The following is a 288,358-nucleotide window of genomic DNA, read 5'->3' on the forward strand; positions in this document are numbered from 1 at the left end:
TTTCTTACTTTTTGTTTCAGTTAGATATTTTTATTCAAAGGGTAGTGATGAAATGTTTGATGTGGTTAAGAAAGTGAAAAAGCAACTGCTGACGTCTCCCACTTTCACCTTAAAATGTATTAAAGTTGACTGTGTGATATTTCAATTGAAGTGTCATGAAAAATAGCCAAAATATGCCTACCCATATACAAGTGATACAAACGTGTGTGTGTTTCTGTATGTGTGTGTGTTAGAAGGATACAAAGTTGGAAATTAATGGACTTCTTATAAATTATTTGTTTGAATTATTTTATTTCTAAAATGGGGAGAATATCTGGTTTCAAAGATTCTGTAGTATAAAACAAATAGAATAGCTATCTATAACATATTAAAAATGAATTATATGTCCTAAATATGTTGTATTGATATTGAATGATAATATTTACTAAGTTAGAAATTTTGGAACACTTGTGTCAGAAAAGATAAGATAATCTTTCGAAACTGACCTTTTCTGTGTGTTTAAACCAATATCCTGGAAAAATAACTCCTTTCAATGATATAGTAGGTTGACATTAACTCCCCATATGCAAGCGCCCTCTATCATTTACTAAAAGGTAACATGTTTTAAAAACTCTACTACCTTTTAACTGTGATGCCAAAATAAACAGGAATCCAGAATATTCAAGTGCTGAATAGTTTTTAACATTCCTTAAAGCTTTGAGCAAGTATTAATCCATGCAGGGACGTTTCATATACAACTCAGCTCAATAGGATGAATCAATCAAAACACAACACCTGCTGCACAGTAAGCTGGACTGGCTTCTTTCTATCATGTGGACAGTATAGTGTTCACTTGTCAAGGAATTGAGATCCATGCTACTAGTTTAAGAAAAGGGTTGTTGGTGGGATTTTGTTTGTTTGTTTATTTAAAAGATTTACAGTCTTTACCTCATAGAAATCAAGAATTGAAACTAGTACAGCCAGACTTCATGGGGAACATAATAGGATATTAGGTCTTTTTTCTGTCTCTCTTGGGGTCCGCATGGTTGCCTCCCTAACACTTTCCTTAATTTCTTTCTGTTCTTTACAGAGGGAAGAGCGATTCCTAAAAATTTAAGTATGATGCAATTTTCCAGTAACCCTCTACTGGCTTCCTATCTGTCTATGTAAAAGCCAAAGTCCTCACACAGGTTCATAAGCCCTATATGATCATTTCACTCAGCCCATATCTGACCTATGCCTTATCATTTGCTCTTTTGCTCCCACTGTGCCAGCCACATTTTCCACCTTGCTCTTCCTTCAAATTAAAAAGAACATACATATCTTAGGACACTTGAAGCTGCTATGCACTCTGCCCAGAACATCCTTCCACAAATATTAGCTGGCACCTTCACTGTATTTATGTTTCTGTTCAAAGGACATATAGTCATGTAGGCATTCTTGACCATGCTATCCCAAGTAGTAATTCCCTCATTACTCTTGAACTGCCTAACTTGTTTATTCCTACAGTTTATCTACCTGATAACATATAATTTATTAACTTGTGCTAATCTACCACCTCCTACAACAATAAGTTTTATTACAACAGGGACTTTAATTCATTGTGGTATCATTGCCACCCAAAACAGTGCCCAGTACATAATAGGAACTACATATGAATGTTTTGGAGGTTGAATTAAATGAATGACTATTACTTCTAATCTCTACTTCCTTTTGCGTCTCTTTTTTTTCCTGCTAAATAGTTCTTTTTTATATTAGCTAGCAGTCAGTTCAGTTATTTCACGACCTTTAATTTACAATGTTCTCTAGCAACTGATAACTTCTTTTTTCTGTTAGTTCAAATTCCTGAAAATCTAACCGGACAGGTTAATTTTTTTTTTCAGTAAGGCCACACAGACCACAAATTTCTGGACAATCTCTAGTTGTATTATTTTCAGTCAGGTATATACACTTATCTAATAAAGCTGAGCCACCTCAGAACATGGCTGTGAAGGCATGAGGGCCTGTGGGAAGACATCCAGGCAACATAAATATGTCTAACACATAAAACTGTTGCAGCTTCATCTGCACCAATGTTCTTCACTGTCCCAAGTCCTACTCATAAGTCTGATATAATTCCTCAATTCACTCCATTGAGCTTTTACTTCCATGTTTCTTCTTCATCAGATGACTCCTCCAGGCTTCTTGTTGTTCTTGTTACACTTCTTTCATCACAGATATAACTATGCATTTATAGTTCTCCTATGATAAATAAATTCATGCTCTGCTTGACCCTAAAGACCACAAAATGACCCCATACTGTCAGTTCCCCAAGTCTACCCCAATTAACTTTGGAATGGTAAGCAAGAAATATCATGTGCCTTTACATAGATCCTGTTGTGGACACACCCTAAGGTGACCCCCAATGGGTCATGCCCTTGCCTAATCCCCTGTTGTTTTGTGTGGATGGAACCTGGTACTTCCTTCTACTCAATAAAATATGGCAAAAGGGAAATAATTATACAGAAGTAATTCAACTCCCTAATCAGATGATTCTGAGTTAACCAAAAGAGAGGTTGTTTGGGGTGGTCCTAGCTTAATCAGGTGAAATTTCTTAAAAGAGAGATTGGTAACCTCCTGAAAATGAAGACACATTTTCCTGATATCCTTGAAGAAGCAAGCAACCATGGGTTCTACAACCATAGAGAAATAAATACTTCAACAACCTGACTAAATTTGGAAATAAATTATTCCGTCAAGCCTCTGGATAAGAATGCAGCCCAATTGGCCTCTTGATCATAGTCTCATAAGACAATGAGCAGAGGACTCAGCCATGTCTGGACTGCTGACCTGCAGAAACCACGATTTAATAAATGTATTTTGTTTTAGTCCACTAAATTTTTGGTAATTTGTTATACAGTAATAGAAATCTAATACAGATCCTCATTCTAGTTTATTGAGAGAGACAAACATTAAGAACCCCCTATTATTTTATTTCTTTAGACCTCGCGGTGTGACTCTGTCTTAAACTTTTTCTTTTCTTGAGTTACACATATTAAATTATGGAAACTGAAATAATATCCTTTACTTCCTTAGTATCTTTCTATTTTGGGATTTATTCCTTTACTATATTTTCCCTGTTCTCAGTGTTTTAAAACTAAGTGTAGACCTTTCAGAAAACAACATGTGACCATAATACTTTTCTTCCTCCCTTAACCACATAATCACTCTTCTGCATGCAGCATCAGCTCCTATCATTTTCAGCTCTTGGTTCTGACAAGCATAGCCCCAGTGTCTTTGACTATGAGATTCATATGTTCACTCCTCTCATTAATGTCTCACTTTTTTCTGCTTATACATGTAAATATTTAATTTACTTAATTTTTTCAGTAAAGTTATTCTTAATTTTTTACATATTTACTTAAACAATGATTAATATTTACTTGATATTTTGTAAAAAATGAGAATATTTACTTAAACAATGATTTTGTAAGGTCAAGATGTTTATGTGTGAAAATTTATCCCTGATTTATCTACATGTTACATCTGAATGTTCACGTAAATTTTATTTGGTTAGACACATCTATATGTAGTCACTGTATATTTGTTTATTATTTATATGTTTCCAAGTGCTATTTATTCTGCTTGTTATCTTGAACTATACATTTGAAGTCTGGACTTTCTAAGAAGTCTATAACTATCCTTCAGCATAGAAGTCATGTCATTTAAGAGTCAGTTATTTAATAAATAGTTTTCAAGTTCCACAGTGCTAAAAGCCAAAGGTATAGAGACACGAAGAATTAACATTCCTTTTAATCTCATCTAAAAACAGAACATCTGTTTTCAGACCTTTAACAAACTCACAAAAAATTACAGTATAAATATTTGGTATATACTGTCTGTATTTAAAATAAAAATTTTACTTTTCTTCAGAATATGTCTAGTGGTATGCACTTGAAAAAACAGTATGTTCATTTATTATACAAATGGGAATAAACACTTGAGATGAAATACTGATGAAGGAAACTTCTTCTATGTTTATTCTGCCAGACATTCTCAAAAACTGATTTGAGAATGAGGTGATTAAGAATTTCTGTTTCCCAAGGGGACCTCACAGAGTACATAATCAATCTCTGGTTCACATTTCCCTGAAAACAAGAACAACAACAACAAAAATCACTCTATATAAGATTCTGATTAAATAATTTTAAAGTGAATTTTTTATTTTTAAAAAGTGAAATTCAAAATCATGATGCAGTGATAGAAGTCGGAATCAGGGCAGGGGTGGGGTTCACTCACCTGCAGGGAATGAAGAAATATTTAATGATTATATTTCTAAATGCATATCGCGGTAGACAAGCCCTAAAATGTTCTATTCAATTAATTAAGCTTATATCTCATCCAGGTATACTAAATTATTCTCTTTAAGGGAAAGAAGCTTATGGAGATTAATAGTGGGAAATTAATTGAAAGAACATTTTTTTTGAAATATTAAAGTCATATGAACACCTGATCACATGAAGTATAGCTGAAACTGCTTTTCCTTGTTATCATACTGAAGTCAGTGTAATGCATTGATAAGAAGCAGACCGAACATTTCCAGATGTAAGGTTCATAATTTTTCAAAATAGCAGAGCATGTTGGATTGCGTTAATTCAGAGGGATAGATTTCTCTTTTGGAAAGCTGCCTTTGAGTTAAATACACAAATCCTGAAACTTCTGAAAGCAGTCAGTGTTAATTATCTTCCTTTGAGATGAGTCACCGACAAGCAGAAAATTTGCCATCTAGTGGTGTTTGTATATACGTGAAATCTATTTTTTTATTTTATTGTGAAGTATGAAAGACAGAGAATATTCATAGGCAACAGAATGAGATCTTCCTGCAATTTTCTCTTTTTTTAATCCACAGGAATGTGTAAATAAAACCGTTTGATTATTTAACAAGAGAAAAAAACATTTGGTTATTTAACAGAATTTTCTGACATCCTTGTTCCACCCAGTTGTTATAAATTTGCTGCAGCTGCTTCGTAACGCCTCCAGATGGCGCGCTGGTGCCCGTTCTCGCCTCCCAGCGACCAGCCCGTTGCCAGCTGCTGGGGAGAATGAGCTTGGAGCCGCAGGGCTTAATCCCGCGCGGCTCAGAGATGGGTTTCTGGACTCGCGAAGCAGCTGCAACAAGGCATCACTCATTGTACAAGTATTTCCATTTCTGAGAGCAAAAGGAAGAACTTAAGCGGGCGGCACTTGGAGTGTAAATTGCTTTGTAGTATTTAAAGGCAGAATGGATCCTGGGCAGCCGAGCTGGTACGTGCAACAGAAACTACTCAATGGAATTGTTCTGGGTAGGACTGGTCTGATCGTCCTTTGTGTACCAAACGTTGTGTGTCCTGGATTGCGCCTATGTGTATACACCCATTTCATTTTCACCAGGATCATGGGGACTTGGGAGTCATAATCTTTCATTTTTCCAAAATGATATAATAAAAGCTTTACAGAACATTGTTTATTAATAGAAGCGTGACCCGAGTCACAGTCTTTAGAAACACAGGATAATGGTATAAAAATACTTTTCTTTTATGTTTCTTTTTTAGAGAAAAAGAAAGTAAACGTAACCTGTATCACTGTGCAGTGTTACTGGATATGACTTAAAAGACAATGGCAAAAAATGTTTGACTGCCGCGGAGTAGACTTTTACCTGTAGGTGTAGACTTAAGCACACCTGTAATATATCAGTGTTTTCAAATCTGTGTGCCAGAAAAAAACATTGTGTAGCTATAAAAACACTAGTTATGAAAAATGCATGTCATGAATGTGTACATTTTGTATGGTCTAATACGTTTTGTGAATGTGTGTTGTGTATATGCACACAATAACATGTATATGTGACCTAGATGCAGAATTATTATCGTATGGTTACAAATAGGCATGTGCTGAACATAGATTAATTTCTGAACCTTCATACACTGTATGTCTGTCTGGATAACTTAGTATGGAGATTATCTATTGCCACAATATTAAATATGAATTAAAAACAATATTTTGTTTTCACTGTTACACTTTAAATTTGTTGAATTCTATTCAGTTGTGCATTGAGTTTTCTATGCTTTTAAATTCTGAGGAAAGGCTGGTGTTTATATTTTGAACATAAATTATTGGCTGAGATGATTATGTGGAGATAGGATTCATAGACATATAAACATAGGTTCCCTAAAGTTCAGGTTATATGTGGAATTCACAAGAGTTAACAGTTTTGAAAACTCGAGAGTTCTGACCAAGAGTTTACATTAGAAACAAGAAAATTGAAAGATTCAGAACTAAGTTGGATATTATCAAGGCTGAGGGTGTACGTTTAGTAATATTACTCTAAGATTAATGTTAGACTACTTATAAACTTGTATAGATTCCATTGAACAGATGTTGTTCATGAACCAGTGACTGAATTTTATCTTCTATCATTGCACATAAGTAAATATAACACGATTCAATACAAGAAATATGACTTGCAAGTGAACTAGGTAAGGTAGCATGCTAAATAAAGCCTAATATACTGAGAAAAGTTAGAAACTATAGAGTCCCTGCCCTCAAAGAGTTGCCATTTCAAATGACTAGGTTAGGCATGTTCATGAATACGAGTACACAGTAAAAGACAAAATAAATGCTATTAAAGTGAGACATGCACAGGTGTGTAGCATTTAAATTGAGGGAGAAATCTAACTTAGGGGCATTAGTAAGGCCTTCAGATTGGAGAGCCCCCTTCTAAAGAGATGGATTAAAAGAACAATTTTTGTAGGTGTGAAGAGGTTCTGGGCAAGAGATGTATTCGGGTCAGACATGTGGTTTGGGTTGGCTATGGCTTTCTTTATTGGTCTCAGAGGTAAGGAGTAAGAGATAGATAATATTATGCAAATAGGCTGCGTAATATTGAAGATGATCTTGAACATGGGACTGAAATTTGTGGATTTCATCATCAGTTCATTCCCAGTGCCACTAACAATGTAGGCATTCAGTATTCTTAAAACATTGAATGTTCTGTGTAACAGCAAGAGCCAGCACAAAGTTTTAGAATATTTGTATGGTTTATGTATTGCATGTCTACCATATTAGAATGTAAGTTTCAAGACATAGCACTCTTTTTCAGTATTATATCCTCAGAGCCTAGAAAGTACTTGAAAAAATATTTATCTACTGAATGAATTAATGACTAGTAAAATTGGAATATAGTCAGGGTTCTATATCATTCACATTTAGTTTTCCTGATGGTCTTAAATTACTAAAATCCTCAAAATTTACCAAGTCTTTGAAGCTATTGTATCAGCCGATTCCACTTATGGCTCAGGTACTTCTAAGCAAGTTCCCTGGAATTCCACTATTAGTATTTAATCTTACTCTATTTTTAACCTCTTTTATGAATAGTCTTGCCTTTACATTTTTAAAACAGTTATTAAGATAATTATAAACCGTGTGATTATTCAGGCAGAATTAAACAGATCCTCTTCATATCCCTATAGTAGACACAGTGAGTATATAACACACATTAAACAAATACATTCAGGAAAAGAGTTGAGGGTTTGAAGAGTGTCTTTGCTCCCTGTAACATATGTTTACCTCCTGATTAGAACACTTCTAATATTTGGTTCTCTGCAACTTGATTTAGGCGAAACTCTCTAGAGCCTCTTTATAATTTCGTATATGCAGAGTGATCATTTGGGAAATCCTTAGCTATTTGCTTACATAGTATTTGGGGACACTGTGCTAGTTTCTAGGGGTCACAGCCCCTGTCCCTCCAACAGCAGTGGTCGTCTTTTTTGTGCCTGTGTACTGATATCTATACTTTTTATGGACAATGACAGGAATTTGTGGAGAAACTAGTGAAGAAAAAAGTTTTTGTCATTTGAAAGGGTGATACTGGGTGAAAAGATACAATCATTTTAAAGGAATTTATAAATGTGATTTGCCCAACTAAATTGTAAATGAATGCACAATGACTTGTAAATAGAAGGGCCGAATAAACAATGTCACTGAACCAACAACTTCAAAAATAAAACCCCTGGAGTTTCCCCTGATCCTCGAGAGAGAGCTTTCCGCTGTGATAACGATTTATATATCTTAATTTACTTGTATATCACTCATCTAAAAATACACTAAAGTGGAATTTCTCACTTTAAAAATATATATCGATGGGGTTTATGTGTCAGTTCAACTGAGGATGCAAGCTTTTAGTTTCAGCTTGAGCTAATCTGTGCGAAGTCAGGCTTTTTCCCCCAACAGTGTCAATAAGACAAATTTCCACACTAGCCTGGTCTCCATCCTGCTGGACTTGCTGGTAATGCTTTATTTTTATCCCTGTGAGAGGAGGTAGTATGGCATGGTGGCTGGCCCAAGACTTTCACCTTATTCAAAACCCTAGTGTGTGGCTTGACCTGGAGATTAATCTTTCCCTAATAGATTAATCTATTAGAAAAAGAATACCTTGTCTAAATACTGCTGGGCATTCAGTTTTGGAGAAATATACTGCAGTGTGTACTGCAGGTTTTTCCCCCTAGTGGTTGACTTAAGGCTGTTGTATGAAAACAATAGAAATAGACTTCGTATACGGAGCTGGCTTGGTCAATATTGTCTAACTTATGTTTTTAAAAACTTATTTCAGAAGAAATGGTTATTTCTTCTGAATGATCACTGTTAAATGATCATTTTGAAAGATACAAATACAATGCCCTGAACAACATGCTTTTGTGTCTTCTTTGGAAGGCTGGACATACAAAATTATGCAAAAACAAAATATATACAATTAATGGAAGTGTTTCTGCTACTAGATTCATACTGTACTCCTTTTTCTGGGTGTAGTGGAAAGATCTCCCTCTGTGTATTCTAATGTCACTATTTTTTATCAACGGTGACACTGAATCAGTTTAACATGATTTTTCTTTAGCCTGTGTGACCATACTGTAAATTCCTTAAAGGCAGGAAACAAATTCTATGTTTTCTTTGAATCTCTGTATTATACAAAACATACTGCAAGCCACAAAGCACTTAAGTTTATCTATATTTATATATATATATATATTTATATATATATATATATATATTTAAGTAGGGTCTCACTCTGTCACCCAGGCTAGAGTGCAGTGGCACAATCATGGCTCACTGCAACCTCAACCTCCTGGACTCAGGTGATCCTCCCACCTTAGCCTCCAGAGTAGCTGGGACTGCAGGTGCACACCAACATGCCCAGCTAATTTTTGTAATTTTTGTAGAAATAGGGTTTTGCTATGTTGTCCAGACTGGTGTAGAACTCCTGGGCTCAAGCAATCTGCCTGTCTCAGCCTCTCAAAGTGCTGGGATTAGAGGTGTGAGCTCCCTCCTGGATCCTGCCATTTTTTTTTTTTTTTGACAATTGAGTAAAGATTAAATTATAATTTTTTCACACTAATTAAAATAGTAGATATAGTCATATAATAGCAACTTCTAAGGGACAAAATGGAAATCTTTCTAGTGGTTCTATATACCAAGAATGTTATACCTGACACATCACAGCAGAAAGAGAAAGCTCCTTCTCCTTAATTAGCTGTTAGAAATGAAACGTCTTTTTAAAAATATTATTTGAAATGTGGAGATATCTATAAAGACACAAAACTTGCCTTTACTTGGTAGAGCTATTTACGTCTGAAATAACTATCTTCTAGCATACCTGTGTCTCTAGGGTGTTGTATAACTGCAGGTGGAATATTCCAAAGTTAGAACTACTAAAAGAACAAATCAGAAGAGTTCCTAGCAGTAAGAATTAACCTTAAGGAAGCTTAGACACATTTATATGCTTTAGAGCTGTTCCTGGGGAAAAAAAATCATGCATTTTTTATAATGAGCGTATTTATAAGCATACCCCCACCTGCCACCAAGATGTATAAAAATGAGTTAGTAGCTGCAAACTGCTATTTTAGCAAGTGCTAGAGGAAAATAACAAAGGATCTGTGGCTGTATTGTTAACAGGAGTGAAGAAGCTTCTCTTGTGTCTCTGGACCAAAGGCTAACAGAAGAGCTTTTGGTTACTAAGATGTATTCTTTCCTGGTCTCAGGCTCATTAACGATGGAAGTAGGAGGGAGAGCATATAAAGCGGCAGCTGCAGCTGTGGGCACTCAGATCATTTGTCACCTGGCATGAAGTTAGTGTTGGCAGCTCTGGAGCTCCAGCACAGAGCACCAGGGAGCAAATGCCAACTGATTGTTGTTCCTCACCAGCTTGCTGGCTAACTCCTACTCATTCTTCAGATCTCTGCTGAAGTGTTGCTTCATCCAGGTAGCTTTGCCTGACCTCTCTAGAATGCATTTAGCACCTTTCTCTTCACTGTTATGGCCTCATAATCTCACCCTTACCATCACACTTACTGCTTGAAGACCTGCCTGCCCTCCTCACTAGGCTCAAGAAAGGCAAGAGCTGAGTCTTTTCCAACATTGTTCAGTGTCTATCTTGCATACAGTAGGTGTGTAAATATTGATGAGTAGTATCTGTTGCATGACGGCTTTATGACTATGTATAGGCTGTATGGGCTTGGATGTCAATAAAGGAGGTATTTGACTGAGTGCCATGTGTGAGCTGAAAGGAAATAAACTCTCAGTCCTCGTGTCCTCATCTACTATCTGTGACAATTGTATACCTGCCTTTTAAAAGTAGTTGTTGTCCTGGATAACAAACCTGAAAATGTACCCTTGAACTTTAAATAAAAGTTTTTTAAAATAATAAATAAATGTTTAAAATGTAGTTGTTACAGTTAAATAATATTTTTATTTTTTTGTAGTAGTGCTATGAGGATTTATTTATGGGCTTTCTGCATATTAACTGAGTTGATCCTCAAAAAGACAATCATCAGGTAGGTACTATTAGCACAATACTTTATGTAAGAAATAGAGGCATGGAAAGTTTAGCTTCCTTGCCCAAGGTCACAGAGAGAAGAATAATAAAAGTGAAAGGAGAGTGACTAGGCTGGAGTAGATATTTGCTAAATGCTGGAATTGGGACTATTGCAATTTTACTTAGAGAAGGCTGATTCTTGTATAAATGGGAAATTACACCAAACAGTTAAGAACAGTTTGTTCTCTGGTTTCAGAGCCTTCTGTTGCAGATATTTTATTTGTAGAATTCCCATGGAAGCCCAATATGGTTAGAGAAAAACTTCTAATGTGTGCAGTCAGAGAGAACCCTTATCCTTATTGAGCATTATATGGTGTGGGGCATGTTAGAATCTAAGGAAACCTTTGTAACAAATATTATGGATTTCAAGATAAAAAAAGAAGTAAATGATATCATGACCTGTTTTAATAGTTTGCAGCATTCCTTATTTATTTTGTTTTATTTATAAATTATACTTATTTTGTAATGTTTACTTTTTCTCACTATAAAATGCTTTTTGCGGAAAATACATAATACAAACAGCAAAGAAGGAAGCAAAAATTATCCATAATTATTCAACTAAGAGATAGCTACTATTAACATCTTGGCATTTTTTTTTTCTATTCTTTGATAGAATTACATGCACATCTGCTTATATATACACATTCATTTGTACACACATTTTAATATGAAATTAGGTTATACATATATTCTATGTCCTGTTTTGTACCTATTATTTTATCATGCTCTTTAAAAATTATAATTGTCAGTACCTGCATAACATTATCATATATGGCTGTATCATAATTTTATTTAGTAGTTTTGCTTCTGTTTAATATTGTCCTAATTTTGAAAATTGGTTTATTCTTTTCAATTTTCACTTATTTGAACAGCTTACTATGGTGCTTTACATGACAGATGTACCTTCTAAATAATCATATTTAGATGATGATGTAACAACTAATAATATTTTCGAAGGGGGTAATGCACTTCTGTTCAGAGATAAACAGGCCCAAAAAAATTTTAAGACAGAATTAATATTTAACGAAATAGCAAGAAATAAATTGAAATGGCAAATGGAAGTGGAATAATGTTTTTTGAGAGACCATGGTATGCTATCACCTATGAAGGTCAGCGTTATAATTACCATTTTACTACTACTGACTGGGGCTCAAAGGCAATGAATGACAAAATCAGGTTGTTTTAGTGGCTCTGCCAGGATTCAAATAAAAGTCTCACTCCTCAACACTTTATTTTCTTCATTCCACCATGCAGTCTACACAGCGTGCTGGCAGTGCTCATAGCTCCACATGACTCTTAATTTATCTGAGCCTCAGTTTCCTCATGTGTAAAACAGAAACCGTAATACTCACCGTGTAGGATTTTGTGATGGTTAAGTAGAATAATATATGGAGATTGAGATCCAAAAGAATTTATCCTAGGGCTCAATGTTAGCATCGAGGCTCATAGGTATTTCATAAAGTATATCCTGAAAGTGACAGAATTTGATAATCTCCTCGGAATTGAGGGACTCGCAGAAGGCTCATTAACAACCCAAATTTCCAGACATGAATCTAGATTTAGATCCAGAATCTGAAGTAGGTCACTGCCTTTGTTTTTAACAAATTCCTTTGGTAATTTTGATAATATTTTAAATGGCAACCACAGATATAGGCAACTAGAAAAATGATGCTGAAGGGAGGATGAAAAGTTTAACATGAGACACGAAACTTTGGCAGTCACTGGTTCAAAGTAGATGGAGCTTCGTGTGGCATCGTATGGCTGGAAACTGTGAGGATGTAAAAACAACTTAGGGTTTAAAGACTTCATTTTCTCAGGTAATTTGAAATATGAAACACATTCAAGGCACTTGAAATTAAAAGCAAAAATAATACTAAGTTGACTGAACAGAAATGGCAGGCGACAATGTTTTGCCAAAGTAGGATGTGCTTTAAAGTGGGTTGATTATGAAGGTAAATGCACTGGATGTGTGATGCCTGTGGATCCTAATCACGTATATAGTACTTAAACTAAGAAACCTGATCTGAATTTTCTGTTTGACTTTTTTATTTTTAAGGAGGATATCTTAGAATTATTTCTTCCCTTCTCTGTATTTCCATAGAATTTTTTCTAGCCTTTTATACTGAATAGCAGTTGATAAAATTGATTTTTCCTATGACAAAAGGAGCCTGCAGAGAATAAGAGTCCTAATTCATTCAAGAATGATGCTCAAAAGCAACTTTTCAGTGAATTTTTCAACCCATATTTTAATTATTTTAAATAGTTGACAGGAACATCTTGTAACTTTAAGAAAGTTCTCTATGGGAGACAGTGCACTATATTATTTAATTAAAATTACACCAAAGATTTTAGAACATTTGCTTTTGTTGTATTGTGGTATTTGATGTGAATTCTTAAAGAGTGTACTAAAGAAAACATCTCTAATATCTGAGACCGATGTTCTCTAAAACTGTGTTTTTGTCAGGAATTAGTAAGATGCCTGACATTAATATTGTTAAAATTTTAATTGATGGTATTAAATTTCCTAGTGTACCTTCTGCTACAGAAATATTTTGAGTTGTGCCAACTAATTTTCTGGGCCTGTTACTGTCTAATAAACATAGTGGAGACTATATATTTTGACTTGCATTTTCTGGTTAAATCTAACCTTTAAGTCCTCTATAGTTGTATTTTTGGATTGGTCCTTAACACATAATCTTACAATCTTAGGGGGCTAAAGAGGAGCTTGAAAAGTGATTTTCAGGAAGAAAGGAGAATCTCTACAATTTCAAAGCACTTTCAAAAAAGCCATGTCACAACTTCTCTTGCTAACCTATCCCCGTGTCAGTTACCCACATTATTGTGAGATTCTTTATGAAACCCTTCCCTGAATACTTCTGTTGCTGTATAAGCCCACGTCTTCACGCTTGATCTTAGTGCAAACAGAAAAGTGGTCCACTGACCTTTTAATACATGTCATTTAGATATTAGGAGATTGTTACTGAAATCTCTCCCTCAATAAATACTGCAGACACATTATGCACCTAGTCCATGCTCTTTTGATGAGTTCTTTCTGCAGGGCAGAGCGCTGTGTACTTCACATGCAGAGAGCTACAAGAGGGGCTTTTGTAGGCTTCCTTGCCTTCTTACTTGTAGTTTTTAAAATCATTTTCCCTGTTTTTGTAATTTATCTAAATTGGCTATTCTTTTTTAATTCTCTGCTTCACTTTTTCCACTGGCCTTTTCACCTTCTACACTTGACCATTCACACTCAGAAACAACCAAAAAAAAAAAAAAAAAAAAAAAAAAAAAAAAAAAATGGCGGTTGAATCCTGAAGAAGGATTAAAGGTATACACCTTACAGTATAACTTTGTATGTACATGATTTTATGTATACATTTCAGACACCTACCATCATTGTCCTGTAGGCATGTACTATTCAAGTGCAAAGTTTTGTACCAAATATTAAGCGGATTTATCAATAATGCAAAACAGTAAACCTTGTCCTATATTGAAGAACAACAATCATATTACCACCCACTTATTGTGTATTGAATCCTGACCATCCTGATGGCAGGTAATATTGTGAATATACTAGCATTAAATAGAAAGATTGTCTGACTAAATGATCATCATTTTACCTTATTTCTGAGTCATTACTTTTTGTTAAGGACCTCTTCTATCCTTTTAGTTTAGAAATGTAAACTGACGTTTCTTCCTTTAATTTATACTTCAGTAACTTAACCATCATTTTGCACCATCTAGTTAGTGAGTTTTCCATGTTTTTTCTCTCATTCTTCTCATTTTGTAAGTCATCTTCTGTTCCGGTATATTTATGGATTTTTAAGGTGGTAAGTTTGCTGGAGTCTCATTGATTGCTACTTTCTATGCAGAATCTTTTAGTCAGTGTCAAAGGGAGATTATTATATGGATATCTCATATACAGGAAATTAGATTCACTATAGAGCAGCTATGGTGGATTTCCAATATTAGATGAGATTAAATTAGATTCGCTGTAGACTTTTTCATGAACTGTTTTCAAATCTGAACTAATTTATTCAGCATGAGTGCAAATCATTATGATAAATTATTCTGAAATACATTTATAGTTTTGTACATCAATTTGAGAAACTTTTAATATTTACTGTTACATTTTCAAATAAATAATTTTCTGCTTTTCACATATATTTTAAAATTGTTTCAATCTTTCATGTTGAAATGTTTCTGGAAGATAAAAGTAGAGAATCCCCCTAGATTTTGTTTGTCAGTACTCTAATATTGGGCAAGTTACATATGGCTAAACAGATTATATATTGAGTTTATGAGACTTAAAAAAAATTCACCCACAAGAAAAGGATGCTGTCTGTCTGATTTGATGATCTACATAACATTGTGAAGAATAATAAAAATCTGTATTTGTATAACCATTAGGCTAGAGATCAGAAAATGAAGCTGTGCAAATCAGTGGGCTGTATTTTTAACTTTCATTTGCCACTGATAAGCATACTGCAGAGCTTGAGAAATTACTCTGCTTAATTTTTCCTAAAACAGTACTTAAGTAGATCAATTACTGATTTGGATTTTATAATAAAAAGAACTGTTAAGGAGAAATTTTTTTGTTTGACAGGTTGGAAATGAAATGTTCCAAACTTGTGTTGTGCAACAGTTTCTTAGGCTCTGGTAAGAAATTAGATTATGTCAAAACTAGTTAATTACAAAGATAAATGTGAAATGCAGGAGATTGATGAAAACAAAATAATTTCAACCAAAGTTCAGGATTTTTTTTTTTTTAAATTCAGTGATAACACAGATATCTTAACTGATGTCTGGGCTCCATTTCATTTACTTACTACTCCAAATGTCAGCAATGTATACATTAAGGTTGGTTTTCAGATATTAACTCTAAACCATATTCATCAATTATACTCTTGAAGCCAACATAAAGCCCTTTATAGCAGAAGGGTCTTTATTCCCCCTTTTCTCCAATTTTTATTTTGCTCTTATGTGTTTATTTCTATCAATATCCTCCCTTATTTTCATCGTTTTCATATTCCACCCCACACCTGGACTAAGTTGGAGTAAAGAGATCTCTGAGTTAAGAATGCCAGTGAGATCAGAACACTATGAGAATAAGGTGGTGATAGTGGGATAGGGAAAGCAGCTGAAAGAGTTTATTTATATTCGAAAATACATGCATCTGCACCTGCAAGAAGACTTTTGCCATCACAGTCAACTCTTTATTATTTAGAGAACTCTCTGCTTTGTGGAGATTTGGCTGGAACCCCAGATTTGCTTCCCTGGAACACCTAACTTTGTTTTTTTGCTGCCAACAGCATGGTCTCCTTAGGAAGGATTCGGCTTAGACGTGGAGAGGAAGACTGAGTGCCTGTGTGTATGACTGAGTATCAATCAATCCAAATTCCAAAGGCAAATTTAAAAGATTTGGGTGCATTATTTTGTGCACATGCCTCTTTTTCTACCTTATTAAAAATAATTTCAATACTTGTATACTTTTAATATATCCAGTGCAATGCGGTACATGCTCAAATATGTTTCATGTGGTCTTTCTTAACTTCATACTTAACATTTAAACATCTGTATGTTTAATGATTTTACCCTGGCCTCTGGCATTAGTCAAATATTTGTTTGCTTTTCTGTGCTGTCATCAAAGGACTATTACATTTTTAATCTTCCCTGAAGAAGTTGTAACACTCCATTAAAAAATGGTAACAAACACAATGTTACTCCCACTCCATCTTCTATGGCAATTCAAAGCTTGAACATGTATTCACTGTACAATGGAGGTTTGCCTGTAGTTTCTGCATGGGATAATGGGACAATTGCTTTTTTGTTTTAAAAATATAATCCCAGCAATGATGTAAAGGATGAATTCAAAATACAAATCTTATTGGTAGAAAATGTGGGACCAAACTGCCAGCGGCAGCAGTAATGAAAAGGGGGCTGTGGATTTAGAGATACAAGTAGATAAATACAATTTGGCATTAAAAGGTGAGGGAATGTGAGGATTTAAGGATAACTCTGAGATTTCTAACTCATGTAGTTGGCTACCTAATAGTGGCATTAGTCATAGTAAGTTATAGAAACTAAGCTTTATTGAAGGGATGCTTGGGATTTTAAGGGAGAAGCAGGAGAGTGGAGTGGAGATAATGTGTTTGGAGTTTGTCATGCTGAGTTTGTTACCTTTTGGACTTATATGTAGAGCAGGGTTTGTCAATCTTGGTCATATTGACACGTTGAGATGGATAATTCCTTTTTGGGGGTGAGGAGCTATTCTGTACATTTAGGATTCTTAGCAATGTTTATGGACTCTACTCACCAGATATCAGTAGTACCTCTCTCAGTTGTGCCAACCAAAAAATATCTTCAGATTTTTCCAAGTCTTCCCTGAAGCAGGGACAAAATTGCACCCAACTGAGAACCACTGGTATAGAGACAACAAAGAAGATATTGATATTTTGTGTCTAGAATTTAGGAAACAGAGAAGACTTGAAATCAATATTAGACTCATCAGTAGTGACAACCTAACCAATGTGAATATATGAGATTCTGCAGGGGAAGAATGTAGATGATTGTATGTTATCTAATTTTTTATTGAACAGGTCTGGAGACTAAAAATTCCTAAACACATGAGATAGACTGAGTCAGCTCATCTTATTTTTGAATACTTTCAAATGTTATATGTTATTATGGTTGTTATAAACTGTTACATATCAGTCAAATTGCTTGTATTGAGCCATAATTAATCTTTCCATAATAATAATTCTTTTGTCCTAATTTTGCTTTTGTGGAACACAAAACATGTCTATCAGGACAAATAAAAATCTTCCTAAATCCCTCCACATATTTTAATATAACTATTAAATTATTTTTTAAAATTCAATATTCTTATGCCCTGACTAAATATCTTTAGTATTTTCAACCTTCTTTTATATGTTATATTTTGATACTTCTTGCATCATGAGTACATTCTATTGAACGGCAGCCATTTTATATATTCTTCTTAAGGTATGGAGAAGAGAAATGAACAAACTCAATTTTTGACTTCTAGTTTAGAGGAAAACGAGCCGTCATCTTCTACAGTTTGGTCATAGTATTTTTTGGTCATATTTATTATTGCGTTAGCTTCTTTGTCAGCCAGATTATGCTATTGTCTCTTATAGCTTGTTGTTTGTATTTTGCATGAACTTTCTGTTAACATTTCATATCATATATTAGTGATTTTTTAAAAAAACTCATTTCACATTTCATATCATATATTGGTGATTTTTTAAAAAACCAAAATGTGAAAATTTATATTCATCCTTTTCAAAGTTTACCCTTCTTTGGTTTAGCCAGTCATTTCAACCTGCTTGATCCTTTTGGACTATGATTTCATCGTGCAACATATTTGTTACTTCTACCAGTTTTATGCCATCTACACAGTTATCAATCATATTTATCCAAGTCATTAGTAAAAATGTGAGCAGGTCAGGTTCAGAGATAAAGGGTTTATGCAGTGCTATGGATTTTCTCTTCGGCGCTTTCCCCAGCTCCCTTTAACTTAAAGGTCTTTTTGTTTTCATAGAGTACTATAGAAACAAGACTTACGTACATTATTTTTCACCTTTCCCAGATAAAAACCTTCAAATATAATCCTACCACAGGACATGGCAAGGTAAATTATATTTCATTTGTTGGATTCCATTTATAGGAAAAATGATTTTGTTAAGTGATAAAAATAATGTTAAGTGATAAAAGCAGGATACATATTTGAATATAAAATATGACATTGCTGTATGTAGTAGATGTAGATGTATATATAGATATAGACCTAAATATAGATATTTAGAGAACACCAAAATCTTAAGTTTTAACACCAAAATGATAGTTTTCTTTAAAATGGTAATTATGGTTGATGTCTTTTTGTATCACATTTTGTGGTTTCAAAATGTTATGTAATGGATTTGTCATTTTAAATGCAGAAAATAATAAAATATACTTCTATTACATAATTTTAAATCAACAAAATTTAAAACAGACTCTGCAAATAAACTCATGGATTCCTGATTACCAGTATTTGAGGAAAAGGCCTAGCTGAACTTTAGTGACAAGATCAATCTTCCTAAGGAAGCCACAGGTTTTTAATATTTTCTAAGAAGGAGAGTTGAAGTTGCATCATATTTTTCCATCATCAACACCCTACCCTGACTGAAAAATCTCTTAAGAGATAACAGATGTGGGTGGATAGGCCAGAAAAAGCTGTCAGATGGAGAAACATACTTGTCTGTTTTTGTCAACAGCATTGTTATAAAGATCAAGTGAGATGGATAAATGTGAAAATTGGTGGATAAAGCAGTTAACAGTACTATTCAAGGGTATCGATGAAAAGGAGTTTAAGTTATAATCACTATTTTGAAAGAGTATTGTGTTTTATTAATATATAATAGAATATTTGACTCACCAGACACGGTGGCTCAACACCTGTAATCCTAGCACTTTGGGAGGCCGATGCAAGTGGATCACCTGAGGTCAGGAGTTCGATACCAGCCTTGCCAAGATGGTGAAACCCCACCTCCACTAAAAATACAAAAATTAGCCTGGTGTGGTGGTGGGTGCCTATAATCTGAGTTACAGGCTAGTCCACCCTCAGGGGGACTGAGGCAGGAGAATCACTTGAACCCAGGAGGTGGAGGTTGCAGTGAGCCTAGGTCGTGCCATTGCGCTACAGCCTGGGCGAAAAGAGCAAGACTCCATCTCAAAAACAACAAAAAAAGAATGTTTGACTACTTTTCTACAAAAGTACCTTGAAGCCAAACACCATGTCTTTTTAAACTACATAGCTCCCAATGCCTAACACATAACATTATGCCTATGAGTAAATATCTTTGGAATAAGTAGAGAATGAATTACATTGCTGCAATGTTTTCAAAATAATAGTGACTTTTTATTAACGTAAGAGAAATGGAATAATAAATAGTGTCATAATAAATTAGCAAGTACTAATCCTGTTATCATGCCAAATTGATATAAAAGATGATCCATCTATATTATTAGTGACTAATAACATTTGAATTCTTCCTGTTTCTGTTTCCTAATTTTAGGTACTCTGAGATATCATGCTTGGCCCTATTGTCTCTTTATACTTTTATAATTTTGATTACATCCATGCATCTGGTCTCCAATATCTTCTCCGTGCTCATTACTTAAATAAATAGACTATTTCCAGTTCTTCATGTCTAACTACTGAACATATTTTCTTGCTGTCTTCATATCTACTCAAATTTAACCTATATAAAACTTAACCTATTCCATTGCCCTTCCCTGATCACCCAAGTCCTGAAATACATATACAACACATGCTACCTTCTTTTCTCTTAAGGGAAACTATGTTTCCCAGTCACTCATACCAGAATCCTTGTTCTTCGTGGTCCACTTTCCCCATCATTTATCTTCATCAATAACAAAAAGTTTTCAAATCTTAATGCTTCCATCTCCAGTGATATCTCTAGAGTCTATATTTGTTATTTAATTCTGAGACGGCATAGTTCAGGCTTTCATAATCATTCATTTAACCATCGCAATTCTCTCTAGTAGCTATCAGATCAGGATAACTCTTGTGTTAGTTTGCCTCAGTTCAAAATTCTTTAATGACTACCACTTTAGCTACTAACTTAAGGTCCTATGAATATCATTTAAGAGGAATATACGTTGGAAAATACTAACTTGATTTTTCAAAATACTCTAAGCTTCAACCTCATATAGTGTGATTTCATAACTCTGGGGTCCTACCTAAAATAGGTGTTTGACTTTCTTTCCCATGTAATATTCTTTGAGTATTAAACTCACTGAAAGAAGGGAGCAGATGTTCACAAGAGGGAAGTTGGACTGGAATCTCAAACTCTTGGACACAACTAGTGTCCTCATGCTAGAATGAGAGACCTACACACACCAGTGCAGAGTGATAACCTAACTTGACTTCAACACCCAGGAAATGTGAGGTAATCCTTTGAATGGTGTGCAATGGCTACAAGTCTTGGCTCAGTTATCTAGGGTCCTATTCAGGATGTTTCTAAGGAGAGTCACTTGTATCTGCCTTACCATTTGTTTCACACTTTTACTTCTCTCTTCTGATTTTCATCAAAAATAAATGTGGACTGGGCATGGTGGCTCAAGCCTGTAATTCCAACACTTTGGGAGGCCAAGGAAGGTGGATCACTTGAGGTCAGTGGTTTGAGACCAGCCTGGCAAACATGGTGAAACCCTGTCTCTACTAATAATATAAAAAAAATAGCTGGATATGATGGTATGTGCTTGTAATGCCAGCTACTTGGGAGGCTGAGGCAAGATAATTGCTTGAACCTGGGAGGCGGAGGTTACAGTGACCCGAGATCATGCCACTGAACTACAGCCTGGGCGACAGAGCAAGACTCTGTCTCGAGAAATAAGAAAATATAAATAAATAAATAAATAAATAAATAAATGTGGAATCATGTGAGATGAGATTAGAAATATCTGTGGAATAAGGAAGTCCTGAGTACTACGTAGAAAGAGAGAAAGGATGCTCTTTCTCACAGAAGTGTAGCAAGAACCGCTATCCAGAGACAGCAGTGTGTTGGGTGGTTCCTTAGCAATAAATATTAAGTTAGTGGCAAGTTGATTAGAAAGGAGGACTTAAGTTGGTATAAATTTGATGAAAAGGAATGCAAAGTTATGAAGATAGCTACAAAATATCAGGATAGCAGAACAATAATTTTGCAATTGATCCAAAGACATTAATTTAATGTTGCTTGTCAGATCTCCCATTTAAAAGGGGAAAAAGAAGTTTCTTAATATGAAAGGTGTTTTTCCATTATTAAGTATGCCCCCAAGAAATACTGGCAAAAGAAATGAAAAGTTGTGGATTTCTGTTTGTTTGTTTGTTTTTTAATGATGCCTGCAGACTTTAAAGTAGAATTTAGGGATTAATATTTCAATGCAAATGACTATCTTTAAAAGCCCAAAGTGCTAATACTATTCAATCATTTATCTATACATTTCTAATTTTTTCAAAGTAAGCTAAATCACACATTAAATATAAAAGCATATTTTCTTCTTTAGAAACAATAAGTGGAAAATTACAAAATATTTTAAAAATAATTTTGGAGATGAGAGAGAGATAATGCTAACCATTAGTTTATATTAAATCATTTCAAATGAAAAGATATTTATAATGTTTATCTGAAGCAGATATTCGTGCAGTAGGTGATATTGAGTATTCCATTTAAAAGTTGTCTTTGCCGGCAGGCACGGTGACTCATGCCTGTAATCCCAGCACTTTGGGAGACTGAGGCGGGCTGATCAGTTGAGGTCAGGAGTTTGAGACCAACCTGGCAAAGATGGTAAAACCCCGTCACTACTGAAAATACAAAAATTAGCTGGGTGTGGTGGCGCAACTGTAGTCCCAGCTACTCAGGGGGCTGAGGCAAGAGAATTGCTTGAACCTAGGAGGCAAAGGTTGCGGTGAGCTGAGATCGCACCACTGCACTCCAGCCTGGGAAGCAGAGCGAGAGTCTGCTAAAATAAAATAAAATAAAATAAATTGTCTTTGGGACTATTCTAGGTTTGTGTTTCATTTAGTGGGAGAATATTGCCTCTACTATATTCTTGCTATCCTGTCTTGATCTTGTCTTTCTAGAGTTGCTCAGAGACTTGAAGTGCTCACCAATATCTGGTATGCAGTTAGTTTTTTTAAAATGATTGTCTTTTTTCTACCCCATTCCTTTAATCCTCATTTTACTTTTCCACTCCTCAAGAACTAATCTCTTCCAAAATGAACGAACAGTAGTTTAGCAACAAGCCCTACAATGTATAATCTGCACATTTAAAGGCTATGTAGATTTAAATCTACTCCAACTAATAGTCCACTTTTACTTAGAAAATGAGCTATCACTCTCTCTCACATCATTTCTTCAATCCTTGGTTTGAAACAAACAGGAAACTCCAGCCAGAATGCAAAAGGAACAGTTCTTGTAATCTTGAAATCAAGTTCACACCCAAGGAATTTTCTCTGTCCTCTGCATGGGATTAAGGGTTGGAAGGAAGTCTCAGTGACTCATTTGCCTTAGTTGTGTTAAAGCACACTTATGAAATTCACAATTCAAAATTAACCTGAAACAGAGAGGTGATTTCTTGATCACTTATTAATTTTTTTTCACTTTAAATCCCTGAAATGTTGACCGAAAATGCCAGAAGAGAACAAAACTTTTATAGTAGAGAACACATTAACTACCTTATTAGTTGATGAAGGGTTGAACCACAATACAGTGGTAGGCAGTATAAAAAGATGTGTTGTATAGATGCCAGAGAGCCCCTTAGTAAGACCACCAGTCTACCAACACATTGTTGAAAATAATACCAGACAACTTAAACTTCTCTTTTTCTTCCTCCTCCTCTTCCTCATCCCCCTATTTCTTTTCACCCTCCTCCTCCTGTTCCTTCTTCTTCTCTTCTTTCTCTTCTCCTTCTTCTCATTTCCTTCCAATGTTAATTTTGATTAGGCATGAACAAAACCAGGAATTTTATCATTCATGTGATTATATGAAGATATTTCAAGCAGTATAGTCTAATTTTGTATATAAAGACATACTCCCACATGGGTTCAGTGAATGACAGTTGTGTTCCATTGTTAAATGATTTCTATTTCCTCATGTTAAGTATTTCTCCTGAAGCCCTGTAATCAGTGAACACCATTCCTTTTTAATGCTTGAGTCTACTGTACTTTAAAAGGTTAAATTAAAAGAAAGAAATTTCTGCAATAACTTCCCACATCCTTTATTCTGCTTGATATTTCAACTTTAAAAATGAATTACAGCAATGACTTTCTGAGCAACATTGAAAGGATATGAAAAATAGGTTTTGAGCATTTCATTTTTAAAATTTGATTTATTTTTATTCTTTTTGTGCATGTCTTTTGAATGATTTGTTTTACAAAGTCACTACTACTTTAAATGATATGATAGAGTTTACAGTGTCCTATTTTAACTGGGCATCCAGATTTAATAGCGTACACACTAATTGTCAAAATGAGGTCCCTGGACCTCAGGAGTATCACCTGGGAACCTATTTGAAATGAAAATTTTCAGGCTCCACCCCCAGACATACTGAATCTGAACTGCTTGAGGGAGAAGTCCAGCAATCTCCTTTAATAAACCCTCTTGGTGAATCTGATGCAGCTCAAATAGAATGACTAGTTTATTGCATTACACACAGGGAATGGATATAAATTAATATAAAATTATATAAAGAGGGCTTTGATTAAAAATGACATAATTGTTTCTTCTAAATTTCTGTTATTTTAATTTGTTTTAGTCAATTTTCTCTCTGCCCATAATTTCCTTTTGTTTCTCATGTTACTAATAGTATCCTGAATTAGAAATTTTAACAATGAATCCTTTCTCCTGGGTTTTCTTTTGTTCTCTTCCTGAACTTGCATTGTTTTCCAAAGTGATAAATTTGGGTTTGAATCTCTGTGATGCCACCAATTATGTGACTTGTGAAGTGGCTTGATCTTTCTGAGTCTTACTCAGTTAACGTGGGAAAGTACCTCATTGATGTTTAAAATTCAGAGCAGTACAGAGAGCTAGAAGATTATAAGTTGTTTTGATTTTGAAACTTTTCTGGTTGTACAATAGTTCTATGGAACAAAAGAAATTGCACTGTAGACAGCATTAAATTTCACCTATAGTTTTAAGTTAACTTTCCTAGATTGGGAACAAAATTAACATCTTGTTGAGAGACTTTCTGAAATGATAAAACAAGTGGGATAAATTCTCAAAAGACTACTACTGACAAAACATAATCTTTAGCTGATGAAAATGGTGGAAAAATGAATAATAATTCTAATTTAGAAAATTAACGTATATGAAGGATATATATTTTTATCTCTTTTTCTTTACCAATATCTTCCTTCTGTCTTTAAACACAGATATGTGTCCTCTGCTTTATAAGTTTTTAACGTGGTTTTCTATTCCATTCTATTAAGTCTTTCTATCCCATTGCTTTATGTTCAGATGAATTGTTGCTTTCTTTCATTTTTCCTTTGTTTCGTTTCACAAATTTTCATTTCTATCCCTTTTCTTTACTGACCACTGCTCTCCTGAGAGGGCAGCACCCTGAATAGGCAAGACTGACTTTCTTCATATATCACTTACCCTTAATGGTGCATTGGATTATAAACTGTCAGTGCGATAAGGGACTATAGAGACCATTTAGTTGAAGGCTTTATTTTACAAGTGAGGAACCTGAAGCCCATAGAAGCTATGCGATCTAATCAAGGCCACTTAATAAGTGGTAGATATAAAGTCAGAACTCCTGTGCCCTGGTTTATAATTCAGCGAAATGTGTGATTAAGTTATAACTTTGTACTTCTAAAGGTAGAGCTAAAGCAGGGTATCTTCCCTACATATGAATGGGGTTTCACTAATTACAGTAAAAAGTAACAGTTGCATACGTATTGTGTGACATGTGCTTACTGAATGCTAAGCGTCTTGCATGGACAACCTCATGTAACGCTTACAGAAATTCTGTGAGGTCAGAGATGTTATTATCTCCTATATATTTCTATTTTACATTTGGAGAAATTGAAGTAGATAATAAATAACTTGCCTTATGTCACACAGAGTCATAGACTCACAGAGACCACAGAAACAACAAAAAGATGAAAAACGTTCAGTATCCTCTTAAAGATTGCCATGGGTTGACAGGACATTGAGTCCTTGTTTATCTGGTTGGGGATGGCAAGTAATTGGAGTCAAGAAAACAGCATTATCCTGATTAAATCTCATCAAGTACATCAGTCTAGGCAAGGATAAGTTGTATCTCTTGTGTCCTCATGGACGTTTCTGCTCTCCCATATAGCCTTATTATCTTAATTTTAATTTTTTGGGGGGTTATATCAACCATAAGTTGGCTATTTATTATCTGACAGTTTCTTGGGTTAGGAGTTCAGTTGTGACTTAATTGGGTTCCCTGCTCAGGGTCTCTCAAGGCTTCAGTCAAAAGATGTCAGCTGGGCTGCATTCTCATCTGGAGGCGCAACTGACAACAAATCCTCCTCTAACAAATAATTCTGTTAGAGGAATTTATTTTCTTGCCACAGTAGGTATGAGGTCCTTCAGCTTCTTGCTGGCTGTCAACTTGAGGCTACTCTCACCTCCTAGCCATATGGGCCTCCCAACATGATCTATTGATTCTTCTTGGCCAGCAAGGCTTTCAAGTTTCTAGAAAAAGCTTACTGGTAAGACAAAATGTTTATTTTTATTTTTTATGGTATATTGTCAATTTATAATGGTATATATTTATGGGATATAAAGTGATATTATAATTTATGAATGCAAAGCACAATAATTTAACCAAGCTAGTTCACATATCCATAATCTCAAATATTTAATATTTTTGTTATAACATTTAAAATTCATACTGGCAACATTTTTGAAAAGTGGAATACTTTGTTATTAACTATATCCTCATGCAGTGCAATAGATCTAAATAGAAGCATATTCCTTCCACCTGAGATTTTGTACACTTTGATCATCATCTCCCTATTACTGCCTGCCCCAGTCACTGTAACACCATTCTATTCTCAGGTTTTATGAGTTTGGTTTTGATTCTACATATAAATGAGAACTTGCAGTATTTGTCTTTCTGTCCTGGCTTGTTTTACTTAGCATAATGTTCTCCAATTCCATCATGTTGTTGCAAGAATTTCCTTCTTGTGTTGATAGAATTTCCTTCTTTTTAAAGGCTGAATGGTATTACACTGTGAATATATACCATATTTTCTTTATCCATCTGTTGATGGACACTTAGGTTGATTGCATAAGTTGACTATTATGAAAAGTTTTGCAATAAACTGGGAATGCAAACACCTCTTTCACAAAGTAATTTTAAATCTTTTGATTCAATATCAAGAAATGGGATTGCTGGATAATATGGTGATTCTAGTTTTAATTTTTGATGAATCCCCATTCAGTTTTCTATAATGGCTATACAAATTTGCATTCCCACCAAAAATCTGTAACAATTCTCTTTTCTCAACATCCTTGCCAACACTTGCTATCTTCTGTCTTTTTTTTGATAATAGCTGCTCTGACAGGTGTGAGATGGTATCTTATTTTGGTTTTAGTTTGCATTTACCTAATGATCATCAATGTTGAGCATTTTAAAATATATCTGTTGTCCGTTTTTATCTCTTCTTTTGAGAAATGTCTATTGAGATTCTTTGCCCATTTTTTGGTATTTTTCTTTGCTTTGTTTTCTTTCTATTGAGTTGTTTGAACTTCTTACATATTTTGGATATTAACTTCTTATTCAATGGATCCCAACTATTTTCTCCCAATATGTAGGTTGTCTGTGTACACAGTTAATTGCTTCCTTTGCTCTGTAGCTTCTTGTTTTGAAGTGATTCCATTTGTCCATTTTTGCTTTCTTGCCTGTGATTTTGGGTCCAAATACAAAGAATTATTGTGTAGACCAAAGTTATGGAGCTTTTTGTTCCATGTTTTCTTCTATTACTATTACAGTGTCTGTCCTTAAAATCAGAAAATTAATTCTTTAATCCATTATGAGTTGATTTTGTTTTAATGTGGTGTAAGATAAAGGTCCAATGTTATTGTTCTGTATGTGGATACTAATTTTCCCAACATTATTTATGTAAGAGACTATCCATTTCCTATAAACAAATACAGTAAAACTGCATGATATGAAATCAACAAACAAAAAATAGTAGCATTTCTGTACACTAACAACAAACTATCTGAAAAAAAAATTAGGAAAACAATCCATTCGTAATAGCAACCAAAATCCTTAGGAATAACTTTAAGCAAGAAAGTGAAATATCTGAAAACTGGAAACTATGAAACATTTTTACAAAGTTGAAGTGGACACAAATAAATGGAAAGATATTCTATGTTCATGGATTAGAAAAATTAATATTGTTAAAATATATATACTACCCAAAGTGCTCTACAGATTCAATGCAATCTCTATCAAAATTCCAGTGACAATTTTCACAGAATTGTACATTGGAACCCAGAATAGCCAAGTCAATCATGAGCAAAAAGAACAAAGGAGAAGGCATCATAGTTCCTGATTTCAAAAATTTGAACGCAGACTAACCAAGTCAATCATGAGAGCAAAGAACAAATCTGAAGGTATCACACTACCCGATTTCAAACTATACACAGCTATAGCACAGAATGTAAAACTACAGTAATTAAAATATCATGTACATGGGCCAATGGGACAGAATAGAGAGCCCCGAAATGAACCTGTGCATGTATGGCCAATTGATTTTTGACAAAGGTGCCAAGACTTTGTACTGACTTACTATGTTAAGAGTACATAATTCATATCACTTTTACAGTGTGTGTCATTTTTCTATTTAAAATAATATTGAGTATCACTGTACATAAGAATCTATTATACAATGGGTAACAAAACAGAGAGTCACCATAACACTAAGAACAAGGGTAATAATCTAACCCCTATTATTCTTCAAAGAAACCTGTTTTATCTCCCCCATGCCACTAGATTTTTACATTCCTCATAATCTAGTGCCACTACTTCAATTTACATCCCCATATTCCCTACCCATTACTTTTCAGCATAATCTTTTTACATTACATTTTGGAAAGTCATCCCAGTATAGCAAAACATAATCATTTCAACTTTTGTTTAATTAATTTATTGAGTCATTAATTTTACAGCCATTGAACGTCTACTACAGATGAGAGGCTTAGCTGAACTAAGGAAATAAACTGAAGACAGTTGTCTTTAGTTTTATCACAGGCTAAAAAAAAAAAGGATAGAAGCCTAGATATGATTACTTATTATTCTTATCATTGGTGTTATTAAATAGTATTACTGACCACCTGATTATACTTTAGGCATATATATTGTAATTGTATAATAATATTTTATGTTATTCTGTGGTCTGTTATGTACCAAGCACTGTGTTTTTCCTATATTAGTTCACCAAGTCCTGTGAGATAGGTGTTACTAGTTCCATTTTAAGAGAAAGCTGAGGCTCATGCAGGTAAACAATTTGTCTAAGGGCTGCCTAGCAGGTAAGTTTTAGAGATAGAATCAACAACAGCAGTCCAGTACTAAAACCCATACATATTCTGTTTCATTATGATCCTTCTCTGGTATTACTGAGCCAAAGCTCAGATATCAATTAGTTCTTTTCAGAGGACTTGAAGATGATTTCACGGTGGAGGTCGTATGTAAACAAGGTCTGAAGGAGGCCATATGTAACCAGGTCTGAAAGTAAGGCCATGTATTTCAACCCAAGACAAACATAAAGCTATGAAATAGCATGGTATGACAGCTCATTGTTGAGTAACTATATATACATGTTGTGTAGTCTGTGCCACGTAAAGATTTTGGGCCCTACTCTGCTGTAGCCAATGGAACTAGAACAATGCACTTGGAGTTCACAAACATAGGTACAAAAAGGAGCTATTCTTCACATAATTTGAAATCATTCCTGTGCATATATTGCTTTATGCTGGAACCATAGGTTTCTGGAGAACAAGATCTATACCTTTTATTTGTTTCATAAAGTTTAATATCACACAGTAAAGACTTCTTAAATAAATGAATAAGCTGGACAAGGGAACTGGGAAGTTGTTTGATCTACCTGTACACTGAATAACAAAATAATATTACTACTAATCATAAGTTTAAATTGCTAGTATGACTTCTGAAACTGATGATTCACTTCTTTGAAACATGCTGGTGAGGCCAGTAGTGGAGATTTGATCATGTCGGCTTTCTCTTCCTGTCATAGACATAGACATTGGCCTAGACAATTTCTGTGCTTTTGAGAAGGACCCTGTGAGAGTATATGAATCAGATGCTGCAAATTCATCATTGCCAGTCTTAAAAGAAACTTAAAGTGCATGCTCTCCTGGCAGTGAGACAGAAAATGTCAATTTTGCATTGGAAAATCAGCAAAATTTTTATAGTTGACCTCCCTAATCATGTTACATATAAATCCAAATTGTGTTGCAAATTTATCATATTTTTCTCGGCATACCTTATAAAAAGTTTAACTTCAAAAATAAATACCAGAGCATATCATTAAGGAGCTTTATTTTAAATCATCTTTCTGCTAGAAATAGGGCTGGTCTTCTACTTCTCACCTCAGAACACTACGACTAATTCAGGGACCCGTTATTTCCTATACAGTTATTTAAATAGAATATGAGAACTTTAAATCAATGTGATCTCTCAGTTGTTTAGAAAGCAAAATTAAAAACCCAAACCAAAATACTAATCTTATGTCTCACATATCAAGGAAAGATTATAAATAAACACTGATATGTCACAAAAGCTTTGTAATAATATTAAAATTGAAGGGTAGAGAGTCATATTAATTTTCAAAAAGTTGCTGAGTATAAAATTCAATCTTTTAAAATATTTTTCATTGTAATATATCTATGAAATAATATTTTGATAAGTACATTTTACTCCTCATAATGATTTATAATGCTCATTTTACAAAGTAGATAATTAACAAAGTCCATTAGCTTTTTATAACCTATTATTGCAGATATATAATTGTATAGAAGTAGCATGCATGCAAAATATTTCAAAGATTTTAATAAATTTACTTTAGCTCTCTGACAATAAAAAGGCTAGGAAGATAACAAAACTGTTTGCAAAAATGTATAAACAATATTGAGTGATTTGGAATTGCTGTTAGTATAATAAAATCAAATATATGTAGCCAAAATCCAGAGAGGGAAAGATAATTCTCAACAGGAAAAACAGATTTGATCATATCAATCATGTTAAAAGCTAGTTTAAAACAGTAATTTGAATTAGTGCAGATTTTTAAAACTTTTATTAGCTACTACAGTCTTGTGGCATTTTTACTGAGCTTGTATTATTCTTATGCTGTAAGACCAGGACATATGGAAATCTCAGAGCTTTTACCAGTAACTAAATATTTGATTGAACTCTTTCCTCTTCCTTTCTTGCTTCACTTTATCTTGAGGCACAAAGAAAAAAAAAAAAAAAAAGGTCACCAGGAAAGAGAGAAATGCTACATTGCAAAATGAATTGTGAGAATATCATGACCAAAAACTTGTGACTGACTCACAAAGAAAATAAAGAAGAGACAGCACAGTAATATAAAGAGAAAACATTTTTAAAGGATTATTTTTGAGAGAGCTGTACTATGAATTCCATCTTCTCACTGAGTTACAAAGAGAACAATGTCTGCCTAACCTCAAGCCTAATAAGAAGGATTTCAATGAGATTATTTTGAGAGCTTAATGTGTGTCCTTCGTAATTGAGAGGCTTAACAGGCTGGTGCTTAAGTCAGGACCAACAAAGATAAAAGGACTAGTGTCAACAGAGTGAACAAATTTTTCTGCAAAGAACTTACACTCATTTTTCATGAGTCAAATGTGCTATAATATTGCACATTGCATTCTCCAGGAAGCAGATACTGGAACAGTGATTAGCTACCTTGCAAAAATATATTAGTGAGTACTCTTGGGATCAACAGCTGCGAAGGGAGAGTTGAGAAAGAAGTTGAGTTGGGAAGTTGAATGGCTCTTCGGCATTTACATGACTTGGGACAAGGGGGCAAGTCTGTTATGTCCCCATGTTCTTTATTTCTTTATTTGTTTATTTTTCGAGATGGAGTCTTGTTCTGTCACCCAGGCTGGAGTGCAGTGGTGAGATCTCAGCTCACTGCAACCTCCGCCTCCCGGGTTCAAGCAATTCTTCTGCCTTAACCTCCTGAGTGTCTGGGATTACAGGCACACACCGCCACACCCAGTTAATTTTTCTTTATTTTAGTAGAGACAGGGTTTCACTGTGTTGCCCAGGCTGGTCTCGAACTCCTGAGGTCAGGCAATCCACCGCCCTGGGCCTCTCAAAGTGCTGGGATTACAGGCGTGAGCCACTGTGCCTGGCCAAATTTCCCCATGTTAATCAGTCTTAGGACACTGCTTAGTCATGGAAGGAAATAATCTGAAACAGTTGATAGCTAAGAGTGGCCCACCCACTATGTGGCTAATTAAGTCCTTCTTCCTGAAGAGAAGTACGGACCGTTAACTACAACAACAATCCCAAATTCTGAGTTCTATATGAGGAACCCACAGATGAAATGTCAGACTGTGGTCTTCTGCCTCCTAAGGTAAGGGCACACTAGGAGTGAGTCCGATGAAGTATATTATTGTGGCGTAAGCCAAGAGTGTATTTGAAGTGATCAGGTAAAGAAAGAACACTGTCAGAGCCAAGAGAATTATATCACGAGACCTAAAGGGAGATTCTCTTTAGCTGTCCAATAGAAAAGATATTGTGAATTACATATGTAATTCAAACTTTTGTAAGCCACACTTTTATAAAGTAAAAAAGTAAAATTAATTTAACAATTTAAATTATTTATATTTTATAACTTAAAATACAATTTAAGAAACTATATATTTCTATTTCAACATTGTAGTCAAAACTAAAAAACATTTGTTGAGATATTTTGCAGTATTGTGTCATACTAAGCCTTTGAAATCAGTGTGTACTTTACTCTTACAATAATCACATTTCAAGTGTATAGTAGCCTCACGTGTCTGTAGATTGAGCAGTGAAGCTCTAGAGAACCAACAAAAATATCTCCAGAGAGAAGTCAGCTTTAAATACTTGCCAGACCTAGAAATTTCCAATCCATTACATGATAGTGGCAATCAAATCAGAATTTTTTACATCTCTTACCTCTCACCAAACCTACCCTTGAAAATGTCAAAAACAGCAGCTCTTGAGTCGGAAAGAAAGAAGCTGACTATGCCTGCCACCCCATGAGAAATCAGTTCAAACTATTTGAGAGATGGAATTACATTTCCCTAAGTAAAAAAAAAAAAAAAAAAAAAATTCAATGTTTGAAGTAAATTGAATATTTAGAACATTGTAAATTGAAACCATAAACATACACTAAAGAGACTACTTTTTTTCCAACAGTTTTATTGACATATAATTGACATCTAATCGGCTGCACATAAAGTGTACAATGTGTTAAGTTTGACATACACATACACTCATAAAACTATCACCACAATCTAGATAATGAACATATTCATCTCTCCAAAAAGTTTTTCATGCCTCTTCTTAATCCATACCTCCTGCTTCTCCCTCCCTCCTAGCTCCCAGGCAACCACTGTTCTTTTGGTCACTTATAATAGTTTGCTTTTTGTAGAACTTTACATAAATGGTATAATAAAGTATAATATCTTGTTTGTCTAGTGTCTTTCACACAGCGTAATTACTTTGAGATTTATTCATGTTGTTGCATGTATCTGCACTTTATTTATTTTTATTGGTGAGTAATATTCCCTTGTATAGATATACTAAAATTTTCTTCTACATAACTGGCATTTTATAAAAAATAAAAAAAGAAGAGATAAACCAAACTTTGTTTGTATATTCACCTGCTTTGAATATTTGGATTGTTTCCATTTGGCGGCTATTACAAATAAAGCTGTTCTGAATATTTGTGTACAAGTCACTACATGAACATATATGCTAATTCTCAGGCAAATATCTAAGAGCAGAATTGTTGGATCATATTATAGGTAAGTCCATGGTTAATATTTAATTAAATTGCCAAATTGTTTTCTAAAGTAATTGTATCATTTTACATTCCCACCAGCAATTTGTGAGAATTCTAGTTGTTCTACCTCCTTCAGAACACTTGATATTGTCAGTCTTTTAAATTTTATATTTTCAATTATGTATGCAGTATATGTCACGGTGGTTTTAATATGCATTTCCTTGATTACAAATGTTGTTGAATTTTTTTTTCAGAAGCCTAATTTATATCCATAGATTGTTCTATGTCAGTGTTTTCTCATGACCTTATCTGCTATTTGTATACCTTCTAGATGAAGTGCAAGTTCAAATCTTTTGACTATTTTAAAACATTGGGTTTATTTTCTTATTTTTGAGTTTCGAAAGTATTTTATATGCTCTGGACACAAGTCCTTTATCAGATATATGATTTACAAATATTATCTTCTTGTCTGTGGCTTATATTTTCCTTCTCTTGCTGTTTATGAAGAGCAGAAGTTTTTTATTTTGATAAAATTCAAATTATTGGCCGGGTGCAGTGGCTCGCGCCTGTAATCCCAGCACTTTGGGAGGCCGAGGAGGGTAGATCACTTGAGGTGAGGAGTTCAAGACCAACCTGGCCAAAATGGTGAAACCCCGTCTCTACTAAAATACGAAAATTAGCTTGGTGTGGTGGCCTGCGCCTGTAATCCCAGCTACTTGGGAGGCTGAGACGGGAGAATTGCTTGAATCCTTGAGGCAGAGGTTGCAGTGAGCCAAGATCGTTCCACTGCACTCCAGCCTGGGTGACAGGGCAAGACGCTATCTCAAAAAATAAAAATAAATTTTAAAAAGTCTATTTATCAATATGTTATTTCATTAATCCTAAGCTTGGAAATGTATATAAGAAATCTTTATCTAACTCAAAGTCACAAGGATTTTTTTTTTTTTCTAATTTTTCTTCTAGGATTTTTTTTTTCTTTTTTTTTTTTGACAGTGTATTGCTCTGTTGCCCAGGCTGGAGTGCAATGGTACCCTCTCAGCTCACTGCAACCTCTGTCTCCAGGGTTCCAGCAAATATCCTGCCTCAGCCATCCAGCTAGCTTGGATTACAGGTTCACGACACCACACCTGGCTCATTTTTTGTATTTTTAGTAGAGACGGGGTTTCACCATATTGGCCAGGCTGGTCTTGAATACCTGACCTCAAATGATCCACCCACCTCGGCACCCCAAAGTCCGGGGATTACAGGCATGAGCCACCGTGTCCAGCCTCTTCTAGGATTTTTATAGTTTTTGTTTATGTCATTTAAGTCACGATCCATTTTGAGTTAATAATTCCATGTAGTGAAAATATAAAAAATTTAACCCTTTCTTGAAAATATCACCATCTTTAATTGCGTAATTCCAAATATCTCAAAAGGCATTGTTTTATGTATTTTGCCCAGTTGTTTCAAATTGACTTACTATTACTTAAGAGTGAGCTGTAAAGCTTTAGAACCTGCAGGAGTTTTTATTCAGAAATATCAATATGTGCCCCAATTCTTCCATTTTACATGTAGAAGTTTCATAACCTTCAATATCAGAACACTTATTTTTTAGACAATTTTAAAAGAAGTTGATTATTTTAGGTATTGACTAATTAACCTATAAAAATGAGGAGATGATTTCCCATCACCATTCTCATAAGGAATGGATTCTTAAGAATGGCCTTTCAAATTTCTTTTTGTATATCTAGGGAATTCTAGCCAATTATGACAATATTGGGGGATGCAAAGGAAAGCTGAAACTAGAAACATGTTTTAAATATATTTCAATACAATGAAAACTGGCATTTACTTTTTTTCTGAAAATGCATAGTGTTAAAGAAAATGCATATTCTAATTTCAAATTATATTGTCAAATTTTAATATGTCATAAGACTACCTATTATTTGCTGACTTTCTCCTTCCAAGACATTTCTTTTCTTTTCTCGAGGCTTTTCAATTTGTTGACTTCTCCCAAATTTCAAATCACAAATTTGCATCAATTTCTAAAAGGCTGTGTGACAATCATCTAGAAATTTATTTTGTCTGTCAATCACAAGATTAACCTACTTTTATTTATTCAATTCATTGATAAATCATTTTAAAATTAAAAAAACTAAGACATATCTGATCCAGCTTGTTCACAGACTTGAGGTGAATTCTATGGGCATACATCAGAGCTGGACAGTGATATCAAGTGATGGTACACATTATTGTATTTAAAATTGTTTATCCTTTTTCCATGTAAGTCTCTGAAAAGTTTCCAGACAAGCTGGAGGTCATTTTAGTTGACCTACATATTGGATTGAAAAAAAAAAAATTCTGAGTTGGAACTTAGTGTGCTAAGTTTTATGCAAGTCCTGGTTCACTTTTATCATTTTTCTCATTCAAAAATATTTTTAAAGTCCTTTAAGTAAAAATGGGAGTGTTTATCTTTTACTCATTCCAGAGGATTTTCCCAAATCTATCAGTGTTTTAATAAGCGCCAAAAAATAAATTTTTAGAAAAAGGAAGAGATGTCAAGAGTTGAGGAACCCCACTGCAACATACTAAAGGACAGAATTAATGTGTCTTTGCCAAAGAGGTCAGAAAAGAAATGCCAATAGCAATATTTTATAAATGATTTCACCAATCAAAACTATAAAGGACATAAGAAAACTGAGCCACCAGTAGGTCTTCAAAGCAGTTTTTTACTCCTTGTCTCTTAAAACTTTAGACTTAAGGAATCATACCAGTTTGTAACATCTGAGGCAATATGATCATTACAAATTTGACCAGTATTTAACAATTGCCTTCATAAATCGAATTGAGTGTGTCTATGCCCTCATGTCTGACACTTTAATGTTGCAGTAGAGAATTCTTGAACCCAATAATGACAACCTTCGATTTTGTTTTTCTGCTTCTTTTCTTAACATGCCATTGTCTGAAACATTTCTGCTAAAAAGGTGTTTTGCAGATCAGCAACATTAGCATTACCTGGGAGCTCGTTAACAACGTCGACTCTGAGGCCCCACTTAGGACCTACTGAATTAGAATCTGCAGTTTAATGTTGTACCTGGAAAACACCTATGCATATTGAAACGTGAGAAGCATAGGACTAAAGGAGTCTCTTAGTGTCTAAGAGAGTCTTTCTAGCAACACGTGAAGTATGACATTTTCTTATAACTTCACCTGCTATTAGCTTTGTCCAGTGAATTTCTTTCTTTCTTTCTTTTTTTTTTTTTTTTTTTTTTTTGGAATACCATTTTATATTTTCAGATCTACTGATTCAGGCTCTTGCTACTCATTTCTCCTCCTCCTCAGAGCAGTAATAGTGATGTTTTAAAATTTAAATCTCCCTCTCCATTCTTCATTCATATTACTCCTCCCATTGCTTGCAGAATCTAGCCACATTATGTCAGTTGAACACTCCAAAGCTTTTCCTGTTTCTGCTTAGAACACATTGTTGCTAGCTGATCAATATATACAGGTCAGGCCCTTCCCTTGTCTTGCATCAGCTCAAATAACCTGTCCTGTGAGGGGCTATCTGTTTTGCAAACCAGATACTTTCTAATTTTCAACTTTATAGTTGATATTACTTCAAAGTACATATCATGATCTGAGATCACTAATTGTGTGCAAGGAACTTGTATATCTTGAAATCCTGTCACCAGAAACAGTGTTTACTCTGTAAGTCCTTCATAATTATTTTTCAATAAATAAATGAATAGTTCTATTATTTTATATCTTCTTTATTCAGTTCATGTAATTACCTAAATATATATGGACTGCATACAATTTTCCTGAGTGCTACTGTTAAGGTGAAAAAATGAAACAAAATGGAAGAGTCTCAGCTTCTACCCTATATTTGCTCTAGTGGAGACAGGCATATATAATGACAGATTACAATAAATGAGTAGGATTTTGATAGGAGAGTGGGTCATTTTAGGCCAAGAAACATATACAAAAGCTAGTATGAAAGAACCTGATATCTTAATGAAATGATGAGACTCATCTTTAAAATTACTCTAACAGGAGACATTTGCTAACTATAGGTAGAAGTATGAAAAGACACAAGAAAATGCAACAGCCTATAGGTTACCAGAAGGATGATGTGAGTCAAATTCGAATGTGGATATGAATAATCTGGGGTTCTTGTTAAATGATAAGAGACTACTTATGGCTGAAGCATAATTTGTGAGACTGCCAGGATCTCCTGAGATTACTTGACTTCTCCACTCTCCTATATCTGAATACAAATAAATGAAAACAAAAATAAAAACCATGCAAACAAATAAACACAAAATAATTTTAAAAAGCCACTTTGAAAGACAAAATGCACAAGACAATTAAGGATATAATTTTATTCTGGCTATGAAATCAGAAGAACTTTAATTGATAAAAAATGTCTCAAAGAGGAAGGAGATCACTAGGCACTTACAAAACAAGGTAATAATTGAGGAATGGTGGAGGTAGGCCTTATAAAGTGGTCATTTACAGTTTTTCTGAACACAAATTGTTGGGAGGATTTTGTAACTGCTATGGATTGGCTGTGTTCCCTCCAAATCTCATCCTGAATTGTAGCTCCCATAATTCCTTCATGTTGTGGGAGGGACCCAGGGGGAGATAATTGAATCATGGGAGTGGTTTCCCCCATACGGTTCTCATGGTGGTAAATAAGTCTCATGAGAACTGACGGTTTTATAAGGGGAAGCTTCTTTTGCTTGATTCATTCTTCCCTTGTCTGCCACCATGTGAGACATGACTTTCTGCTTCTGCTATGATTGTGAGGCCTCCCCAGCCATGTGGAACTGTGAGTCTATTAAACTTCTTCCTTTTGTAAATTGGCCCGTCTTGGGTATGTCTTAATCAGCAGTGTGAAAACAGATTAATACAGTAACCTTCTCTGTATTTTAGAAGTATGGTGCTCAGGTAAAATTTAACACTCTCACTACCAACTTCTCCTCCTTTGAAGAGATTACAAGAGGAAAATTTAATCTTGGAATTTTTTCAACTCTATCAAAATGTGTATTACTTGTATGCATTTCTCAGGTATAGCAGTATTAATAAGACAAACCAGAATGCAAATTATACATAAAAGTAAATAAAATATCTAACATTATCATGAAACTTCATATTTGGAATATAGAAAATTTAAGCCAAAATAAGCCTTTAATTTTTATATGTTGAGCAGTTTAAAAACAGTGACAAATTACATTCAGTGTGGTAAATATTTTGTAGTTCACAATTAACTTTCTAATTCCCTAAAATGATGTCATGTCTGTTTAAGGCATTACCCGTTTGACCCTGTGTCTTACATTGAATTTAAATAGTACCAAAAAAGAATATAATTTGCATGCAGTTGGTGCGCCATAAATATTTACAGATTATAGGGATTTACAATTTAGTTCAAATAATATTACTAGATATCAATATTCTTTCAAGTTTAGTTTAAAGTTTATGTACAAAATCTATTTCTTAGAGAGGAGAAGGCTTATTTATTTAGAAAGGACAATATCAATGGTTCTAAACAAAGGATCACTTCTGTCTCCAAGGGACACTGGACAAAGACTGGAAACATTCTAGATTGTCATAAAATGACTTTGAAGAGTGTTAATGGCATCTAGTAGGTAAAGGTGAAGGTAAAGGTAAAGAGATACTGCTAAACAGCCTACTTTGCACAGAAGAGAATTATTTGGCTTGAAATGTCAGTAGTGCTGAGGATGAAAGTCCCCAAACTAAATGCGTTTGTATACAGATGAATATGTGCTCAAGTCCTTAGAGATCTAAATAAACGTGCATCAATGTGTGTATTCATAATTTTCTGGAAATTCTGAAGCCCTGTACTTTCTTTATCTAACTAGAAAAGCTATGACAATCTATCACTATAATCTTAATTGAGAATGCTTCAATTTTGGTTGCCAATTATTCTCTGATGGAGCGAAGATGCTCTGGTTCTAACTAGAATAAACAAATGGCTTTCTTTTGATTTTGGATCCCCAGTTCAAAATAAAAAATAAAAAAGACGATAGAGTAACACTGACATCATACAAATATAAATTCTAAATATCTAGAATATTATTAATTTTGGTCTTTGGCTATTAATGTTGAAAGAAACAACGAAAAGATGTGAAAGCTATGGCTTCAAAATATATCTCAGAAATATTTTTTTTTTGGTACATTTGAGAGAGAGAGAAAAAAGGACAGGGAGATTGTTTTTTTTATCTTTCTATACTTAAAGATTAACTGACATTCATGTAACTATATGAAGAATTTTTTAATTCAAATTGGGGAGGAGGAGAACAATACATGAAGTGATCAAAGAAGGTCAGTTAAAGAAAATGTAGTCAGTGAATTGTAGACTCATCAAAACAAGATTAGAATGATTAGATTTTTATATCTGACAGATTTTGTATTGTTAACAAAATTATATTTCAAAAATTGTAGTCAACCACATCAGAGCATTTGTAAAGACAAAAATACACGAAACAAAGACACTGGAAAATGTCAATCACCTGATATTTAGGCAAGAACAAAGAAAATATGATAATATGAGGAAATAATTGCTACTATCTAAGCACATTGTCACCCTAAATAACAGAGAGAGAGATCTTTATTTATTTGGAAATAAATGTTCCCAAATATTTTTTACCATTGCAATGGAAATATGCATGTCATAGTAAACTTTGTTTGTATTCAGGGAAGAAAAGGAAGACCAAAGTTTTTAAAAGAAAATAAAATAAGGAGAATTAGTTGTTTTGAAATAATTATCCTTGGTTAAAAAGATCAGTAAAAAGGGTGACACCAGTCTAAGGTGGGACAGGTAGTTGTTCGGAAGATGTTCTTACAGAAGTAGCTTTTGTATAAGGTTGCAACGGCCTTTGTGCAGGGTTGCAGTTTTTGCAGAGTCTTTTGTGATACTTTTGTTTATCAATCATACAAGCACGAGAACCCTCTCTTCATGCCATTTCTCAGCTGTTTTTCTGGGTTTTAACATTTATGATCTCCTTTTGATTCTGACAACTTTCACATTTCCCCTTTTGATTAAAATCTTTCTTTGAATGTTTCACTGATCAATCATCTTGTAGTTAGGTTTGATATCCCTGCTGAAATGGTCCTGTCCTGGTTGTTGGTCTCATCTATCCACATTTGGGAAGAGTGATTGGTGACTGGGAATCAATATCAGAACCCTTTTAACCACACTTGAACAAGAAATGAACTTGAACAAGACGAGAATGACTCTCAGTCAAAGTCTACCTAGATTCCATTATTAAGTTAAATTTTATCTGTTTCATAGTCATTTGTCATCAACTATTTTGGGCCATCATAATTTTGTTAGTAGTTGTACTTCTGCAAAAAAAATTAACAAGTAATTTACAAAGTTTAAAAAAGGAGAAATATAAAGTAAAATTAATAATAATATGATAACTTCAGTTCGAGTAACGGTTTTGAGCCATGGACCTAGGCTTAAAGGCAAATAATTGGAAAAGGTCAAATGATCACAGGAACTTAGGTGGGATCTGTTGTAACCATGTAGGCTTTATTATTATTATTATTATTATTATTATTATTATTTTGTGTATATGGCTCTTAACTTCTGAAGACTAATTTTTCCAGGTTCAGCATGTAGTGTTAACAATAGCACAGACCTTTTCTTAGCCAGAAGATATTAAAGGAATTTTCAGGCTAGGTTCTGTTAAGTTACCAGCAAAAGCTATTGATTGTGAAATTTCAATTATATCATTATACTGCCAAGGGAAAAGATTGGCATTAAGATGGGTAAGATTCTTGTTTTGATAGGAAATTTTATTCTGATATCTTGAAAAAAAGCTTCCTACATCATGAAAATGTCAGCTTCTCCTGGGTCACTGTGAATGTCTTTGTTCATGACATTGAGTGGTTTGGTGAACTATTTTTTGTATGGCCCATATATCAGTCATGAGGGTTGTTCTTTAAAATTTATCTGGTTTCAGCTTATTGAACTTTAGGAACACAGTAGTGTTTATTTTTAGTGGCAGAGTTGTAGCCAAATGTTATAGGAAATTAGGAGAGTTCAGGGTCTAGCCCAAACTACAGGTAGATAATGAGAACTTGAAAACAATGCACAGGGCTACAATCCAATAGCAGGTATATCATAAATTTTTTCTTTAGGAATAGAACTTTTTCTGTCTTTATATAGGAATTTCAGATTTTAAAACCTCTTGAGGCTAGGAAGCCAAACCAAGGCAGACTTTGGATTTTACTTACAATCTTAAAGTACTTGAGCCTGCCAGGAAGTGACAATTTGTACTCACTCACTCATGGTAAGGCTAGGGACTCTTGGAATAAGGCATTTTATGCACATTTTAAATATTCAATTTCAGTCAAAGTCTTGGTAATATAACCAGTGCTTCCAATTGTATCCTGATTATAAATAGAGAGTATATTTTTACTAAAATTATGTAACTGATCATACTGTCATAAAAAATAGGAATACTCATGAATAGTTTCTGAATTTTGGAGGAATAAAATAGGTAGAAAAAGCAAATGCTTCCATATTTGTTCACAAAAGTATACTTTACCAAATTATTGTAAACTATGGATTAGCATATGTGAGAAAGTTTTCTTAAATCTGGAAAACAAAGTATTTAAGTAAAGAATGAACAATGTTTTAAATAAAAGCCATAAAATGGAACTTTCATCAATTACTTAATTTCATGTTATCGTTTTGTTTTAATTGATCTTGATTAGTAGTTTCATGAACCTTTAGTTTATTTATTAGAGTTCTGGCAATTTTTTTTAGTTCATTAACCTTAGGGTTATCAGAAATTTGTGTTTAAGAATACATGCAAAAATCCTTTTCATAAAAAGTAAGTTTGGGCTGTAACTGATTGCAAATACTTTTGGAGAAGAATTCAAAACAGTAGATAATAAAATCTTTCAATAGCCATAGTCAAAGGTTTTATGAAAATTCCCAACTGACAAGGAAATTCAGTTATTTCTATTACATATAGCATTTTATGATGACCATAATCATGATAACATTGTCACATCAGGACCATCAGACTTTTATAAATTTCATATAATCTTTAGAACACTCACATTAATAACATATCCATACAAATATAAGTTTAGAAAAGATTTAATATAACAAAAATTATGACTGAAACATATTTGTTTTTTATAAATTTTTAAACATTTTTAGTAATAATATACCCATAAATGTCACTGAAAGATAGTGTCACTTATCATTTGGCAATGCTTCAAATAGAACTCACAAAATAAGTCTAATTATTTAACATCTCTACAAGATGAGAGGTACACTTTTTGATGCTCTCCAGGGGCCCACTGGGAAATCCCAAAATTAATTCTTGGTCAAAAAGACTTAATTTAGAATTTTGATTTGGGGGAAGCCCATCAAAAATGACAAAATTCTCAAAACAATTGATTAAAACAGATCCACAGGTCAGTGTAAAACAATATTCTTTCAAACAGAAAAATACTTTAAAAACTTCAAAAGCAATACAGAAATTTATATGGATTTAACCAAAAAGGTAAAGAAAAACCTCCTATAATGAGATTGTTTCTTGTTATGGGAAGCCCATTTAGAAAACCTGGAGGTTGAATCTGATGAAAAGGGCACTTGAGTTTAATGAGACACAGTAAGAGGGTGTCCAGACTTATGAGTTTGAACTATATTATAGAAGAATGTAAAAAGAAAACTAGTGCCTTGAGCAGGGTAATACATGGCTTTTACTAAAAGCATGGGAAGTTCCCTGTTTACGGGGGAAGTTCCCTGTTTACGGAGAAAGTTCAGTCAAATTTTTGAAAAGACAAGAATAGAGAAAGAAGCTATACTGGAGGAAGAATTCCTTCTTTAGAACTTCAAGATAAATATTTCAGCATCAGGCCATATCAGCAAAGGTAGAAGCAGAGAAAATGAAATGTAACAGAACTGAAGAAAAGATTGAAGAAGCGAGTTGTCACCACCACCAAGCAAAAAGATATACTGTCTGAAGAAAAGAAAGAACAAAAGGCAATGATGTATGATTTGCAAACCATGTGCAGCAAGATACAGCAAAAACTGAACTTATGAGATAGAAATCTGATAAGCTTCAAGAAGAATTTCACCTCAAGAAATGAAATTACCATTCTCAATGAAAAAGACAGCATTTCCAACTGAAACTAGGGAAATTAAATAGGTCTCAGGAAGAAGTGTTGCAAAAATAGAAACTCCATGTAGTTTAAAAGATGGCTGTTAAAAAATTAAATATCAGAATTAAAACCTTAACCTTTTACATTTTATTAGGAGCAAAAAAATAATTTAAGAAAACCTTGTTTTTCTAACATAGGAAACCACACTTTAGTTTTATATTAATGTATTTTTAATATCCAGGATCAATCTTTAGAAAGACTTATGAATAATCCTAATTATAGCCACCTTGATTACACACAACATTTCTTTCATAAATTTCTCCTTTATAGACTTTACCATGACTTACTCAGACCATTCATGACATATTTGGACTTTCTGCTTTGTCCTTTACTTCATCTTTTTTAAGTAGCCAGTCACTGTACTTCAGGACAAAAGTTTGCTAAATAAAATTATTTCTCACATGAAACTATTCTCTTTTATTTTTCACCTTTCTTACCAAAAATGTACTTTCATATCCACAATTTTCTTCACATCTCTCTCTCCTACTTACTAGTTCCTTTCCTTCCTTTCTTTCTTGTTTCTGATTACATCCTAAATCTGTATTTTTGAAAAAACATTTAAATAATATTTAAATCACACAAAATTACTTTTCCTCAATAAACAACACATATTCGTGCCTTTCTTATATTTTTCTCTTAGTAAAAAAGAAAAAAAGTTACTTTTAGGCACACTTTATGCAGTGAATTATATATATATTAATTAGATTTTTGACTATTAGTAACTTCAATTTTTAGCAAGTAGTTTTAAGATCAAATATCAAGTTTTTGCTTGTTTGTTTGTTTGTTTGTTTTGAGATGGAGTCTCACTCTGTTGTGATTACAGGTGCCTGCCACCACACCCAGCTAATTTTTTTTGTATTTTTTGTAGAGATGGGGTTTCACCATGTTGGCTGAGCTGATCTTGAACTCCTAGCCTCAGGGGACCCACCTGCCTTGGATTACAGGCATGAGCCATTGCACCTGGCCCAAATATCAGTATTTTTAGATGGAAACCATTTTATAACATTTAGAAACATGTTTCTCATAACATAATATTTGTGTATAATAATAGATACAAATATATTTAGCTTTTCTATAAAATTTAAGAAGCCAAGAACAAATTTATATTTATGTTCAGCAATTTGTTTATTTTTTATCTTATTTAAAATGACTCATCTTTAATGAGTATCTATAATTTAACATAACTTTAAGATTTTAAATTACATAAGTTTATTTATAGAAGTCTATCCCATCTACATTTACCTAATGTATTAGTCTGTTTTCACACTGCTATAAAAATACTATCTGAGACTGGGTAATTTATAGTGAAAAAAGGTTTAATTGACTCACAATTATACATGGCTGGGGAGGCCTCACGAAACTTACAATCATGGTGGAAGGCAAAGGGGAAGCAAGGCACACCTTACATGGCAGCAGGAGAGAGAAAGAGCAAGCAAGCGCCATGCTTTAAAACCATCAGCTCTTATGGGAACTTACTCACTATCACCATAACAGCATGGGAAACTGCCCCCATGATCCGGTCACCTCTCACCAAGTCCCTCCCTCAACACATGGGGATTGCAATTCAAGATAAGGTTTGGCTACGGACACAGAGCCAAACCATATCACCCACTTTATTAACTTTTTTAAAACAGTTTACCTAGATTACTTATTAAAACAGATATTAGGCAAAAATAGTCATCATAACCTATGAATACCAGGTGTTTACCTAAGTAAAAACCTCAAATATATAGATATTTTATTGTTAACTCAGAAGATACAGTCACTTTCATTAAACCAACAATATTAACTTAGTCTTATCAAACATTACACGAACAAAGGTCATTCCATTTTAGGCTGGGTTTTATAAAAGTTTTTTAACTTTTGTGTCAAATCCTGACACCTTAAAATATCTATCTGAGACAAGTATGAAACTGTCAAAAATACTGATAATTTTGAAGATATTTCTTTTTTTAATTTACTAATGATTTTAAATCCAGCTTCTTTACTAAAAATTTACTTACGTCACATTACCTGGAAATCATTTCAGTTAATTACTATTTTACATTTTAGATGACAGTCCATTTATCTAAGCCAATAGGAATAGAATTCCTTAAGGGATTTCTGGCTGACTATGCCAGAATTTATTTTGTAGACACAAGATATATTACATGTATATATGCATAACTATACCTAAACACATGTGTACATACACAAATAAAGACCTTACAGCTTTCATTCTAGAATTTTAGTCATGAAGTAGTAATAAAATCACACTGGTTTATGAAAGACAGTTGAACCAAAATAATGTTTTTGTTACAATCAGGACCTGTTCACAAGACTAAACTGTACATGCCCTGATAGGTAGTTTAATTATGGCTATGGGCCAAAATTTTGGGTAAAATGACAGTTTAATTAAAAAAAAAAACAAAAAGCAAAAACAAAAAAATACTCTTTCACCTTCTTTCCTCTTTCAATGTTTACATTTTAGCTAGTTTTTTATTTTATTTTATTTTATTTTTTTCCTGAATTGTATAAGAAAAACAAAATTGCCTAGTAGCCTTGAACTAGTAATGAATGTATTTTATGTTTGTTACCTGGGTTTGCTAGACTACCAAATTCAGGCAGAGAATAATTTTACCATATTCTTGGAAGACTAGGGGCAGACGGGCTTTTTCTTTTTGGCCTCTGCATGGTAGAAAATACAAAATTTTTATGTCAGAGATATCTTATATTATTGCTCTGAGGTCAGGATTTTGACCTGTTTGATCTGTATGCCTAATTTCTATAAACATTTATTTGATTCTTTACATTTTAGATTACTAATTTTTGAACCATAGAGTTGTTGCAATTTATAAAGCCATTATTTTGAAATCTCATAAAAACTTTTTTCTTTCTTTTTTTCTTTTTCTTTTTTTTTTACATTTTGGCTGGAATGCCATAAGCAATGAGTTCTAGCTGAATGCCAGTGGAAAAGTCAGTAGATTCAAAGTAGGCAGAAAAAAAATGTATATAGCAGAGAACATAGAAGCCTATACATGTTTACTTAGAGTTATGGGTTTTTGGAATAATGATCGTTTTAGCTCTGAATTTTCCATGATGTAATTTTACCCATCAGTTTAAAAATATGCGGAAGAATGGCCCATACTATGTAGACAGCTAGAGTCCTAGAAATCTTGGTATGCCTTAATGTTTGGGAATCCCAATATGATTTTTATCAATCTCTCAGAAACAAAGAAAATTTTATAAATTCTATAGAGGCATGTCAGGAGTTTAGACTGATATTTTACATGGTGGCAAACCCCAGTGGCTTTTAGTTAGCCATCTTGCAACCGCCACTTAGAATGTTTATTTTTGCTCTGGAAAGATTTTCAGAAACAAGCAAGGGGAAAGGGTCAAACAAAGTCAAAGATACTAAGATGAGTATTCACTGAAATTTTAAATCAGGCATGCAGATCAAACAAAATATTCAACTAGGCATGCAGACCAACCAAAAGTAATTTATCAGAAAAGACATGCCTCACAGACAAAATGTAAATTCTGAAGAAATCAGAATACTCAATCCAGAAAGACATATATCTTTATACCAGGACAAACAAAAGCAAAAACAAAAACAAAAACAAAAAACAAAAAAAACTTACCAAAGAAGACAAAAAGTCTTTTATCATTTTATTAAGGTATCCTTATCTAAATCAGACCCCAAACAATGTTGAAAGTCTTCTACCACAAAGAGAGAGGTGCCATGAGAGAGAAGACTCACGAGGGCAGAAAAGGCAGGCCATAGAAGGGAAGAACTCAACCCCAGTGACTACTGCACACGGGTTCCAAAAATCACAAATACCTTCCAAGAGTGCTCCTTTCCAGTCCCCATTTCTGACACCATATGTATCAATGTGAATAACAGACAAGCACTATAAAAGAAAAAGATGTTTATTGGGGTATAAGCATTGCAATGGGAATATCTTTGTTGGAGTAAACTATGTGTGTATTCAGAGAGGTAAAGGAAGTTAAAAGATTTTTAAAGAAAAAAAATGAAGAGAATGACATAATTGTTTTGAAATAACTATTTTTGGCTACAAAGATGAATAACAAAGGTGATGCCAGTCTGTTAGACAAGCAGTTGCCGGGCAGATGTCCTTGCAGAGTATTTTTTGTATAAGGCTGTGATGGCCTTTATGCCATTGTAATATTATTACAATGGCATTAAAAGTGTAATGGCATTGTGCCAAAAGGTTGTCGCTTTTACGGTCTTTTGTGATAGTTTTTATTATTGAAAATACAAGGAAAAAACCTTCTCTTCATGGCCTTTGGCCTTCTCCAGCTCTATTTGTCAGAGTTTTCTTTATTTTATTTTTAACATTAGTGACTACATTTTGATTGTGACAACTTTAACAGCATGTACATATATCAACTGATTTATTTAGTCCTTTCTGAATTATAATTTAAAATGCATATTGACATTTGGGATTTATTAACCATCTATACATACAGGCAAGTTTTTTTTTTTAATTAAAATATTCTTTCTTTACATGTTTCCCTTTTTTATTTTCTTTCTTTTCTTGACCTTCCTCTACTTACTGTTAAAGAGCATTTGAACTGGGTACTATTTATTTAAGGTTGGCTTTTTTCATGGAACTCAGATCACTTAGTAGAAAAGGCATTTAACAAAGTCAAGGTTATCATGTTGACTTCACAGGGAGAAATCTTTACCATAGCCCAATAAAATTAACTTTAGATTTTCCCCATTCTGTACTCATTCTTCCACATAGCATTAATGCTCTCATCAGTGAAACCTGAGGCCCACGAAAGCATAGGCTAATCTATGGGAGGAAAATATCTTTTTTCTACTCATTTTATGTTTATGACTGAAAGCCCTATAATAAAAGACAAAATAACAAGAGAAATGCATACAAATGTATGCAGTTTAGTTTTGCATGTCATGGAAGTCTTCATGAGGAAAGGAAAAGCCCACAACATAGTTAAAACTAAGAGTTTTTTATGACAGGTTTAAGGAACAGTGGATAGTTGTGGAGAAACACGATAGATCATAGAGGGTGTGATCTAATGTAAGTAAACCAATGGGGAGTGGGAGATCCCGATTGGCAATACCTGTGTGTTCTGATTCTTCTCTGTGTCCTTGTCTTGAGACATAAGGATGTACCTTTCTTCCAGATATAGAGAAGGCACTCCTAACACGAAAGTTTTATGATCAGCTTCAGGAGAAAGTCAGGATGCCCTTATTATGTTTTATGACCTGGTTCAGGGAAGAAGGGCACAAGGAGCGGTGGTGACATTCCTGCTGCTAATGTTTTCTCAAATTTCTTAAAATATTCAATTGCCAAGGTGACATATTTTGAGGTAGTATGTCTTGCACCCCATCAGTAACAAGGGACATGTAGTTAACAAATGTGTGAACAGCCTTCATGGGAACCGTGGCAAACTTGAGAGTGTGCCCTAAAAGGAGTGAGCATTAGAGACCTAGCTTCTGGCTTTCATTCTCCTGTATTATGACGATTTGCTGCCTAGTGTTGCTAAACATTCTAGTTTTGTTTCTTTTTGTTTCTCTCTCTCTCTCTTTTTTTTTTTTTTTCCTTTGAGACGGAGTCTGGCTCTGTCGCCAGGACGGAGTGCAGTGGCGCGATCTAGGCTCACTGAAAGCTCCGCCCTCCCGGGTTCAAGCAGTTCTGCCTCAGCCTCCCAAATAGCTGGGACTACAGGCGCCCGCCACCACGCCAGGCTAATTTTTGGATTTTTAGTAGAGACAGGGTTTCACCGTGTTGGCCAGGATGATCTCCATCTCTTGATCCCATGATCCGCCCGCCTCAGCCTCCCAAAGTGCTGGGATTACAGACGTGAGCCACGGCGACCGGTCAGAAGTTACATTTTAAATGGTATCTCCCCATTTTTTTTAATGGCTTTTTTTGGTCTTTCTGTACTTTTCCTTTCCTTTTTTGTTTTCTTGTTGAATATAGTACATCATACATATCTGAAAGTACTAATTTTACACTTCTGACACAGATGTTGATATTTTTCCCAAAGGGTACTAAGTCAGAATATATTAACATTCTATTAGAAATCTACTCAAATAGTTGCCACTGGGGTTTGATATGCCAAGAACAGCATTTTCATTAAAGGGCCATAATGTGACTGTAAGAAACTGTCTAGCCAAGCAAATAAACCTTGCATAGAATCCCAAAATGCCGTTGTTGACTGAGGCAGAGGTTTATGAACTTCTTCTCTATAAAAGCTGTACTTCAATATGGCAGCTTTGGACTTGGGGAAGGATTGGGATAATATATTTGAGGCAATTAATTTATGTTCATAGTGGTAGAATCGCTTGCCCTTCATTATTGCCCTCCAAACACTCAATTTTCTATCCTTCTGAACATAGTTTTCTTCTTTTCCCATGGAAATGGTAAAGTCAGTAAGCCAATTCAGTAGACTGAAACCAGATATATTTACATAGTAAGTTTGTTGTAGAGATGGTGGTGCAAGTTGATTTTTGCTGTTTTAATACAACTCTGGATGCCAAATTAAAGATTATTCTATGCCAGTTGTTCTCAATGTCAACCTAAAATAAAAACAGAAAGAGAGAGGCTCTGCCAAAAAATGATTTTACTTGAGAATAAATGACAGAGGATTGTAATCCAGGATACACAGGTTGTGAAAAAATCATAGTTGTATCTAGATAATCTGAGGTAATGAGAAATTTTTAAAGGCAAAAAGGAGTCCTCATAAACTGCTCCGAATAAAGGTATGTTGGTCACAGAAGCTCATTTCTGGAGCTGGTGTCAGCAAGTTGGTAAACATACGCGTTGCTAGGCAAGTGTTCTTGTGAGAGCATCTAATCTGTAATACTGTTGTCTTGAAAAATTTCTTAGATAAACCTTGTTGAAAAAATATATGTGGACATACAGAAAAAGCAGTTAAGGTAAGATGTGAAACACATATAGGATGTATAGAAACTTTTTGTGGACTTCAGAAAAGCCTTTTTGTTAATTCTTATCTCAAACACAGATGAGTTCGCTTCTTTCATGACCTCCCAGCTGTACCTGGTCCGGGTCTGACAGGAGTGACTTCATCTTAGTACCAGCAATGTTCACGTTCAACTTTCACATCAGTTTTGAGTTCATATTAGACTAACCTGGAGAACTTTCAAAAATCCTGATGTCCTGGATGCTTCCCATTACAAATTAGAGCCTTTTGGTGGCATATGAAAGGGATCCAAACATCAGTATTTTCCTAAACTCTTTAGTTAGAAAGAGCAGCTTTAAATGATGCAGCTAAGCCAGAGAACTATCATTCTCAGTGATTTTGAGTAGGGATTTTTATCTCCGTGACAGGAATCTCAAAAACCATGAGATCCAGCTAACTTATATGTATCCAATTATTTATATAACAGAAATTTGTTAAAATATTTTTAACAAATATTTTAATACTTAGGGAAATATTTTCCCTAATAAGGAAAGTTAATGTGATCTGGAATTTAGTTAAATTGTAGAAGAAAGAAAATCAAATAGAAATTATCTTCTGAGTGAAACTGAACAATAAACAGGTATTTTTGGCCAAAGTAGAATGAGATATTGGGAGGGGCGCATTAGGCATGGGTGAGAACAATTTGTTCACCTTTGATGGCCTAAGGACAATCTATCTGTATATAACTCACAAGTTGTTTATCATCACTAAAATTTAGTACATAGAACACTGTTAAAATTTTTTGTTTTCATTAATTATATTAAATATATTAACTTTAAATTATTGATAGCATTTGTCAGAGTGAGGTTCTCAAACTTTAATGGACATCATAATCATCTGGAGGGCTTATTAAAACACAGATTGCAAGACCAGCCCAGCAAATATGGTGAAACCCCATCTCTACTAAAAATACAAAAATTACCCGGGTGTGGTGGTGCACACCTGTAGTTCTAGCTACTCGGGAGGCCGAGGCAGGAGAATTGCTTGAACACTGGAGGCGGAGGTGCAGTGAGCCCACATTGTGCCACCAACACAGATTGCTTCCCTTTCATCTGTCAGTTTCTGAATTGACAGGTCTTGGGTGGGGCCCCAAAATTTGTATTCCTAACAAGTGCCAGGTGATGCTGCTGCTGCTAGTGCAAGCACAATGCTTTGGGAACCACTGTCTTATAAGGGATACCTCATTTATCTGGTGATATGGCCAGGGCTCAGATAAGAAACGTTTTAGTAAACTATTTTACCTTTGTGAGCCTCCTCATCTGTAAAACGAAGAGGTTGGACTAGATTATATTTACTACAAAGAAATATTGGATAAGTTAATAATGAGAACCCCTTCGAACTAAAAATGTTCTTTAGAAGAGGATAAATGTTTTACGAAAGAAGAGCAAAGAAGTATTCAGTCTCTACTATAACTAATTCCGATCACTCCTGAACTTTAATACCCAATTAACAAAACAAAGGCCAGTACCTAGACAGACCCTTTATACTTTTACAGTAGTTTGGAGATCATTTTTCCTCTCTTTTATGTCTCATCACATCCTCTGAGGGCTGCAAGATATTTTTCATAGTGTGTTTTCCAGTCATTGGTCTTGGTGTCTCTGAAAGGAGGCCGGGTATTTATACGTTTTTTTTTACCTAATTACATTTCCATTGAGGTCTTACTGCTCTACAGAGATTGATACCTTTTAGCTATTGGCTGATCCACCTTTTAAATCTAGTTTTTCAAAATTCTCAAACAGTTCTGGGTAGCATTCTGTCATCTGGATTGCAAACAGATGAGGTTCTAGTAGAACTCCAGGGGTTCTGAAGCATTATATGCTTCAGAGCATATAATGATGGTTGGACCAGTGGAGGGAGCTGTTTACTTGAGAATCACTGACCTTTTTGCTATAAGGCAAATATGAACACACTTTGTTGCTGGTGACGAAGCTAGTGCTAAACCACTTATCCCTCTGAGTCAGCATTTTCACTGAGCTACACCACTTATTTTGCTTTTAATTTGAAAGAGATTTACCTTACATTATTGCCTCAAAGGACTGTTCTTTCAATAGCTCTTATGACTAAGTGAAATGTTGGTAAGAGCTGAAAGTAGGAGATGATCTATAAGATAGAACAAGAGAAAGGCTATTTGCTAAATGAGGTGAACAGTTCCTTATTAGTAAGCATATTTGAGGGTACCCAGTCTTAACTCATGTAAGTAATAAATTATCTCTGATAAGAAAAGTTTAAAAAAAGAAAAAGAAAGTACTTCTCCCTCAGTGCATATTTAACTTTCAAGTCACATTATCTTTGGAGTTCCAGAGTTAATGATTATTTATTTTAATAGAATGAGTAGATTTAAATTGGTTAAATACAGACTGTTGAATTTCAGGACTGATGAGGAGTGCCACTAATCTGAAGAAGGCCAGATGTATGAATGGAAGAGAATATTTAATGATGTTTGTTAAAATTTAAGAAGACTAGGCTAATAAAACGATAACATGAAATTAACCTTTTAGATTCCAGAGTTTAAATTTCTGTTATATGTGTCTGTCTGGTTTATTTATGTTTTTCTGTGCCACGCTATGGTTTATGATAGTTCAGAATATCTGATAAACCTGTAATTTATGCATGTTTTTGTTTTTGAATGAGACTATAAACAATAATAAACAAAGCTTAGTTTACACGATATTCAACAATTTGTTTCTAATTTTTTCACCTGTGGACATTTTTGTCATCGTTAATGTAATTGAAAATGATGGCTCAAAAGAAGAATGGAGAGGAAATAGAGATGTAGTCAAGGGACTAGATTCTAAAGGTGCCTTCTCCCCTTCTAGTTGTGTAATTTTTAGGTAATTGCTTACCTTCAGTGGGTTTTGAATATGCTTAATTTAAAATTACAAGATTTAACTTCTAGGCCTTTCCAGTTTTTGTATTTTGATGTGTTAAAAGTGATTCTTGGTTATAACTAGGCCACTTAGTTTACCAAATGAAACTGAAAAGCTGAGCATCCCAAGTGTGTTTTAAAATCACATTGATTCAAATACAGATTTATATGTGGAAACTAGTCAAAGTTTAATGTTGTGTGGTTAAAAAATACATATATTTTAACTTATAATTTTTGATCACATTTATTTGAGAATATTAGTAATAATTTTTACTAAATATTAGTAATAATGTATACTAATTTTTACTAATTTTGTTTCATTATTAAAATTATTTTTTTACTCTTTTTACATAATGTGTTTTTATAATTATTTTAATCTTCAAAAATACTAAAATTCCTCCCTCTCAAATATGGTTTAGTTAGACTATTACAAAGGTAATATTGAGGCCGGTTGTATTTCTCATGCCTGCCCTCTAATCCCAGCTACTCAGGAGCCTGAAGCCAGAGGATCACCAGAACCCAGGAGTTTGACGCTGCACTGAGCTAAGATCACACTCCAGCCTGGGTGCGACTCTGTCTCTTAAAAAAAAATTAGTCTAGATTTATATAATAAAATAATGCCAAAGAAATGTACATTATACATTACATGCTGATACATTTTATTTGGAAAAAAATGCTGTAAATATAATTTAGAAAGCTGATAACTAGCTTTTAGAAATCCCATTAATGTCTTTAAAATATTGTTACACCACTCTTAATTAGCCTAAGAGAGCCTTGTGGACTGCTTTGTAGTCTAGTCAAGTCTAAGTTCTATGAATTCCTTGGTTGAGATTTTCTACTAATAGATGGCAGTTTTCTGTGATTAAAAAAAAAAAAAAAATCAAGTTCAGAAGCCTTTGCAGAGCAATCTGTTTAGTTTTTCAAGGCTGTCTCTTCCTACTAAAAGGTTAGAAATATGACATATGATGTGCTTCTTTTGCCTGCAGAGAGATTACTTCATGATAATATAGATATTTGGATTTTGAATTGCATTTCGGGCTATCAGAGATGTCACTAAAGATTTTATTTCATGTCCAAGTACATATGTAGTTCTTGCTGTACGTCTCATCTCTAGAAAGCATTAATGTAACTTATTTAACAACAAATTTATGAGAAAATAATGGAGAACTATGTGTATAGTATTTTCCTTTAATCATCATTATCTTTTATACAAATAACCCTGAGAATATAAGTTTGATGGACTTAACAACTTTCTTTTTCAGAATATGTTTAGCTTTCTGGATTTAGGACTACAGCCTCCTATCATTTTGTGTAAAGACATTTCTAGTCTATTTACTATTGATTAATTTTATATGATTCTTAACAATAAATTCAAAATCATACTCTTAAAACTTCACCTTTGGCAACATGCATTCAATTTTATGTTTTCTTTGCTGGCCTGAAATCACTAATGAAAGCCTGAATGTCACGAGGCAATGAGGATTGCCCATCAGTTACAGAGCTTAGCCAACTGTGTAATGAAGTCTTGTTTGTTTGCTTTTATATAGCACTTAGTGAATCTCAACACATTTTCAGCTGCTTAGTGATATTGCTCATTTTAACATTTCACCTAAACTTGTTGCATCATTTTACTAACCATTACTGAACTTTATTTCATTTTGTATACCTAGTAAGGCAGTACCAAAGTAATTGGAACTCGAGCAGATAATAGGCACTAAAATAGAATAACAGCAACATGAAAAGAGAAGGCATCAAAGATGATAAGAAATCAGAAACTACATTTACCATATTTTTGTACACACTATTTAAAAGATTTTAAAACTAAAGTAAAAAGCAAATACATGTTTATGATTATAAATACATACCTACATACATATATAGTAAGATTACTACAGTAAACTATGTAAGTCTCCTATTGATATTTCTATCTGGGTTGATTTCCAATACCAACAATGAAGTTTTTATTCTCTGGATGAAACTCGGTTTTCAACAATTCAGTTCATTTCTGACAGTAACTACTTGGAAATGAACTGAATTGTTGGCTCTACAGCTTTAGGACTCACTCCCACAAGACTAACTCCACTTTAGGCCCTAATTACAAGCCTTGGGCCACCCATACATGTGACTGGCTGGCTATAAATTGGAGTGCCCCAAATCCCTCCCCTAAGGTTTGATAGGGCTCACAGAATGTATGGAGACACTTTACTTATTAGTAAATAAACTAATAAACATATTGGTTTATTATAAGGAAAGCCACTTAAGAAGAATCAAATAGAAGAGATATGTAGGGCAAGGTATGGGGATGGGGGTGGGAGTTTGCATAGAGCTTCCATGTTTTCTCTGATTCCACCATACTCACAACACCTTGATGTGTTTACCAGCCTGGAAGCTCATCAAATTTAGGTGTTCAAGTGTTGTTTGTCTGTTTGTTTGTTTTTTGAGATGGAGTCTCATTCTGTTGCCAGGCTGGAGTGCAATGGCATGATCTCAACTCATTGCAACCTCCACCTCCACCTCCCAGGTTCAAGGGATTCTCCTGCCACAGCCTCCCAAGTAACTGGGACTGCAGGTGCATGCCATCACACCTGGATAATTTTTTGTATTTTTAGTACAGATGAGGTTTCACCGTGTTAGCCAGGATGTTTTCCGTCTCCTGTCCTTGTGATCTGCCGCCTCGGCCTCCAAAAGTGCTGGGATTACACACGTGAGCCACCGTGCCCAGCCTCAAGTGTTTTTATAGAGCTTACTCTCCAGCCTCTCCTAGTTTTCCTAGAAGTCATTGAGTTGGACTAAAAGTACCAACACTTTGATCACTTGGTCTTTCTGGAGGCTAGCCCCATCCATCCTGAGGCTATCTGGAGGCCCTATCCTAGTTCATCTCACTAGCATACACTTAGGTGCCATCAGAAAGAGTTCATTATGAATAACAAAAGACATTCCTGTTACTCAGGGAATCCCAACGGTTTTAGGAGCTCTGTGCCAGAAACTTGGATAAGGACTGCATTATCCTATTCCATTTTTAATAGTCTGGCCTGTATCCTTCTCAACTTTTGCCCATGTGGACTTTGGGCCAGACTTAATCAAAGAAAAAGAAGTAAGGTATTATATATCATGAAGATTAATGCGAGCACCAAAATTTAAATATGTATCACAAATGTATGAATTAAAATATATTTTATGTGTTCTTATTTTTTAAGAGATGGGGTCTCATTATATTGCCCTGCCTGGCCTAAAACTCCTGGGCTTAAGCAATTCTGAAGGTTCTAACTAGCTGGGATTAAAGGTTCACCATTGTTCCTGGTTTATGTTTTTAAAATCTGTTTTCATATTGAATGATTTTGCTTTTAATTCTAATTTTGACATTAATACAGATACTACTTTTTTATTAATATTATCTTAACATATTTGTGCATCTTTTTATTTTTAACCTTTTTAACATTCTAATTTAATTATTCGTATATAGCATTTCAGCGGTTTTTGTAGATATAATCAATCGTTTGTTTTAAGTTCAACAAATGATAGCTTCTGTTATATATATGCATATACATACACACAACAAACATTTGAAATACAGAGAAATTTCAGCCTGAAAGCTCACAATCTACCATTAATAGTTTTGTTTTGCTGAATACTAATCACATGTATCTTTACTGAAAATAATTTGACACCATTATCTTTACCAATTAAGGAATCATAACTTTTCTAAATATATTTCTAAGAATTTTCTGAGGCTGTTTCAGGAATGTTTTATGATTCTGTTGCCAGGTATTAGTCAGCAATTTTGGCTGGAAGCCTACAAGCAGAATGGAGATGTTGTAAGCTGCAAATAAACGAATTAAAAGGTATTGGGTAGCTTAAAAAAACAAAACAAACAGAAAATGGAAATGAGTAAGGAAGTTAGGCAATATCCAGTCCTGTGACCAAAACAAGTTCAGCAAAGCATTCTGTGCTGTAATTTTGCTGATCATTAGATGCCACAGCTTGCTCTACTGCTAGTAGGAACAGTGGCCTCTGGATGTAGCTGCTGTTGTCACTGCCACTTCTGTTCCTGGAGACCACTGCACCTCCTGTCATTGCAATGGATTCTCTGTTGTCTGAATAAGAGCATCTGAGTATTGTACTTAGGTCACTTGCTCATGGTCTAAAAACAAGGGAGTCCTGATCATTAGTTTGTCTTTATCTGGGCTTTTTGGCTTCTAGAATCGGGGTCAATCTACCTGCAACCAAGATTCATAGAGCAGCAATGTTCCAGTATAGAAACAGAGTTTATTTTCAGGGTAACAACCATAAGACAAATATTGACTGTTACAGAGCAGCCATTAAAGAGATTGAGAAGTTAAGATTTAATGTTGTAAATTAGTTTTTGGAGATAAATAGTCACACTTGGATCACAAAAATGTAACCTGTAAGGAACCACAGAAACCATCTCATGTAGCTGCTTTTTTTCTTTTTGTGTTAGGCAACTGAGTATGAGTGGTTAAGTGTCTTGTCCATTAAAAAAAATAGCATACTGTTTGTTAATTCTTTTCTTTAGTAAATGCTTATTAAACACCTAATACATATTGGACACAACACTTGCTGCTGGGAAAAGAGTAATAATAATAATAGTATAAAAACATCAACAATACATACCCTATTGTCAAATATCTTATATTCTAACAAGAGGAAACTGACCAAAAAAAAAAAGTAATCAGATTAGCAAGAATGATATTGTCAGAAAGTAAATATTTATGTAATGGGGAGTGAACAGGTGTGAATATTAGTATGATTACCAATTCTACGTATTTTTTTCTGGAAACTTACACTTTTTCCTATTCAGTATTTAACATTTTCATATGAATATTTTTCAGGATAATTTTCTTAATTTACTTTTGCCACTTGGTGGTACTTTTCAGTGTAAAGACTCTAATTCTTCAGTTCATAGATTCTAATTTGTTATTTCTTTGATAATTTTTCCTCTCCATCTTATGTTGTAGAATATCTTAAACAAGGGATGTTATTAAGACAGTTACATACATGCCCTATCTCTTTGCATTTTATTTCTGCTTTAGAATAGTACTTTTGCTTGTTCTTTGTCTGGTAATTTTATCTATAAACCTGCCCCATCTGTTATTCAGTGTGTTTATTAAGAATCTACTTTTGGGCCGGGCGCGGTGGCTCAAGCCTGTAATCCCAGCACTTGGGGAGGCCGAGTCGGGTGGATCACGAGGTCAGGAGATCGAGACCATCCTGGCTAACACGGTGAAACCCCGTCTCTACTAAAAAAAAAATACAAAAAACTAGCCGGGCGAGGTGGCAGGCGCCTGTAGTCCCAGCTACTCGGGAGGCTGAGGCAGGAGAATGGCGTGAACCCGGGAGGCGGAGCTTGCAGTGAGCTGAGATCCGGCCACTGCACTCCAGCCTGGGTGACAGAGCGAGACTCCGTCTCAAAAAAAAATAAAAAAAAAAAGAATTAAAAAAAAAAATAAAAAAAAAATCTACTTTTGTTATTGTTATTCAGTTTTGTTGTGCATAGGGGAGAATATCAATTATGATTTTGAGTTCCAAAAACAGAATTGTTTAAAAACATTTTATTCTTTTTTTTTTTTTACTTTCCAGTGGAAATCTTTATCATATTACTTTTAAACCATTTTTTTTTTTTTTTTTTGAAACGGAGTCTCTCTGTTGCCCAGGCTGGAGTGCAGTGGCAGGATCTCCACTCACTGCAAGCTCGGCCTCCCGGGTTCACTCCATTCTCCTGCCTCAGCCTCCCCAGTAGCTGGGACTACAGGTGCCCGCCACCATACCTGGCTAATTTTTGTATTTTTAGTAGAAACGGGGTTTCGCCGTGTTAGCCAGGATGGTCTCGATCTCCTGACCTCGTGATCCGCCCGCCTCGGCCTCCCAAAGTGCCAGGATTACAGGCATGAGCCACCGCGCCCAGCCTAAATAAATTTTTACATAACATTTTTACTTGTGTATTTATTTGCTTTACTTTAAAGCTTATTTCCTTTTTTTATCATTTTCCTTACATTAATATTAAATAGAAAATAAATATTATTTATCTCAATATTTTTACTTATTTACTTATTTTATATATTTACTTTAAATTTATTCACTTATTTTAATATTTTAGTCTTTTTCTTCTATTAGTTTTATTTTTTCTGTTAGCTTTGTTTTCGTGAACTGTAGTTATTTCTTCCTTTTGTTCACGGTGATGGTTTTATTCATTTACAGTTTTAATGTGGTTTCCCTGAAATATTCGGTGTCTCAGGATTTTCTACTCCTTTTTAAGTGTAAGGATTTAAGTTAATGTATGATATTGGCTGATAGCTAGAGTGTATTTTCTCAGTAAAGTGACAGCCAAAGATATTATTTATAATTAAACTGATTTTCATATATATAAAATCTACAACTATAATGAACAGGGAGAATTACAAGTAATGAAAATAGGTTACGATTCCTGGAGACATGGTTTAGTAGTTAAGAAATGGTAAGTTCTAGACAGGCTTGTTTAGAGAGTGGAGGTAACTAATTTTGTGTGGGTGAGGTTCCATAAGCTCATTACATGTGGCAACTGTTTTTCTTGGTCTCAGTAATCACTGAGAATCTTCAGTGGCAGAGCTTACTAATTTCTGATGCTAGGAATCCTTATTTTACTTTGCTGAGATGTTTAAAAGCACTTTAATTAATCACTCAATGAATTAATTGAGTAATTGCATGATTAAAATTTAATTTAATTATATGATTGCAGTTTGTTTGGAAGCAAATGTAAGTGTAGAAGAATTATATTTTCAACATGCCATATCTCATCAGTTTATCTCCCATCGTTTCTCAAGAATCTCCTGGAGCATATGTTCTATCGAAACTGTAGAGTCAGCCAAGAAGGAAGAAGCTATAGATCCAATGCAGGGAGAAAAGTTTTATTTTAAAATACTACATGTCATCAAACTTTGTAAATTAACTTCTCTAAACACTTTTTATGTATCAATTCATTTATGTGTCATAATACCCCTAAGAATTAAGATTTGAATACAGTTAGGATTTACTTCAAAGTCTATACTTGTAAGCTCTACAAGGTGCTGCCTCTCCCCGTGCAGTGCTGAGAAGGAAATTAGAACTATGGCCACAGCTATGCAGCAGCCTTTGAAAGCTATGTTCTTCTCCGGGTATTGTGACAGCAATGGGAGAAACTGAGAGACTATGTGATGTTTGACCAGATGGATAGTTGAATGCACTGTTTTACTTCTATTAAATGAAGTTACATGAAGATAAATTTTAATTAATAGACTACTCTATGATGTGAGAAAAGTATTAATCACAAACTCCAGAAAAAAAACACACACACAAACAGACATGCACACGCACACACACGCATTACACACACAAGGAAATGTAATTTTGATTATGTTAACTGGCTCGAAAGTAACAATATTTACTTACTCATAATAATGCATGAACCAAATACTAATTTTAACAATAATGTAGGCAAAGGCGAGTGGATCATGGGGTCAGGAGTTTGACACCAGCCTGGCCAACATAGTGAAATCCAGTCTCTATAAAAATATAAAAAGTTAGCCAGGCATGGTGGTGGGAGCCTGTAATCCCAGCTACTTGGGAGGCTGAGACAGGAGAAACACTTGAACCTGGGAGGTGGAGGTTGCCGTGAGCCAAGATCATGCCACTGCACTCCAGCCTATGTGACAAGAGAGAGACTCCACCTCAAAACAAACAAACAAAAAATAATGTAACTGTTGTACTGCGTTATAAGGTGAGTGTAAGGGGTAAATCTCTATTTACTGTAATGGAAAGACAGTAGATCCTTTATTAATTGATAAACATCGAGTTGGTAGAATTTGCATGTAATTTGGAAATACAAAAGTAAGCGCTAGGAGAAACAACCAAAAGAGCTTCAAATTTCCTAATTCTGAAGAACAGAATCATAAGATAATGGTCTGTTTTTTTCTTTAAACAGCTTTCAGCATTTTTCACCTTTAATTTGAATTTTTAAAACAAGGTACAAATCATTTGCTAAAAACAATAAAAGTTTTCAAATGGAAGAGCAGAGGAGAGAGAACCAGAGATGAATTTATGGAGGAAAACTTTTCAGAAGCCAAAGAAGAGAGAAAGAAAAAAAGAGTTAATTCTGTAGTTATTCATTAGGCTCTATTATTAGTTTGAACTTAGAATTTCAAATGTCATTATAGGTAATTATTTTGTTTTACCTTGATGTTTGATACATTTAATCTCTCTAGATACAACTCATCTTTCTCTGTGCCATATTTCTTCTTCTATGCTCCCATCTAAGTTCATTTTGCCTGTCTTTCTCATGTGTCTCATGTCTCAATGGTGACACCCACAATCTACCAAGTCATCTCACTGGAACCATGGCGTCATCTTTGGCTTCTCCACTATTCTTATCTCCACGGGTCACAGTCTTCTGCCAATTCTATTTAGTAGTAAATCCATTTTCTCCTTTTTATTCTCCTCATTATTGTTATGCTTCCAGGTTTATTGTTTCTTGTCTGGCTTACTGCAAGATTTCTAAACTAGAAATTCCAAAGTTTTCTCTTTTATAATAATTTCAAAAATATGCCAAAGCTGAGAGAAAAGTATAATGAATCCCCACAGCACCTAATTTAAAATACTGTTACTTAGCTAAGTCAACACCAGTAAGGCAATCTGTGAACTTACTTTTCATTTGCAGTCTGTATTCCCCCACATCATTTTTTGTTAGTTTCACATTTTCAAAGTGTATATGTATTATGTACGATTTAATTTCCTTTTAATCCCCATTTAATTTTTGGTATAGGTTATATTTATTATTTGCTACAAATCCTTATGCTCATGTATTTACAGTCATTTTTGTTGTGAGAAGTTTGTTTAAAGGGAAGGACTTATTGAATATAATATTCCCTGTTCATTACAGTTTGTAGCCTACATGCTTGAAAGTAAACTTGGTTGTAAGTAAAATTTTAGGCTCACATTTTCATTCATAAACATATTATTCTATTTTGGGGAGCATGTTATGGTTGAAAAATCTGGTAACAATCTGACTTTTTTCCTTAAGTCACTTGCTTTTTTGCCTCTCAGGAAAAAAATGTTTACTGTGGTTAAAGTCTAATGGTTGTAACGGTGTGCTTTGTTTTGTTCTTCTGGGTCAGTTTTCCCTAGTGTGTTGTCTGTCTTTTCAATGTGTTGTTTCAACTGTTCTTTTATTTTAGAAAAAAAATGTTTTAAATCATAGTTTTAACTGTATATTACATTTCATTACTTTGCGTTTTTCACCTCTCAATATCTATTAAATACTTTGGATCTATGTCGTTTCTTATTTTTGATTAAAGCAATATCTTCCTTTCTGTTTCTATTCCTCTTAACAGAAATAATAAAACTTCTAATCTACTTTATAATTCTGATTTTTTTCTTTGAATTATTTCTTAAATTATGTAATATTTTTCTTGCAATCCTCTCTTCTTCAATCACCTCATATCTGAGTTTTCTGTTTTTAAAGCTTGTTTTGCAGTGTTCTTTAATTTTATTAAGTTTCTTTAGCTTGTTTTGAAATACTAAGTTTTTTGTTTTTTTTTTTTTTTTTTTTTTTCTGTTTGATAGGTGGTAGATTCTTTATTTGGTGTGCCTTTATTTGAAGTAGGTAAATTATTCTGTCTTTTATTCTTATTTCCTTTATATTTGCATAATTTCTACTGCAATTTTTTTCTACTGCTCATATGCAGTAGAAAAATTCCCCCCTTCCTTCCTCACTTTCTCGCTTTCTTTCTTTCTTTTTTTCTTTCTTCCTTTCTTTCTCTCTTTCTCTTTTTCCTTTTTTTTGGGGGATGGAGTCTCACTCTGTCCTCCAGGTTGGAGTGCAGTGGTAAGAGCTCAGCTCACTGCAACCTCTGCTTCTCAGGCTCAAGTGATCCTCCTACTTCAATCTCCTGAGTAGCTGGGACCACAGGTGTGCACCACCACACCGGGCTATGTGTGTGTGTGTGTGTGTGTGTGTGTGTGTGTGTGTGTGTGTGTTTGGTAGATACTGAATTTCACCATGTTGCCCAGGCTGGTCTCAAACTCCTGAGCTCAGGCAATTGAACTACCTCACCCTCCCAAAGTGCCAGGATTACAGGTGTAAACTACCATGCCTGGCAAAACTTTGTTATTCTCACAGGTGTTTTTTAAAAAAATACAGTCATATATTTTTGAAAGGTTAATTCTCTTTCCCTTTCCCAATTTATCTGAACTCTCTTAATTTAGCTTCTGTATCCTACAGCTTCTCTCAATGTCAGACTGTTCTAGAAAGGATATCTAGTCCGTGGATTTCAAAGATCCATAGGTTTCAACCTTTTTTCAGAACAGCCTTTAGATGGTTTCCTTACACATACCTTTGAGTTGAACTGTGAAGAACGCTGTCCCAGTTTTGACTGCCATACGCTGATCAGCTGGCCAGGTTTCTAAGGAGTACCTGTATGACTTGTAGGTTCTCCGGCTCTTAAGTTTATCCAATTTCCCTTTGCCATTTCTCTGCTTCCTTTCTCATAGCCGCTGACGCCATGTGGACCTTGATTTGTTTTTTGGTTTTGGTTTTGTGTGTGTGTGTGTATGTGTATGTTTTCATAACAGCTCTTTTTAGAGATAATTAATGTATAGTAAAATTCACCTTTTAAAAATGTGTAATTCAGTAGTTTTTGGTATATTCATAGAGTTGCACAAACATAATGAACTAATACTAGAAAATTTTCATCACCACCCCTCCAAAAACCAATCCATTAGCAGTCACTCCACATGATCTTTTCCCAACAGTCTCTGGAAATCACTAATGTACTGTCTGTTTCCATAGATTTGCCTATTCTGGGCTCTTCAGAAATAAATAGAACCATGAAATGCATTTTTTGCAACTGGGTTCTTTTACATACCATAATGTTTCAAGACTTGCTCATATTCCATCACCTTTATATTGCTGAATAATATTCCATTACATGGATATGCCATACTTTATTCATTTGCAGGTGCTGGACATTTGTGCTGTTTTATCGGGGTCATATATGTGACTTCTAATATATCTTTAGGGAAGTTATTGCTTCTAGTTCTCTATAATTTCACTAGTCCAAAACTGCCTTCAGCTATCTATCCTGACTAAACCCTTAGTCACCCTATCAACTTTTATTTTACCTGAACAAAGATTATTTTACATATATCTAAATATGCAAATTCAAAAAATATATAATTGTAAATGAAAGTAGAAAAGAAATGAGGACTAAATATATTTCAAATAGTAATTTAGAAACCTAAAGATGGTTATGAACTCTAATTTGAATAATCTGTATTGTGAAGTTGTGACTGTCCTTTCAATAGACATATTCAAACAAACATTGGATGGCAACCTAAATATTATAGACAGGTTTCCTGCATTAGTCTGGAGGTTAGACAAAATGACAACCAAGATCACTTCCAATTTTTTATTTCTGTAATGTTACATACCCAAGAAATTACCAAAAAAGGCTTTTAATAATCACTGACATCTTATGCTGTCAGTTTTTATAAGCAATTACATTTTTAAAGAGACATCTATACACATAAAATAGAAGCATTTCCGTTACATCACAAAATAGGCATTTCTAAAAATAAACTGAGCTGTTTTCCAAAATCTCACATGTAAAAAGACTATGCTTATAGTAAAGTTAGTGATGGGCAAAGCGACTCAGCATCTATAAAACTTTGCAATTGGAGCACAAAAACAAATGAACAAAATGATATTCCTTATAAACATACTGGTGCCGTTAAATGTTTAATATACATATTTAATTCCTAACAATTATAAATATTACAGTACATATTGAACTTTATTTACCAAAAATATCAATCATTATGTTTGAAAAGAGGAACAAGAAAAATTTCAGTTAAATTGCTCTGTTATAAAGATTAAAATGAAAGTTACAAGATATATTAGTTAACTAGGGATGTTTTAAGTAAGTATCGCAAATTAGGAGTCTTAAAACAACAGACATTTATTTTCTCACTAGTCTGGCCATAAGTCTAACATCAAGGAGTCATGTCAACAGGGAAACACTTTCTCCAAGAAACTCTAGGAAAAACTTCTCTTTCTTAACCCTTTCAGCTTCTGGTAGCTGTGAGTATTTCATAGCTGGAGGCTGCAATACTCCAATCTCTGTTTTCATTTTTGTGTGAATTTATGGAATGTATGCTTTGTGTCCTTTCCTCTTCCTTGCTCTCTCTCAAATCTCCCTCTCCCTTTCTCTTACAAAGACTCTTGTCATTGGACTGAGGACTCATCCAGATAATGTAATTATGATATCTATATTTTACAATCATTAACTACAACTGTTAAGACCCCTTTTTCCAAATAAGGCAATATTCACAAACTTTCAGAATTGGGATGTGGGCATATATTTGGGGAGCCACCATTTTATTCAACATACAAGAATGGTGGCAAACTATGTAACAATAACTTCCAAGTCAGAAACGTTATCTAATTCAAGCCAACAGGTAGATTTTTGGGGTCAGCTGGCATCATATATAATATTAAATCCTCTCGTGGCTTGCTGCATTCAGTGGTTATTTGGTGGCACAAAGCACTGAAATGCTAAGGAATGCCATGTATGAGCCAGTGCAATTTCCACTTCATATTGACATTGTTTCCCTATTTACTTGTCACATATGACTAATCCACTTTACAGAAAATACACATTGTAGGAGAAAGACTATATTTCAGAACAAGCCATAAATCAAATATAAATAAGCTAAAAACTCTAATGCTAACATTCTAAGCTCATATTACTATTAGAATTTTTAGAAAAAGCAATATTATGTTCTTATTATTGAGAAAAATTGACAAGTTACTTTTACAAATCATTTAACTGAAATTTGAGGTGAGTTTATACAATTGGAAAAATGATATTATATCATATGTCACTAAAAGTTTTAAATATGAAATAAAACCTTATTCCTAAAGAAAGTACTTCTTGAAACTATTAGAATGGGGATATAAAACAGAAATATGTTAAAAATAGTTCACATAATATATGTCTCCAAAAGGGGTCATCAAAATATGGATTTAATGACTAATATTCAAGGATCACAGTGAATTCCTAAAATCTAAACCTTTCTAGCTTTTTATTCTTCTTCTTTTTTTTTTACCTTTAGGCTATTTTCGTCAACTTTAGCAATGTGAAAATTACTGAGCCATAGTATTTCCATTAATACATTTGTTGACTAAGACTGAGACAGAATCAGATCCACTGCATGTCTTTGGGGTTGAAAGAGGAAATATTTTTCTGTTCCATTTCCGTCAGGCATTCTATTAAAGAGAATATAAAATACCTTATAGGTTAAGAATTATATTTAGAAGAGTCTTTGAAAAGTTTTATTACCTTATTGAAACTCTGCACTGGTTTCAGTGAAATCATCTTGAGATGCACAAACATTTTATAGATCATGTCTTATTTTAGAGTAAAAGCAGATATATTTTGAGATATGACCACAGTGGAGTGACATTACCTGGCACTTTCTTTAACAAATTGGGAGTAAAATGTATTTTTTTTTCTTTTGCCTTACTCAAGAACTATTAGGCTAAATTTTAGAAATTATCTCACTGGTACACTTATTTTAAGTAATCTCACTGCTTATAAAAATCAAGACATTTCTAGTGCAAGAAAGATACGAGCTCTTAGATTCCCAAAAGGATAGCTGCTTTGCACGTGTAGTGTAAATAGATCCCTTTCAGACTTAAAATTGGGCTTGCTGTTGTTAAGGGCTATCAATATTTAACTTACCAGTTTAATTATTTACTTTATCTGTTTTAAGACTAGAGACTTTCAGATGCATAGCATATACTCTAGAGAAGGGAGGGAACATTTCAAACAGGTCCCACGTTTTACCCCCTTTTGTTTTGTTGCTTTACTCAATCTTAAATCCTTCATTACCTTCCTTATCTCAATTTACTCATTCATTTGGTGGTTTCAAAAAAACATCATAGTACATGTTCAAGGATCTCTACTTGTATGTCTTTGGCAATTTCTTGATTTTTATATTAATGGATTTCAGGTTAATTCAACAAGTTCAAAAGTTATTAAGCACTTAGTGTTCTCTAAGATGTTCATTTAGTAACCGTAATGTAGATAAGGTGGATAGGGCATGATTCCCACTTGTGCTGCCTTAGATCAGTGCAAAAAAGCTCCTGCCCTAAGCTCCACAAATCAGAGAAACTTGAATAAAAATAATTAAAGAACACACAGACAATTCTCAGCACAACTCATTATTTGAAACACTTGTTCTCAGGATTAACATCATTCAGATCCTAGGAAAACTTTACTACATATCTTGGCATACCTTATAACAAAAGGTGATTTGTCGTGGGGTGGGGGGAGGGGGGAGGGCTAGCATTAGGAGATATACATAATGTAAATGATGAGTTGACTGGTGCAGCACACCAACATGATACATGTATCCATATGTAACAAACTTGCACACTGTGCACATGTACCCTAGAACCTAAAGTATAATTTTAAAAAAATGTAGAAGAAAAACAAAATGTGATTGTATACAAATGCTTTGAAGATTTGTGGGTTCCACAATTGCCAGTGTCAGATATGTACTATTTCTGAGTAAAGAAAAAGTCTGAGAGGAAGAAGCACTTAAAAATAAAAACAAATTAATTTTTTAAATCCTTTCAGTTAACAAATGCATTAGACTCTTACATAATAAAACATTTCCAAGGGATATTGAGTGTCTTTCTTTTTTTTTTTGTACCTCTTTGTGCTCTTATTTAATCCTTAGAGTACTCAGAAATAAGCATCCTTTTATTATTAATTAATTTATTTGTTTATTTACTTATTTATTTATTTATTTTGAGACGGCATCTCACTCTGTTGCCCCGGCTGGGTGCAGTGGCGCCATCTCGACTCACTGCAAGTTCCGCCTCCCGGGTTCAAGCCATTCTCCTGCCTCAGCCTCCCGAGTAGCTGGGACTACAAGTGCCCACCACCACGCCCGGATAATTTTTTGTATTTTTCAGTAGAGACGGGTTTCACCGCGTTAGCCAGGATGGTCTGGATCTCCTGACCTCGTGATCTGCCCGCCTTGGCCTCCCAAAGTGTTGGGATTACAGGCGTGAGCCACTGCGCCTGACCCAGAAACAAACATCTTTCTTTTGCAAGTGTTGCACATACTGGCTGAGGAACATTTTTCAATATTTAACCATTCATGCTACTCATTCTTAAATCTGAATAAATGTAGTCTTAGATATAACATGTAAAAAAGGTACAACTGGATGGATATTTGATAACAGATCTGTGAATAGTTCTATTTTTATAAAAGTATTTAATGGCTTAAAATGAGAATTTTTTAAAATTAAATTTAACATTATATTTACATAATTTTATTAAATATTTTTATAGTTTTCCAATTTATTCTAGTAGGTTATTTTGAATATTTTTTTAAAATAACAAGTATATAAAATAACTTTAATTTAATACTTTTACATTTACCTTGAATTTCATTTTTATTAAAATTTGTTGAAATTTTATACTTATAATTAAATTTTATTAATTTATTTAGATCTTTATGTGTGAATCTTTATTATTACCATCATGAATAATTTTACTGAAATGAAGGCAAAAAGAATGCGCTTTATAAAATAGACATATATGAAATAGTAATAATTTATGAAATATATATGTATATATAATATGCCTGTATACTTTTGCATCCTTACCTCAGCATCTTATCCACACAGAATCTAGGCATTCTCTGTGACAGCTACATATGTCTTTGATATGTTACTTACATCAGTCTTAAAAAAATAATATCCTGACATTTTTTGAAAACATGTGTCAATAGGAAGTTAGATTTGCTAATGTAAAAGGGTAGAGTATGTATTATTTCGCAGTTTGTTGTTTTGATTTATGGTTTTAAATATTAAGACTAAAGGATATGTGGCCCTGTGTTTGTACTTACGTTCTGAGTACTGAATCCTACCAATGTGAGGGGCGGACCATATTTACTCTTTTAGGAGGCTGCAACTCAAGCAGAAATATGTATAAAACTGATCCAAGCAAGTACCTATGAAGGATTCTAATGGCATGTTCCAAAATGCCAGTTATGCCCAATGATGAAAAAGTAAACTAACACTAACATGACAAAATATATATTACTTTCATTAGAGCATTTGTGATATTATAAGAATGAATACTAATTGTGAAAAAAAATGACAAATATAGGAAGTATAAAGTTTTAAAAATAAAAAGACCCATAATTCGGATGGATGTGGCAGGAGGATTGCTTGTGGCCAGGAGGTTGAGACTGCAATGCACAATGGTCAATGATGGAGCCTTTGATTAGTCACTGCCCTCCTCTAGCCTGGATAACACTGCCCCAAATGGAAAAAAAAAAAATGCACTTGCAAAAATATTCAAAATCCTAACACCGTCAAAAATATTATTTTAGGTGTAGTTGTAAAATCTTATTTAAACTTGTAGTCTTGTTTTCTATTTATGAAAACAAATTTTTTAATTTGAAAAATGTACATGTTAAAATATTCAAAATTATCTGGAAGTATACATCAAAAATAATATTTTTGCTATACTTTTAAAATACACTATTTTTACATATATGTTTACATACTGAATCTTTCATAATTACTGAAGAAATATAACTGGTCTTAAAATTAAAGAGGACATAAAAAGGGAACTAAATGACAGGTGAGACTACATTTTAAGTGATTTATTATTATTTCCCAATTAAAATCAAAGGAACAGGATGGGTCAAGTAATTCAATATGCATTTTAATTAGCAAGAAAAACATTAATTAAACTTAGCTATTAAAATGACTTTTATGTTGTTTTTAGCTGGTAATAACTTTGTGAGAGGCAAATAAAACAAAACAAAACTGTGGTTTACTATTTTGCTGAGCCTATCAGCTGAATTGCCTAGTTTAGATATTATTTAGTAAGAGTCTGAAGATAAATACATCATTTCATGTGTTAATCTTCTATTAACTTAGGAAAAAGATCCCATCTGCACTCTTGATGAAGGATATGTGCCAAGAGATATTTCCCAGTACAAGGAAAAATAACAGCTGAAGGTAATGTTGCAGGATTAAGCCTGATATTTTAGGCTGCACAAATGGTCAGAAATTGATTTTGTTTTAGAATTGATTACCGTATAATTGATTTCTCATTCAAACAGAAAAAAAATCTGTTAATCTATTTCACATTTTTAAAATTCTTACATTGTAAATTATTATCTATCTTTTATTTGTTGGCAGTATAGATTCACATATTTTATTTTTCATTTAAGATTCACATATTTTATTTTTCATTTAAGTGGCATTATTTCTGATCCTATACACAACTGAAGATCTCTTTCAAGTTTATACATAAATGGAAAATAGGTTGAGTATGACTTCTGATTTTTAACGTTCTCCTGTAAAATTTAATCACATTGCTCCATTGTTATCTGATGAGCAGGACCTGAAACCAACCTGTTATTTGTTCTTTTTTTCTATCTCGATGCCTTTCAGATTTTTAATTTATCTTCGTAAATCAAAAACTTGCTAGGCTACATGGTGGTCTCTTTTCATTGATTTTTTTGTTTCTTGTTTTTTTTTTTTTTTTTTTTTTTTTTTGGTCTTAGGGCATAGAAATGGTTTGGATTTCAGTTCTCTGTAATATAAATAATGGTTTAATGATTCATTTATAATGTAGATTATTGCTTCTGCTTCAGTTCATCTCATTTCCTTCTTGGAGACATTTGTTGGAAACATCTATAATTCCATATGTGCAATGTGGTGACATGCTGATGGAAGAGTATTCGGTCTTCCCTTTGCCAGAAATACCACCAGCCTTCTGCTGGCCTCCCAACTCTCTTCAGATCTTCACTCAAATGTCACCCACTGAAACATGACATCTTCCCGGGCCTACCTGTGTAAATTCCCGCTTCCTCCTGCAGCTCCACATTTTCTAAAAGCTTTTATTTTAAATTCAGAGGTACGTGTGCAGGTTTGTTACATAAGCAAACTTGTGTCATGGGGAATTGTTGTGCAGATTATTTCATCACCCAGGTATTAAGTCTAGTACCCATTTGTTATTTTTCCTGATCCTCTTTCCCTCCTCCTACCCTCTACCCTCCAATAGACCCCAGTGTGTGTTGTTCCCCTCTGTGTTCATGTGTTATCATCATTTAGCTTCCACTTATAAGTGAGAACATGCAGTATTTGGTTTTCCTTTCCTGTGTTACTTTGCTAAGGATAATGGCCTCCAGCTCCCTCCATGTCCCCGCAAACCTGATAAAAGCAACATGATCTCATTTCTTTTTATGACTGCATAGTATTATATGATGTATATGTACCACATTTCCTTTATCCAGTCTATCACTGATGGGCATTTCGGCTCACTCCATGTCTTTGCTATTGTAAATAGTGCTGCAGTAAGCATATGCATGCATGTATCTTTATAACAGAACAATGTATATTCCTTTGGATATATACCCAGTAATGGGATTTCTGGGTCAAATGGTATTTCTGTCTTTAGGTCTTTGAGGAATCGCCTCACTGTCTTCCACAATGGTTGAACTAATTTACTCTCCCACCAACAATGTATAAGTGTTTCTTTTTCTCCACAACCTCACCAGCATCTGTTATTTTTTTTTTCACTTTTTAGTAATAGCCATTCTGACTGGTGTGAGATGGTATCTCATTGTGGTTTTTATTTGCATTTCTATAATGATCAGTGATGTTCAGCTCTTTTTTCTTATGACTGTTGGCCACATGTATGTCTTCTTTTGAGAAGTGTCTGTTTCTGTCATTTGCCCACTTTTAATGCATTAGTTTTTCCCTTGTAAATTTGTTTAAGTTTATTATATTATTATAGATGCTGAGTTCTAGGCCTTTGTCAGATGCATAGTTTGCAAAAATTTTCTCTCATTTTGTAGGTTGTCTTACTCTGCAGATACTTTCTTTTCCTGTGCAGGACCTCTTTAGTTTAATTAGATCCCATTTGTCAATTTTTGCTTTTGTTGCAATGCTTTGGCATCATTGTCATGAAATCTTGTTTGTTCCTATGTCCAAGATAGTATTGCTTTGGTTGCCTTCCAGGGTTCTTGTAGTTTTGTGTTTTACATTTAAGTCTTTAAGCCATTTTTATTTAACTTTTGTGTATGGTATAAAGAAGGGACCTAGTTTTAATCTTCTGTATATGGCTACTCCATTAGTTTGGCACCATGTTTTGAATAGGGAATCCTTTCCCCATTGCTTTTATCAGGTTTGTTGAAATCAATAGTTGTAAGTGTGTGGTCGTATTTCTGGGTTCTCTATTCAGTTCCATTGGCCTCTGTGTCTGTCCTGTACCAGTACCATGCTGTTTTGGTTACTATTGCCAAAGTTTGAAGTAGTATAGTCTCAAGTAATACAGTTTGAAGTTGAATAGTGGATGTCTCTAGCTTTGTTCTTTTTGCTTAAGATTGCCTTGGCTATTTGGGCTTTTATTTATTTTTTATTTTTTGGTTCCATGTTAACTCTAAATAGTTTTCTCTAGTTATGTGAAGAATGTCAATCAGAGTTTAATGAGAATAGCATTGAATCTATAAATTGCTTTGGGCAATATGGCCATTTTAACAGTAGTGGTTCTTTCTATCCATGAGCATGGAATGTTTTTCCATTTTTTGTGTGATTGTTGATTTCTTTGAGCAGTGATTTGTAGCTCTCTTTGTACAGTTCCTTCACCTCCCTTGTTAACTGTATTCATAGGTATTTTACTCTTTTTGTGGCAGTCGTGAATGGGAGTTTGCTTGTGATTTTGCTCTTGGCTTGACTGTTGTTGGTGAATAAGATTGCTAGTGATTTTTGAACATTGATTTTGTATCCTGAGACTGCTGAAGTTGTTTATCAGCTTAAGAAGCTTTTAGGGCTGAGACAGTGGAGCTTTCCAGATATAGGATCATGTCATCTGCAAACAGAAATAGTTTGACTTTCTCTCTTCTTATCTGAATGCCCTTTGTTACTTTCTCTTGCCTGATTGCCTGGCCAGAACTTCCAATACTATGTTGAAGAGGAATGGCGAGAGAATACATCCTTGTCTTGTGCCAATTTTCAAGGGGCATGTTTCCAGCTTGTGCCTATTCAATATGAGGTTGTCTATCTGTTTGTCATACATAGCTCTTATTATTTTGAGGTGTATTCCTTCAATATATAGTTCCTTGAGAGGTTTTAACAAGAAGGGATGTTGAAATATATCAAAATCATTTTCTGCATCTAATGAGATAATCATGTGGTTTTTGTCTTTATTTCTATCTATTTAATGAATCACATTTATTGATTTGTGGATGTTGAGCTAACCTTGTATCCTGGGGATGAAGCCTATTTGAGTGTAGTGAATAAGCCTTTTGATGTGCTGCTGGATTCTATTTGACAATTTTTTTTTGAGGATTTTTGTATCCATATTCATCAAGAATATTGGCCTAAAGTTGTTTGTTGTTGTTATTGTATGTCTATCAGGTTTTGGTATCAGGGTGATGCTGGCCTGGTAGAATGAGTTTGAGAGTAGTCCCTCCTTTTCAGTTTTTTGAAATAGTTTCAGTAAGAATGATATCAGCTCTTCTTTGTACATCTGGTAGAATTCAGCTGTGTATCTGTTTCGTCCTGGGCTTTTTTGGTTGGTAAGTTATTTATTACTGCCTTAATTTCAGAACTCATTACTGGTCTGTTCAGGGATTACATTTCTTCCTGCCTCAGTCTTGAGAGGGTTTATGTGTCCAGGAATTTATCCACTTCTTCTAGATTCTCTAGTTTATGGGCATAGAGGTATTTATAATATTCTCCAGTGGTTGTTTGTATTTCTGTGGGGTCAGTGGTAATATTCTCCATATCATTTCTAATAGTGTTTATTTGAATCTTCTCTCTTTTCTTCTTTTTTAAAAGTCTAGCTAATGGTCATTATATTATTCTGTTTTCATGCTACTAATAAAGACATATTTGAGTCAGGGTAATTTATACAGGAAAAAGTTTTAATGGACTTACAGTTCACGTGGCTGGGGAAGGCTAACAAACATGTTGGAAGGCCAGGAGGAGTAAGTCACATCTTACCTGACGGCAGCAGGCAACAAGAGAGAGCTTGTGCAGGGAAACTCCACCACATAGAACCATCAGATCTGCTGAGACTTATTCAGTGTTACAAGAACAGTACAGAAAAAACCTTCCTCCATGATTCAATTTCTTCCCACCAGGTCCCTCTCATGGGAATTCATGATGAGATCTGGGTGGAGACACAGCCAAACCATATCATCTATTTTATTAGTTTTTGCAAAAAAGCAGCTCCTGGGTTTGTTGATCCTTTGAATGGTTTTTTTGTGCCCCTATCTCCTTCAGTTCAGCTATGATTTTGGTTATTTCTTGTCTTCTGCTAGCTTTGGGATTTGTTTGCAAGTGGTTCTCTAGTTCTTATAGTTGAGGTGTTAGGTTGTTACCTTGAGACATTTCTAACTTTTTGATGTGGATATTTAGTACTACAGATTTCCCTCGTAATACCACTTTAGCTGTGTCCTAGAGATCCTGGTACATTGTGTCTTGGCTCTTATTAGTTTCAAAGAACTTCTTGATTTCTGCTTTAATTTCATTATTTATCCAAAAGTCATTCAGGAGCAGCTTACTCAATTTCCATGTAATTGTATTTTCTATTCCTTTTCCTTGTTCCATTTTTATCACTACTTAGCATATTAAATGCTTTACTTATTTATCTGCCTTTTCTCACTAAAATGTTATTTTATGAGGGCAGGAATTTTTGTCTTTTCTTTTTTAAAAATTTTTTTGGGGTCTTATTTTTCTGTCTCTTGTATCTATTTTAAAATCTATTGTTTAAAAATATCTACTGATTGGCAGATATATGTAGTCAATGAGTGTAGGCTAATAAATGAAATTGTGAGGAAGGGTCATGTGTGTATGTATCGTGAGTGGGGATTAATGAGAAGGCAACTTATTTAGTTTGATGCTCATTTTTTACTAGACATTTTGTGTTTACTGTCTTGTTAAATTTTCACAACAATCCACTGAGATTTATATGGTCTTTGGCATTTGTTTGATATTTATCAAGGAAATGTTCCAGAGTTCTTATAGCTAGTAGGGAGGTTGAACTGTTAAATCTTTTTTGTATTATAGGACTGATTTGCTTCAAGTGAAAGCTTACTAGAACATTTGAGAAATGTTTTGGTGAATAAATAGGAGTCTGCTAATTTGATGGAATGACACTGGCATTTCAGGGAGAGAAGAGGGCATGCAAAGGCAGAAGTGTAAAATACCAAGGTTTCAAATCCCAGGGGAAATGTGGAAAAATAATACATATACGATACCATAGAATATTGATCTAATATTTTAAGTAATCTCAGACTTTTATTTTTATTTATTTAACATACCTTCCTATAATTGGTCATAACTTGAATTTATTTTAGTAAATATTATTGGATAGGGGGATAATTAACAATTACGGCATTGTTCCTTGGGGAAAATAGCATTACCTGATAATATTGACTTTGGGTATAGTTTCCATGTATTAAATGAAACTAAAAGTAGAGACTGTCCATATGTAATACAGAATTTTATTAATCATTAGAACATTTTTTATTTAAAATACCCATGATAAGGATTTTTTTAAATTAGAACTGAGACCCATAACTGTTTAAAATAAAACTCTTTCATTGATTACATTCAAGGAATTGACTTAAAGAGATGAGTCACTGTTGCCTGGCCACAAGAAATGCAAGTTCTTATGTGATCTCTTCCCTGCTTAGTTACCCAGTTAATCATTAAATCCACTTTTTCTTCCTTTGGTTATTTCTGTATTTGTGCCTGCTGTCTCTCTAAAGGGACTGATTTTCATTCCTTGAAATGTTGAGATGTTTTTACTTTCTTCCTGCCGCCGCCGACGCCTCCTCCTCTTCCTCCTCCTCCTCCTCCTCCTCCTCCTCCTCCTCCTCCTCCTCCTTCTTCTTCTTCTTCTTCTTCTTCTTCTTCTTCTTCTCCTCCTCCTCCTCCTCCTTCTCCTTCTCCTTCCTCTCCCTCTCCCTCTTCTTATCCTTCTTCTTCTTCTCCTTCTCCTCCTCCTTCTTCTCCTTCTTCCTTCCTTCCTTCCTTCCTTCCTTCCTTCCTTCCTTCCTTCCTTCCTTCCTTCCCTCCTTCCTTCCTTCCTTCCTCCCTTCCTTCTTCTCCTCCTCCTCCTCTTTCTTCTTCTTCTTCCTCTCCTTCTCCTTCTTCCTTTTTGTTTGCCCAAAATATATGTTCTACTTTATATCCCCACTCCCCAATTCCTAGTAGTAGTTTTCTAAACTGATCACATTCCTGTTATTTCCAAAAAGGAAAATCAAACCATTTTTATAATATTTTAAACATTTCTCAATATATAATTTGAAAATATTTTAAAGCTATGCCAAAAATGATTAAATAATCAGAACCTCTTTCAACCAAAAGAGTATCAAATACATGCTGTTATTTGCATTCAGTAATATTAATGATATTTCATAATATCTATTGATCTTGCCACTGTTTGTTACATTGCGTATTGGACTTTTAAAAATGTTATCTATCATTGGCTGGGTCCGGTGGCTCACGCCTGTCATCTCAGCGCTTTGGGAGGCCGAGGAGGGCAGATCACAAGGTCAGGAGATGGAGACCATCCTGGCTAACACGGTGAAATCCTGTCTCTACTGAAATATAAAAACGATTAGCCGGGCGTGGTGGCGGGCACCTGTAGTCCCAGCTACACAGGAGGCTGAGGCAGGAGAATGGCGTGAACCCTGGAGGCGGAGCTTGCAGTGCCGAGATGGCGCCACTGCACTCCAGCCTGGGCGACAGAGCGAGACTCCATCTCAAAATAATAATAATAATAAGTGTTATCTATCATCCTGTTCATCTCTTTTATTTAGCATACCAAAGTCTAAAGAGATTACATTTTTTAGCATTCTTTTATAAGCAGTTAGTAGAAGATGCGGAACTTCTGTCTCCTATTAAGGACTTTTTATTCCAAATCATGTTATCTCATCCTAGGTACAGGATATTTGGCAGGAGTATCATTTTTAAAGTGGTTGGTTTACCTTGATTTTCAATTATTTTAGCATATCTTCTAAGAAAACTAAGAACAGTTTTCTAACAACGATGCTGCGGCAAATATCTATGGTTCTCATTTGGCTGGATGTCATAGGACTGGACTTACACTGACAAATATTTAATCATCTGCCAGCCTTCTGTTGGTGACTTTGGGCTAATCAATATCCAATCACGCACTTATGTCCTCTGTATTCAGTTCATCTTCTAGCATGGGCCTGATTCTGTTTAGATTGACTTTGAATGTATTCTACTCTCAAATCCTGTTATACTATTATATATTTCTTATTACTCTAGTTTTTGGAATTCTCTTTATCTTCCCTTCAGACTTCCTACTATAATGCTGATTCAAGATGCCAAAAAAAAAATTCTCATTATACCCACAAAGAAAAGTCTAGTTGCATAGAGATGTAAATCATCAATTAATATTTAAGTTTACAGGATTGACAAAAACTGTAGAGATCTTCCAATCCAGGGGGATAATAATCTAGGCATCACTGAGTCTCTGTGAGGACCTACTGCAAGGTCAAAACTACTTTCTTAGTAATATTAAAATAAGGCCAGGCGCGGTGGTTCAAGCCTGTAATCCCAGCACTTTGGGAGGCCGAGACGGGCGGATCACGAGGTCAGGAGATGGAGACCATTCTGGCTAACACGGTGAAACCCAACCTCTACTAAAAAAAATACAAAAAACTAGCCGGGCGAGGTGGCAGGCGCCTGTAGTCCCAGCTACTTGGGAGGCTGAGGCAGGAGAATGGCGTGAACCCGGGAGGCGGAGCTTGCAGTGAGCTGAGATCCGACCACTGCACTCCAGCCTGGGCGACAGAGCGAGACTCTGTCTCAAAAAAAAAAAAATAAATAAATAAATAAAAATAAAATTAAATTAAAATGATGTTATTTCCTTGTTAACTTTCATTCTCATAGGAGTATACCCCCATGAGAAATTTTCCAGTGGTTACCTGATTGATCCAGCTGCTTTTATTAACCCAATACAGATGTTTGCAAAAATGTGTTTATGAATTCATATTAAAATAACAAAAGTAAACCCATTTCATGTTAACATAAAAATTGTTTATAAGAATGAAACAAAATTATTCTTTTCCATAACAAAACAGTTATTGAAAATCATGACATTATTTTGCTATTTTGCAAATGTTTTATTGGCATAAACTAAACAACCTATGATAAGTTAACTAACCATGCTAAGCCTACTATTTCTAAACTGGGCATCAAAATAGTACTAACTAAACGTGAAATAAATGCTATGTATTACTATTACGATTCAGGATATTTATATTGTGTTTTCTTTCAGAAAATTTGAAAGCATTTTATACACAACAAAGTTTTGTAAGAATATTTTAGCTGATTTTCATTAGTATGCAGTAGTCTGTATATACCCCAAATGAAATAAAAGTACATAATTTCCAGAATCAATATTCCAGATACCCTGTTTTCTACTTTTTCCGTGCCTAGGGATGGCACTACTTTATCTCATGGCTTTACTGTTCTAGTAGTAAAACCAAACAATTATAGTAGTGCAAACATTTATCAATATTTTGAAAAGATTTTAAAGCTATGCTAAAAGTAATGATAAAATAATCAGGACCTTTTCCAAAAATGAGGGTATCAAATATATTTTGTTATACTTTCTTTTTGTAACATTGATCAGATGTTTTATAATGTCTTTATTTCATGACTCTCTATTTTCCAGGTTTGTATGCAAAGTTATGGAAAATTATTTGTCTATCACCACACTAAAGAAAATAATATTTGTAGTACACAGGATCTGCTCAGTTACAGAACAACTCATAGATAAGCAAAGTAATGAAATATTGGTTAGTTGAATAAAATATTTAAGATGATTCTCCATACTTTCTTTGAAGATTTCTCTTTTTCACATTCTTTCAAGACTTCATAGTGTGAGTGATTACCTTGAATAATTGTATCTGAGTCTCCCCCTTTTTTTTTTTTTTTTTTTTTTTGAGACAGAGTCTCACCCTGTTGCCCAGGCTGGAGTGCATTGGCAGTCTCTTGGCTCACTGCAAGCTCCGCCTCCTGGGTTCAAGTGATTCTCCTGCCTCAGCCTCCTGAGTAGCTGGGATTACAGGTGCCTGCCATCAGGCCTGGCTAATTTTTTCTATCTTTAGTAGACATGTAGTAGGGTTTCACCATGTTGACCATGGTGGTCTCAAACTGCTGACCTCAGGTGATCCACCTGCCTCAGCCTCCCAAAGTGCTGGAATTACAGGTGTGAGCCACCATGCCTGGCCCTGAATCTCTTCTTAAAGAAAGGGGTTTATCCTGTGGTATCAACCTACAGCAACTAGCTTCAGTTTCGAATGCTATTAGAAGATGGACTCCATGAAAAATCAGAAATCCTGAATATATAATTCAGGAAAATTTATATTAATAAAGATAAGATGGAACACATAAAAATATACTATACTTTCAGTTGTGGAAAAGATTCTTTGCTTTGGGTTTATCTTCTATAATACAGCTATTCTCTACACATGAAAAAACACTCAAGTTTTAACTAAAAATAAATAAATACATTTTAAGCAATGACAATAACAATTTTGTGACTTCACCAACTTTTATATGCAAAGTTAATATGAAACCACCAATTGCTCTAGACCTCCTATCAAATAAGGTTGTATCATATTCTTCATGATAGTAGAAGGATAGATAGAGGTCGTGTATCTTTATACTGTCTCTATTTCATTTGGGACAGTGACTGCTTTCGCTTGAGGGCACTTAAGAACAGTTCAGATCTAGATAGACAAATTGCAGGCTGGTTGACAATAGAGTTAAATTTCTGATCCTTTCATTAATGTCCTAACAAATGTAAGGCATGGCAGTCTAATGCAGATATTATTCATAGTAATTTCAGGAAAACAAATGCATCTGAATCAAATCTGTGAATAACTCATTCCATGATGTGAATGTACAAAGAAAAAAGTAACTACTTTACTTTTGCAATATCTAATTTGTGAATTTTTCTTCTGAATCCCATTCTCTGAATAGGGTGCCTTGCAGGGGCAGGGGTTGGGAGTGACTCTTCTAATGAATCTATTAGAAACAATTAAAATATGTAAACCTTACTTTAGTATTTGTTTATTTTTGGACTAAAAGAATAGTTTCTCAAATAAATTTTCTTCCCTTACACTACCATCATCTCATATGAGCAAGAAGATTGATGTGTTTATGACTTTATAAATTTGAGGATAAAGGGACTTCTTGCTGGTTTTCCAGTGCATAAAGACAGACACTGCTCTCCAGGGCAATTTTTTGTTTTTGTTTTTGTTTTTTTTCCTGCTTACAACACATCCTACAAGTAAATTCAGGTGATCTTTTTTTTTTTTGGTATGCATATACAGGGACTCCCAGCCTGCTGAATGCTGACTCAACTTCTCTTCAGTTTTCTTGAGCTATCAGCTACCATGATCCATCCTGTGGTCTGAAAGAAGTCCCCTCACTACATCATGATATACATCATGGTGGTTCCTCTGGCTTTCAATTTACTTCCAATCCATATTTGAAATTAAATCATCCTGGAAAGATAAATCCCAAAGCCTCCTTTTCCATGATCACATTTTGCTCTTGACTATTTATAAGATATACTGCAAAGTTCCCTCCTGCCAGTTGTTGAAATAGGTAGTTGCCGGGGAGCCTTGCTGTTGATGCTCTTTTACAACAAAATATTTCTTCTTCTGTTTACAATTTTCCAGGATTCAAATGGGCGAAATTTTCCTTTACTTCAAAATCATTGTCTCTTTCTTCCTGAATCAAGTTAGGTCTTAATGATGAACACAGAAAAATAAGTTTTTTAAGAATGACTCTGCAGGCCTGTCCTTGGTGTGTTACATCAAAACTGAAAAACAAATTCAGGTTAATTCTTTCTTAAGACTGTAGCCAGGCTTGCAATTGCCATATGTATGTCTGCATTCATGTTAAAAAACAGAACAGGACAAAACAAAACAAAACAGTATAAAAGAAAGACAAAATAGAAATATCTCAAGATACTTAGCCCCTGGATGATGAGATAATAGTCATGGTAAATATATATTATGTGTATATGTTGTGTATTTACACATTATATATACGCACACCTACATGCATGCACACAGACACACGTATACACCTTTTTATTTGTTACACTTTGCATTAATTGTGTGGGCAGAGAAAATGACTTTAAAAGATCCCTTTGTTTTTAGACATACCAACTAAGGTGATTTTTTCCAGAATCCCTCCAACGCCGATAGCATAGAAAAGAAAATGGAACAAAGAAAAAATAAGATATGATGAGGATTATTTGGTCATAGTTAAGAAGAACATTTTTATGACAAAACAATAACTTAGAGATGTAAGTTATGAACATTACTATGTATGACATTTTTTAAAATCGTGTGTTCTTTTTTCTCTCCACAACATGGTAATACCTGATTGAAGCAAAATAGCAGTTAGCAGACCTTATATAACAATGGGATTGCTTATATGAACAAGACATAAGAAACTTATTTAAGTGGAGCAAAAAAGGATAAACTTTAATCAGAACACAAGAGATTTTTTTTCAAAGGCAATATCTTTCTAAAATCCTTTTATAATCTCTAAATAAAGGGAATGGACCAATGATCTCTGAGGCCCTTTCCTAAAATGCTATCTGATAGCATAAAATCCGACTTCCTAATAAAGGATAATGCTGCACTGAATCAGGCCAAAGCGATTTACTAATACAAAAATATGAGAAACCCCTCGTAATCAGCAGAGTGAGGGAGTCTATGACTGGCTTATGGCTTTTTTTTTTTTTTTTTTTTTCAGAATAACAAAAACAAATAAAGTAGAATTGAATCTGAGTTAAAATAATGCTGTTAAAATAATATTGTCAACATGAAACCAAAGCTTTCAGTATTTCAATTTTAACATGATTAAATTGCACATTTGGATAACATGTGTTTGCTTATATTTATGAAATTAGGTTTTAAATATAATCGATGCTAGGAGCAAATTTTTTCATTATTTTATTTTTCCATATCTCACAGCATTCATTAGAGTGAACTAGATGGAGCTTGATAGCTCTAGTTTATTGCAGTGACACTTTATTTATCAGCAAGCACATTTTCTGGCTGACTCAACTGTCTAAAACCCAGTCATAAACCCAAATATGTGGGAAATTGCCCTTAAATAATTTTATATCCTAGTTGCATACACACACATGCACACACATATTGTGCTGATGAGTAAACTTATATAGACTATATATGTAATATAAATGTTTATATGTTATATAGTATTAGCTATAACATTTATTTATATTTATATGTATAAAACTTAATGCTCATTTGTTTGGATGAAATGACCTAAAATCCATAATTCACTCAAAGTTGTTAGTCCTAAGTAAAGGATAGATGTGGGGGGAAAAAAAAAGGAAAATTGGGTTGGGTAAGATATTTTACAAGCAAAAAAAAGAAAATGAGATGACAGGCTGATAATAAGAAAGGGGAGAGATGACTATAAAAACAAACACAAAAACAAAAAGTTTATTGACTTGAGAGCTCTAAAATATACAAGAAAATCATTCTTATTTACCTACCTTAATGCCAAATAAAGAATTGTTGCATTAAATCTTAGCATAATAATTGAGGACTATAATGATGCTGATTAAGAAACCATTGAAGTTTATAATATTTTTAAAGATTCTCTTTTATAATATTTTTAAAGATTCTCTCAGAGATTATTAAATAATTTCACTTCTAGCTCTTAAATGGATATTTGTCAATTGTCTGAAAGATACACTTTTGTTGATCAATCTCATTATATTGTAACAAATTATAAATAATACTGTATTATAGTGCTTTTGAAGTGCATTCCCATCAATACAGAGGAGCATTATCTATTATTTTCCATAGTGTCAGCTAAAATTGGTTTAAAGGCTTTTTTTATATTTAAAATTATTTGTTTTTGTTTTTGTTTTTTTTTAAGTTAGAAGATTTTAAAATTCTGAGAATATCTCTTTGGATGGTAGTTGTTTTGTAATCTGAAAGACCATTTAAAAAATCCTGCGATTTGTAACCCCTTGTTGGATCATAGCTACTGTAAGTTTGTAATTCAAAAGTGATACCTGTAAAACAAGTAGGAAAAGTACATTATAAAAACTTTGAGGTAATTATTATACACTTTTGCATATATTCTAAAAAAGAAAAAAATAAGTATTTAAATAAATAAAGGATTCTGTTTAATTATTTTTCCGTTTTATACGGAGAATTGTTAGGAACTGACTGGAACTGACTTAGGTGCTGAGAAGGGGCAGGGACACTTTTTTAAGAAGTTGTATGAAGCTGATTGGTAGATCCAGATATCTTTTTGTTGAGTAATGCAAAAATTTAAATCAAGTACTAACAGCTGTAAATAGTAGCTAGAGGAAGTTTGGGAGCCAAGGAATGGTCCTAAACATTGGTTATGGAATGAATAGTATTGAGTAATTAGCAATAACAGAGAAAGTAAATGAGAAAAATACCAGAAATTTAGGGGCAATTCATGAGATATTTGGAAAATGTGCTGAATATGTATAAAGGAACTGGAATGAAATAAAAGTTTCTTCTGAGACCTATACTTCTGAGTGCCTAGCAGAACATATTTGAATAAAAATATTGTGCAATTTAAGTTTTAAAAAGTGTACTTTGCACACAATGACTTTTGCAATACCTAAAAATGTGATTCCAATATGGAATATATAATGTAATATTCCTTGGTATTATTAACAAAATATACTGATGATACTTTCCAATATTAGTTCCAGGGTATTAATTCAGTAAGGCAGTTTACCCTGGCATACTCAAAAAGTCAAATTCTAATTGTTGCAATAGGGACCCATCTAATAGTGCCATAATTAGAATCACCATTTTCTTATAATCTGGCAAATTCTGTCATTCATTAAAAAACAGTATTTTAATTTAATTATACAAATGACTTTTATATAGAGTTACATTCTTTCATATAGAACGATTCTCTTCATTTTAAAGAACATATGTTAAGTTTCTATGTTTTTTCAACTTGAAGTCCCAAACCTAGACTTTATGCAGACTATTGTACATTCACAATAGTAGAAAATTGGCAATTGTTGGACTAGTTAAATGTTTCCTTCCAATTTCTCCATTATCTAACAATAATGCTATTGCATCATCCTTTTGTTTCATCTATTTCTAATTCTTCGAATAACTAGACTGTAAACTCCATGGAGGCTAGAAGGCTAGGACTATATTTTAAAATTCATCATATAGCGGAGAACTTGGCATGTAGTATTCATTATATACTTATCTAGTGATTAAAATAATGAATGAATGAGTGAGTTTTCCCTTCTTTTCCCAATTCATTTGGCTGAGACTTGAGTACTCTGCCTAATTCTATTCACTGCCATTCCTGACCGGTTCTTGAAAGCTAATGCTGACTGAAATAACATATCACAGAATAATGACTTCCCATTTCATCATAATGATCTATTTTCCTGAGTAATAATTCTAGAACCCTTCACTTTTACAGTTAAAATAGTTTGTTTGACTCTTCAAATACTAAGACCTACAGTTAAATTTCTTCCCCATAGCTGAGTTAGAGTATGTAGTTTAACACATTTAAGCTGTTTTACAAAAATTGATTGGTTAATTTGATTTTTCAGAGTTTTGTACTGTTTGTCCTCAGTGTCTTGTGGGTAGTGATCATGTTTGGATAAAGTAATCTTATGCAACATTTAAAACAACTTCTTGAATGAGTTTGATAAATGGGTCCACATGTATTGATTCATTTAAAATTAATTATAATTATTTCTCTCCTTCAAATAATGAACTGTTAAGGTTTGTAGTCATCTTTGTATCAGATAAATATAGTCTTCAGTATATATTACACATAACTATTATGTTAAAAAATTTTAGTTGTTCATTCATCCATTTATACATACATTTATTCATTTATAAATATTTACAAAATAGTCAGTATATACAACATTCCACATAAGGTAGAATGGTAAAAACAGTAATAGCTACAACAGTATGGACTCTGACCAGACGATTTTGTAGCTTAGCAGAGGATGTAAATAACACAATCTAGTAAAAGACCGAATATAAAAATCATAAAAAAAAAAAAGTGAATGCCACAAATTTCAGAATTAAAGGATCTGGTCTTATTCATTTGTCTCCTTATTTCCTAGCACAAAGTCTAATTCTATTATTAAAGAATTAGTTTGTATTGTTTTTATTTATTTATGTTGTTTTTTAAACAGTTATATTTGTAAAATCCATATGTTACATAACTTACCATATAAGACAAAATTATTCAACCTTTTAAAGATGGAAAAAATTACCCTTTCTATTGCTGATGAAGTCTTTCTGGACTCACTTATTAACCATTACACCAATTAAAGGTCATATTATGTTTTTACACTGCATATTTCTTCTATGCATAAATGAACATAAATATGGTCTAGGGTTTACAATCTAGGCATGTATGCTAAGGTTGATCATCAATACCTCATTATTGTAGTCTTGTCATTAATACATGGGTAGTTTCTGCTTTAGTGGTCATGGTCTTTTATTCCTGCTTTGGCCTTTTTAAAAAAGTCACATAAGATTTATTTTCCTAAAGTTTCAAGTGTCTATTTATACATTTTTATTTGTCTTCTCACCTGGTAGAGATTTGGAAACATCACCTCTCTTTCACCTTTTGGCTTTGGAATCAGAAACTTTTCTCTTTGCAACAAACTCATGTCTTTTATATTGAAATACACTCAATTTTCTCCTAACAGATACTTTAACCCCCAATCTTGATATTAGATTAGATGAGGCTATTTACATGAAACTAGCAATACAGAGGTCATAACAAATGCATGAAACCCTTCCAGCATTTTTTAAAATGAGGAACTGGTTTCAAATGTCTAGGTCCTTGTGATCTCTGGTGCCAGTTTCAAGCAAACAAGCAATGTTGCTATAAAAGGACTTACTATAAGGAAAGTACCAAAAAATTCCCTATAAATTTATCTAAACCTCTCTCACCTGAAACATAGAAAACCATCAAAGCATTCTATGATCTAAATCAACCAGTATTACAAATAAAATCCTCATATATTCAAGGTATGATAGTAATACTTATAAGAAATAAAGTATATTGAGAGTTGTCCTAAATATTACCACAATTCTTTTTTTTTTCCCCTCTGGAAAGGATTTTTATGAAAACATGTAGTTTATAAAAATATAACCATTTCTTTTTTCCTTTTGTTTTTAACTGATACTGATTATATTTTCCATTAATTAATTTTTTAAACTTTTACTTTTGTTTCAGGAGAGTTCATGTGCATATTTTTTTAGCTGAGTATATTATGTGATGCCAAGGTTTGGGTACAAATGGTCCTGTCACCCAGGTAGTGAGCATAGTATCCAACAGTTAGTTTTTCAGCCCCTGCATTCCTCCAACAAATTTACTAAAATTAAAAGAGAAATAAGGTTTTCAGAAGAGTTAATGGATGAAATAGAAAAAGTTATCATATTTTGAGGATGTTAGAGTCCTATTTGTAAAACAAGAAAGCTGCTACCTCCCTCCTCTAGTAGTCACTAGTGTCTATTGTTGGCATGTTTATGTTCATGAATATCCAGTGTATAGTTCCCACTTATAAGTGAGCATATGGGGTATTTTGCTTTCTGTTTTCACATTAATTCACTTAGTAATGGCCTCCAGTGGCATCCATGTTGCTGCAAAGGACATGATTTCATTCATTTTTATGGCTGTGTGGTATTCCATGGTATATATGTGCCATATTTTCTTTATCCAGTCCACATGATGGGAACCAAGTTGATTTCATGTCTTTGCTATTGTGAATAGTGCTGCAATGAACATAGATGTGCATGTGTTTTTATAATAGAGCAATTTATATTCCTTTAGGTATAAACCAGTAATGGGAATGCTGGATCAAATGGTATTTCTGTCTTTAAGTCTTTGAGAGATTGCCACACTGTCTTCCACAATGGCTGAACTAATTTACATTCCCACCAACAGTGTAAAAGCAGTCCTTTTTCTCTGCAATCTCACAGACATCTGTTGTTTTATTGACTTTTTAATAATAGTCAAAAAATAGTCTGATTGGTGTGAGATAATATTTCATTGTGGTCTTGATCTGCATTTCTCTAATGATCAGTGGTAATGACCATTTTTTCAATTGTTGACTGCTGATATGTCATCTTTTGAGAAGCATCTGTTCATGTCTTTTACTTATTTTTAAATAAGGACATTTGTTTTATGCTTGTTCAATTGCATAAGTTGCTTATAGACTATGAATATTGTACATTTGTTGGATATGTGGTTTACAAATATTTTCTCCCCTTCTCTGTGTTGTCTGTTTGTTGATAGTTTCTGTTTCTGTGCAGAATATCTTTAATTAGTTCCCACTTGCCAATATTTATTTATCTTGAAATTCCTTTTGACAACTTAACCATGAATTCTCTCCCAAGCTCAAAGTCCAGAATGATGTTTTCTGGATTTTCTTCTAGGATTATTGTGGTTTGAGGTCTTATATTTAAATCTTTAACCCATCCTGGGTTTATTTTCATATAGGGTGAAAGCCCCATTAATTAAATATGGATTCTTTTCTCCATTGCTTGTTTTTGTTGGCTTTGTTGTATATTAGAAGGCTATAGATTTGTGGCATTATTTCTGGGTTCTCTTGTTCTCTATTCTGTTCTATTGGTCTATACATCTGTTTTTGTACCAGTACCATGCTGTTTTGTTTACTGTAGCCTTATAGTATAGTTTGAAGTCAGGTAACGTGATGCCTCTGGCTTTGTTATTTTTACATAGGATTGCTTTGGCAATATGGACCTTTGTTGGGTTCCACAGGAATTTTAGAATAGTTTTTTTCAATTCTGTGAAAAATGACATTGGTAGTTTGGTAAGAATAGTCTTGAATCTGGAGATTACTTTAGGCATTGTGGCCATTTTAATGACATTGATTCTTCAAATCCATGAGCATGGAATGTTTTCTATTTTTTTGTGTTATTAGTGGTTTATTTTAGCAGTGTTTTGTAGATTTCCTTGTAGATATCTTTAACTTCCTTGGTTAGATGCAGTTCCAGTGTTTTTTGTGGCTACTGTAAATGGGATTGCATTCTTAATTTAGCCCTCAGCTTGAACATTATTGGCATATAGAAATACTACTGATTGCTGTACATTTATTTTGTATCCTGAAACTTTACTGAAGTCATTTATCAGTTCCAGGAGCTTTTTGGCAGAATATTTAGGGTTTTCTAGGTTTAGAATTAGATCAGCCACGGAGAGAGACAGTTTGATTTCTTTTCCTATTTGGATGCCTTTTATTTCTCCTGTCTGATTGCTCTGGCTAGTAATTTCATTACTATGTTGGATAGAAGTGGTGAGAGTGGGCATCCTTGTCTCGTTCTAGTTCTCAAGAAGAATGCTTTCAATTTTTCCTGTTCAGTATAAGGATAGTCATTTCTGTATTTAGTTTTTCATCTTTTGTTTTCATTCTATATGTTTTTTTTTTTTCATTTATTTTCTCAATAAGTCACTAAAATTCAGCAGGAACAGATTTACTAAAATTAACAGAGAAATGAAGTTAGATTTTAAAAGTGTCAATGAATGAAATCAAATATTTTTAAAAATATTTTAAGATGTTAGAGTCATATTTGTAAAATAAGAAAACTGCTATAAAAAAGCAATCAGAGACATTAAAAAGTTATAAATTAAAAGTGTAATTACTAAAATAAAACAAACACACACCTAAAGTAAGAGAGTAAAAAAAAAAAGCCATCTAGAAAATTGAACAAAGAGTGTAACCCACATCATTTTTTTTTTAATTTTTGTGGCAACTATGATAAGTTAACTAAAAATTTTCCTAAGATTAGAATTCATGTGATATAAACTTCAAATGCAATAGATACATAAAATACTTAGAAAAATACAAAACCATTTAAGTATTTTTTAACTTCCAAAGTAAGCTTGAATTAAAGAGAAAGCAAAGCTAAAGTTACAGGATATTTAAAATAAAAAATATTTTAAGAATAGAGCTAATCAAAACATATAAAGTAAAGTCTGAGCAGGGTTCTAGATAAAACGTTTTTCAGTATTTTCATTATAGAAGAAGAGACTAAAAATATGTGAATCAAGCATTCAGCAACTACAACGACAGAAAGAGAAATAGAAGAATGAGTGAAAGAAAATTGTTGGATTTGTATGAAGAAATCAACAACTTTCTCTGTCTAGTGGGAAAAAAAAAATAAGGTTTAAAAAAAGAATATTCCCATAGCAATAAAAACTGGAATTCTTAAATTTTATCCAAATATACAAGACCTTTTTAAAGAAAATTATGATTTGTTACTTTCAGTCAAATTAAAGACCAGAATCAATAGATACTAATATCTGAATGAAAAGAGGCAATACTGTGAAGTCGTGTAGTTTAAAGTGGTGTAGTCAATACTATGAAGTGGAATAGTGAACTCTATGATGTATCATCTATATTCTTCTTTAAGTGTCATTGCCATAGCTGCCACAAATGCTGTGGAAAGACCACCTTAAGTTGTCACCCACTTTAGAAGTTGCCTTAGGTGAAAAAAAGCCTCTTTGCCCAAAACTATGTCCTTCTCCTAGTCCCTTATACTCAGTGACCAACTGATGAAGTAACTTAATCTTTTCAGCCCATTGCAGGACAAAACTGACTTGACATTCCAAGTCCAGAGTTTTCTGTCTGTTGGCTGAGGCTGTCACTAGATCTGCAGTACCTCATCTTCTTCCTCTGACCACTACAGCTTTCATTTAGCTTCTTTTTCAAAGAGATCTTCCTAATAAACTTTGTGCATGCTGTCTCTGTCTCCAAGTCTCTTTCCCAGAGAACCTAGCCCATGATAGTTATCACTTCCTGTGAGGAATTTAACTTCTTCATTTTCATCAATTAGTCAAAGAAACTGAAGAACTCAAATTCCAAAAGGAATTGGTATGGGAGTGGGTTTACATGCTACGTTTAAAGTTCATTTATTTGGAAGATTTATATGTTAAACTTTTGAAAAAAAAAAAAGTATTGTTGTGGAGAAGAGTAATACTTTAAGACCAAACATCAAAAATTCTTGAAAATTACAGTAGCTGAAACAGATACCAATGCAACACTGCAGACAGACAAATAGGTAAAGGAAAGAATCCAAAATCTTATATATTGTATTGCTGAATATAACATATGATGATTCATGAACTGAAAAGAAAAAGATGGAATATTTAATAAAGGTGTTGGGGAAAATATCTATACATTTGGGGGAAAAAGTTTTTTGGAAATTGTCTCAAATCATACCCCGAATGAATTGCTAGATGCATTCAAACACATAACAATATTCAGCTTGGGCAACATGGTGAGACCTTGTCTCTAAGCAAAAATTTGATAAATAAAAAAGTGAGACACTTGTGGTGGTACACATCTCTAGTTCTATCTACTCAGGTGTCAAGCAGGAAGGTTGCCTAATTCCAGATGCTGGAGGTTAGAGTGTGCTATGATCGTGTCACTACATGCACCAGCCTGGATGATAGAGCAAGATGAAGGAAGGAAGGAAGGAAGGAAGGAAGGAAGGAAGGAAGGAAGGAAGGAAGGAAGGAAGGAAGGAAGGAAGGAAGGAAGGAAGGGAGGAAGGAAGGGAGGGAGGGAGGGAGGGAGGAAGGGAGGGAGGAAGGGAGGGGAGGGCAGGGAGAGGAGAAAGAAAGAGTGAGAGAAGGAAAGAAAGAAAGAAAAGACAATGAAACAAAGAAAGAGAAAGAAGAAGGAAAGAAAGAAATAAAGGAAAGAAGGAAGGAACAAAGGAAAGAAAGAAAGAAAGAAAGAAAGAAAGAAAGAAAGAAAGAAAGAAAGAAAGAAAGAAAGAAAGAAAGAGAAAGAAAGAAAGGAAGGAAGGAAGGAAAGAAAGAAAGGGAGAGGGAGGGGGAGGGAGGAGGGAGGGGGAAGGAAGGAAGGAAGGAAGGAAGGAAGGAAGGAAGGAAGGAAGGAAGGAAGGAAGGAAGGAAACGAAAAAAGATGTAGGAATTTAAAGCTACTATAAAATATAGAAGAATTTCAAAAAATAAATCCTTCCAAAAAATAAGATAGCAATGTTAGAACTCTAAAAGATAAGAATTTAAATTTAAATTTAATGAAATTTAAAGCTTATGATTGACAAAAGAAAACCGTAACTTCCACAAACATGAAGAGATAAAGCACAGAAATTAGAAAATGTTTTTTAAAACTTATAATAGATAGGTGATCGGCATCCTTAAAATACAAAGCCCTTCAACGAATCAGTCTACCAACATTATTCATTTTTTCTTGTGAGTCATAGAAAATTCATAGCATTTACAACTTTAATTGTAAATTTAAATCTCTATTAAATTGACAATAAAAGTATATAATTTCTGTCCATCTTTCCATCTGCACTCCAGTTGAGATTTCTTTCTTAGTGGACCTGGATACTCCACACAAAAATCTGAAATATAACTGGCACATTTAGCTAGTGAATAGTGGGTCATAAAGTTATTTTACCCAAGTCCAAATATACTGATTTATCCAGGAGCTTCTTGAAGATATTACGCTAGGAACCAGGGTCACTTTCCACAAGGCCTTCTAGATACTGATTCTCAAGCCAGTATTTTGACATTCATCTGACAGTTTCTGAAGGCCACGTTTGGGAAAATTTGTGACTCCAGTACAGCTTGATGCTAGTATATCAGTTTTGGTAATCCTTATCTAGGCAGTAACAGCCTTATAGATACAGAAATTGAGGAGTCAGAGATAGAAGGATTTTTCAGGAAATCTAAGTGAGCTTTTGTTTGCTTTTTAGGAGGGCATAACCTGCATGTCCTGAAACACACAGGAAAAGCTACACAATTTTTGAGATCTCATCTTTATTTACATTACTGCACTCTTTGTGTTTCTGTTTTACCTAAAACTCTGGAATCAACTACATTTCCAGAATATATTCTTTATTAACAATTTTTTCTTATTTTTAATTTTTGTGGGTATATATGTATGGGGTACATGAGATGTTTTGATACAATCTTGCAATGTCAAATAAGCACATCATGGAGAATGGGGAATCCATCAACTCAAGCATTTATTCTTTGAGTTACAAACAATCCAATTACACTCTTTTATTTTAAAATGTACAAGTAAGTTATTATTGACTATAGAATATATTCTCATAAAGCATATACTTATGACACACAGTCTACTATTCCTTATTTTAGCACAGTCTTGCCTAAAAGAGCAGGGATCTAGGCACTTGATGTTAATGTTGCTGACCTGACACTCACCTATCGCCCTTTGGCATACCCCCAGGCCCAATTTGAAGCCTGTGATTAACATATAAACAGCTTTTGTTGCTGTTGACATTGAATTTTTTCTTGGCCTTTTTATCTAGCCATTTTGCTTTAAGCAACACATTCTTGTTAGAACTCGTTGTCCCATTGTTTTTCTTAGTATAAATTATTAATGTGCTGTTAGACTAAAGTACTGTATCTGAACACTGATTATGCAGGACTGACACCATACTAAAACCCTTGCAAGAATAATAACTAATATTCGTTGAATGCCAACTGACATATGATACTGTGCTAAGACCTTTGTCTTTACCTATATTATTACATTTAATCTTCATAAAACCTATACAATGTGTATTAATAGCTTTGTTTACAGATCATGAAACTAAGGACAAAATTCAGATGACTTAGGAAAAGTTACAAAGCTTTGAGTGTGAGAGTTTGAAACTTAAACCAAGGCCTCTCTGACAGAAAGTATCAGAGTATCATCTCCCTAAACTAACTGTTATTGCTACCTCCTTTATAGTATGGCAGTTAGAATCAAAATCTATCCCATGGCCGACATCTTTCTGAAGGAAGTATAGGTATTTATCTTTCCTTCAATGATATCTATCTTTTCTTCAGTGAAGTTCAGATAGTCACACTTCTAGCCACTCTGTGACATTTTCTAGTTCTCCATATTTTGTTCTTAGTGGTTGTAAGACTCTGGGTTCATAACAAACTAATCACTTATCACAAAATGGTTTAGAATTTATTTCTTTATAGAAAGTTACTCTACAATATCCTTTTTATTCTTGGTTATAAAATACTTATGTCATATAAATGTTACAATTTTCAAGTAATAAAGTTATATTTCTCATTGTTTAATTAAACCAAGATACGGGGCACTGATAATCATTTTTTAACATTTTTTTTTAAATTATTTTTTTATTTTCCTTGTTTCTTCATTTCTTGCTGCTTCATTGCCACAGAAGCTAAATCCATTAACAAAGACTGTCCTATTTCTTATTTATTTATTTCTTATTTCTTATTTATTTTATTTTCCCAATATTTTGACCAAGTAGGCTCAGAGATTTTTTCAGTCCAACTCTTTTCTTCCGATTTTTGAGTGAATGTTAAAAACATGTATTCGTTACCTTTCTTAGGATTCATTGTTTTATTTTTCATGAATTATTCTTTTGAAATATTTATGAAACATATCTTAGTACATTCAATTTAATTTCTGGCCTTCTAATTTTCACTTTGGTAATTGTTTGTAGAGAGTTATCCACTTAGATACTTGAAGGACTTCAGAGTAGGTGGGAAACTATGTAAACTGAAAAAGGAAGTGTTTAACCATAATTTTTAAACTCCATTATTCTTAATCTTAGTAGAGGAAAATAGAACATTGATTTACTTCAGAAAAACTTGTATTTGTAAGAACAGGAGGATAAACAGTGGTATTACTTTTAATAAGTAATACATATCAAAAAGAAGATGTTGACTCTGTTGTTTCAGTGAATTAATAAATTTCTGCATACAAAAAAGGTTATCAATATGAATGGACTCAGTAATATTGTACTTTCTTTATTCTGGTAGATTGTTCTTCCTCTTTGGTTCTTGACAGTAATCACATGCGTCTACTTTGCATAATGCTACAAAATGTTATTCTTATAACCACATCTTAAAATCAACTCAGTACTTTTGAAAAATACTTTTACTTAACTTAGTTTTACTTTGAAATTTGATTTTATTTTTAACTTTACTAAAACTGGAGTACGTTTAAATAAGGAGACTGTCTAATTTTGGATGCATTAAGTTACTCTCTCACAACAATGAATTTGTTACCTCTTTTTAAGTAAGGTGGAAGCAATGTTTTATGCTTTATTTTGTTGTTCAATCTGCTCTCAAATTATGTATTTACTGGTGTTGTTGCACTTAAGTCAGTGTTTTTGTCAAAGTTTTCCAGAAAGGGGGAGGGGGGGCAGGGGGAGAGAGAGAGAGAGAGAGAGAGATTATGGGAATTGACTCAAGTGATTATGAAGATTGAGAAGTCCCATGATACAGTGCCTGCAATTTGGAAAATCAGGAATGCTGGGGGTGCAATTCAGTCTCAAATGCAAGTCTAAAAGCCTGATAACCAGAGGGTAACTGATGGTGTAAATTCTGGTCTGAGTCAAAGACGTGAAAGCATAAGGGTGCATAAGTAATGGTGTAAGTCCTTGCCTGAATCCAAAGACCCATAAACCAGGAACAATAATGTGCAAGGGCAGGTGAAGGTGGATAGCTCAATGCAAACAGTAAGCAAATTTGACCTTCTCCCTTTTTTTCTGTTTGGACCCTCAACAGATTTTATGATGTTCATCCATGTTGATGAAAGCAATCTTTACTCTGCCTACTGATTCAAATGCTAATCTCTTCCAGAAACACTCTTGAAGATATACTCAGAAGTAATGTTTTACCAGCTATCTGGGCATCCTTTAGCTCAGTCAAGTTGATGCATAAAATTAACCATCACAGTGAGTGTTTGTATTCTTTCTTTGTTTTCCTTTTATAACCATTACAACAACAACAAAAGAAACCGTTAACCCTTTCCCTGGTTAGTAAGAAAATGTGCAGCTCACTGCCAGTGCTCATTTAACTTTACATAAACATGCTCTTTGAGGCTGAAGCAAATCTGACTGGTGTTCAGTTTGAAAATAAAATATACAAACTGTTCTTGGAGTTACTTCCAAACAAAACTAACATCAGAATCGTCTAAATCATCACAATTGTCTATTTTGGAAAAATAGGATTCATCAAGTGAATCTCCAACCAACGACTGCTACAGAATGATATTAACATCATGCATAGGAATGCTACATTTTCTAGGATATGACATTTAGAGCGATTGAGAATTACTATATTTTGTAAATGTAAATCCCATTACCAAAACCAGAATGCTATAAATAGAATGATGTCTTTTGTTTCCAAAGTTGATATACTAGAATGCTGCACAAATAATAATAAAAGTGAGATATTGTGTGACAAAGTTATCTTGGGGTAAATGCTGCAGCTGCAAGCACCACTAGTGAGTATTCTTGGGGCAAATGGAAAAGGGGTTAAGAAAGTGTAATTGTTCCATTTCCATAAATGTACTGCATCAAAAAGGAGGAATTAGTGGAATTAGCATAAATACTAGAGGACCTACTTAGTATTTGAGAGCAATTGGTGTCAGTTTTCCCAATTTTCAGAATTTAATGATCAATAAGAATCAATAAATATTTTTCGAATGAATGAATAAGATTAGCTTTCTTCTGAATGAGCTTAATATCATGTGGGAAATGAAGTGTCTGACAGGCGGAGAGTAGGTTCACCTGAGATGTTGCTGTCTGCCTCCCTCAACTCACTGTTCTCTACGCTGGAATGTGATCTAATTGATCTTTCTCTTTCACTTTACAGCCATTTCACAAGTTGCAATAATTTTAATTAGTGGTTTGTTTATTTTGTCTCTGTTACCCCTATTGTAAAGTAATACCCAAGTGAGTTATGGGCCATGTCTATCTTGTTCAAAATTTTAGCTTGGTAAATGTAAAGATGAGGCTCTCAGTTAAAATGTGTTGACCGGATAAATAAGCTTCTGCATGGGTTCTTTTGCATCTCACCAAAAAAAGGAAAGTGATTACATAATTTTTTTTTTCTATTCTGATAACATCTGTTTGGTCTGGTCTGTGCATCAAACTTGCCAAGAACTCACATTGGCTATCAACTTCACAGGGTGTTTGCAATGACAATTACCCTCAAAAACCCTGAATATTTATATACTAGGTCAATTACTTCACTAAATATGTAACATTACTAACAGCTGTGAGTCTGGTACTGCTGAAAACTAGTTGCCTATAAACCATTTGGCACTCAGATTTTTTATTTGGGAAAATTTGCATACAAATCTGGATTTCTGCTACCTTCTCTCCTTAGGAACTTAAGGACTCCTAACAAGTTAGGAACTAAATTAGGGAACCCTAACTGTTTCATCCTCGTTGAAATTTATACTGAAAAGCAATATGATAAAGGGACCTAGTCTAGAACTCATTTGAAAGAAGGAAGAGTATCTCCTACAGATGTCCAAGGTAATATAGCTAAGAAAAAAGATCTCATGATTAACTGAGGTTTTTCTAAACATGGTAGATTGAAGTTGTCAGCTGTAAGAGCTGCTAGTTCTGTAGCATACCCAGAAGAAAATGCAGAAATTAGAATAATGTTTGCAGGAGAGTATAGGCAAACGGAAATTTTATATTGTCTAAATAATAGTGCTTTATAAACATATTGCGCATACCAGGTGGATCTTGAAAGATTTTTGGACACAGGAACCCACACACAAAAGCCGATAATGTTCTTACCCTGTTCTTGACTGAGCTGTCACCCTGAGACAGTCATTTGGGCCTGGCTTCTCTCCACCTGCAGTGCCACTGCCAGAGTTAAACTCATAATCTCTCACTGCAGCTTTTCTAACTGCTTACCCTTTGGTGTACCTAGTCTTCAGTTAGCTCCCCTTATTAGTCTTCTCTATTGCTTTTTAAAATGGTAATTGACACTCCCCATTAGCTTACCTTTGCCTTCAAGAGCAATCGGAATTCATTAGCCTGACAAATAGGCCTCTACCCAGTATGTTTGATTTTTACTTCTCTCCAGTTATTGTATTCTGTCTTACCCTTTGTCTTGTCTCCTATAAATGTCAATTATTAACACATTTTTCAGCAATTTGCAAACACAATACTTTTTTTCTTAGACTTTGCCTTTTGCCATGCTTATTATTTTTTTTTTCTTTTCAGAGTTGCTTCCCCCTTCTTTACTATGAAAAGTCAACTTTCGAGCCTTTTCTTAAATGCCATATCTCCTGGGAGGCTTTTTCTAACTCACAGGCAGAGATAGATATTCTGAAGCCTTAAATTTGTACCTTGGTCACAGTAAGTATCACCCATATTGTAATTCATTTGCTTATATGCCAATCTTCCTCCACTAGTCTGAGAAATTATTGATAAATTTTCACTGGCAACTACTTTATCTTTGTAAGCCTGGTTTATTTGTTGATTCTTATCAAGCTTTTGTTAAATGAATAATTATCTCGAGAAGCCAATCCCTCATAAAATCAGGTAGTAAAATTTCCTAGATATCTTAGAAGAACACTTTTGAAAACAATGGTCTAGAATATTCAAACCAAATTACATAATAAATTGTGAAAACAAAAATCTTACAGCAAGCATAGGGCGACTACAACCAAGCAAATAGGAATGCAGAAATGGCTTGAAATAATTACCTACTGGTTTTCGAGTGTTATACCTTTTTTTTGGTAAAAACACTGACTGACTCAAGTATTTAGTGAATGTTCCAGTAGAGGGATATTAGCTCACCAATGCTTTTGTTTCCACAGAAATAACTGCTGCTAATATAGTCTTCCATAATTGGTATCTGGGGGCTTGGAGGAATAAAAAGGGAATAGTTAATAACTAGATGGAAGGAATAAGATCTAGTGTTTGGTAGCACAATAGAACCATAGAGTCAACAATGATTTATTGTGTATTTCAAAATAACAAAAAGAATATAGTTGAAATGTCTTTAACACAAAGCAGTAATAAATGCTTGGAATGTAGGATATCACAATTACCAAGATTTGATCATTACATATGGTATGCTTTTATCAAAATACCACATTATTTCATACATTTTTTACAACTATTATATACCATATTTAAAAAAAGTAAAATCTAAGTTAGTGGACTGAGCGTGGTGTCTCATGCCTGTAATCCCAGTACTTTGGGAGGCAGAGGTGGGTGGATTACTTGAGGTCAGTGGTTTCAGACAAGCCTGGTCAACATGGTGAGACCCCATCTCTACTAAAAATACAAAAATTAGCCAAGCATGTAGGCACGGGATTGTAGTCCCAGCTACTCAGGAGGATGAGGCAGGAGAATTGCTTGAAGCCAGGAGACAGAGGTTGCAGTGAGCCGAGATCACACCACTGTACTCCAGCCTGAGCAATAGAGTGAAACTCTATCTCAGAAAAAAAAAAAAAAAAAAAAAAAAAATCTAAGTTCATTCATCCAAAGTGAATGTGGATTAATTGGTTTCCCAGGTAGATTGTAAAGATTAATAAAAACAGGGCCTGAAATCAGAAATATATATACTAATAATATTTTTGAATATGCAATTTTTAGAATAGGTAGAAGAAAGCCATTCCCTGCACAAGCTGATATCTGATCTGCTAGAGTAGATAGATAGATGTATGGATATCCCCTGCAGTTATTCATTTTTAAACATTAACTTATCTATTATTGTTTACTTGGATGGCATTATAGATGTAAGTTTGCGTATAATACTTCAGCACCATATTTAAATTAAAGCATCATCATCATCTTCTTTTGAAACTTGCCTCAATCTACGCACACTGGACATATACTACCTATTTTTTCCCTTGAAGGTTATATTGTTGGCTTAAGCAATTCCCTGGGTGATTTCAAAACTAAACAACAAAGAAATCTAGAAAATCACCAGGTATCCATTCACATATCCATTGTAACCCAAGGTAATTGGAAATTGTTCCCTAGGAAATATCTGCAAAGCTCATAGTTCACCAATTTAAATTTGAGAACTAAACTCAATACTCCAGAGTATTGATTAAATTCTGCTTTCACATATGTATGTTTCAGAATAAATATATGCATTCTCACATGATTTTTTTATTCTAGGGAATTTTAATTTTGGTTGATAGATAAATATCATATAAGTATTAGTTCATTTCTTAACTGAGGACTAGAAAAATCTTAAGTTTCTCTAGGTGATTCTATTCAATTAATGAAATTCTAGAATGTATCCTCTAATATGGTATTGATGAAGTTGTACATATGTTTATTTGGATATATCAGAATCCATATTTCAAATTTATTGTACAACAATCATAGTTAATAGCACATATTTTTACAGTTGGGATTGTTTTAGAATCCCACAAGTTTTAAAAATTCACAATTAGGGATAGTTTTGGATATTTATTAGATGTAGCCTCCACAGACTTAGGAAAACTGTAATGAGGAATACATAAAGAAGACTTTATAAAAGTCTACACTAAATATAAGTACTACTATCTATATGGAATGTACGATAGAACATGGAGAGAAGCAACATAACATGAAGTATTATAGCACTCCAAAAAGAAAACAAAAAGTTACAAGAACCATTATATTTGTATTATGCAAACAGAAAATACAACATTGGAGTAGTTCTGCTAGAGACAAGTGTTGCTACCATGTATGCTTCAATTGTGTTCAGTTCTCTTGTAGTGCTCTCTCTCAGTACCTTATTATTTTACCTGCTACATCAATCTGTGTGGCAGTCAAAACACCGCAGTGTGATATGACAGAAAATACACAGGAAAAACGGTTCATTTATTTGTGTCTGATGCTTGCTTTCAGTTTACATCAGAACTTTGAGTTATGAAAAGAGTTGACAGATGGAAGCAAGGGTAGGGCAGCTGGCTTATATTACAGTCTTCTGTACCTTTGAATCACTTTGTAAAAATGAAATTGTTTCTGCACACTTAAAAAAAAACTTTAAAATTAATGCGATTTGAAGAATTTTGCTTTTACGTATGTATTTCCGTGTATTTTTGAACATAATTGGAAGGTTATGCTATTGACTCATGAAAGTTCCATTTACCAACCTCGTATTTCTATAGTGTTAAATATGTGGCAGACTGACTCACAGAATCTGACACTAGGGCATCCTAGGATTGCCTGTGGTGCTGTGTCTTTCAAGAATGCCTCAATATAATTTTAATGAAATGTGCTTAATTTCAGTGAATTTAACATAAGCACCGTTATTAAAGAAAGATGTTTTAAGAGGATTAAAACACAGTGATTTTGTATTTTTGTAAAAAGAATTTTGTTTTGTAAAAGAGAATATTTATTTTATAGTATCTTTACTTTAACATAGCAATTTTAATAACCAAATTATACAGACAATTGTTTGCACTGCTATTAATATCTGTGGCTTTTTCTTATCCAGCAGTGTCAGCAAAGCAGAAAGTAAATCCATTGCTAAAGAAATGGAAGTTAAGATGGTCTTACCTGAAAACAGAAACAATATAGTATTGTAGTGGAGACTGGTGGTTCCTTCACTGTATGAGTTAGGAATACAATTCTGCTATGACATATCTCTGCTAATCATAGACTCAGGGTTGGTGAGAACTGGAAATGAATGTTAGTAGAAACTGTATTTAATTAACTCTAGAAAACGATGATAATTTCTTGAGTTCTCAATTTTTCTTCAAATGTTGACAACTCTATTAACAGAATATAGTATTGAAATGTTTTAAGTGTGCCCACGTTAGAGATCTGAAAAATTAATTTTGTACCCCAGATAAAGAAATAATTTGAATTCAAGTCTCTAGAACTTACCAGGTCTGCTTACATCCTGCTGTGCTAATGCAAGTTAAAGCAGATGCTTTCTATGGAGGTAAAAGACTAACAATATAAGCAAGATAATATTCTTCATTTTGAGATAAGAAATGAATAATGCTTCTCATTCCATGCTTTTTCCCTAATGTATATATCTTAAGATTTTGGAGGTACCATCAATACTGTATGTTCCTTCTGTTATGAGAGAGACACGCTTTCAAGTCCTTAGGTTCTGCCTCAGCTAAACTCTCATGTCTGTGCCTTCATAAGATCAGATGGAGAATATTATTTTCTAAGTAATTACTTCAGTGAGAAAGTTAAAGAAAATAGTCTTTCCTAAATATGGATGACAGATTATCAGTCTGCTTTTGTAGATAAGTAAGCCAAGTTTGTGACAGATTATGGAATTGTAAAGGTAAATGAGATATGGTAATTTATTGGAAATATTTTCTGATAATTTCATTATCAGAAAATTTTCCAATCTCATTTAAACCATTGGTCTCTGAGGTAGTTAGGTGATAGTAAATTTAGATAAAAGCTAATCAGACTGTCTTCAATTTCTTAATGAGGTAAAATACAAGCAGTAAGAGAAACACAAAAATAATTCATCTTTTGTGGGGGAGTTGAAATGAAAATTCTGTAAATTGATTGTTTCCAAGCTTACTAAAGATGAGTTACAGGTAAATAAAAAAAATAAAAATAAAAAAAATTGGAGCTGGAAGTTTTTAGGGAGAACAATAGTTCTATAAGGAGGAAAACTGATCAGCCATTGCAATACTGTTCTTTACCCCATTTATAGCCAATCCTTGTTATTTAATTATTTATTCTTTGTTTTAATATTTATTGCAGGCTAATTATGTGACTAACTTTTACTTAGGTACCCTCTGAGATACCTCCGTATTTCCATCAAAGATCTTAGAATATAGAAAAATAGGGATCACATGAATACAGAGTCATATTAAGACAAACGTGCAATTACAGGACATATGATATACATGTGCTACATATCTTAAATATTTTAAACATGTAAAATTCATTAAAATAAATATTTATACTATTAAAATGCCATATACATTTTAATTGTGAAGTTATATAGCAACTCATTTTCCTCTTCTGCAAAAAGAAATAACAGTTGTAGAATATAAATTTTTCTCCTCAGCACAGGGAACATTTTCAAGGATAGACTATATGTTATGCCACAGAACAAGTCTCAAAAATTAAAATTAAAGAAAATTATATCAAATATATTTTTGACCACAACAGAATAAAACTAGAAATTAATAGCAAGAGGTACTTTGGAAAGTACAAAACACATGGAAATTAAACAATATGGTCCTGAACAACAATAAGGTCAATGAAAAATTAAGAAGAAAATTCAAAAAACTTTTAAATCAAATGAAAATGGAAATGCAGAAGCAGTACTAACAGGGAAGTTCATAGTGATAAACATCTATTATACATCAGAAAAGTAAAATTAATAAAAGCTTCAGATAACCTAATGATGCATCTTAAAGAACTCAGAAAGAAAGAGAACCTAAATCCAAAATTAGTTGAGAAGAAAAGAAATAATAAAGATCAGAGCAGAAATAAACAAAATGAAGACTAAAAATACAAAAAAGTCAATGAAATGAAAAGTCGTTTTTTTGGAAAGATAAACAAAATTATTGAGAAACTTTTACCAGACTAAGAAAAAAAAAAAAAAGATCCAAATAACTCAAATCTGTGGTGAGTAAAGGGACATTTCATTTGATAACACAGAAATTCAAGGGATCATTAGAGACTACTATGAGTAACTATATGTTAATAAACTGGAAAGCCTCAATAAAAGAAATAAGTTACTAAACACATACAACCTACCAAGATTAAACCACAGAGAAATTCAAAATTGAAACAGAACAAAAACAGGTAATGAGATTGAAGCAATAATAATAATTAAAAAGTCTCCCCTCTAAGAAAAACCCAGGACTTGATGGCTTCACCGCTGAATTCTGCCAAATATTTAAAGAAGAACTAACACTAATCCTACACAGACTATTCAAAAACATTGAGGAGGAGGCAATACTTACAAATGTATTCTGTGAGACTAATATTACCCTGATACTAAAACCAGAAAAGACACAACACAGTAGAAAACTAAAGATTAATATATCTGATGAATATTGATGCTAAAATTCTCAATGAAACACTAACAGTTTGAATTCAGCAACACATCAAATAGGTCCTTCATCATGACCAAGTAGTATTCATCCCAAGGATGCAAGGATGGTTCAACATACACAATCAGTAAATGTGATATGTTACATCAACAGAATGAAAGACAAAAACAATGTGATCATTTCAATTTCTGCCAAAAAGCATACTAAAAATTCAACAACCCTTCATGATAAAAAAAATCTCAAAAAAACTGGATATAGAAAAAACACATCTCAGCACAATAAAAACTATGTATGACAAACCCACAGCTAGTGTCATAATAAACAGGGGAATAATCTGAAGATCCTGTAAGATATGGAAAAAGATGAGGATATCACACTTTCGCCACTTTTATTTATCAATAACATAGTTCTGGAAGTCATAGCCATCGTAATCAGACAAGAGAAAGAAATAAAAGAAACCCAAATTAAAAAGGAAGAAATAAAATTATCTTTGTAGACAATATAATCTTTTATTTGGAAAAAGCTAGATTCTACCAAAAAAACCATTAGAACTGATAAATTTGGTAAAATTGTATGCAGTAAACAAGATCAGCATACAAAAATCAGTACCATTTCTGTATGGCAACAGCAAACAATCTGAAAAAGAAACCCAGCAAGTAAGTTCATTTACAACAGCTAAAAATAAAATAAAAAACCTAAAAATTAACCAAAGAAGTTAAAGATCCCTATAATAAAAATGGAAACATTGATGCAAGAAATGGAAGAAGACACACAAAAAATGAAAAGATAGGCCTAGATGAATCAATATTGTTAAACTGTGCATGTTAAATAAAGCAATCTACAAATTCAAAGCAATACCGCTTAAAATCTCAATGTCAATTCTTCATATAAATATAAAAATAATTTTAAAATGTATACAGAACCCCAAAAGACCCAGAATATAGTCAAAGCCATCTTGGGCTATAAGAAGAAAGCTGGAGGAATCACATTACCTGACTTCAAACTATACTATTAAACTATAGTAACAAAAACAGCATGTACTGATGTAGAAAAAGGCACATAAACTAGTGGAACAGAGAAGAGAACCTAGAAACAAATCCTTACATTTACAGGGAATTCATTTTTGACAAAGGTGCCAAAAATGTACATCAGGGAAAGGACAGTTTTTTTGTTGTTTTTTTAAATAAATACTGCTGAAGAAACTGTATATCTGTATGTGGAGGAATGAAACTGGGCCCCTATCTTTCATTACATAAAAAAATCAAATAACAAAGAAGACACATATATGGCCAACAGGGACATGAAAAAATGTTCAATATCACTAATAAGAAGAGAAATGCAAATCAAAACTACAGTGAGATATTATCTTACCCCAGTTAAAATGCTTTTATTCAAAAGAAAGGTAAAAACAAACCCTGACAAAGATATGGAGAAAGGGGAACCCTCAGAAACTGCTGATTGTAATGTAAGTTAGTATAGGCTGGTACAAACGTAGTTGGAGCATAATAGCAATAAATTGCAGCTTTTGCCATTAAAAGTAATGGCAATAATTGCACACACATATATATATATACATATATATATATACACACACACACTTAGATACCACAGAATACTACTCAGTTATAAAAATTTAAATTATGTCTTTTGCACTGACATTGGTGGAACTGGAGGCCATTATCCTAAATGAAATCATGCAGAAACAGAAAGTCAAATACAACATGTCCTCACTTATAAGTGAAAACTTAACAATGGGTACTTATAGACTTACAGAATGGAATAATAGACATTGGAAACTCCAAAACACAGGATAATGGAAGGGGAGATGAAGGATGAAAAATTAGCTATTGGGTATAATGAACACTATTGAGGTGATGGGTAAACTAAAAGCCGCTAATCAATATATCCATTTAACAATGTTACATTTGTATCCCTAAATCTATAAAAATTAAAACTAAAAAATAATTTACCACAATTTATTCATTCATTCATCTGTTGATGGACACTTAGATTGCTTCCAAATCTCATCTATCATAAACAGTATTGCGACAAACATAGGAGTGCAGACAACTTTTGGATATACATATTTCCTTTTTTTTGTTTGTTTGTTTTCGGCATCTACCCAGCAGTGGAATTGCTGCATCATATAGTAGCTCAATTTTTAATTTTTCAAAGAACCTCCAAACTGTTCTCTATAGTGATTTTACTAATTTACATTCCCATCAACAGTGTACAATAACTTAATTGTACATTTTTAAATAACTTAGAGTATAATTTGATTGTTCATAACTCAAAGGATAAAGGCTTGAGGAGATAGATACCCCATTCTCCATGATGTGCTTATTTCATATTGCAAGACTGTATCAAAACATCTCCTGTGCCCCATATATATAACTACTACGCACCTACCACAATTAAAAATAAAAAATAAATTTTAAAAATGGGAAAAAGATCTGAATAGACATTTCTGAAAAGAAGACATACAAATGGCCAAAGGGTATATGAAAAAATGTTCAACACTACTAATTATCAGATGAATGCAAATCAAACCTATAATGAGATACCATCTTACCCCTGCTAGGCTTTTAACCAAAAGATGGCAATATTGAATGCTGGTGAGGGTGTGCAGAAAGGGAAACCTTCATACACTATTGGTGAGAACGTAAATTACTACAGCCACTATGGGGAACAGTAAGGAGATTCTTCAAAAACTAAAGATAAAACTACATATGATCCAGTAATCCCAGTGCTGGGTATAATTTCAAAAGAAAGGAAACGGTATATCCAAGAGATATCTGAGCTCCCATGTTTATTCCAGCACTATTCATAAAGCCAATATATGGAAGCAACCTGTGTCCATCAACAGATGAATGAACAAAGAAAATATGGTACATAAATATAATGGAATATCATTCAGCCATAAAATGACTCAGAACCTGTCATTTGCAACAACATGGATGAAACTGGAGGTCATTATGTTAAGTATAATAAGCCAGCCACAGAAAGACAAATACTGGATGTTCTCACTTATATGTGAGAGCTAAAAAAAAAAAAAAAAAAAAAAAAAAAAAAAAATATTGAGCTCATAGAGCTATAGAATGCAGTGATGTTTACCACATACCAGGAAGAGTAGTGGGGAGAGAAGGATAAAGTGGGGATGGTTAACGGGCTTAAAAATACAGTAAGATAGAATGATTAAGATTTCATATTCAGTAGCACAATAGGGTGACTATAGTTAACAATATTTTTTTGTACATCTTAAAATAACTAAAAGAGTGGGATTGGAATGTTCCTAACACAAAGAAATGACAAATGATTGAGATGACAGATACCCCAATTACCCTGATTTGATCATAATACATTGTATCTCTGTATCAAAACATCACATGTACCCCATAAGTATATACAACTATTATGTACCACAATAGTTAAAAATAAAAATTTTAAAAGAATGATAAAAATAAAACCTAAGCAATAGAATTATCTTGATACTAGGTGAAATTATCAAAGCATTTATAAGGGTACTTGCTTAGTAAACATTGTTATTGAAGGTTGCAAATAGATTACTATTTATGAATAAACATTGATACAAAATGTAGTTTCTCATGTCTGTCTTCAACAGATTTTTATTAAAATTATATGTGAATTTTTGCCTATTAACCTCACATTTTTAATTTCCTTCCAGTATTTAAACCATTCTTTTAACCACATCTTGACTATATACAACAAAAATATGCTTATTTTTCTTACTGACATGATAGAGGGTGAAGAATATAGGGAACAGAAAAAATAACCTCAAGAAATAATTAAAAAATGATCCCTCTCCTGAGACAGGCAGCATTTTGCAGTAAAAATCTATTGACTGAATATGAGAAAATAAGTTTTTACTAACTAGAAGAGTAATCTTGGGTAATTCACTCCATTATAAGCTTCACTTTCTTCTGTAAAATAATAGGGAATGGTCCACATGATTTCTAAGTGTATGATTCTAAGAATCCTACCATGTAATTTGAATAGATAAATATATTACAAAAATACTTAAAGGAAATTTGCCAATAAACCTAATGCAAGTATGTAATAATATAACAAATCATGATTTATGTATATATTATAATATAATTTCAATGGTATATATGTAAGCCAGAAGATATCTTTGTTGAAATAAGATGATGTATTTATATTATAGAAATAAATGATCTTTGGCTTTATCATTCATAAAGCTGCACACTGCACAAGAAAATGATAAAAGAAACAAGAATAGTCTTCTTTCCAAAAATGAACATAGATGAATTTATTCTGCAGATATATTGTAATTATGCAACATTTCTGTTATCTCATCTACTCTGGGTTCAAAGCCATGTTCTGGTTCTCATTAGAAAACACAGTATTTTGGGATTTATCCCAGCTAATGATCAATGCAAGACCCTGTGGCAAAAAAAAAATTCAGCACAGATGTTTAGATAGATGGGGACCTCATGATATCTACAGAATGCCACTTCCTCTGGTTTGACTCCTAATGAAAGTTTGGGCAGTTTAATTCACAGAGGCTGAAAGCAGGTACAGGCAGTGGCCTCAAGAGATGTCAGGAACAATAAATGCTAAAGATCTGGAAATGTAGTATTTGTTGATGGTCTGAGATAGTGTTCCAGCACAGTGAGTCCCAGAAACTGACAGGCAGATATCAAAGCGAAAAAGATAACTTCTAGATTTTTATGTAACTGAGGGAAAAACAGCCTTTCCACAAGAAGTACAGATGTATATAAGCAGAGCATTTCTTTTTTGAGAAAGTCGTTTTCAAAGGCTACAGAGAGTTTATGATTTTGTGCTATTAATACACTTTTATAATAGATTTTATATGCCAGAAAAGATGACCCTAGCTGACTGTTACTCTGAGATCAAGAGTTTATACATTTTTTTAACAGTCTCAGTTTAACCTCATTGGATTATCTCATTTTTCTCACAAATAAATCTTTTTTTGATGCTTTCTTTTAAGAGCCTTGAAAACAGAGACCAATGCTCTATTATTTTATCTGTTTGTAGCCTCAGAAATGCCTAGTAGATTAATTAATAGATGATAAGGCAACAATAATAAAGCTGTATATTTTAAAATACTCTCATTTAATTTTTTCTTACAACAATATCATAATGAAAACAAAAAGGTATTATCCTTGTTTTACATGGAAAAATACCGAGATCCAGGGATTTTAAATGACTTGTTTGAGGTCAATAGCTATTAAATGATAGAGCAGGTATTTAAATATTATTATTCTCATTTTAAACTTAAAACACTGTCTGTCTTATTACCTTGATTTTTCAAAGCACATGCTATTTTCCCCTTGAACTAAAACAGAGAAAGCCACCATTCACTTAGCACCTCCTTTGTTAGGCACTAATTTAGGTATTTTCATTTTTAATAATTTATTCTTATTTTTATAATTTATTGTAAGAAGCAGGTTTTGGGTTTTTATCCCTATTCCATTATGTGTGTTAAATTATATTCAGGTATCTAAATACTTTTCTCTCAGTGAGATTACTAACAAGGAGATGGGCCAGAATGCAAGCCCAGGGATAAATAAAAATGTAGGACATAACTATGAGATTGGAAGTAAGACTATATTGAAAATTAAAGTATATCATTTTACTAAAGACTTTAGGCAGAAAAAAAGTTTGTCTCTGGAGAGCAGTCCTAAAGAGATTTCTGGCTTAATTTATGCTTGTTTCCTTTGGCTATATATATATATATGTGTGTGTGTGTGTGTGTGTGTGTGTGTATATATATATGAAGAGTGGAGAAAGAGAAAACATATTAAGGAGAATTTAGTGTGAGGAAGACGACGGCATGTGAAGAAATGTTCTATCGTGCAATAGTCATAGAAAACAAACAGAAAAAATCAGATTGTATTGAGTGAGATAAAAAATTAACTAGCTTCTGGTGGACAGGAGATAAGTTTTTTATTTTTCCTAGATAAGTGTCTTCATTTGTAAATTTTCATGGCAATATGACATTTTTTTCTTGTACTAAGTGGAAAGATGGATGTGGTTTTGGGTATTTTGGCCCTTCACTTATTTAGTCCATAGAGTTTAAATAAAGCAAAGACTATTTGAATATCTTTTCTGCTATACATAAAATAATCTTGTAGTAGTTGTGATATCCCTAATGATAGTGAACTTGGTTTACATAACTAATTTCTCTTGAATGGTGGCTACCACATAGCTACCACAGTCTACATTGTCCGGAGATGTCACTCTGTTCTGGCAAACTTCCAAAATACATGGACATTGTTTTGGACCGGAATGTAAGTCAAAATTGCTTAGATATTCTTGAATTTACTCATGTGTTTGGTTCCACATGCTCACCAGAGAGCAATTCTAGATATAAGTTAAGTACCAAAGCATAAGGCCTGAACAACCTACAAAACTCAGAGTTACAGAAGTCTCATTTATAGCTCTAAAGATATGCAAAAATACTGAAAATTATTATAGTATGTTTTCATTAACTTTTCTTTTGATAAAAGTTCCTTCCTTACTGTACTCTCTGCTATGCCTTCTTGCCACTTCTCTTGAATTCCAAAGACCCACCTTTGCCTAAATGTCTTTTGTTCTCTTTGTTCAGACCTATTACAATATTAGAATAAATGGCAGCTTAATTATGAAAATCTTAGGAAAATCTTAATTTTTTCTGCCCTATCCAAAACATTGGTGTCTTTCTCTTCTATTGAAAACTAATAATTAATAAAATTATTGATAAAGTTATCATGCTGAGATCTTTATAATTATTTATAAATGAACATATAACTTGTAAGGCAGTACCTGTGATATCTGAAATACTAAATGTAACACAGTGTATGTAAGACTTTGTTGCATAAATCCCAACAGTGAAATTTTATATATTAGAACATATTGTGCTTTGATAGTGGGTGTGTTCATGGATTAGCATTGATAATATTAGTTTAATGCTATTAATAATTAGAATTTTGCCATATATTGCACTTTAAAAATTGTTGTGAGTGCATAGTAGATATATACATTTATGGGTTGCATGAGCTATTTTGATATGAATATGGAATGTGTAATAATCACATCAGAATAAATGGGATATCCATTATCTCAAGCATTTATCCTTAGTGTTACAAACAATCCAATTACTCTCTTAGTTATTTTTAAATGTACAATTAAATTATTTTTGACTGTAGTCACTCTGTTGTGCTGGCAAATACTTAGTCTTGTTCATTCTTTCTAAATACCTTTTGTAACTATTAACTATCCTCAATTTCCCCAAAACCCCCACTACACTTTGCAGCCTCTGGTAACCATCCTTCTACTCTCTATCTCCATGAGTTCAATTATTTTAATTTTTAGCATCCACAAATAAGTGAGAACATGCCAAGTCTGTCTTTCTGTGCTTGGCTTATTTCACTTAATATAATGACCTTCAGTTCCGTCTATGTTGTTGCAAATGACAGGATCTCATTCCTTTTATGGCTTAATAATATACCATTGTGTATATGTACCACATTTCTTTATCCATTTATCTGTTGATGGACACTTAGGTTGCTTCCAAATCTTAACCGCTGTGAATAGTGCAGCAACAAACAAGTAAGTGCAGATATCTCTTTGATATACTGATTTCCTTTTTTTTGCATATATACCTAGAAGTGGGATTGCTGCATTGTTTGGTAGCTCTATTTTCAGTTTTTTGAGGAACCTCCAAACTGTTCTTCATAATGGCTAACTAATTTACATTCCTACCAACAATGTACATGGGTTCCCTTTTTTCCACATCCTCTCCAGCATTTGTTATTGCCTCACCTTTGGATAAAAGCCATTTTAACTGGGGTGAGATGATATATCATTGTAGTTTTGATTTGCATTTCTATGATGTTTAGTAATATAAAGCATATTTTCATATACCTATTGGCCATTTGTATGTCTTCTTTTGAGAAATATCTAGTCAGGTCTTTTGCCCATTTTTAAATTAGATTATTGATTTTTTTTTCCTATAGTGTTGTTCGAGCTACTTATGTATTCTGTTAATTAATCTCTTGTCTGATGGGTGGTTTGGAAATATTTTCTCCCATTCTGTGGGTGCCTCTTCACTTTGTTGATTGTTTCTTTTGCGGTGCAGAAGTTTATAACTTGATGTGATCCCATTTTTCCATGTTTTCTTTGATTGCCTGTGCTTGTAGGGTGTTCCTCAAAACATCTTTACCAAGTCCAATGTGCTGAAAAATTTCCTCAAGGTTTTCTTTTAGTAGTTTCATATTTTGAGATCTTAGATTGCAGTATTTATTCCATTTCTATTTGGCTTTTGTATATGATGCGAGATAAGGGTCGAGTTTCATTATTTTGCATATAGATATCAAGTTTTCCCAGCACCATTTATTGAAGAGACAGTCATTTCCCCAATGTTTGTTCTTGGGACTTCGATAAAAAATGAGTATCCTGTAGATGTATAGATATATCTCTGTGTTCTCTATTCTGTTCTACTAACCATGCATCAGTTTCTATGCCAGCACCACGCTGTTTTGGTTACTATCATTCAGTACTATAATTGGAAGTCAGGTGATGTGATTTCTCCAGTTTTGTTCTTTTTGCTTTTAATAGCTTTGACTTTTCTGGGTATTTATGGTTCCATATACATTTTATGATAGTTTTCTTTTTTCCCTATTTCTGTTAAAAATGGCATCAGTATTTTTATAGGGATTGCATTAAATCAGTAGATTGCTTTGGGTAGTAGAAACAGTTTACCAATATTGATTCTTTGAAACCATGAACATAAAATATCTTTCAATTTTTTGTGTCTTTAATTTTTTACATCATTTTTTATAGTTTTCATGGTAGAGATCTTTCACCTCTTTGTTTAATTCCTAGGCATTTTATTTTATTTGCAGCCATTGTAAGTGAAATTATGTTCTTAATTTCTTTTTCAGATTGCTTGCTGTTGGCATAAAGATATGCTATGGATTTTAATTTTTTAATCAGTTCTAATAGTTTTTTGATGGAGTCTTTAGGCTTTTCCAAATATAAGATCATATCATCTGCAAACAAAGATAATATGACTCCTTTCTTTCCAATTTTGACCTTTATATCTGTTTTGCGTCTGATTGCTCTAGCTAGCACTTCCAGTACTATTCTGAATAAAAGTGGTGAAAGCAGGTATCCTCATAGCGTTCACCATCTTAGAGAAAAGGCTTTAAGTTTTTCTCCATTCAGTATGATAATAGCCATGAGTCTGTCTTGTATGGCTTTTATTATGTTGAGATATGTTCCTTCTATATTCATGTTTTGAGGGTTTTTATCATGAAAGGATGTTGAATTTTATCAAATGCATTTTCAGCATCAATTGAAATTTTCATATGATTTTTGTTCTTCATTCTGTTGATATGGTGTATCACATTAATTGATTTGCATATGTTCAACCATCCTTGAATGCCTCAAATAAATCCCGCTTGGTCATGATGAATGATCATTTAATGTATTGTTGAACTTGATCTTCTTGAATTTTGTAGAGAGTTTTGCATCAATACTCATCAGTTATATTGGCCTATAGCTCTCTGTTTTAGATGTGTGTGGTGTGCATGTGTGTCTGGTTTCAGTATCACAGTAATACCAGCCATCACAGAATAAAGTATTATCTCCTCCTGTTTTTCAGAATAATTTGAGTATGATTGTATTAGTTGTTCTTTAAATGTTTCAGGGTCCAATCTTCATAGATTGGATACATCTAGGAATATATCCATTTATTCTCGATTTTCCAATTTATTGGCATACAGTTGCTCATAGTATCCACTAATGATCACATGAATTTCTGTGGTATTGTTGTAATGTCTCCTTTTTGCATCTCTGATTTTATTTATTTGGACCTTCTTTCCTTTGTTTGTAGTTTGCCTTAAGGTTTGTAGATTTTGTTTATCTTTTAGAAAAACCAAAATTTTGTTTTGTATTGTTTTCTTCATTTCAGATTTATTTGTTTATTTCTGCTCTGATCTTTATTATTCCATTTTTTTCTACTACTTTTGTGTTGGGTTTGCTTTTGTTTTTCTTGTTCTTTAAGATGTATCATCAGATGGTTTATTTGAAGTTTTTCTTCTTTCTTGATATGAGCACTTATAGCTATAAACTTCCCTGTTAGTACTGCTTTCACTGTATCCCATAGGTTTTGGTATGTTTTTTGTTTTTGTTTTTTTTCCATTATGATTGGTTTTAAGAAATTTTTCCATTTTCCTCTTAGTTTCTTCATTGACCCACTGGTCATTTAGGAGCATATTAATTTCCATGTGATTGTATAGTTCCCAAAATTCCTCTTTTAATTGATTTCTAGTTTTACTCCATTGTGGTCAGAGAAGATGCTCTATATTATTTCAATTTTTTGAATGTTTTAAGACTAGTTTTGTGACCTAACATGTGGTCATATGGTCTATCCTCGAGAATGATCCATGTGCTGGGGAAAAGAATTTTTATTCTGTAGCTATTGAGTTAAATGTTTTGTAAATAAATTTTAGGTCCATTTGGTCTATAGTGCAGATTAAGTACAGTGTTTGTTGAGATTTGTCCAATGCTGAAAGTGGAGTGTTGAAGTCGCCAGTTATTTTTGTACTGAGGTATCTCTTTAGCTGTAATAATATATGATTTATATATCTGAGTGCTCCAATGTTGGAAGCATATATATTTACAATTGTTTGTTTATTTATTTATTTATGTATTTATTTATTGAGACAGTGTCTTACTCTGACACCCAGGCTGGAGTGCTGTGGCACAATCACCACTCACTACAACCTGTACCACCTGGGCTCAAGCGATCCTTCTGCCCCAAATATCTGAGACCAGAGGCATGTATCACCACACCCAGCTAATTGTTGTATATTTTATAGAGATGTGGTTTTACCATGTTTCCTAGGCTGGTCTTAAACTCCTGAGCTCAAGCGATTTGCCCAACTCGACCTCCCAAAGTGCTAGAATTGAAGGCATGAGCCATCACACCTGATCCCATATTTACAACTGTTATATCCTCTTGCTGAATTGACAACTTTATCATTATATAGTGATGTACTTTGCCTCTTCTTATAGTTTTTGTCTTGAAATCTATTCTGTCTAATGTAAGTATAGCTATTCCTGCTCTTTTTTGGTTTCCCTTGGCATAGAATAACTTTTTCCAACTCTTTATTTTCAGTTTCTGTGAGTCCTTTCAGTTGAAATGTATTTCTTATAAGGAACAGATCATTGGGTCTTATTTATTTGTCCATTCAGTCACTATATCTTTTGATTAAAAGTTTAGTCCACTTACATTCAATGTTATTATTGATAAATAAGGACTTACTCCTGCTTTCTTGTTGTTTTCTAGTTGTTTTGTAGTCCTCTCCTCTTTCCATTGTGTCTTCCTTTTAGTAATGGTGAGTTCCTCTGGTGGTATAATTTAATTTCTTGCTTTTTATTAATTTTTGTGTGTATTGGTTGCATGTTTTTTGACTCGAGTTTACCATGAGACTTGCAAATGCTATCTTATAACTCATTATTTCAAGGTGATAACATTGTTTCATAAATAAACCAACAAAAAGAAAATTAATAAAAACTCTACACCTTAACTCTGTTCCCCTGCTTTTTAACTTTTTGTTGTTTCTATTTATATCTTATTGTACTATGTCTTCAAATGTTGTAGCTATTAGTTTTGAATGGTTCATTCTTTGATCTTTTTATTCAGAGTAGTTTACACATACAGCTACCAAATTACAATATACTGTGTTTCTCTGTGTACTTACTATTACCAGTGAGTTTTGAACCTTCACATGATTTATTCCTCACTAACATTTATTTTCCTTATTAAAGTACTATCTTTAGCATTTCTTGTAGGACAGCTCTGATGTTGATAAAATTCCTCAGGTTTTGTTTGTCTGCAAATGTCTTTATTGTAGGAACAATCATGTTTGATGGATATTTTCACTGAATATAGTATTCTAGGGTGATATGTGTGCCCCCACCCAAATCTTATGTTGAATTGTAATCCCCAGTGTTGGAGGAGGGGCCTGGTAGGAGGTGATTGTATCATGGGGTGGACTTCTCTCTTGCTGTTCTTGTAATAATGAGTGACTTCTCACAAGATTTGGTTGTTTAAAAGTGTGTAGCATCTCCCCGCTCACCCTCTTCGTCATTCTCTGGCCATGTAAGATGTGCTTGCTTCCCCTTCACCTTCTGCCATAATTGTAAATTTCCCGAGGCCTCCCCAGCCATGCTTCTTGTACAGCCTGCAGAACTGTGAGTCAATTAAACCTCTTTATATTATAAATTACTCGGTCTCAGGTCGTTCTTTACAGCAATACAAGAACGGACTAATACATAGGATAAAAGATTTTTTCCTTCAGCACTTTAAATATGTCATACTACTCGCTCCTAGCCTGTAAGGTTTCTGCTGAAAAGTCGGTATCTGTTATATTGAAGCTCCATTGCATGTTGTTTCTTTTCTCATGCTGCTTTTAGAATCCTTTCTTTATCCTTGACCTTTGGGAGTTCGATTACTAAATGCCTTGATGTAATTTTCTTTGGGTTAAATCTGCTTTGTGTTCTATGACCTTCTTGTACTTGGATATTGATATTTTCTTTAGGTTTGGGAAGTTCTCTGTTATTTTCCCTTGAAGTAATCTTTCTACTCCTATCTCTTTTTTTACCTCTTCTTTAAGGCCAATAACTCATTTGAAAAGACTTGAGTGTTGAGATCTAAGCTGCATCTGCATTATGGGGGCACCCCAAGCCCAGTAACACTATGGTTCTTGTGTACTCCTAGAGGTACCAACTTGATGGTCTTGCATAAGGTCCAGAAGAATTCCATAGATTACTAGGCAGAGATTCTTAGTTCCACTCTTTTTTCCCCCAAACGAATAGAGTCTCTTCCTCTGTTCTGACCCATCTGAAGCTGGCGGGGGTGGGGGGGGTGACACAAACATTCCTGTGACCACCACAACTGGTATCATGTCAGCTAAGGCCTTATGCACTGGGTCTCACCCAAGGCTCACTATAACCACTACCTGACTACCACCTGTGTTTGTTCAAATCCCTGAGACTCTACAATCATCAGGTGGTGAAGCCAGCCAGGATTGTTTTTTTTTTCTCTCTCTCGGGTGGTGAGTTCACCCAGGTTCTGGATGGGTCCGGAGGTGCTACCTGGGGGTCAGGAACTGAAGTCAAACATCTTAGATGTCTCCCTGGTGTTCTACTATGGCTGAGTTGGCACTCAAACCACAAGCTGAGGTTCTTCTCACTTTTTCTTCCCCTTTCAACAGGAACAGGAGCTTCACTCCATGGCCATCATGAGCATAGGGACATGGGAGGTACTCCAAGGCTTCCACCAATGTTCCTTAGAGCCCAAAGACTCTTTAGTCAGCTTGCAGTGAATGCTGCCTGACCTGGGACTCACACTTCAGAGTAGTGGACTCCCTTCTTTCCCAGGGCAGGTCTAGAAATGCCACCCAAGAGGCAAGGCCTAGAATTAGGGACCTCAGGAGCTCGCTTGGTTCTCTACTCCCTTGTGGCTGAGCTGGTACTTAACATGGAAGACAAAGTCCCCTTTACTTCTCCTTCAACTTTTCTCAAGCAGAGTCTCTTCCTTTAACCACCACATATGGGAATGTGCTGAGTCCCACCTGAAATCAGCAAATCTCAGAGGCTCACCCAAGACCTTTGGTGTTGCTACCTGGGTATTACTGCTCACTATTCAGGGCCCAAAGGTCCTTTAGTCAGTTGATGATGTGTCCTGCTTGGAATTGGCCCTTTCCTTTAAGGTAGCTGGTTCCCTGGTGTCTGGTTCCCATCAAGGTTGTCTAGAAATGTCTTCCAGGAGCCAAGGTCTGGAAAGGGGCCTCATTACTCTGGTGCCCTATGCTGTTGTGGCTTAGCTGGTATCCAAAATGCAAGAGAAACTCTTGTTAACTCTTCCCTCTCCTCTCCTCAAGTGGAAGGAAGGAATCTTTTTTGGAGCCACAAGCTATTCAACCTGGGGTTGGGGAAGAGGTGGCATGAACCTTCCCTTAGTTGCCCCAGCTAGTGTCTCAGTAGACTGCATGCACCCCAAGTGCACTGGGTCTGAGCCCAGTTCAGCACTAGGACTCATCTGGAAGTTGCAGTTCTTGTGGCTTAGATTGTCTCTCAAATTTATTTAGAGCTGCCAGAGCACTTCAGCCCTCAGTGGCAATGCTTGCTGGAACTTCCAATTGCTTAGATGGGCGATGCTCCTCTTACTAGGGATGGTTTAAGTACCCACTCCATTGGGTGCCATCAGCTGAGTTCAGCCTCATTTTGCTTTCTGCCAGGCAGCACTGAGTTCAATGCAATGTCTCACAATTGCTGCGCCCTCCCTCTGCCAAGTTCACAGATTCTCTCTGCACACCATGTGGTCACTGCTGGGATATTAGCAGGAGGTTGGCAGATGGAAGGCCATTGACAATTCGGGACTGCCTTTTCTACACAATTTCAGTGCCTCTTTCAGCGATATGAAGTTAAAATCAGGTACTGTGTGCGCTCATCTAATTTTTGGTTCTTATAAATGTGCTTTGGATATGTGGAGATAGTGGTAAAATTTGTGTCCTTTCCAGGAGGGTGATCTGTGGAGCCTTCTATTTGGCCATCTTGCTTGACCTCTTTCCCATTTATTATATTTTGATAGGCAGTGCTTTCATATATTAATACCAATAATATAATATAAATGTTTACATATTACTTATATAAATGTTCATATATTAATCTTGATATATGAAAGCACCCTATATCAAACCAGAGTGCATGTTAAAATATTATTATATGTAATATATAATATAACGTATTCTAAGCATTCCTCAAACACATTGTATTAGGCAATCACGTACTCTACTTTCCCTATAAACCAACTCTTCTCCAAACTGAAAGGTGTCTATTAGAGAGCCCAGCTATTGTTGGCCTACCAAGCATGCAGCCAGTTGGCTATCGCTTTCAGTGCCAGAATGTCACAGATCTTCTGAAAGTTGTTTGGTCAATTGTAGACTACAATTATACAAAACTAATTTCCTCTCCCTATAGAAATATGTCATGAGAATAAATGAGATAATTTAGGAGAAACACTTTGAGATGTTACAAAGAAAACATATTCTATTTATTCAGGTTATTGTCGTTTTTAGTATGATTTTTAAAATGCTATGTTGAAGTTGGCCTGAAGGTAAGATCCAGCACTTTGCTATTATTGTATTCCAACATAAAGCTTCTGCAAAATAGGTTGCAATTTGCTTCCAGACTACCAAGATATGGTGGGATCTCTAATTTCATTGAATTTGAGGTTGTGGAATTGCTTCCCTTTTTAAATCTGTGTGTAATGTACACAGTTTACTTCATAAATAAAGGGCATTTTTCAAGTTGATGTATTGCAATTTTCAGTAGAAATGTAAGCTAAGTTGATGAATTCATTAGGAGGCGTACAATAAGGTGATGCTCATTTATTTCCAAGGGATGAATACTTCATGAATCCTAGTTTGTTTTTATTTTTATTGTTTTATTTCTGTACAAAAGAACAAAAATTCTAAATTGCCAAAGGGAGGAAATACAGGTAAATAGAAGCCTGTGAATGGAGAAAAAGAAAAACTTGCTACAGCAAAGACTGTATTAATTTAAATGCTATCTTCCCATTTTGTGTATGTGCTGAAGGCAGAATCTTTTCTGCTCTGAGGCATTCCTACATTTCTGTTTTCTGATAGTAAGTCTCCTCCCTCAGTTACATAAACTCTACAAAGAGATACTACTCAGGGCTGCTAAATCTCAGAGCATAAATGTGGGATCTAAATAGCAGGTGGTCTGAAGCATTACTTTAGCCTGATGACAGATCAATTTTTCCCCCTTTAATTATCTCCTTCATTCTTGTGGGATCCTTTGTATCTAACGGCTAACAGCCTGCCTTCTAGAACAGGGATATCCTTATTTATCCCTGAACCATGTCTTCCCAGAAGCAGAATTTCCTCTTCAAGGAAAAGTTAGGGATCCAGTTTCACATCTGACATTTCTGGATTGACAAAAATATAAAGTTTTCCTCTATTTCTATATTTTTTCTGTGAAGAAATAGGCTGAGTTGCACAAAGGGTCATAAGGTGTTTTATAATTGAGATATTAATATGTTATACAAAGAATTGTAACCCACCAAAATAATGTCACAGACAAAATTTAGACAATAGAATGAAAACATAAATGTTCTGATATAATCCATATACACTCATAAATCTCTTTAATTAAAATGTATATATTGGCCGGGCATGGTGGCTCACACCTGTAATCCCAGCACTTTGGGAGGCCAAGGCAGGTGGATCATGAGGTCAGGAGATCGAGACCGTCCTGGCCAACGTGGTAAACCCCATCTCTACCAAAATACAAAAAATTAGCTGGGTGTGGTGGTGCGCACCTGTAGTCCTAGCTACTCAGGAAGCTGAGACAGGGGAATCACTTCAACTGGAGAGGTGGAGGTTGCAGTGAGCTGAGTTTGCACCATTGCACTCCAGCCTGGTGACAGAGTAAGACTCCATATCAAAAAAGAAAAAAAAGGAGATATTAAATGATACTCTTCAAATGTTAGAAAATGATATACATTATATTCATGAATATAATGAGAATACTATTTTCATGTCTATATTCTATTAGCACTATCAATATAATGCATTCATATTATTAGAGTTAGTAATAATAATTTAAATCTACATTAACAGAAAATGTAAGAAGGATGATAAAAATCTGTTTTAAGAAATTAAAACAGATATTTGTAGTATACATTTTCAAGCAGTTGGCACAAAATAGAGGAAGAATATACATATATATAAAACACATACCATATACATATATTTTTGTATATAATTAAAGAGATGAATAAGTGTAAATTGTGTGGGTAGTTTATTATAATAAGCAAAGGAATTTGTTTCCCTTTATATTTGAAATAGTTTTGGCATGAAGTTACTAACCTAAGAAACCATAAATTCTCCAGACCATTAAAATCTCTTGTAGTTCAAGGCTTCCAAATTTTGGGACTTAGTTGATTATTTCTTCTAAATCATCAATTGTAGATACCTGCTTATAAGGACATTTCTAAACCTGAACTGGAGTGGTGAGGGAAAGGTAAGTTGAGAATTTCCTATTATGCGTCTCCCTATTAGAAATGGCTATATTTTGCAAAGAAAAAAATTGAGGTTAATCTTTATCTAAACTTTTTTTTAATGTAAATGCCTTTAGAAAGAAAGTTATGCTAGTTGCTGACTTATGCTTAAAAGTTACGAGTTCCTTGACTTAACATAATGACCTCCACTTCCATCCATGTCATTGCAAATGACAGAATCTCATTCTTTTTTATAGTATTCAATTGTGTATAAGTACAACATATTCTTTATCCATTCATCGATTAATGGGACACTTAAGTTGCTTCTAAATCTTGGCTGTTGTAAACGGTGCTTCAGCAAACGTGGGAGTGCAGATATCTCTTTGATATACTCGTTCCCTTTCTTTTGGGTATATATACCAAGCAGTGGGATTGACAGATGATATGACTAAAATAATATAAATGAGTTGCTTGTTACACAAAGATAAATGCTAGAGGGGATGGATGCCCAAATTTTCATGATGTAGTAATTATGTCTTTTATGCCTGTGCCAAAATATCTTATGTATCCCCATAAATATATGAATCTACTATTTAACCACAAAACGTAAAAATTTTAAAAGTCATAGACAAAATTTACAGGTTTTTAAGATTTATTGTTGACGAGTCTTTAATTTGATGTATTATTTCTGTAACTAATAGTGAATCTGTGGATATTGGAACAGAAATTTCCATCATATAATTTTGATTTTTAAAATTTTTTTTTGCTAGAAAAGCAATCTTTAAACTTTTAACTAACTTACAAGAATATTTTGTGCTACACTCTTGGGGGAAGTTTTTTGTAATAAATTTTATATTTAAAAAGTTATTAATTGATGAACCTAAGATGAAAAATATAATACCACTGGCTTGCATTGTTTTTATGTTTGAATTTTTTCATAATTCATGTAATATAATTTTGTTACTATTAATGTAAATAATCAAATCTATTTTATTAGAATAGGGCTAACAAAAGGTCATGATCAGGCTATTAGCAAATTTATTTCTTACTTAAAATTACTTTAAAAGAGATACAAACATGAATGCTTTTTAAAAACCTGCTTTCTATGGGAAAAATGTGGTGTATGCAATTCAAATATTTGGAAAATACAAGTGTAATTTCTCTTAATAGTAGAAAGACTTCCATTTAATCCAACAGTCTTTATTGTTAACAAGCATAAACAGGATCCTAACTAATGAATTGCTGGCATTCAAATTTTACAGAGATATTCATGATTTTGTTCTGAGATGTTTTTGATTCTCATATAAACAAAAATTATGAAGAAGTCAGTTTCAGGAGAGGCAGCAATGACAATTTTAAGATAAAATAATTAAACTAACATCTGTCAATCAGTGAGTGTTTACTATAATACAGGCATCATAAATTCTTTATAATGGTTGATTTTTTCAACACCTGTGAGAAGGAGACAATATTTTACCCCTTTAAATTGAGAAAAATAACTTTGAGAAGACTGAATAACTACTCACAAAATCATAGAGTTAACAAATTGTATTGTCAGTTTGAATATCCAGGTATTAATTATTTTAATAACTATGACCTTAACCACTTTTCCATACTGCCTTTTGAAGTGTGGTTCAGAATGAAAAAAACGAATTGTCTGATTGGGCACCGGAAGTAGTCACCTGGTGTTTGTAACTTGGGAGAAAACATAAAAAAATATAAAAATTGTGTCAAATCATAGAAATTTAAAGCTGGCAACAAAATTTTGAGCATAAAAGTTGTGTCAAATCATAGAAATTTAAAGCTGACAACAAAATTTTGAGTCCATATAGTTCAAACCCTCTAATTGAGAACACTGAGACCCAGAGTGGAAAATGGTCAAATGTCATTACAGGCAAATCACATCAAATAAGTATCTAATTCATCAATAGTTGCTTTTATAATCTAACTCTGTAATGAGAGCCTAATACATTATAAGACCAGTCCTTGACTGCATTAAAGGGATGCTCGGTGACATGAGATTTTGATGAGAAGGCAATGATGGAGAATTTTGAACCTAGTCATCAAGTTATCCACAGCATTTACAAAACAAAACAAAATAGAAACTGTTAGTCATTATAATTAGGTTTTGTTTTCAAATTTAGAAAAAAACATATTGAGCATCTTCAAAGCAACAGACCCTGTTTCAGGTGTTACCACATTATTATTGCATTTAATATAAACATATTTGAAACTATGAACATGATCAGTTACATAGGATTAATATTAAACTCTGTTGGCAAGTATAGTCATTTTAGAATTATCCACCAATTCCACTTTCATAGTTAGAAATTTACAAATTCATTTAATGGCAGTATAGTGTGAATACTAATCCTTTTTTACTCCTGGTTTTGTTGAAATATAATTGACAAATAAAAATAATATATATTTAAAATGTACAACATGATATTTTATATATGTGTAACTTTCTTCCAAGAATTAAGCTAGTTAATATATCCATCATCTCTCAGTTACCATTATTTTGTGTGTGTGGTAAGATACTTAAGAAGATTAGCACATTTAAAATATACAATAAAGTATTGTTTATTATAGTCACCATGGTGTACATTAGATCACTAGAGCTTATTCATCTTGCATAACTTAAACTTTGTATCCTTTGACCAATATCTCCCCATTTCTTTCCATTCCTAGCTTCTTGCTACCACCATTCTACTCTCTACTTTTATGTGTTTAGCTTTTTTTATATTTCATATGTAAGTGAGATCATGTAGCATTCATCTTCTTATGTGTGACCTTTTTCACGTAGCATAATGCTCTCCAGTTTCATCTATACTGTCGCAAATGGTAGGATTTCCTTCTTTTTTAAGGCTGAAAAATATTCCATTATATGTGTGTAATATATTTTTAATATATATGTATTGTATGTACATATAGTAATATAGGTGATATACATGCATATGTGTAATGTATGCACATGTGTGTGATGTGTGTACATATCTGTGGCCTGTTTATACATAGTATATATGTACATATAAGTTAGAAATAGGGGTACATTCTGAGAAATGCATCATTTGGTGATTTCATCCTTATGTGCACATCAGAGTGTACCTACACATCCTAGATGATATAGCTTACTACATATCTAGGGTATACGGTATAGCCCATTGCTCCTATGCTACAAACTTGTACAGCATGTTACTGTGCTGCATACTGTGGGCAATTGTAACACAAGTGTAAGTATTTGTGCATATAAACATATCTAAATATATAAAAGGTATAGTAAAAGTATGGTATTAAAATTTTGTGGGACCACTGTCATACATGTGGTTCACTGGTGACCAAAACATCATTATGTGGTAATATGTGTATAGTGCATTACTCACTCTTTCTCTCTCTCTCTGTATATATTTGCATACATATGCACATACACAACATATGAATGAAGAAAATTTGTGTGAATGTGTGTATATATACATATTTGTACACACACACACACACACACATTTTCTTTATCCATCTATATATTGTCAATAGACACTTAAATTGTTTCCATATCTTGACTATTGTGAATAATGCCACAATGAAAGTGAGAGTGTAGAGATCTCTTCAATACACTGACTTTATTTCCTTTGAAAATATACCCAGAAGTGGAATTGCTAGATACATGGTAATTCTCTTTTTAAGTTTTTGAGGAACTTCCATACTGTTTTGTGTAACAGCTGTATCTATTTACATTTCTATCAACAGTGTACAAATGTTCACTTTTCTATACATCCTTACCAACGCTTATCTTTTATCTTTTGAGAATAGCCATCCTAACAGGTGTGAGATGATATCTTCTTGTGCTTTTGATGTGCATTGCCTTGATAATTAGTGATGTCGAACATGTTTGCATATATCTATTGGTCATTTCTATGTTTTCTTTTGATAAATGTTTATTGAAACTGTTTTCCCATTTAAAAAATATGTGGGGTTTTTTTTTTTTTTTTTTTGCTATTGAGTTGTTTGAATTCCTTACAGTGTATGCAAGATATTAACACTGTCTTAGTTTAGGCCGCCATAACAAAATACATTAGACTAGGTAATTTGTAAATGGGAATGTATTTCTGAAGTTTTTGTGGCTGGAAAGTTTAAGAGCAAGACACCAGCAGATTCAGTGTCTGGTGTAGGTTCATTCCTCATACATGGCGGCTTTTAGTTGTATGCTCATGCAGTGGAAAGGCAAAGGGACAATCAAGCTCCCTAGTACCTCTTTCATAAGGGCACTGATCTCATTCATGATGGCGGAGTCCTCATGACCTAATCAATTTTCAAAGGCCCCAAGTCTTAATACCATCGAACTGGGGATGAAGTTTCAACATATGAATTTGAAGGTGATGCAAGCATTCAGACTATAGCAAACCTCTTAACAGATGTATGGTTTTCTTTTCTTTTCTATTTATTTATTTATTTTGGGAAGGTTCTGTCTCTGTCACTTAGTCTGGAGTCCAGAGGCGCCACCTGGGTTCACTACAACTTCTGCCTCCCAGGCTCAAGTCATCCTGTCATCTCAGTCTCTCCAGCAGCTGGGACTTCAGGTGCATGCCACCACGCCCAGCTAATTTTTGTATTTTTTTGTAGAGAAGGGGATTTCGCCATATTGCTCAGGCTGGTCTTGAACTAGTGAGCTCAAGTGATCTGCCCACCTCAGCTTCCTAAGTCCTGGGATTACAGGCCTGAGCCACGGCACCTAGCCACATGTATGGTTTTCAAATATTTTCTCTCATTCCACAAGTCATAGGTTGTCTTTTCACTCTGCTAATTGTTTCTTGTGGGATGCAGAAGCTTTTAAGCTTGATGCAATCTCAGAATTCTAATGCTTTTTTAAAAAATTGCTTTTAGTACTTTGGTATATCAAAATAATTCTTAAGCCATCCGTTGTCTTTACATCACTATACAAGTTTTCATATGCCACAATATTCTACTGTATTTTAGGAGTGATTTAAAAGAGGTTTAGGAACAATTTTGTTTATAAACAATTTTTCTGTGATGATTTTATGACTTCATATTCATAGAATAGTTTAATTATGTCTATCTACCTATCTATATGATGTATTAGAACAAAAATATTGAGTAAATATACATGTGGCCCAGAACTAAAGTTTCTAGATCATTGTTTCTGATATTATTGTCCTTAATCTGCACTGTGGCATGTTGCTGAAAATACAGATTATTGGATCTACTTCAGACCAACTGAATCAGAATCTCTTAGGGCTTGATCCATGAATGTGAATTATTTATTATTATTATTATTATTATTAATATTTTGGATGGGGGGAAGGAGTTTTGCTCTGTCGCCCAGGCTGGAGTAAAGTGGCGCTATCTCGACTCACTGCAAGCTCCGCCTCCTGGGCTCACGCCATTCTCCTGCCTCAGCCTCCCGAGTACCTGGGACTACAGGCGCCTGCCACCACGCCTGGCTAATTTTTTGTATTTTTAGCGGAGACGGGGTTTCACCATGTTAGCCAGGATGGTCTCCATCTCCTGACCTCGTGATCCGCCCGCCTCGGCCTCTCAAAGTCCTGGGATTACAGGCGTGAGCCACCAAGCCCAGCCTGGATCTGCATTTTTAACACAACTTTTAGTGATTTATATGCAGGCTAAAGTTGAGAAGCCTTACTCTATATTTTCAGTCCAAAACTTTCCCACACTGCTGGAGGTGGGTTAAGTTAGTAGCTATGTAAAGTTTTCCCTTGCTTATTTCTGCTAAATAATGTTGGAGATTTCATTTCACATGAAATCAAAGCTTTTGATAATGGATAAGAGTGTTCAACACTCAATGGGTTTAAGGGATTTTAAAAGTTTACAATTGTGGAAAACTTTTAAAAACAGACTTTTAAATATATGAGGCCTTGAGGTCAAGAGAAGGACAACATAAAATGACCTTTTACATGGGTATGTTTCGTGAAATAGAAATGAAGAATGCACTGTTTCCCTCATTCTCACATAATGAAAACCTTTATACAATCAAATTAAATAAATGACTTCAAAAAGAGAAGTTATTATTTAGTGATTAATGGATATCCTGCCCTCCTTTGTAATAGAGTCTTTGAATTGCAGTCATGGAAATCATCTTAATAGGTCATCTTGTCCTTCTCTTGACCAGCAAACCTCATGTAGTTAAGTCTATTTTTAAAAGATTTCCATAACTGCAATATTCTGAAATCCTTTGGAACCCACTTAGTGTTGAACAGCCTTTTCCATTATCAAAAGCTTCTTTCTTCCCTCCCTGTTTTAACAATTAAAATTCATTTTTCTCTGTTATGTTTTCAATGAAAATGGGAAATAGCTGGTCACCACAATCTGTGGAACAACTCTTCATTGAAGACTATTAATAATGTCCCTTTCAAGAGTCCTTCTCAAGTCTAAATGATATAAGTTCTTTTAACCCTTCTTAGAATTTGCCTATTTTTTAACCTTTCATTTATTTCTTTTATTCTGTTCTGAGCTCACTTCCTTCTTCTTAAGTTCTGGAGTGTGAAACTAGACACAGTAGGATTTCAATGGTGCTTAATATAATGGGAGGATTACCTTGCTGTTCGTATTTACTCTACTCCTGTTTATGCATCCTGTAGAACTCTGAGAAGTGCAGATAAGATGTAAATGGATGGCCTGATGTTCATGGTCTCGAATAATTTCATAGCATTTCTCATAAAGATATGGATGTTATTCCCAGGAACCTGGCCAGTTTGTATCATAGGTAATTACTTTCTGCCTATCTATAGCATTCCAAGTTTCAATTAGATGAATTATGCCTCACTTTCACTGGTAAAGCCATTATTGCAAAACTTGTTTGAGCAGAACAGAACAGCTCTGCATTTTAAAAGAAGGAGAGAGGATCACTTTATACTCTGCTTGTAAAGAGGCTACCATTCCTTAGGAGTGTGAAAGACAATAATAAAGAGTCCTGCTTCCCCAGCTAATGCACAGGGTCCAACATGATCATTATTTATTTTTGTTTTACCCTTATATGGCTTAATTATCCTGAATCTTAACAAGAAAATATTCTTTGTTAATGACTCTTCTTCACCAATTCCAGTAAAATTTTTGGTAAAATATGTTTAAAATAGAACATTATATTCACAAGTTCACAAGTCAGATTTGCATATGTTGCATTGATGGAACTAAAAATATAGAGAATTTACATTTGCTTTTGCTTATTTTCTTTGTTGTCTTCTTTCATTCTGGATAAAGGCAAAGAAATTATATACACTCATAGTTCTATAAAACCATATTGAGTATTTATGTATCAGTGCATGCATCAATCTGTCACCAGAGGTTCTAAAACAAGTTAGAGCAGTCTGGCTTTCTACGTGTTCTCTGTCTTTTCAGAATAATTTTTCCTTTGCTATTTCTTTTAAAAACGTTGTCTTAGGTATTATCTCATTTGAACCTGAAGACTTTCTTTTTGTATTCTCTCTCCTTTACTCCCTGCATCCCTTAGAATTTTTCAAGTCTTTGTTTTAACCCATTTGTATTTGCATGCAGTCTGCAGACCCTTGAATGTAGGGGAAGACCAGATGACCTGTGCGGCCAGTTTTCTTGTGAAGAAAGGTAACTTCACAAGCACATGCTTAACATCTCATTCCTCAAGTCTTTCCCTGCTTTCCTACTCTGTTACATTCTTTCCACTCTTGCTTATGGGAACTTAGGGAAGTTTTACAAAACATTAAATGTTTACGCTCCATCTTAAAACTCTAAATGTCACCTTGCCATTCGCATGTTTTAATAGAACCTACTGCCTCTAGGATAAAATCTATATTTCTTTGTTCACATTTTATAAATTGTATTATGCTCTGCTGTGCCGAAATTATCTCCTTTTCAACTTCTCTGCTCTCTTCCACACTGCCCCCACCCCAAATTGTTATTTTCCAGTTTATGTTTGTTTTCCTCCTATTGCTTTTAGATGCATCTTGGTATGACTGAAAAATTATACAATCTTCCTAGTAATAAGGTGCAACTCATGTATTTAATGCGTTTGTGAGGCTTCTCCAAGTTTCCACTTGCAGAAAATTGTTTCCTTCTCAATGTTTATATGGCCGTTAGAAAATATTTTTTACAGCATTTAACATGTTTTAAAATATGTTTTGTTTTGTTATCTGCCTTTTGTTCTAGAATTTTTTTAGATATCCGGATTATATAATCATTTATTTATTAATTCATTCATTTATCCAATAATGAAGACATTCCAGAGGTCAGGTACTATATTGAGTGATGTAACTCTGATGAAGGAAACAAAGGTCATGTTTTCATGTTGTTGCTTTTCTTTTTTTTTTTTTGGGAGAGAAGGAGATTAAAAAAAATAAGTGGAAAAATAAGTTTATTCCAGGTTGTGATAGAAAACAGAAAAATGTAATAAAAAGAGATTTCATATTTGGTCTATATCTAGGAAGATGTTCAGCAAAAGCATATCTGAGGATATGACTCTTAAGCTGAGACCTGAATGACGAGAAAGCTTTACCTCTGAAGATCTGGGAGAAGAGAGTTTCAGATAGAGGAAACAGCATATGCTGAGGTACAAGCAGTAGGAATGAGCTTACTATTTGGAGAACTGGAAAGAGGTACAGTGTGACAAGAATATGGTAAAGATAGATGAGCATAGTCAGAGATGAGATAGGAGGGATACTTAAGAACCGTACTTAACTATGTTGTTAACAGAAGTTCTTCAGTAAGAAAGAATGAGACCCTGTCTGAAAAAATAATATATTTTCAATATTATTTTAATGTTTATAATATGTTATATTTAATAGTTTAACTATGTAATGAAGGCCACTGGACAGACAAAGAAACTGAATAATAGATTTTGATTCATAAGTTTTAAATACTTGAATCTAAAAATGGCCAAAGCACTTTTGTATATTACATAGCATAGTATAACATAGGATCCACATCAGAGACAATCTTTTTTACACCATAAATATATAAAACGTGTTTGAAGCTGGAAAAAAATAGAGAATGTTACTGTAGACATGCTAATCATGCACACTGCTCTTTTGTAATTCTGAAACAAATTTATATAGGAGAAAATAAAAATACATTTTAAAAGGAAGAGATCTACTAAAATGTGGAAACAATTTGGGTGATTTGTGAATATTAATCACCCAATTAATATGTGAATAATAATTTCAATGTAGTCAACATGTATTGGACCATAATCTCTTAAAAGGCAAATTATTTTATTAGCTTTTTATTAGTTTTTGTTAAGTATTTAATTAATATTCCTTTCATAGATATTTAATTCAATAAAAATATATACCCCATATTATATTTTAAACATTCACCTTCATTTGCTTAGGCAATTAAAAAATTGAAGTACAACTTTTTGTCTATTATTCACTTTCACAACAATATTAATTTCTACTTATTTTTTATAAAATGTGTTGGACTCAATCTCCAAATAATTTTCTATATTTAATTTTTTCTTTTCTAAAAAGATAATCATTGAGAGTGGCCTATCATAATTAAAAAGTAAAACAAATCACATAATACTATTCTAAAGACAGAAAAATGCCACAATACAGGACTGTTTTTTGTTATGAAGCATTTGGCAGATGGAGGAGATCACTGTGATTCTTGATGAGTGGGAAGTAAGAACATCTTCACATTGTAACGTGGACAAGTGTCAGATGACAAGTACATTTTTTGGTGGAAACGTTGATGGAATCTAATATTTTGCTTTTATAGTCAAGTGGTTGTGCTCAAATAATCCCCATTTTAAGATTCTTTAATGATGCCTGACATATATCAGAGGCCAGGAATTCCCTGCAATATTTCCTCAGGCTTGTCAACCAGATTTATTCATAAATTAGAATAAATGAGCATGTCAGCATAAGTTATTGTGGTAATTTGTGAAACTCTTAATGAGATATTTTCAGAGCTCATAAAAGGAAGAGCTATGTTGTTAAATTACTGCACAATAATTTTATTTTGATACAGTAAGTGAACTGCTATTTTATCAGAAATGACGCTCTGATGCATCAGTGAACTGAAGATGAACAATTAAATGTTCCAGTGAAAGAGGTCTGATGATACTTAAAGGTAAAGATTTGTGAAAGAATGTGAAGTAAGGAAAAAAAGGTGATTATTTCAAATACATCGAAATAACATTTTTAATTTATTGGAAGGGTGGCCGGGCCCGGTGGCTCATGCCTGTAATCTCAACACTTTTGGCAGGTGGATCACCTGAGGTCAGGAGGTCAAGACCAACCTGGCCAACATGGTGAAAACTCATTTCTAATAAAAATACAAAAATTAGCTGGGCGTGGTAGCTGGCTCCTGTAATCCCAGCTACTCAAGAAGCTGAAGCAGGAGAATTACTTGAAACCAGGAGGTGGATGTTGCAGTGAGCCAAGATTGTGCCACTGCACTCCAGTCTGGGTGACAGATCATCAAGGTTTGCATACCTCAAAGGCAATGCATAAAATAATTACAGCCTCTATAAATAAGGGCCTAAGAGTCAAAACAGGAAAATGTACATATTGATAGGTTTTCATGATATATCATTATAAGCATAACTCATAAACACATTTCTTTTTACTGTGGCTTTATTTTGTCTTCCTTAATTTATCCAGATAGATAGACACCTTTCTAAAATCACTCACCTTTGGCTTTTATTTAACTCAGAAGATCCTCACTGACTTTCTTCCTTGAATAAAAGCTAGGCCAGATCAGTAAGACCTGGTGTGTGCTAATCCTAAACCTAAGCAATAGATTGAGAATTCATATGAAAATGTCTGTTGGGAACTTACTGGAGATTGGGCTGGAGGTAAGGAACTGAGGATGCACTTAGATATAAGAGGTTCCCTGCCCAGCAGAGCCTGTAATTTAAGTAGAGAGTCAGAGACACACATAAAAGAAAAGTGAGTTGTAAATGAGTGCACTAAAAAAGTGCTGTAATTCTTTAGAAAGAGAAGAAACAGAGAGGAAAGTGATAGTTAAGAAGACTGTGGAGAGGAATGCCTGCAAATGGTACATAAAGCAAAGGCATTAATAATAATTTTTGCATGCTATACAGTTAATGCAAACATTTTATATGTATTATTTAATTTCCTTGTTGCAAGAACCATGCCACAAGAACATCATTAATTTCCTCATTTTTAAGCTACTGATCCTCAAGGAATTTCAGAGTAAACTTGGGAGTCAAATTCAGGCGTTCTGTTTTATTACTTTACAATTTGTGGTACAGTGTTGTTCAATGGAGTACTTAGACCATAAGGTAGGCCTTTTATGGGAAACATTACGAAAACCATGGAGTCAGGAAGTGTTAAAAAGCATGGGAACTAGCATTCAGATCCTGTCTTTACTCCGTTTTAGCTATAAGACCTCTGACAAATTACTATGCCTCCATGTTATCTATAGAGCATAAAAATAGTATTATTCATTCACAAGGTTGCTTTGAGAATTAAACAGTATCTGCAGACTTATTAGACTAATATCTAGCACATATTAGACCAATAGTTCTAAAATTGGGGGTTTTAGGTAGCATTTATAACTTAAAAATTATTGTACACCCTGAAGGATTTATGTAGATTATAGTTATCAATACTTACAATATAATAATTTAAAAATATTTCTTTATTAATTTAAATTTACAATAACAAACTCATTTCAAGCTAAACTAAGTAATTTTTTTTTTAGGAAAAAGGGATTATGTTTCACAAACAAAAATATTAATTGGTGAAAATAGCATTGTTTTACATTTTTGCAGGTCTCTGTACTCTTTGACTTCATAAAACAGAGCTAAATTATGCTATCTGCTTCTGCATGCAATCTGGTACGAAATGCTGTTTTTGCAGACCTATATAAAGAAAATCTGGCCTCACACAGATACGTAGTTGGAAAAGGAATGGATATTTTCAAAAGCTTTTTATGTAATTCTGGCTATTCTCTTTTGATGCTACACCAAAACTTGGCATATGATAGTTTCTTAATGTTTAACTGCAAGGTAAAATCTGAAATCATGTCAATGAACTTTTTGAACTCTTGAAATCCAGTGATGTATCATATTCTTTGAATGCATCCTTACTGATGCGTAACTTTATATCATCACATAAGGATTATTTGAAAAATGCTGATTAATTGATTTATCCCAATCTTCAAATGTTAAACACATTTTATTGTGCAACATCAGAAAATCACATTTATTGTCACCAACAACTGCCTTAGGGAAGTCATGAATTATTAGAAAGATCTTAAGCTTATGATGACAGATGCAAGTTTTCTATACTTATTTTTGCCTGAAATCTTGAATTTTATTAACAACACTGTCAGTTGTTTTCTTTGAAGTGTAAGCTTACTTTGTTCATTTTTAAAAGCATTTCTGCCAAATATCCCCTGAATAATTGTAGTTAGTCCGTCAATTGTTCTTTCAAGTAAAAATGATTTTCCATGTAAAAAGCAAAAGCAACTAGTTCAACTCTAAAATCACATAATTAAGTAACTGCTGCTTCTCATGATGATCATTATACTTTAGTGGGCAGCAGAAGCACTTATACACACTTACCATCTGATCACATAGAAAAGTAAAAAGGACATACTCAACAGATGTTATTTAGTACAATGTTTAATGCTTCATGGCCATCCTTATGTGAATTTGAATCTGGCTTTTTTTTTTTTTTTTTTTTTTAACTATGAGTGTGTGATGGTGAAGTATACAGTGACTAATAGTACAGTATGGTACAACTTCCTTGATTTGTGCCCAGCGACCACCAGTTTTCTCCATCACTGTTTTTGCACATTGAGTGCAAAAGTCAACACTATGAAAATTGGAAACTACATTTTAGCGTTACAAAAATAGTGTTGACCTCACAAACCCCATGGATGTGTTTCAGTACTTCCAGGAATCTTGACCACACTTTGAGAACTATTGCACTAGGCTTTCATGTTAGCTACTATTACTATTAAGAAGAAAATGCTAAGGTTTGTCCAAATAATTGGTAGACTAGATAAACGTGAATGACAAATTCATGCAGGAAATACATTTGGAAAGTATGAGTCAGATTATAGAGTGTTCTGTTATATAAGTGGCTCTGTACTGAAAAACTACTGGACATAAAATATTACCTGCTTTCTAGACCATATGAAGAAGTCCTGATGAAGTGTAGAGGGATTATTCTATACAAAATAAATACAGCAGTCAAATGGGTATAGGCTATATAGTTAAATGATCACACAGTGTTTGTGGATCTGAGTTATTCAGTATTGTTCAAGTGTGTTATTTTTGTGGATCTAATTTTATCATGGTAGATGTGTATGCCTTTACATGAAATTCCTCCGTAGCACCTAACCCAAAAGACAAGGCAATTACGTATATTTACTGAGTGATTATGGACTAGTATGCAACTCACATTTTATGGTTCAACTCTGTGTGCTTTAGTAACATAAACACAGGAAGAGTGAGTGTATATTTAATAGATGTAATGTTTGAAAGTTGTATCTAGGTAACATTTCATCTATATGCTTCTAAAAAAAAAGTATTTTCCTGTCCCTTCTATATGACCTCTCATTTACAATTATATTTACCTAGAAAAAATGTATTAATCATGTCTATTTTGTTCATTATATTGAAATCATCTTTAAAATTTAGAATGTACTTTTTATATAGTACTTTGTATTTTATAGTAAACTTTTTGATATAACATTTTCTTATTCAATATTCTGAAGAGTTCTGTGAAATCTGAGATCTTATCCCCATTTATATGTGACCCTCAAACTCCAATGCTGAGAATTGAAAATCAAGCTTTTAACATAGAATTTTTGATATTTGCTTAACATTAAAAACACTTATGGTTACCTTCATTTTAAATTTTAAATTGAAACTATACAATTTTTCACACTGCTGTATAAAATTAAAATGTTAAAATCCTCTCCAAAATATACTTGTTAATCTGGCATGGTGAAAAAGCATTGTAAAACCACTGTAAAACTGCTGGCAGCTCAACCTCTGTTTGCCAGCAGAGGTTGCTCTTAGGTTAGCGGTTACCTTGAGATTACATTATATTAAGACTATTAAGCAGATGAATGGAGGCTACATTATGATGTAACTATGGAGAAGTTACATTTAAATAAAATAATAACTATCTGAGTGACTCTCACATGTGTTAATCTCCACATTCTAAGAAATTATGCTCTTTACAAAGATATCTCTGTAACTGAGCAGAAAGTGACATGCTTGAAACAGTTTACAGTTTGCCAGGAGACAATTGCTAATTTAGAAAATCAAAAAAATTGAGGAGTATCTTTAGTTTGCTAAAAACAATTTACAAATTAATACAAATCTGTTTGAACAAATGTGAAAACACAGGTAATTGCATATATGTGAACAATATTTTGTAACATTTAGAACATTTTTAAATTAAAATAACAGATTTATTTTGGAAGTCTCAAAATGTCAGAGAATATAATAAGGTGGACATTTTGTACTTATTGTTAGGAAAATAAAGTTTTGAAAAAAGAAAAACATCCTACAATATTTTCTGCAAATTTGAAACCAAGAAGTGTTCAAAGTGCTATTTTATCTATTATCTATCATCTCTCTCTCTCTCTCTCTCTCTCTCTCTCTCTCTATCTGGCATTACAGTGTTACTATACTTTTACAGGTAAAACATAAATAAAATACAGTCAGTTTAATTTTAAAATGTCACTCTGGAAAAACATAGTATATGTATCATAATTAATACCGTAATTAAAGGTATTTATTAGAAATTAGAGTTTTCATATTCCTTCTTTACATTTTTTGTGAATGTTTATTTTGCTTATAATTTCTTTTGTTTTTTAATGCTAATAATTAAAAATAATACTGATTTGTTTATAAATATTATGAATGTAGATCTCATTGACATTAGTTTTATAGTAAGCAGGTTTTAATAGAATACCAGTGTTAAAATATTCTAGGAGAATTTGAACAAGTTATTTTAAACTTATTCTTCAAAGAGTTCAAATTCTGTCTCTGATATTTTATTTTATTTTTAAAATGCACTATTTTAGCATTTATATGAGTGTTAAAGGGAGAAATTTTGGTTAAGCTATTTTCATTGCTCAACCAATTGGAAGACCTGGCAAGAGTTGTGGTTATTTATAACTGTTATTTATATTATTATTGTTTGTTAGATATGAAGATTATGACTTCTAATTAATATTTATGATAGCATCGAATATTTATGATAGCATCAAATATTTATAACATCAAATAATAATGTGAAGCCATAATCTTAATATCTAATAAACAATAATAATGTAAATAACAATTATAAACAACCATACTATTTACCTTTATGTTTACCTGCTTTACCAAGTACCTTGAGAAAATGAGAAAACTGATTCTTAGGTTTGTTCATTGTTTAGTCAGTTTCCCCAAAATGATTATTGAACCTTTTAGGTACTTTATGCAGGAGCAAGTTATGCAACTTGTCCCAAAACTGAGATCAAGGATTTGCAACTCACAGCAGTCTGTGCAAGTCCAGAAACAACTCTTACCTCTGTGGCAGACTGCTTCTGAGTTGGGAAATCATATGCATGTCTCTGATATGAAATTTGCCTTTCTTCAAAAATATCTGACTTCTGAAATTATACTAAAGTTCTATTTTTTGTTATTATAATCAGATACCTATTAGTTTAAACATATAGCTACCATGTTGCCATCTACATTAGTATTAAAGATATAAGTAAATGGAGATCTGTAAGCACTTCTAAATATTGAACTACATGAGGTACTGATTGTATTCCAACAATGTTTCTTTAATATGTTAAGAATATATTTTAATAAATACTTTAGAGTAAAATTGAAAGATGACTTTGTAAAGTATTTGTTACTAAGCTGTCTTTCAGAATAAGTATCTTAGAAAGTTTTATGTTTTTTTAATTTTTTAAATTTAATTTTAACTTCTTGAATATTTTCCTTTGATAAACTGAATGTTTTCTTCAAACCCATTAAAGGGTTTACCTACGTATCCTAAAATTTTTCATATACTCAGTGTGTAAAAATGTTTTCCTAAGAGGTACTAACAATTTAATTCTCACATAAAAATGAATATTTTCGATTAAGAAAAATAATGATGACATGTAGTCTCAGAGTGTTTTTGGATTTTCATTTCTTTAGCGGAGAAAACAATGTCACAAACAATTTTAGGAAAAAAGTTAGTTCACAATTTGCTTTTCTGCCCCCAAAAATCCAAATACAATATTTAAATCTTAGCTTCCTAATATGCATTCAGGATATGCATAACAGATATGCATATATTCATGGTATATAATTTTAATTTAAGAGCTTAATGAATATGCATGCCAATATAAGACCATTTGAATAACATACCTTGATTTCAATCTCTGAATACTTAAGTGTATGACTTGTGTTAATTGAAACGGAGTATTAGTTTTGGTCACGTTCAAATGTTACCAGGAATATACACTTGAAATAGGAACTCTGCAGACTTATTTCACAAGTCACAGGTCACAAAAACCGTGCTGATTGGCAGGGTGCAGTGGCTCACGCCTGTAATCCCAGCACTTTGGGAGGCCGAGGCAGGCAGATCACGAGGTCAGGAGATGGAGACCATCCTGGCTAACACGGTGAAACCCAGTCTCTACTAAAAACACAAAAAATTAGCCGGGTGTGGCGGCGGGCACCTGGTAGTCCCAGTTACTAGGGAGGCTGAGGCAGGAGAATGGCATGAACCCGGGAGGCGGAGCTGGCAGTGAGCTGAGACCGCGCCACTGCACTCCAGCCTGGGTGACAGAGCGAGACTCAGTCTCAAAGAAACAAACAAACAAACAAACAAAAACCCTGCTGGTTAAACAAAGTGTGGAGCAAAGAAACACCAAAATGGCAATGGAAGCAACTTCTGGTATCTTCACTGTGTATTATACACTAATTAGAATACATTAGCATATTAAAGACACTTTCGACAGTAGCCATAGCAGTTTACAAATGCCATGGCAACTCCAGGAAGTTTACCTTACATTGGTCTAAAAACGAGATGATCCCATAGTTCCGGGAACTCTCCACCCCTTTCCCAGAAAAACTCATAAATAATCCACCCCTCGTTTAGCACATGATCAATAAATAACCAAAACAATAGCCAACCAGCAGCCCTTGAGGCTGTTGTGCTCATGGAGAAGCCACCCTTCTATTCCTTTACTTCTTAACAAACTTGCTTTCATTTTGTTCTGCCTGTTTGCTCTTGAATTCCTTCTTGCATGAAGCTAAGAACCTGAATGGCCTGCCTGGCTGAATCCCGATTTGGAGATTTGCCCTGTGACACACATACATAGTTGTTGGATCCACGGAAGTTATCAGTGGTTGTATGTTATTCTCCTTCAGGATGAGGCAGAGTAATATGGGGGCAAACTATAGACTAGGTGAAACTTCCTTCATGAATGAACAGACTTAGCTATGTGCTCTAGGATTAAGTCCATATCTGGAGACACTAACTCAGTATTTAAAAGTCAACCTCTACATAAAGGTGGGCTCTTAGATGTGGCTCCTAAATTTTCACTCACTACAGTTAGCATTTTTATATCTTCAGTTAATCTGCAAAGTTGTGTATATTCAAGCAATATGGCTAGGGAAGTTTTCTAAACTATGTCTTATGTAGCGTATTTATCTGAAGAGTTATGAAAAAAGTTTTTAAAATGAAGAGAAAGAAAAAGAAGAAAGCAAATGAGAGAGAGAGAAAAAAATATTTAAAGGTTAAATAGTTTTTTTCATCAACATATTTAGGGAGCTTAGGTGTTGGCAGCTGAAAATCTATCATACTCACAGTTACCTTAATGTATCCTACTATGGGACCTGACACAGTAGATATGTAATAAATGTATGCTGAATTAAAAAAATAATAATAATGAACAGTATAGAAAAAAAATGGCCCTTCAAATTCTTACAAAGGGTTTCTTGTAATTTTAAAAAATGTTATCTATTTATTTATTTTTAGAGTCACCCAGGATAGGGTGCAGTGATATCATCATAGCTCAAACTCCTGGGTTCTGGGGATCTTCCCACCTCAGCTTTCCAAGTAGCTAGGACTACAGGAGCATACCACCAATGCCCGGCTAATTTATTTTTATTTTCATTTTTGTAGAGACAGAGTTTCACTATGTTGCCCAGGCTTGTGTCAAACTCCTGGCCTCAAGTGATCCTCCTGTCTCAGCCTCCCAAAGCACTGGGATTATAGTTATGAGCCACACTACCCACCAGGTTTCTTGTAGTTTTAAAAACAAACAATGAGGCTGGGCGCAGTGGCTCACGCCTGTAATCCTAGCACTTTGGGCGGCCGAGGCAGGCGGATCACGAGGTCAGGAGTTCAAGACCAGCCTGGGCAATATGGTGAAACCCCATATCTACTAAAAATATAAAAATTAGCTGGGAGTGGTGGCATGCACCTGTAGTCCCAGCTACTCAGGAGGCAGAGGCAGAAGAACTACTTGAACACAGGAGGTGGAAGTTGCAGTGAGCCAAGACTGTGCCACTGCATCCCAGGCTGGATGATGGAGTGAGCCTCCATCTCAAAAAAAAAAAAAAAAAAAAAAAAAGAAAAAAAACTAGAACAACATCAACACACAATGAATAGTACATATTACATGCCAGCTAATTTTCTAAGTATTTTATACATTTAACTTTTTCTTTTCATGATGAGAAAACTGGTTTATAGGGAGATTTGGTAATTTGCCCAAGATTACGTCTAGACAACCTCTGTCTAGGGACAGTGCTCTTAATCACATCACTAATGCTATTTCACATATATGACCTTGAACGACCTTTCATCTAATTTTTATCGAAATTCCATCTGAGTGAGAGATTTTGTGTGTGTGTCTGCATACGTGTGAGTGTGTGTGTTGGAAAAAGGGGTGTTTGAGACATAGCCTATACCCATATCCCAGTATCAGTGTTTCTCAATTTTTTTTTCTCTCTAGCATATCTGAAGTATACACAATACTCCAAGAATTGGGTAGTGCATACCAGAGATAATGCTCCCTTAGGTGAGCATGTTAGAGTCTTGAAGGCGAAGATTGCTTATAGTAAGAAATCTATCCCACTTTATTAGATTCTTCCCAAGTGAAATGTTCCTCCCTTTTATTCAGCTTTCTCCATTTCAATGCAGATATGTTTTCTATAAACTAGAACTTATTCCTGGATCAAATAATATATTTGGATAGCACTGAGAATTATTTTTAGAATAACTCTGCACTACCTCTTCATACTAATATGTTAACAAATACTTTAAAAATGATATTGTTTGGCTTTGTGTCTTCATCCAAATGTCATCTCGAATTGTCATCCCCACATGTAGAGGGACCTGGTAGAAGGTGATTGGATCATGGGGGTGGTTTCCTCCATGCCGTCCTCATGGTAAAGAGTGAGTTCTCATGAGAACTGATGGTTTAAAGGTGTTTGGCGGTTTCCCACTCTCTCTCTCTCTCTCTCTCTCTGTCTTTCCTGCCACCCTGTAAGATGTGCCTTGTTTCCCCTTCATCTTCCACCGTGACGGTGAGGTTCCTGAGGCCTCCTAGCCATGCTTCCTGTGCAGCCTATGGAACTGTGAGTAAAGTTAACCTCTTTTCTTTATAAATTACCCACTCACAGGTAGTTCTTTATAACAATGTGGAAAAGGACTAAGAGAAAGAAGCAGTATATGAAAGTCAGCTTTATATTTAGTGCAGGGATGTTGAGCTGTATCAGAACATCCTTTAGGCTCTCTTTTTTGAGAGAAATGGGTCATTCCTAAGTGCCAAGAAATCTACAGCTTTCCTCCAATAATTGACATATTTCCTTTTGTAGATAATGTGAACTGGGCAATAAATCATATTTTATTTTTTGCTTTGTCCACCACAATGTAATATTTAAAACTTGCAACTCTTTTTATGAAAATAGCTTCACACTCTATTGATCTGCACAAATCTGGCGCAGCTTTCACTCAGTTTTTGGATTTTACTTTAGTTCTTATTTTTTTATTTTATTGTAGGTATTTTTAAAAGGTATTTCTTTTAATGAAGCAGTATAAAATAAACAAACAGAATCTAAAGTACAGAGGGTAGAAAAAAGAATAAATGCAGTAGTTGAGGCAGTCACTCAATGTCAGAAAATTGAAAATAAGTTAAAATAGGCAGGCAATTGAAAATCCACCAACAGGCAACGACTGAAGGTCTAAGTTAGCATTCAAGCAGTCAGCCTGAGGATATCTGTCATCTGACTTCTAAAAGATTGGCGTGTGGGGAAAATTACCAAAATAGCACTTAATGCAGCTTATACCTAGGCTTAAAAGCTAGCAAATAAACTAAGGAAAAATCTAGGTGAGAAACCCAGCCATTCTTGATAACTCTCTTACCCTTAGCCCCTGTCTTTTGGCCGTCAGGTCTAACTGATCCAGTCTGGAAGACCTATTTAATAGTAGTTTCTTTATATCTGTCTCCCAATGGCAGAGATCTCTTCAGGAATACCACAGTGGCCTCATCTTTGGTCCTTCTCCTTCTTTTGTTTTATCTAATGAAATTATCACATTTTAGCCAGAGTTATCTTTTAAAAATAATTGGCATAAATATGTCTATACTATGCTTATATCCCTAAAGTGCTTTCTAATTTCTAATAGAGTGTTATCTCTGGGGGCTGATTTGTCCCCTCACCTGCTTCTTATTTTTGGAATGGGTTCTTTTTCTTCCTGCCTTAGGGTTATTTCACGTAGTGCTTTTTTTGGGCGCTGGTGGGGGGATGGCGGCGCTAGATTCCTGTCTTCCTTCTATCCCTGTGCCTAGTGAGTCTCTCTTATTATTTTCATCCCATCTCATATGGCACTGCCTTAGTGATGAATTCTCCCCTGACCTCTCAACCTGGGGCAAGAGCCCTAGCTATATGCTTTCAGAGCATGCTGTACTTATTCTTGTCTTAGTGATGTCTGTACCTCTAGCACCTAGCAGTTTCTGGCACACAGTCATTTCTCAAGAAATAAATGACCAATAGTGAGGGTTATTTCACAGTAATTTTCATAAAGTTGAACCAAACATCTTAAATTCTTTCTAGCTAAGATCAGAAAGGGCACTGGGGACAGAGGCCTAGCTGAACAGGTCAGATATATTTTCAAGATTTCAGAGCTAAAGGGAGATGAGACAGTCTAATCAATTGCTTCTGTAGCCACAATGAGACTTCCATCAGTTAATGGATGCCAGAGTTGGGAACTCTTATGATTCTGGATGATAAGGTCAACATGTCATCCTAACAGCATCCCAGCTAAGAGCACTTGCATAGCTGATGTTTTACTACAGCGTCAAAGTATAGAATCCTCCTGAAACCTTATACCACTGAAAAATTGTCAAGTTATTCCTGAGTGATCTTTGAATCAGAATTCAAAGAAAAAGACAGAAAGATTTTGGTCATTGAAGATCCCAAGCAATCTTATGATCGCCATATTGTCTTCATGCCCATAATTTTATATGGGAGTTAATCTATGTTGGGTCAGAAAATAGTTTGAAAAGATGAATATTTAAATGCCATTATAGGTATATACATTGTATTTATTTATTTGGTGTATTTTGTACTAATTTCATTAAATAAGTTCAGGATTTCATTCTTTGACTCAATGAACGATGCTACCTCCTAATTTTAAGAAATATTATCACATTTTAGTGAAATTGTTTTATTATAAAAATCAGAGAAGCCCATATAGAAAACTCAGAAACTTCAAAACACTAAAATTACTCCAGCCATCCAAAAACCACTTGAGTTACTTGTCTGGCATCTTGCCATGTGTTTTCGAAAGGAAAACTCTTAACTTGAAAATATAACCTCAGATAAAACAAAGAATACACACTCCAATGTAAGAGATAAGGTAACTCAGGAAAAGGACCTGAGGCTGTGAACCCACTGCTGTTTGGCAGAAGCTGTGAATCAATCATACAGCTTGCAGGAGAGAAGATTTTTTGTTATAAAAATGAAAGACATTGGTGTAGTTAATTTGCATGAACTGTATATTTTCAGTTAAACATGGAACTGTTTCATATATTTATTTATTTTTCAAGATGGAGTCTCACTGTGTCACCCAGCCTGGAGTGCAATGGCATGATCTAGGCTCACTGCAACCTCTGCCTCCTGGGTTCAAGCGATTCTCCTGCCTCAGCCTCCTGCGTAGCTGGAGTGTGCAACCATGCCCAGATAATTTTTTGTATTTTTAGTAAAGATGAAGTTTCACGGTGTTAGCCAGGATGGTGTTGATCTCCTGACCTTGTGATCCACCCACCTCGGCCTCCAACAGTGCTGGGATTACAGGTGTGAGCCACCACGCTCAGCCTAAGCATTGAACTATTTCAATAGTTAATGGCCATGGCCATGTAGTAGTGGCCATGGCCACTACAATGACTACTCATTGATTTTTTTTGTTTTGTTTTTACATTTTACACAGAAGTCTTCCATCATGGAGACAAAATCTTAGTATGAATAGCACTGCATTTTGAATTGCTAATTTTATTACAATAAAGTTCTCATTTTTAAAGTATTCTACATTATATGTAATCTATTTGTTTCTTTTTCTTTTTATCTTTTTTATTCTTTCTTTCTTTCTTTCTTTCTTTCTTTCTTTCTTTCTTTCTTTCTTTCTTTCTTTCTTTCCTTCTTTCTTTCTTTATTTTTGAGACAGGGTTGTACTCTGTCACCACCCAGGCTGGAGTTGCAGTGGCACAATCACAGGTCCCTGTGCCTCAAACTCCTGGGCTCCAGCAATTATCCCTCCTTGCCCTCCCAAGTAGCTGGGATTACAAGTGTATGCCACCATGCCCAGCCTATTCTTTCTATTTTCAATAGTAAAAGTTGAGACTGATTCCAATATTCTTAAGATTGTGCCCTGACCCCATTAATAGGTATAAGAGAAATGGACATGGGTCACCATTTTACCTGATAAAAGATTATTTATGTTTCTATTGATTAGTGGATATTTACGTAATTAGAATGCAGGAAAATATGAGATAGTCTTATAATTTCTTTCTTATGCATTGCTAGTTTTTATCTTGTTCTGCTTTTACTGTCCTAAACGTTCTATGTAATCAGTAAGGCAAATATCATAGATTGCCAATATCGCATACATATTTTAATACATTCTTAGAAATTTGTAATTCCTATAATTTATGTCACTGGAGTCAGAAATGTAATAAACTCACATGCTACAATATGTTTGTACTGATAATTTTGACCCATTTCTTTCTGAAATGAATAAGTGTCTATCCTGCCTTAGTAAGTAGGTGATTCTGAATATAACTTATACTTCTTTTTATGATTGTGAGGCTTTTCCTCTTTTTGAAGAAGAGACTATATATATATTCCAAAAAGTATTCTATGCCACATCCTTTGAGGTTCAGTGCTATAATTATTTTCTCTATTGGTAGCAATGGCAATTTATCTTCATCCCTTTATTTCTAAATATGCTTATATCTTCCTCTTTCTAAACTAATCCTTTGGTTAGAGCCTCCACTTTTCTATAAATGTTGTTCAAGTTCTACCTTCTTTGTTAAATGTCAAACATCCCCCATTTATCTCCCTATAGGCTTCATGTCTCCCCCAAACGATTCAGAGAACCTTTTCTTATTCTTCTTCATTTTTATCTGTTCTGCCTCCTCTTATGTTGAATTTTGAATGTCAGTAACAGAAACCCAAAATAGATATTTTTATACAATACTGTACAGTTTGTGCTACACAACAACACAAATCTCAAATCAAAGTATTTTATAAAAGTTATTATAATCATAAAATGAACAAAGCTATTATTGAATTCATCTATATGCTCCTACTGAAAGCAATTTTAAAACAAGTTATAAATTTTACATTGTGAGGATCACGGAAGCTAGAGTCCAAGGCCTTATGCACCTTGGATATGTCAAAAATTTGATAAAGGGACGTTTTTATTGCTTGAAGCTTTATTTTAATTGTGTTTTATAATATTAAAAGAAATTTTAAACAGAGGTAATGTAAATTTACATGGACCTTTCTCTCTCATTTAGCCATGGATATAATTATTGTACTCACTAATTGATGAGATGTCATGTCTGATGCTAAATTTTCTTATCACTCTATCCTTAGTAATTCTGACTGAGAAGATAATGTTTAGTAGTCTATTCACTTGCTGTTCAGTTACTTGGACATTGAACGATGTAACCATTTAACAAAGTTTATGTTCCAATTTGGTTACGACTCTGCCTTATACAGAGTATCCCAAAGGATAGATATTCTGAAGTAGTGCTATAGGAAGAATAATAGTATTATTAACAGAAAACAGAAAGTCGAGATAGAAGGCTTTTTTAAGTTCTAGCTGTAGAAAATTTAGGACTATGGTGAGATATTCAGTGTCAATATTCTCGAAAAGGTTGGAGATATATAACAAAAACTTACAAAAGAAGGCAGAGATAAATATATTTTAGCATCATTAGTATATAGCCATTATTGAGGATCAAAACAAGAGAAGAAATACAGAGAAAGAGCATCATTTTTTCTTTTCTTTTTTTTTTTTTTTTTTTCCATTTTCATTTTGGGACGGAGTCTCACTCTGTCACCCAAGCTGGAGTGCAGCGGCGTGATCTCGGCTCACTGCAGGCTTGCAAGCTCCACCTCCCAGGTCATGTCATTCTTCTGCCGCAAGTCTCCCGAGTAACTGGGACTAAAGGCACCCACCACCACACCCGGCTAATTTTTTTTTCTTTCTTTTTTTTCTTTTTGTATTTTTTAGTAGAGATGAGGATCATTTTTTCTTTGATCTTCAGGAAATATCCATATTTGGAGGGTTAGTGAGGAGAGAATGCAAAGGGACAGACAGGTAATGACTAGTCAGGTGAAAGGAAGTTTAAGAATATGAAATTTTAGACCAAAAAAGGATCATATTTAAGAATAAAGAGTTGGTCTGAGGTAATTAATTCTGCAGCAAAATTTACAGGACCTAAAATCTAAAAGTGCACATTTGATTACTCCATAGGAAGTCCAAGTCATATTTAAAGTATACGTTCATATGGTTGTGGGTGAATAGCCAGATTGAGAAGATTAAGAGGAAGAGGTTCTAAAATAAAAAGTAATTGGCACAGAACACTAAATTGAGAATTTTGTGGAAAAAAGTTCAAATTTTTGCCTTTGAATGTTGTCTCGCTCTGTCGCCCAGGCTGGAGTGCAGTGGCGCAATCTCAGCTGACTGCAACCTCCACCTCCTGGGTTCAAGCGACTCTGCTGCCTCAGTTTCCTGAGTGCCTGGAATTACAGGCACCCAACACCATGCCCTGCTAATTTTTGTATTTTTAGTAGAGATGGGGTTTCACCATATTGGCCAGGCTATTCTTGAACTCCTGACCTCAGATGATCCACTCGCCTCGGCCTCCCAAAGTGCTGGGATTATAGGCGTGAGCCACTGTGCCCGGCCTTTGTGTCTTTCTTTACCTATCTTTCTTTTCTGACCTTTTAAGTCAGTATATCTGACTAGGGAACTGGGTTTACATTGCCTGTGCCCTTCCTGACAGCAATGGAAGCTGGAATCATAAAGCTGGATTTCCTTCTGAAACATGAAATATGTTCAAAAGGTGATAAAGAGCTAAAATGGGGCCAAAAAAAAAAAAAAAAGTCCACCATAATAATGTGAGGATCATTTCTGTTTCGATGAAGTATAAAATCTATTTTGAGGAATAGCGTAAAATTGTAAAAATACAGTCGACTAGTTAAGGAGAGTCTTAAGGGTCAGACTAATGAATTGAGACTACTTGGCAAAAGAGTGCTTTGATGGAAGCAAAGAAAGTAATATTGCATTGTTTTCGGAAGAACAGTTTGGCTACAATATATGGAAGATAAATAACAATGGGATCAATTAAACTAATCCAGAAGTATTTGCAATATTGAAGTCAAGATACGTCATGAGTCCTGCCTCTTTGGTCCTCGTGGCAGATAGGATTGAGAAAAGGTGGGGAACAGGAGCATAATATGTATACTGTGCAAGTAGACAACTGATGTGAGACCAAGTGAAAAATACCATAGTTTAGTTGACTATGTTAAGTACCTGAGAAGAAAGGAGGGCAAGGGGAATTCGATTTTTGATTTGATAGAATTTACTGTGGAATATTCAACATTTGAGTAAACATCAGTTTTGGGGGACAGACATTGGCAGGGAAGAAGAGAGTAGTAAGGCAAGCTTTTCAAAATATAAATGTTAGTATTGAAATTCAGAAGAGATACTTTTTTCTCTGAGACTAAACGATAGAACAAGAGATATATGTGAAAAAAAGTAATCTACTGAGTTCAGTAGAAATTTACCTGAGGAAGTTCACACTGGAAATTATTAAATAATGTATAAATTGGAGATTTCAAAAGAGTACATAAATATTGTTATTGCTTTCTTGGGAGTGTGCAAAAAAATGAAAAAAAAAGTATGTGAATTAAATAATGTTTTGCAGTAGTGAGCTCCCAGTAAAATATTAATATCATGATTGATTTTAGGGGAATTTGGCTTTATGCATTTAAGTCTTTATTCCCCAAGAATTCATAGTCTAGCCTGGCCTGGAAACAGGGAAAGGGAAATAAAACTCTGGGGGAATGTGAAATTGTGATAGATGCCGTGGTGGAAACCAAGTTTTTGTGAGTCCATTCTAATTAGAGGTTCAAGATCTATGTGAAATGGCAGGATTGAGGAATAGGAGTTGATACTGGGAATAACAAGTGGAAGTTTAGTGAACTTGAAAGGAAGAAAATGTAAAGGGTTTATCATAATGTAGAGAAAGTACCTAATTCAGGAGTTCTGTGTCATGTCCATGCAGATTGGATTATTATGTAGATCTTGAAGAGCATAACAGATGTCAAGGAAAGGAGTTATTAGGTAGAAGATGACTGGCAGTGGGAAAAATAGAATTGAAAGGATAATGAGAAATAAGAAAAAAGAAAACAAATAATCCAGGTATTCATTTTGTGTCAACCAAAGGGGTCACATTTCGGAAGAATTTCAATGTTTAGTAGATGACAAGGTTAATAAAACCTCTAGAAGGACTATCGTATTCTCACTTGAATTTGAGGCCTCAGAGGAAAAACTGAGCTTGCAAAGCTGCAAGCACACAAATTTACAAGGAGTATTATAGGCTTAAATAGGATGAAATAGACAAAGTGAATGTTAATAAATTATTGTTTTGCAGTTTAGAAATCTACCTTTTTCCTCCCTCTCCTCATCTCCTTTAGCAATATGTCTCCTAAATGATGTTGGAGCTAGTGGGAATATTCGTTTAAAAATAATTCTTTTACGTTTCATGTTCTTTTGTTATAAAATGTCTATGTGTAAAATCAGGCCAATGTGAACATATTTGTTGAATTAGGATATATTCTTAAATTTAGGATGTAAGACATTTATATGATCTTCATTCAGCAATGGCTGTTTTTCTGTTTGATATGCCTTCCCCATTCTGCCTCTCTTCCATTCTAAATATTGATATCAACAATGTTGAAATTGTAGATACAATTAATGAAAGCTATTTTCTCCATTCCTAATTCTTCAACCAAATACATATGATGTCTCCCTCTCTTGATCTTGGCTAACATTTATCAATAATTTGTATACTTAACATATATTTTATTTCTTATCATTACTATATCCCGATTGATGTACACTTTTCTTCTTTGCATACTAAATTGTAAATTTACTCCTCTTTGTATTCCCTGTAGTGCTTCGCATGCAATTTTATAGAAAATTAACACCCATATTTGTTTGAAGATTTGCTATTATAGTGACTATAGTTTTTCATTTGATCCTGTCTTCTTTTCGTTTATTCAACTATATCATCTTTCAGATTATATTGTGTATTCTGCAATGTATTAACATAGTGTCATCCATTTTCTTTATATGTCTTCATAGCTTTGGAAATAAGGTTTCACATATACAAAAGATAGTTTTTGTCTATCGTTATATTAACTCACTAATGAATTTACCTTTGAATTTTTCTACTGCTTGTAATATTTGATAAAAAGAATTGCAGTAAAAATTGTGTAATTGTAGTTACCGTCAAAGAAACTGAAGTAACTCTCTCTTAAATGATCACAAAGACCTACCTGTCTCCTCTAAAAAGAGAAATATTTTATACATCATGAACATCTAAAATTATCTCATAAGATGTTTAAAAAAATGTATGTTCTCAGATGTCATTTTAGATAAACAATTGTAATATAAAATTTTAAAACAACTGAAGTATCAATTACAATAAAGTAAATAGTGGTCCTATAATAAAATGCTTAATAGAATATATTGCAACAAAAATATTTCTGGAAGAAATATTTAATAGTAATTTATATCATAATAGCATAATCTTGACAAAATTTCTTATTATAAATGCCAAGATATATAAACAGAAGTGTTAATATTCATTTGAAATTATTAAAGCAAAACAAATACATGTGATATTATGCCACAATGATATCTACTCTATGTCAATGTAAACTTTGAGCTATTTGTTCATGTGATATTAGACTAATTTTTATGTATGTAGCTTATTTATCCACATGCTCTTACACCTAATTAGGCTGCAGGTGCAATAGCAAAACATGATTGAAAAATAACGTCAGAGCAATAGTTATTGCTTATATTTGTAAACAAAATATGAGACCCCAAACTCTGAGACTGGTGCTGTTATTTCCATTTTTCAAATGAGAAAAATTAAGGGTCCCTCAGTGAGGTGTATCACAATTTAGGTTCACAGGAAGAGAACTCTGAGACAAAATTTACAGTGCAACACAGTTATTAGTAAGTGCCTTGGAACTGGCCTCTGTGGAAGAAAAGGAAATGAAGTAAGATTAGGCAGAGGTGGCTCACACCTGTAATCCCAGCACTTCAGGAGGCCGAGGCGGGCAGATCATGAGGTCAGGAAATCGAGACCATTCTGGCTAACACGATGAAACTCCGTCTCTACTAAAAACACAAAATATTAGCTGTGCAAGGCGGTGAGCGACTGCAGTTCCAGCTACTCCGGAGGCTGAGGCAGGAGAATGGCGTGAACCCGGGAGGCGGAGCTTGCAGTGAGCCGAGATCGCGCCACTGCACTCCAGCCTGGGTGACAGAACAAAAGTCCGTCTCAAAAAAAAAAAAAAAAAAAAACAAAAAACAAAAACAAAACAAAAAAAAAAAAACATTAGGCAGAGGGAGAGCGCCAGCTTTGGACCTGTAACAACTGTCCCAGGTTGAACTGAAATGAAAACATTTACAGTCATTGTATGTACCCCCAGGAAGAGTGTGAATTGAGAGAAATTCTTCAGCTCAAACAACCTACAGCTGTAGGCTTCTGCCAATAGCACTTTCAACAGCTGGAGCATCACGTTTTTCCTTGAAGGAGGATCTGCACTGAGTGTCCCTCTGTTCATCACAAGGTTGCTGGACCAGAACCAGATACGTTTATTACTTAAGGCTTTTTTTTCACTGTCCTCCACTGAGCATGTCTCAGGACTACAGAAAGACAAAGATCCCCACGTTTCCAAAGCCACTCCACTGAGCTGTACTTTGAAGATTTGTACTTTCGGTTTGAGAATACATTAGCTATATTTATCTGTTGATTTATTCAAGTAAATTAACTATTATTTGTCAGCAAATTGCAAACCCCAGTTTGGGACTAGAATGAAGAGGAGAGTGGAATGATCCTGATTCACAGAGATTTTTCATGTCATTGGTTCTTTAGATTGATCACAGCTCCCTTGTTTCTGGGAATGATCGGATCACAGATTTTGTCACTACTCACTTCTACCCTCAAAAATTTTGCTTCTTCCTGGTATCCACCAAAATCTAAAGTCTAGGAACATGTACCAGGAATTTTCTGCCTCAGATGAAATTTCTTCCTCAACCTATTTATGCTATGGTGGTTAAGGGTCTTTTTTCCTGAATTTTTGATGATGTGCTGTAACACATCACTCTTTCCCATGGGACTCACTGGTGTTTATGTAAATGAATTTTAGTTGATCAAGGTGCTCACCAAATGTGGACTTGCCCATATTTCTGGTGTGTTTTACTCTTAACCACATTCTGGGACCACAGATACCTGGATATGAAGAAATGAATTTGATAGAATATTAGAATAATTACAAGACAAACATTTCTACCGTGGTGGCAATTGGCTGTTGACACTGAAATTTTTAATTGCATTTTTAGAATTTCAAAATTGGTAAAAATGTGTTGTGCACATGATGCTAGGAGAAGCTGGCCTTGCTGTTATTCACTGTTTCAATCTTTATATTTGTCGGAGTAGCTCTGTTATACAATTTTGGCCAATATCTGCTGAGAAATTTCTGGAAAAGCTTTCTCTCCCCTGATAACATATCCAGATATCAGAGACATAGACCCTTCCTCTTAATTCTTCCCTTAAATGCTCACATGATGCCTTGAGCTGAGGTAACCATCTTGTGACCAAGAGAAGAAAGCTCAATTAATTTCATAGACTCTGATCCTGTTATTGTTATATAAGCTGTGAAACCAACACCAGCAGATCGCTACCTTCCATCCTCTTGTTATCCGGGAAAGTTAACCAGAGTTATAGCCACTGTTGGTCTGGTATTCTGTTACATTATGATTAAAATATGTCTGTTAGAAATAATGGTGTGTAAATTTAAAATGGCATGTTATAAATTTATAAAGAGACACTTAACTATCAAATCGACACATTTATTTCAACGTAATGAGTTCCTAATTTGGATATGGCAAAATCAAATTATAAACTGCTTGGTGAGTATCGATTTCAAATAAATGGATTTCATTAGTTAAAAAAAGAAAAGTCTAATGGTAGTAGATTCAGATAACTGATCTACCATTTCCATAGTAGGAATAGCTTTGCCTATGGAGTAAAACAGTCCAAATCCATTGGATAGGAAAATATTACTCTGAACTGTGCTAGGATGAGCCCTGAGTAGTTTTTCAAAACTACTTTTTCTTAACACTTTTTCTAAATTGGTTCCAGGACTTACTAATTGTATAATCATAGACGAGTTCATGTTCCTCTATGTCCTACTTTTAATATATTAATAAGCATATTTTTGAAATAGGATTTGTTTGATAATTCAGTGAAAGATATTTGAAAAGTTCAAATATTGCCTGGAATGTAGTAAGTGCTCAATGATTTTAGATTTATTTTATAACTAGCTAATTCTTCTTAAAAACATGTGTTTTGCCCATCTTAATATATTCAGTCAAGATAGAGTCAGGTCTTGTGACTTCAGATCCATTTGATTTTTTAAGGTGGTTTTCATATTTTTGCTCTGATTAATTATGCATTGTTATAATTAAAATTTAATTTAGGGAGGAATCTTTTTTCCACACAATTATCTCTCAATTTAAAATGTAGATAATTTATGTGTTTTTGAGAAAAACAGAGAGAAAGAATACTATTCACATACATGTATAAATATATGTTCCCTCTTAAATTTTGATACAATCCAGTATAAACAGTCATGGAATCAGGGGCTTGTATTCAGGGTAGTTCAAAAGTTCTTCTGAGTATCAAAGACATTATTTTCATTTATTTAGTTATTTATTCAGAGACAGAGTCTCACTGTGTTCCCTGGGCTAGAGTGCAGGGATGCAATTTTGACTCACTGCGACCTCACCCTACCGGCCTCAAGCAATCCTCCCACGTCAGCCTCCCAAGTAGCTGGGACCACAGGTGTGTGCCATCATGCCCTGCTAATTTTTGTACATTTTATACAGATGGAGTTTCATTATGGTACCCACACTGGTTTCAAACTCCTGGGCTCAAGTGATCCACTCACCTCAGGCTTCCACAGTGCTAGGATTACAGGTGTGAGTCACTGCACCCAGTTTCAATGAAATTATTGAAGCTCACTACCCATAATAGCCTGTTGCAAAGTGCTTCCTACCCAACATTATTTCCTTGTCAATTGCTACTCAGGTTTCCTGAGATTACACTCTGTTAACTCATGAGGTTTCTGGGCACTTTGAAAATTTCCCATAAAACTTTTAAATAAAATTATGATACAATTTAAAAATTGGGGGAGCCCTCCAGATGAAAAATCCTGGAGAAGATATCACAAATTGAGCCAAAATGGTTTTCCCCTGCATTATTTAAAAAAAAAAAATTAAAAAGTGGATCAACTTCTTGCTTCAAATTAATGAACACTCATTCAGAATAATAGGACACAATCTGTCAAGATTAAACGAAGAACTAAACTGTAACCTCACTGAATAGCACAAGAGTTTCATCTTTTTAAAATCTAACCTCTTAATTGAAGATAGAGAATTATGTAGAGACTGCTGATGGCTAATACTATGTGAATCTTTATCAGATATTAAAGGTGATTTTATTTTATGTAGTTGTGATGTTTATATTCACCATTTCCAATAAAAAGGCTATTTACACTTCATATTCATGCAAATAACAAGAATGAGGCAACAGATCTTTTTCTTTCCAATTCACTAGATTTTAAAATAATTTTGTTTTAACCACCTTAAAATCCTCTACCATTTTCAATAAAACCAACCATTCTACTGAAAGAGGGGGTCATTCTATTATTTTGGGGGAAATGTTTCAGTGTAATATAAAAATTTCTGATAACTCCATTGTTTTAAATTTAAGGATCCTGGTAAGTCCGTTTGTAGATTGCTCATCAGTTATTAATATCTTTGGTGAAAGATATATGAGCATGTATAAAAGTGGTGATAATAATTACGACAGTGTTCGATGCAACAACAAAATAGCTATCACTGTTTTAACACTATGATTCAGAAAATATACTAAGTAATTAACATATAATTCTCTATTACTTGACCAACGAATGAAGTAATTTCATTATTTAAATTAGATATAATTGAAGCTTTGGGGGGTTAAGTTACAGAGTGAAATTTCATCAGAAACTAATTTGAACTCAGATATTTTAGACTCCAAAATCTGTGCTTTTAACCAACACTAATTTGTAGTAGTTTATTTATATACACACAAAATGAATAAACAATTGTATTGGTCCATTCTCACATTGCTATAAGGACATACCCAAGACTGGGTAATTTATAAAGGAAAGAGGTTTGGAACACAGTTCAGCATGACTAGCAGATCTCAGGAAACTTGCAATCATGGCAGAAGGAGAAGTAAATACGTCTTTCTTCACATGGTGGCAGCAAGGAGAAGTGGAGAGTGAAGGGGGTGAAAAGCATCTTATAAAATAATCAGGTCTCATGAGAACTCAGTCACTATAATGAGAACAGCATGGAAGTAACCATCCCCATGATTCAGTTACCTTCCACTGGGTCCCTCCCATGACATCCACAGTTCAATATGAAATTTGGGTGGGAACACAGCAAAACCATATCAATAATTATACATTTTCATGTTAATTATGTAAGTTGCTAATGATAAAAAATGAAAGAATCATTAGATGTACTGGTTCTATTAACCAATTTCATATTATTGAAACAAATATATTTTAGAGTTATCATACTTTGTAGAATTAAATATATTTTTCTCACACAGCTTCCTTCTCAATTTTTCCCTACTTTCAAGTTGTTCAAGACAACCTCAATATTAATAGTGCAAAGTGCCTTCAAATTTTTTCTTATCTTCCTCAACATTGAGAAATAAATCTTATAATCGCCATTTTATAGATGAACATCTACTTTCCAGGATTTAGTTGTATATCCAAGTGAAAACTCCATCATAACTTACTATGATAAAAATGATAGAGATTTTAGAATTCAAGAGTCTAACTTTAAATGAAATTTAGTAAAATAAGAACTGCTTTTCAAGTTACCACAGATGATATTACTAAAGGTTTGGCTAGTGCAAAATGTGTATCTTCATTTCCCCAGCCTCTTTTAGCAACTTCCTAACTACTTGTCATTGATTTGCTAAACAAATTGCTGGTTTTTACTATAGGTGAAAATGGTCTCATTTCATTTCGTAATCCCATATCTGTGTTGCTCAACAAAGCCCAGTATCCATGTTGCTCAATAAAGCCCAAATACCAGTGGCTTAATACTTGAAATGTTTATTTCTCATTGAGGCAACAGGTGTCTCTGTTGGGTGTCTTTCTTCTAAGCACTGACTCCAGGATTTAAGCTATTTCCATCTTTCTTCTTCCATGCCCTCAGAAGAAAATGGTTGTCAAAGTCAACATGACAGGTGAGAGGGTCCGTAGGGTCAGTAGGGTGTTTTAAATGGCTAGAAAAGGAAATTTTTAAAATATTTTTTCTGTCTACTTTACATTGGCAGTCACGTGATCAACATTAATTACAAGGGTAACTAGAAGAGCACATGGAAATAGTCTCTGCCACAGCCTTTTATTAAAAGATCTTACTAATTTTCAAAATCAGATGAAACCCATAAAAGAACAGTACTATCAAGATAATGGAAATAATTTTTAAATTAATTTTATTTTTAATTGACGGATTATAATTGTATATATTTTGGGGGTACAAGGTGATGTTTTGATATATGTGTACAATGATTAAATCAAACAAATTCACATATCTAGCACTTTATTTACATACCATTTGTTGTAGTTAGACACTTGAAATTTACTCTTATAAATTTTGAAATATAAAATACATTATTATTAACTATGATCACCCTGCTGTGCAATAGATTTCAAAAACTTGTTTCTCCCAGCTGAAACTTTATACTCTCTGACCAACATTTCCGCATTCCCTCCTCCATCCTTCAGTCTCTGGTAACTTCCATCCTCTACTTCTATGAGTCTGACTTTTTGGGTTCTACATATAAGTGAGATCATGTAGTATTTGTCTGTCTATGCTTGGCTTATTTTGTTTACATTAATGTCCACCAGGTTCATCTACATTGCCTCAAATGACAGAATTTCCTTATTTTATAAGTCTGAAGAGCCTTCCATTGTGTATACAACATATTCTTTTTCCATTCATCCATTGATGAAAACTAAGTTTGATTTAATTACTTGGCTATTTTGACTAGTGCTGCAATGAACATGAGCATAGTGATTTGGCACAGTCATTTCAATGTTATTTTTGGATATATAACCAGAAATGAGATTACCAGATAATATTCAATTCTATTTTTAGAATTTTTGAGAAATCTCCATGCCATTTTCTACAGTGGCTATATTAATATACATTTTCTTCAATAGTGTACAATGGCTTTCTCCATATCGTTGCCAACACTTATCTTTCATCTTTTAGATAATGGCTACTCTAACAGCTGTGAGGTAATAGACCACTGTATTTTTAATTTGCATTTCCTTGATGATTAGTGACGTTGAACATTTTTTCATGAGCCTGTTAGCTATTTGTACATCTTATTTTGATTAATGTCTATTCAAGTTCATTGCCCATCTTTAAGTGGGTTGTTTTCTGGTTATGGAGTTGTTTGAATTCTTTATATATTTTGGATATTAATCTCTTATCAGATTTATGATAGGCAAATATTTTTGCCCATTCTGTGGGCTATCTCTTCAGTCTGGTTTTTTTTTTTTTTTTTTTTTTTTTTTTTTTTTTACCGTGCAGGAGCTTTTTAATTTGATGCCATCCTATTTGTGTATTTTTACTTTCACTACCTGAGCTTTTGAGGTCATATCAAAAAATTCATTGCCTAGACCAATGTTATGGAACTTTTTCTCTAATAATTTTACAATTTCAGGTCTTATTTTAAGTCTTTAATCCATTTTGAGTTTACTTTTTGTGTATGGTGTGATGCAAGGATCCAATTTCATTCTTTTCATGTGTATACCAGTTTTCTGGACACCACTTATTGAAGAGACTGGCCTTTCCCTATTGTATGTTCTTGGCTCCTTTGTCAAAAGTCAACTGACTGTAAATGTGTGAGTTTATTTCTGGGCTTCTCATCCTGATCCATTGGCTAATATATCTTTTTTTGTTTGTTTGTTTTTAATGCCAGTGCCATAGTGTTTTGATTACAATAGAATTAAGATATATTTTTAAATGAGATTTTAAATCAGAGTATGTAATGCCTCCAGTCTTGTTCTTTTTGTTCAAGATTGCTTTGGCTAGTCAGGTTTTTTTTTTGGTTTTTTTTTTTGTAGTTTTATAAGCATTTTAAGATTGATATTTTTAGTTCTGTCAAAGAAGATACTGAAATTTTGATAATGAGTACATTGAATCTGCAGATTGCTTTGGGTAATAGGGACTTTTAACAATATTAATTATTCTAACCCATGAAAACAGGCTATGTCTTCCTTTATTTGTGTTTTCTTTAATTTCTTTTACAACGTTTGATGGTTTTCAGTATATAGAACAATTTTGTATTGGGAAATCTGAGACCCATTCCATGACACTTTACTATGTATGTCAAAGTACACCCATTTATGCCACTAAGCAGCTTCAGTCACAAGATTAACACCTATTAAACTGGTTTTATAAAATCGCGATTTTATGCCCAGAAGAGAGAGGTCAAGGTAATGTAGTAAAACAAGCACTAGAAAGTTGTGGGATCTGGGTGACAAGTCCAGATCTAACTGTGATCTAACGTGATGTATCTTATAACATTTCTATACCTCACTGTCTTCATGTTTGAAATAAGAAGAGCAGCTGATGCATTCTGTAGTTGCTTTATCTCCAGAATTCTATGGAATCCCAGAGGGAAGGACAGCAATGCTGAAAGGCATAATAAACTCTGGTACTGGAACTTCTTGGTTTTAATCCTCACTTAACATTTATTAGCAATGTGAATTAAGAAAATCTCTTATGTATCTGTTTTCTTATCCACAAAATGTTCCTGCACACATTTCTTGAGAGGATTAAGTTATTTAATACATGGGAATCATAATGCCTAGAACATAATATTTAATAATTTTAGCTATTTTTTTCATCTGAGATAACCTCTGAAAGAAAACTTGGTGGCTTGTCAGAAGTAACAAAGCTATTTGGGAACAAAACAGGAAATGTAATTCTTTTTTTGTTGTTGTTTGAGACAAAGTCTTGCTCTGTTGCCCAGGCGAGAGTGCAACGGCACGATCTCGGCTCACTGCAACCTCCACCTCCAGGGTTCAAACAATTCTCCTGCCTCAGCTTCTCAAGTAGCTAGAATTACAGGTATGCACCACCACACCTAGCTAACCTTACTTCTTCCTGTTTCTACTAGGCAACACTATTAATAAAAATTCTAAGTATTTCCATAAAATCACTATTAAAGAAATTATTTTTTCTATACAAGATGTTGAAAATGAAAATGTAATCATTTCCAAGTATACGAAAATGTTCATGCATTTCCCTGCAAAATATTTATGTACCTCTTACTGTGGAGAGAGTACATTGAGAGCTTTCTAAATTCAGGCTTTTAAGAATATTATTGAATATATTTTCAGAACCAGCTATAAATTTCAGACATAATATTATAAAAACTGAGATTTAAAATGTGAAATACACAATCCTGTTCATGGTGACATGTAGGGCAATTACAGAAACTGGTTTTTGTTTGTTTGTTTGTTTGTTTGTTTGTTTTTCTGGCTATGAACATGGCCCAATTCCTTTTATTTAAAAAAAAAAAAATCCTCATGTTTGAGCAGTATTTTTTCACTTGCCTAGCTAACCGAAAACAACTGCTACTAATAACCTGTCATCTTTTAAAAATAGATATAAAGTATTTCTTTTACAGAAACTAAAGGGGAAAAACACATTTATTTTAATGACAGTTGCTTATCACATTTCTCACTTGCTTCCTCATTAAATTTTCCCAGCCACCCTCAAGAGGATATTATTATTCTCTCTGTGGTTCAGATGAGGGAACAAAGCTCACAACGTCACATAGCTTGTGCATGGCAGATCCAAGATTCATTAAATCCCAGATGTCAAATATCAGGCTTGTCCTGCTGAATATCAGCATCTCCCTCACTGTTCAAAATAACTGGGGCTCCATTGACCAAAAGAGGCACAGTATGATAAGTATGAAAGAGTGTGGAGTCTGAAGTTAGAGGACCTGGCTTTGAGACTTAGGCCTTCTTTAACCCCCTTAAAGCTGGCTGAAATTTTCTCAGAGTGATTACTATTGTTATTGTCACTGCTATTTTAAGTGGAAACACAACTTAAATTTGAATTTCTCACACACAGACAGTTGACACAATATGCTTTGCTTAAGGTCATTCAAGACCTCTTAATTATTAAATTCCATAGCCTCTTTTTCATCATCAATCTGCTTAATTTTTCTGTGGCATTTGACCTTTCTTTACTTCTTAAGATTCTTCTGTAATGTCTTTTTGATGTCCCTTTTTTCTTTCTTCTCTTCTTATATACCCATCACCCCTACCATCCCTTTTTGGTCTCAGGTAGCATCTTCACATTCCTGGTCCACTGTAGCCTCACTTGGTATTTCTAAGGTCTTCTCTCCTGTCATATCTCTATTGCAGTCACATTCTAGTTGATTGCTTAATCTTCTCTCTTTCAGTAGTGTTTTGTTTGTTTTGTTTTGTTTTTGTTTTTGAGATTGAGCCTTTTTCTGTCACCCAGGCTGGAGTGCAGTGGCACGATCTCAGCTCACTGCAACCTCTGCCTCCTGAGTTCAAGCGATTCTCCTGCCTCACCCTCCCCAGTAGGGATTACAGGTGTGCGCCACCAAGCCTGGCTAATTTTTGTGTTTTCATTAGAGACGAGGTTTTGCCATGTTGGTCAGGCTGGCCTTGAACTCCTGGCCTCAGCCTCCCAAAGTGCTGGGATTACAGGTGTGAGCCACCACGTCCAGCCCTCTTTCAGTAGTTTTAAATGACAGCCTCAGGCCAATGAAGAAACATACACTTTCCTCTCTAATCTTTCATTTCAGTGTTAGATCTATATGTTCAACTGACTTTTCTATATCTTTAGCTTTATATTCTCTAGGATCTGGTAATTCAAAACTAAACATTTAAATTCACTGTCTTCACTCACTTTTTCTTTCCTACTTCCCTTCTCACACTAACAGCATAATGGCCAGCAATTGATTTTTCAAGCTAAACAACAGTAGTCTTTCGTAATTTCTCTCTCTTTTTCACTTATTTAAAGTAGGGAGTCTCCAGGTGTTATTACTCTAATTCTTATGTAGATTAGAAATCTCCCAGTTTTGTGCAATCTAGCTTCTGTTTGGGATACTCATTGATTCTTCTCAGATCTCCCATGTAGCCTTCTAACTGGCTTCTTCCCGTCTTCAGGCCACAAGCAGCATCATTAATCATATTTGTCTTAAAGTTAATTTTAATTCAATGTTACCCGTCCCTTCCCCAGAAAATACATCAAAACATCTACAAGGTCCTCCTCACACAACTAAAAATGTGTTAATTAAAGAATAGGATGCTGTAGTCAGTAAGGATTGGGTTTGATACTGGATACAACCATTTAGCAAGGGTGTGAACTTAAGTTATTTATGTCTTTGAAGCATAGGACCTTGTTCGTAAATGGGATCATAAAGAAATTAGGAGAATTGAAGAAATATGTGAAAAACACTTATCATAGTGTTGGGGAAAATGTCCTCAATAAATAATAATTAAGATTCATTCTAATACATCTCCTCTCAATTAACAGGCATCTAAACATTAATAAAACCTAGATTTTCAGCATTTTTAAACATGTCTAATCTTTTCATATCTATGTGTTCATGCCATTTCCTCTGCCTGGAACATCCTTCACCACCTTGATTACTAAATAAATTATTTCTCATCTATAGAGATTAGATGCCACTTTTAACTGAATTTTTCTGTGACATACTTAGGCAACATTTGTTTTGTTCTTATAATTACTTGTCACTTGGGTAGGAAGTTACTCTGCCTCATGTCCTTGGCCGCTAGATTATTTTATATATTCAGCAAATATTTTCTGAATGCAGTAAAATCTTTCCACAAATGCCTACATTATAGACTTTTATCCAAATCCAAATGTAAATCCCATTATTTTCTTATCGTCATTTCCCCAAATCCAGCTTTTTAATCTCAGTTTTTCTGATATTTCAAGAATTTCTCCCTTTTACCACATTAAAAGTTTCAGAAAAAATCTGCCACAATAGAGGGTTTGTGTTGGTTTGCCTATTTGTATTTTTTTACATAGCAAATGTATATTTAAATGGCAGAAAAAAGCAGAAAATGTACCATGTGTGATACAAACAAGTCATTACTTATTATATAGGGACCAAGTTATTTAACGGAAAGAATAAAGGCTTTGAAGACAATCTGCCTAGTCCTTTTCTCTTAACAGATTGTTGATTCTTTGTAAATTTATTTAAACTGATATTTCAGTTTCTTCAGTGGGATTTGCAATATCTATGTTGAAGGATATGGTGAAAATTAAATGCAAAATAAATATTTTTTAAATATTTTAAAATTACTAGTGTTATGGCTTTTTCCATTCCAGTAGTTCAGTGAGCAAGAGGGAGTGGTGCTAAGTGGCTTCTTCGCTCCTGTAGCTCAGCGAATGAAAGGGAGTGTTACAGCTCTTTTATTCTCACTGCCGGCAACTCTGCAAGCAGGAGTATTACAGCTGTTTCACACCCATAGTTTAGTGAGTTCTGGGTTCTTGTCCCACGACCAAGAGGAATAAGGTACAAGGACACCAGAGAGTAAGGCAGACTAGAATTTTATCAAATGACAGAAAGAAAGTTCTCAGTAATGACAGGGAATGCAAAAGTGGGCAGTCATCTGTGAGGCTGAGTTCAGGGTTATTATAGGTTTTGAATGGGGGAGTACATGCTGATTTGTCCATGTGTGGTGATATGGTTTGGCTGTGTACCCACTGAAATCTTATCTTGAATTATAGTTCACGTAATCCCCACATGTCATGCAAGGGCCAGTTGGAGGTAATTGAATCATGGAGGTGAGTTTCCCCATGCTATTCTTGTGATAGTGAATAAGTCTCATGAGATCTGATGGAAGGACAATTCCTGTGCACATGTTCTATTGCCTGCCATCATGTAAGACATGTCTTTGCTCCTCCTTCACCTTCCACCATGATTGTGAGGCCTCCCCAGCCATGGAGAACTGTGAGTCTATTAAGCTTCTTTTTCTTTACAAATTACCCAGTCTCAGGTATACCTTTATTAGCAGCATGAGAATGGATTAATATATGTGGTCTTGGAAAAAGCACCATTTGATTGGTTAAGAGACATAATTCAGAAGAAACTAATCAAAGGAGAGTGGGTAAGATGGGGATAGAAGTTCTCACTCCAGTCTTGGACTCTATCCAGAACTGGCAGCTTAGTTTTCAGGCTTTAAACTGTCCTTGACTCGAAGGCCAGGTTTCACCAGGAACCCGTCACTGTCTGCCTAGGAATTTGTCTGTCTCCTGTCACTAACACTAGCACAGGAATTGAAAAAAAGTATGCATTCAACAATTGTCAGATCTAATACAGATGCTCAGCTCTTTTACTGAAGTACTCATATTTTCTTTAGATTTATAAGAAACTTATAAAAATTCAAATAAACGGGCAAAGGCTAAGAGGAGAAAAATTACAGAATATGCATTAGTAAATACAAAAATATACATTCATCATCTGTAAAAACTAAAAATGTAAACTAAAGTAACTTTGAGAGATAATTTTGTAGTCGCTAAGAGAGAATTTTTTTCTCTTTTTTTATACAACTAACTCCAGAATGGTTTTGGTGAACCTAGTATACTAATTTTTTGGCTGTAGGCATTATAAATGTATATAACCTTTCCACAAAATGCAGTGTAGTTATATGTAACAAGATCTGTAAGGATATCTATGACCTTTGGCTTGATACATTTCTACCACTTTATTCTCATAAAATAATTTGATAGAAATAGAAACCTATAAATATTTGTATTCATTGTAGTATTTTCCAGAGTTGAAATAACTTAATTGAAGCCTCCAGAATATGCAATATTAGAGTGTTAATAATACTGTCATTAATTACCATCTAAGAATATTATTTGATCATTAAAAGTAGCAAGTGAATACCATATAGTCCAACATTGTTCAAATGCAATATAATGTGAGCCACATATATAATTTATACATTTTTAGCAGTCACATGAGAAAATGGAAATAAGTGAGGTAAGGTTAATTTTAATAATCTATTTTATTTAAGCAATACATTGAGAATATTATTATTTCAACATATAATCAATATAAATGACCTCAATGAAAGATTATTTTATTCTTTGATTTGTACTAAGTCTATGAAATTTTGGCATAATTTAAACTTATAGCACATTTCAATTTGGTTGAGTCACTTTTCCAATCTCAATATCCACATGTATCAAGCTGCTACCACTTTGGACAGGGCAAGACTACAGACAAACATTCATAAGAAACAGAAATATTCTTAACAACATACACATAAGTATTTCAATTGTTTAAAAGAATTATTCATATATGTTTTAGTGTGCTAGAGTGTAAAATTAGGAGCATGAGATTATGTTTCTTTTTATGTAAGTTTAAATATTTTCATACTTTTATTCTTTTTTCAATAAAATGTCTTACACTTTAGAATAGGTACCAGTTTGTAAAGTACAGCCATTCTGTCTATATGTCTTCATAAAAAATGATGGTGAACTTCAGTTTGTATTATATTCACATTTTGACCCAGTTTCTATGGAATTAATATGTCTTTTCAATTTGGAGCTGTTTGGTATGCAAAGTAGGCTGAACATTTTCATAGGGAGTAACAAATCAGTGACCTTTCTGGATTAAGTCAGTCTGGCAGCCTTATATTTTTTACGGTTTGAATAGGCTATATTTGGTTGATCCTATCAGTAAAATAAGGAAATATATTTAAAACATTATCAAAAAAATCTAGCATTTTGTCTTGCACATAGTAGACATAAAATGCATAGTTGTTGAATGTAATCGATTTGAAGCTTCCATCAGTTAAATTCAAAATGGATTTATTGAAACCATTTTCTTAACAGAATTTACTCTTTCTTATGTATTTCACTATGATGTCCCATAATTAAAGAAAGCCATAAACATGGATAACAAAAGTATTAAAACTTTTGAGATTTCTGGAGGTAAACAAAGATATCTTTCATATTTCCACCTAAACCTAATTTCCATTTCCACCTAAACCTTTCCACATAAGTGAAATATGTCAAGATTTGTGGCTTTCACATATTTACAGTTTTGCTATTTATTAATGACATTTAAAAATATTTATTTGAACAGTAATATAATTCTTATTATATAATGATTACATTTCCATATAATTTTAATTTTTTTTTCCAAACCAAATTTCCAGCTGTTTGTGGTCAGGAGTATTACTTATTATTCTTCACAACCACAAGTAACTTTGGATGATGCTATGGCTAATAAAGTCTTTGAAATGTGTTAACCTCACTTGATTTATAAATGCTAAAGTAAATACAGGTAGAATATTTTAAAATTATAAGCACAAGCATTAATGTTTGGCTCATAACTAAGAATGACATAACACAGTTTTTCAGTACTTTTTAATATAATTGAGCTATCAGAAATATTTAATAATAAATAATTATGCATTTCATTAAAGAGGACAAAAGTGGAAATATGCAAATGCTACAGAAGTATATTTGAAAATGTTGATGAAATTATAAAATCATTTCTTTATGTCTTTTTAAAACTCTACAGGAAATTTCCATTTTATTACAGCAGCTAATTTTCAAATGTTCCATGCTTTCATACCAAATCCAGCCAATTGTTGGTGATAGCTTATTTCCTTCCCCTTTGACTGCTGCAATGATTCAGACCTTTTCTGTTCAGTGTTAGTTTTATTACTATTTTCCTCCACTCGCCTATTCTTCACTACCACTATGTTACATCATGTTCAAAAGAATAGTGAAAACTGAGGTTACCTAATCTAAAGCAAACTTAGGCTGGAAGTAAGAGATTGCCACAATTTAGAAGCACTCCCTGGCTTTAGAAATAGAGCCTTCCCTTGTAAATCCTCACAGCTATGGGTGGTGTAGTCTATCACCATCCATAGTGTACTAAAGTCAGAATGTAATTACGTGTATTTTAAAAAATGAGAACTGCTGACACACAACCAACTAGTTATTTCCTAGTAAAAACATATTAATAGAATATATTTATAGCCATAACCATAATACATACTGTTATGCATCTAGTAATTAATTTCTTAATAACTCTCTAAATATTTATGTTATTTTTTCTTATTATGCAATCTTCAGTTTTCTCAAGAGCTACCCTAATTTAAGCAGATATTTAAATAGAATCTTTCATTAATCTTGCTTTTCAGTTGTCTTGGGAACAATGTAATCACATCAGTAGGATATTTTCTTGTAGAAATGAAAAAAGAAAATACATTTGCTTCTAGAAATAAAAAAAAGTGTAGATTATATCTAGAGGACAACATATAAACTGGCTAATTGATTATAGATGATATATGGGCATACTAAGTGATAGAAAAATAGATGATAGATATTTCTATGCAGATGAATTTTATTATCGTAAACTTACTGGGTTTCTGTGCAGTTGTTTTAATTGCTGCAACATGTCTTCAGGTGGAATTTATCAAATATTACGTACATTGCAATAGTGATAGTATTTGAAAAGAAGTCTCTAGATCCTATGGCAATGAAGTGTCTATTCTAATAGAGCTCCTAATGTAAAGTTTTGCTTAGTAATGACCTGAATCACTTTTCAAAGTTTCCCTGTCTGAATAAGTGTTAATGATGTTTCAATTATCCTCTCAGAAAATCAACTCGTTATGCCTTAATATGATACCAAAAATTGAATTGTAGTTCTTTTGAGAAAATAAGGAGGTAGAAAATGTAACAGTTTTATTGCTTCTGAATGATATGGCTCCAGATTTTTACCTTCGCAGAGTTATATTGTTTGAGAATATGATTCCAGTATCTGATGATTTAGGTCTAATCTAGTAGCTTTATACTTGGATTTCCCCAGAACCGTGGTCTGTAAATTCTGAGGATACTGAAGCATCTTGAAATATGCTCATTGCTCAATGCACAGAATAATTTTTAAAAATGTATAATTTGTAAATTGCTACATATTTATAATTGCTATAAATTTATAAATTATAAATTTATATAATTTATAATCATTTATAGAAATATATTATAGCATATTTCTATATATTATTTATATTACATAATATATAATATATACATATAACATATTTATATCATATTTACATATTATATTTTAAATTATATATAAATATATCAAATATAAGTTAATATGATATGACTTATAAATTATACAAATATAAGTTATATTTATATAATTTGTATGTTATATAATTTAACTATATAATTTATATAAACTATATAATTTATATAATTTATATAATCTATATAATTTATATAAATTTATATAATCTATATAATTTATAATCTATAATTTATAAATTTATAAGTGTAAAACTTATAAACTTAACATTTTCAAAATATATGTATTTACCAGGGTTTGGTCATGGATTTTCGTTTTCTCTCTGTCAACTGTGTCTCTCTAATTACCCTGTCCAGTCCCACAACTCATACTATCATCTCTAGTGAACGCTCTCCAGGCTTTATGTCTCTTCTTAGCTTCACATTTATTTAACTAGTTGTTTATTTCATTTCTCCTGTTGGGTCTCAAAGCATAATTATCTTCTCATCCTTGTGTTATTCTCCATCCTCCCCCTCCAGTCTTTCTCATATTAATTATCAGTGTCACATTGACTCCGTTGTTTAATCTCGCCTAGGAATTATCGTTTATTCTCTTCCTCACAGTACCCACATTCTATCCATCAGCAAATCCTGTTATTTCTTTTCAAAATACTTCTTATTTGCTTTGCTACTACTCTTGCCCAAGAAATCTTCCCTTTCTGGGAAAATGCAATAGTCTATTTAATGGTTTGTCTGTTTCAACTTTTTTCCCCCTAATTAGCCATTCTTCACACAGCTGCCAATGTGATCTTTTAAAATTCATGTCATTCCTCTGCTCAAAACCCTCCAATGGCTTCTCATTGCACTTCGAATAAAATCAAAGCTCCACACTAGTCTATCCATGATCTAGTCACTGCCTCCCTCTCCACTGCCTATCTCTTTTTCCTCACTGATTTTATTCTAACCACACTTGATGCTCTACATTCCTGGAAAGCACTAAACTTATTTCCATCCTTAGAGTTTTGTGCCTGCTTTCTTCTTTTCTTGGCATTCTCTGCACTCTGATCGTCACATGTCTGGCTTTCTCTTTTCATTGAGGTCTGAGCTCAAGTGACATCTCAGAGAGAATTGCCCTGAGATCTAAATAATTACCTCAGTTCTCTCTATTTTATCTGCTGTATTATATGGTGTTTGGGGCATCGTACTCATCTCTACTTGAATTTATTTTACATGTATATTATTTTTATTTCCTTTAGACATATACTGTATTAAGAGCAGTGACTTTTTCTACTCTTTTTTATCACTCTATTCCTATCCCCTAGAAGAATAATAGGAACATACTAGGTATTTCTTTTGGAATGGGAGGATAATATGAGAGAGAGAGAGAGAGAGAGAGAGAGAGAGAGAGAGAGAGAGGTTATGTACAATATAATATTGAAATGATTTACATGTAATCCACATTCATCCTAAACTGGTTTTGGATAAATGGTAATCTATAGGATTCTTGGACAAGAAAAAAATTATTTGGGCAAATGAGTTTGGAAGATCTATTAGAGATTTATTAAGTTCATTAGCCTGTAAAATATTCTTTAAGGTTTTGCAGGAAAGATCCCTATTTAATGACATTTAATCAAATGATTCATAAAGTTATTTAGTCCTTGAAAATTTTTCTGCCTTTCAACATATATTACAACATTTAGAAATGCTGTTTTAAATTCACTCAGTATTCAATTTAGAAGAGAATTAATGTAACAAGAGGAAAACATATATTATAATTTTCTTTTAGAGTTGTTTAAAATAAAGCCCCCCAAAATAAGACACACACACACACACACACACATATATATGTTTGAGAGTTTTGGGTAAATTAGAAATAACTACATTGACACAAAAGTATGCTAAAGAGAAAATTTGGTATGCAGCAGATGAGTAACCAAGTCCAACAATCCATAAAACAATAACAATAGCAAAAAGAAAAAAGACAAAATTGATACTTTTGAGTAGCTCCTGATGGAGAAGAGTAATATTGAGAAACTATTAATAGAAAATAATGCAGTCCAAAAAAATGATAATAATTATAAAACTCATTTGTTAGACAGTCTCTAAAAGACTGGGGATAACATCAACATGAATATTATGGTTCTAGTCTAGGAAAGTGATGCAAAACCGGAAGTTTCAAGTTAAATTAAGAGAGCAATAAGGAGATTAAATGGAGAGTAATAAATCCATGAAATTTATATTTAACACAGTGTGAAGGAATAGACTTTAAACTCTGCTTTTTAAAAAATCTAATTTTCAGATACATAAAATTTTAGCAATATCACTCTAGTGCTTTGAACTTTTATCATTTGACTATACTTCGCTTTACATCAAGAGCAAATACGTATATTTGAAAAGTTTACAATAGCTAGAGAATGTATTATAATTCCCAAATGGAAAAAAATGTATACTTGGATTCCTATATTTCTATATACCTATCCACAGAATCACTGTTATATTTTTAAACCTTATTCCTGGAAGAACTACAGATGTCAGATCAATTTAGAAAGCCAAAGAGTACCTCTGGGAATTAAATGGCAGTAATATAAACAATATTTGGCCAAGCTATCACTGTATGCCTACGATGCCAAAAATCACAGTTACCTGGCAGGTAGGTAACTATTATTTAGTGATATGATTGATACTGGTTTCTCCACTGAAAAACTATTAACTCTTTATGCAGTAAAATGAAGCCCAGGGTTTAGATAGAGTATTTCTCTATTTTTATGTCAGTAATAGTGGGCTGGCACTTGTACCAACCACAAAGTGTTTCTCAAGCAAATTATTTGAAAGAAAACTCATATGTGATTTTATAACTCATTTAGAAAGAAAATGGGGAATATGCATTTAAGGAATAGTTTTGGCTACAAATTCTTAATATTCAACAATGTTCATACTCTTGACTATTTTACATATCTCTTTCTTTCTAATAGAAGCAGATTGGCCTGATTTTAGTGAAGAACATTTCAATTTTAAATGTTCATTTTGCAAGACAACTAATAAGATAATTACTGTTGTAAATAATTTCCTCCATATGTTCACAATTCCTGGATCTCTGCTCTCTCAGTTTAAATGCTGGTCTCATGGTTGATGTTGCTGTTCATAAAAAAAAAAAAAAAAAAAAAAAAACAAACAAAAAAAACTTTACTTTCATATTTCTTAGAATCTCAAATTGCTCAAATTTGCCCAAGTGCCTGGAAATGCAGCATGTGTTTCTAAATTTAGAAGAGTTGGTAATATGTATAATCTCCTTCTCTGGATGTATATTGTTGTCCTCTTTATGAATAGTGCTCAATTGACTACGTTATATTTTAGAGTGAGAAAATCTGCTATTTGAAAGTGCTGGAATATTTTCCTATTGATCGATTAGTTGATTGATTGATTGACTGATTGATTTTTGAGACAGAGTCTCACTCTGTTGCCCAGGTTGGAGTGCAGTTGTATGATCTCAGCTCACTGCAACCTCCTCCTCCCAGGTTTAAGTGATTCTCCTGCCTCAGCCTCCCGAGTAGCTGGGATTACAGGCTCACACCACCATTCCTGGCTAATTCTTATCTTTTTAGTAGAGATGGGATTTCGCCACTTTGGCCAGGCTGGTGTCGAACACTGACCTCAGCCTCCTAAAGTGCTGGGATTACAGGCATGAGCCACCGCACCTTGCCAAAATTTTTCTACTTATCATTAAAAAAACAGTTTGTACTCAAGATATTACTTGAAAATCATAAACAAATTATCCTGAAAAAGGTACCATATCAGTCTACTAATTTTAATTTTGTAAGTATCAAATGTAATCAAATAGACTCCTGAATTATAGTCATACATAATGAAAACAACATTAAATTTGACCTGTTTATGTCCATCCTCATCCATGTAGAATGCATGTGGTCAAGTCACTGCTCTTAAATTTAGTTCTTTGATCAATAATGTGAATCTAATAACACATATCCATGAAATCATATTGTTTATCAAAAAACAGATAATTATGTCTGTCACCATAATTGTCATTTTCACCAATACCAATTTTCATTTTTATGATCATCAAATTTAATGCAGCCATGGATGAGTCCAAAACTCCCACACTCACAGACATACAGACACAACTGAACCTACTATTTATGAGGTTAGAAGGTAGAATAAGAATTAATATACTACCAATTAGCAAATATAATTAAGATTCTTTTAAATCTATACTTGTACCTGACACAATTGTAAAATAGCTTTCTTGAACAAACAGAAGAAGACACAGAAAGTATAGGTTTGGAAAGTGTACATGTTTAATTCAAGAAAAATAATTTATTGTGTAATGTATTGGATGGTTATAGTCTATTTCATGAACAACTGGAAATAAGACAAAAGGTTTTGGACAATTACAAGTAAATTGATGCTTTATATTAAAATTTCATCCCCCAAATTAGGTTTTAGATAATATAGTTGCATCAGTTATAGAAATTGACAGAGAAATTAAATTTGCTAGTTATTATAACAACACTAATACAAAATAAATTGCAATTTAAATATACAAAATGTTTTTGATATACAGTAAAGTTTATGCCATTTGTGATGACAATCCAATGAAAAACTAGATTATTAAATAATCCAGAGATTTTCTAACTAAATACACCAGATGCAGGGGTTTCTGTCAGATTCAGTGATCAACATTGTTGAGGGCAAACTTCCAAATCTAGGAGACAAAACAAAAGAAAAAAACACACATATCTGACAAAAAAAAAAAAAGCATGTGAGTTCTTTATCATTCTTTATCAGTTCAGTTTTTGCCTTTTTATTTTGTGTAAATTTTGCATTGGTTTTGTGTGTGTTTATACATCCTCAACAAACACATAATATGCTGAAATACAGATAAATTTGAACAGTCAGTGTATATGTCCTTCATTCTTCCTTCCAGCTACTGAGGAAGCAAAGATTTTTTTTTTTTTTTTTCCTGAGTATCTCTTTGGAATAGGCATTTGTCCATTTTCAATGGATAAAACTAAAAGTCAGCATTCAGTGTCTCAAAGTCCAGAAGGCAAGGCAGACTCAAAACAATAATTAAAATCTAGTGTAATAAGAGCTACTACTACCACTACACACACACATATAATTACACATGCACACATCATATATAGTGTGGGACAAAGAGAAGTATAATTTCATCTTTGCAATATGGACAAGAAAATATTCACAGAGAAAAGAATATCACTTGAACTAGGTTTTGAAATCTAACAAGAGAATTTCCAAGTACTTTAGGCAAGTGTTTACTCTGGGGAGCAGAAAAATCACGTGCAAAGGCAAAGAGGAGGAACATATGATCAGAGATGAATGAAGAAGAACAAGCTAAATGGTTGAAGACAAAAGCAAAGACTAATTAATAAAATACTTCACAATTTTATGTAATGTGTTTGGTATTTAGACTATGGTTAGAAAACACCCCTGATTGAGGAAATTGATACCTTTGGATAACAAAATCTGATTTTCCTTTTTGAAAATTTGTGTGATAGCAGTAGGACTAATGAGTTGAGCGTTTGTAGAGAAGAGACAGGGATTGAACTAGGAGGTTACCACAGATTTTTGCAAGATATGATGAAGGCCTACACTAAACCAGTGAGGTAAAGATGAAGAAGAAAATATTCTGAAAAACTTGGTAGGCTATAGTAAGTAAGTGTATGTGAAGTCAGCACAAGGAAGGAGAAGGAAGATCCCCAGATGGCTCTATGATTTCAGATTTGGATAGGATGAATTTTTTAGTCCAAATCAGAAAACTTATGAAAGTGAAAGGAGATTATAAAATAATCAAAACTTTGTAATATTGACATTTATTTATTAATGATTTTGTTGATTTTTATGCTGTTGAACATATAAACAATCTTTTATTAAAAAACTATTTAAAAAATATTATTTTGTACAAATAAAATTATTTATGTAACAAAAAGGTATACCCGTGTATACCAAAGTGAAGCAAAAGATTAAAAATTACTTTTAAAATTAGGTGGAATGATTATTTTTGATTCATATTCATATGTTTTTGGCAATTAGCCATATCTGTCTCTAAAATCAAGTCACTAAAGAATGTATGTTCAGATGCTCCTCATAGTTTTCTTCATAGTTGCACTTTAAGGCTAATAAATTTGAAATAGTTTATTGATGCTATTGTTTCTATTGTTACAGTTCTACAGGCCAAAAATATATATTTTTAATTGATAAAATTCTTATATATTTTTCCTAAGGTTTCAGTAAGCTCAGGGTTAATTCTACTAAATTAATTATATCCTTCATTCTATTTTTTATTGAAATATTGAAAAATTTAAGTCTACACATTTTAACTGGCACTGTCTTTTTGCTTTTATTCAGAATAACTTTCTTCAACAAATACTTTTATGTAACAACACCCATAAAATAAGGTGATCCTATGGTTCTTTTATAAATCTTGACAAATTTAGATGCTGCAAAAACAAAGGGTTCAATTTCATTCTATTTGTGTAAAAAATATTAATTTATTCAATTTCTTAAAAAAGCACCTTCAGAACTTTCTCTCAGAAGACAAGTTGTTCTGTAGATCAATTATAGATTTTGAAAAGTAAATTATGGGCCAGCACAGTATCTCACACTTGTAATCCCAATGCTTTGGGAGGCTGAGTAGGGAGGATTGCTTGAGCCAGGAGTTCTTGACTAGCGGGGCAACATAGTGACACCCCATCTCTCCAACAACAACAAACAACCACAAATTAGCTGGGCATGGTGGCACATGCCTATGAGTTCTTGCTAATACAGAGGCTGGGTGGGGAGGGTGGGAGAATCACCTGACCTTAGAAGTTTGAGGTTACAGTGAGATATGATTGTGCCCCTACACTGTAGCCTGGGTGACAGAGGAAGACCCTGGCTCTAAAAAATAAATGAGTAAATAAATACATAAATAAATTATGTACACTGAACTCTCATCATCAAATTTCCTATTTTTGTTTGTTTGTTTCTGTGGATGTTTTAGTCAATTCTGTACATGTCTGCTATAACAAAAAAATAGACAGTGTCTTAAAAACAATAGAAATGTATTTTTCACAGTTCTAGAGGCTGGGAGTCTGAGATCAGAGTGCCAGCATAATTGGGCTCTGGTGAGGTTACAGACTCTCAACTCATTGAATCCTCACGACAAAAAGAATGCTAGAGAGCTCTCTGAAGTTTATTTTATAAGGACACTAACTATTCATGAGGACTTCACCCTCATGACCTAAACACTTCCCCAAGGCCTATATCTTTTCATAACATTGCATTAGGGGTTAGGTTTTCAACCTATAAATTCCGGGGAACATAAGCATTCAGTTCATTACAATAGAGAAAAGTGTTATTCTTTTTTTTTTTTTTTTTTTTTTCCATTTAACTTCCTCGGAATTTAGTCTATGTATTCCATACATTTCCAATTAATATAAAACATGAATGTCATATTTTTTAAACCTTTAAGTTCAGGGGTAGATGGACAGGTTTTTTACATAGGTAAGCTTGTGTCATGGAGGATTGTTGTAAACAGATTATTTTATTACCCGTATATTAAGGCTAGTACCCATTAGTAAGTTTTCCTTATCTTCTCCCTCCTTTCTCCCTCTACCCTCGAAATGCAAATCAAAACAACAATGAGATACCATCTCACACCAGTCAGAATGGCTATTATTAAAAAGTCAGAAAATTGCAAATGCTGGTGAGGTTGTGGGGAAAAAAGAACACTTTTACACAGTTGGTGGGAGTGTACATTAGTTCAACCATTGTGCAAGACAGCGCAGCAATTCCCCAAAGACCTAAAAACAGAAATACCATTTGACCCAACAATTCCATTACCGAGTATATACTCAAAGAAGTATAAATTATTCTTTTATAAAGACACATGCATGTGTATGTTCATTGCAACACTATTCACAATAACAAATACATGGAATAAATGAAAATGCCCATCAATGATAGGCTGGACATAGAAAACGTGGTACACATACACCATGGAATACTATTCTATTTCCAGTTTTTAATTTCAATAATTTCAATTTTCTGTGTCAATGTTGACATTTTTGGGTAATTTTATTAGATTTCCAACATAAAAAAGTTTTTTAAAAGTAACTGAGTAAGAACTAGGTATGAGAGGCCTAGAAAAAAATTTAAATAAATGAGTAAATAAATAACAAATTTAGAAAAACCATTCACAACACATTTCAATCCCATAGTAGGACACTTAGATTGGCTTACAAGGTTGTTTAGTAAAGTTTAAACTATTTCTATAATTTAACTGATGATAAGCAGCAAAGAGAGAAAGTGTAAAGCTTCATTTTAATGTGTATGTGTTTGTGTGTCTGTATAGAAGCTGTAGTATACAGCTTGGTATATTATTAGGCTGGTAAAATATTACAACTTGTTATGATTTAATGGAATTAATTCCAAATATATTTATATTTCATGCGTTTCTTAATTCTCTATCGTGACTTTTGATCTGCAAATACATTTTTGTTGTTTTGAACCACAAAGTTTGTGATAATTTGTTACAAAAGCAACAGGAAACTAATACACAAGTCAATTATAGAAATGACATTATATTTTCTTGTTTGTCATCAATGTCTAAACAAATGCCATTAGAAACATAAATTCAGAAAAACATAAAACAGATAGAGTGCAAAAAATAAAATATAAAGCATTTATATTTTTATTTCCCTAAAAGCATATCATTTCGTTCTTCATGGTTGAAATTCTAACTATTCAGAATAATGTTCAATAATTCTCCCATGTTTTACCATAGAAAAATTAATTTCTAAAAGTTTGAGTCCATGAGTTATATGAAAATATAATTACTATTGTGCTTAATAAAACTTTGTATTTGAAATAACTGTTGAGACTAATTTGAACCACACATCATTTAACTGTTTGCAAAGTTTTTTTGAAAATAGACCTACTCCATAAACAGTTGTCCCTATACTGTTTTCATGCACACAAGAAAACCTGAGATTGAAAAAGAAGGAAAATAATTTTGAGTAGTCATTTATTCTAAATGAAAAGTCACATTTCAGTGAAACCTGTTTTCCATGACTATATGAATTAAACCAACATCTATTAATACTGACATGGTTTTCCTTTTAAAAGTACTAATCGTTAAACTCATGCTGATATTTTTTTTCTGAAGATTTATTACCTAGCTTTTATGGGGTTTGTAATATTTATATGGCCCCACATATGCTAGATGAGAAATATCAAGAAATACTTTGTGCAAGTTTTATGTTCATTGTCAATTGTTATTACTGAATTTTTTTATTAAACACCTATTCTTTAGAATTAAATATTTTTGGTTCATTGTTGCTAAAAAGAGTTTATCGCAAAATGGGCAAACAATCAATGAAACAAATTAGTAGTCAATATTCATCATAAATATATGATATCATCTTCAGCCTCTATTTCTTATACATATTTCATGTACATATACTTTCCTACGTTCCATATAGCCCTTACTAAGTGGAGGCTTAGCAATTTGAAACTCACAGGCGATGGGACAAGGCAGACACACCTGGCTGAGACATGTTATTTTTCGTCTTTTTAATAATGACTATTCCAACTGGTGTAAATTTATTTCTCATTGTAATTTTAATTTGCCTTTATCTGTTGCTTAGCAATGTTGAGCATTTATTTTTATGACTGTGGAACAAATAGGTGTCAATGCACAGGAGATATTTGAAAACACTAATTTGCAGTGCAGGGGAGTTCTGAAATACAGAAATATAAATTTTAAAATTTTCAGCATATGGGCAGTCAATGAAACCACTTGAGATGAAAGATCTGGCAAGGCATTTTCAGCATTAATATTTGTTGAACACGTTATTGGCCGTTTCTAGAGATAGGATGAATCGCATTTGTTTAGACATTGATGATAAACAAGAAAATATAATGTCATAACTATAATTGACTTGTGTATTAGTTTCTTGTTGCTGCTGTAACAAATTATCACAAACTTTGTGGTTCAAAACAACAGAAATGTATTCTCTCATGGTTTTGCATGCTCAAAATATTGTCCAAAGTATGTACCACTGGGTTTAAATCAAGATGGCTACATTCCGTCTGGAGGCTCAAAGGGAGATTTTGTTCCTTTCCTCTCTCAACTTCTAATGGCTGCAGACATTCTTTGGCTCAAAGCTGTGTCACTCTAGTCATGGCTTTGGTCATCACATTGCCTTCTTTTTTTCTTCCTCTGCCGTAAAATATCCCTCTACTTCCCTTTTATAAGAATGCATGTGATTCCATTTAGAGTCTACTCTGTTAATCCATGATAATGTCTCCAACTCAAGATCTTTAATGTAATCACATCTACATAACCTTTTGTTGTCAGATAAAATAACATTCACAGGTTCCAGAAATTAGGGCATGGATATCTTTTTGGGGGGATTGGGGAGGTTGGTTATTATCAGTGTACTATGATTTTATCTTTCTAATCTACATCAAGATAGGAATTTTTTATCCTATCTCTATCCTCACTCCCTTGAAATGTAGGTATTCAGAGAAATATAAATATGCTATTTTTTTTAAGAGTTGGGATCTCACTATGTTGCCCAGATTAGAGTGCAGTGGCTTTTCACAGGTGTGATCGTAGTGCACTACCGCCTCAAACTGGCAAGTCATCATCCTTCCTCAGCTTCCTGTAGCTGGGATTTCAGGCATGCACCACTGTGCCTGGCTAAACACACTCTTTTGTCAAGTATAAAACTGTGCTATTCATTAGAGTAGCCACTAGCCACCTGGAGCAACTGAGCAATTAAAATGCAGCTAGTCAGAAATGAGATATACCGTAAGTACGAAATATACATCACACTTGGAAGACTTGGTACAAGACATACAATGTAAAATATCTCAACTTTTTGATTAATTAAACGACTTTTTGATATATTGTATTAAATAAATTATTGAAGTTAATTTTACTTTTTTCAATATGGCTACTAAAAAGTTTAAAATTACATATGAAATTCACATTATATTTCAACTAGACAGCACCAGTCTAGAATGTGTATGTTTAAATTTTTCCATTATATAGAGAAATTGTTTCCTTATAAATAATTAAAATTCCTGAAAGTTGCACACCAAGTTAATTAAATGCTGATCTTTAAAAACTGTATGGCTGTACCTTGCTCTTTGGTAATCCATATTCATTCAAACTATGAACTTCTGCTTTTCTCCATTTTACAGCAACAAACCAGCAGGACTTCCTGTGAAATCATGACCCCCATGTGCTCTTTCAGCCCCCATCAATTCGTACCTCTAAGCACCTGAGAGCCAAAGTAAACCACAGGAAACCACAGGTACTAACTCTTTTAGACCTGATGAAGTGTCTCCCAAAGACAGTCTGGCATCGTGAGTACCAGAGTAACTGGCAATCTTTTAGAATGGAGAGAAAATAAGAAATTGGGAAAAGTCTGGCATTTGCTTTCAACAGAGATCAGATTCTGACCTCTGAAAAGAAGAAATAAAGGAAAATGTTTATGATGGGGAGGGATCCAAGGGTAACTTGTGGGAAAGGAAGAAGCTTCCAGAAAAGGAGGTTTGAGATCTAAGAAGAGACTTGTGTATATCTGAGGGAAGAGTTGGAGACAGGTAACCAGGGGAGAAAATCTGGGAAGTTTTGAGCAGTGAATGTCTGATGAGATGGAAAAGGAGAAAGGACACTAATATTTATTAGGCCTCTACTGTGTGTTAGGTACCTGCACATAGGTTATTCAAATACATGTACGGTCATTTTTGCAGGCAAAAATTGAGGTACAGAAAAATAAAATTATTTTGCTAAGGACACACAACTATTCGGGATCAAAGGTAAATTTATAATCCATTGATTAGTGGGTGGATATCCTTTTAGAGTGTTAAAGATAGATTAAAGTGTGAAACTGCAAGAGTGAAAAATGGGCACACACTTTGAGTAATTTGAGAAAAGTTGAGTCATTTCAATGATAGTCTGTGTGTAATCTGGGTTGGAAAAGTGAAAGCAGGGGGAAGCAGGGCAGGGAATTGTTTGTACTTGGAACTGTCCATGATAACTGTGGGAATACTAACACACTGAAAGCCCCCGGAAGAAATGACATATTGGTTGGCCTTGTAACTAGGCAAAGTTTTGAACTTGACCAGTTCCTTAGCATCCCACTATAGTTCTACAGGTCAAAGCATAGACCTTTGGAGTTTTATATATTTGCCCATAAAAAATGTCAGCATATTTGAACTTCAGCCTCTCACAGATCTGATGGAAACCTACTCAACAGAGATCGGTTCAAGTTTTAGTAAGTTCATCTCTAAAACTGAAGATAACATGAATCACCTTGCCTTCAGAATTTCTAGCTCCGTAATTTGCAACTTATACTATTCCTTCTAGAAATTATTTCATTCTCATTTCTCCTAGACCCTTCAAGTGTTCAAACACCTATTCTTCAAATATTCACATTTTCTTCACTTCAGTAGACTCTTCCAACCATGGGCTATAAGATAAATTATTTTATTGATGCCCTTCCCTAGTACACTATTGGACTCTAATCACTTAAGCGTTCCATCTATGAGTACATGAACATAGTGGCTGCTGGTGGGAGGCTGAGAGAGTAACCACTGGTGGGAAGTTGGTGATGGGAGTGGGGAAAAACGAAAAACGTCTTACACTCTAACAGGCTTGGCTCACCATCATTTACAAAGTCCTAGTATAACTTTTATTCTTGCTGCTCTTTGGCAGGCTTTTTACATTAACTACTCTGGGTGTTTCCTATTCTGATTTCTTCTCTCTCTCTCTTTTCTCTCTTTCTTTCTTTTTTCTTTTTTTTTTTGACAGAGTTTTGCTCTGTCACCCAGGCTGGAGGGGAGTGGCGCGATCTCGGCTCACTGCAAGCTCCACCTCCCGGGTTCAAGCCATTCTCCTGCCTCAGCCTCCCGAGTAGCTGGGACTACAGGCACCCACCACCACGCCTGGCTAATTTTTGGTATTTTTAGTAGAGACGGGGTTTCAAATGTTAGCCAGGATGGTCATGATCTCCTGACCTCATGATCTGCCCGCCTTGGCCTCCCGAAGTGGTGGGATTACAGGAGTGAGCCACTGCGCCCGGCCTATCCTTCTTTCTTCTAGCTGTTAATCTTGCCTTTCATTTAGCCAAAATCAAGACACTTGGCCCAGGCTTTCTCATTTTCACCTCATTTTCATCAACCACTATCTCTACATGAAGATCTTTTCATCCTTCTCAATGTTTGTGGAAAAGAAAACACTCAAACCCCTTTTTGTTTTCCTAAAAAGATAATTGTTATTATTTACCTTTCTTCTATCATCTTTAATTCTTTCTTTCTGTTGACTCTTCTTTCCATGTCTGATGATGGTTAACTGTTTTTTAAGCTTTGGTAAATCAACAGGAGAAATAATGCATTTTTCTTTAAATTAGCCTTTCTTGAGTTAGGCGATTGAATATTTAAATGTTTAGCAGTCATTTCGTTTTTTACCCAGTGAATTATCTTTTGAAATTTCATGCTTCTCTTCCTAATTATAAATTAGATAAATTTTGCAATTTTTTTGTTTTGAACTTCATTATGAATTAATGTTAAGCATTTGTCTGTATTATTTGTGACAAATATTTTTCTGTTTCTTGCCTCTTAGTAATGTTTTAAAAATGTTAGATTTTTAAAAGTTTAGTTATATTTGTCACACTTGTCACCATTTCCCATTGTGATATCTTTAAGTGCTTATATACTTAGAATGTCATTTGCTCTCTGTATTTCAGATTAAGATATACAGGCATTCAGTGTTTACAGTTAGGTATAGATTCTGAGAAAGGCATGGGTAAATTATTTTGTTATACAGGCACCATAGAGTCCACATACACAAACTTAGGTGTTGTAGCCTGCAACACACCTAGGCTATATGGTATAGCTTATTACTCCTAGTCTACAAACCTATACAGCATGTTACTATAATGGATACTGTAGACAATTGTAACACAACATATTGTAGTATCATATATGACATTTTATGGTGTCATATATGGAGTTTGTTGTTGACTAAAATATCACTCTTTAACACATGACTATACTTTTACGTTATTTCTATTTTTATTATTTTAAAGTTTTGAATGAATGCGTATTTCTTTTACCCTTTCTCATAATATTATCAAATTATCTTAGATCATGATAATTGAAGTCTTGAAATCTTCTTTGACTTGTCTAGCTTAATTCATATGCCATATCATTAATTTAGAAACTATAATCTTCAAAAATTAAATCAAATTTGAGCTGAGTCATTCCATTAGATAATAGTCATAGTAAAGATAAGGATTATGTCATAATTATATCCTCAGCACATAGTATAATCCTTGATTTCAATAAATGTTTGCTGAATTGGATTACAAAATTAGGTTATCACATTAAATCAATGTCATGGTAATTATTTTGTGTATATAATGCAATGCAACGTCTTCCTGAAACTATGCTTTTAACCAAGTCAACCTGTTTATCATTCACTTGTCCTCATTCCTTACTTTTATATTCTTTCTTCTTTCTATCCAGCTTCAGACAATGTTGGCATAGTCTCTTTTCTGTTTCTCATTTTAGAATTCAGTTGTCTAATTGAAAGGGCAAATATTTATCTAATGACTCTTCTTTCTGACCACTTTGGGCAACCAATCATCTTCAGTCCCTAAGACTCCCTGTCTGCATGGGATTTTCTATAAAACTGGCTCTATGCATTTATAAATATGGCAGTTCTATTTCCCCATAAGTCTCTACACTTTGAATTTTCTGACATTAGCTGCAGTAAGGAAAACTCAAAAGAAATGGTTGTCTGAGTAATTGCTTATTGAGCATAGATTTTATTATATGACAATCATTTAAATAGTGCTAGTTCAAGCAAAGACCAGAAGGGGTTTAAAGATTCATAATAGGAAATCCTTAAGCAGACTTCATTTGCTAAAGAGTGAAACTTTATAGTTAATACATAAACTGTAAAAAATTAAAAAGGAAAGGATGTCTTTGGAAGAAAAACAAACACATGTCCTGGTATTATTTTTTTTAATATTGGAAAACAGCTTCCTATGTAGTCAGATGATCCAGTTTTCTAAGAGTATGTAGGTTGAGTTTATAATTTAAAATTTCCTGAAGCAAATATAAAGAATGGAGATGAAAAACATACAGTCAGAATGGAAGAAACTGAATAAGAAAGTAACATGAACATATAGATAAACTTAAGTACCAGGTATTGCCTTCTATAGTTTTTTGTTTGTTTGTTTTGTTTTTTTTGTTTTGTTTTTTTTTTTTTAGAAATAGACTTCAGAAAACATAGGTGCATTTGTTAACGCTACTGAGAAGAAAAATAATGGGTTAGAAATTAAAACTGTTTTGGTAAGCCATAAAACAAGATGCGTAGAAAGAACTGGGAGTATGAGACCTCAATGTTTTGTCTAAGGCCATCCCTATTCATTTTCATCCATAAGCCAGACAAATAAAAGCAGTATAGAAGTATATCTAACCCTGTATAACCCTGAGTTGACATTTCTGTAGGAACCATGCTTGTTTACAGTTTCTATATTTAGTAAGAATGTTATAGTTGTATAACATTTCTCTATGGCTCTTTGAAAATAATAGTAACCACCATTTATTACACACTCACTGCATGTCAGATACTGTGCTAGTTTCCTAAACCAGGTTTCATTTTATCTTCACAGAAATCTTATGATATAATACAAGTATATATTTTACAGATGAGAAGACTGAGGTTTAAGTACCTCAGCTGACGGCTGAAGATCACATAAATATAAATGACAGAGCTGGGTACTCAACTTAAGAAATATGATTTTGGAACCTACTACTATAAAACAAAACCCAATTATCAAGACATGTAAGATCCAACTTCCAAAATTAGTAACATCAAAATTACTGGGTATGTTAAGAATATTTGTGTTTATAGGTTTAAGAACTTATTCTTTCTACCACAGATTTAATAATTACACTTATAAGATATATTACATATTTGTTTGCATTAGTAAGTGGTATAATAATAATAATTTATACTTTTTTGATGACTCTGCATTTGAAGATCATCAGTGAAAATGATGGAAGAGGCCGGGTGCAATAGCTCACACCTGTAATGCCAGCACTTTGGGAAGTCCAGGCGGGCAGATCACATGTGGTCAAGAGTTCAAAACCAGCATGGCCAACATGGCGAAACCCTGTCCCTACTAAAAATACAAAAATTAGCCGGGCCTGGTGGTGCATGCCTGTAATACCAGCTATTCACAAGGCTGAGGCAGGAGAATCACTTGAACCCTGGAGGCTGAGGTTTCAATGAGCTGAGATCGCGCCACTGCACTCCAGCCTGGACAACAAGATGAGACTCGTCTCAAAAGAAAAAATAGAAGATGGAAGATAGTATTCATTGGAATACATCTAAGTGATATAAAGTCATACCTTCTGAATCTCAAGAATAAATGTATAACCTCATGGCTTTTTAATGGCACTTTAGTGTAAATGTAGGAATTAATAAGTTCTGTTAAATAGGTGTCTTTATGAAAAATATTGAATTAAGTCTGGAGCATCTGTCTCCTTGGGTACTTGTCTAAGTGGCACTAGTTTGTGATTACAAAACTTGGAATGGTAGATTATTGACATATAGCCTAGTTTTGTTCACTCTTTGGAAGTTTTGAATGAAAGCGGGAGTATTGGAGAACAAAGAATGTATTAAAGGTAAGGTAGATTTATGAGGATGATAAGGTTTTAACTGAAGAAGAGAGGCAGGAGAGTTTATCAGGAAAGTAAATTTACATATAGCTAGGGAGGAAATGCATAAAAAGAAAGTAGGTAACAAGAAAATAGTTTTGTTAGTTTATTTTTGTTATACCAATTTTGACACGTCAGCTGGAAGTACTCTGTGTTCTCATTAACCTCTATTCCCTTGCTGCTGTTTCCAAATTCTCCAGATGGCCTGTGGCTAAGAAATCCTTCTTATAGTGTAAGTTTGGAGAAAAGGGCCTGTTGTAGTTCCTTTGTTGATACTGTTCAGTTTGAAAAAGAAGTCCTAAGAAAATCCTGCTTGATGTTTTAAAATAGCTACAGACTTTCTTCAGCTACCACAATAAAGGGAATGTTTTATTTAATTCATATTATAAAATATGATAATTATATTTATCACTGTTCAAGATGCATGGCATATCAGTAAAATGATTTTTTATCTTATTTAAGAAAGCTATACTTATTTCACCAGTATTACAGGGACTTTTGCATTTTTTATCAATGAAAAAGAATATATATAATATAGAAAGTATTGAGTATGGATTCCTGGTCTGAAATTTTGTTTTTTTTCCCTGTAAAATATTTTCCATTTATCACTTAGGTTGGATTAATGTAGAGAGGAAACATTTAGACATTAGCAGTTGCCTACATTAATCTGGTCATTCTGTAACAGCAACCACAATCACTTTCATAAAGTTCACTCTTTCAGTGATTATGCTGTTGAGACGCAGAACAATGACATTTATTCTGTTGTGCTTTTAAGGTTTATATCTTAAGTCAGAAACAATGATTTTCTCAGCCTATATTATCATACTGACAGGTTGCCAACTTCTCAAGCTGCAGAAGACATTTTAAAGAAACATTTATTTTTCATTCATTCATTCAACGTGCACTGAATTACTAAAACACTAAGTGTCTGTTATATGCCAAGTACTGCTTGAAGTACCAGAGATGATGTAGAAAACATCAAGATGTCGTATCTACCTTCAAGGAACTTCCAGACCAGTAATCGAAAGTAGACTTGGCTACCAAAAAAAAAAAAAAAAAAAAGGCGTTAATATAGAGTCACCTGGTCTTCCGTTAGATATTAGTGTAGGGCAAAACAAAGGATAAAAAGCAAAGTTCTTAGCTTTATCTATGGGGTCAGAAAATTCTTTATAGACATGACACTTTATGTTTTAATGTAAGAGACAGCCTAGCAGGGAGAGGGTGGGTACACTGAAGAACAACCTGAGGAGCTAGCATTCCAGAGAGAGGAATTAGGATGGCCACAGGTAAACCAGTTGACACAGTTAGATAAATGTAAGCCACCTCGCATGGCCAGAATGTAAGGTATGAGAGGAATCATGGCAAAAACTATGTCTGGAGAGGTAGGCAGGTCCCAGGTCATGGTGAGCATTGTATACTAAGCTAAGTTGTCTAGATTTGTTGTAAGAAACAATGAAAGATTGTTTACACAGAAATATAATAAACATATTGGCAGTTCAGAAAACAATCCTTATAACACATTGGGAACAGTGGAAAGCATATATGTGAAGGTCAAATTACTGCACATCTTGGGTACTTGAAACAGCCTGTTTCTTTCTGTCTTCCATGTTGCAATTCAGTATTTGCCTTTTTTTTTTTTTTTTTCTGTGATAGAGTTTCACTCTTGTTGCCCAGACTCGAGTGCAGTGACACGATCTGGGCTTACTGCAACCTCTGCCTCTGCCTCCCGGGTTCAACCAATTCTCCTGCCTCAGCCTCCCGAGTAGCTGGGATTACAGGCATGCACCACCAAGCCCAGCTAATTTTGTATTTTTAGTAGATATGGGGTTTCTCCATGTTGGTAAGGATGGTCTCAAACTCTGGACCTCAGGTGATCCTCCCACCTCGGCCTCCCAAAGTGCTGGGATTACAGGCCTGAGGCATTGTGCCTGGCCAGCATTTGCCTTTTAACAAAGTATCTGACCATGCTTTGGCTGTGGCTTTCTGGACACTTCCTTCTAAAGAGATGTGTATTTCTTATACAAAGAAATGTTCTTTTGGCTTTTCAGATTAGTTACATATTTAGCAATTTTTTGAGGACTTTCTAAGTTGTTACTCTATGTAGAATGAGAACATTTCAATGTGTTAAGTTGTATATTTTAAACTTGAAGTTGCTGGTCTTTTTTAAACATAGATTTGTGGTTTTTTTTAATAAAGTGGCTATTTATTTTCATTATGTTAAAAATCTTAATTTTGATGATGGTAAATATCTTAATTAATTGAATGAAAATTTGTAGCCTTAAGTTTTCTTCTCCCAATAACCCGCTCTATAGGCAATGACTTTAATTTTTTGCATCCCCCCTTGGCTTTCAAATACAATACATATTGTTAAATGATGTGCTTTTACTGCTTTTTCTTATTAATTTTTGATTTGTACGTTAAAATTATTTATTAACTCACTGCTATCATGGCTGAGGATTTATTTCCTTAGCAATATCAGGATGAATTTTTTTTACCATTTCCCCCAATTTCAGAAAAGTCAGTTTTCACAGGATAACTGCAAATGTAGGCAGTCTTTAAATCTAAATTGCTTACTATAAAAACATTTTTCTACATTCCTTTCTGTATTGATATATAGATATCCTTTATATATTTATTCTTTTATATATAAATATAGATCTACAGATTTATGTATATCTATATATATTCATACATAAAATATAATGAAATCATAAAATATATTCAGACACATCAGAACCCAGGAAAATGTCTACTGCCTAGCTGTCATTTTGGTTCCTTGCCTCATCTTTTTCCCTAATGGGATCCATTGTTTCCTAGATCTTGTATCTTCATTCGATGAACTGATTGATTAGCTAATTAATATTCCCTTGCTTCCTTGGAGCATATCATTCATATAAAGAGATATAAATATAGAGAAATATATGAACGATACGCCCCAAGGAAGCAAGGAAATCTATATAGAGAGAGATATATGAATGATACGCTCCAAGGAAGCAAGGGAATCTCTATATAGAGAGAGATACAGATATTTCCATGGATCTCTATATATTTAGATATCTCTATATATCTCTATATATCATATTCAGATATATATCTATATATATAATATCATACAGGTATAGCATATCTATATTTATGATATATGATATATCGAGAGAGAATATCATATAGATGGGATATTCCAAAATGTTTATTCAGATTACCCATTTATTAAGGTCTTTATTTTTTCAGGGTATCCATTTATCAGGTCTTTTTTTTTTTTTTTTTTAAATAAACTTACTTCTTCTTGCATCCATGTTCCAACTTTAGTCCCAACTGGTGGCTTCTAGTCTGCTGCCCAGCTGTCATTTTGGTTCCTTGCCTTATCTTATTCCCTGATGGGATCCATTATTTCCTAGATCCCATGTCTTCATTTGATGAACTGATTGATTAGTTAATTAATATTCCCTTGCTTCCTTGGAACATATCGTTCAGTAAATATGTTTAAGAGGGTATATGGGAGGACATTTTCCTGGGTTCTTATGTGTCTGAATATATTTTATGATTTTATATTTTTTTCCCCTCACAGCTTCAGTAGCTTTTAGACTCATCAGGCTGGTGAGAAATATGATGCCAGACTGAATCTTTGTGACCCATTATTCTCTGAAACTCTTTAGCTCTTCTCATTTTTTCTGGTATTCTGAATAATAATGGTATGCCTTGATGTGTGGTGTGAAATTCCAAGCTGAGTACTTAAGACGTTCTTGGATAGTTTTTTCTGTTATTTCTTTGGTAATGTCGTTCACTTTCTATTTTCTATATTTTCCAAAACTTTATTTAGCTAGTTATTAGACCTTCTGAATGAATTCTCTAGGTCTCTAATTCTTCTTATTTTTTCTTTGCTTTCATGTGTTTTTTTTTTTCCTATGAGATATACACACAGAGATATAAAATCATAAGGTTATATAGTATAAAACAATAATGAAATAAGTATTTTTGTACTAATCTCCCAGAATAAGAAATGGAATGTTACAAATAACTTAGAAGCTATTGATGTTCCACTTAAGAGTTATGTGCACTCTGGGTTAAAGAAATTTGCTTCTCTTCTTGGTCTGAGTGTCTTTTCCTTTTTTTTTTTTTTTTTTTTGAGTGGGTATTGTATTGGAAATATATATATCATCCTCCTTTGCTGTGCTAATATGCTTTATTACTTTTCTAATATTAAACAAAATTGTATTTATGAAATAAATCCAAAATGGAATTTTTTATATGTTCTTTGGTTTAGTAAATATTTTCCATAAGATCCTTGCTCCAAGAGTCATGGGTGAGATGTTAATAAATTTCCTTTCTCATACTATGTTTGTTTAAGTTTGAAAACAAATTAAGGTATGTTTTTTCTTCACCTATTTCCTGAGAGTGTTAATGTAATTTAATATAGTGTCATTGTACTGTATCAACTTAGTTAAGCTGGAACTATGTTTCTCAGAACTCCCTTCCCTTTCTGGTTCCAGCTCTAGGGGCAACAGGGAATAAGGGATTTATTACAGGAATTAGAAAAGACCAGCTAAGTAATTTGGAGGACTGAGTATAAAATGAAAATGTGAAAGGATGAACCATGAGAAAAATATGTGGACGTTAAAGGAGAACATGGAGTAGCAGCCAGTCTCCTCTGAAGGCTGGAGTAGGGTACAAGACATCATTGCAATTTGCACATACTTTTGTTGATTCACTTGCTCATCTTATTGGGCCCTCAGCTCATCTAGGTTTTTCAGGTCATCTTTCTTCAGATTCTCTGACTCCTGAGCTAGATACTTGTTGCTAAGGACACTCGTATCTTCTGCAGGAGATTGGAGGTGTTGAGAGATAGAGATTTCAGAGTATTCTTGTATCTCTCAGTTTGTCCAAGTGAATTCCAATTGATCCTTACTCTCCTCTACTTCTTGTGTATGTTATTTCCTAATGACTACCTGTGCTAATTTAGTGACTTGAGGCCCACCTCAAGATGCAGGGGGATCTTGAGGATGCTACAGCTTTTCATAGACTTTAAAAGATATTTTTTCCACAATCACATAAGGTCTGACTCTGGGGTCTGCTCCTTGGGCTTGCAGTCAGTGCATCATCACACTGGGCCACAGACTTAGAATGATGCCCATGCCCTGTGGTTGATATTTTAAAACCTTTAAGAGTTTTATCTTTAATTTTCTGTCATGTAAGCAAAATCTGATAGGACAATGCAGCCTAAGACAGGTACTTGGGGCCTTGGCTCAAATTTTGTCCTGCAGTCCTGGAAGTACTTCTAGCTGTGGATTTCCTAGCCACTGCCCAGCAACTACTGCTGTCCTCTAGACTCAGCAGACCCTTGTGCATAAAGGTGGGGAGAGTTTGAGTTAGATACATGCACCTCAGGCATCAAGGCATGGGACTGCTCTGTGACTGCTGAGGTCTGCACTCACTCACAAGTATTTCCATGCTCAGGGCAGTGTGACCTTAAATAGCAAATAAAAACATCATGAAAAATAAAAAAAGAGATGGGAAAAAAGGAGAAAATTTTGTTCTTTCTTGTCATGCAATAAGCCCTGTATTTTCATTTTATACTGAGTCCTCCAAATTGCTTAGCTGGCCTTGTCTAATTTCTGTAATAAATCCCTTATTCCCTGTTGCTCCTAATTGTTCTTGTTCTCTGATTAAAACTTGTCTGGTGGCTGGGTGTGGTGGCTCACGCCTGTAATCTCAGGGCTTTGGGAGGCCGAGGCGAGTGGATCACCTGAGGTCAGGAGTTTGAGACCAGTTTGGTCAACATGGCAAAATCCTGTCTCTACTAAAAATATAAAAATTAGGGCGTGGTGGTGCGCGCCTGTAATCCCAGCTACTTAGGAGGTTGAGGCAGGAGAATCCCTTGAACCAGGAGGTGGAGGTTACAGTGAGCTGAGATCGTGCCACTGCATTCTAGCCTGGGCGACAGAGCAAGACTCTGTCTCTAAACAAAACAAAACAAAACAAACAAAAAAGCCTGTCTGGTATAATGAGGAGTAAACTGTTTCTTGAATGTTGATAGAACTCACTTGTAACATATTTGGGCATGCATCTTCATTGTAGGAAGATATTTAGCTGATTATGATATTTTATTATGATCATTTGGAATTTTAATTTCTTTTCAAGTTAAGAATTGGTAAATTGTATTTTTCTAAAGATTTATTAACAATCTAACTTCTCAGATGTGTTGGTACGAACTTGTTCTTGAAATTTTCTTAACTGATTAATCTTCGTGGCATCTATAATTGTGTTCCCTTTGTCTTTTCTGGTTTTGCTTAAATTAATTTTCCAATGGCTTATCTATCTATTGGTCTTCTCAAAGAGCCAATTTCTATCATTTCTGACCTCTATGTTATGTTTTTTTTTTTTATTTCTCTGAATTATGTTCTTATGTTTGTGTCTTTGAGTTTATTCTATTGCTGTTTGTTTTATTTTGTTAATTTGTAAATTTATTAACTTTGAACAGTTTTAAACTACTGGTTAAGAATATAAGGCTTAGATTTAACTTTAAATACAAATTTTTAATCAAAATTGTTTGGGTAATTTACATAAAATTACGTATAAAAGTTGGTATGTCTTGACAAATGTATACATCAATGTAACCATTACCATAATCACGATATAGAATATTTCTATCACCCCAAACAATCTCTTCTGTTTTAGATTCCTATCTAAGGGATCTGGGGAATCATGCCCTATAAACCATAAATTCTTATCTGATGAGTATTATTTAACCCTGTATATTGTGACTGACTTTCCAACCTGACTCTGGCATAACATTACAAGACAAGAAAGAAAACCCAAATATTTTACCCCAAGACAAGTTTTGTTTCCCTATCGTGAACTGGCCCTGAAAAGCTGTCCTTTGTGGGGGGAAATTTGCATCTGTAAAGAATCTCTGTTAACATAGCTAGATCTTTTTCTTCCTGGCCCTCTCAATCCTAAAGAGATTGACTAAAAGCCTATCACCTTTTGAAGATCTAAATAGGAAACTTTTGTCATCTATTATCTCTAAGCAGGACCACTGTAAGACTTCAAAGAAACCTTGGTTTCCACAATATTTTATCTTAACCTGAACATTTCCTTTCTATTAATCCCAGGTCCTTAAACAAACTCAACCAATTGTCAACCAGAAAATGTTTAAATTAACCTATAGCTGGAGACACCCACCCCCTGCACCCAGCATTGAGTTGTCCAGTTTTTCTGGACCGAGGCAATGTATTCCTTAAATGTCCAATTTTTCTGGACCAAACCAGTGTATTCTAAACCATGTGCCATTGGGAACATGTACTCAGGAACTCCTGAGGGCTGTGTCATGGGCCATGGTCACTCATATTTGCCTCAGAATAAATCTCTTCAAAGATTTTTACAGAGTTTGCCTCTTTTCATTGACAATATCTAATAAACAACTTCAGCAGCAAAGTTCCAGAATACAAAACCACTGTATAAAAAGCAGTAGCATTTCTGTACACCAACAACATCCAAGCTGGGAGCCAAATCAAAAATGCACTCCCGTTCACAATGGCCACAAAAACAATAAAAGACCTAGGAATACAGCTAACAAGGGAAATGAAAGATCTCTACAACAACAATTACCAAACACTACTCAAATAAATCACAGATTACACAAATAAATAACAAAAAAAAAAAATCCCTGTTCATGGATAGGAAGAATCAATATTGTTAAAATGATCATAGTACGCAAGAAAATTTACAGATTCAGTGCTATTCCTATCAAACTACTAATCACATTCTTCACAGAATTAGAAAAAAAAAACTATTTTAAATTTCATATGGAACCAAAAAAGAGCCCAAATAGCCAAAGCAATTATAAACGAAATAACAAAACTAGAGACATCACATTACCTGACTTCAAACAATTCTACAGGGCTAGAGTAACCAAAACAGTATGGTACTGGTACAAAAACAGACAAATACACAAATGGAACAGAATAGAGAACCTAGAACTAATGCTGCACACCTACAATCATCTGATCTTCCACAAAGTTGACCAAAACTAACACTGGGGAAAGGGCTCCCTATTCAGTGGTGCTGGAATAACTGGCTAGTCATACGCAGAACACTGAAATATAAATAAATCAATTCAAGATGAATTAAAGTCTTAAATGTTTGTATAAAAACAAAATCTGTAACATAAGCTAAGAAGTAGCATTCTGGACATAGGCACTGGCAAGAAGATTTTATAACAAAGATGCCAAAAGAAATTGTGACAAAAACAAAAATTGACTAATGGGACTTAATAGAATTAAAAGCTTACACAGAATAAAAGAAACTATCAACAGAGTATACAGAAAACATACAGAATGAGAGAAAATATTTGTAAACTATGCATCCAACAAAGGTCTAATATAATCTGTAAATAAATTAACAAGCAAAAAGCAATCCCATTAAAATGTGGATAAAGGACATGAAGTGACACTTTTTAAAAAAAGACATATACATGGCCAGCAAGCATGTGAAAAAAATTCTCAACATCACTAATTATTAGAGAAACGCAATCTAAACCACAATGAGACACCATCTCACACCATTCAGAATGGTTATTACTAAAAAGTAAAAAAGATAATAGATGCTGGCAAGGTTGCAGAGAAAAGGAAATGTTTATACACTACTGGTGAGAATGTATGTTTATTCAGTCATTATGGAAAACAGTGTGGCAATTTCTCAAAGAACTTAAAACAGAATTGCCATTTGACCTAGCAAGGGTATTACTGGATATATACCCAAAAGGATGCAAATAGTTCTACCAAAAAGACATATGCACTCACATATTCATCACTATATTCACAAGAGTAAAGAATTGGAATCAACTTGGTGCCTATCAACAGTCGATTGGATAAAGAAAATGTGGTACATATGTACCATGGAATACGACACAGCACAAGAACAAGAACAAAGAACAAGTTCATGTCTTTTGCAGCAATATGTACGGAGCTGGAGGATTTTATTCTAAGCAAACTAACACAGGAACAGAAAACCAAGTACCACATGTTCTCACCTATAAGTGGGAACTATACATAAAGAACACATGTATACAAGAAGGAAACAACATCCACTGGGGCCTATCAGAGGGTGCAGAACAGGAGGAGGAAGAGGGTTGGAAAACTACCTATTGGGTGATATGTTTATTGCCTGGGTAATTAAGTAATCTATACACCAAATGCCCATGACACACAATTTATGCCTATAACAAACATGCACATGTACCCCTGAACTTTATTTTTTAAAGATTTTAAAAAATATCTTGTTTTTAAAAACAACATGTTTTTAACAGCTAGTTTTAAAAAGTTAATAAGTTTAACAAGTTTTAAAAATATTTTGAGTTATTTTTAAAAGCTTTTTAAAGTTTTTTAAATTAAAAAAAGCTTTTAAAAATAAAGTAAAATTCTCAAGAAGTGTAATTATAGAAATGCTTAGATATAATCATACAAGAAAATGAAATGATGCACCACATTTTCTAAAACATCTAAAGAATATTACTACCACAGCTTAGAGTCGCTACTTTGAAAAGATAGTTTTTGGAATGTACCATGTGTATATGCAAAGAAAAGATATGTATTTTCTACATATTGTATATGATGTACTAATGTTTCCTTTAAATCTAATTTGTTAATTTTGCTATTCAAAGTGGCATTATCAGTGTGTCACAACGGTGGTGTTACTGCCATCATTTCTCAAATATGTAAAAGTATTTTAGTGGTCACAGAAATGTGGAGGGTATTATTGTCATTTCCTTAGTGGAGTCCTGGGTGGTAAACATTCTTGCATTGGCTAAGAGAGTGAGCAACAATCAATAAGTGTACTATATGTTGCACAACTGAACGTACATACTAGCTTTCTTTTACCTGCACAAACCACTTTGCAAGTCTTTTATAATACACTGAGCTTTCCAAGCACACAATTACCACAAAGACTAAGGAAATATAAAGTCAACTCTGGGGAGGCAGAGCAGAGAGTCAGAAACAACTTGTGTCCTTGGTGAAATCACTCAGCAGTGAATCAAATGATTCAGAAGTTGCTCTCATTTGTATTAAGGGAGGAGACCACCCCTCATATCATCTTATGCCCAATTTCCACCTCCAAAGAAATAAGAAGTAAAAACTAAAAGGCAGAAATGAAATCCACAGGCAGACAGCCCGGCGCCGCACCCTGGGCCTGGTAGTTAAAGATCGACCCCTGACCTAATTGGTTATGTTATCTATAGATTACGGACATTGTATAGAAATGCACTGTGAAAATCCCTATCTTGTTTTGTTCTGATCTAATTACCGGTGCATGCAGCCCCCAGTCACATACCCGCTGCTTGCTCAATCAGCCCTCTCACACTCACCCCCTTAGAGTTGTGAGGCCTTAAAAGGGATAGGAATTGCCCACTTGGGGAGCTCTTCTCTTGAGACGGAAGTCTTGCCGACGCCCGCGACCAAATAAACCCCTTTCTCTTTAACTCTGTGTCTGAGGAGTTTTGTCTGAGGCTTGTCCTGCTATACAGTATATCTGGTTATGTGCATTAATACATTCCCTTAGTGGTCAAGCTTTTTTTTTTTTTTTTAATATTTGTAGTTAGAAGCAACCTAAAGTTTAGACCTAATAATTTTTATTGTGTTAGCCAGCAAGGCTGTATGCACCTGTAGTCTCAACTATGCAAGAGGCTGAGGTGGAGGATCAATTGAGCTCCAGTGATTGAGGCTGCAGTAAGCTGTGATTGTTGCATTACAATCCAGCCTGGGCAACATAGTGAGACTCTGCCTCAAAAATATATATAAACTATGCCGGCAGGGCGCGGTGGCTCACGCCTGTAATCCTAGCACTTTGGGAGGCCGAGCTGGGCAGATCACGAGGTCAGGAGATCGGGACCATCCTGGCTAACAAGGGGAAACCCTGTCTCTACCAAAAGTACAAAAGAAATAGCTAGGCATGGTGGCGGGCGCCTGTAGTCCCAGCTACTCAGGAGACTGAGGCAGGAGAATGGCGTGAATCTGGAAGGCGGAACTTGCAGTGAGCAGAGATCGTGCCACTGCACTCCAGCCTGGGCCGCAAAGCGAGACTCCGTCTCAAAATAAATAAATAAATTTAATAAATAAATAAATAAATAAAATAAGAAAATATATTTATAAAATAAAATAAAGTGAGAGTAACTTAAAGAGTAATAATAGCCATATTGAGGATGTCTGCTCTTATCACTCTTATTGTTTATTTTAATTGTATATTTATTGGAGGGCTTTGTCCCTCAGAAATAGCAAAAAGATGAAATAGAAGATTAGAAATAAAGAATAACTCTCTACAAAGTCTTAAAAACCTTTAAAAAATCCTAATAGAAGTATAAGTGAGCTTAGTAAAGCTGCATAATAAAATCAGAATGTAAGCAAATTGTTTCCATAGCCAAAAATATTTGGAAATTAAAATTTTTAAAAGTATTTATTGTGATTATCTGTATTGTGTTATTATTAGCATGAATGAGCCTCTCTATTATATAATCTACTAGTAATATATAAAAGATATTATTAATAATTTACATTTGTTGTTAGTCTAGCCCTTTAATAAATTTTCTAATAGATCAAAGTATAGTCATTTTTAATTTTCCAATTGTATGATTATCTGTATACACATAATTATTTACCAATTTCTAAAACTGTATACTTGGACTGAGTATTGAATTTATTAAATACTTGATGAGCATTGAGATTATAATCGTTTATTTTTTAAAAGGCCTTTTGTATTTTTCTAATTTAAAAACTATCTGTGAATTCTGGTACTAGGTCTTACATGGTCAGGTTCATGGATCTTTTAATACATTACATATTTCAGTTAATATGTTTCCTTTGCTATTTTTGAAATATTTTTTTCTGTTATGTTTTTAATATTTCATAATGACTTTTTTCTGTTATGTTTTTAATATTTTGTAATGGATTAAGTCAATTTTTGTTCTTCTATGCTATAGAAAAATTTAAATAGAATGTAAGTTTTTAAAATTACCAGGAGTATTATATTCTTTTATAATTTATAAAAGTACCTTTATGTCCCTCATGATTTTATTATATGTTTAGTTCTTTACTTCATTTAATTTTCTCATGTTGTTCTAATTATATTTGCCAAAGTTTTAAGTATATTATTTTTTATTTTATTTTAAAATTCTGTGCTTAAATGTACTTACTAATTCTGGTTTTTGTTCCCTCTTTTTGAAAACTCCTTAACTTCTGCCTGTATTTCATTATTTCTGAAATATAGTTTATATTAACTACACAATTTGGTTTAACATCCTTCTTTATTAAGCTATTTGTTATTTTGGATTATTTTTGATGCATCTCATTTCTTTTTCTTTTTTTTCTATTATGTATGACATTGCAATAAATATTATTATAAATGCTTTTGTTAATTTCTCTTATTACTTCCTAACTATAAATTCTTATAAATAAATGATTAGGTTGAATTGTTTCTCTCTCTCCATTTTTCTCTCTTTTCTCATTCCAGTTTTACAATGCATTTTTAAATTAATTGCTTATTAAAAGTTTGCACAATATCCATTAGTATGCATTCATGTTTGGTTTTGGCGCTTATGAAAATAGATAAAAGTAATTGACCTTTTTCTAACTACTGCTCTTATTTAAAGTATAAATAGGACTGGGTAGCCCAATGTCTTTCTTTTTCAGTCTAAAAAATTGATTTGTTAAAATCTCAAATATTTTTAGTTTTAGAATTCCTTTAATGAGGAGAAAAATCTTAGATATGAAAATAGTAAATGTTGGTGCTATCCACAGATTAAATAATTTAATTGAATTGAATTTATTAAATACTTGATGAGTATTGAGATTGTAATTAATCTTTGATTTAATATTAGATTATAAACTTTCAACTCTAGCTTTTATGTAAAATCATACTTTCACTTTATTACATAAACAGAGAAAAGGAAATCTATCTATAGTTGGTAATGCTTTCCTTGAGATGAGTATGTTTGGAGAGAAGCAGAAGGCAGGTCTCTGTACATTTAATTACCTTCCCCTTATAACTTCTAGCTTCAATTTCTTTTCTTGTAAAATTCTCTGGAATCTCCAAGGACACTTTAACGATAGAAAAGTTTATTTCAAAATGATTTAGAATTAAAAAATAAAAACTACTCTTCTGGCCCACCTGCTTTAGGCCCAGTTTTACGTGTTGGAATGGTTGTTTAGAATGAGAGAATGTACTTTCATGATATGAAATCCTCAATTGTTTATATTTGTATAGACTAAGGAAAGAGCAAAGCATGAGCCACTGGCTTTGGAGTTAAAAATATTTCAGCTCAAATTTGTCTGCTACTTTTTAATTTAGTGACGTTGAGAAAACTTATTAATATTCCTAAATTTCAGGAAGATTTAGTAAAAGTGAATGTATCTATGTGTGTATGTATGTGTTTATGTATATATATATATACACACACACAACAACTTACTTCCAAAGTGTTATTACTTATGTAAATAGGTTTTCACTGTTAAATTGGTGTGTGTGTGTGCATACAAATGTGTATGGTGCATGTTTGTTCATACACACAATTTAATAGATTTGGAAGCATAGGCATATAGAGTAGCCACTTTCTCTGAAGGAGAGAAGTTATTTATTGTTATTTATTTATTTATTTATTTGAGACAGAGTCTCACTCTGTTGTCCAGGCTAGAGTGCAGTGGCATGATGTCGGCTCACTGCAACCTCCACCTCCCAGGTTCAAGCAATTCTCCTGCCTCAGCCTCCCAAGTAGCTGAGATTACAGGCATGCACCACCACTCCTGGCTAATTTTGTATATTTGGTAGGGATGGAGTTTCACCATGTTAGCCAGGCTGGTTTAGAACTCCTGACCTCAGGTAATCTGCCTGCCTCAGCCTCCCAAAGTGCTGGATACGAGTGAGCCACTGCACCAGGCCTCTGAAAGAGAGAGGTTATTGATAGAGAACTTGAATTTAAATTTCAGATCTATCATCCATTAGCTACATGACCTTGGATAGTTTACTTAATTGTTCTTTTGTTTTATTTACCACCTATTTGCTCTCTCTACTCCAGCCAGGTGATGAAATTATTTGATCAAAACTGATTTGTAGTCCTGGAGCAGATTCTTTATCTCTTCCAGATCTTTTATTATACCCTAGCTAACCATCTCATTATGCACATTGCTTTGATAAGGAAAAGGATGTAAAGAGCAAACTCCTTTCTTTGTCAGTCAGTGTAATTATTAAACATACACTATATGTTTCTTATATTTCTTACTTCTATCTATGAATATCGCTATAACAACAATCTGAAGTTCAAAAAACTATGTAGTGATCCTCTTAGAATATGCATCAAACTATTTCTGTGAAGCACTGTGTGAAACAATCCCTAAGAGACATCTGTATTGAATCAAGAACTCCCTGGAGCTATCAATTATTTTTTTGTTTTGTTTCAGTAGTTTTTTGTTTGTCTTTTTTTCTTTCTCCTTCTTATAATCTTTACTTGGGAAAAATTATGTTGAATTCACAATCAGGCTTATTCTGCTCTTCCCAACACAATAGTAGAAATGAAGTAATATGTGTAGCAGCATATTGTCAATTCACAGTTACAGTAATGCTTATGAATGTGGCATTTAGATGCCTGACAGATGTTTGTCTGTGCAATTTTTTAGAATCATATTTTCAATTGCTTTTTATTGTGATGTCTCTTAACAGGAAGCATAGATCTAAAAACTTAGCTTTGAATAATTTTTCTACTAAAAACCTATGAGAAACTAATAATGTCATTGTTATTTCTATTATTACTAAGTATATGTGATTCTGATATTAGATATTTTCAAGAGAGTTAATCACTCTTTATTACCCTCTAAAGATAGTTATTTGTACTCCTACCAACCTCCACTTGATATATAATTTTTTCTTCTTTCTTCAATAAATTTCATGTTCAAACTGTATTATTTACTTCCATGTTGTTGTTTATTACTTACGTAAATATATTTTTACTGTTCAATTGGTAATATTTTTCTTTAACTGTGAAGAAGTATTTGAGTATGTCGGGTTGGAATTGACCGCATCATATTTTCCCATTAAAATTACTAAATATGTGTGTGACACAATTTTCAGGAAGAAATTAAAATTGTTAACTAAAAATTGAGTTACATTTGTCACTGAAAGAATCAGAAGCCAGGATAAATTCTGTTGTCTATAAATATAACTTCCTTGTTGAATATAATGAATGAGTCTTTATAGTAAACATCATTAGTTATTAAATTCTATAAATAGCACACTGCATATATGTCATTACAACCCATACACTGAAAAGACATTTGTATATTTTTTGCCATACATTTTAAATATTATTTATCTTATAAATAATATAGGAATCTTAATATAGTTTTAAACATCTATGATTTAAAAGTGCCAAAATTTGATACAAAAGGTCGAAATTTTAAGTCTTAATATGTAAAAAAAAAAAAAAAAAAAAGAAGACTATGTCACCAGAAATTATAATTGTTAATTATTCCATTGGAAGGTTGATTTCTTCAACACTTATTTAATTGTAGCACTTTTGTCATGAATAGTGGACAGATTAATATGACATTTAATTAATAGGTTCATTTATTTGAATATAATAAATACACACTATGGCCTAACATATTAAATTATGTGTGAAACTATGTATAAAAACAAATCAAACGTTAATTTCCAGAGTCAAGAGTGCATAGATTCTTAAAAAATAAATAAAACATAAATAAATCATAGCTTCTGGTCTTCCTTTTTAATTTTTTTTTAATACAACACCTTATTTTTTATGCCTATGAAGAGGTGAAAATTCAAAATGATTCATTGTATTATTTACCTGAAAATTAATTTTTCCTCTATCCCACTGTTTACAATAATGATTCCTTCTACAAAATCTTCTTTAGGATATATAATCTCAGGTGGAACAAAATGGCTGATACAATCCTCCAGTGATGATCCCCCACCCCTGCCCCACTAAAATCACCAAACTGGACAACTACTAGTGCAAGAAAATAGCCTCATAAGAAATCAAGTCTGCAATCACAGCACCTGACTTTGACATCAGAACAAGCAAAGAGGCACTGAAGAGCACTGGAAAAATAGGCTTGAATTTCTTGCACTGTCCATCCCCTCTCTCCCAGCAGTGCCATGTGGCATAGGGAGAGAATCTGTGTGCTTGAGCTAAGGAAGGAGCAGTGATGTGCAAATTTGCATTGGAATTTAGTGTTTCCCTGTCACAATGGAAAGCAATAGAGAACAGAAATTCAGTTGGTGCCACAGAGATAACAATCAGACCAGCACTAGCCAGAGAGGAATCATCCAGCCCAGCTGTGAGAACCTAAATTCTGGCTAACCCCACCATGGGGACCTAAAGCAATCTGGGGTCCTAAATAAACTCCAAAAGCAGTCTAGGCCACAGGAACTGCAATTTCTGGGCAAATCCTGGTGCTATGCTTGGCCCAGCACCAGTGGACTTGGGGTACATGTGCCTGAGTAAGACATCAGCTAGGGCAGTCAAGGAAGAGCTTACATCTACCCTCCCTCAACCTCAGGCAGCGCAGTTTGGAGCTCCAGAAGAGAGTCCTTCCACTTGAGGAAAAAAGAAGGAAATGTAAGGAAGACTTTGCCTTGCAGCTTTGATACTAGCTCAGCCACAGCAAAATAAAGCAAAAAAATAGAGGCCTGAAGCCCTCATTTTAGGCCCTAGTTTCCGAATGGCATGTCTAGACCCACTCTGGACGAGAAGGAAAACTACTGCCCTGAAAGGAAAAACCCAGTCCTTGCAGGATTCATCATTTGTTTACTAATGAGCCCTTGGGCCTTGAATAAACAACAGCGATAGCCAGGCAGTAGCTGCTATGGGTCTCAGGCAAAGTACCATGCTGGCTTCAGCTGTGATGCAGTGCCTTCCCGGCTGTGATGGCCGCAGAGAGAGAATTCTTCTGCTTGAGAAAAGCAGAGGGAAGAGTAAAAATGACTTTGTCTTGCAACTTGGCTACCAGCTTAGCAACAGTAAAACGAAAGACCACCAGATCAGACCTCTAAGTCTCCAACTCCAGGATTTACTTCCTGGACAGTATTTCTAGAAGCACATTGGGCCAGAGGGAAACTCGCTGTCCTGAAGGTAGAGATACAGGCCTGGCAGGATTCACCATCAGCTGGTTGTAGAGCCCTTGGGCCTTGAATAAACATTAGCAGTAGCCAGGTGATAGTCACCAGAGACCTTGAGTGAGTCCTGGTGCTGTGCTGGCTTCAGGTCTGACCCACCGCAGTCCCAGTGGTGGTGCCCATAGGAGTGTTTGCATCACCGCTCTCCCAACTCCAGGCAGCTCAGAATGGAGAGAGACTTCATTTGTCTGGGAAAAATAAAGGAAGCAAACAAAAGAATCTGTCTGGTAATCCAGGGAATTTTCCCAGATCATACCCAAGACCACCAAGGTACCTCTACAATTCTTCAAGAGTCATAGTGTTACTATTATTGGGGAGTCACTAATGCAGACGTAGGTGCAGTGACCAAAAACTTAGATTACAACACACATTCCCCTTGGAATACTTGGAAAACCTTCTCAAGAAGGATAAGTACAAATAAAGCTACACTGTGAAGACTACAATAAATACCTAATTATTATTATTTTTTTTTGTGAGACAGAGTTTCACTCTTATTACCCAGGCTGAAGTGCAATGGCACGATCTTGGCTCACCACAACCTCCGTCTCTGGGATTCAAGTAATTCTCCTGCCTCAGCCTCCCAAGAGGCTGGGATTATAGGCATGCACCACCATGCCCAGCTAATTTTGTATTTTTAGTAGAGATGGGGTTTCTCCATGTTGGTCAGACTGGTCTAGGTGATCTGCCTGCCTCAGCCTCCCAAAGTGCTGGGAATACAGGCATGAGCCACTGCAACCAGACTAAATACCTAATTCTTTAATGCCCAAACATCAACGAACATCCACAAGCAGCAAGACCACCCAGGAAAACATAACCTCACCACATGAACTAAATAAGGCACCAGTGAACAATCCCAGAGTGACAGAGATACATGACTTTTCAGAGAGAATTCAAAATCTCTGTTTGAGGAATCTCAGTGAAATCAAAGATAAAATAGAGAAGAAGTTCAGAATCTTATCAGATAAATTTAACAAGACATTGATATAATGTCTAAAAATCAAGCAGAAATTTTAGTGTTGAAAAATTCAACTGACATACTAAAAAATGTATCAGAATCTCTCAACAACAGAATTAATCAAGAAGAAAGAATGGTGAGCTTGAAGACAAGCTATTTGAAAGTACACAGTCAGAGGAGACAAAAAAAGAATAAAAATAATAAAGCATGACTACATGAGCTAGAAAACAGTCTCAAAGGGGCAAATCTAAGTATTATTGGCTTTCAAGAGGGGGTAGAGAGAGAGAGAGAGAGATTGGGATAAAAAGTTTAAAGAAATAACAACACAGAACATGTCAAAGCTAGAGAAAGCTGTTAATATTAAAGTACAAGAAAGTTATAGAACACCAAGCAGATTTAACTCAAAAAAGACTATCTGAAGACATTTAATAAGAAAATTCCCAAAGGTCAAGGATAAGGAAAAGATTATAAAAGCAACAAGAGAAAAGAAAAAATAAAATAACATGTAAAGGAGCTTCATATATGTGACAGCAGACTTCTCAATGCACACCTTATAGGCCAGGAGAGAGTGGCATGAAATATTTGAAGGGTTGAAGGAAAAACAAAACAAAACAACTTTTATCTTAGAATAGTACATCCAACAAAATAAAGGCTTTCCCAGATAAACAAAAGTTGAGGGATTTCATCAACACCAGACTTGTTCTACAAGAAATGCTACCAGAAGTTCTTCAGTCTGAAAGAAGAGGGTGTTAATGAGCAATAGGAAATAATTTGAAAACCCAAAAGTCACTGGTACATAGACAACTAGTGAATACTATAGCATTGTATTTGTGGTGTATAAATGACTCATATATTGAATAAGAACACTAAAAGATTAACTTAGGAAAAAATAACTACAGGCTGGGCGAAGTGGCTCATACCTGTAACCCTAGCACTTTGGGAGGGAAAGGTGGGCAGATCATTTGAGATCAAGAGTTCGAGACCAGTCTGGCAAACATGGTAAAACCCCATCTTTACTAAAAATACAAAAAAATTAGCCAGGTGTGGTGACTCATACCTGTGTTTCCAGCTACTTTGGAGGCTGACGCAAGAGAATCGTTTGAATTCGGGGAGCGGAAGTTGCCATGAGCCAAGATTGCACCACCGCACTCCAGCCTGGGTGACAGAGTCAGACTCCATCTCAAAAAAAAAAAAAAAAAAAAAAAAAAAAAAAAAATTACTACAAAAACTGTTTATGATAAAGACAGTATAACAAGCTATAAAAATAAACACCAAAAGGTTAAAAACAGGGAGATAAAGTTCAAGTGTAGAGTTTTTATTAGTTTTCTCTTGCTAGTTTGTTAGTCTGTTTATATAATCACAGTTTAGCTGTAATCAGCTTGAAATAATGGGTTACAAGATGCTATTTGCAAGACTCATGTTAACCTCCAACCCAAAAACCTTGACAGACACACAAAATACAAACAACAGAAAATAAAAATATACTGCCAGAGAAAATTACTTTCATAAAAAAAGAAGGCAGGAAAGAAGAAAAACCACAAAACAACCAGAAAACAAGAACAAAATGTTTTACACACGTGTAAAGAACACTAGATGCACAAAGTAGTTTCTTTTCTTTTAATTTTACTTCTCCCTCTTTTTGTTTTGTAATGTTTGTCATTTCAGTTCATTTATTTATTTTGAGGGTTTTCTTTGGTAATAAGTTTTTTTTTTTTTTTTTGAGACGGAGTCTCGCTTTGTCGCCCAGGCTGGAGTGCAGTGGCCGGATCTCAGCTCACTGCAAGCTCCGCCTCCCGGGTTTACGCCATTCTCCTGCCTCAGCCTCCCGAGTAGCTGGGACTACAGGCGCCCACCACCTCGCCCGGCTAGTTTTTTGTATTTTTAGTAGAGACGGGGTTTCACCATATTAGCCAGGATGGTCTCGATCTCCTGACCTCGTGATCCGCCCGTCTCGGCCTCCCAAAGTGCTGGGATTACAGGCTTGAGCCACCGCGCCCGGCCGGTAATAAGTTTTATAACGTATTGTTTATTATGTCATTAACAATTATAAAATTATACTAACATTTCTAAAAATGGGCTTTTCATTTTTGGATCTTTACTGATTTCTCAATCACTTTTAACACTTACAGCAAATTACCCTTCTTCTCTCAAATTGGTTTATTACATATAAGAAAATCTCCCTTTTCTGTGACTCAGACCATCCCTGGTCATTATTGGAGTCACAAGCACACCAGTGGAAACTGAAAAATCTAAAATGTTTTAACAAAATGTAATACAGTTCAGCTAACAAATTATGAAAAGAAAGTTTAAAAATTCCATGTAATTCTTTATATACTCAGGTCAGTCTTAACTTTGTAACTCCCTAAGATTGTCTGAAGACTGTAAATATCTTACTAGTGGCATTAAAAGTGGCTGCTTTAAATTTGAAAAAAGCAAAAGAACCACCATATAAGAGTTCCAAACTAGATTTTTAATGTTTTTATTTTTATTTCTGCTTGGCTAATATAATGGCACTTATCACTGTGTGACTTATGAAATCAATTACTGGGTAAGAGATTGAAATCTGGGAAATAAGTTCTAGAAAATACTTTAAAATATTCCACACTCTAGGTTTAGGATTTGACTCTCTAGAGTAACATTTCAGCATGAGATTCATAGAAACTATAACTTAACTATACTATACATATGGAACTTGTCATCTTGTTCCTTGTATACTACATAGTAAATTTCTTTCTGTGGTAGCAAGTAGTAAACTTTATTTCTTAAAAATATATTTAAAGGAATTGGAATTTTATTTCCCTATAGCTAAATAGTTAAACTGAACCAAGCTAAAAATGTTTAAGAGCGTTAGTCAAGACAACATATTTCAAATCTGGGATTTACTTTTCCTGATCACAGTTAAACAATGATGGTTTTATAGGAAATACAAACAATTTCAGCACACGCCTGTTTCTTTGGAGTTTCTTTTTCATTATTACGTTAAACAACAGTGGTAGAAAACACATTTCAGAAATAAAATGTGTCTTCAATTTATTATTCCCTCTTTATTACTGATTACAGACACAGTGCTTAAAATATGGAAATAAAAATTCAAAGTCTCTGGGGTTCATTAATGTGTTTTATTTTATAATAATAACTTATTTTAAAAATACTAAAGTTTAAATCTAAATATATTAAGCGAAATAATATCATCCTAACATACCATTACCATTTTCAAAACTCATGACATAACTTGTCACTCTATTTAAATATGCTCGACATTATTAGTAATATTTTATAAATAGTATTTGTGTTAATATGTGTTAAACTTTGATTAAATGCAGGTTTCACATGGCCAAGTCAGTTACAATGATTGTAACAACTTTACTTGTGATATATTAAAGAGATTTGTTTAATTCATTATGAACATAATTATTTCATTAACAAAATAAAACTTATTGGCCAAAATTTTTAAAAATTATCAAATAACTGGCAAAATCAAGTAAGAACAACTAAAAAATACCTCTTTAGTTTGTGATACATTTACATATTTATGATTTGTTTTATGCCTGCTGTCAAAAAGCTTTTGAGGTAATATAATTTTAAAACATGCATACACAAGATAACGTAAAGAGTCAATTTTTAAAGGTGGAGAAATAATATAAAAGATATAATAGCTTAACTTTATTATTTAAATACTTAATATAATTAGAGTAATTTGATAACAAATGAGATAATGTACCCCTATCTATCCCTGTGGGTTAAGTTATAATGCTATGGGTAAGTGAATTCATAGCATTTCCAAACCTCTTTTTAAAAGAAATAGAATTTTCTGATATAAATTCCACACTGCCCATTCTGGTTATTTTCTGTCACTGGGTATATTCAAAGTTCAGTGATTAGAAGAATGAAATTGAATAAACTTACAGCCCCTTCACTTTGAAAGATCATTCAGTTGGGCATAGAGTACCTGAAGTATATATGTTGAATTTATAACCATACATCAACAGAAAGAGGACAGATCTGTTTTTACCATAAAAGAACTGCCTTCTACAGTGTTCTATCCATGTAGGGGACCTGGCAAGGGTAGGAAACAGATGGTTACAGCATAGCTTGAAGAACCACAAACATCTGGACACCAATGGCATCGATGCCAGACAACTTACGGTCACAAATTAAAAATAAGAAAAAAAATCCTTAGGCTCTTTTAGCAACTTGAGGGTTAGCCTGAATCTTTGCTTCTGGAGAAAATGATTTGTACTGGGAACAAAAGAAATGTCTAAGAAGAGAATGAGAAGAGAAGCCACAGACTGGGAGAAAATATTTGCAGTAGACAAATCTAATAAAGTACTGTTATCCAAAATATACAAAGAACTCTTATAACACAATTTAAAAAATAATTAAAAAGTAGGCAAAAGACCTGAACAGACACCTCACTAAAGAAGATATAGCGTTTTGGGAGGAGGATCATCAGGTCAGGAGTTGGAGACCAGCCTGACCAACATGGTGAAACCCAGTCTCTACTAAAAATACAAAAAACATTAGCTGGGCATGGCGGCATGCACCTGTAATTCCAGCTATTCAGGAGGCAAAGGCAGGAAAATTGCTTCAATCTGGGAAGCAGAGGTTGTAGTGAGGCAACAGAGCCAGACTCCATCTCAAAAAAAAAAAAAAAAAGAAGATGTAAAGATGTGAAATAAGAATATGGAAAGATGCCCAACGTCACAAGTCATTAGGAAACTGGATATTAAAAGAAGAAGATACCATTATATACCTACTAGAATAGCCAAAATACAAAAGAGCAACACCAAATGCTTGTTAGGATATAGGGCAACAAGAACTCTCATTCAGTGCTGGTGGGAATACAAATGTTACAGCCACTTTGGAAGACCATTTGCCAGTTAAAAAAAAAAAAAAAAAAAAAAAACTAAATGTATTATTGCCATAGAATCTAGTAATCACTTTCCTTAGTATTTACCCAAAGGAGTTGAAAACTTATATTCCATAAAAACCTGAATGTGTATGTTTATAGAAGTTTCATTCATAGATATCAAAACTTTGGAGCAGCCAAGATACCCTTTAGTAGGTGAATGGATAAATAAACTGTGGTATACCCAGACAACAGAATATTATTCAATGCTAAAAATAAATGAGCTGTCAATCCATGACAGCTTAAATGCATATTACTAAATAAAAGACACCAATCTGGAAAATCATGTACTGTATAATTCCAAGTATATGACATTCTGGAGAAGGCAAAACTATGGAGAAGATAAATGATGAGTAGTTGCTATGGTCAACATCAAGCATCTACTCTAAAGTAAACCATTTACTTAGGGTAATAATAATGTGGCAATGTAGGTTCATTGATTGCAGCAAATGTATCACTCTGGTGTGGGATGTTGATAGTGGGAGAGGCTGTACATATGTAAGGGCAAGGATACAGGGAAACTCTGTACTGTGCACTCGATTTTGCTGTGAAAAAAAAAGTAAAATCTGTCAAAGAGAGAGAAAGAACCTTTCTTTTCGAGAGAAAGGCCAACCCATAAAACTCAGAAAAAAACTAAACCCAAGATAGACATAGGTAGCCAGGAATGATAAAATTTTTGTATCTGTGTTTCAAAGTCAGGTTAGATATAGACACATTCCCATTGGCATAGGAAATATTGTTTATTCACATATAATCATGAGACTCCCTAGACCCTTTTAAACTTTTTAGACTATGACCTACCATAAGAAATACATTTTAATGGGCCGGGCGCGGTGGCTCAAGCCTGTAATCCCAGCACTTTGGGGGGCCGAGATGGGTGGATCACGAGGTCAGGAGATCGAGACCATCCTGGCTAACACGGTGAAACCCCGTCTCTACTAAAAAATATTTAAAAAACTAGCCGGGCGAGGTGGCGAGATCCAGCCACTGCACTCTAGCCTGGGCAACTCCAGAGCAAGACTCCGTCTCAGAAAAAAGAAAAAAAAAAAAAAAAAGAGAAATACATTTTACCGAGGGATCCAGTATACACAAACACACACACGTACATACACACGCAATTTAAAGAAATTCAATGCTTAATGCATGTGATACACTCTATATTTTCTTTTATTCAATATTATTTAAAAATTTGCTGAATGCAATTTAGTTAATTGATTTTTTTATAACTCTGGTTTACAAAATGTTGCCTGGAAGCTAGCCTAGTACTCATATTAGAGATTGTTTTATGATCAGTTACACAAATAATTACTGGTCCTTGGTATTCTGCAGACACAAGAATGAATAAGGGAAACTTAATTGAAAATCTTCTGTCAGCATGAGGCTTTACGGAGTGAATTCAGTTGAAGCACTAAGGGAGGTCTTATCGTTGAATTCATACATTACAAACAGGACTTTGAATATACCATCTTCCTTCTCTGGCCAGAAGCATGGCTGACAGCTATTGAATCCTAACTTTGAAGTACTTGTTTTCTAATAATTGATTTGATTAACCAGAAGAGATACTAATTCAGCCAAGGAAAGCCAAACATCATCCTCTGGACTGTCAGAAAATAATCCCACCCTACACATAGAAAGAGAGAAACCTAAGAAATGGGTTAGGCTATGGCTGTGTGAGAAAAGAGAGAGGGGCAAGAGATACAAGAGTCTGTACAAGGTGGATTGGGAAAATGTTATTTTCAGAGAAAGAGAATTTTGACAAGACTCTATCCTGTTTATGAGAGGAGTTAAGAGTAAGAAAAATAGACAAAGAGAAATTTTATAAAATATTGTTCTGCATTGGAAAAAACAACTGCTAACATTTTCATGAGAAATTAATTTAAATATTTAAATGCTTTCAATCATATTTTGGTTACCAAACTCTTATATTGTTTTGTTGCTGTTACATTGTTGGTTCTGTTGTTGTTGTTATCATTATTGTTATTTTTAAGATAACTACATGACATAATGAATCTCAAACAAAAATTGTAATTGTTAAAATCTAATAGAGTTAATTTTTCCAATGCAGTGTATTAACTGGGATTATCCTTTAACTCTTTTCTAGGTTTGAACTCACATTTTGAAGTTGCTTGATAAAGGAAGGATTTAGAATATTAGTAAGCCTAAATATAGTACGTGTATATATTCAAGGAAGCAAAACACACTTATTATAAATACATTTTAAAATATGAGTTGATTTATTTTTTTCTTTTTAGATATGCAAATCAGAGTACTAAAAACAGTATATATCAGCAAGTGAGTTATATTGAAATCTCCCAAGTTTTCCCTTTGTTGGCTGTTTTAAGTCTAACAATGACAGCTGTAATTAAATCTGAGAACCACTCAGTGACTCTTGGAAAAGATTAAGGCTCAAATCTTAAAGCAAGTAAGCAGACAGCCATGATGGTTTAAATATACTTACTCCAGGCTGGCTAACACGGTGAAATCCCGTTACTACTAAAAATACAAAAACAAATTTACTTGGGCGTGGTAGCAGGCATCTGTAGTCCCAGCTACTCAGGAGACAGAGGCAGGAGAATGGCGTGAATCCAGGAAGCAGAGCTTGCAGTGAGCCAAGATCATGCCACTGCACTCCAGCCTGGGCAACAGAGCGAGACTCTGTCTCAAAAAAAAAAAAAAAAAAAACTCTAATCTTTTAGGAGTTGATGGCATTATTAGACATATTTTACTATCAACTTCATCTAAAAGTAGACAAGGCAGAATATGGTGATCACTATTCCTTGCAGATTATATTTGACATGATGTTCCATAATTTTTTAAATACCTAGTTTTATGTATCTGTGCAGTGAATTGAAAATCTTTATCTTGTCCTTTTAATCTTATTTATGACACTATTGGATCGAGAAATTGCAGGCACTAAATTCAATATGATTCCTCATCTGTCTTTCAATTTAAAAATAACAACCAAAACAAAACACAAAGTCTGTTTTTTTTTTTTTTTTTTTAAAAAAAAAAAAAAAAAGCTTTCCCTCCGAGGACTGTCATTGCAGTCAGATCCTTGGCAGGCACAGAGCCAGCCAGATCCATCCCCATCAGTGCCCACTCTGGTGCCAAGAGAGGTACAAGAATGAAACTAGTCTCAGAGAACAGCAGACCCTCCCCCTCCCTGAGTGACCAGCCCTACTTACGGCACACATAGAACACACACAGACTTGTACCCACCAGCACCTTGCCCCCATGCTAACACTACTACCAGTGTGAACACATGCACAGTTGCCAGCAGGGCCCATATCTTCTTTCCTTCCACCCCTAGCCATTTCTGCCTCCACCATTGTGGTGAACTGTTGCATGAGGCAGAAACCCTGGCACCTGCTAGTGCCCTGCTGCAGCTGACAAGTATACACCCTGCAGCACTGCCACTGTCACTGTTGCTGGGATGTTCAAATGAGGACAGATCCTTCCACTGCACTAAGAAATGCTTTGGCTAACATTAACTATTAGAGTGTAATGACCAGTGGTCCAATAGCATCTTGCCCCCTTCCCCTCAGTGCCATGGATTCCTAACCTCAAGGAACCAGATAAAGAAGTCACAACCTGATAGAAGTCCACCAGAGGAAGAGCATGAAGTTTAAAATTGGGAGCTGAGTGTTGGCTCCCTAAAATCTTCTGGAAATGAAGCCAGCTGGCTAAATTCACCTTATACTACAATCAAGCCCTCAAAGTCATCAAATAAGATAAAAAAAAAAATCATCTACAGGTCAGGATCTTTAAAGATTGAGGAAACATCAGCCCACAAATGAGAACAAACAAATGCAAGAACTCTGACTGCTCAAAAAGTTAGTGTCTTCTTTCCTCCAAATGACCATGCCACCTAGGCATCATGGGTTCTCAATCAGGCTGAGATGGCTGAAATGACAGAAATAAAATTTGGAATATGGATAGGAACAAAGATCATTGAGGAGTATATTGAAATCCAAACCAAGGAAGCCTAAGAATCACAATGAAACAATACAGGAACTGATAGGCAAAACAGCCAGCATAGAAAAGAATATAACTAACCTGATAGAGCTGAAACACTACAAGAATTCCATACTACAGTCACAAGGATTAATAGTGAAATAGACCAAGCTAAGGAAACAGTGTCAGAGCTTGAAGACTGGCTTTCTGATATAAAACAGTGAGATAAAATTAGGAAAAAAATTTAGTGAAAAGCAACAAATAAAACCTCTAAGAAATGTGGGATTATGTAAAGAGACCAAATCTACAACTCATTTGTGTCCCTGAAAGAGAGGAGGAGGGTGTAAGCAACTTGGAAAACATATTTCAGGATATCATCCATAAAAATTTCCCCAATGTAGCTAGAGAAGCCAACATTCAAATTCAGGAAATGCAGAGAGCCCCAGTAAGACACTTTACAAGACAAAACAATCATCCCCAAGGCACATAATCATCAGATTCTCTAAGGTCAAAATGAAAGAAAAAATGTTAAAGCAGCTATAGAGTAAGGCCACATCACCTACAAAAGGAGGTGCACCAGACTAACAGTGGACCTCTCATCAGAAACCCTACAAGCTAGAAGAGATTGGGGGCCAATATTCAACATTTTTAAATAAAATGAATTCCAACTCAGAATTTCATATCTAGCCAAACTAAGCTTCATAAGTGAAGGATAAATAAAAAACTTTTCAGACATGCAAGTACTGAGGGAAATCATTACCAGCAGACCTGTCTTATAAGAGTTCCTGTGCACGGTGTGGTGGCTCATGCCTGCAATCCCAGCACTTTGGGAATCCAAGGCACGTGGATCACAAGGTCAGGAGATTGATACCATCCTAGCTAACACAATGAAATCACGTCTCTACTAAAAATGTACACACACAAAAATTAGCCAGACATGGTGGCGGGTTCCTGCAGTCTCAGCTACTTGGGAGACTGAGGCAGAAAAATGGCGTGAACCTGGGAGGTGGAGCTTGCAGTGAGCTGAGATCGTGCCACTGCACTCCAGCCTGAGCAACAGAGTGAGACTCTGTCTCAAAAAAATAAAAATAAAAAATAAAAAGAACTCCAGAAGGAAACACTAAATATATAACATAAAGAAAAACTGTTACCAGCCACTACAAAAACACATTGAAGACTGTTACACTATAATGCAACCACACAAACAAGTCTGCAAAATAACCAGTTAGCATCAGATCCATACATATCAAAACTAACATTGAATGTAAATGAGCTAAATGTCCCAATTGAAAGGCATAGAATGGCAAACTGGACAAAGAACCATGACCCACTGGTATGCTGTCTTCAAGAGCCATATCTCACATGCAATGGCACAAATGGGTTCAATATAAAGGGATGAAGAAATATCTACCAAGCAAATAAAAAAACAGAAAAAATCAAGGGTTGCAATTCTAATTTCAGACAAAACAGACTTTAAACCAACAAAGGTGAAAAAAGACAAAGAAGAACATTATATAATGGTGATGGTTTCAATTAAACAAGAAGACCAATGTATCCTAAATATTTATAAACCAACACAGGAGCACCCAGATTCATAAAGCAAGTTCTTATTGATCTTCAAGAAGACTTAGTCTCCAATGGGAGATTTTAACACCCCACTGAAAATATTAGACAGATCATCCAGGCAGAAAATTAACAGAGATATGCAGGACCTGAACCCAGGACTGGATCAAATGGACCTGACAGACATCAATAGAACTCCCCACCCAAAAGCAACAGAATATACATTCTTCTCACTGCCACATGGCACATTTTCTAAAATTGATCACATAATTGGACACAAAACACTCTTTAGCAAATGCAAACCAACTGAAATAATAACAACTACCCTCTTGGACCATAGTGTAATGAAATGAAATTAGAAATCAAGACTAAGACATTCACTCAAAACTGTACAATTACATGGAAATTGAATAACCTTCTCTTGAATGACTTTTGGATAAATAATGAAATTAAGACAGAACGTAAGAAGTTCTTTGAAACTAATTAGGGCAAAGACACAGCATGCCATAATCTCTGGGACACAGCTAAGGCTTTGTTAAAAGGAAATTTATAGCACTAAATGCCCATAATATGGTTTGACTGTGTCCCTACCCAAATCACATCTTGAATTGTAGTGCCCGCTATTTTCATATGTTGTGGAAGGGACCTGGTGGGAGGTAATTGAATCACAGGGGCAGGTCTTTCTTGTGCTGTTCTCATGATAGTGAATAAGTCTCACGGGATTTGATGGTTTTATAAAGGGGAGTTTCCCTGCACAAATGCTCTCTCTTGTTTGCCACCATGTAAGATGTGCCTTTCACCTTCCACCATGATTGTGAGGCCTCCCCGGCCACATGGAACTGTGAGTTCATTAAATCTGTTTATATTTATAAATTACCCAGTCTTCAGTATGTCTTTATCAGCAGCATGAGAACAAATTAATACAGTTAATTGGTACTGGTAGAGTGGGGTGCTGCTGTAAAGATATCTGAAAATGTGGAAGTAACTTTGGAACTGGTTAACAGGCAGAGGTTGAACAGTTTGGAGGGCTCAGAAGAAGACAGGAAAATGTGGGAAAGTTTGGATCTTCCTAGAGACTTGTTGAATGGCTTTGACCAAAATGCTGACAGTGATATGGACAAAGAAATCTGGGCTGAGTTGGTCTCAGATGGAAATAAGGAACTTTTTGGGAATTGGAGTAAACATGACTCCTTCTATATTTCAGCAAAGAGAGTAGAGGCATTTTGCCCCTGCCCTAGAAATTCATGGAACTTTGAACTTGGGGAGATGATTTAGAATACCTGGTTGAAAAAATTTCTAAGCAGCAAAGCATTCAAGAGGTGACTTAGATGCTGTTAAAAGCATTCAGTTTTAAAAGGAGAACAGAGCATAAAAGTTTGGAAAATTTGCAGTCTGACAATGCAATAGAAAAAAAAATCCATTTTCTGAGAAGAAATTTAGACTAGCTGCAAAAAATTGCATAAGTAATGAGAAGCCAAATTTTAATTGCCAAGACAATGGGGAAAATGTCTCCAGGGCACGTCAGAGACCATTGTGGCCGTCCCTCCCATCACAGGCTTGGAGTCCTAGGAGGATAAAATGGTTTCTTGGGCCAGGTCCAGGGTCTCCTGCTTTTTGCAGCCTAGGGCTTTGGTGCCCTTTGTCCCAGCTGCTCTAGCCATGTCTGACAGGAGTCGAATTACAACTCAGGTCATGGCTTCAGATGGTGAAAGCCCAAAGACATGGAAGGACCCATGTGGTCTTGAGCCTGAAGGTGCACAGAAGTCAAGAATTGAGGTTTGGGAACCACCACTTAGATTTCAGAGGATGTATGGAAACACCCAGATGTCCAGGCAGAAATTTGCTGCAGGAGTGGGGCCCTCACGGAGAGCCTCTGCTAGGACTGTGCAAAACGGAAATGTGGGGTTGAAACCCACACACAGAGGCCCTGCTGGGGCACTGCCTATTGGAGCCATGAGAAGACATCCATCATCCTCTAGCCCCCAGAATGGTAGATCCACTGACAGCATGCACCGTGTGCTTGGAAAAGCCACAGATAATCAATGCCTGCCCATGAAAGTAGCCAGAAGGGAGGCTGTACCCTACAAAGTCACAGAGGCAGAGGTGTCCAAGACCATGGGAACCCACCTCTTGCATCAGTGTGACCTAGATGTGAGATGTGGAGTCAAAGGAGATAATTTTGGAGCTTTAAGATTTGACTGTTCCACTGTATGTTGGACTTGCATGGGGCCTGTAGCCCTTTGTTTTAGTGAATTTCTCCCATTTGAAATGGTTGTATTTACCCAATGCCTGTACCCCCATTGTAAATAGGAAGTAACTAACTTGCTTTTGATTTTGCAAGCTCATAGGCAGAAAGGAGTTGCCTTGTCTCAGATAAGACTTTGGGCTGTAATCATTTGAGTTAATGCTGAAATGTGTTAAGACTTTGAGAGACTATTGGAAAGGCATGATTGGTTTTGAAATGTGAGGGCATGAGATTTGGGAGAGGCTGGGAGCAGAATGATATGGTTCAGCTCTGTTCCCACCCAAATGTCATCTTGAATTGTGGCTCCCACTATTTCCATTTGTCATGGGAAGGACCTTGTGGAAGGTAATTGAATCATGAGGTGGGTTTTTTTTAGTACTCTTCTTATGATAGTGAATAAGTCTCACAAGATCAGATGATTTTATAAAGGGGCGTTTTCCTGCACAAGTGCTGTCTTTTGTCTGCCACCATGTAAGGTGTGTCTTTTACCTTCTGCCATGATTATGAGACCTTCCCACCTGCGTGGAACTGTGAGTCCAGTAAACCTGTTTTTATTTATAAATTACCCAGTCTTAGGTATGTCTTTATCAGCAACATTAGAACAGACTAATACAGCCCACATCATAAATTTAGAAAAGTCTCAATTTAACAATCAAACATTACCACTAAAAGTACTGGAGAACCAAGAGCAAAACAACCCCAAAGTTAGTAGAAGACAAGAAATAACCAAAATCAGAGTTGAAGTGAAGGAGATTGAAACACAAAAATCTATACAGAAGATCAACAAATCCAAGAGTTGTTTTTTAAAAAAATACTAATAAAATGGATACACTGGACTAATAAAGAAAAGAAAGAAAATCCAAGTAAATAAAGTTAGAAACAACAAAGGAAATACTACCACTGATCCCACAGAAATACAAATAACTATCAGAGAATATTATGAACACTCTCTTAACATAAACTAGAAAACTAGAAGAAATGGATGAATTCCTGGACACACACACATGCTCCCAAGACTGAGCCAGAGAGAAATTGAATTCCTGAACAGATCAATAACAAGCTCCAAAATTGAATCTGTAAGAAATAACCTACCAACTGAACAAAGTCCAGGACAGACAGATTCACAGCCTAATTCCACCAGGTGTACAAAGAGAGCTGATATATTTCTACTAAAGCTATTCCCAAAATTGGAGAAGGGTAGACTCCTCCTTAACACATTCTATGAGGTCAGCATCATCCTGATACCAACAACTATCAGAGATGTAACCAAATAAAAGAAAACTTCAGATCAATACTCTTGATGAACATAAATTAAAAAATCCTCAAAAAAATACTAGCAAACAGAATTCAGCAGCACATCAAAAACCTTATCCACCACAATTAAGTAATCTTTATCCCTGTGATGCAAGGAAGGTTCAATGTACACAAATCAATAAATGTGATTAATCACATATAGAACTAAAGATAAAACCACATGATGATCCCAAAAGATGCAAAAAAATCCCTTTGATAAAATTCAATACCAATTCATGTTAAAAACTCTCAATAACTAGCTATTGAAGGAACACACTTCAAAATAATAAGAGCCATGCATGACAAACCCACAGGCAACATCACACTGAACTGGCAAAAGCTGGAAGCATTCCCCTTGAAATCCATCACAAGACCAGCACAAGAGAGCACAGGACATCTCTCACCAATCCTATTCAACATAGTATTGGAAATCTTGGCCAGAGTAATGAGGCAAGAAAAAGAAATAGATGCATCCAAATAGGAAGAGAGAAAGTCAAACTTTCCCTGATTTCAGACATCATCTTATATCTAGAAAACTCTATAGTCTCAGTCCAAACATTCCTTAAGCTGATAAAGAACTTCAGCAAAATGTCAAGATACAAAATCAATATGCAAAAATCACTAGCAGTCCTATACATCAACAAAATCAAGCTGACAGCCAAATCAAAAATGCACTCCCATTCACAATAGGCACAAAAAGAGTAAAGTATCTAGGAATACAATTAACCAAGGAAGTAAACAATCTCTACAACTAGTACTACAAAAAACTGCTCAAAGAAGTAAGAGCTGCAACAAACAAATAGAAATATAGCCCACATTCCATGCTCATGGATAGGAAGAATCAATATTGTTACAATGGCCATACTGCCCAAAGCAATTTATAGATTCAATGCTATTTCTATTCATCTATCAATGACATTTTTCTCAGAACTAGAAAAATCTATTTTGCAATTAATATGGAGCCATGAAGCCAACAAAGAGCCCAAATAGCCAAGGCAATCCTATGCAAAAAAAATAAAAAGAAGTTGGAGGCATCATACTACCCAACTTCAAACTATACTACAGGGCTATAGTAACCAAAACAGCATAGTACAGTTACAAAAATCGACCCATAGACCAGTGGAACATAATGGAGAGCCCAGAAATAATGCCACACACCTACAGCTATCTGATCTTCAAGTTAACAAAAACAAACAATAGGGAAATGACTCCCTATACAATAAATTGTGCTGAGATAGCTGGCTAGCCATATGTAGATGACTGAAACTGGACCCCTTCCTTACATTATATACAAAAATTACCTGAAGATGAATAAATGTAAAGTGCAAAACTATACAAACCCTGGAAAACACCTAGGCAATGCTGGTCTGGTTGCAGGAACAGGAAAAGATTTCATGAAGAAGATATCAAAGAAAATTGCAACAAAAGCAAGAATTGATAAATGGAATCTATTAATAATTAAGCTAAAGATCTTCTGCAAAACTAAAGAAGATACCAACCAAGTAAACAGGCAGAATGGGACAAAAATTTTGCAAACTATGCATCTGAGAAATGTCTAATATCCAATATCTATAAGGAACTTAAAGAAATTTATGAGCAAAACACAAGCAACCCCATTAAAATGTGGGCAAAGGACATGAACAGGCACTTTTCAAAAGAAGACATACATGCAGCCAAGAAGCATATGAAAAATGCTTCTTATCGGGGTGGCTTGGTAAATACACTTTACCCTTCTCTGCTCATTTTCTAGCATTGGATGAGCCTAAAATAGCAGTAATCAAAAAGGGAATAAATTAGAGCAAGAAAATAAAGATTAAAAAAAATCACTCCAAGTTTCCACATTAAAGATTATCTGACCTGAAATAGGTTAGAGAGTTGACAAAAGAAGTTTTAATTGAATGAAAGTTTTCAATTTAAAATTGAAATGAACATTCCACTAAGTGACTGAAAAACCTACATGAAAAGATTCAGGAGGCAGAAGGAAAAGTCCGCAAATAAATATTCAGGGAGAGTAGTTCAAAAGAAAGAGGTAACTTTTCTTCACTTTTCACTGGTCCATTTGTCAATAAAGTGTCTGCTTGAGAGAGACTCACCTAAGATCCTCTAAGAACCTAAACCGAACATTAAAGATGTGTCCCAGGTTCATCAAGGACTCCTAGACATAAAAATGGAACCATGAGCTGCTAGAGTAAAATTACTACTATGAGGGAGTTGCAACCTGTTGAGAGTATTTATAAGTAGCAAACGGAAGAATGAGATTTACTTAAGGCTAATTTGGGTTTACAGGAATAGAAGGGGACAGATGTAACAGAAAGTTAAGTATGATTTTGTTGTCTCAGAGTTTGATCAAAGACCTCAAAAGTCAAATATGCTCCTATCTTACCAAAAAAAAAAAGGTTGATTACATTTAAAGACATCTAAACTATTGTTATACTCTGGCAAATCACACACCTGCAGGGTACAATATAGAAGAAATTGAGGAGGTTGTAACTGCACATCGTTTCTTGGAGAGAGCTGTCAGTGTGCTATGTGAGTTAACTCTCCTTCTGGCTCTGTTCCCTCTCACATGTATCTCAGAAAGAAGGTTCTGAGAAAGTCATTTAGAGAGTTTTATGTTCCCTGAGTTTGAGAGACTGAAAAGTCTAAAAGTAAGTAGCTGGATCTGGCCGAATTTTCTTTATCGGCAGAGCAAGCAACTGAGCCTTCACTGGTATCCTACTCTTTCTACATTTGCCAAGCAAAGGTGGTATGCCTGTTGTATAAGAAGAATGTGAGCATCTTGAGAAAACTTTCTGAATGGGGGAGGTCAACCAAAAAAAGGACAGTATATCTTCAGAAGACAGAAAGATAAGGAGGAATTCTCAAGCAGCCAGCTCAAGGAGTCAGCTCCCATGAAAGGGACATATATGTGATAGCTGCCTAGGAAATAGAGGATCTTCAAAAAACTCATCAAGCAAAGTGTCCTACTGGAGAAAAAGACAGCAGTTGTGAATCTCTGGAACCGGCATTCATAAGACAGACATACGATTGTACCCAGTTGTACCATTTACCACTGTTCATTACCAACTCCCCAAACATGGAAATGACCCCAAATAGCATCTAGCCAGTGGACAGTATAGAGAGTAAAGAGAAGCCTATCATGCCTCCTCCCTATAGCAGGGTTTCCATTCTGAGATAGACTTAAACTCTGAAAATAGAGTAATATAAAATCATAAGAAGTTTAAAAAAAAATTAGCTGCATATGGTGGCATGCACCTATAGTCCCCGCTACTCAGGAAGCTGAGATAGGAGAATGGCCTGAGCCTAGGAAGCTGAGGCTGCAGTGAAGTTTCATTATGCCAATACACTCCATGCAACCTAGGTGACAGAGCAAGATCCTGTCCAAAAACAAAACAAGAAGTTTCAAAGTTTGGTTAAGATTTGGACTTGTGTGACCTAGAAAAAGAGACCATTTTTTCAAATTACCTGATAATGAAGTGAGGAAATTTTATTGCCTGAAATTTTCTGAAAGAACTATGGGTTCTGCCTAGGGTTTTGTCTAGAGGTGAAGAGACAATGGGTACAAAGGGTGGGTTTGCAAGGATAGTGGATAAGAAAAAAAAAGTTTTTCCTGCCTGCTCTCAAGTCCAGACATGTATAATGAGCCCTGTATGTTATGAAATATTAGCAAATTTAGGCCCTACGCTCACACATATTATAGATCTGGGGCTCTCAGTGTCCTGGGAAACTTTTTTTTTTTTTTTTTTTTTTTGTATTTAAGACACTTTAAGCCAAGTACCCAAGCCAGTTTTCTTGGGGGACGGAGCTTTGTAGATGTTGATTTCACACACAAAGTTTATTCTTGTTGTTTGGTAGTAAGCTTGTCCTACCTAAGTTTATATTTGAAAATAAATGAGGTTTATTTAATGAGAATAAATGAGATTTATTTTCAAATATAAACTTAGGTGCACAGTTAATTTGCTCAAATGTATCCTGTTAAAAAAGGACAGATTTTTATTCAACCTAGATAAATAAATATATTACCATGAAAAATAATGAGACTCAGTAAAAGTATGTATTTCTGAATTCTAAGGACAGAGAGAGAATCAAATACCAGTTAAAAACAAATCTCTGAGCCCTTCCCCCAAATAATGCAATTTGTGAATACTAATATTAATACTTTAAAAAATACACTTAATCTAGGAGGTGTTACTATTTGATTTGACACTTCTCGTGTAGCTCTTACAATGATATTGAGCTAATTAAAAAATAAGGAGTCGGCCAAACAAACCTAGTTATTGCTAGACTCCATTTCCAGTTTAATAGATAAAATTCATCTTTGTGATTTTCTTGGTGTCCTTTGGGAAGGCTCAAAGATAGTTTTAGCTGTGAGAGATAACATGAAATTTTTATTTTAGTTTAGTTTTAATTTAGAATCTTATCTTAGGAAGCTAAAAGAAAGAGTTGTCAAGAAGATTTGGTCATTTAATAAAGACAGGGTCACAGGCACCTGAGAAACTATACTTGTGTACCTATTTAATCAAAGTGATAAAATGTTTTACAGTTAACATAGAAGAAAGCATTATTAGAAAGAATTCTCATCTTCCACAAAGGAGAAACCTGCATTCTTTGTGTTTTTGTGTGTTGCTTTTGTTATCATTTAAAGTAATAAAAAAATGTGATAAAGTTAACGCAAAGCAGGGAGAATTATTCTAGAGAGAACTGAAACTTCATGTCTATCTAGACAAATTACACAGAAACAATTTTTTGTTCCTATTCCATGTTGAAAACTCTAATACTAATTTGTTACTTTGATACAGAAAGTATCAAATATAATTATTTTATTATTTTCAATTGCAGAAACATGGAACCAGTCCAAATGTCCATCAACCAACAAGTAAAGAAAATGTGGTATGTATATATAAGTGTGTGCGTGTGTGTGTGTGTGTGTGTGTGTGTGTGTATACATATCATGGAATACTGTTCAGCCATAAAAAGGAACAGAATAATGGCATTTGCAGTAACCTGGATGGTTGGAGACCATTATTTTAAGTGAAGTAACTCGGGAATGAAAATCCAACTATTGAATGTTCTCACTTATAAGTGGGAGCTAAGCGATGCAGAGGCCAAGGCATAAGAATATAAAATAACAACTTATATTTACAGCATAGAAATAGAAGATAATTTTTTTAACCTTAATAAATTCTTTAGTGTTGATTTCTAAGATTTTTGGTGCACCTGTCACCCAAGCGGTGTACACTGTACCCAAGGAATAGTCTTTTATTCCTCACTTGCCTCCTGCTCTTCCCTCCAAGACCCCAAAGTTTATTATATTATTCTTGTGCTTTGGCATCTGCATAGCTTAGCTCACATTTATAAGTGAGAACATTCAATATTTGGACTTCCATTTCTGAGTTACTTCACTTAGAATAATGGTCTCCAACTCCATCCAGGTTGCTGCGAATGCCATTATTTTGTTGCTTTTTATGGCTGAGCAGTATTCCATGGTATGGACACACACACACACACACTTATATATACATACCACATTTTCTTTATTTATTCGTTGGTTGATGGGCATTTAAGCTAGTTCCATCAGGAAGGAGAAACACATATGATAATGATATTGTTCATTTATTATCATACCAATATTATTAGAAAAGAGAAAGGAAAAAGAAGTCTATTTTAGGGGACAGCACATAAATTTTAGGGGACAGTGAGAACATTAACAAATCCCTAAGAGTCTTTTTAATATAATGACTTCTTTTCCTCGGGTAAATACCCAGTAGTAGGGCTCTTGGATGAAATGGTAGCTCAACATTTAGTTCTTAAAGGAATATCCATATTGTTTTACATAGTAGTTGTACTAGTTTACATTTCCACCAACAGTGTATAAATGTTCCTTTTTCACCATATCCATGCCAACATCTATTTTCTTTTTTATTTTTAAATTATGGTCATTCTTGCAGGAGTAAGGTGGTATCTCGTTGTGGTTTTGATTTGCATTCCCTTGATAATTACTGATGTTGAGTATTTTTTCATATTTGTTGACCATTTGTAAATATTCCTTTGAGAACTGTCTATTCAAGTCCTTTGACCACTTTTGGATGAAATTATTTGTTTGTTTGTTTCCTACTGATTTGTTTGAGTTCCTCATAGATTCTGGATATTAAAGCATTGTGGGATGAATACCTTGCAATTTTTTTTTCCATTCTGCAGGTTGTATGTTTACTCTTCTGATTATTTCTTTTGCTGTGAATACGCTTTTTAGTTAAATTAAGTTCAATCTGTTTTTCATTGTTTTTGTTGTGTTTGCTTTTGAGTTCCTGGTCATGAATTCTTTGCCTAAACAAACATCTAGAAGAGTTTTTTCAATGTTATCTTCTAGAATTTTTGGGTTTCATGTCTTAGATGTAAGTCTTTGATCCATCTTGCATTGATTTTTGTATAAGGTGAAAGATGAGGATCCAGTTTCATTCTTCTATGTGTGGCTTGCCAATTATCCCAGAACCATTTGTTGAACAGGGTTTCTTTTCCCCACTTTATGTTTTTGTTTGCTTCATCAAAGATGTGTTAGCTGTAAATATTTGGTCTTGTTTCTCGGTTCTCTATTCTGTTCCATTGATTTACATGCCTATTTTGAAATGAGCAACATACTGTTTTGGTAACTGTAGCCTTATAGTATAGTATGAAGTTGGATAATATGATGCCTCCAGATTTGTTCTTTTTGTTTATCTTGCTTTGGCTATGTGGGCTCTTTTTAGGTTTTATATGAATTTTAAGATTGTTTTCTCCAGTTCTGTGAAGAATGATTATGGTATTTTGATGGAAATTGCATTGAATCTGTATATTGCTTTCGGCAGTACGGTCATTTTCATCCATTTTCATAGGATGTGTTTACATTTGTTGGTGTCATTGATGATTTATTTCAGTAGTGTTTTGTAGTTTTACTTGTAGAGATCTTTCACCTCATTTGTTAGATATATTCCTAAATGTTTTTGTCCCGTTTTGTTTTGATTTTTGCAGCTGTTGTAAAAGAGATTGAGTTCTTAATTGGATTCTCAGCTTGGTCATTGTTAGTGTATAGCAGTGCTACTGATTAGTGTATATTGATTTTGTATCCTGAAACTTTACTGCATTTATTCGTTAGATCTTGGAGCTTTTTGAAAGAGTCTTTAGGGTTTTCTGTGTATGGGATCATTTCATTGTCAAGCGGCAACAGCTTAACTCCGTCTTTACTGATTTGGGTGCCTCGCATTTATTTCTCTTGTCTGATCGCTCTGTCTAGGATTTCTGATACTATGTTAAATAGAAGTGGTGAAAGTAGGCATCTTTGTCTTGTTACAATTCTCATGAGGAATGCTTTCCACTTTTCCCTGTTCAGTATAATGTTGACTGTGGGTTTGCCATAGATAGCTTTTATTACCTTAAAATATCTCCCTTCTATGGCAGTTTTGCTGAGGATTTTAACCATAAAGTGATGCTGGATTTTGTCAAATGCTTTCTCTGCATCTATTGAGAAGATCATAAGGTTTTTGCTTTTAATTCTGTTTATTTGATGTATCATATCCATTTACTTGTGTTTGTTAAATCATCTCTGTTTATAGGTTACCTGAGGCTTTGCCTCACAACTCTTAAGATTCTTTCCTTCATCTTGACTTTAGATATTTTGATAACTGATGAATGTCCCAGGTGTTCTTTGAGCTTCTTGTATTGAGATGCCTAGATCTCTAGCAAGGACAGCATAGTTTCCCTTGATTATTCCCTGAAATATGTTTTCAAAACTTTTAGATGTCTCTTCTTCCTCTGGAACAACAATTATTCTTAGGTTTGGTCATTTGACATAATCCCACATTTCTTTGAGGCTTTATTTGTTTTGATACCTTTTCTTTTTCTTTTTCTGATTGGGTTTATTAAAAAGCTTTGTCTTCAAGCTCTGTAGTTCTTTCTTCTACTTGTTCTAGTCTATTGTTGAAAGTTTCCAGTGCATTTTGTATTTCTCTAAGTGTGTCCTTCATTTCCATAAGTTGTGATTGTGTTTATGATATTTATTTCTCTTGAGCATTTTTTATCTATATCTTGTTTTTTTTTTTTTTTTTGGAATTTATTTTCATTGCTTTTCACCTTTCTCTGTATCTCCTTGAGTAGCTTAATAATTAACCTTCTGAATTCTTTAACTGGTCATTCAGAGATTTATTCTAGATTTAGATCAATTGTTGGAGAGACAGTGTCATCTTTTTGGGTGTTATAGAACCCTGTTTTGTCATATTACCAGAATTACTTTTCTGATTTCCTCTTAGTTGAGTAAACTATTTCAGTGAAGAGGTCTGGAACTCAAGATCTGCTGTTCAGATTATTTTGTCTCAAGGAGTGACTCCTTGATGTGCTGCTCTCCTCCTTCCCCTAGTGATATGGTTTTGTGCTGTGTCCCCACCTAAATTTCATCTCAAATTGTAATCCCTATGTGTCAATGGAGTGACCTGGTGGGAGGTGATTTGATCATAAGGGCAGTCTCCACTGTGTTGTTCTCGTGATAGTGTGGTGGTTCTCATGAGATCTGATGGCTTAAAAGTGGCAGTTTCCACTGCATGCTCACTCTCTTCCACCATCATTTAAGACGTGCCTTGCTTTTCCTTCATCTTGTGCCATAATTGTAAGCTTCCTGAGGCCTCTGCAGCCATGTGGAACTGTGAGTCAGTTAAACCTCTTGTCTTCATAAATTACCCAGTCCTAGGTAGTATCCTTATACCAGTATGAAAACAGACTAACATAGAAAATTGTTACCAGGAGTGGGGCATTGCTATAAAGATAACCTGAAAATGTGGAAGCAACTTTGGAACTGGGTAATGGGCAGAAGTTGAAACAGTTTGAGAGTTCAGAAGAAGACAGAAAGATTTGGGAACATTTGGAACTTCCTAGAGACTTGTTGAAAGGTTTTGGCCAAAATGCTGATAATAATGTGGACAATGAAGTGCAGGCTGAGGTGGTCTCAGGCGAAGATGAGGAACTTATTGGGAAGTAGAGCAAAGGGTTAGGCGGGTCTGGGCTAAGATTCTCTTTATGTGGGGTTTCTCATGGCCACCATGGGGGGTTGAGGTGGTGGTTCTCGGGCCAATGGGGTAATGTTCCAGAGGGGATTGTGGCTGCCTCTGCTGTGTTAAATAGTTCACCAGAGAAGTAGGGGATAGTTGTAACAAAAGGCCTCACCCAGACCCTAGGCAGTTGGTGAGGCAGGTCTCGCTCCCACAGTATCCCTCTCAGACCTTGCCTCAGGCTGTAAGCTTCCCCACTGAGAAAGCAAGCATGGCTTTCAGAACTTGTTCCTCTCCATCTTCCCACATGTCATTATTGGCTTCTGTGTTCATATCTGCAGCAGTTCCCATTCACCCCCCAGATTCTGCTCAAGATAATTAGTGCCCAGTAAAAATTATTATAAATTTCAGTTGAAAGCTTCTTTCATTCTGTGACCCCTCCCTAAAACCACTTACTGCCTTGCCCCAAGGCCCTGTGAGATAGAGTCAGGGATGGCTTCCCTGGGCTCAAGCTGGAGACTGAGTGCCTACAAGGCTCTTCCAACTGCCTCTTCTACTTTTATATTCAATGTGGCTCCCTACATCAGTTTCAGCTCTAGATAAGGTTAAATTATTCTCCTGTGATCTTGGTTTTCAGATTCCTCAGGGATGTCTCTGGAGACAGGTTTTGCCCTCTCACACTTTGGGAACTCACATTATTTTGCCTGTTTAATGGAATTTGGAGTGGTGTGCTGCTTCTTTCAAAGGATCTGTGAATTCTTTTGGTTTTCCTGGTATGTTTCTGTGGTGGTTTTTGGAGCCAAAGTTCACAGTGTGAGTCTCCACATACTGTTCTTTCCATCCAAGTGGGAGCTGTATGTTAGCCCTCTCTCCTATCTGCCATCTTTCTCAGATGATGATCTAGAAATTTTTTTTTTTTTTTTTTTTTTTTTGAGACGGAGTCTCGCTCTGCGCCCAGGCTGGAGTGCAGTGGCCGAATCTCAGCTCACTGCAAGCTCTGCCTCCCAGGTTCATGTCATTCTCCTGCCTCAGCCTCCGGAGTAGCTGGGACTACAGGCACCCACCATCTCGCCTGCCTAGTTTTCTGTATTTTTTAGTAGAGACGGGGTTTCACCGGGTTAGCCAGGATGGTCTTGATCTCCTGACCTCGTGATCCACCCGACTCGGCCTCCCAAAGTGCTGGGATTACAGGCTTGAGCCACCATGCCCGGCTATCTAGAAATTTTTTAATGTTATCTTCTGTATCCTAAAGTTTTTCTCTGTCTCCTAATGTCACTTATTCCATTTTGCATTTTTATTCTTCACATTAATTTTATTGATTTTTTTCCCTCGTATCTAATGTTTCTTGATTCTTTATTTACATTATGTTTAAAATGTCTTGACTTGTACATGGGACTAGCAATGTTTTTTGTAGTGACATTAGGACCTCTCTCTTTAATAGACCTCACTTTTGCATGGGATGACTGACTATATGTTCTGTATCAGTGGATCATACATTTTTGATAATCAGGTTTTCTATAGAATGTATGGACAGCGAATGGGAAATTAAGTTGGTGGCTCCAAGCATTTCCAAAGTCAAGTGGATTTGTGAGATGATATGCTTCAATACTATACGGGAGGAAATAGTCTTTTTCTCTTCCCATCCTAGGTTCCTGGTGAAAGCCTGTTAAAAAAAAAAAAGACCATGAGATCTGCAGAAAGATAAAGAAAAGGAAAAAAAAAAAGAGGAAAAAAGGGAGAGCTTTATCTTCTTAAACAAAAAAAGGAAGAAAATAAAACAACTGCAGATTGGGGAGATGCAACCTGTGATGTAAAACAAAAGCAGCCAGGTGGTGGGTTGTTTTGAGAGTTAGTGATTATAGAGGCAATAATAGCAGGGGATGGGAATCAGGGAAATGAGAAATAGAAACAGAGTCTTGATTGAATGACTGTGTAGCCCTAAATTACCCATCACTCTTAACTGGTTGGTTTCAAGTGGTTGATGAATTGGCACCAGGTAGTTTGTTGGTAGTCAGTAGTGGAATGTCCAGCTACAGTCTATTTCAGTACTGACAAGAGGAACTGGTCTGGCTTGATTGTAGGAAAAAACAAACAAACAAACAAACAAAGTTCTGTGACGCTTCTACAATAACTTTCTGAGAACACAGAGAATGCTCCCTGACCCAGCCATGGATACCTTATTCTATTTTAACTTTGAGCACCTCAGTTAGTCACAGAGAGTCCATTCTACCTGAAAGGGGCATATTTTAATGGCCCTGAGGCCACCTTTACAAAATTATGACACTTAGAGAAATCTGACACAGTTCACTTAATCTTGCTTCTGATTTCCAAGCTATCCTTATTCTTTCCTGGGCATAGGCCAAATCAACTTTGAGGCACATTTAGTTTCTTGTTTAACTTGAAAGCAAGGATGATAAGAGTCCCTCTCTAAAACTAACCTCTTTTTTGCTCAGGGACCAAAACCACATATGTAAACCTAACAGAAGGCCACAAGAATAGGGCTGTGGGTGGGGCAAGAATTCTGCTAGGATGTAGGTGCAGTTTCTATAGTCCTTTAATGCTCAGGAGTCATATGACCAGAAGTCACAAGATTTATGACTTCCCCAATTGCTCCTACAGATAACATCACTTTTACAAAACCTAAGACTGGTCTTTTTTGAGATGTTTTTCAGACTCACCCATCAAGAATTGTGACTCATAACTCAACTGGTTCTATGGGCTGCAGAGGCAGACCCAGTGCATGAGGACTATTTTCCACACCTCTAAATTTTATCCCCTACCAATCAGGAGTATCCATTCTTTAGCTCCCATCCACCAAATTATTTATAAAATCCCTAACCTCTGAGCCTTCAGAGAGACTGATTTGAGTGGTAAGTTCAGTAATCCAAAATGAGCCAGCCTTGCATCAATTTGACTCTTTCTCTACTGCAATGCTGTCATCTCAGTGGATTAATTTTGTCTGTGCAGAAGGCAGGAAGAACCTATCAAGTGATGATAGCCCCTGTAACAAAAGATGGATTAACATGAGAAAAGTATACATATTTATTTAATATAAGTTTTACATGAGAGGAGAACCTTCATAAAGAAATGAAGACTCCCAAAGAAACAGTTAAACAGAAGTATTTTTCATAGTAGGTTTGATAAAGAGTGAAGAGTCATGAGATATATGATAGGACAAAAGGCTTTATCTCATAAAGGGACAGATATATCTTTTCCCCCCATGTCAGGTTCATGGCTATGGTCCCTTTAACAAAAGACAAATTAACAAGAGAAAAACAACATACATTTTTTTTTCTCTTTTTTAGACAGGATCTGTCTCTGTCACCCAGGATGGAGTGCAATGGTGTCATCTTGGCTCACTGCAACATCTGCCTCCCTGGGCTCAAGCCATCCTCTCATCTTGGCCTGCCTAGTAGCTTGAACTCCTGAGCTCAAGAAATCCACTTGCCTTGGCCTCCCAAGGTTCTGGGATTACAGGCATCAACCACTGTGCCTGGACTTGAAGACATACAAATTTATTAAGTGTAAATTTTATGTGACATAGGAGCCTTAATAAAGAAATAAAGACCTAAAGAAACAGGTAAATGTGTATTTTTATACTTAGTTTGATGAAGAGTGAATAGTCATGGAGAAATATGATTGGAAAACACAAGTGTACAATCTCATGGCAACAAACTGGGGGGAATTTAGCAAGGCCTGTCTGTTCAGATGTTTCTTTGTGTTTCTGTGTCTTCAGGGATATGAATGTTCCTGTTCCTTTCCTCCAGGTTTAGGGAGGACATTTATCTTATGAAGATCTTATAGCCTGCCAGGGGAGAAAAGTGGTAGAAGGTCAAAGACTAAACTTTCTGGGTTTTATTAATTGCTTTAGGAAAGAAGGGCAAGAGGAAGTTGAGAGTGACTTTTCTGCTTCTGCTGTTTCCTCAAATGCCAAGTTCCCATAATTTGTAGTAGTGTTTCCTAAACTTTATCAATCAAATGATAATAACCTGGGGGAAACTCAGTGCTGAAGCTCAGAAAATGATTCCCCATAGTCTTGCACTTTGGCATGCTGAGCATTTCACATTAAAGGAAATTTAAAAGGCCTTAGAAACAGCCTCAGAATCAAGGATCTTCTGATCTTCTATTTTTCTCTCCAGACACAGAGGGGAAATCTCTCTCTAAAGTTCCCTTACCTGAAGCTCTTCCTTAAGTAATACAATTGCCTTCGATCACTTCCTTGAGATTCTATTAGCCAGGAAAGATAAAACACATATCACAGAAAGGAAGACTGAGAAAAGTCACCACACCTATATAGATTTTGTCAGATGCTATAATCTATTCTTCCGTCCATTCAACTTCTAGAGAGAATTATTTACACATTATTGTCTCCTTTTGGACCCAATCGATTCCCTTGAAAATAATTTACTATCTCCTAAAAATTGCCTACATCCTCCATTTTCCTCTCCTCTATAAAGAGGGGATTTGAGCCTCATCTGGCCCTTCTTTGATTCTCGTATTTTATATGGCTCCCACGCACATTTGTACATTAACAACGTTGTATGCTTTTTCTCCTGTTACTCTATTGTCAGATTATTTCCGCAGAATCTAGCCTTTAGAGAGGAAGGGAAAGTTTTCTATTGTTCCTACAGCAACAAGGACTGTTATTCAGATTCTTCTCTGTGACCTTTTGTCTTCAGATAGAAGAATGTTCCTTTTCCTTGGGTACAGGGAGATCACCTCTCATATGAGTATCTTATGACTACTTCAGGGGAAATTCAAAAAATTCTTTCTAGGTTTTGTGATCTTCTTCAGGGGAGAAGGGAAGGGGTGGGGTGGAATAAGGTAAAAGAGATTTGCTTCTGTGGTTTTCCCAGATGTTTTCAACTCAAAATACTAACTATGCCAAGGTGCTATATGTTAATTTTTTAACTACATAATTTAAAAGCATGTTTTAAAATAAATTTAATTTTTTTTTTTTTTTTTTTTTTTTGGAAAAGGCCTTGCTTTGTTTGTCACCCAGGCTGGAGTGCAGTGGTGCAATCACAGTTTACTGCAGCCTCAACTCCAGGGCTCAAGCAATCCTCCTACCTCAGTCTTCCATGTAGTTGGGACTACAGGTGTGTGCCACCACACCACACCCAGCTAATTTTTGTTGTTGTTGTTTTGTTTATTTGGTTGGTTTTGTTTTTTTTTTGGTTTTGTTTTGGAGACAGGGTCTTGCTGTGTTGCCCAGGCTGAAATGCTGTAGCACCATCTAGGCTCACTGCAACCTCTACCTCCTAGGTTCGAGTGATTCTCCTGCCTCGGCCTCCTTAGTAGCTGTAATTAGAGGTGTGCACCACCACACCTGACTAATTTTTGTAGTTTTTAGTAGAGACAGGGTTTCACCATATTGACCAGGCTGGTCTTGAACTCCTGACCTCAGGTGATCTGCCCTCCTCCACCTCCCAAAGTGCTGGGATTACAGGCATGAGCCACAGCACCTGGCCTTTTGTATTTTTTTTAGAGATGGGGTTTCACCATGTTGCCCAGACTGGTCTCAAACTCCCAGACTCAGTTCATCTGACAGCCTTGGCCTCCAAAACTGCTGGGATTACAGGTGTGAGTTACCACACCTGGCCAATAAAATTTATTTCTTAAGAGAATACTGACCATGATGAGAATTTGAGCTTAATTATTTCTGCTTGCGTTCTATCATAAAGCACTTGGCAAAATTTCTGGCTATTTTTCTTGGCATTGTTTTCATTATTATTATTATTACTTTTATGATATAAAATCTGTACTTTTAAAAATCATAAAATTTTCAGATATGATACATGCATTTTACATTACACATTTTTCTGTATATAAAAAGACAGTTTTCTAGTTGTGTGCTGGTGTTTGATAATCTAATTATATTCACTATTATTTTTCATGAGTCTTAATTTAAAATCCAGGAAAGTATTACATATTACATATTCCCCTTAAACGTTATACAAGACAGACCACCATAAGTAATGTAACCAAAACTCACACCCATTTGTATCAACTGAGTGTTTTACTACTGTTGAGAAAAGTAGTCATAATCTTTCCTTATGAAGATAAAATTGGAATGATAGATTTCTACTTCTTTTGTGATTGTGTTAATGCTACATATGAAAAATAAACTCTCGGCCGGGCGCGGTGGCTCAAGCCTGTAATCCCAGCACTTTGGGAGGCCGAGACGGGCAGATCACGAGGTCAGGAGATCGAGACCATCCTGGCGAACACGGTGAAACCCCGTCTCTACTAAAAAGTACAAAAAAACTAGCTGGGCGAGGTGGTGGGCGTCTGTAGTCCCAGCTACTCGGGAGGCTGAGGCAGGAGAATGGCGTCAACCCGGGAAGTGGAGCTTGCAGTGAGCTGAGATCCGGCCACTGCCCTCCAGCCTACCAGACAGAGCGAGACTCCGTCTCAAAAAAAAAAAAAAAAAAAAAAAGAAAAAGAAAAATAAACTCTCTGTAAATGTATTACACTTTAACTTACATTTTCAATATTTTTCCAGAATTTACATACAGAAAATTGAAGGTTTACTGCACTAAAACACAGTGGTGACTGGTATTGGATCTCTGTATGAGATAACAGTTGAAAGAAAAGGAGAAAGAGATGAGAAGAATGAGGAAGAAGGAGTGATGCCAGGGAAAATAAAATGCTCATTTTACTCAAGGGCATGTGAAAGGGAAAGTGGTGGTTAAAGGATGAAAATATTTGATAGCAAAATGCAACCTGAAGGAAACTGAATGATAAAGGAACGTGACTTTCTTCTGTTTCTATTCATCTTCATTGGTTATTTCCTCTGTGGTTTACCTTGTCCTGCATTTGTAAAGGGAGATTGAGCCTTATCACTCAGATTCATTCTCTCCTGTGTCATTAGAAGTTTGAAAGGCAGGATTTGTTGTCCTTGACAGATATACTATTATCTTTCTTATCAGATCCTTTTGGTAGCTTTTTCTAAAGTTCATAGTCTCTAAATCTATAGCTTCCTTTTGTTTCCTCTTTGCAAGAAGTTACTGAAAAATACCTCTTTTTCCCCTCCCCTCTTTCCTATTGTTTTCTTCCTTGCTTAATTAACCTCTTCTCTACCTGACATTTTGTGCAGTTGTGTACTACAAATGCTTTGGACTGACATGACATATATCTCTTTTTTGTCACACTTTATGGATGTCTTATTGCTAGAAAAAAATACTCCCTTCTAATTGCTTATCATTGGCTATCCAGACCACCTGAGTAAGTATTAATAAATACTTTCAGAATATCTCTTATGATAACATTAAAAAATAATTTTCAGCCGGGCGCGGTGGCTCAAGCCTGTAATCCCAGCACTTTGGGAGGCCGAGATGGGTGGATCACGAGGTCAGGAGATCGAGACCATCCTGGCTAACACGGTGAAACCCCGTCTCTACTAAAAAATACAAAAAAACTAGCCGGGCGCGGTGGCGGGCGCCTGTAGTCCCAACTACTCGGGAGGCTGAGGCAGGAGAATGGCGTGAACCTGGGAGGCGGAGCTTGCAGTGAGCTGAGATCCGGCCACTGCACTCCAGCCTGGGCGACAGAGCGAGACTCCGTCTCAAAAAAAAAATAAAATAAAAAAAATAAAAAAAAAAATAATAATAATTTTCAGATAAAAAGGGACTTTTGGGTCTGCTTACTCTACTGAGGTGAATTTTCTCATTTGCTATTTCACATGTAGCTCAGAGCTAGCTGCAAGTTCTATTTGTGGGACTATCACCAGCTAAGTGGTTTTGTGTTCAATGACTAGGCCCTTTGCTTTCAAGTTTCTCAATTGCATGATGTTCTGGATGAGTAGTCAAGCTGTTACTGCTATTTTAGATTATTTTGCAGAATATTTTATGTTCTGTATATTATTTATTTTTTCTGGAATAACTGTGGTAATTCTAATTAAGTTTATCTTTGCCATATTTGTAGAATAACTTTTTAAATCTCTTCACAACTACAACTGAATTAGTGATTAGAATAATGTATTCATCAAAACATTTACATTAAACTCTCTCTGTACATTCCAAATTGCCATGCCATTTTAAAATTATATAATTTTTTTAATCTCCCAACTATTTTTAATAAAAATTTGATATTCTTAATTTTAAAATCAAGTAACGTGAATATTTTAAAAAGTCACTACCTTGAACAATACTACCTTGTCTTCATTTTTTGGGGGCAGCTATAACAAAATACCATAGACTGTTAGCTTGTAAACAATAAAATCTTATTTCTCCTAGTTTTGAAGCCTGGGAAGTCTAAGGTGTTGGCAGATTGAATGTCTGATGAGGGCTTTTATCCTTGTTTGTAGATGAACCTTATTACTGTGTCTCCACATGTCAATATATAAAACCTATGGTAAGAATTGGAGAGACACATTTGGACCATAGTACAGCTTATTAACCTTTCTAGAAATCATTTAGAAATAATTTAAGGAGAAAAGATTACTTTTTCAAAGGAAAAAAATAAAACTACATCACAGACCTAAGAATGTGTTGCAAAAAATATATATATTTTTCTCTTCTCACTTGGGTCCAGTGGTTGGTGGCCTGCAAATTAAATGACAATATACATATTGACAGGAGAAAAGGCAATGTTGATTTATATGCTTGTGAAGGAGCTCTCAATAATGGAAAAAGTCATAGAATAGGTGGAAGTAAATGTTTCTATATATCAACTTAATGAAAGGAAAGATTTTAGGGCTCCAATGAGAGAGTATGAGAGATTCTATAGTGTTGTTTAATGGTAACATAAATGGATTATGTTCTTGGCAGATAATTTGCAGGAAACTCCCTCTGGAGAGTGTTAATAACAGCTATGTTTTGGGGAGTTTATACTTTAGCAGATAAGGGAAGTTCCAATAAGATTTCTGCTGCATCTTCTCAAGTTCAAATATTTTCACTTTAAATTAAATGTTATGCCAACTTTGGGAGTCAAAGAAGATCCCCACAAATGGTAGAGCTAGAAAATTCTACCTTGAAAGTCTTCATGTTATTACATTTTAAGTTTGTGTATGAAATGTCTGTACTATTATCAAGCTTTTTAAAGAAATTGCCTCCGTTGCATGGTGGTTGTTTTTAAATTCAATAGATTAAGGCAATCAAACAGTATTTAGTGAGACATGGATCATGAAGCAAAATGTAATTTGCTTATATTTATTTTAATTTTAAACATATCAATGCATATATACTTAGTTTCAAATTTATACTGAAAATAGTTTAGACTTTTAAACTAAATAAGTTAATATTTGGGAAATGTTTTTGAGATTTCTACAAAAATTAAAAGATCATCATCTGCTATGTTTCAGCATCACAAAACATATCAGCTGAATGCTTCTTAACTAAGAATTGTGTTTATAAACCTGTAACTTCATTCTGTAAGTCTCATCTAAAGCAAATTAATACTTCTCTCCCCAGTGTAGATCAGTGCTTGACATAAAGTACACACACGTTTGTTAAATAAACAAGTAGATAAATAAATCCTTTTTCAACTTGAACTGTTATGGTTATATATTTACAACATAGAAAGAAAAATTAATTTTTAAATCATTAAAGATAATTTCCTTCTGAACTCTTTTAGGATGATAATACATGCCTGGTTTTGTGTAGTAGTCCTACTTTATACTTGCCTTATTGTAAGTATTAATAATATCCCTGTTTACTCCCAAAGTGTCCCAGTTTGGGCAATAAATTATATGGTTCTTCTACTTATTTTTCACATGGGATATATAAAGTGTATATGTATGTGGCAGAGAATAGAAAAGTGCTTGTGTTGCTTCACTATTTTTGTGTCTATTCCGATTCCTGAACTAAATGGTTTGAAATCCCCAAACTTTGCATTTCTTACATAACTATGATAGTTTTTTACCTCAAAATACTACTTTGGTTGCAAAAGTCTAATGCCAAAACTTTTATGTAATTTATTTGAGTCGAGGCACCCAAAGCCTACTAAAAGTGTATATTGCATGTATGCTTATTTCTGAGCTCTTACTAATGTAGCTTTTTATTGTCAGGGGCCAAGTTTTTCAGCTCCCTAAATAAAGGTTCACTGAAAATCATGGACATGAGGCGAATTAATTAATAATATAAAAGGCATACATATTTATTTAATGTGTATACAAGGGAGAATTCAGAATGAAGACCCAACTTCCCAATGTGGTACAGAAGCTTATACGCTATCGAGATTACAGACAGAATGAGGTTACAGAAAAGCAGGTTATGTATGGGAGGGGGAAAAGAGGAATTCCACTGAAGGGCAATAAATGATTACTAGGGAAAATGATGGATCTGGGAACATAAATTAACTTGTAAATAGTTCTCTTTGGAATTTAAATGATGCTTGTAGATAGTCATTACCTCAAAAAAAGGTCTGTTCCCGTGTGGGTATATCTTTGGTCTTATAGAGAGGGAAGAAAACTATTATATTCCTTGGTGGGTCCAAATCTTGGGAAGATAAAGATGCTTCATATTTTGGTGTACTGGTTTCTGAGTACCAAAATTATTGTCATCATTAGTGAAATAATGTGGAATACAGTGATTTGTAGCTTGCAGAATATTATACAAATGGAAAGTAGGTGAAACAGTATTCATTACAGGTGTTTTCTAAATATGTCCAGCTTTCCTTCCTTTAAACATATAATAGAATTGTCCTTTGTTGCCCCCTTAAAGCTAAAAAAAAAATAGTCAAACTGAAACCTTACAAGCTATTTCATGATGTATTATCTTCCCTGCCCACAAAAACTTAAGCTTCTTTGCAATCTTGGCACTTGGGTGTCTGAGTGAAATCCTTATAGTTCTGTATGTAGCATCAGTAAGAAATCAACTTTTATAATGTTAAGCCATTGATATTTTAATGTGCTTTGTCGCTATAACATAACATACCTTATATCAACTGCTAAAATAACCTTCTTACCTAGTACCTATCATCTGCCATTGAGAAACAATTGCACTATTTGCTTTCAAAGACATCACAACCACTGCCAGTACCTTGGCCTTCTTTTCTGCTGAGGTCAGATGGCCACTAGTCTTTTTTGACCACACAACCTGTAATCTCTCAAAAGAAAATGTCACGGTGTTTTACAGCTGGAAGTTATCATAGGAATTATATAGTTGCAGTCTACCGTTTAGGTAGGTCACATAGAATAGTATAGCCTAAATAGGTCTGATAGTCACTCCTTATGTGAATTCAGCAAAGTACTTAATCTTTCCCAATTTAATTTTCTTAACTTTCCAAATGTAGATAATCACACCTTCCTGTCAGGTTTCTTTAAAGGATTAAGTTAATTTAAATGAGCTCATCAGCACATTGTGGTCATAAGACATCTATGTATCCCTTTGTTCCTTACTCGTTACATCAGGTTACTCAGGTAAAGACTGGTAGGGCTAGGACTTAAAAATAACATCTATAAAGAGTTTTATATGAGCTATGATCATACCACTGCACTATGATCACACCCAGCATGGGTGACAGAGCAAGCCTCTATCTCAAAAAAACAAAAATAGTTTTATAGTTTTCTTTTTATATTCATTAGCTATTCTTTGTAAACTACAACCAACTTGTTATTCAGCTAGAATAAGAATTATTACTGTATCTATTTCACAATAGCCAATTAAGACCCAGAAGCTGCAATTAGTCCAAAATCACCATTAGTATATAACAGAACTAAAGCTCAAACCCGTGGCCTCTGGCTTCAGCATTATGCTCTTTGTTTTCTACTACCTGAAGCATATACATGGTGCTGTGGACTTTATAGCCAGGGCTTTTCCACTAGAAATAACTTTTGTATAAGTGGACATTTCTGAATTTCTCCATACTCAATAGTGAAGATAATATGAAATAACAATTTATATACTTTAGATCATAGCGATAGGATAAAAATTTCAAAATAAACTCCTATGTAATTAAGAATTTGGCTGGCCTTTGCCTCCAGTTCCCAAGAAGTACCTTCTAAATCCTTGGAAAGGACGCAAATCTTTAGTGAACGGAATGTCTTTATCATTTTTGGTGAGACTTGATGATGATACATTTCTCCTAAGGAGGTAATTCATGGGCGCCCATAGAAAGCTTGTGTTAATGAGATGGCTCAGAATAGAGGCTGTACATACCAGAAAGACCAACAATATGATTAGAGGTTTAGGAGCTTTGAACCATGTGATAATAACACAACCTCTGGGTAGAGGAGAGGTGTTGAAGACTCAGTTCAATCTCATAGCAAATGATGGAATAAATCATGTCTACCTAACAAAACCCCAATAAAAACTGTGAGCACAAATCTCAGATGAGCTTCCCTGATTGGCAATAATCTACATATGGCAATAATCTACATATTATTGGCAATAATCTACATAATCTACATATGTAGATATGACAGAAGGGTGATTCCTCCTGACTCCTTGGGGAAAAGGCAAAAGATGTTCCTTATTTAAGATCCTTCTGTACCTTGCCCTACTAATCTCTTCTTTTGACTGGTTCTGATTTGTATATTTTTGCTATACTAATACTCTAATCATAAGAATAGCACTTTCTTTAGTTCTGTGAATTACTGAACCTGAGGAGTAGTAGAAGCCTTAAATTAGTAGCCAGCTCACATTATGAACTTTTGCTCCAAGAACTACCGCAGGAAGATACCAGGAAAGCTAAGAGAATCCACAGACCCTTTGAAGCAACTTAATCACCACTGCAGGCTCCCTGAGATGCTGAAGAAAACTTATGAGTCTGTTTGCTTTCTCAGCGGGGAGGCTTGTGGATTGGGGCAAGTTCTCAGCCCTGATCACTGGCTACCTGGAAGTAGACTTGGTGCTGTTGGGGAAGCACAGTGGGACTGAGTACACCCTTTAGGACTGCAGGCTGCATGGCAGCAGAGTGAAGCCTGTGATTGTTGGCTTTTCCCCATGTACCTGGTGAACTGTATGACCCAGCAGAGGCAGCCATAATCACCCTGGGAATATAACTCCATTGGACTGGGAACCACACTCCCATCCCCTACAGCAGCTGCAGTAAGCCCCGCCCAAGGACAGGCTGAGCTTAGATACCCGTATCTCTCCCCCCACCTGGTGATCTGTCTCTACCAACCCTGGTAGCTGAAGACAAAAATCATAATCTCTTGGGAACTCTATGGCCCTGCACACTGCCCAAGAAACCTGACTACTTAACCAGGTGTGCCTAGGGCAAGTTTGCATTTCCTTATAGGGCTGCAGCTGATGCAGTCTCGAAAGTGCCACCTCCTGGCTGGAGGCCAACAAAAACAAAAGCAGCACACCAAATAAAAATACAACCAAAGCAGCTCACAAATTCCACTTCACTCCCCTGCTACCTCCACCACAGCAGGTGCTGGTATCTATGGCTGCAAGACCTGAAGATATATCACATCACAAAACTCCTTGAAGACACTCCTCAGTACCAGCCTGGAGCCCAGTAGCTCCACTGGGTGGCTAGATCCAGAAGAGCGGAAACAATCACTACAGTTTAACTCTCAGGAAGCCCCATTCCTAGGGGAAGGAGCAGAACACCACATTAAGGGAGCACCCTAAGGGACAAAATAATCTGAACAGCAGACCTTGAATCCCACAGCTTCCCACTGACATAGTCTACCCAAATAAGAAGGAACCAAAAAAACAATTCTGATTCTTTAATACCCCCTGAAAACAAGGTTCTTTAATACTCCCTGAAAATTATACCAGCTCACCAAGAATGGATCCAAACTAAGATGAAATCTCTGAATTGCCAGAAAATAATTCATAACGTTAATTATTAAGCTAATCAAGGAGGCACCAGAGAAAGATGAAGTCCAACTTAAAGAAATTTTAAAAAAAGATACAGGATATAAAAGGAAAATTCTTCAGTGAGATAGATAGCATAAATAAAAAACAGTACACCCTCTGGAAATCAAGGACACACTTAGAGAAATGCAAAATGTACTGCAAAGTCTAAGCAATCAAGTTGAACAGCAGAAAAAAAAAATTCAGAGGTTGAAGACAAGGCATTTGAATTAACTCAAATCATCAAAGTCAAAGGCAAAAGAATTTTTTTAAAAAATGAACAAAGCCTCCAAAAAGTTTGGGACAATGTTAAATGTCCAAACCTAAGAATAATTGGTGTTCTTGAGGAAGAAGAGAAATCTAAAAATTTGGAAAACATATTTGAGGGAATAATTGAGGAAAACATCTCCAACCTTGCCAGAGATCCAGACCTCTGATAAAAGAAGTTCAAAGAACACCTGGCAAATTCATCACAAAAAAAACAAAACAAAACAAAACAAAACAAAAAATATCACCTGGGCACATAGTCATGAGATTGTCTAAAGTCAAGATGAAGGAAAGAACCTTAAGAGATGTGAGGCAAAAGCATGAGGTAACCCATGAAGGAAAACCTGTCAGATTAAAAGCAGATTTCTCAGCAGAAACCCTACAAACCAGTATGGAATGGGGACCTATTTTTATCCTCCTTAAACAAAACAATTATCAGCCAAAACTTTTGTATCCAGTGCAACTAAGCTTCATAAATGAAGGAAAGATTCAGTCTTTCCCAGATAAACAAATGCTGAGAGAAGTTGCCACTACCAAGCCAGCACTGCAAGAACCGCTAAAAAGAGCTCTAAATCTTGAAACAAATTCTTCTCAAAATACACTAAAATAGAACCTCCTTAAAGCATAAATCTCACAGGACCTATATAACAATAACAACATTAAAAAAAAAAGGTATTGAGACAACAAATAACACACAAATAGAATAGTACCTTACATCTCAATACTAACATTAAATGTAAATGGCCTAAATGCTCCACTTAAAAGATACAGAATGACAGAATGGATACAAATTCACCAACCAAGTTTCTGCTGTCTTGAGGAGACTCAACTAACATGTAAGGACTCATATAAACTTAATGTAAGTGGGTGAAAAAAGATACTTCATGAAGATGGACACCAAAAGTGATCAGGAATAACTGTTTTTTTTCTATCAGATAAAACAAACTTTAAAGCAACAGCAGTTAAAAATGACAAAAGGGGACATTATATAGTGATAAAAGGGCTAGGCCAGCAGGAAAATGTCACAAATCGAAATATATATCCAACTAACACCGGAGCTTCCAAATTTACAGAACGATTACTACTAGACTGACGAAATGAGCTAAACAGCATAACTAAAAGTGGGGGACTTTAATACTCTACTGAGTGCACTGGTCAGGTTATCAAGACAGAAAGTCAACAAAGAAACAAAGGACCTACATTGTACTCTACAACAAATGGACTTAACAGATATTTACAGAACATTCTACCCAAAAACTGCAGAATGCACATTCTACTCATCAGTACATGGAACACTCTCCAAGACAGACCATATGATAGGCCACAAAACAAGTCCCAGCAAATTAAAAAAAAAAAAAATCAAAATTATATCAAGTATTCCCTCAGACCACAGTGGAACAAAATTGGAAATAAACTCTGAAAGGACCCTCAAAACCTTGCAAATACATGGAAATTAAATAACCTGCTCCTGGATGACGGTTGGGTCAACAATGAAATCAAGATAGAAGTTTAAAATTTTTTTTGAACTGAACGACAATAGTGACACAACTTATCAACACTGGGATACAGCAAAAGCAGTGCTAAGAGGAAAGTTCACAGGATTAAATGCCTATATCAAAAAGTCTGAAAGATCAAAAATAGACAATCTAAGGTCACATCTACAAAACTGGAGAAACAAGAACAAACAAAACCAATGGATACTCGGGGGAAAAGGTAGGGGGTGACAAGAGATAAAAGGCTACAATTGGGTACAGTGTATGCTGTTGGGTGATAGGTGCTGCAAAATTTCAGATATCACAACTAAAGAACTTATTCATGTAACCAAACACTGCCTTTTCCCCCAAAATCCATTGAAATAAAAAATTAAAAAAATTAAAAAATCTTACTCTGAATGTTCTTTATTTATGTTGTGATAACACAGTTTTCAAAACCTAAGATATCCTTATCTGATGAAGATATGACAGAAAGTTAACATTGTTCTTTCTGTGTTATAAACAAATGGGTGTTTATTATACATTTTCTTTCTATAAGTGTGAAATATATTCTTAGTTGTATTTATGTTTCAGTAATAATGTTGCTTTCTTCTCTGGCAATGTTGAATAAACAAGGCATGAAATAATTGAACAGTACAAAATAATAGCATCACAGGAATTTGCAAATATTAGAAATCAGGGCTTTACTCCTACCTTCAGAGAGCTGGTGATAAGCAGCCTACAATTGCATAGTGGTCTTTTTTCAATTTCCTAAACAATACACATCCAATTTCCACCAGGAACACATCCTCTTAGTAATTTGCTCTGCAGAATTGGAATGGTAGTGGATTTGATGTTACACTGCCTGCTTTATTGCCGATTAGTAATCTCACCATGCATTCTGTCCAGTCATCATTACCTGCCAACTTCATAATGAGAAAAAGTTGCCATTTACAAAGTCCTCCCTTGGTGAAATATTCCATTGTGGTATAACTTTAAAATGTTACAATTTGTTTTTTTATGAACTCACCAAATATTTCCTGTTTTGCACTAATAACCTCAATAAAATATGCATAGATACTATCTTAAATTGATGATTAGTAGGATTATTCGTTTTAAGAGTATGTGAAAATTAGAAGTAATTTTTTATCTTGATAATAAAACATACTTAATTTATATAAATATTTCTTTTTAGTTACCATTTAATGGACATCAACTTCATGCCAGGCAATGTACTAAGTAGTCTTCTTATAGTCACCTTCTTGATTCTTTCTCTAAATATCTACCAGGAACATAAGATTTGCGTATGTTCTGAATTGAAATATATACTTCACTAAGGAAAGGGCACAGTCCATTTCTCCAGTGTGTGGAGGACAAGGGTCTTGGCCCTCTAAGATTCACTGAAAATTACTGACATGAGGCAGATTAATTAATACAAGAAAAAGCATACAAATTTATTAAAGGCACATACATGGGAGACTTCAGAACGAAGTGAAGACCAACTTCCCAATGAGGTGCAGAGGCTTACTTACCATCTTGCAGTTACAGAAAGAATGAAGGTTTGGATCCCGGTAAAATGGGTTAGAAGAGTTGGGGTGAAAAGAGGAATTCTACTAACGTACAATAAATGGTTACTAGGGAACAGAAATAAAATTGTAAATAATTCTCTATGGAATTAAGGAAATCTTAGAGACGGTGTTTCTGGAAAAGGATTCTGTTGAAATGTAGTTATGTTTCTGGTTTTCTTTCCTGTAACGGATAATGAGATAACAAAGAGGGGGACAGGAATAATTGTTCTCTTTGGTAGGTCCATTCTTATCTTTATGTAGATAGGGAAAAAGCCTATTCCAGGACTTGTTAATCTCTAAGAGATTTTAATTTAAAGTACTCATTATATCAACAGCCATATTTTGGCATGAAATATTTTTATTTCCTTCTAATGATATATATGTATCATATATATGACTATATATGAGATAAATATATGAATATATATAAGATTGATATATATACATAGAGAGAGAGAGAAATAGTACTGAGAACCTAGTAGATACTCAATAAGTGTTAGCTGAATGAATGTGTTTATTTCCATTGTATAAACTTACATTAAAATGTAACTTTTCAACATCACACAACTTATAGGACTTAAGGCTATCATTTGAATGCGTGCTTTCTACTAATTATGTAACTGTTACTGGAAATGTCTCCTAATCCAGACCCCAAGAGTGCGTTTTTTTTTTTTTTTTTTTTTTTTTTTTTTTTTTTAAATTATTGATTTCTAACTTTTTGGGAATATAATGAAAATAATTTCTTTGGTTAGTATTTTCTTAGTACAGGAAAAGTGGAACAAACAGAGAATACAAAAATAAATGATAAAAATAAATCTAAATATGTCATTACTATGGTAAAACATGGATTGTCAGACAGGATTTAAAGAAAAATATCGAGCTATATGCTATTTAACACAGACATGCCCCAAACCTAAAGGCAGAGCACAGCGTTCTTGATCTCATGCAAGAAGTAATTTGGAGACAGTCCACAAAGTAAAGTGAAAACAAGTTTATTAGCACAGTAAAGAAATAAAATACTGGCTACTTCTAGACAGAGAAGGAATGCACCCACTTTTGGTACAATGCTGGTTAAAACCAAATAATTCACATCACAGATACTTTGAACGAAGTGGCAGGTCACTGCAAATTCCATGAGACAGGCAAAAATCTCTGGTGCTCTCTTGAGAGATTGGAGGCCTCATGGCTGGAGGCCAACCAACTCAGGGCTTTACAGAAACTCATACAGAATAACCCTGTTCCCAGGAAGGAGGAAACAACAGCTAATTCCGCTACCTGCAACATCCCGGCTAACCAGTGGTCCTGTGTCTGTCCATGTGACAGTTTCACTGCTAGCATAACAAGCATTCAAGAAAGCCAGCACACTAAATGTGTCTACAACCAAGGACTCTCACAGAGTCTACTTTACTCCCCTCCCACCTCCACCAGAGCAAGTGCTGGTATCCATATCTGGGAAACCTGAAGACAGATCACATCACAATCCACTTTGCAGACATTCCCCAGCACCAGATCAGAGCCTGGTGGCCCCATTGGGTGACTATACCCAGAAGAGCAATAACAATCACTGCAGAGTGGCTCACAGGAAGTCCCATCCCTAGTGGAAGGGGGAGTGCACCACAACAAGAAACCATCTGTGGGAAAAAGATTTGAACAGCATCCCTTGAGTTCCAGACCTTTCCACTGAAATAGTCTACCCGAATGAGAAGGAATCAAAAAAGCAATTCTGGTAATATGACAAAACAAGGTTCTATAACACCCCAAAAAGACCTCAGCAATGAATGAATCCAAAGCAAAACTAAAGCTTTGAATTGCCAGATAAATAATTCAGAAGATTTATATTAAGCTACTCAAAGAGATACCAGAGAAAGATGAAAAACAACTTAAAAAAAATTTTTTAAAATACAGAATATGGACGAGAAATTCTTTAGAGAAATAAATATTAGAAAGAAAAATAATCACAACTTTGGAGATGAAAGACACACTTAAGAGACATAAAAAATGCACTGGAAACCTTCAACAACAGCATTGAACAAGTAGAAGACAGAGCTTGAAGACAAGGCTTTCAAATTTACATAATTACAGAAAGATAAAAAAAAGAAAATGAACAAAGCCTCTAAGGAATTTGGAATTATGTTAAATAGCCAAACCTAAGAAAAATTGGGTTCCTGAGGAAGAAGAGAAACCTAAAATTTTGGAAAACATTTTTGAGGGAATAATTGAGGAAAAGTTCCCTGGCCTTGCTAGAGATCTAGCCATCCAAATACAAGAAGCTCAAAGAACATTTGAGAAATTCATCACAAAAAGATCATCACCCAGGCAAATAGTTATCAGGTCATCTAAGGTCAAGAAAAGGAAAAAAACATCTTAAAAGCTGTGAGACAAAAGCATCAGGTAACCTACAAAGGAAGATATTAGATTATCAGCAGATTTCTCAGCAGAAACTCTACAAGCCAGAAAGTATTGGGTTCTGTCTTTAGCCTCCTGAAACAAAATAATTGTCAGCCAACAATTTTGTATCTGGTAAAACTAAGCTTCAAAAATGAAGAAAAGATAAAGTATTTTTCAGACAAACAAATGCTACTACCAAGCCCGCACTTAAGAAATGAGTTCTAATCTAGAAACAAAATCTTAAAATACACCAAAATAGAAACTGTTTAATGTATAAATCTCACTGGGCCTACAAAACAACACAATGAAAAAAACCCCATGGTATTCAGGCAACAACTGACATGACAAATAGAACTACCTCACAGAAATACAAAAAAAAAAAAAAAAAAAAAAAAGAAAAGATCTTTGAAGGTTACTATTTTTGCACACAAACTAAAAAAAATCTAGAGGATATGGATAATTTCCTGGAAATATACAACCCTCCTGGATTAAATCAGGAATAAATAGAAACTCTTAACAGAACAATAACAAGTAGTGTGATTGAAACAGTAATTTAAAAAGGCAAACAAAAAAAAGTTCAGGACCAGATGGATTCACAGCTGAATTCTATCAGGCATTCAAAGAAGAATTGGTGCCAATCTTACAGAAACTATTTCAAAAGAAGGAAAAAAGGGGATCTTCCCTAAAGCATTCTATGAAGCCAGTATCACTCTAATACCAAAACCAGGAAAGGACATCTAAAAAAAAAAAAAAAAGAAGAAGAAGAAGAAAAAAAGAAAAGAAACTACATATCAATATCCCTGGTGAACACAGATGCAAAAATCCTCAACAAAATACTAGTCAATTGAATCCAACAGCATATCAAAAGATAATCCACCTGATCAAGTTGGCTTCATACCAGGGATGCAGGGATGGTTTAACATACACAAGTCAATGAATACGATACATCACATACACAGAATTAAAAACAAAAATAATATGATCATCTCAATAGATGCAGAAAAAGCATTTGACAAAATTCAGCATCTTTTATGATTAAAATACTCAGCAAAAGTGACATAGAAGGAACATACCTCAAGATAACAAAAGCTATCTATGACAAACCCACAGGCAACATGATACTGAATTGGGAAAAGCTGAAAGAACCAAGAACTAGAACAAGACAAGGATGGCCACTTTCACCACCTCTATTCATCATGGTACTGAAATTCCTAGCTAGAGCAATTAGACAAGAGAAAGATATAAAAGGCAACCAAATTGATAAAGAGGAAGTCAAATTGTCGCAGTATGCCAATGACGTGATTGTATAACCAGAAAACCCTAAAGACTCATCCAAAAAGCTCATGGAGAGGAAAAAGGAATTCAGTAAAGTTCCAGGACTGAAAATCAATGTACACAAATCAGAAGTGCTGCTATACACCAAGGGTGAGCAAGCTGAGAATCAAACCAAGGACTCAATTCCTTTCACAACAGCTGTAAAAAATAAAATAAAATACTTAGGAATATACCTAACCAATGAAAAATGAAAGATGGATGATCCTTACAAGGAAAACTACAAAACACTGCTGAAAGAAATCATCAATGACACAATCAAATGGAAACACATCCCATGATCATGGATGGGTAGAATCAATATTGTGAAAATGATCCTACTGCCAAAAACAATCTATAAATTCAATGCAATTCCCATAAAAATACCACCATCATTCTGAAATGGGAGGAGTTCCCTTATCCTCCTCCCAGGGTGTGTGACAGGGGTGTGGCTCGCTTCTTTGGTGCCCCACTGCTTAACCCCCTAGGTGGAGCATGCAGACAGGCAGGTTGTGGGGTGCATTTTGGGGCTCTGGCCCCACAGCCACATATAGGGTGAGTGTTTACAGCTCTCAAAGCCCTAGTGAGTGGTGTTACAGTGTGCTGTGTCAGTTTTGTCATCTTGTGGCTTGTGTTAATCAACTCAATTAGACCTTCTACCTTGTGTCAAGGACACAGGGCTTTCTGTGTCCCGGGTTCTTGCCCTAGTGTACCAGAAAAACCAGATCACATATGGGCTTGGAGGATGGGTACAGGTTCTGTGTGGTGGAGGTAGCTCTCAGTAAGGTGGATTGGGAGTCAGAAGGGGAATGGAATGGGTAGGTGGTCTTCCTCTGGAATCAAGCTGCCCAGTGGCCAGGCTTTCCTCTGACTGCCCCCAACCAAATTCAACGTCATCCCATCTCAATGGCCTGCTGGTGTCTACTGGTGTTTGTCAGTGTGCTCTTCCGCTCCTTTTGATGTCCAGCTACTTGTGTCTTTGCCCATTAGGGTCTCAGGTTTCTATGGGCATGGAATATGGGGCATGGCAGGCCTGAGTGGTCTTGGAAAATGCAACATTTGGGTGCAAAAATAGGAGTTCTCACTTAATTCCATGGGCACAAGCCTGAGAGTAGAGCCCTCTCCAGAGACCCCACGTTTTTCTGTCCAGCACATCCCTGCCCCACTCTCATATCAATTCTACACAGAACTAGAAAACACAACCCTAAAAGTTATATGGAACCTTAAAATAAACTACATATCCAAGCAAGACTAAATAAAAAGAACAAATCTGGAGGCATCACATTACCCTACTTCAAACTATACTACAAGGCCATAGTCACCAAAATAGCATGGTTCTGGCATAAAAATAGGCACATAGACCAATTGAAGAGAATAGAGAACCCAGAAATAAAGCCAAATATTTACAGTCAACTGATCTTCGACAAAGCAAACAAAAACTTGCAGTGGGGAAAGGACACCCTATTCAACAAATGGTGCTGTTACAATTGGCAAGCCACATGGAGAAGAAGTAAGCTGGGTACTCATCTCTTTCTTTGTACAAAAATCAACACAAGATGGATGAAACCCTTCTAGATATTGATTTAGGCAAATAATTCATGACCAAGAATCCAAAAGCAAATTAAGCATACAAAAAAATGAATAGGTGTGACCTAATAAAAGCCGAAGAAATAATCAGCAGACTAAGCAGACAGCCTACAAAATGGGAGAAAATATTTGCAAGCTATACATCCGACAAAGGACTAATATCCAGAAACTACAAGAAACTCAAAGAAATCAGCAAGAAAAAAAACAAATAATCCCATCCAAAAGTGAGCAAAGGACATGAATAGACAGTTCTCAAAAGAATATATACAAACGCCAACAAACACATGAAAAAATGCTCAACATCACTAATCGTCAAGGAGATCCAAATTAAAACTGCAATAGGATACCACTTTTCTCCTGCAAGAATGGCCATTGTTAAAAAGTCAAAAAACAATAAGATGTTGGCATTATGCGGTTAAAAATAATAATAATAATAATAATAATAGAACACTTACGCACTGCTGGTGAGAATATAAGTTAATACAACCATTATGTAAAGCAGTATGGAGATTCCTTAAAGAAATAAAAGTAGAACTACCATTTGCTCCAGCAATCCCAGTACTAGGTATCTACCCAGAGGGAAAGAAGTCATTATATGAAAAAGACACTTACACACACATTTATAGCAGCACCATTTGCAATTGCAAAAATATGTAACAAGTGTCAATGTCCATCAACAAGCAAGTGGATAAAGAAAATGTGATATATATATATATATATATATATATATATATATATATATATATGCCATGGAATACTGCTCAGCCATAAAAAGGAATAAAATAATGACATTTGTAGCAACCTAGATGTTAGAGACCATTATTCTAGGTGAAGTAACTCAGGAATGGAAAACCAAACATTTTATGTTCTCACTTAAAAGTGGGAGCTAAGCTATGAGGATGCAAAGGCATAGGAGTTATATAACGAACTTTGGGGACTTGGAGAGAAGATGGGCAGGGGGTGAAAAATGAAATACTACACATTGGGTACAGAGTATGCTGCTCAGGTGATGGGTGCACCAAAATCTCAGAAATCACCACTGAAGAACTTGTCCATGCAATGAAACACCACATTATCCCCCTAAAACAACTGAACGAAAATAAAAATAAAAATAAAAATAAAAATAAAATAAAATAAAAAACAAAGGCAAAAAGTCATGGGGGAAATGGGCTCCACTACAGGGACTCCTGACAAAAGATTATTAATCTTTGTGTAACTGTTGACTTTGGCAAGAAACTTACTCTTAAACTAAGAATGCTTTTGTTGGCCGGGCGAGGTGGCTCACACCTGTAATCCCAGCACTTTGGGATGCCGAGGTGGGCGAATCACGAGGTCAGGACATCAAGACCATCCTGGCTAACGTGGTGAAACCCCGTCTCTACTAAAAATACAAAAAAAGTAGCCGGGTGTGGTGGCAGGCCCCTGTCACCACGCCCAGCTACTCCGGAGGAGGCTGAGGTAGGAGAATGGTGTGAACCCAGGAGGTGGAGCTTGCAGTGAGCCGAGATTGCACCACTGCACTCCAGCCTGGGCAACAGTGCGAGACTCCAACTCCAACTCCAAAAAAAAAAAAAAAAAGAGGAATGCTTTTGTCCTTTAGATGTGGGATATCAGGATATTTCCTGGCTTTGTTAAGTTCTGGGTCTGTTTAGCAAACATTATTCATCTGTTCCCTTAACTGTAAACATCTTGTCACCAAGAATGCTCATCCTTCTGGGAATGCAACCCAGCAGGTCTCAGCCTCATTTTATCCAGCCTCTATTCAAGATGAAGTTGTTCTGGTTCCCATGACTCTGATATAACAATAATTTTACAGCAATTAGTTACAAAAGACTAATGTATTCACCAACTAAGATCCCTCTGGCAAACTTTCTCTTATTTTGGAGTTGGCAAAAAGCATAAGATTTATGACCAGCCAGAAAAAGCAAAGGTATTATATTGTGGTATCCAGCAAGATAATAATTCTACAGATTTGTCTTTCTTGCTTAATTACATATGGAAAGCTTCTAGAACAGGTACTGGCACATACTTGGCACTCCAGTCAATAAATACATTTTGAATAAATAAATTTTGTTTTCTAGGTGAACACTAGTATTAACAGAATTTAAGATACTTCCTAGTAAAAGTTACAATTTAAATCTTTTCGATTATACCATGTTTTTTGATTCTTTCCAGTATGTTTTCTTATGTTTTATTTGATCCTAACAGTAATTCTAGAGATGAATAAAGAAAGTGTGATTGATATATTTTGATAAATTGTCCAAGGTCAAGTAAATTTTCCACGATTACATAATTAACTAAGAAAAAAACTGTCATATCATCACGCACGTCCGTGTGAAGAGACCACCAAATAGATTTTGTGTGAGCAACAAGGCTGTTTATTTCACCTGGGTGCAGGCAGCCTGAGTCCGAAAAGAGAATCAGCGAAGGGAGATAGGGGTGAGGCCATTTTATAGGATTTGGGTGGGTAGTGGGAAATTACAGTCAAAAGGGGTTATTCTCTGGCTGGCAGGGGTGGGGGTCACAAGGTGCTCGGTGGGGGAGCTTTTGAGCCAGAATGAGCCAGGAGAAGGAATTCCACAAGGTAATGTCATCAGTTAAAGCAGGAACAGGCCATTTTCACTTATTTTGTAGTGGAATGTCATCAGTTAAGGCAGGACAGGCCATCTGGATGTATATGTGCAAGTCACAGGGGATATGATGGCTTAGCTTGGGCTCAGAGGCCTGACATTCCTGTCTTCTTATATTAGTAAGAAAAATAAAATGAAATAGTGGTAAAGTGTTGGGGCAGTGAAAATTTTGGGGGGTGGTATGGAGAGATAACGGGCGATGTTTCTCAGGGCTGCTTCGAGTGGGATTAGGGGCGGCATGAGAACCTAGAGTGGGAGAGATTAAGCTGAAGGAAGATTTTGTGGTGAGGGGTGATATTGTGGGGTTGTTAGAAGGGACATTTGTCTTATAGAATTATTGGTGATGGCCTGGATACGGTTTTGTATGAATTGAAAAACTAAATGGAGTAAGAGAAAGAGAAAAACAGGTATTAAAGGACTAAGAACTAGGAGGACCCAGGACATCCAATTAGGGAGTGCCCAAGGGGGTTCAGCATAATTACTTGGCTTGGTTGGTGAGTTTTCAGGCTCTATCCAAGTTTTTGTGGTGCATTTCAAGTTGGGCTGGTGTCTGGAATGAGACTAAGGCCTAATAAAAAGGAGTGTCTATACAGAAGCTCAAATGGGCTGAAACCTGTAGCATTCCAAGGACACTTCTACCAACTTCTTTTTGATAAAACAGGTATTTTTAAGGCATCAGAATTTACTGTTAATTGAAAAATTTTCATGATTTTAAATAATCTAAGAACCATAAATAGCATTACCTTGTTTCATGAAAATAGTTTACGAAAATAGTACACTATATGAAATCCTCAATTCTTATTGATAAATATATAGTGAAAATAGAATCTTTATGGCTTGACGAAGCCTTTTTCTATCACTAAAACTATCTGAGAATAGGCTCTATTCATTAAGTTAGTTATTTAAATTAAGGAGATTCAAGTATTGATTATTTGTTTATCCTTTTGTTTAAAAATGAGTAACCATGCTCTAACTCCTAAATAATTTTGTTTTCTTATGTAATACATTAACTTTTATTACCCCAAATATGATACATGGAACTCAAGCTTTTATAAATAAGTGTTAATTACAAATAATATCCAAAGTCCATTGTTTGTAATGGTTTGTTAAATAACATTAAACAGGATGTTGTTGTTGTTGTTTCTCATTTAGATTAGCTTTGCTTCAGCTTAAATGAGAACAGCTTAGAATATTTAATATACCAATGCAAAGTGTGATGTCTAAAATTGTAGGTATAACAAACAGTATTTCCCTAATCTATTTGAACATGAAAAAAAGTTTCTCCCCTATAGGGCATCTTGAGAAATTACTGTTCATGGATCACACTCAGAGTTGTAATGGCCGAGGACTTTATCATATATTTAGCTAACTCTTCTGAATTAATGGTTGTACTTACTGGTTTCTGTAATTCATGGTTCTTTCACTATTTTAGATTGTTTCAACTATAAGGGAGTAAATAGGTAAGTTCAGTGTTCATGCAATTTTTATTAAATAAAATGAAAATAGGAAAAGCAAAAAGGGAATGCTAATCTACTTTTTATCTGGTTCATTATAAGGTAGTGCAAGACACCCTTAGATCAAGCATGGGATACACAGATACGGTTAAACGGTCTGGTTTACATTTGTTTACATTCAGAATTAAACAGAATGTGTTTCTTTCAATGATTTATAATTCACATTTTGTAAATACTATCTTCTATCTGTGTGCATCTATAATTACATTGTTAGATAATTTAACTATAATATATTACTCTAATGATTGTGTAGCCAATAAGCCCATGTGCATGCAGTGATAATTAGCTTATTGCGAAAATACAGAAGAAAGGCAATCAAAATCCGCACATAATGGTCAACCAACTGAAGGGTCTTAATTATGAAATATTAGCCAACTGAGGACATGGTTTGGAAAAAGTTACCTTAGCAAAAAGAAAAAAGGAAACAAAGCAGATAACAGATACAAGAGGCATGTCCATGAGCATGGGCATGTCTATGAGCATACTATTATGATTCATACCAGATCTCATCATAGATGAGAGGCCACATGAGTTAACCATGATACAGCAGAAGACAGGATATGGGAAAGAAGATCTGTTGACTTTAGTCTTGGAAGATTCTACTTTGAGTGGCAATTTTAAAGAATATCAAGAATATTATATTTCTTTCCCTTATAGATCCAGTCTCACTCCTTGATTCTCCATTGGATGCTTGTTTACATGTTCTCACATTTTAAATGCTGTATAAAGACCTTCCACTTTTAAAAACCATATAGACAAAGTGTAGAGGATAGGTATAACTACAAATTGTAACAAAAATATTGAATATTAATTTATGTAAGAATTGCTATATACTTTGATGTACATTAGTCTGTATATATGTAAAACTCATATACTTATATAAAATTAAAGTTTAAATTATAAAAATAGATAACTGAAGATTTGCTGAGGAGAGGTTGAAAAAAGTATAAATACTCTTTACCTTCTTGGGCTTCTCCCACAGTTTTTCCAAAGGCTGCAAAGCTATTATTTACGTCTGGTTCCCTAGAAGCAGACCTACAATAGGAAATTTTACGCTATTGATTTATTAAGATAGTGTTTTCAGGAGAAACAAGTAAGGGAGTGACGGAAGCAAAGTGGAGAAGGAGAAGGAGCTGCAAAGATGTGCTTTCAGGTGAAGACTAAGTTCGTTCTGATCCCCTGTGAACTGGGACCACAAATGATGAGACAGTTTGTCATTCCCTGAAGTCAGAAAGCAGGGCTTTTTGTGCACCTTCAACCATGGGTTGCAAGGTGGAGAGAGAGAAAGGGTGCACCAGTATAATACCCAGTCACTTTTAGGAAGGTGAGTGTGATAGTTAATTTTATGTCTCAACTTTACTGGGTCATGGCACACCAAGGCATTTGATTAAATGTTAATCTGGATGTGTCTGTGAGGCTGTTTCTGGATGAAATGAACATTTTTGTAGACTGAGTGTAGTAGTTTGCGGCCTTCCCCCACCACAATGTGGGTGGGGCTCATCCAATCAGTTGAAGGCCTTACTAGAACAAAAATGCTGAGTAACGGGGGAAGTCCTCCTGCCTGACTACTTTGAACCGGGACATGTGCCTTTTTTTTCTGCCTTCAGACTCAAACTAAACATCATCCTTTCCTGGCTCTCAATCCTGCTGGTCCCTGAACTAAAACACACATTATCAACTCTACTTGTTCTTAGTCCTTTGGAGTCAGACTGGGACTACACCATTGACTCTTCCGGAACTCCAGCTTACTGACTACAGATCTTGGAACTTTTCAGCTTTCACAACCATGTAAGCCAATTCCTTTCTAATAAATAAGCCTCTCTCTATATATACATACTACTGGTTCTGTTTCTCTGGAGAATTCCAACTAACGAGGTGAGAAATGGCTTCTATAACATTAAATGAAAAGCTCCGGAAAATACTGGTCTTAGAGTAAACATTGTTTCTTATGAAATGTTTCCTGTGATTTAACCCCATATTTACTGTCTAAATTTATCTGTCTAAAATAATTTTCAGGATTCTAATTTCACTAAATGTTTACACAGGTACCCTATCATTCACTTTCAACAAAGCTATTCTATATACTAAATTGCCGCTGTGTTCTTTTTGGAAACCTAACATTTAGAAAAATCCAAAAGATGATCTATCTGTTACTTAAACCTGAAACACTTAAATCTATCTATTACTTAAATTTATCTATTACTTAAAGCTGAAATGCTTACTTTTTAGCAAACATTTACTTTGTTACCTATTTCTGAGAGTGCAAAAGCTTCCTTTGAAAATGAGACATAAAATCAAGAAATGCAACTAAAGCTTTAGGACTGGAAATTTCTTAGAGATTATCTTGTTCAATATACTTTTTTTTCATACAAGTAAAGTGAGGGAGAATATGATGTCAGTAAGCCATAGGGGACATATGGGAGAAAACTTTTTACTTTACATTTTTAAGTTTTAACACCTTGATCAGCAATTATTTTTAGCTGGAGCTTAGTTTAAAGTCATTTATATACCATACATTTTTAATGTTGAAATCTTATTGCTTATGGTTCTAACTTCAACCAAAAAATGCCTCAGACGCAATTTGCCAGTAAATATTTTATTAAAAGAATGTATCCTTCATAGAGAACAGATTATCATGAACACAATGTAGTCATTGTTTTTAAGACAGTTTGTTACTACAAACCTTTGAAAAAATAGTAATGGTGGTTGATAAAAATATTGACATAGCCATATTAACACATTTCATCAGATATCCCTGTGAGGTCAGTACTTTCATTAATCTATTTTCATTAACATATGAGTAAACTGTGGTGTCTGAATTCAGTTATTCTGGCTCACAAAATGGTCTTATCAACTACTATATTCTTCTCTAGAGCAAACATATTATCAACACTGAAACTATTGTTTAACTCATTGGAATATACACTTAAACCATTTTCATACATATTTGCTGGAAACTTATATGAACTAAATACTATTTCACCACTTTTCTTGTTTTGGTTATGAAATAAAACAATGAAAAATCATTGGGTGTAACTTAGTGAGCAAGTGGAAAATCATGTACTTTGGTCCTTCTCTTAATCAGTGTGTAAGTAATAAAACTTGCTATTTAATATGAAGGTGATGATCTTTATCCACTGTCGAAGGACATGTATGTGGGGCTACTTTTGCTGTAAATAAAGGATTACATAAGCTACACTTATTATTCTTAGGAAAAAGTACAATGGCACAGAAATTAGGAGGCCCTGGGTTTAATTTCTGCTCTGTAAGTAGTTATCTGACTTTAGCCAAGCATTTAGCTCTATGAGAATCATTTTCCTCCTCTTGAAAGTGAAGAGGTAGGAGTTTTGACCTAGATCAGCTTATAGATTCTTTCTAGGTCTATTCTAACATTCTATGAGTCTATGATCTAGACCTCATTAATGGTCTGCTATTAGTACTAGTCATGCCCAAATGAAATATATTAAGTTGCATTTTGTATGTGATAGGTGCTGCCAGATTTTAGATTCGTACTTTTAATTTATATTTTGAGATCCTCTTCTACCTTCTCTATGCTTTTTAAGAAAGTTTTACTCTTAGAAAAGAAAATACATGGATTGATTGAGATCATTCAAAAATTTTTAAATTATTTTACAAATTAGATTATAAAGATTAAACCTCATTAATAAGAATAAATTAAATGTTTAAAGGTTAGAAACAGACATCAGATTGGACAGTATAGCAGTTCCCTATCTGAACTGGAAAGAAAAATAAAAGTATTATTATACTTTATCCATGTAGGAAAGTTATATAACATGTCAAGAGTGAAGAATGAGTTTGGAAAAGTTACTCTTCATGGCATTCTTTTACTGTGAACCTCGAATGGTGTGCTTGAGCCATTGGAAGCAGGCTGAAACAATTGGAAAACACTGAATTAGTGGGAGGTAAGGGCGGTATCTGCAACAGCTGAAGTAAAATGAACTTTTCTGCAGAGTAAAGCAGCTTAGTTATAACCCTCAAAGCTCAAACGTCAATCCATTCCCAAGCAGGACAAGTGTGGGTGATATATGGAAAGGCTATTTTAAAATCCGCTTGAGCTTGCCAATCTGGAGATTTGCCCAGGAAAGAGAGCCTCAGAAAAATCACTATGCAAACAAGCAAATTTTATCAAATTTATGCAGAACTTGAGAGTCACAGAAACTAATTGGACAGAATCCCATCTAAGATTTCATCATTAATAATTACTATGACAGATAGTTATTTTAACTGTCTTTTCTCTCATGTCTGTTTCAATCACTTAATAAGTATGTGTATTTGTTTTGTGCAATATTATCATGGAAAAAATACTTTCCCAACATGTCCTTATAAAGCTAATTCTGTTCTTTTGGACCTTGCTGAATCTTACATCATTTTTCAAATATGGCTATGCTGTCAAATAGAAGTGGTAGGGACATTTTTTTCTAAAGTCAGAGCATTTCATTTTGAATGCTCAAGAAAATCACAAAAGCCAAGTGTTACTTTCTTTTAAAATAAAGGTTTGTTTAACATCTTGCGTTATGCAAAATATTTAAGTGACATTAAATAATTGTGAATACTTTCTGTAATATCAACAGAATATTTTTGTCCGCAAAGTGATGTCAATATATTGAGTGAAACACTCTGTATTAAACATAATATTAATGCTTATTGACTATGTATGTTAATGTCTTTTGCAGACATCAGTTGAATCACTATGACTTATTCTAAATGAGATATTTTTAATGAAAATGTATCACACAGACAAGCTAAGCCATTTCCAGGAATATTGTAACAGCTTCAAAAGAAGATACTATAGTGTTAAAGGGAAGCATATGATTCTTGATGTTAGTGCCAGAGAGCTATAGTTTTAATGTGTTGAATCACTACGAGTGATGACATGAATGATTAGATTTTGTAATAACAACTTAATTTGAAAGAAGGAGATTCTCTGATTCAGGAACTTACTAAAATTTCTCAACAAGTGATAAAGAATGAAAATATGACAAAAAAGTTTTCAGATAACCTAAAAAAAACTTCAGGTATAATGATTATTTTTGTAAGCAATAAGATAGATTTGAGTTGATGAAAGTACTCCAGATGGAGTGTAAGTAGTATTTCATTCCTGCAGAAAACACTTCATATTTAGTTATTGAGATGGTTATCTTAAAGACATTTATTTAAGATGCTAAATTGTGGCATGTCAAATTACAGTGCTATTTGATGACAGGTAGATCAACAAGATTAGGTTATATTTATTAACAATTGAGAAATTAAAACATAGTGGAATGCACAGCAACCAAATTAGGATAAAATTCCCTGAAGGTTTAATTGGCCGGTACTCTTTTGGAATATATTAATATTGATGCACTCACTTTAAAAGACCAGCATTAACACTATCAACCCAATCATCATAGATCACTGTTGATAACCAGACAGCAATTATTACGGCACATTGTCAGTGAAGTTATTATTTTAGATTATATGATGATGTGGCTTGGAATAAATTCTAACTAATTATAAGAAATTGAAAGAGGCAACATTCAAATTACAAATGATGTTTAATAAAAGGGCTCACTTGGAAAATGCTAGAAAGTAACCTCTTTTACTTGGCATCATTTAACCATCTCTAAACTTAATACAATGTGTACTTTTTATTTTTTTCTCCAGTGAGTGGCATAGGACATAAATTTCTTTTGAATCAATTTTGTTTTCAAAACTTTGCAGTTAGGAATTGATTTGGTATGAAAAAAATATATTTTTTCAATAGCTGTCATTCAAACTTTAGTGAAATAATTTTATAATTGGTTGTTTAATGGCGAGCATTCAGCAACTACTATTACCATGATTAAAAGTTCTGTGAAGAAGGGATTGGTGTCTGCCATGTGAACCAGAGACCCAGCACCTACCTTACACGGTGTACAGTCCCTCAATAAGGAATTGCTTATTAATGAAATGAATGCACAGGCCCATAGCTAGTAACTGGGAGGAAAGGGGATTCAAGTCAAACTTCTGACTTCATGTGCAGAGACTAATATGAATTTGTATGCAGCAGGATACAAGCATCCAATTCATGGATATGTTTCTCAATGAACTCAAACATTACTATTGAATAAACTATGTGCAAGATGAATAGCTTGACCAAATCAGTCTGTCATTCTTGTGGCATGATTTCATGGTTTGCTGTTCATGGAAATGCCTTGAAGTTATATTACATATGATTCCAGAGAGTTCATGGCTAGGGCCACTGATTTAATTCTCAGAGGAAAAATCAGATTTTCCAGGAAAACCTTCCTTTTTCCCCCCATAGTTTGTAACCTCAACTCTACATGAAAATGTCTGTCTTGTTCTAAATGAAATCTTGGGTTAAATGTGAGCAGCCATTAGGCTTTCCCATTTCAAAATCTGAATCATCAGTTGACCAACCGGGTCACTGTTAAATTATTTTAAATATTACTAAATCCACTTTTGGTTCTAAATTTATACTGTATTAATAGCAACCAAGTGATATACATTTTATCCCTTTTAATTCTGAAAATATCTTCCATGAGATAAACGTTAGCATCCCAACAGGAGAGATGTAGAAAATGAGACAGATAATTCAGATCAAAGTCTGCCCAATTTAAACAATTAATCAAGTTATTATTCTACAGTAAAATAAAGACAGTAATAAAGAGACGGATCACCCTTAATCAACACAGAATTAAACTACCTAGGTCCACTTATACTCCAAAATTTTTTCCACCAAACAAATAAAACCTTTGTGGTATGCAAACCTGCCTATACATAGTGCCAAAATTTTAGTATATATATATTCCACAGGCCGGACTGCGGGATTTGAGTATGCACCAATTTTGTGTTTATGTAGCATCCTGGAATCAATCCCCCAACTATACTGACAGACAGTGCACTATTGTTCATAGTAATTTCCAGATAGTAGACACGAGCAAAAATTACTGTACTAATGTGATTTGTAAGTTAAAAATAATGTATATAACACAGGCTATTGTTAGGGTCACTTAATCCAGGCTCCAGAGCCTTATGACTAGAGAGAAACACCTTGAGTTGATATAAAATTCCACGAATATAAACAAAAAAAACCTAAATTGTCCCCGCTGCCGAATTAGGAGAACTCTTAAGAAATATTTGAGGTTTTACTTTTATGATTCTCTGAGTTATTGAGTCTTTAAATGTCACAATCTTTTCAAAATACAAAAATACAACTATGCCGGGCGCGGTGGCTCACGCCTGTAATCCCAGCACTTTGGGAGGCCGAGGCGGGCGGATCACAAGGTCAGGAGATCGAGACCACGGTGAAACCCCGTCTCTACTAAAAATACAAAAAATTAGCCGGGCGCGGTGGCGGGCGCCTGTAGTCCCAGCTACTCAGGAGGCTGAGGCAGGAGAATGGCGTAAACCCAGGAGGCGGAGCTTGCAGTGAGCCGAGATCGCGCCACTGCACTCCAGCCTGGGCGACAGAGCGAGACTCCGTCTCAAAAAAAAAAAAAAAAAAAAATACAACTATGAATGTTACTGTATTAACTAACATAGTGTAGGTGGACTCCCTAGGCCTTTTGGGAGGCTTGGAGAAGCATTCTTATTCTATGCTGAAGGGGAGGAATGGGCAAGTGAGGACTAGCTTTCTTAGAGCTTTATTTAAATCAAAGGATTATGTAGGTTGTAGAGTCACACTAATAGATCAGAAATTTTTAAAAATTATTTTTTCCCTGTATTTGGCAAAACTGATACTAAAGAAAAATTGAAAATTTAATTTGTCACCTTCTTGGTGGCTAGGAGACATTTACTCATTTTCCCCAGTGAAATGTACCACCACAATATTTCAGTGTTCAGCAGGGCAAAAAAAGAAGAAACAGGCATTTTGAGGAATTCATACCCAGTAAATATGGCAGAGGTTGGCATAGACACTGAGACTGAGAAACAACTGTTGCGGAAGGGCTGGGCTTAGAGTCCCATATTCATGTTGTGCAATGCCTGTTCTGGAATCAAGCCTGTGAATAGTTTAGTGATTGGCTTAGATATTACTTCTGGCTGCATAATCTCTAAATCCAGTTTTCTGGCCCTCCTAGAATTTCTGAGGGCTATCTTAGAAACTTTAATACATTCTTCTTCCGTTTCACTTAGTTTTTCTCATTTTAGCTAATAAATCTAGCTAAAATAAGCCTGTCCTACACAACAGGTTTGTGTGTTAGAATAATAGTCCCCCAAAGAGGTGCACATCATAATTCTGGGAATTCTGAAATCCCGAATGTAAATTTTCTTGGTAAAAATGGATTCTGCATATCTGATGAAGATTACAGACTTCGAAATGGATAGCTTATCCTAAATTATTCAAATAGGCCCAATCTATTCATATACATCCTTAGAAACAAATTATTTCTGGTGAGTGCAAGAGAGAGTTAGAGAGATATGACAGAAGAGGCAGGAAATACTTTAAGCATGAGAAAGATTCCATTAGCTGTTGCTGACTTTGAAAATAGAAGAAGGGTGCCATGAGCTGAAGAGTGCAAGCAATCTCCAGGAGCTAGTAACGGCCTCAACTGACAACCAGCAGCAATAGAGACCTCAGTCCTACCCGCTGGATGGAACATTCTGCCAACAATCTGAACAAGCAAGCAAACAGAACCTCTCTTAGAGTCCACTGGAGTTCTGACCCATGGAGTTCTAAAACAATAAATTTGTAGTGTTTAAAGTCACTAAATTTATGATTATAGAAAACTAATTTAAGGCTAGAGCAAACTCAACAGTTCATGGATCAGTGTCTCACTGGTAATGGGACAGGGACAATTTCTATAAAACATTTGTATAAAGCCAGAAAAGGTGAGCTTGTTTCTGGAGACATTGATAGGACATGGACCCTAATTCGTAGTCATAAAGTACAAAGTTTAGAATTATCTATTCTTTCAGAGTCTAAGTTATCAAGTGACAGGTGTGTATCTGGTTACTAAATTTATTTAATGAATTTAAATATTAATACATACTTCATTTTTAACGAATGTAAAATCAATATAAAGGCCTTTAAGAATTGGACTTAGGTTGATGGAAAAGCAGTTACCTAAAGTCTTGTATCTTAAAGGATGGTTCGTGGGAGCTTGTTTGAGTGCAGAATGTCTGATGCCACCTGAGACCTACTGTCTTAATTTGTGTTGCTTAAAGGAATATCTGTGGCTAGGTAATTGACGAAGAAAAGAGGTTTATTTGGCAGTTCTGTTGGCTGGACAAAAAGCATGATGCTGATGACTGCTTGGCTTCTGGAGAGGGCTTTTGTGCCACATCAAAATATGGCTGAGAAGATAAGATGAGAAGCAGGCACATGAAAAGAGGAGAAAACCTGAGAGGTATCCTGGCTTCGTAACAATTCACTCTTGAGAGAACTAATCCTGTCTCATGAGAGCCAGAATCACTCAATCCCAGGAAAATAGCACCAAGCTACCCATAAGAAATTCATCCCCGTAGCCCAAACACCAGCCTCTAGGCCCCACCTCCCAACACCATCACGATGGGGACCAAACTTCAATATGAGCTTTGGTGGGGACAAGTAAACCATATCCAAATCACTCCAGATACAAAATTAGAATGTGCATTTTAATAAGATCCCCCAATGATTTTTTGCTGCCTAATGTTTGGGAAGCACTGATGTAAAGCTTGAACAGCAAAAATTGGAAAGATACCCAAATTAAATTTAAAAATCGCTATGTTATCACTGTACTAATCTTATTCTTAGGCATTCTCCATTTTGTTTTATCACTTATAAAAAAGGTATTATATACTATTTCATAGGGTTAAAAAGAAGATTTAATGATCAATGAAATTAGTAATTAGGTAATAAATGCAAAGCTCTCTGCAAAGTGCCTGGTCAATAACAAATGTTTATAAAATATAAATATGATCAGTATCATTTCTTAATAGCCCATTCCTCTACACTAGCCTTCCTCTTCCTGCTTGTCCAATAGTCCAATTTAAATAATATCTATACAGCAACTTGGGAACTCTGGCGCAACTAATTATTTTAAATGGCAGTTATAGTAAATCAGGAGAGAATCAAGCATTTTTTTATCCCTCCTTTTTCCCCTTTGCAGAGGAAATGGGATAAGAAATGAAGGTTCTACCTAATTGTAATACCTAATATTCATTACGTTTTCATATACATTAATTCATTGCCTATAAAAATTATTCAGCTCTGAATATTTAGCCCAGTGGAAAATGACTTTAATCTGTGCAAATGAAGTCATATATAAAATCTAAAATGAGAAAAGACATAGATTTAGATACGTATATTTTTATATCTTCAACATAAGTATAAGCATGAAATAGAAATCTGCAGGCCTAGTTAAGAAGCCAACAGGACCTGGGTTTAAATTCTGACCATTTGTCTTACTATGTGACATTTGGCAAACCAACTTAACTACTCTCAAGTTTAGTTTCCTCATCTATAAACATCTGTCTTAAAACATTATAATTCTTAATAAATATAAACATATTTTCCATGTGATCTGAAACATAGTAGGAATAAAATAAAGGCTTTTTTCTCTCTTTTCATACTGTTAGGTTTATATAAATAAGATAACGTATGTACCAGTATTATATCTCTAAATTTTAATCTGCACATTTTCTGCATATTTTCCTCAGCCTCTTAGCATTGTTTCCCAAGGCCATTTTTTTCCCCTGCTCATCTTGAGGGTTGTAAAGCATCAACAAACACTCACATGTAAGTAAGTGGTAGAAAAATTCAACTATCTGTTTAAACAATAGCTTCAGACAAGATAAGAGTGGAACTGTACATAGAAGAATAGAAGGTGGACCGGTAATGAGTAACTCTGCTTGGAAAAAAGGAAAGAAGGGATCCTAAACATTGAAGGGAAAAGAGTAAATAATATCTTTCTTTTAAAGGGCTAGAGACAAACAAAAGGAGCTGAGCACCGACATCTCTAAACAGGGACTGTATCATCCCATCAGATAGAGACAGAATTCTGTCTAGTAGTCCTAAACCATTAAGAACATCACATCTTGAACATAATTTGAGGGAGTTAAACAGTGTACTGGTGACTAAAATGGAACAAAACACAATCAGAGATTATTCCACTATAAATTACAGCAGCAGTGCATAAACTGTCAAAGATAATTGCTATTTGCTTCTAACTCCAGAGAAAGTGGAGAAAGACTAAGTATCTTAAGAAGAACAGTGCCTAAGGCTACAGGGGACCCTGAACTTGAATATGAAAACCCTTAAACTTGATTACTTCACTAATTTGAGTAACTACTAGAGCTTCACGAAGTCACAGAGAGATTGGAAAATTATTAATAATTATTACATTTATTTATTTAGTATTTAAATATCTATTATCTGTATATAATTATAAATAACTATTTTTTACTGATGCATTTGGATACATGCATGAAATATTTTTATTATAAACAATTTACAATATGAGTTTCTTTACGATGTTGTTAAATTGTTTTTTTTAAGCCTTGGAATCTATTTAAAAATATAATTTTACATTTACATTTAATTATGTTTTATATGCATTTTTGAAGAAGGCTAAGGGTTAAAATAGCCAGTTAAAAATAGCCACTAAAGATTTTAATGATAATTCTTATACTTCTATCAAATACTTTAAATTTATAAGATGTATTGAGTAGTTAGTATATACAAGGCACTATCCGATGTGTCAAGATGATGATGGAAGAGACATGCTTGTTCAAGAATGGTATTTAATGTTATAGGAATACGTGTAAAAATGATACGACACAATTCTATGGACACGTATGTTTTCGTGCACATGGTTGTTATTTGTGTTAATTTCTCTCAGATAGCTTAAGCTGATTCTTAAAAGGGTAGCTCAGTATTTGAGAAGCTGAGCAATGCTTTTGAAACTCCCTCAAGTCTAGAGAGAAAAGTTAAGTAAACAACAAGCGGTGTAGCTTTCCCATACACTGATGCCTAGTTTTAAATTATTTCAAGTCTGAAACTAAATTAGGTAATCCAAGATTTCTAGTGATCTCTAACTGTGTTTAAGAGTTTAAACAACTTTGCTTGTTATATTCAAGGAGATAAATGATAAATTAGAAATATTTGGCAGAGCATGAGGCTTTTTAAAAAATGAATATTCTAGAACTTAAAAAAAAAAAAGAACCTAAATGAAGAATTTAATAGATTGGTTCAACCATAAAGTAGATATAGCTAAAGAAAGATTTAGTTTATTTGAAATAGATCACAAGAAAATTTCCAGAATGAAGTGAGAAGAGATGACGTATGTTAAACACAGGGCAGTATTTCAGAGACAGAAAGAACACAATTAGAAGAACAAAAACATGTGTAATTTGATTTTCAATATGGGAAGAAAGAAAAAATGAGGAAGAAGCAATATTTAGAGATACCATTTTTGCAAATTTTCCAAAATTGACCACAACAGAAATATCACCAATCACAGAGACTTTGAGAATGAAAAAAAAAAAAAAAAAAAAAGGTGAAAAAACACACACCCTTAGGTTCACACAGTGAAATTTCTGAGGGAGGAAGGGGAGAGCAAGAACGACAGAGATAGAGAGAGAGATTGAAATAAATGGGTAGTACAATTTAGAGCACGAAAACATGAGCCCAAAGAACATTAGTGTAACTATAGCTAAAAAAAAGTGTACTTTAATGCAGAATGCGTAGCAAGACATTAGAATATATACCTCATGAAAGAAAAGACATAATTCACTAGGAATATTTAAAATTTTGAATTTTTAATGCAGCCAATAGTAAAACCTTGAAACATGACAGCACTGAAAAGAGTAAAAGAAAAATGTATAATTATAGTGGAAAGTTTATTGTTCCTTACTAATGGTTATAGAAACAGAAAAAAACTGTAAAACTATGAAAGATTTCAAGAATTTAACTAAAAATTTGTCCTAATTGACTTATTTTTAGTTTGTAATCAACAACTTCAGACTCCATAATGACATTTACACAAATTGAAATTATATTCAGACTATACTTTGATCATGATATATTTCTGCTAGACATAAATACATAATTTTGTATCTCTACCTCTGTATCTATATGCACACATATGAGTCACTAGATGTATATAACTGAGATACTTGTATATAACCTATAAATAAAAGAAAAACCAGAATGAAAATTTGTGGAAAATTTATAGGCTTAAATTGATATCTTAGAAAAGAACATTTGAAAATCAATGATCTAAGTTTCCTTCTCAATAAGCTTTAAAAGGAGCAAATTAAGACAAAAGAAGTTATTTGCAAGGAAATAATATAAGATTACAGCTTAAGAATGCAAAAATAAAAAGTTGATCAATAAACCCTAGAATTGTATCTTTGACAGTCTTTGTAATTGATAAATGCCTTGTAAAAGTTAGAGGGAAGGAGGGAGGGAAGGAAGGAAGGAAGGAAAGAAGGAAGGAAGGAAGGAAGGAAGGAAGGAAGGAAGGAAGGAAGGAAGGAAGGAAGGAAGGAAGGAAGGAAAAAAGGAAGGAAGGAAGGAAGGAAAGAAGGAAGGAAGGAAGGGAGGGAGGGAGGGAGGCAGGGAGGGAGGGAGGGAGGGAGGGAGGGAGGGAGGATGGGAAGGAAAACAAGAGAGACTAATATTAGAAACTGTTAAAATTTAGAAGACACCGCCGGGCGCGGTGGCTCAAGCCTGTAATCCCAGCACTTTGGGAGGCCGAGGCGGGCGGATCACAAGGTCAGGAGATCGAGACCACAGTGAAACCCCGTCTCTACTAAAAATACAAAAAATTAGCCGGGCGCGGTGGCGGGCGCCTGTAGTCCTAGCTACTCAGGAGGCTGAGGCAGGAGAATGGCATGAACCCAGGAGGCGGAGCTTGCAGTGAGCCGAGATCGCGCCACTGCACTCCAGCCTGGGCAACAGCGTGAGACTCCGTCTCAAAAAAAAAAAAAAAAAAAAAAAAAAAAAAAAAAAAAAAAAAAAAAAAAAAATTTAGAAGACACCAAGAGACTATTATGAACAATTTTACTCCACATTAAAATGTTTAGATGATATGGACAGTCCTAGAAAAAATGTAACTTGTTAAATTTGACATAGGTGAAATAAAATAATCAAATATTACTACATTTACTGAATAATTTAATATAAAATCTAAAACTTTCCTATAGAGATAATTACAGTTCCAGATGCTATGACCAATTAATTCAACCAAATATGTAGGGAAGAATAAATGCCAGTATTGCATGAGTCTTCCCAAGAATGGGAAAAATAGGAACAAATGTTGATAACATATTCTGTCAAGAATGTTATCACTGGCAAAAAATATAGGCCAATTTAAATCATGAACACAGATGCAAAAATCTAAAATATTAACCAAAACATACAATGAAATATAAGAAGAGCAGCATATCATAATCAACTTGGGTTTATCTCATAAATATAAGTTGAGCTTAACATTTGAAAAATGACCCATGTTTTTTAGTACTACATTAAATCATTTGATTTCAACATATAAAACTCCCTTAACAAATTAAACACTTAGTCATGAAAAAAAAATTTAGAAAACCAGAAATTGAAGAATATTTTCTCAGTGTAAATATTTTCTCAGAGTATGTACAATGGTATGTAGCTAACCTCATACTTTACGGTATGATTTTAAATTACTTTTATTTAAAATAAGAAAAAAATGATACATCTTATCATTACTTCTATTCAACATCTTACTAGAGGTCCAACCCAATATAATAAAAGCACAAATGAGAAAAATTAATGAATATTGTAAAATGAGAAATAAAAGTGTCATTACAGACAGCATAATGATGTACCAGAAAGTAGAGACAAATCTCCAAATAAATTGTTAAAATGAAGAACTGAGTTTAGGAAGAATACTGAACATAAGCTCAGCGCACAAATACAAAATGTATATGCATATAGCAGGTACAAAAATCAAAATGAAATAACTTTAAAAATACCATTTTCTGTTTCTTTTTTTTTAACTTTTATTTTAGGTTTGCATGTATATGTGGAAGTTTGTTACATCGGTAAATTGTGTGTCACAAGGGCTTGGTGTACAGATTATTTCATCACCCAAGTAATAAGCATTGTACTCAATAGGTAGTTTCTTGATCCTCCTCCTCCTGCCAACCTCCACTCTCAAATAGACCCTAATGTCTGTTGTTCCCACTCAGTGTTTAGCTCCCACTTATAAGCGAGAACATGCAATATTTGGTTTTCTGTTCCTATGTTAGTTGGCTTAGGATAATGGCCTCTAGCTTCATCCATATTTTGCAAAGGACATGATCTCATTGTTTTAAATGACTGTGTAGTATTCCATGGTATATATGTACCACATTTTCTTTATCCAGCCTACCACCAATGGGTATTCAGGTTGATTCCATGTCTTTGCTATTGTAAAATAGCAGGTAGTGCTGTGATGGACATATGCATGAGTGTGTCTTTATGGTAGAACGATTTACATTCCTTTGGGTATAAACCCAATAATGGAATTGCTGGCTCAGATGGTAATCTTGTTCTAAGTTCTTGGAGAAATCTCCAAAAGCTTTCTACAGTGGCTGAACTAATTGATATTTCCACCAGGAGTATATAAGTGTTCCCTTTTCTCCACAACCTCACCAGTACTTGTTAGGCATGAAATAACATCATTTCCAATAAATAGAATTGAACAAATTTTTAAAAAACTAAACTAGTGAAAAACAAGCAATAACCCTGCTCAGACAAGTAAAAGTATTATTGAGAGGTAAGTAATTATACAAGTCAGATATCAAAGAATACATAATATATTATCTAATTTATTTAAGGATTCCTAATGGCAAATTTGAACTTTAGAATCAGATGTCAGAGTAGTGGTCACCTTTGATGAGGAAGATGGTTGGAATGAAGATTGTACAGAAAGGACTATGTCTTGAGTCTATTTCTTTTTTTGGATGAGTATTACATGGTTGCTTGCTGTGATAATTTGTTTCATTATAGATTCATTTTATGCATTTTATGTGTATGTGTTCTATTTCAAAACACAAACATTTAAAAATCCTAATCATTAATATAACAGAAATAGTTTATATATACTATATATTTATATATATTTATATACAGTTGGCCATTGGACAATGTTGGGGTTGGGGTGCCAATTCTCACGCAATTGACAATTTATGCATAAATTTGACTCCTCAAACTTAACTACTATAGCCCACTATTGACTGGAAGCCTTACTGAAAACATAAATGATTAACATACAAATAGACTAGTATCTGTGTGTACTTTATGTATTCATACATACCTTAATAAATAAACATATTGATTAACAATAATCTGTATATAAGTGGACCCTTGCAGTTCAAACCTGTGTTGTCCAAGGGTCACATATATAGATCAAAACATATATAACAAAGGTTAAGAGAATCTCAGCAATACAGAAAGAGTACAAATCCTTTGCTCAGTTGTATGTTAGATAGTTTGTGTGTCTAGAAACCCAGAGTGAGGATGCCATTTATGTCCTGATATGATTGTGCCAATGAGAACAAACCCACCTGGCAGCATCTTACCTTCTTTAGGCCAATAGAAGTTATTTAGAAAATTACCTCTTTCAGTGAATTAAATTAGCCAAATAGATTTGTATAGCCTTCCATGCCAAATGTAAGTGATAAAGCTGCCTGTATATTTAGGATTAGACAATGAAGGTTGGCTTTTTTGAAAAATTGAGTTTCATTTGCCAAAAAAAGGAGATCAGTGCCAATTTAAAAAGCCAAATGCAGTGATAGTCACTGCTTTTCAAAGAAAGTGTGTATGAGGGCTGGAGGGAATTCCTCTATTATTTATTTTTATGAATGCCTCTCAGCAGATGATGTCTATTCCTGCAGAGCTACACAAATATTATCTTGAACATAAGTTTTTCAGAAAAATGAAAAAAGTCTATTGCTTCAGTCAAAAATTATGTGCTGTATCAAGACAATAAAGCCTATGTAGCTTTATTGTTCTATTGGCAGTCAATTGTTAAATTACCAGTCTGTTTGTAACCTAATGAGCATTCCATAAGCTCCTTCTGTTATACCTTTGCTACTGAGAAAAGTAAAATAGAGAATTGAGCAATCATTTGATTGAGTAACTGATCCCAAATTCCCACAATAAAGACAATTATAATTATTTTGCAAATTGACATAAACATAAAATACGTACCTTTAGAACATAAAATTCAATTACATCAGTCAAACAAATATGTTCAGCTTTTTTATTTCTGTGTTTATAATTTAAAAAGAAACTTAGAATCAAACAATGTAAGGATGCCCACTTTCATCCCTCTATTTAATGTAACAATGGACTCCTCACCAGGGAAATTAGGCAACAACTAAATAAATGAAATACATTGAAATTGGAAAAAAAAAAAACACTAAAATTATTTATTTTAAAGACATTATCTTACACACAGAAAATCCTAAAAATGTGGAAAAAACTAGTAGGGCTCAGTTCTAATTTAAATTCAGCAGTGTTGCAGAATACAAAATCAACACATGAAATTTAGCTGCATATTATTTTTCACTAATAATGAACAATCTGAAAAGGAAATATAAAAAAAAGATTCATTTACTTAGAAATAAATGTAACCAAACAGGCTAAAGACATGGACTCTAAAAACTACAAAATGAAGCTGACAGAAATTAAAGAAGATATAAATAAATGGAAATCCATCTTCATTGATTAGAATAATGTTAAAATGTCAATACTACATAATATGATCCATAGATTTAGTGAAAATCCTTATCAAAATTTCAGTGGTGTTTTTTGCAGAAATAGAAAAATACATCCTAAAGTTTGCATGGAATCTCAAGGGACCTGAAGAGCCAAAACAATCTTGAGAAACAACACACTTGTAGGTCTTATGTGCCTTACTTTCAGAATTTATTACAAAACTACAGTAATCAAAACAGTGTGGTACAGGCATAAATACTAACTGGCAGTAATAGACAGTCCAGAAATCAAGCCCTGAATTCATAATCCAGTTATTTTTTGAAGGTGTGTCAAAATTATTCAATGGGAAAAGAACAGTGTTTTCAACAATTTTGCTTGGGAAAACTTACATCTACATGCAAAAGTTGGATATTTATATTACACCATGTACAAAATTTAACTCAAAATGTATCAAATACCTAAACATAAGAGCTAAAATATAAAACTCTTAAGAGAAAATGTGAATAAAAAATTCATGACATTGAGTTTGGCAATTATTTTACAGATAGGACTTAAAAAATACAGATAACAAAAAAGAAGAACTAGATAAATTGGCCTTGATGAAAATCAAAAACTTTCATTCATCAAAGGACACAATTAATCGAGTGAAAAGTAAACTGCTATAATTTGAATATGGCTTGTTCCCACCAAAACTCACATTGATGCTTGGTCCCCAGTGAGACATTGTTGAGATATTGTGCCTTTAAGAGGTGATTAGATCATTAAGAGAGGTTAATGTCCTTTTTGCAAGAGTAAATTCTTGCTCTCCTGAGACTGGTTTAGTTACCCTGGCTGTTATAAAATAAGGCTGTCTCTCATGTCTGGTCTCTTAACAACACCTGCTCCCGCTTCTGTTTCTCTATATTTTCATACAGTACAAAGCCCTTACCAGAAGCTTCCAGATGCAGCTCTCCAGTCTTGAACTTTCCAGCCTGGAGAACCACGTGCTCAATAAACCTCTTTCCTTTATAAATGACACTGTCTCAGGTATTCTATTATAGCAACACAAAATGGAGTAAGACAGAATTGATACTGAGAAGAGGGACAATGTTAGAGAGATACCTGAAAATATAAAATTTGTAACTGGATAATTGATAGTGACTGGAAGAATTTGGAGAAGCAGGCTAGAAAAAGCCTGTATTGCAATGAAGACAACATTAAAGGCAACTTTGGTGAGGACTCAAAAGATGAGAAGACTAGGTAAAGTCTTGAACTTCTTAGAGATTGGTTAAATAGTCTGGCCAGAATGCTGATAGAAATATAAACACGAAAGGCCATTTTGATGAGCTCGCATATGGAAATGATGGATATCTTATTGAAACTGGAGTAAAGATCATTCTTATTACATAGTAGCAAATAACTTGGCTGTATTGTATCTATGCCCTAGGACTTTGTGGAAGACTGAACTTAAGAGTGACAGAAGAGCATATCTGGTAGGAGAAATTTCTAAGTATCAAAATTCTCAGGATGGTGCATGTTTACTTCTAAGTGCTTACAGAGAGCTGCTAAAGAAAACAGAAGAAGAAAAGAAATACTTGGAAAATTTGCATTTGACTATATGGTAGGATAAAAAAGCATTTTCAGGAGAGAAAATCAATTATGTGGCCCAGAGACCACTTGCTAAGGAAATTAATATGTCTAAAATGGAGCCAGTTGCTAATCATCAAGACAATCAGAAACAGGCCCAAAGGTCATTTCAGAGATCTTTAAGTCTGCAGCTTCCATCACAGACCCAGAGGCCTGTGAGGGCAGAATTGTTTGGGGGATTAAGTCCAGGATGCCCTTCCCCTGTTTGCTGCCCATGGCTGCCTTACAACCCTGCTTCTGCATTCTTACACAGTGCACCTTAGCCACACAGCCATCTTTCTGGTGGCCCCAGGTGTGGTTCCACCCATGGCTCTGTCCCCTGCTTCAGAATATGCAAGTGGCAGATCTTGATGGGGTCCACATAGTGCTAATTCTGTAGGTATACAGAATGCTAGAACAGCAGAGGTATAGTAGGATTCCCTTACATTTCAAAGGATGTATGGACTGCCTGGAAGCCTGGACAGAAACCTGCTGCACAGGTAAAGACACTACAGAGATTCCCCCCCAGAAGAATATCTGTGGAGCCATTAAAATGGGGCTCAAAATCTGTCAAGTCACTAACATTGTGCAATGCCTACCTGGAAAAGACAGGCATTGGTATGAAACTCCAAACCATGAGAGCCGCTGTGCAAACTGCACCAAGCAAAGCTAGAGGGGTGGGGCTGCCTGAGACCTTGGGGGTCCAACCCCTGCACCAGTGTGCTCAGGATGTAGGTCATGGAGTCAATGAACATTATTCTCTAACCTTAAGATTTAATATCTTCCCTGATGGGCTTTTAGCTTGCTTTGAGAAAGTTACCCTGTTCTTCCTATTTCTCCCTTTTAGAATGAGAATGTGTACGCACTTCCTGCTCCACTACTGTACCTTGGGAGCAGATAACTTGTTTTTGATTTTAGAGCCTTACAGCTGGAAGAAGTTTGCCTTGAGTCTCAGATGAGACTTTGGACTTTGGCCTTTTCAGTTGATGCTGGAACAAGTTAAGACTTCGGGGACTATTGTGATGGAATGATTGTATTTTGCATTGTAAAAAGGGAGTGTGTTTTAGGGAAGCCAGAGGGAGAATGTTGTGGTGTGAATATGGTTTGTCTGCACTGAAAGGCATGTCATGTGTTGGTACCCAAGGTAGTACTGTTGGGAGGCAGTGCCCTTAAGATGTGATTAGGACATTAAGAATAATTAATGTTTTTGTTTGTTTGTTTGTTTGTTTCTTTGTTTTTCAGGTGCTCTTTCTCTCATGAGACTTGATTTGTTATCACACAGCAGACTGTTACACAGTGAGGGTGCTTCTCATGTTTGGTCTCTTTTTACATATGCTTATTTCCCCTTCTGCTTCTTCTCCACTGTTGTGATGCAGCATGAGGCTTTCACCAGAAGCTATCCAGATGCAGCTACCCAATCTTGAAGCACCCTTATTGGAGAACCATAAGCTAAATAAAACTCTTTCCTTTACAAATAACACAGTCTCAGGTATTCTGTTATAGTAACACAAAATGGATTAAGATAACAACCTACAGAATGGGAGAAAATAGTTGCAAATTATACATCTGGTAAGAGGTTAATATCCAAAATATATAAAGTAATCCTAGAATTCAACAGGAAAAAAAATAATCAACCCCATTTAAAAAATAAGCAAATAACTAGAATAGACTTTTCTCTAAAGAGATATACAAATGGACAATAAGTACACACAGAAATGCTCAACATCACTAATAATTGTGGAAATGCAAATCAAAACTACAATGGATCAGGTGCGGTGACTTACACCTGTAACCCCAGCACTTCAGGAGTTGGAGGCGGGTGGATCACCTGAGGTTAGGAGTTTGAACCAGCCTAACCAACATGGTGAAATCCCATCTCTACTAAAGATACAAAATTAGCTGGATGTGGTGGTGCATGCCTGTAATCTCAGCTACTCAGCAGGCTGAGGCAGGAGAATTGCTGGAACCTGGGAGGCGGAGGTTGCAGTGAGCCGAGATCGTGCCATTACACTCCAGCCTAGGCAAAAAGAGAGAAAGTTTGTCTCAAGAAAAAAACAAACAAACAAACAAAAAAACTACCATGAGATATCACCTCACATCCATTAGAATTACTACTATCAAATAAATGGAAAATATTAAGTGCTGGCTAGGATGTAGAGAAATTGGTATCTTTAAGCACTGGTGGTGGGAATGTAAAATGGTACAGCTACTATGAAAAATAATATAGCAGTTCCTCAAAAAATTAAAAATAGTATTACCATATGATCCAGCAATTCTACATCTGTGTATATATCTAAAAGAACTAAAACCAGGATCTCAAAGAAATGTTTGCACACCCATGTTTATAACAGCATAATGCGTAATAGCCAAAAGCTGGAAGCTAGCCCAGCGTCTACTGACGCATGAATGAATAAACAAATGCATTATTTTCATACAATGGAATATTATTCAGCCTAAAAAGGAAGGAAATTCTCATACGTGCTACCGACAACATAAATAAATCTTGAGGGTATCATGCCATATGAAATAGCCACGGAAAATACAAATACTATATGACTCCAATTACATGAGGTATACAGAGCTCTCAAATTAAAAAAAGAACACAGAATGGTGGTTGCCAGTGGCTGGAGGAAGGGATAAATGGGGGGTTGTTGTTTCATAAAAATCCAGTTTCAGTTTTTCCAAATGAAAAAGTTCTAGACATTGGGTGCACAGCAATGTGAATGTTTTTACTACTGAATTGTATATTTCAAAATGGTTCACATGATACATTTTACGTTGTGTATCTTTTAATACAATTATAAATTGATTTTTAACACAATTAGCACAATTAAAACAAATCTTAGAAATGCAAAACTAAAATAAAATAAAAATAAAACTAGAGTTATATTTTATTTTTGTTTAAAAAGTAATGCATCTAACTTGTTTAATTTGTTTTGGGTACAATTTATTCTTTCTATTTACTAAATAAATAGAAATAATAGAATAAATTTCTTTCAGTTTATTTAGAAATATACAAATGTTTGTATGGTTTATGTGAACCAATGTGAATATGGTTTGTTAATTTGCAGACTATGTGAATATGGTTTGTTAATTTGCAGACTATAAGACAATTTTACTTCAGAAATTATGGAAAGTAAGATAATAAGAAAATATAGTTTCAGGTCAGGATTCCAAAGGCCTCAGTATATATTGACCTTAAATATTCAAGAATCCAGTTAATGCTAAAAAGTGCTTCTAGTAACTACATGTATGCATTTATTTTTTTCCCCAAAGAGCTCCGTGTATTTTTCTTAGTTTTTATTACAATAATTAATCCAGTTGGGGGCAGAGTGAAGGGATGAGGAGTTTGTAGCAGTAGTAATACTACTAAGAAGTCAAGCAGCCTTTGAATTACTCCAGATGATGCATCTAAGTCAAACAAAAAACAATGTAGGCAAAATTAAAAATAGATGAACGATTTATTCTAGAGATTGTTTGAAACAATGACCATTAAAGTTTTAAGCCATAAAGAAGCAGAATAATTTTAAATTTTACGAGCAAAGGAAAATAAGCAAAACCTTTTGGTCCAAAGATATTTTGCTTTTGCAAAACATCAAAACCTTCTGTAGCGTGTAGATGATTTTGCCCAAGTCTAGGCTAATTGTTCTGATCGTGTTCAGAACACGATCTGAGCTAGGCTAAGCTACAATGTTCAGTAGGTTAGGTGTATTAATTGGACTTTTGACTTTGATATTTTCAACTTACAATGGATTTACTGTGACATAACCTCTACTTAACTTGTGGAGCACCTGTAAATGGAAAAAAAAAATACGAATGAAATTTGCAGATATCTTTAACATTCAGGTGCTTTTATAGCTGGAATTTCCATCAAATACTTTGTTTCTCTGGTCCCTTTATATGTTAAGATGTATTTAGGATTTCATAGGAATTAATTATCTAAACCTAATTTTGGCTAATACCTTTGCTCACAAGTACCGTATGTCTTTGACTACTAGGTAAGTTGCCAACACTTTCAGATTTGTTTTCCCAATTCTTAATTTGGGTTTTCATCATTCCTTAATCAGTCATTTTACTCCAAAGATGAGAAGAAAAAATTGACTTTGGAAATGAGGTGGTGTTTTCAAGAACATTTTAGGAAGTTGCCCATTATTAGAAGCAGATACAAATGTGGAAATGCAGTAAATGGCATGATCTAGAAATCAGAGTACTTGAGATCATTGATAGAATGAGTCATCTCTGCTTTTAAATGAGGCAAATCTGAAACCTCCAAGTATCCGTGATATTATTTTTTAGAGCAAGAGCTGCTGTGATAAAGGTAGTTCATCACTTCTAAGAAAGATACAAAACCAAATGAAACTGGCACTAACAATACATTTGTTCTTGCTCCAAAAGCTCTCTATTTGTATACCTGCAATCACATACTAATATAATTCTATACACACATCCTTTTCAAGCATAGAGTTGGATCAAATATTGTATCAATAAACTGCATAGGAGATAGTTTCTTAAGTTTTTGTTTTGTTTTTTGAAAATAGTTTTTTACTATTATTAATTGTGTATTCCCTGAGATGAGTCCATCATATTGAGGAGTTGCTTATGACTTCACTAAGAGACAGTTTATTGGAGCTACAGGAATGGAAAGTATTGAGCAATGTATGGGGTAGACAAGTAAAAAGAGTAAATGTGGAACATGCCTTTTAGAAGTTTATGCTGATGGAAGAAAAGAGGACAGGGCAATAATGGTTAGATGACAATATGGGGTGACTTTTATAGTAAAAAGGTTATGATTTATAATTTTGGTAAAAAATTATCAGAAAATATTGAAACAAGTATAATTGAGGAAGAATATTTTACAGAATATGAGAGTATGTAATCTAATAAGAGCTTTGGAATATAGGGTTAGACTGTGTAGTTTAAAAAAAATAAATGTTCGGTGTTTGTCTCAATTTTCTGGCACAGAGTTTCTAAAACCCTTGTCATTTACTGTCTTTTTTAACTTTAATGAGATTCAGGAAGATTCCCTCGATAGCTTCAGGATGAGGTCTGATCATCAAAAAGACTAAGACAAAATTAAAGGGTTTGGACTTTTAGCACAATACTCTAAGCTCCAGGGAGCGGAGAGGGACTGGTGATTGAGTTCAATCACCAATGGCCAAGGGTTAATCAATTATATTTATATAATGAAATCTTTATTCAAACAGGAAAAATGTAAACGACAGGAGCCTGGGAGCTTTTGGGTTGGTGAAAACATGCAAGTATGGGAAGGGCGATGTGCCCTGAGAAGGATAGATGCAGCACCTACAATCTCTCCCCCAACCCTATACCTCGCCCCGTGCATCTCATCCATTTGGCTATTCCTGAGTTGAAACATTTATAATAAAAGAGTAAGCATAGATCATGTGTTTTTATGAATTTTGTGAACTGTTCTAGATAATGAACATAAATGGAAATAGTGTGAACCCTCAAATTTTCAATTAGCTGAATTTGTAGGTAATGTTAGAATCAAATTGAAGTGTTGAATATCTAGTTGGTGCTGAAGAATTCAAGAATTGCTCGGTATGGAAAAGGCAAACATCTGGTGTCAGAAGTGGTGTTGGGAAACACTGTCTCCAGCTGAAAGAGAGAAATTTCTTTCTTTGACAATCAAGGCAAAGAAGTATAGTTGCGTATATAAGTATATATTTTTAGATATGACATTTCATGCTCAGAGTTCTTCGTGTGTGTGTGTGTCTGTGTGTGTCTGTGTGTGTATGAAAGAGTAGGCTAAATTACATGGTAAATATAAATGCCGCAGACTGTTAAGGAGCATAAGAAAAATGAAGCAAATTTTCATTAAGCAGGATAGGAGAGGAAGCAGTTAAGAGACAGTTAAAAAGTTTTCCAAACAATTTTTAGCACTTCATCAAAGTTAGAGAGCATATATATATTTGCAGTGGTACTGGCGTGTGTAGTACATAGTTTTTTCCAAGCGCTCTTGGTGGTTTAATTCCTGACAAATGTCTATGCCGTACCAAAATTAATTTGTTCTTTCATTTTTATTAATTTCAAATGTATCGAGTATATATTATTTGCCAGTCACTGAGTTAGACACAGGAAATATACAACAAATGAAAATTAGTTGTCATTTACATCAGTTAAGATTCAATCAGAATTAATAAGGAAGATCACAAATAGGATAAAGCTGCACTACATCAGCTGAAGCTGTCTTTTGCTCATTTTCTTATCAGCTTATTCACTTGTTTAATATGAAGCTTTAAGAGTTATTTGTATATTTTGGAGAAATCTACTTTATCGTTTCAAATTCCAATTATTACCTGTTGGTGTAAAGAAATGAAATTGGCTTTCACATATTAATCTTGTATCTTGCAACCTTATTCTAGTTGCTTTTTAGTTCCAGGAATTTATGTTTTTCTCTTTTCTTTTAGATTTTGTACACAGACAATCATGTCATCTTCAAACAAATAGAGGATTATTTATTTCCAATCTGTATAACATTTCTTTCCTTTTCTTGTCTTGTTGTGTGACAAGATTGTCCTTCTTCCAGGACAATATAGAAAAGCAGTGAGAGTGGGTATCTTTCCCTTGTCCTAATCTTACCAGGGAAGTTTCAAGTTTCTCACCCTTAAGTAGGATGTTATCTGTAGGTATTTTGTAGACATTCTTCATCAAATTTACAAAGTTTTCAATTTTCCTAGTGTACTGAGAGTTTATCTTCAATGGGTGTGGTATTTATAATCCTTTTTTTCCCTCTGTCTATTAAGGTAATATGATTCTTGTTCTTCAGTTTGTTGATGTAATGGATTACATTACTTGATTTTCCAACATTGAACTAGCCTTGCATGTGAGATAAATCCCACTCGGTGGTGGTGTGTAATTATTTTTGCCCATTGTTGGATTTGATTTTGCTTGTTAAAGATTTTTGTATCTATGTTCATGAAAGACTCAGGTCTGTAGTTTTCTAATAATGTCTTTGTTTGATTTTGGTATGAGGGTAATGCTAGACTTACAGAATGAGTTATGAAGTTTTCTTTCTTCTCTAATGAAGCAGCATCATTGTCTGGGTAAATACCCAGGGTTTGTCATCTCGCACCAAGAATATTAATGACACTGACACACACACGGAATGGGTTAAGGTGCGGAAAGTTTAATAGGCAGAAGAAAGAAGAGAGGAGAGCAGCTCTCTCTTTTGCAACAGAGACATGTCCGAAAAAGGAAAACGCAGCAGACTGCAGCAGATTTTATAGGCAGACTTGAGGAGGCAATATCTGATTTACATAGGGCGTACAGATTGGTTTGAACAGTTGTGACATTTACATAGCATGGGGAAAGCTGGTCCACCCACCTTAATCTTATTAAGCAAATGGGCTTTCCACTTGGCCAAGGTCATCTTGTCTGCTCCTTATTGTACATGTGGCTGACAAAGAGAAGATGGAGCCACCATATTGATCATGCCTAGTCCCAGGTGCATTTTTTCCTATTGGCACAACTGCAGGCATTTACCTGTGCAAGCTTCCAGCTTTTTTATGTCTGCAGCTCGATATTACAGGTGCTCTTTGTTAGAAAAAAAATGATTTGGGGGCTGCTTTTCATTAAAAGTTAAATCTTACTGAGGACTACCCTCAGTAACTGCCCTCACTTCCTTACCCTCACTGCCTACATAATTTCTTTTTAACTCCTTTATCCCTGTCTTTAAAAAGATATTGTAGATAATTGACATAATGTCTTCTTACATAAATGTAAGAATTTACTAGCGAATTCATTTGGGCCTAGTACTTTCTGTTTTAGAAAGTTATTAATTATTGATTCCATTTTTAAAATAAATAATATGTCTCTCAAGACTGTCTAATTTTTCTTTGGAAGTGTGTGTCTTAAAAGAGTTGTTCCATTTAATTAAATTTGTAGGCACAAAGTTGTTCATAATATTCTTTTATTATTCTTTATTAAAAACTTTTAGGTTCGGGTTTGCATGTGCAGGTTTGCTATATAGGTAAACTATGTGTCATGGAGGTTTGGCGAAAAAAATTATTTCATCACCCAGGTGATAAGTATAGTGTCTAATAGGTGGTTTTTCAATCCTTAGCCTCCTCCCAGCCTCCACCCTGAGGCCCTGGTATTCCCTTCTTTTTATCCATATGTACTCAGTGTTTAGCTTCCACTTATAAGTGAGAACATACTGTGTTTGGTTTTCTGTTTTGTGTTAGTAGGCTTAGGATAATGGTCTCCAGTTCCATCTACGTCACTGCAAAAGACACAATTTCATTCTTTTTATGGCTGTGTGGTATTTCATGTTATATATATATACAACATTTTTTTTTAATCCAGCCTGGCATTGATGGGCATTCATGTTGATTCTGTCTTTGCTATTGTGAATAGTGCTGTAATGAACATACGCATGCATGTGTCTTCATGGTATAATAATAATTATATTCCTTTGGGAATATATACCCAATGATGGAATTGCTGGGTCAAATGGTAATTCTGCTTTATGTTCTTTGAGAAATCACCAAACTGCTTTTCACAATGACTGACTAAGAGTTTGCATTCCCGCTGGCAGTTAATAAGTGCTCCCATTTCTCTGCAAGCTCATCAGCACCTGTTATTTTTTGACTTTCTAATGTTAAGAATAGTCATTCTGACTGATGTGAGAGATAGCTTAATTTCATTGTGGTCTGAGAACAGACATTGTATGACTTTTATTTGTTTTAAATTGTTAAAGTGTATTTTATGGCCCAAAACATGATCTATTTTGGTGAATGTTCTATGTGAACTTGAAAATAATGTGTAACCTGCTATTGTTCGATGAGGTAGTCTATCGATGTCAATTATATACAGTTGATTGAGAGTGCTGTTGAGCTTTGATACCTACTGATTTTTATTTCAACTGTGGAATTAATGATTGTGTAGTTGCTGGGGATATGTCCACTTCTGATAGAGGACTGTTAAATGTTTCCAGCTATAACAGTAGATTCATCTATTTCTCCTTACAGTTGTTGTATCCGTTTTGCCTCATGTATTCATGCTCTGTTGTTATGTCCATATACATTAAGGATTATTACGTCTTCTTGAAATATTAATCCCTTTATCATTATGTAACACCCCTCTTTGAAAACTGGCTTTCTGAAGATAAGGGTTTAAGAGGAGGAGAGATTTCAGGAGTAGATGAGATAATGAGTTTAGCATTACACATGTGTAATTTGAGCTGCGTTAGGTGCATACTGGTAGAAATGTCAGATAAACAGTTGGATATTTGTGTTTGAAGCTCTAATAAGAGGTCAGATATGAAGATATAGATCAGTGGTTCTCATATCCTAGTGCACATCAAAGCACCAGGAGATCTTGTTAAAATGGAGCTTTCAGAGTCCCATTTCCTACAATCTTGATTTCTGAGGCTCATCCTTAACAACTGAAAAGTAGTTTCATCAGCCAAGCTGGAGTTATTTTGAAAAATATTTTGGAGAAAATATCAGCATATAGAAATATAACATTGTTGAGATTGTGAGAATAAAAGAGTTTACTTAAGCAAAGTGGAAAATTATCATAGTTAAAACTAGAACAGCAATAAAGAGGATAAACATTGAACAGACTAGCTGAGAAAGATGATCCCTCAAAGGCAACTGGAAATTTGGGGGAAGAGAAAGTTCTGAGGAACACCAAGAGCTTGGGAAGGAGTCATGAAAGTCACTCTTGACTTCCGCGAGTGAAAAATGAAAACTAGTGCCAGATGCAGCAGATAATTCAAGAATGACATCTACCTATAAATGTAATTTGGTTTATCAATAAGCCATTTGTAAGGCCAATTTTCAACTAAGACAAGGTAATGGAGGGAGTGTTTTAAGAAATTTATTCATTTATTCATCTATTTTTGTTGATTTCTTATCATAAGTCAGGCTTTATTCTAACCACTGGGAAGGTAACTTGAACAGGAAAAAAAAAATGAATTTACATTCAAATGACAGAGAATTAACAACAATAACAAAAGGTAAATACATAGTGACTTGTATGGTGACCAGTGCTATAAAGACTAATAAAGCAGGAAAAAATGTAGTGCCAAGAGAAGAAGAATTACTATTTTACGTAGGGTAGTCACAGATGCATCTCTAGTAAGATGGGATTTGCAGTGAGATAAAGGAAGCGTAGAAATAAGCCATACATAAATCTGGAAAAAAGAGCATGACAGAAAAAACAAAAACAAAAACAAAAACAAAACAGCAAAATGTAAAGGCCCTGTAAAGGCCCTGTGTTGTATGGATATGTGAACTGTTTCAACATCAGCAAGGAGATGAGCGTGGGTGAAAAGTAGAGTGGTAGGAGATAGGATAGAATGATAGTAGGGTTCTAGAGCATGTAAGGTCTTTCAGGATTTTGCAAGTTATTTGACTTTTATTCTGAATAAAAGTTTTGCAAAGAGGAGTAAAATTATATGCCTTATGTCTTAATATGATTAATCTGAATATTGGTTGAGAGTAGACTATAAAGAGTTAAGAGCAAATAAAGGGTTTCCATATAAAATTTATTAAAATTTCAGTGAGAGGTGGTGGTTGGGACCAAGAGGATCAAAAGAAGTAGTAAGAAGCTACTGAAATTGTTGTGTATACTGAAGGCAGCACGACATTCATTCAATGGTGAACAGGATGAATATTGTGAAATGATAACTTCAAGAATAATTCCAAATATTTAAGCCTAAGAAGCCGAAAGGGTTGAATGATTATTTACTTAAATAATGGGGATGACTATGATGGGGACGGGAATGGATTAGATATTCAGTATTTGAAATGTTATGTTTAAGGAAACTGTTTAAACACCCAAGTAGTATTGTTAAAAACAAAATTAAATATATGAGTCTAGAGTTCAAGGAAGAGTTAGGGCTGGGGGTATACATTTGGGAGCCATTATCATATAGACACCATGAGTTTGGATCAAGTCACCTAAAATGTTAGTAAAAAGAGAGAAGAAAAAAGGTCCATGAACTGAGACCTGGGCCACTTTAGAAGTTAAGTAGTTGAATCATACGCTATTTCACTTTTTAATTTTTTGAGGAACCTCGTAACTGTTCTCTATAGTGGTTGCACTAATTTATATTCCTATCTATGTTAAGTGAAATAAGTCAGCCACAGAAAGACATGTTCTCAATTATTTGTAGAATCTAAAAATATGTATAAAAAAATTAAACTCATGGATATAGAGTGTAGAAGGATCTTTACCAGAGGCTGGGAGGAGTACCAGGGAGCTGGGTGGCAAGGAGGTGGCAATGGTTAATAGGTACCAAAAACAGAAAGAATGAATAATACCTACAATTTGATAGCACAACAGGGTGATAATAGTCAGTAATAGCTTAACTGTACATTTTAAAATAACTTAAAAAGTGTAATTGGATTGCTTGTAACTCAAAGGATAAATACTTGAGAGGATGGATACCCCATTCCCCATGACATGCTTATGCCACATTGCATGCCTTATCAAAATATCTTATGTACCCCACAAATAAATACACCTACCATGTACCAACAAAATTCAAAAATTAAAAAAAAATTAATAAAAAAGAAGTTAAGTAGTTGATCAAGGAGACAGAAAAAGAGACTGAGAGGATACGGTCAGAGATATAGGAAAAGACTTTGAGCTACTGGGCTATTCCTAATAGCACACACATATTTTGATATTTCTTCCATTTAAAAACTCATACTAATTTCATGTTTTCTTCCAGCTCTCCTCACATTTTCCCCATCTCTGTAAGTAACACTTCCTGAAATTGTAGTCTTTTCTCCCTGTTTCCTGTTTATCTCTTACCATTCCCTCATGGGCTTACTTCAAGTGGGCTTTTAGTCCAAAAATCTATCACAAATGTACATTCCAAGTTCTTAAATAATCTACCAAGCCCCAGAGATCTGGCTTTCTTTTTTTAAAGTTTCTTTGAGTCAGGGTCTCACCCTGCCACCCAGGCTAGAGAGCAGAGGCCAAATGATGGCTCACTGCAGCCTCAAACTTCTTGACTCAAGCAGTCCTCCTGCCTCAGCCTCCCAAAGTACTGGGGTTACAGGTATGAGCCACCTTGCCTGGCCTGTTACTTCTTTGATATTGTGCCCTTGTTCAGATTTATTTGTCCTCAGCCACATTGCCTTTGTGGTTTTTTTTTTTTTTTTTTGAGACGGAGTCTCCCTTTGTTGCCTAGACGGGAGTGACGGGAGTTCAATGGCGCGATCTCGGCTCACTGCAAGCTCCGCCTCCCGGGTTCAAACCATTCTCCTGCCTCAGCCTCCTGAGTAGCTGGGACTACAGGCGCCCGCCACCTCGCCTGGCTAATTTTTTGTAATTTTAGTAGAGATGGGGTTTCACCGTATTAGCCAGGATGGTCTCGATCCCCTCACCTCGTGATCCGTCCGCCTCCGCCTCCCAAAATGTTGGGATTACAGGTGTGAACCCACATTGCCTTTCTTAATGTTTCTCCCTGATGTAATTATTACACATGGTATGACTTTCCCAGAACATCACATCTACCCCATGAATATATACACCTACTATACACCCGTAACAATTGAAAATAATAATTAACTTAAAAAAAATTGAGCATGTTCTTGAATTAGAACTTCTATAATTGCTCTTCCCTCTTCCTGGAAAGTTATTCTCTCAGGTGTCCACGTGATGTAATTTATATTTTTTTCAGGCCTTTACTCATTTTCTCAGTGAGATTCTACCTGGTCACTCTATTTAAAATTGCCAACATTATTTTCTCTTTAATCAATTTATACACCATATATTTTACTTAATACTCCTTGCTTATTGTTTTTTCAGCCAAAAATAGAAAGTGAATTCCGTATTTTCTATCTATAGAACAGTGACTGACACATAATTATCACTCAATACATTGTTGCTGACAAATACATAATGAATATAACCTCTTTCTTTTGCATGACCAGCATCTTCCGCTTTTCTAGATAATTCCTATCAGCATAGAAACATGATTTTAATATTACTCATCTTTTAAAAAATATATTATAAACCTTTAACTTCCCATGTTTACCACTGATTTTTCCTGATCTTATAATAGCAAAACTTACTCTAAAATGTATATTTTTATAATTGCTATTTCCTCTTCCTAACGTCTCTTCCATGCCGTATGTGACTAAAATCAGCCTTCCAATTACACCTGTCCACTTGTCTCTTGTGACTTTTTCATTGTCAAAGAACATTCACATCTTCATTCTCTTTGTATTCAAACCACAGCAGTATTCAATATAATTGGACATTCCCTACTTCTTGACACACACTCTCCTGGCTTTTAAGATGACATATTTATACTTGCTGTCTCAGGTTTTGCTGGTTTGTACCAGTCTGTCTTCTGTATGCCTGATAGGCATAACCTACTTTATAATCCTGTTTTTCACCTTCAGAGAGGTATAGGAACATTTTCAGATTCCTTTTAATCAGAGGAGACTCATAGTTGGCACACTACAAAATTATAGAAATATGTTCAAATGTGTTATAGGCTAAAATACGAGAAATGTTCACCATATCTTCCCAGGTCTAATTTATTAGTAAATATTATCTGCTTTACCTTCAAAATATATTTTATATCCATTTGTCTGTTTATCTTTACTGCTTAGTTCAAGCTACCTTCATCTTTTATGTGGAATATTGAAATAGCTATGCGATCTTTTGTGGCCACATTTGCCCCTGTTCCATACATTTCTACACAGTCCTAGAATGGTCTTTAAAAAAATATATTGATATTAGCGAGAGTGGTGGCTTGTGCCCATGATCCCAGCTACTGGGGAGGCTGGGCTGGGTGGATCACTTGAGGCAAGACCAGCATGGGCAACATAACAAGACCTCATTGCTAACAAAAATTAAAAATAGCTGGGCATGGGGGTGCATGACTATATTCCTAGCCACTTGGTAGACTGAGACAGGAGGATCACTGAAGCCTAGGAGTTGAGGCTGCAGTGAGCTACGATTGTGCCACTGCACTCCAGTTTGGATGACAAGGTGAGACGGTCTCAGATAGATAGATAGATAGATAGATAGATAGATAGATAGATAGATAGAGACAGATAGGTATAAATAGGTATTCAACCACTCAGAATACACAGTGGTGTTCCACTGCACTTCTACTAAGTCTAAATCCTTACCATGATATACAAGGTTCTAGAAGATCTGGTTCTCTTAACTTGATATCAGTCTCAAGAAACTTCTATAATTTGCCTATCAAGGATTTTCATGCCCTAAATCTTTGCTTGATTTTTCCCGTTGCTGCAAGATTCTACTCCTGACAATACCCCTATGAAAACATAAGGCTAATTCCTTGTTATCATTCAGTTCTCATCTTAAAAGTACTTTCTCATATAAATCTTGCCTAATCAAAATAATTAGCCTCTCTTTCATCAGCCCATCGTGTTATTCTATCACTCTGTTTTATTTTATTTTTTCTTCATGGGACTTAAATTGTTGTATTTTGATATTTTTCTGTTCTCTTCACTCTAGAATGAAAGCCAAGCATATTCCATCATTTCCTAGAACCTAGATAGAGCACATACAGGAACTAGCAAAATAAGGTAAATTTTTAGTTTTAATTCAAAGATAACATTTAGTTGAGGAATGAAGTGAAAATTCTCCTTTCTCTTTTTTGGAACATGGGTACGGTCAGCAGCCTCCAAGATGACTCCTAAAGATTCCTACCACTTAGTATTTATACTCTTATGTAATTCTTTCCCCTTGAGGGTGGCTGATTTAATGATTTGTTTCTAATAAACAAAATATTACAAAAGTGATGGGGTGTCATTTCTGATTAGGTTACAAAAGACTGTGGTCTGGTTTGGGTGCCTTGTCTTACACTCTCATTCTCTCATTCACTTGTTCTGAGGGAATCAAGCTACAGTGTTTTAAGGTGCTCATATGTCAAAGAACTGATGTTTTCAGCCAGGATCCAGCAAGGACCTGAGGTCATCCAAAAGGCATGTGAGTTTGGAAGAAATCTTTCCCCAGCTGAGATCTGAGATAATTGCAACACTGGAGTGCAATTTCCTGAGAGATGTTGAGCCAGAACCACCACACTGAGCAAAACAAGATTCCTAACCTGAGAGAACTGTGAGATGATAAACACTTTGTTTTAAACCAATATATTTTAGAAAATTTATCACACAATGATAGATAACAAATACATACAATGGAAACATCTTCGGTATTCTAGACTTGGGTAGGGTGGTTAGTAGGATATTTTCTTTAGTCAGAAGTCAGAATAAGTAAAGGAAATTAACAATCAATAGTTCAGAGAAGGCCGTAAGATAGAAACTTGCTAAGGAAACACTGTACCTATCTTTATATATAGAGAGATGTAATTTTAGTAAAATATATATATATATATATACTCTCTCTCTCTCTCTCTCTCTCTCTATATATATATATATATATATCTTTCAGGTTCTCCTTCTCCAGCCACTTACTAAGCTATAATGATAATAAAGGGACAAAGAGACTGGGAATTGAACATCAATCATAATGAAATGGCTCCATAATTCAAAGACAAAAAAACCCATGGTTTCCTTTTTGGATTTAAAGAAGCAATAAACATTTACCAAATAAACCAATAAACAATAATATACTTTTACATAGCCTAAGATAAAAGCCATTTGTCTATATTATGGTTCTGATAAAAATATACAATTCTCACTCACAAAAAGATTTTATCATGGGATCAGGAGCAACTACAGGTGTTTATTTCCAGTCAGAATAACTGAAAAATTTCAACTGGACTTCCAATGTTTATATAAACCTGGTTGCTTCTACAGAAAAGTAAATAGTTTAATTACCCTTTGCCACGATTCCTGTTTGGAAAGTTAGCTTTCTGAAAGTATTGATGGGTGTATATTTCAGGGACATTAAATAATGAAACAGAAAATTACATGACTTGTCAGTTCATTATGCTAAAAAGATTTAAAAGGTAAATCAGATTTTATAAATCATAGCAAATGTACACACTGAAGGATTCAACACATCTTTAGAACACTTCAAGTATATGAGGAGAAAAAATGTAACTTTATTCTTGAGCTGATTCAGCAAAGTAGAAATAATTTTGACATTTGTAGTTTCTAGATGAGGATTAATGTAAGAATAAAAATTCTTTCAGGAAGTGTGTGTTTGTGATTTAAAAGTTTATGCTGAACAGTTTGAAAGTAGGAAGACTACTTTTACAACCAAGAAAAAAAAAATGAACTGAATTGAACTGAATGACTAAATCAACAAATAGTAAACCTATGCTCATATTATTAATATAGACTTTCCTCTCATATTACTGTTAAGCACAGAAATAGCATCATATTATGCAATCTGAGAAACTTCCATGCCTGGGGTCAACACCAATTAAGATTGGGTGGCTGGTAGGGTGGAGATGGTAGTCGTAGAGCTGATAGAATTTTGGTGTTAGCATTTGCTCATAGGCTGTTTTTTGACAACTTTTTAAAAGGCAGTTATTCTGTGTCAAATATAATTTCCAGTTTAAATTAAAAATAAAGGCCTAGGATATAATGGTAACCATGCAAGTATCTTGATTTTATATTTTTTATTCATTTTTATTTTTGAAAATAATTGTATAACCTTTTATTGAATGAAATATGTAAGTTGGGTGGTTTATGCATTTTGTCATATATTGACTGACATTTAAGTATATGTAGATTTATTAAATTGAGGATTATATCATAATTTGCATTCTATAAGTAATATTTCAACTCAGTTGCTCTTTGTGATTAGTGAACAGAAAGTTTACATTTAATGTTATAAATTTAAAACTATCTTTTATTGGTATAAATATCTGAGGGTAAGCAAGGTAAGTAAAAATGTAAATATCAAGTTTGTCAATGTGAATTAATTACTGTAAATTATATAATGTTTAAAACACATTTTAAGACTAAAAAAATTGCATAAAAAGAAATAATTAATTTTTATATACTTCTATCATGTACTTAAAAATATTTAGACCTTTGTTCAATGACAATGATTACAACTTTATTTTCAGTATTAGGGTCTATGTAGAAGTTAACAATGTCATCATCTGTCATAAAATGAAGGGAATTCATCACGTTGTTATAGGACTAAAAATGCAACTTTCTGTACCATATTTTATTTTTTACAATTCATACTTTGTTTATAATTGCATTTGTTTTCAATTTTTTGGCATTTCTCATAGTTATTTTGTCTCTGGGTTAGATTGGTTTTTGTAGATCTGAGTTAAATTCATCATTTGGAAAGAGAATATTACCTAGAAAGATTAAAGCAGCACCTTAAGCCATTGAGAGATACTGTAATAGTACTAAGACAAAATATTTTAAAAGATGAAAGTTCCTATAAAGTAAAATTGTACCTACAGTCAGGATAGAGTGAGAATTGTGCTTCCAGGAATTACTGCATAAACATTAGTTGAAAAGGATTTCCCTGTGGTTTAGCATTATTATATTACATGAAATATGAAGCTTTTACATTTTCTTTGGAGTCATCTGTCATTGGCCATGTTATACCAAGAATTTGAGGATATTGTGTTCTAAGGGTGTTAGTTGTTCCTTGGACCTACTTTTCTACCTTGTGGGACTCATTGAGTATCAAATCATTCTTGCAGATTTTTCTAACATAAAAAAAAAAAATCGCTGCTTTTAAAGACTTCAGGTTATTTCATTATCTTCCTTGAGTATCTGAAACATTCTAATCCATTTGAATGATGCTAACTTTGAACATGAGTCAGTCTTCTTTAAAAATCCACTTGTAATAATTTCTTGTGACTCTCCACCGACTGAATACAACAAGTTTAGTGAAAAACATTTAGTTCTAGAATTTTACGGTGCTGAACTGAATCACTCAGTATTGGATATATTTAGTAGAAGAAAGGACTAAAGACTATAATCCAGGAAAAATATGTCATTCGAAGACAGGACATGAAAATCCTATGGTTATTAGAATTTACTACCTACATACAGTTTTCCCTCACAGAGTGGTAAAGACCTCCAGCAGGATTCTGCCATGCTATTTTTATTTCCAATTGAAATGTCATAAATAATATTATTCATCTAAGTATTCCTGTATTCATATATATTATTAAATTTAAAATATATATGTCTCAAACCCCAGAGACAATAAAAGGATAGATACAGAGTTTTGGTTTTTAGAGGTCCATTATATAAATGTCATCCTTAATTTCATTTCCACTAATGCACATATTCAGTCCAAACTTCTGATGGGTTGATGAGTTTACAAGAAGGCGTCTCTATTAGAGATAACTTTAGTCATGTTTTTGATAGAATGTCGCTAGGAAATTACTATAGTTATAGGTTTCACTGGCCGTAGGGATGCCTGTGTATGTTATTTCTTTTTGTGTATGCGGTCTGAAAATTTTGCTTACATTGTTGACATTTTTCAGTTCTGCCATACAAATCCTCGATGCAACCTTTCATAATTGGTTTTCATCATTTTTAGGATGCCTTGTGGTTGTTTTCAGAACTGGTGACAACAGCTATACAATGTATCTTTGCATAAGAATACACTTGTATAATAAGTTATATATTTTTTAGAGAAATTGCATGGCCTTACAAACTTTCTCATTCATTCATTTTCTTTCTTCTTAATATGTTCCATAAAGCAAATTTCTAACATTATTATAATCAAAATAATTATTGAAATAATAAATACTTTCACATATCATAAAGATTATCTTACTCTGCAGCTACAAAATATGTAGCTCATTAATATTTAAACAATCACAATTTTCTATTAACATTATAGCAATTTTTCTACTACTAGATCAGGAATTAGCTATTTTATGTAAAATGTCTTTGTAAGGCAAAACAATAGTATTGTATATACTTTTCTAAATATTGTCAAGTTTGATTTTGCTTAAATTTAAGAGTACATGTGACACTTTGTTTGAAGAATAAGTTGGTTTTAAGTTTATACCAAACAAAAGAATGTCTTTTGTTTTGCAAAATCTGAAACTTTGATCTTTCTAATTGTGACTTCTTATAAATATGTTTTATATAAATATTCTATGAATTGGTTATTAACAAGGTAAAGAAAGATATGTAAGCTGATTCTTAAACATTAATTTGCTGAAGATAAACTTTTTTAAAATCATGTTTTCACTCATACGTGGGAATTGAACAATGAGATCACTTGGACACAGGAAGGGGAACATCACACATCGGGGCCTATTGTGGGGAGGGGGAAGGGGGGAGGGATAGCATTAGGA

At 34.4% G+C, this 288,358-nt stretch overlaps 2 long non-coding RNA genes across 2 annotated transcripts in view; both read left to right on the top strand.

Annotated features, from left to right (window-relative positions):
* Positions 1-5,035: 5,035 nt before the first annotated feature.
* LOC106997013 (uncharacterized) lies at positions 5,036-226,960 on the top strand. The gene is made up of 5 exons (XR_013414547.1): positions 5,036-5,262; positions 95,255-95,349; positions 97,642-97,776; positions 176,733-176,845; positions 226,681-226,960. It is a non-coding gene; the product is annotated as an uncharacterized LOC106997013 (long non-coding RNA).
* A 24,456-nt stretch (positions 226,961-251,416) lies between these two features.
* LOC144339518 (uncharacterized) overlaps positions 251,417-288,358 on the top strand; it is a 65,159-nt gene continuing 28,217 nt past the window's right edge. The window contains exon 1 of the long non-coding RNA XR_013414548.1: positions 251,417-251,654. This is a non-coding gene — a long non-coding RNA (uncharacterized LOC144339518). The remainder of the gene's footprint in view (positions 251,655-288,358) is intronic.

The sequence above is a fragment of the Macaca mulatta genome, chromosome 2, assembly GCF_049350105.2.
Source record: "Macaca mulatta isolate MMU2019108-1 chromosome 2, T2T-MMU8v2.0, whole genome shotgun sequence".
NCBI classification, from domain to species: domain Eukaryota; kingdom Metazoa; phylum Chordata; class Mammalia; order Primates; family Cercopithecidae; genus Macaca; species Macaca mulatta.